At 49.5% G+C, this 240,626-nt stretch overlaps 1 protein-coding gene, 16 non-coding genes and 19 pseudogenes across 18 annotated transcripts; 33 read left to right on the forward strand and 3 right to left on the reverse strand.

The window, feature by feature from the left end:
• Positions 1 to 34,049: 34,049 nt before the first annotated feature.
• On the reverse strand, positions 34,050 to 34,224 carry LOC144511564 (U2 spliceosomal RNA; annotated as a pseudogene).
• Positions 34,225 to 35,362: 1,138 nt separating this feature from the next.
• On the forward strand, positions 35,363 to 35,492 carry LOC144511584 (U2 spliceosomal RNA; annotated as a pseudogene).
• Positions 35,493 to 40,931: 5,439 nt separating this feature from the next.
• On the forward strand, positions 40,932 to 41,122 carry LOC144511620 (U2 spliceosomal RNA). The gene has a single exon (XR_013500867.1). It is a non-coding gene; the product is annotated as a U2 spliceosomal RNA (small nuclear RNA).
• A 5,638-nt stretch (positions 41,123 to 46,760) lies between these two features.
• Positions 46,761 to 46,938, forward strand: LOC144511553 (U2 spliceosomal RNA; annotated as a pseudogene).
• Positions 46,939 to 48,586: 1,648 nt separating this feature from the next.
• LOC144511621 (U2 spliceosomal RNA) lies at positions 48,587 to 48,777 on the forward strand. The gene has a single exon (XR_013500868.1). It is a non-coding gene; the product is annotated as a U2 spliceosomal RNA (small nuclear RNA).
• A 6,011-nt stretch (positions 48,778 to 54,788) lies between these two features.
• LOC144511537 (U2 spliceosomal RNA) lies at positions 54,789 to 54,966 on the forward strand (annotated as a pseudogene).
• A 1,648-nt stretch (positions 54,967 to 56,614) lies between these two features.
• LOC144511648 (U2 spliceosomal RNA) lies at positions 56,615 to 56,805 on the forward strand. Its single transcript, XR_013500894.1, has one exon. It is a non-coding gene; the product is annotated as a U2 spliceosomal RNA (small nuclear RNA).
• Positions 56,806 to 62,825: 6,020 nt separating this feature from the next.
• Positions 62,826 to 63,003, forward strand: LOC144511538 (U2 spliceosomal RNA; annotated as a pseudogene).
• A 1,658-nt stretch (positions 63,004 to 64,661) lies between these two features.
• On the forward strand, positions 64,662 to 64,852 carry LOC144511622 (U2 spliceosomal RNA). The gene has a single exon (XR_013500869.1). It is a non-coding gene; the product is annotated as a U2 spliceosomal RNA (small nuclear RNA).
• Positions 64,853 to 70,870: 6,018 nt separating this feature from the next.
• Positions 70,871 to 71,048, forward strand: LOC144511539 (U2 spliceosomal RNA; annotated as a pseudogene).
• Positions 71,049 to 72,696: 1,648 nt separating this feature from the next.
• On the forward strand, positions 72,697 to 72,887 carry LOC144511623 (U2 spliceosomal RNA). Its single transcript, XR_013500870.1, has one exon. It is a non-coding gene; the product is annotated as a U2 spliceosomal RNA (small nuclear RNA).
• A 6,018-nt stretch (positions 72,888 to 78,905) lies between these two features.
• LOC144511540 (U2 spliceosomal RNA) lies at positions 78,906 to 79,083 on the forward strand (annotated as a pseudogene).
• Positions 79,084 to 80,731: 1,648 nt separating this feature from the next.
• Positions 80,732 to 80,922, forward strand: LOC144511624 (U2 spliceosomal RNA). Its single transcript, XR_013500871.1, has one exon. It is a non-coding gene; the product is annotated as a U2 spliceosomal RNA (small nuclear RNA).
• A 6,018-nt stretch (positions 80,923 to 86,940) lies between these two features.
• On the forward strand, positions 86,941 to 87,118 carry LOC144511541 (U2 spliceosomal RNA; annotated as a pseudogene).
• A 1,648-nt stretch (positions 87,119 to 88,766) lies between these two features.
• LOC144511625 (U2 spliceosomal RNA) lies at positions 88,767 to 88,957 on the forward strand. The gene has a single exon (XR_013500872.1). It is a non-coding gene; the product is annotated as a U2 spliceosomal RNA (small nuclear RNA).
• A 6,018-nt stretch (positions 88,958 to 94,975) lies between these two features.
• Positions 94,976 to 95,153, forward strand: LOC144511542 (U2 spliceosomal RNA; annotated as a pseudogene).
• A 1,648-nt stretch (positions 95,154 to 96,801) lies between these two features.
• LOC144511626 (U2 spliceosomal RNA) lies at positions 96,802 to 96,992 on the forward strand. Its single transcript, XR_013500873.1, has one exon. It is a non-coding gene; the product is annotated as a U2 spliceosomal RNA (small nuclear RNA).
• A 6,018-nt stretch (positions 96,993 to 103,010) lies between these two features.
• On the forward strand, positions 103,011 to 103,188 carry LOC144511543 (U2 spliceosomal RNA; annotated as a pseudogene).
• Positions 103,189 to 104,836: 1,648 nt separating this feature from the next.
• Positions 104,837 to 105,027, forward strand: LOC144511627 (U2 spliceosomal RNA). The gene has a single exon (XR_013500874.1). It is a non-coding gene; the product is annotated as a U2 spliceosomal RNA (small nuclear RNA).
• Positions 105,028 to 111,045: 6,018 nt separating this feature from the next.
• On the forward strand, positions 111,046 to 111,223 carry LOC144511544 (U2 spliceosomal RNA; annotated as a pseudogene).
• A 1,648-nt stretch (positions 111,224 to 112,871) lies between these two features.
• Positions 112,872 to 113,062, forward strand: LOC144511628 (U2 spliceosomal RNA). The gene has a single exon (XR_013500875.1). It is a non-coding gene; the product is annotated as a U2 spliceosomal RNA (small nuclear RNA).
• Positions 113,063 to 119,080: 6,018 nt separating this feature from the next.
• On the forward strand, positions 119,081 to 119,258 carry LOC144511545 (U2 spliceosomal RNA; annotated as a pseudogene).
• Positions 119,259 to 120,906: 1,648 nt separating this feature from the next.
• LOC144511629 (U2 spliceosomal RNA) lies at positions 120,907 to 121,097 on the forward strand. Its single transcript, XR_013500876.1, has one exon. It is a non-coding gene; the product is annotated as a U2 spliceosomal RNA (small nuclear RNA).
• Positions 121,098 to 127,115: 6,018 nt separating this feature from the next.
• LOC144511547 (U2 spliceosomal RNA) lies at positions 127,116 to 127,293 on the forward strand (annotated as a pseudogene).
• Positions 127,294 to 128,941: 1,648 nt separating this feature from the next.
• Positions 128,942 to 129,132, forward strand: LOC144511630 (U2 spliceosomal RNA). Its single transcript, XR_013500877.1, has one exon. It is a non-coding gene; the product is annotated as a U2 spliceosomal RNA (small nuclear RNA).
• A 6,018-nt stretch (positions 129,133 to 135,150) lies between these two features.
• On the forward strand, positions 135,151 to 135,328 carry LOC144511548 (U2 spliceosomal RNA; annotated as a pseudogene).
• A 1,648-nt stretch (positions 135,329 to 136,976) lies between these two features.
• LOC144511631 (U2 spliceosomal RNA) lies at positions 136,977 to 137,167 on the forward strand. The gene has a single exon (XR_013500878.1). It is a non-coding gene; the product is annotated as a U2 spliceosomal RNA (small nuclear RNA).
• Positions 137,168 to 143,185: 6,018 nt separating this feature from the next.
• On the forward strand, positions 143,186 to 143,363 carry LOC144511549 (U2 spliceosomal RNA; annotated as a pseudogene).
• Positions 143,364 to 145,011: 1,648 nt separating this feature from the next.
• LOC144511632 (U2 spliceosomal RNA) lies at positions 145,012 to 145,202 on the forward strand. The gene has a single exon (XR_013500879.1). It is a non-coding gene; the product is annotated as a U2 spliceosomal RNA (small nuclear RNA).
• Positions 145,203 to 151,220: 6,018 nt separating this feature from the next.
• LOC144511551 (U2 spliceosomal RNA) lies at positions 151,221 to 151,398 on the forward strand (annotated as a pseudogene).
• Positions 151,399 to 153,046: 1,648 nt separating this feature from the next.
• On the forward strand, positions 153,047 to 153,237 carry LOC144511633 (U2 spliceosomal RNA). The gene has a single exon (XR_013500880.1). It is a non-coding gene; the product is annotated as a U2 spliceosomal RNA (small nuclear RNA).
• A 6,018-nt stretch (positions 153,238 to 159,255) lies between these two features.
• On the forward strand, positions 159,256 to 159,433 carry LOC144511552 (U2 spliceosomal RNA; annotated as a pseudogene).
• Positions 159,434 to 160,889: 1,456 nt separating this feature from the next.
• On the forward strand, positions 160,890 to 222,622 carry LOC144511066 (adenosine deaminase domain-containing protein 1-like). Of its 2 annotated transcripts, XM_078241038.1 has the most exons (7): positions 160,890 to 161,002; positions 200,925 to 201,092; positions 210,033 to 210,247; positions 210,926 to 211,160; positions 219,886 to 220,018; positions 221,817 to 221,891; positions 222,210 to 222,273. In XM_078241038.1, coding segments are annotated over exons 2-6 (618 nt in total). In that variant the 5' UTR covers positions 160,890 to 161,002; positions 200,925 to 201,090; the 3' UTR covers positions 221,850 to 221,891; positions 222,210 to 222,273. The 2 variants fall into 2 exon arrangements, with proteins under 2 accessions (XP_078097164.1, XP_078097162.1); XM_078241036.1 differs by lacking the exon at positions 221,817 to 221,891 and having other exon boundaries at positions 222,210 to 222,622.
• On the forward strand, positions 161,082 to 161,272 carry LOC144511634 (U2 spliceosomal RNA). Its single transcript, XR_013500881.1, has one exon. It is a non-coding gene; the product is annotated as a U2 spliceosomal RNA (small nuclear RNA).
• LOC144511557 (U2 spliceosomal RNA) lies at positions 167,995 to 168,173 on the reverse strand (annotated as a pseudogene).
• Positions 196,054 to 196,256, reverse strand: LOC144511565 (U2 spliceosomal RNA; annotated as a pseudogene).
• Positions 222,623 to 240,626: the final 18,004 nt, after the last annotated feature.

Genomic DNA, 240,626 nt, shown 5'->3' on the forward strand with positions numbered 1-240,626 from the left:
ATATAAAAAGGACTAGAGTGGCTGGAGTGAATGTTGGACCCTTGGAAGATGAGAGGGGGGATTTAATAGTGGAAAACGAGGAAATGGCTGAGACTTTAAATAAGTTCCTTGTGTCGGTCTTCACGGTGGAAGACACAAATAGTTTGCCGAATATTAGAGATCGAGAGTTGGTGGGAGGGGAGGTCCTTAATACAATTACTGTTACTAAGGAGGTGGTGCTTGGTAGACTAATAGGACTGAAGGTAGACAAGTCCCCGGGCCCGGATGGAATCCATCCCAGGGTACTGAAAGAAATGGCTGAGGTAGTAGCAGATGTGTTAGTAGTAATTTATCAAAATTCGCTGGACTCTGGGGTAGTGCCGGCTGACTGGAAAACAGCTACTGTTACGCCGCTGTTTAAAAAAGGAAGTAGACAAAAGGCGGGTAACTACAGGCCGGTTAGCTTAACGTCCGTAGTTGGGAAGATGCTAGAGTCCATTATTAAAGAGGAAATAACAGAGCACCTGAATAAGAATGGTTCGATCAAGCAGACGCAGCATGGATTCATGAAGGGAAAGTCGTGTTTGACGAATCTACTGGACTTTTATGAAGATGTCACTAGTGCGGTTGACAGAGGGGAACCGGTGGATGTGGTGTTTTTAGATTTCCAGAAGGCGTTCGATAAGGTGCCTCACAAAAGGTTGCTGCAGAAGATTGGGGTACACGGAGTTAGGGGTAAGGTGTTGGCGTGGATTGGGGATTGGCTATCTAACAGGAAGCAGAGAGTTGGGATAAATGGGTGCTTTTCTGGTTGGCAGTTGGTGACCAGTGGCGTGCCGCAGGGATCGGTGCTGGGGCCTCAATTGTTTACCATTTACATAGATGATCTGGAGGAGGGGACTGAATGTAGGGTATTCAAGTTTGCTGATGACACGAAGGTGAGTGGGAAAGCGAATTGCGTGGAGGACGCGGAAAGTCTGCAGAGAGATTTGGATAGGCTGAGCGAGTGGGCGAGGATCTGGCAGATGGAATATAATGTCAGCAAATGTGATGTTATCCACTTTGGAAGAAATAATAGTAAATTGGAATATTATTTAAATGGAGAAAAATTACATCGTGCGACTGTGCAGAGGGACCTGGGGGTCCTTGTGCACGAATCGCAAAAACTCAGTCTGCAGGTGCAGCAGGTGATCAAGAAGGCGAATGGAATGTTGGCCTTTATCGCAAGGGGGATAGAATATAAAAGCAGGGAGGTCTTGCTGCAACTGTACAAGGCACTGGTGAGGCCGCAACTGGAGTACTGTGTGCAGTTTTGGTCCCCTTATTTGCGAAAGGATATATTGGCCTTGGAGGGAGTGCAGAGAAGGTTCACCAGGTTGATACCGGAGATGAGGGGTGTAGCTTATGAGGAGAGATTAAACAGATTGGGTCTGTACTCGTTGGAGTTTAGAAGGATGAGGGGTGATCTTATAGAGACATATAAGATAATGAAGGGGCTGGATAGGGTAGAGGTGGAGAGATTCTTTCCACTTAGAAGGGAAACCAGAACTAGAGGGCACAGCCTCAAAATAAGGGGGGGCCGGTTCAGAACAGAGTTGGGGGGGAACTTCTTCTCTCAGAGGGTAGTGAATCTCTGGAATTCTCTGCCCATTGAAGTGGTGGAGGCTTCCTCGTTGAATATGTTTAAATCACGGGTAGATAGTTTTCTGATCGATAAGGGAATTAGGGGTTATGGGGAGCAGGCGGGTAAGTGGAACTGATTCGCTTCAGATTAGCCATGATCTTGTTGAATGGCGGGGCAGGCTCGAAGGGCCAGATGGCCTATTCCTGCTCCTATTTCTTATGTTCTTTTTAAGAGGAAATTATACTTTTATTGCCTTTATTTTCTTTTCCTTTCTATCTTGTTCACTGTGGACCTTCTCCATAGAACATAGAACATTACAGCGCAGAACAGGCCCTTCGGCCCACGATGTTGCACCGACCAGTTAAAAAAAAACTGTGACCCTCCAACCTAAACCAATTTCTTTTCGTCCATGAACCTATCTACGGATCTCTTAAACGCCCCCAAACTAGGCGCATTTACTACTGATGCTGGCAGGGCATTCCAATCCCTCACCACCCTCTGGGTAAAGAACCTACCCCTGACATCGGTTCTATAACTACCCCCCCTCAATTTAAAGCCATGCCCCCTCGTGCTGGATTTCTCCATCAGAGGAAAAAGGCTATCACTATCCACCCTATCCAAACCTCTAATCATCTTATATGTTTCAATAAGATCCCCTCTTAGCCGCCGCCTTTCCAGCGAAAACAATCCCAAATCCCTCAGCCTCTCCTCATAGGATCTCCCCTCCATACCAGGCAACATCCTGGTAAACCTCCTCTGCACCCTCTCCAAAGCCTCCACATCCTTCCTGTAATGTGGGGACCAGAACTGCACACAGTACTCCAAGTGCGGCCGCACCAGAGTTGTGTACAGTTGCAACATAACGCTACGACTCCTAAATTCAATCCCCCTACCAATAAACGCCAAGACACCATATGCCTTCTTAACAACCTTATCTACTTGATTCCCAACTTTCAGGGATCTATGCACACATACACCTAGATCCCTCTGCTCCTCCACACTATTCAAAGTCCTCCCGTTAGCCCTATACTCAACACATCTGTTATTCCTACCAAAGTGAATTACCTCACACTTCTCCGCATTAAACTCCATCCGCCACCTCTCGGCCCAACTTTGCAACCTGTCTAAGTCTTCCTGCAAACTACGACACCCTTCCTCACTGTCTACCACACCACCGACTTTGGTGTCATCAGCAAATTTGCTAATCCACCCAACTATACCCTCATCCAGATCATTAATAAATATTACAAACAGCAGTGGCCCCAAAACAGATCCCTGAGGTACACCACTTGTAACCGCACTCCATGATGAATATTTACTATCAACCACCACCCTCTGTTTCCTATCCGCTAGCCAATTCCTGATCCAATTTCCTAGATCACCCCCAATCCCATACATCTGCATTTTCTGCAGAAGCCTACCATGGTGAACCTTATCAAACGCCTTACTAAAATCCATATATACCACGTCCACTGCCTTGCCCCCATCCACCTCCTTGGTCACTTTCTCAAAAAACTCAATAAGGTTAGTAAGGCACGACCTACCTGCCACAAAACCATGCTGACTATCACCTATCAATTCATTACTCTCCAAATAACTATAAATCCTATCCCTTATAATTTTTTCCAACATCTTGCCGACAACAGAAGTGAGACTCACCGGTCTATAATTCCCGGGGAAGTCTCTGTTCCCCTTCTTAAACAATGGGACAACATTCGCTAACCTCCAATCTTCTGGTACTATACCAGAGGCCAACGACGACCTGAAGATCAGAGCCAGAGGCTCTGCAATCACTTCTCTTGCCTCCCATGATGATGCTAATTCTACTTGTAACCAGCTATTGTCAGCCACACAGTGATCTGGATTGTTAACTTCCTATTTTCCCTCCTTTGTTAATTGTCCTATTTTTCCTGCGGGAAATCGCACATACTCATTAAATATAGGTACAGTACTATATTTGGAACACCCCTTGGTATTGGTGAACCAATCCATTAAACCGTCACACTATAAACCTGATGTTTTTTGGTTTCTATGCTGAATTAATTTTGTTTAATTTGCTAAGGAGTGTCATATAAAGCGGTAAAAGCTGCAGTTGTAAAGCTCTAGTTGGACTGCAGCTAGAGCGCTGTGTTCAGTTTTGGGCACTGAAAATCAAGGAAGATACAATATGATTTTAAAAGTTTGCTGTTTTCCATTGCCCATTATAATCTCACCTGCATTTGCCTTTAATGGACCCTTGAAAAGGGTGTGCAGGGTAGATTCAGCACAATGGAATTGGGGCTAAAACATTATAAATTGAGAAAAAGTTGCGTAGACGAGAGTTTTATTCCATTGAGTATAGAAAATTGAGAATTTGACCGTGTCTATTTATCCACTCTACTACTTCCAATGGGTGAGCCCAGAAAAGAAGAGCATAAGCTTTTTTAAAATTAGAACTAGACCTTTCTGGGATGCTGTCAGGGAGCACAACATGCAAAGTATAGTGGGAGACTGGAATATCTTCCCTTAAAAAGATAGAGACTGCAGGTTAATTTAAAAATTAAAAACTGAGATTTTTTTTGTATGCGTATTATGGAATATTAACCTGATGTGGAGATGCCAGCGTTGGACTGGGGTGAACACAGTAAGAAGTCTCACAACACCAGGTTAAAGTCCAACAGGTTTATTTGGTAGCAAATACCAAAGCTTATGGTATTTGCTACCAAATAAACTTGTTGGACTTTAACCTGGTGTTGTGAGACTTCTTACTATATTAACCTGAGGCAGGTAATGGAGTTGACATTCCGAATAGCCATGTTCCAATTGAATGACAGAGCAGACTCAGTGGACTGAAAAGCCTATTCCTTTTTCCAAAGTATTTGGTCCAACACAAAATCAAATACTTACCACTAAGAGACAAAGGCATCAATTGTTTAGTTAAGCAAGCATAATCAACAAATGAGGTGAGAGATAATATCAAGCTAAAGGAAAACATTTCTAATTTAATGCAAGGGAAAGTGAAAAACGAGCTGATTGCAACAGCTACATAAAGCAGCAAAAATAAAGTTAGAAGAGATACAAAGGGAATATGGATAAAAATCTTGCAGTGGTTATAGTAGTGGACGAAAGATTTTTCCAAACACGTCAAGAGTGAAGAAGGAAAATGTGGGTTCATTAAAAGCAAATATAAATGAGATGATAATGGACAATAGGAAGTGGCAGACTTTTCCATTTTCACAGTGAAGAGAATAAGAACAAGCAGAATGATGTAAACTAAATTCACTGAAACAAAGGAACTGGTTGTTTTTAAATGGAAAGAATGATGGGGCACGAGAGCTAAATTTCCAGAAACTGATGATGCAATGAACAGGTGAGGAAATTGCAGCTGAGTAATTCATAATTTTCAAAAGCTTCAGAAATTCTGCTTTTGAATTGTAAAATTGCAACTGCTACTGCTTTACTTCAGAAGGAAAGGAGAAAGCCAAGTTCTTCCAGCCCAATAAGCTTAATCTGGATTGTGAGAAAATTAGAATCTATCATCAGGGACACAGTAACTGAGCAGTGGGATAAGCATGAGCTAATCAAAAAATCAGCAAGGATTTATTTCAAATTTCCAGCATCCACACTATTTTTATGATTGATTATACATCCATCTAATCCAATCAAAGTCACAAGGACTAATCCAATCAAGGTCACAAGAATAGGAAGTATCCATACATGTTGTCTATATGGACTTCCAAAACACATTCGATATGGATCCACATAAAATTATCAGCGAACAAAGAACAGTACAGCACAGGAAACAGGCCCTTCGGCCCTCCAAGCCTGTGCCGCTCCTTGGTCCAACTAGACCAATCGTTTGTATCAAATCGTTTGTAGCAAAATGAAAAAATATAGAATTTAGGTGTCAAGAATTGTTTGGGAGATAAGGAAAAGAGAAAAGGGATAAAAGCATATTCTCTGGCAGCATCTGACTAGAGGTGTTGCCTCGGGATACTGGTTCCTCAAGTCTATCATGAACATCAGTGACTTTGTTAAAGGAATAGGGTGCTGCATTCATGTTCCTGGATGTTGCTATGGTAGGTACAATAAATAGTGTAGATGAATGAAGTAACAAAGGGACATAGTTTTTCTTATTAACTTTTTCTGTCTGATAGATGGGAGTGTATGTCGGGGTGTGTGAGGTAAGACAGTTTGGGGAAAAACTTCAGTGCATTGCGCTGAAACGAGTTTAGTGGCAGGGGAAGGGGTTCATTGAAGCCAGCCACTTTCCTACCTCTGCCCTGATTTAAGTCTGCACTGGGGACGTATATGGATGGGTGCAAGTGAATTAATGCCCACTTAAGGGCCCCACATGTCATCAGTGGGCTGGGTGTTCACCATGTGAGCAACCCAAGAAAAACCCTGTTGGGGTTTATAGTGGGCTCCTGGGGTGGGAGGGGGAAAACGCCCTCAGTGTCAGGGGTGAGAACGAATGAAGAAATACATTGGACTCTGATTCTCTGTTTTCACAGGTGCTGCCAGACTGCTGAGATTTTCCAACACTGTTTTTGTTTATATTTTAATGTAACTGTGTACTTTACTTTTGCTCTCTGTTGAAATTCAAGCTTGACCTAATATTTTGCCTGACAGAGGCTGCTGCCATGTCCCATTATTCGCTTCGTGCAGTTGTGGATGGATTTGAGTTTAAAGAAGGAGTAGGTTTCGGCAAAAAAGAGGCCAAGTACAGTTCTGCCAAAATTGCATTGAAACAACTCCGCCAACAGTTACAGAAAATCACACCTAAGGGTAAGGCACCTGTTTCTGCACCACCGTTCTTTGCTTATATACAGCACATGCAATTGAAATCAATGTAATGAAAAGTCTCCATACAGGATATAGCATTAAGCAGCAGTTGACTAAATGCTTGGCGGGGTTTAAGTTGCATTTTAGAGAAGGGAGTGCAAGGTAGAGGGGAAAAGACTTTTTGGAGAGATTTGCACATCTTGGAGCCTACTTTCGTAATGTATGATGTGGAGATGCCGGCGTTGGACTGGGGTAAACACAGTAAGAGTTTTAACAACACCAGGTTAAAGTCCAACAGCTTTATTTGGTAGCAAATGGCATTAGCTTTCGGAGCGCTGTTCCTTCATCAGATGGAGTGGATATGTGCTCTCAAACAGGGCAGGCAGAGACACAAAATCAAGTCACTGAATACTGATTAGAATGCGAATCTTTACAGCTGATCAGGTCTTAAAGATACAAACAATGTGAGTGGAGGGAGCATTAGGCACAGGTTAAAGAAATGTGTATTGTCTCCAAACAGGACAGCCAGTGAGATTCTGCAAGTCCAGGAGGCAAGCTGTGGGGGTTACCGATAGTGTGACATGAACCCAAGATCCCAGTTTAGGCCGTCCTCATGTGTGCGGAACTTGGCTATCAGTTTCTGCTCAGCGACGCTGCGTCGTGTGTCGTGAAGGCTGCCTTGGAGAATGCTTACAGTGCAGAGTCGCTGAGCAGAAACTGATAGCCAAGTTCTGCACACATGAGGACGGCCTAAACCGGAATCTTGGGTTCATGTCACACTATCGGTAACTCCCACAGCTTGCCTCCTGGACTTGCAGAATCTCATTGGCTGTCCTGTCTGGAGACAATACACATTTATTTAACCTGTGCCTAATGCTTCCTCCACTCACATTGTCTGTATCTTTAAGACCTGATCAGCTGTAAAGATTTGCATTCTAATCAGTATTCAGTAACTTGATTTTGTGTCTCTGTATGCCCTGTTTGAGAGCAGATATCCACTCCATCTGATGAAGGGGCAGTGCTCCGAAAGCTAATGGCGTTTGCTACCAAATAAACCTGTTGGACTTTAACCTGGTGTTGTTAAAACTCTTACTTCGTAATGTATGTCAGCCCAAACCTCCGGACTAATATTATTTTTCCAATTCCCACCCCCGTGCACATATTATTATGTGAATAGAGATTATTATGTTGCCTGACGAGGTAGATTGGTAATTGTTGATAAAGTGAGATTGATTGAATAACTGCCCGTTAGAAAATTAAGGGCCAGTTTGTTTTCCTAGTCAGTGGTAGTGAGATGGGTCCATACCTGATTTGCTGGGTCAGATTTTCCCAGAAATCAGCAAAGGTCAATGGTGTGTGGGAAAAGCAGCATTGAACCTGCTGACAGCAATGGGACTTTGAAAAAGAAAATCAAAGGACGAGTCCCACAATTTATTGCGAGCAGGGTGACCTCTGATTCACCTGGCGGGGGGTGGGCGGTGCCTGATAATATGTTGTTATATTCAAATGATGTTCCCGGTGTTTGTTTAATGTCAGGGAATGTGACCCATCACTGATTTTGGGGGGAGGGGGCAACAATTACACCGTGGGTTTATGTCGATGTAAAACACAATTTGGCAGTTCTTGTGATATTTCCATCTCCCATTGCAAACCGTCCTAATGGGAGCAGAAAATCTCGGCCCCTATTTTAACTTACTGGATTTTAGACTGGGAAGGGGCAGCTGGTCCAGATTTAAATTGCAAAGTTGTGGCTGATGATGTCATTGGGGCACACCCTGCGTGGGACCTTTTCTGTGCACCTGACACTCCCATCTTAATTTCATGCTCCTTAAGTGGCTCTTCCTTTAGGTCGGAGCCCGTATCTGCACGTGTTAATGAAACTTGGAGGTTAATATCTCCCACGTATTGCATTCTTGAATCTGGACAATTTGTGGTGCACTTTAGCTCAGGCATGCACAATGCCTGTTTCAAATTCATCTGTAGATTCCATTGCAACATCATATATGGGCAATTTCTACCACTTGAAGCTAGCATTGCTGTCGAGCATGCACAGAGTAAGATATAGGATTATGACTTAAGACATCAGTGCTTCCCATTGGAAATCTTCAAAAATCCATCCATAGCTAAAAGCCTTTAGTACTGTTGGTCAAGGACTGAGGTAGGCTTATTCCTTAATCTAGGTTTTAGATGAAAGTTATATCCAAATGTTGCCTGAGAATTGATTTCACAGCTGGCCTTTTCCAGATAATGGATAACTCCAGTTTTGTAAGGCATACTTTTTCATTTTTCTGGTACATTAAATGTTCTTTGTTGTCTTAGTGTTTAGATATGGTGATTAAATGAGTGTCTTTACCTTGGGTGCTTCGAAATATGTACCATTTAAAGGAGAAATTGAAAACAACAACTTGCACTCATGGAGCACTGTTAACTTTGCAACACAGGAGTGTTGTTGTCAAATTAAAGATTGAGATGAAAAGTTTAGTCAAGAGGTAGCTTTTCAGTCGCTTCTTAGAGGTAAAGTTTTGGAAGAGAATTCCTGAGGTTGTGTCCGAGGCAGCTGAAGATATATATTCCCACCAAGATGGCACCAGAGCGAGGAGTTTGCTTGCAAGCTGTGCCCAGCATACCTTCTAATTCTATCTTTTACTCTCGTTCTATGCTTCTAAAACTTCATTCTAACTCTTTTAAGCTCTGTAACAATGACACCCTAGCTATGACTGTAACACTACATTCTGCACTCTCTCGTTTCCTTCTCTATGAACTGTATGCTTTGTCTGTATCGCGCACAAGAAACAATACTTTTCACTGTATACTAATATAATGTGACAATATAAATCAAATATATTCTGCAAATAGAGCAATGCAAATTGGAAATGTGGAGGAGGCTAAACTGGAGGAGTGCAAGATCTCTGGGGGTTGTGGAGCTGAATGACTTACAAAAATAGGGTGGGTTGAGGCCATTGAGTGGAGGGGGAAGAATTTGAAAGCAATGGTGGAAATTTTAAAATTGAGACATTTCTAGGTTGGGGGTGAAGGTGTAAGTGGGACTTGATATGAAAGGATTAGGAAGGAACAGGCTTGTTGATAGTTCTTCCTGAGATTTTTTTTACAGTCAGAATGAAGAATATTTCCTTTCTCTCCCCACCCCCCCCCCCCCCCCCGCCCCGCACAAATTGTCAGTAAGTATAGAATACATTACCCTCATGAGACTATTACCCTCATAGTAACTGTAGTAACCTATAACTACAGTAACCAGTAACATAACAAGTAACATCATAACCCTCATAGTAAAGTTAAAAAACTTCAAACAAAAGTTTTCTGAAAATACAAATACACCACATCAACTCGTTAACCCTTATCTATTCTGGTAGTTACATCCTCAAAAAACTCCAGTAGGTTTGTCAGACATGATTTCTCTTTCATAAATCCAGGTTGATTTTGTCTAATTCTATTGATATCTTCCAGATGTCCTGTAATCAGATCCCTTGCAATAGACACTAGCATTTACCCTGCTGCCGATGTTAGGCTAACTAGTCTGTAATTCCCTGTTTTATCCCTCCCTCCTTTTTTAATAGCGGAGTTACAGTTGCACCCTCCAATCTTCTGTGACTGTTCCAGAATCTACAAAATTTTGGAAGATGACAACCAACACCACGGTGGCACAGTGGTTAACACGGCTGCCTCACAGCACCAGGGACCTGGGTTTGATTCCTGACTTGGGTCACTGTCAGTGTGGAGTTTGCATGTTCTCTCTCTGTCTGTGTGGGTTTCCTCCAGGTGCTCCGGTTTCCTCTCTCAGTCCAAAGATGTGTAAGTTAGGTGAATTGGCCATAGTAAATTCTCCCTCAGTGTACCCGAACAGGCGCTGGAGCGTGGCGACTAGGGGATTTTCACAGTAACTCTTGCAGTGTGAATGTGAGTCTACTTGTGACAATAATAAATAAACTTTAAAAACAAAATTTGAAGGGGTCAGATTGAATAAAGAGAAAATGAAATCTCAACATAGAGTCAGGGTGGTCAAGAAGTGTGTATCAATCTAATGATGCATTGAAGAGTCAGAGAGATGCTGTTCTCCAGCTACTGGAAGAAGAAACCTGCAGCAACAAAGGTGTGGCTGCGGAGGTCTGGAGCATTCTGCCACACCAAAACAACCTAACCAGGCCAGAAAAGGTGAGTGCATTCACCTGCAGCCTGTGTACACATTACCACCCTCACCCTACTCTGCTTTGTCAATCCTATTCTAGCACGCAACCTTTCATGCTCACATTTCAAATGCAATGTGTATTTCTTTGTGTCTCTATCCAGTTGCCCATCCATCACTGATAGTCACCCTAATTGGGATGGAATTTGATGTCTCACCCTGATAGATGTCCTCACTAAATAGAATGCATCCATTGGGTGAAAACATACGATTACAGCCAATGATAGATCTACTCATCTTGTCCGCTACAAGAGAATAGAATCCAGATCTGTAAGGGGAGAACTAGAGGTGGTTGTCCACAGATTTCCTAGCTGACAAATATGGAGGATGAAGTGTGGGGATCAGTGGCATTTTGGTGTTCCTGCCCACCAAAGAGGAATAAATTGAGACCTCAGCTAACTGGTGGCAATTAAGTAAGATGTTTCTCTCCATGTGTGGTTCCATTGACAAACGAGGGAGCTTTATTAAAACCAACTTTATAAAGCAATAGTTTAACTATAAGAAATGAATTAGCTAGCATTTGAACAATACCTAAGCATGACAAGATACCATTCTTAACTGCTAATCTATCTCTTAGTTGTAATTTGAGCAATATTCCTTATAGAGTTAAAACCCCTCTTCAAAATCAGTTAGCAAAAATCACAGGGCATATGTGCTTGTACTTGTTAACATCCTAGAGCTTTTTGTACACCTCTGGAGAGATGGTTTCAGAGAGGACCACCCATTTTAAACAGCTCCAGTCAGCAAATGCTCTTGATTTTAAAAATGAAACTAAAGCACTGTCTTTCCTGCAAGCTTAGCGCCTCCCATTAATCACATTATTCCTCTCAATGCTCCAGATCAAAACCCTAAGGGAAACTCAGTAAACAAAACTGCATCAACTCTTTGGACAAAGAAACTATTAGCTAAAATCAGTCATTATCCTGCTTTCTCAACATTTGAGCCTCCTGCTGCCCAGATAAATCTTGATTTGATTTTTTATTGTCATATGTATTAGTATGCAGTGAAAAGCATTGTTTCTTGCGTTATACAGACAAAGCATAAGGAAGGAAAGAAGGCAAGAAAATAAAAAATTTGGGCGGCATGGTAGCACAGTGGTTAGCACTGCTGCCTCACAGCGCCAGGGACCCGGGTTCAATTCCCAGCTTCGGTCACTGTCTGTGTGAAGTTTGCACATTCTCCCCGTGTCTGCATGGGTGTCCTCCGGGTGCTCTGGTTTCCTCCCACAGTCTAAAGATCATAGAAACCCTACAGTGCAGAAAGAGGCCATCTGGCCCATCGAGTCTGCATCGACCACAATCCCACCCAGGCCCTATCCCCATATCCCTACACATTTACCCGCTAATCCCTCTAACCTACGCATCTCAGGACAGTAAGGGGCAATTTTAACATGGCCAATCAACCTAACCCGCACATCTTTGGACTGTGGGAGGAAACCGGAGCACCCAGAGGAAACCCACGCAGACACGAGGAGAATGTGCAAACTCCACACAGATAGTGACCCAAGCCGGAACTTGAACCCAGGTCCCAGGAGCTGTGAAGCAGCAGTGCTAACCACTGTGCTACCGTGCCGCCCACGGTATGTGCGGGTCAGGTGCATTGGCCATGCTAAATTGCCCCTTAGTGTCAGGGGGACTAGCTAGGGCAAATGCATGGGGTTATGGGGAGAGGACCTGGGTGGGATTGTGGTCAGTGCAGACTCGATGGGCTGAATGGCCTCCTTCTGCACTGTAGGATTCTCTGAAAGGAGAGAGTGCAGAATGTAGTGTTACAGTCACAGCTCGGGTGTAGAGAAAGATCAACTTAATGCAAGATAGGTCCATTCAAAAGACTGATGGCAGCAAGGAAGAAGCTGTTTTTGAGTCGGTTGGTATGTGACCTCAGACTTTTGTATCTTTTTCCCCGGTGGAAGAAGGTGGAAGAGAGTATGTCCAGGGTGCGTGGGGTCCTTGATTATACTGGTTGCTTGTATATAACAGTGTATAGAGCAGTGTATAACACTGAGCTTGTATATTGCAGTGTATAACACTGAGGGGTATGGACCAGTGAATAGGCAGCTGCTGTACCCTCTGGATGAAGGGTTAATGGTGAGGGGACATAATTTAAAGGTGAGAAGCAGGGGGTTTAGAAGGAATTTAAAGAAAGATATTTTCACCCAGTGGGTAGTGGGAGTCTGGAATGTACTGCCTGGGAGGGTGGTAGAGGTGGGAACCCTCACAACCTTTAAAAGGAGCATGGAGGAGCTCTTAAAATGTCATAACATTCAAGGATATGGGCCACGTTCTGGAAAGTGGAATTGCTGTCGATTTTGTGTAGTATTATTGGTGCAGACTCAATGGGTCGAAAAGCCTCTTCTGAACATATAGTGCAACACTTTTCTGTGTTCTAAATTGTTCATGTGTTCTGATGGTAGAATTGCATTTTATTGGAGACCAATTTCTTTTTAACCTAGTGTGAATTACAGGATTTCACACAGCACAATTCTATAACAGAGAGAGTAGCATTTACAAAATGCTTTTACTCCATCATCGCAGTGAGTTACTTCACTTGTTTCCTCTGCAGTAGGTACAGTGCATTCTGCTTGCATTGGAGATGAAAACTGTGCTTGCCAGAAATCTGAAGTAAATGCAGCGTCGGCAGAAAACATGCAGCAATCGGCATCTCAAAGCCAAACAAGCGGAAAAGACTGGAAACAGACAGCAGGTCAATTATTATCTGTGGAGTGAAAGGGCAAGTTAGTGTTTTGGGTGAATGTCCTGAAGCAAAACTGAGAAAGAAAGGATAAAGAAACATTTTAGCTCGCTTGGAAAAGTAGATGGGTAAAAGCTGGTGTGTAGCATTTCAACAAGCACCCCAGTCACGCAGTAAATTAATGAGCTGAAGTGAGAGACCTTTCAGTTGGGATTGTTTGGCATTGCCTCAGTTAGGAGCTGCCCTATCTTCTGTTTGTCTGCTCTTTCAAGTTCTGCTTGTACTGTTGCCCAATAAATTTTCATTTTAGTAATTCCAAAATAAGAATATTCTTTGAAAGTTCTGGGTATAGATTTGTTTGGCTGAAAGGAAGAGCAAATTTGAACGATCTTTCTTTAATGAGGAAAAATAATGCCCCCAACAAATCTGAACAAATGATGATTATGATGACAGCTGTGTAGTATCACCAGATTCCACTTGAATAGAGACCAATAACTCAACAGTGCAACCAACAGTGGGATAATGGTAATGGTGTTGTTTGGACAGCTAATTCTATCAGAAATTTAGGAAAATTTAAGGGGACGGCAATGCTAAACATTTTGCATCCTAAAACAGACTGAATATTTTTGCTTTAATTGCAATGTTCTTGCTAATATTTGCCTCTGTGTATATAACAGAGTTGTGATGTGGAGATGCCGGCGTTGGACTGGGGTAAAGACAGTAAGAGTTTTAACAACACCAGGTTAAAGTCCCAACAGGTTTATTTGATAACAAATACTATTAGCTTTTGGAGCGCTGCTCCTTCGTCAGATGGAGTGGAAATCTGCTCTCAGCAGTTTGAGAGCAGATTTCCACTCCATTTGGCGAAGGAGCAGCGCTCCGAAAGCTAATGGTATTTGCTACCAAATAAACCTGTTGGACTTTAACCTGGTGTTGTTAAAACTCTTACTGTGTATAACAGTTCTGATGTGGAGATGCCGGCGTTGGACTGGGGTAAACACAGTAAGAAGTTTAACAACACCAGGTTAAAGTCCAACAGGTTTATTTGGTAGCAAAAGCCACACAAGCTTTCGAGGCTCTAAGCCCCTTCTTCAGGTGAGTGGGAATTCTGTTCACAAACAGAATTTATAAAGACACAGACTCAATTTACATGAATAATGGTTGGAATGCGAATACTTACAACTAATCCAGTCTTTAAGAAACAAAACAATGGGAGTGGAGAGAGCATCAAGACAGGCTAAAAAGATGTGTATTGTCTCCAGACAAGACAGCCAGTGAAACTCTGCAGGTCCACGCAACTGTGGGAGTTACAAATATTGTGACATGAACCCAATATCCCGGTTGAGGCCGTCCTTGTGTGTGCGGAACTTGGCTATCAGTTTCTGCTCAGCGACTCTGCGCTGTCGTGTGTCGCGAAGGCCGCCTTGGAGAACGCTTACCCGAATATCAGAGGCCAAATGCCCATTTCGGCCTCTGATATTCGGGTAAGCGTTCTCCAAGGCGGCCTTCGCGACACACGACAGCGCAGAGTCGCTGAGCAGAAACTGATAGCCAAGTTCCGCACACACAAGGACGGCCTCAACCGGGATATTGGGTTCATGTCACAATATTTGTAACTCCCACAGTTGCGTGGACCTGCAGAGTTTCACTGGCTGTCTTGTCTGGAGACAATACACATCTTTTTAGCCTGTCTTGATGCTCTCTCCACTCCCATTGTTTTGTTTCTTAAAGACTGGATTAGTTGTAAGTATTCGCATTCCAACCATTATTCATGTAAATTGAGTCTGTGTCTTTATAAATTCTGTTTGTGAACAGAATTCCCACTCACCTGAAGAAGGGGCTTAGAGCCTCGAAAGCTTGTGTGGCTTTTGCTACCAAATAAACCTGTTGGACTTTAACCTGGTGTTGTTAAACTTCTTACTGTATAACAGAGTTGGACAGAGATCCCACAGATCTTCCACAGATCTCCCACTCACCTGACGAAGGAGCAGTGCTCCGAAAGCTAGTGGCGTTTGCTACCAAATAAACCTGTTGGACTTTAACCTGGTGTTGTTAGATTCCTTACTGTGTTTACCTCAGTCCAACGCCAGCATCTCCACATTATAACAGAGTTGTACATAATAAAAATTGAATTTTGGACACGCGGTTACAGTGGTTGTGCTTGGGTTGGAATTTTCAGTTGTCGACTTGCTGCTAGCTCAGCCTCCTGTGTTTGAAGCTGCAGTGATTCCCTTGGATGAACTCCGATTGCTGGTCTCAGAGGCCTTAACCAGCTACTCTAAATGCCCTGAGCCTGGGTGAAGCCAGGCCCTAACCTCTCTGTACATGCTCTGGGTTCAGCCTATCTTTTTTGGACTTGGTTCCCCTGCTGTGCTCCAGAATGAAGGCGGAGCAGCTGACTGGCACAGGTGATTGCATCATGACTACTGGCAGGAAGCCAGCCACAGACCTGCATGATAATCTTATCACAAACAAGTTGGGTGAGGGTCGAATTTGTTTCTACTCATCAGGAAAACAAATGTCAGGATGGTATTTTAGGAGCATGCAAGGCAATAAGTGTGCATTCTCTGTGACTTGCACTCTTGGGAAGTCTTCAACAGCAATTAAGCCTAATCCTCCTCCTACTTGTCTCTGTTCCCATTGAAGGAGTGTTCCTTCTGATTTTGGAGCCTTGATGATCACTTTACATTATAGTGGGCTGCAAACTGCAGTGTCATTGGAGACACCTTCTGCAGCCTGGAATGTGTGCAAACTGCATAAAATTATGGGCCACAGTGACCTTCATAATGACAAGGATTGGGATCCATGCTCTGGTCCAAAGCTCAAGTTATTGCTGCAACAGGTGACAGAACTTGGTGCTGTCCACCAGTATGAAGCAAAGGTGGCTGAGATGTTGCTTCTCATTAAAGTTCAGTGGAAGTGCTGCCTGGAGGTTGGCTGTGGGTATGGCCTCCAAGATACTGTTCTTTTCCTCATTCATCTTCCTCTTGCTCTCATTACTTGGTCACAATACTTCCATCCTCCAGCCATAAAGGCAGGCTCTACCAGAACACCCAGGAATGCTGATAACTTGTTTCAAAGGCAGGGCAGCACTGCTAAGAGCAAAGAACTCTTAAATATTTTAATGGACTCTTAAATATTTCTGACATGTGCCCTGGCTATGTGTTGTGAGGTTGTATGTTTTCTCATGAAGAAGTCTAAAGGCTTCTTTGATTGAACAATAACTGTTTATGAATAATGGTTTATGGTTCATATCCATAGATCTCTGAAGGTTGCCACTCAAGTGGATAGAGCCGTGAAGAAGGCCTATAGTATATTGGCATTCATTAACAGGGGGTTTGAGTTTAAGAGGCGTGGGGTTATGCTGCAACTGTACAGGACCTTGGTGAGACCACGTTTGGAATATTGTGTGCAGTTCTGGTCACCTCACTAATAAGAAGGATGTGGAGACACTGGAAAGAGTGCAAAGGAGATTTACCAGGATGCTGCCTGGTTTGGAGGGTAGGTCTTATGAGGAAAGGTTGAGGGAACTTGGGCTTTTCTCTTTGGAGCGGAGGAGGTTGAGAGGAGACTTGATAGAGGTTTATAAGATGATGAGGGGGATAGATAGAGTGAACGTTCAAAGACTATTTCCTCGGGTGAACTAGGGGGCATAACTATAGGGTTCATGGTGGGAGATATAGGAAGGATGTCCGAGGTAGGTTTTTTACTCAGAGAGTGGTTGGGGTGTGGAATGGACTGCCTGCAGGGATAGTGGAGTCAGAAACTTTAGGAACATTTAAGAAGCTATTGGATAGGCACATGGAGTACTTTGGGATGATAGGGAGGAAATAGCTTGATTTGGGTTTCAGATAAAGCTCGGCACAACATCGTGGGCCGAAGGGCCTGTTCTGTGCTGTCCTGTTCTATGAATAACTTTATACTTGTATATAAAATGTAGTCCTGACTAGGTGCTATAAGCATGCCAACTTCTACCAGACACATTCCTAAACACTTACTACTTCCACATGACTCTAAACATCATAATGTGGGTGGTACTGTTTCCCCCAGTCCCGCATTAACCCTTACAGTCCTGACTAATAATACACTGTGCAGGAGCCCAGTCCAGAATGCTGGGTAGATGGCTTCTGATGCAGGAAAGACACACTGTCCATCTTATTGGGTGCCCAAGATGAAACAGGTGTGGTCAAGAATTTCTAGGCTGGTAGGTTCTTCCTAGTTATTAGCATGGCAGTTTAAATAACATTTCTACTATTGCAACCTGGACTGTACCCAGACCAAGGAAAAGTTTGTCCCTTCTTTGCCGTTCTGCCATTGATATTGCTTTCTTGCTATTTAAATGCCAAAAAACAGGGTTGGATTATTTAAAGTGGGAATTTACTGCAACAGTTATATTTAACCACTGCAGATATTGTCAGGTGTAAGCCATTTATTTTCTGCTTATTGAAAAGCGGTCCAAAAGAGTGCCAAATAAGGAAGTTGGATTGATTACATGATGACAGCTGCAATTATATCAATGAAAGCAGTAGCTAAAGTGATCCTAGGGCAGCAAACGCATCACAATACCCAGATGATAGGGGAGAAAAAAACCAGAGGGCATGGGTTAAGGGTGAAAGGAGAAAAGTTTAAAGGGAATATTAGGGGGGGCTTCTTCACGCAGAGAGTGGTGGGAATGTGAAATGAGCTGCCGGATGAAGTGGTAAATGCTTTTAACATTTAAGAAAAACTTGGACGGGTTCATGGGTGAGAGGGGTGTGGAGGGATATGGTCCAAGTGCAGGTCAGTGGGACTAGGCAAAAAATGGTTTGGCACAGACAAGAAGGGCCAAAGGGCCTGTTTCTGAGCTGTAATTTTCTATGGTTCTATGGATACAAATTATAAGAATATATCCTTGCCAACCAATCAGCACCCTGTGATTGTTTGAAATTTGGCATTCTTTCCTTTGTCCTAATGAGAGCAAGGTGAAAAGCTTCAGTGATATATCTTTCTCTTCAGCAATATTCGAGTTCTGTACTATCAGGCGGCTGTATATAAGAATATGTACTGTGTCACTCATGGATGTGATCTCGATGTACGCTGACAGAAGCTGTCACGATGAATGCTGTCTGTTGTGGGAAGATTAACAGTTGTGACAATTGTTGCATCTCATCAGACCCTCAAAAGTGATGCCTTAAAAATTCATCACTGGGGAAAGGTACGATTTGCTTAGTTAATAATTACGACAAAATATTGTCTCCACTATGAAGTGCTCTGGTTGTCTCAGATGAAATGAACAAATTGATTTAGTCTTTCAAATGATGACAGAACTCTTAACAAAAAAAAACGGGGTTTAATGATTTTGTCTTGTCACTAGATTTTTAATCTGAAGGTTGGTGGTTGCTATTGATGAAAGTTTAGGACCCAAACTAATTTACAGTTCAACTAATTGGTGAACTGAGGAAGGGAAGAAGATCTTAAGTCTTCATCTTAAAATGTTTCATACCTCAAGTGAGATGCATTCTTGTCTTGAATGTAAAAGTTGTACCTTCAGAATTGATTCCCTGTCAAATGTAAGGCTCTGTCTTGTACACCTATGGAATTTATTGTGGTTTATGTCTGATGCAGAAGCCATGCTAATGCAAGGACAGTTTGCTTACTGACTGTACAAGAGTGATCTTATTTTTTTTTTAAATTCTAAGTGCCGAACGAGTGTGAAAACTGGAGAGAACCATGCCTGCATTTTGGACGAGCTCCCAGATGCGATCGTACGGCACTGAGGGGAAAATAATGAGGCGAAGTGTGATTCTCGCAGTAAAGGCAGTGGGCAGGGCCAATTCATGCCAGGAGGCCGGCTGCTGAGCTATAGTGACATACTGTGTATAAAGTGTACTGGCATATCTGTCTTTGTCTCGCTCTCTCTCTCCTACCTCCCACCAACATCGGTCCCAAGGATGCCAGGCTGCTTCTGGCCGACCGGATAGCCTCCAGTCCCACCAGTGAGGCCATCATGTCAGGTCCCTGTTGGTGGGAACCATACATGATCCTTGTCGGCGAGCACCTACACCAGTGAACGGGTAAGGGCAAGTGAACCCGGACGATTGCGTCTGAGACTCACCAATTACGTTTAAATTAAATACTTGAATCAGCCTCGGCCCTTCCTGGACAGGGCCAGTAACATTATGAGAGGCGAGAAACCAGGCATGAGCCCAATTTTTCGCACCTCGCCCAATCTTACCGGCTTGCCACGCGAATTGACCAGTGTGGTGAGCCGGTACGATCGCCCCCTACCATTCAGGTTTTATGTTTCACTTTGAAAGTTCCGGCCTAATCCTTGATGTTTAATGGGGTTGTCAGCATGGCCATCCCCCTGGTGACCCTGGAGCTCTGCTCTGGAACACTTGTGTTAAATCATTTTTCGTTGTCATGGGCATTGACAAAGGCTTTGAAGTGTCTGATCCTACTTTTCAAAGGAAGTTACTGTGCCATAGTTTCCACAGTAAGAGTTTGAACAACACCAGGTTAAAGTCCAACAGGTTTATTTGGTAGCAAATGCCATTAGCTTTCGGAGCCCTGCTCCTTCGTCAGATGGAGTGGATATCTGCTCTCAAACAAGGCACAGAGACACAAAATCAAGTTCCAGAATACTGATTAGAGTGTGAATCTCTAAATCGCTAATCAGTATTCTGTAACTTGATTTTGTGTCTGTGTGCCTTGTTTGTGAGCAGATTTCCACTCCATCTGCTGAAGGAGCAGAGCTCCGAAAGCTAATGGCATTTGCTACCAAATAAACCTGTTGGACTTTAACCTGGTGTTGTTAAAACTCTTACTGTGTTTACCCCAGTCCAACGGCGGCATCTCCACACCATAGTTTCCAGCCAGTGCTTTATGCACATCTGTCTTTTTTTCCAAATAGCACAAGCTATCTGTTGTTGATTACATGTGCTCCCTCTCATGCTTGGGAAACCAGAATCAATTGAATTCTGTGTCTTCTTGCATGCCTTTTCTTCCTATAATCATTGTCTACCTCCACTCATTTGACTCTAACCACATTCTTTAAAATTTGCAAAGTAAGGTAAGGAATGGTAGGGTCGAGGAATGGAAATTCTTCCCATATTGAGCATCCAGCATTGGCACCCAACATTCCCAGTTTGATATATTGGGCCCAATTTTATTCTGTGTGAGTAGGCAAGTTTGGGTGCCTGAATAGCCACCTTTGGAATTTTTTTGGAATTAAATCCAAATTTCTCTGCATTCCCAACCCATTTTCCTCAGCGTTTTTGTGGGTTGGGAATGCCCAGTACATTTGCTCCTGCTGTGGTTAAACTCTTGATTTTAAATGGGAAACAAAATTGGATTTCTCCCACGCACCATTTTCATCCAATGGTGTGAGGTTTAGAAAGTCCACTAAAACCATTTTTGAGAGTTTGTGGGGATACAAATGAAAAGCATGCCGAGGAATCAGGAACATTCTGAAAGGTAAGTGTAAGATGGTTTGACACCTTTGACTGTCACTATTAGGTACTGTATTGTATTGTAGATGTGTTTTTAATGCGTGGATTCATTATGGAGATCTGTCTGCAAAGGTAAGTTGACCCTTACTTTGACCATCATTATGTAATTGGTCACTGGCATTACTGTTCTTTTCCAATGGAGAAAGTATCATTATGAAAATACTCATTATATTTTTGTGGTGAGATTTCAAATAGATACTGAATTCTGAACATTGTAAAAATGATCTGATCCTCGTCTGCCATTGATTGACAGGCTCTGTGCTTTGAAATGGAAATAGATATTTTCTGTCAGCTGGAGCTGTCAGGACAACTGGTCCATACGAATGCTTGACTGAGTTTCAAAAGCTTCAGTTCAGCAGATGGTCTTACTGATCAGAGAGCCATTGAAACCTTTATGAACCTGTAAAAACAGAATATGCGTTTACTTTGGTTTCCTGTTTACAAACCTAATAGGCATTTAAAAGATTGCAATGTTTTTCCCTTGGGTTTTCATTGGCCCAGTATCTGTTGGATCTCAGTGGAAGTATGCTATTCAGTTCTGGACACCATACTTTAGGAAGGATGTGAAGGTATGAAAGAGGGTGTAGAAAATATTGACACAAATGGTTCCAGGGATGAGGAATTTTAATTCTGTGGATAGATTGGGAGCATTGTGGCTGTTTGGAGAAAAGAAGGTTGCGAGGCGATTTGATGGAAGTATTCAAAACCACGAGGGGTGTGGACAGGGTAGATCATGAGAAAGTGTTTCCATTGGTGCAATTATCGTGCAAGGGAACACCCAACTTCAAGGCAAAAGGCGCAATGGCGACAGGTGGAAAAACATTATCATACAGCAAATGGCTAGGATCTGGAATGTTCTTCCTGGGAGTGTGATGGAATTTGAATCATTCATGAAAAGGAAAAGTTTGCAGGGCTACAGGAAATAGGTAGGGTGTGACACTAGGCAAGTTGCTCTTATAGAGAGAGCTGGCACAGACACAAAGGGTCACTTGGTCTCCTGTTCTATAATTTCTTACGGTCTTGGACAGAGCGTGAGCCGTACCAAGTTGTGATATAACCAGAAAGAATGCTTTCTATGGTGCATCTGTAAAGGTTAGTGAGAGTCAGAACTGACATGCCAAATTTCCTTAGCCTCCTGAGAAAGTAGAGGTGTTGGTTGGGTTTCTTAACAAAAGCGTCGGCATGGAGGGACCAGGACAGGTTGTTGTGATCTGGACACCTCGAAACTTGAAGCTCTCAACCATTTCCACTTTATCCTGTTGATGTAGACAGGCGCATGTCCCCCACTATGCTTCCTGAAGTTGATTAACTCCTTCGTTTTGTTGACATTGAGAGAGAGATTATTGTGTCGCACCAGTTCACCAGATTCTCTATCTCTTTCCTGTACTCCGTCTCATCATTGTTTGAGATCCGACCCACTACAGTGGTGTCTTCAGCAAAGTTGAAAATCGAGTTGGAGGGCTATTTGGCCACACAGTCATGGGTGTATAAGGAGTATAGTAAGGGGCTGAGGACACAGTGGATGTTGGGGTTGTTCGTGGAGGAGGGTTTGTTGCCTATCCTTACTGATTGTGGTCTGTGGGTTAGGAAGTCGCAGAGGGAGGAGCCGAGCTCCGAGTTTGGAGATGAGTTTCCTAGGAATAATGGTATGGAAGGCTGAGCTGTAGTCAATAAATAGGAGTCTGACATAGGTGTCTTTGTTGTCTAGATGTTCCAGGCTAGAGTGTGGGGCCAGTTGAGGCGGTAGGCAAACTGTAGTGGATCCAGGCAATCTGGGAGGGCAGAACTGATTTGTGCCATGACTAACCTTTCGAAGCACTTCATAATGATGGATGCCAGAGCCACCGGTGACAGCCATTTAAGATACACTGCTTGGCTTTTCTTTGGTGACAAGATGATGGCCATCTTCTTGAAGCAGACAAGGACCTCAGATTGTTGTGAAGAGAGGTTGAAGATGTTTGCGAATACCCCAGCCAGCTGATCCACAGAGGATCTGAGTGCTCTTCTGGGTACTCCATTTGGGCCAGTCGTTTTCCATGGGTTGACCTTTGAGAAGGCTGCTCTGACGTCTGCGAGGTGATCTCAGATACAGGTTCTTCCGAGGCTTCTGGGGTGGAGTGCATACTCTCACTGACCTCCTGCTCAAAATGAACATAGAATGCGTTGAGCTCATGAGAGGGGGGTGAATTGGTGCCAGTGATTTTACATGCCTTCATTGTGTCGCCTGTAATCTCTTGCAGAGCTTGCCATAATCGGTAGAGCTTGCCATAATCGGTGGACTGTGTGTGGCTGCACTGGGATTCTAGCTTGGTCCTGTACTGTCTTTTGGTATCCCTGGATTTCCATAGATCATATATGGATCTCTTGTATAGGTCAGGGTCGCCTGACTTGAATGCCTCAGACCTGGATTTCAGCAAGCAGCGGCTATCCCTGTTCATCCATGGTTTCCGGTTGGGAAACACACAGATTTTCTTCTTTGGCACACAGTCTTCTACACACTTCCTAATGAAGTCAATTGCTGTCGTGGTTCACTCACTCACGTTGGTCACTGAGTTTCTAAATATTGACCAGTCTGCTGACTAGAAGCAGTCCCATAGGACATCATCCGATTCCTTGGACCAACATTGCACGACTTTCTTTAATGGATTCTCCCGTTTCAGTTTTTGCTTGTCAGCCGGAAGCTGGAGCGCAGCCTTGTGGTCCAATTTACCAAAGTGTGGGCGGGCGATAGAGCGGTAGGCATGTTTGATACTTGTGTAGCAGTGTCTGCAGGCCTCTGGTGGTATCCTGGTCGGATGGTCTTGAGCTTGGCTTGGTTGATGTCCCTGGCCACGATGAACAAGGCCTCGATGTTTTGTCTCAAGGCTACTTGTGGTGGTGTATATTTCATCCAGCGCAGTCTTCACGTCCGCATGGGGAGGGATGTAAACTACTGGCAGGATAAGAGATGAACTCTCGCGGCATATTAGTGTCAGGTATTCTAAATCCGAGGAGCAGAAACTCACCAGTGTTGCTACATCTAGATACCAAGAGGTAAAACATTATTTATTCTTCTTTTTTCCTTCAAATGGATATTTTCTAAACTTTTGTACTCTGCATTAGCAAGCTCCCTCCTTGATAGCAGGAAATCGCTATACATGTGAAAGGACCTCCCAAAAAATCAACAAGATTAGCTTATCCTTTCTTAAATGTTTCGGCTCAAGTTCCAGATGATACAAAGCCATCTACAGGGGCCAGAGCATTATCTGGGAGAAGACCATGTGTTCCAAGTGGTAAGAATATCTACAAACTTGGTATTTTACTAAGGAAACTCATTTAACTTGGGGTGGGAATGGAAAGACTCGAATCCTTCATTTGCTAATGCCCTGCAAAATATAAGGGGTGGGTGAAGCTACTTCTTGCCAAGCTTCAATCACCCAATTATAGTTCAGAAAATTTTAAACCATCTTTAAACGTGGTGCCGTCCTCATACAAAACCTTCTGTTTGAAATGGGACATATCCGCAAGGTCTCCTTGACGTACGTGCCAGATGGATGGGAAATTAGACAGGTTAGAAACACAGAATACACCAGTACAGCCTGTCGCCATCTCAGCTCTGATCCGACTGATCCCTCACCTGGCTGTGATTACCATTGGCCATTCCTACACCAGCGGATTGTTGTCTTCCACACCTACTGCTACAATGCGAAACCTGGTGGGCCCGAAAAAGTCGCAGTAATGGACAGTAGTGGGAACTTGTGTATGGAGTCAGTAGAGATAGGCGAGGTGATGAATGAATACTTTTCTTCAGTGTTCACCAAGGAGAGGGGCCATGTTTTTGAGGAAGAGAAGGTGTTACAGGCTAATAGGCTGGAGGAAATAGATGTTCGGAGGGAGGTTGTCCTGGCAGTTCTGAATAAACTGAAGGTCGATAAGTCCCCTGGGCCTGATGAAATGTATCCTAGGATTCTTTGGGAGGCAAGGGATGAGATTGCAGAGCCTTTGGCTTTGATCTTTGGGTCCTCGCTGTCCACGGGGATGGTGCCAGAGGACTGGAGAATGGCGAATGTTGTTCCTCTGTTTAAGAAAGGGAATAGAAATGACCCTGGTAATTATAGACCGGCTAGTCTTACTTCGGTGGTTGGTAAATTGATGGAAAAGGTCCTTAGAGATGGGATTTACAACCATTTAGAAAGATGCAGATTAATCCGGGATAGTCGGCACGGATTCATGAAGGGCAAGTCGTGCCTCACAAATTTGATAGAATTTTTTGAGGAGGTAACTATAGGTATGTTGATGAAGGTAGGGCAGTTGATGTCATATACATGGATTTTAGTAAGGCGTTTGATAAGGTCCCCCATGGTCGGCTTATGATGAAAGTGAGGAGGTGTGGGATAGAGGGAAAGTTGGCCGATTGGATAGGTAACTGGCTGTCTGATCGAAGACAGAGGGTGGTGGAGGATGGATAATTTTCGGATTGGAGGCAGATTGCTAGCGGAGTGCTGCAGGGATCAGTGCTTGGTTCTCTGCTCTTTGTGATTTTTATTAATGACTTAGAGGAGGGGGCTGAAGGGTGGATCAGTAAATTTGCTGATGACACCAAGATTGGTGGAGTAGTGGATGAGGTGGAGGGCTGTTGTAGGCTGCAAAGAGACATAGATAGGATGCAAAGCTGGGCTGAAAAGTGGCAAATGGAGTTTAACCCTGATAAATGTGAGGTGATTCATTTTGGTAGGACTAATTTAAATGTGGATTACAGGGTCAAAGGTAGGGTTCTGAAGACTGTGGAGGAACAGAGAGATCTTGGGGTTCATATCCACAGATCTCTAAAGGTTGCCACTCAAGTGGATAGAGCTGTGAAGAAGGCCTATAGTGTGTTAGCTTTTATTAACAGGGGGTTGGAGTTTAAGAGCCGTGGGGTTATGCTGCAACTGTACAGGACCTTGGTGAGACCACATTTGGAATATTGTGTGCAGTTCTGGTCACCTCACTATAAGAAGGATGTGGAAGCGCTGGAAAGAGTGCAGAGGAGATTTACCAGGATGCTGCCTGGTTTGGAGGGTAGGTCTTATGAGGAAAGGTTGAGGGAGCTAGGGCTGTTCTCTCTGGAGCGGAGGAGGCTGAGGGGAGACTTAATAGAGGTTTATAAAATGATGAAGGGGATAGATAGAGTGAACGTTCAAAGACTATTTCCTCGGGTGGATGGAGCTATTACAAGGGGGCATAACTATAGGGTTCGTGGTGGGAGATACAGGAAGGATATCAGAGGTAGGTTCTTTACGCAGAGAGTGGTTGGGGTGTGGAATGGACTGCCTGCAGTGATAGTGGAGTCAGACACTTTAGGAACATTTAAGCGGTTATTGGATAGGCACATGGAGCACACCAGGATGATAGGGAGTGGGATAGCTTGATCTTGGTTTCAGATAAAGCTCGGCACAACATCGTGGGCCGAAGGGCCTGTTCTGTGCTGTACTGTTCTATGTTCTAATGGACCTGACATTGCCTAATGAAGGCCAAAGGCCTTGTGACAAGCTCTTGCCATCTGTCCTTTTAACGGCCTGACTGGTTATAGTGATGGTTCAGTGGTGATCCCATTGCAATACCAGTCACAAATTCCCTCTTGATACTGGGAAGCCTATTGTATGGATAAAATAACCTGCAATGCAAAGATCTGGGTGGGGGAGAGATAGTCTTGTATTGCCGGAACGTTGCACAGCAAAGAGAATGCAACCCATTTTGTCTAACTTTAAAAGTGCTTGCTTCAGATTTTATATTTATTTTTAACTTGCAAGTTTGTAGTTAATCATAGGTATATTGAAAACATTAGATCTTTGGGTGTCATTTGTAACCATTTCAAAAAAGAAAATTGTTTTAAAATAATTACCATTGCAGAGAGCCTGAATATTCCTGTCTGAGTGAGGGAATTATAATAACATGCACATTGCAACTAAAGTCATCCTATTCTGTGATAGAACATAGAACAGTACAGCACAGAACAGGCCCTTCGGCCCACGATGTTGTGCTGAGCTTTGTCTGAAACCCAGATCAAGCTATTTCCTCCCTATCATCCCAAAGTACTCCATGTGCCTATCCAATAGCTTCTTAAATGTTCCTAAAGTTTCTGACTCCACTATCCCTGCAGGCAGTCCATTCCTCACCCCAACCACTCTCTGAGTAAAAAACCTACCTCGGACATCCTTCCTATATCTCCCACCATGAATCCTATAGTTATGCCCCCTAGTTACCGCTCCATTCACCCGAGGAAATAGTCTTTGAACGTTCACTCTATTTATCCCCCTCATCATCTTATAAACCTCTATCAAGTCTCCTCTCGACCTCCTCCGCTCCAAAGAGAAAAGCCCAAGTTCCCTCAACCTCTGCTCATAAGACCTACCTTCCAAACCAGGCAGCATCCTGGTAAATCTCCCTTGCACTCTTTCCAGTGTCTCCACATCCTTCTTGTAGTGAGGTGACCAGAACTGCACACAATATTCCAAATGTGGTCTCACCAAGGTCCTGTACAGTTGCAGCATAACCCCACGGCTCTTAAACTCAAACCCCCTGTTAATGAACGCCAACACACTCTCGGCCTTCTTCACGGCTCTATCCACTTGAGTGGCAACCTTTAGAGATCTATGGATATGAACCCCAAGATCTCTCTGTTCCTCCACATTCTTCAGAACCCTACCTTTGACCCTGTAATCCACATTTAAATTTGTCCTACCAAAATGAATCACCTCGCATTTGTCAGGGTTAAACTCCATTTGCCATTTTTCAGCCCAGCTCTGCATCCTATCTATATCTCTTTGCAGCCTACAACAGCCCTCCACCTCATCCACTACTCCACCAATCTTGGTGTCATCAGCAAATTTACTGATCCACCCTTCAGCCCCCTCCTCCAAGTCATTTATAAAAATGACAAATAGCAGAGGACCAAGCACTGATCCCTGTGGCACTCCGCTGGTAACCGGTTTCCAGTCCGAAAATTTTCCATCCATCGCCACCCTCTGTCTTCTGTTAGATAGCAAGTTACCTATCCAATCGGCCAAACTTCCCTCTATCTCACACATCCTTACTTTCTTCATAAGCCGACCGTGGGGGACTTTATCAAACGCCTTATTAAAATCCATGTATATGACATCAACTGTACTACCTTCATCTACACACTTAGTTACCTCCTCAAAAAATTCTATCAAATTTGTGAGGCAAGACTTGCTGACTATCCCGGATTAATCCACATCTTTCTAAATGGTCGTAAATCCTATCCCTAAGGACCTTTTCCATCAACTTACCGACCACCGAAGTAAGACTAACCGGTCTATAATTACCAGGGTCATTTCTATTCCCTTTCTTAAACAGAGGAACAACATTCGCCACTCTCCAGTCCTCTGGCACCACCCCCGTGGACAGTGAGGACCCAAAGATCAATGCCAAAGGCTCTGCTATCTCATCCCTTGCCTCCCAAAGAATCCTAGGATATATTTCATCAGGCCCAGGGGACTTATCAACTTTCAGTTTATTCAAAATTGCTAGTACATCTTCCCTCCAAACATCTACTTCCTCCAGCCTATCAGCCTGTAACACCCTCTCTTCCTCAAAAACATGGCCCCTCTCCTTGGTGAACACTGAAGAAAAGTATTCATTCATCACCTCTCCTATCTCTTCTGACTCCATGCACAAATTCCCACTGCCGTCCTTGACCGGCCCCAACCTCACCCTGGTCATCCTTTTATTCCTCACATAAGAGTAAAAAGCCTTGGGGTTTTCCTTGATCCGACCCGCCAAGGACTTCTCATGTCCCCTCCTAGCTCTCCTAAGCCCCTTTTTCAGCTCATTTCTTGCTAACGTGTAACCCTCCATCGAGCCATCTGAACCTTGTTCTCTCAACCTAACATAAGCTTCCTTCTTCCTCTTGACAAGACATTCAACCTCTTTTGTGAACCATGGTTCCCTCACTCGGCCATTTCCTCCCTGCTTGGCAGAGACATACCTATCAAGGACACCCAGTATTTGTTCCTTGAAAAAGTTCCACTTATCATTAGTGCCTTTGCCTGACAATTTTTGTTCCCATCCTATGCTTCCTAATTCCCGCCTGATTGCATCATAATTACCTCTACCTTAGGCAGTTTTACTTTATCACTGCAACTGACCAAAGTGAGGTTCAGTCTCCCGCTCGGCGCTGTACTTTACGGAGTAAAGAAGCTTTGCATTATAAACGTAAAAGACAAAGAAGGAAAGATTTGTTTTTTTTTAATTCACGGTATGCAGGCGTTGCTGACTAGGCCAGCATTTATTCCCCATCCCTAAGTACCTCAAAAGTGGCAGTGACCTGCCTTTTTGAACTGTTGCAGTCCCTGAGGTAAAGGTTCACCGACAGTCCTGTTGGGGAGAGATTCAGGATTTAGACCCAGCGACAGTGAAGAAATGGTGATAGAAGGACAAGGATAGCAGCAGAGGCGCATTTGCATTTTGTGAAGTCCTGTGCTAACCTTCTGCCCCCGCCCCCCACCATAATGTCACAACCCTGCCAACCCCACCCATCCTCACTCCACAGAACGCAACGGCACAAGCCAGAGACAGACACAATTGATCACTGCTTTGGTTTTTTAACTTGTAAAAACACCTCACACTCTCCTCCAGCCTTCTCTCATTCTTGTTCCTCTTCCATTCTCCCAATTTCGCTAACCTTTTTTGCCTGGGGTCTTGAAGACAGCTTCTTGCCTCACGTGTTATCTCCTTGTGCTGGTAAGGCTTGATTCAATGCCTTGCTGTTGCTGGCTGACCTGCCCTCTTGAGCCCTGGTCAAGTTGCCCACTTGCTGCTCAACAGCTGCTGAAGGATGGCTCACCTCAGCCTCGCACCTCACCTGGCTGTTGCAGGCCTGCCCTCAGCCCTGGTTCAACAAACCTGCAGGCTGCGCCTTTTCTTCGCTAAAATAAAACACAGGACTTCTGCCTCTGCCTCTCTCCATCCTCGAAGAGTTGGTTCTCATTCCTTGCGCGGCCGCTTCAACATTTGGGTTTTCTCGCTCTAAGGGGACCAATCAGAGCCTGTTGTCGGTTTGCATTGCCCATTGATAGGCTATCAGCGAATGCAGAGTCATCAGTCTCTGATTAGCGTCCATACACAATGGCCGGTGCGGGGACCCTCGTTGGTTGGGGCCCTGTGCCTAGGCATGGTGTGTTTCATTGTAAATCTAGCTCTGGGCAGCAGATACCTGGGAATACCACCACCTGGAGTATCTCCTCAAATTCAATCACCATCCTGACTTGGAAATATATCACTAACGTAGCGGGGAGCTATGCAATAAATGGCAGAACCATAAAGGGTGTAGATACACAGAGGGACCTGGGTGTGCAAGTCCACAGATCCTTGAAGGTGACGTCACAGGTGGAGAAGGTAGTGAATAAGGTATTTGGCATGCTTGCCTTTATAGGACAGGGCAGAGTATAAAAGTTGGGGTCTGATGTTGCAGTTGTATAGAACGTTGGTTTGGCCGCATTTGGAATACTGCGCCCCGTTCTGGTCGCCACACTACCAGAAGGACGTGGAGGCTTTAGAGAGAGTGCAGAGGTGGTTTACCCAGGATGTTGCCTGGTATGGAAGGGCTTAGTTATGAGGAGAGATTGGGTAAACTGGGGTTGTTCTCACTGGAAAGACGGAGGATGAGGGGTGACCTAATAGAGGTGTGTAAAATTATGAAAGGCATAGATCGGGTGAACGGTGGGAAGCTTTTTCCCAGGTCGGTGGTGACGTTCACGAGGGGTCATAGGTTCAAGGTGAGGGGCGGGGGGAGGTTTAACACGGATATCAGAAGGACGTGTTTTACACAGAGGGTGGTGGGGGCCTGGAATGCGCTGCCGGGCAAGGTGGTGGAGGCGGACACACTGGGAACGTTTAAGACTTATCTACATAGCCACATGAACAGATTGGGAATGGAGGGATACAAAAGATTGGTCTAGTTGGACCAAGGAGCGGCACAGGCTTGGAGGGCCGAAGGGCCTGTTTCCTGTGCTGTACTGTTCTTTGTTCTATATTCGTTGAGGGATAAATGTTGGGGAGAATTTTCATGAAATCTTTTCCATCCAACTGAAAGGACAGAGCGAACCTTTGTTTAATGTGTGATCTAAAATACAGCACCTTCAACACAGCAGTGAGTGTCAAGCCTCTGGAATAGGCTTTAACCTGAAATCTTCTGACTGAGAGGCAAGACTGGCTTGCCCACAAAACTGCACATCTTACAAGTGTAAAGTTGAAAGCACTTTGTTTTGCTCCCGATTAGGCTACTTACTAATCAGCATCTCTGTTTTTTTTTAGAAACCCTACAGTGCAGAAGGAGGCCATTCGGCCCATCGAGTCTGCACCGACAGCAATCCCACCCAGGCCCTACCCCCACATATTTACCCGCTAATCCCTCTAACCTACGCATCTCAGGACTCCAGGGGCAATTTTTAACCTGGCCAATCAACCTGACCCACACATCTTTGGACTGTGGGAGGAAACCGGAGCACCCGGAGGAAACCCACGCAGACACAAGGAGAATGTGCAAACTCCACACAGACAGTGACCCAAGCAGGGAATCGAACCCATGGAGCTGTGAAGCAGCAGTGCTAACCACTGTGCTACCGTGCCGCCCCTGTTGATCCTAGAAATCTGGCCACTTTCACAGCTAGGAAATAAGTGGTGCAGGAAATGGAGGAAGGATTGTTTTAACAGGGAAGGAGCAAGGGGCATTTGGACAAATACATGAATAGGATGGGTTCTGAGGGATATGATCCCCGGAAGGTTGGAGGGTTTTAGTTCAGACGGGCAGCATGTTCGGTGCAGGCTTGGAGGGACGAAGGGCTTGTTCCTGTGCTGTTTTTTTCTTTGTTCTTTGTTTCAATGAAAATATCTCCATCTACTGACTTTCCAAATCCAGTTATTTGAATGCACCTCTTGTGATTGATTTCAGAATATCTAATTATTCATCCTGTCCGATGTGCAGCAGTTAGCAACTGTATATTGAATATGCTGTTGGAGTCTCTTCACCAATAACAAAAGCTGCAAAGGGAGCGTTGCTGCTTTCATAGTGGAGAAAGGTAAGTTAGTCCTCCTTTGCATGGCACGTCAATGTAATAGAAAACTACAATTTGAGGTGGAAAATGAGTAAGATTTGGTTCTTCCCCTCAGTTGTTTTTTGAAGAAATTTTATCATTAAATTTAACATGCATTGTGGAGAATAAAGAGATGACAAAAGAGAATGTTCCTGTTTGCACTAAGTAATGATGTCAGCCTTTGGTTTAGCACAGATGATACGAGGAAACTCTTAGCTCCAAGTACTTAACTGCTGCTGAAAAGTGATTTGGGTGTGGGTGAATAGTGTTTCAACACATGCTGGCAGTCCACATATTGTAGCCTTTGTTGATTGTGTACAAGAAGCAGTTGGTTGATCCTTACTCATTACCTAGAATTGTTTTGGCTGATTTCGAAGTTAACTTCAGTCACAGGTGGAAGCTGCAAACTGACTCCTTCTGCAACATTGATTGCAGAATTACACCTGACCATTAGACAGCGACACTTCCAGCTGAAACTATAGTATTAGTAAATGCATGTAGGCTCCTACAATGATTTAAAGTAACAGTTGGGATCATAGAATCATAGAAACCCTACAGTGCAGAAGGAGGCCATTCGGCCCATCGAGTCTGCACCGACCACAATCCCACCCAGGCCCTACCCCCACATGCGCTGGCATCTTTGTTGTCTCCAATGCACTGGAGCTTGTGTGCCTCCTCCTCCTCCTCCAGCTCCCTCGAGCTTTGCCAATCCTTCTGAAGGTACCGTCCTTGTTCAGGACAGCAGCCCCTATCATCTCGGTCAGATGGGAGTCATTTCATGCTGCTGGTCTGGGAAGTGGCTTGGTCCCTTCTTGGCTCCTTCTTCGTTTGGATTTCTTCAGCGCCTGAAAAACACCCTGTTGACCCTCTGTTGCTTTCCCCTCCAGTGATTCGGCCCGCTGAGGAGTGGCAGGTTCTGGGGACAGTGCTGATGTTTGGGCGCCTGCTGCTTCACTCTTTTCCTTCATCTTGCCTCTGTGTGTCTATCTCTCGGTTTGTCTCTCCCTCTCTCTCGGGTTTGTCTCTCTCTCTCTCGGGTTTCTCTCTCTCTCTCTCGGTCTGTTTCTCTCTCTCTCTCGGTCTGTCCCCCTTGCTCCCTCTCTCGGTCTGTCTCCCTTGCTCCCTCTCTCGGTCTGTCTCCCTTGCTCCCTCTCTCGGTCTGTCTCCCTTGCTCACTCTCTCGGTCTGTCTCCCTCGCTCCCTCTCTCGGTCTGTCTTCCTCGCTCCCTCTCTCGGTCTGTCTCCCTCGCTCCCTCTCTCGGTCTGTCTCCCTCTCTCGGTCTGTCTCCCTCTCTCGGTCTGTCCCCCTCTCTCCCTCTCTCGGTCTGTCCCCCTCTCTCCCTCTCTCGGTCTGTCTCCCTCTCTCGGTCTGTCTCCCTCGCTCCCTTTCGGTCCGTTTCCCTCGCCCCTCTCTCGGTCTGTCTCCCTCTCTCGGTCTGTCTCCCTCTCTCGGTCTGTCTCCCTCTCTCGGTCTGTCTCCCTCTCTCGGTCTGTCTCCCTCTCTCGGTCTGTCTCCCTCTCTCGGTCTGTCTCCCTCTCTCGGTCTGTCTCCCTTGCTCCCTCTCTCGGTCTGTCTCCCTTGCTCCCTCTCTCGGTCTGTCTCCCCCCTCTCGGTCCGTCCCCCCCCTCTCGGTCCGTCCCCCCCCTCTCGGTCCGTCCCCCCCCTCTCGGTCCGTTCCCCCCCCCCTCTCGGTCCGTCCCCCCCCCCTCTCGGTCCGTCCCGTCCCCTCTCGGTCCGTCCCCCCCCCTCTCGGTCCGTCCCCCCCTCTCCCGAGCTCAGTCTGTCGCCCTCTTGGTTTTGAGGCAGCGGGAAGTGTCGAAGGAGTGTAGCTGGGTTAGGATAAGAATGGAAAAGGACAAAGAACAATCCAGAGTGAGATTAATTGAGTCGGGGAAAGGCGACTTAAATGGAGCAAGGGCGGCTCTGGGCCCGATAAACTGAAGCCGAGTGTTGGCAGGAAAAACTGTGTGTGTGTGTTTGTGTGTGTGTGTGTCTGTGTTTGTGTGTCTGTGTTTGTGTGTGTGTGTCTGTGTTTGTGTGTCTGTGTTTGTGTGTCTGTGTGTGTGTGTCTGTGTTTGTGTGTGTGTCTGTGTTTGTGTGTGTGTCTCTGTGTGTGTCTGTGTGTGTGTGTCTGCCAGTGAGCATGTGTTTGTTTTGGAAAGAGAGAATGTCGAGTGAGTTGTGTGAGAGCTGTTTTTGAAGTTTGAGAATGTCCCCAGAAAGGGGGTGGTGCACCGTTCCCGGAGATACTGCAATACCGGGCCGATACGTGGAGTGGACGGAGCAATCCCCTATTCCATCTCCCTGCTCCAAAAATCAATTTAATATATGGTCCCCAGATAAGGGACGTATCAGATATTAAACTGATCAGAACAGCTTTTTTTATTTCAAAAATCTACTTTATTCATAAATACTCTGAAATAAGCCTTTACAGAAACGATAATGAGAGATTCATAGATAGAAGTTATAGTCAGGTCGTGACACCAGGGTCTCGGAAGGAAGACACGTGGGTCACAGTTAGGAGGGGTAACAGTCAGAAGGGTGATGTGCCAGAAAGTACCCCAGTGGCAGTCTCCCATAAAAGAAAGGGATGGGCAACAGATGGGATAAGGGGAGGGAGTGAGCAGTCTATGGAGGGATCCCCTGTGGTTGTCCCCCTCCAAAATAGGTATATTGTTTTGGATTCTGTGGAGGGGGATGACCCTCCAGGGGTAAGCCACGAGGACCAGATCGCCTCCACGGAGACAGGCTCAGGGGTCCGGAAGGGAAAGAAGGGGTTTAGGAGAGCGATAGTGGTGGGGGACGCAATGGTTAGAGGCACGGACAGGCGGTTATGTGGGAGCGAACGAGAATCCGGGATGGTAGTCTGCCTCCCTGGTGCCGGGGTACTGGATGTCTCCGAGAGGGTAGGAAGCATATTAAAAAAGGAAGGTAGTCAAACGGACGTAATTATACATATTGGTGAAAATGATGTAGGTAGGAAGAGCAGGGGGGGTCATACGAGAGAAATTCAGGGAGATGGGTGCGAGGCTAAAAAGTAAGGCCTCCAGGGTAGCAATCTCTGGACTGCTCCCGGTGTCTAGTGCAAGTGAGGCTCGGAACAGGGAGATTCTACAGTTGGACGCATGGCTAAAGGACTGGTGCAAGAGGGAGAGTTTTAAATTCATAGATAACTGGGAAGTCTTCAAGTCAGGATGGCAACTGTACAGAAAGGATGGGTTACACCTTAACTGGAAGGGAGCAAATATCCTGGCTGGGAGTTTTGCTAGAGTGTTTCGGCAGGATTTAAACTAGTGTGGCAGGGGGGTGGGGAACAAAACAGTAGGTCAGTAAGTACTGAGGCTGGGGTTGAGCTGGGGGCCAGGGCAAGGCTAGCTAAGAAGAGGAGCAGTCTGGAGGAGGATGACCTGAGTGAGCCTGGAGGTCTGGAGTGCATCTGCTTCAATGCGAGGAGCGTAACGGGTAAGACAGACGAATATACTTGCAATCTCGCTACTTTTAGACAGCGATAATCATGGGACTGAGTGACATAGTTAGCCTGCATCTCGGCCTTTTGGCTAAGATCAAGTGTAGTATCGGATCTGCACTTGGTTGAGGTCATTAGGTTACGCTGGGGCTTCATATGTTTCATATGAAGCAATTTTTAAAAGCGGCATCTCGGCCTTTTGGCTAAGATGCAAATGAGCTCAAGTCTTGGAGGAGGATCCTCCCCCTTCTCCAATCAGCTTGACTCATGTAGATCAGGCCCAGGACAGGGTGGTTTTGGTCTCCCGTCCTGTCTTGTCAGCCTGGATCTGAAATGTCTTAACTTGTTGAGACTCTGAATTGGATTTGATTTGATTGAATTGGAAAAGTATTAAAAAAAAAGACAGACGAACTTAGGGCCTTAATGCTTACGCGGAATTTAGGCGTTAGAGAGAACAAAGAACAATACAGCACAGGAACAGGCCCTCCAAGCCCGTGCCGCTCCCAGGTCCAAACTAGACCATTCTTTTGTATCCCTCTATTCCCACTCCGTTCATATGGCTGTCTAGATAAGTCTTAAACGTTCCCAGTGTGTCCGCCTCCACCACCTTGCCTGGCAGCGCATTCCAGGCCCCCACCACCCTTTGTGTAAAATATGTCCTTCTGATATCTGTGTTAAACCTCTCCCCCTCCCCCTTCACCTTGAACCTATGACCCCTCGTGAACGTCACCATCGACCTGGGGAAAAGCTTCGCACCGTTCACCCTATCTATGCCTTTCATAATTTTATACACCTCTATTAAGTCTCCCCTCATTCTCCATCTTTCCAGGGAGAACAACCCCAGTTTACCCAATCTCTCCTCATAACTAAGCCCCTCCATACCAGGCAACATCCTGGTAAACCTCCTCTGTACTCTCTCCAAAGCCTCCACGTCCTTCTGGTAGTGTGGTGACCAGAACTGGACGCAGTATTCCAAATGCGGCCGAACCAACCTGGATGAGGAAGTGGAGGGATGGGTTGGTAAGTTTGCTGACGACACCAAGGTAGGTGGTGTTGTGGATAGTTTGGAGGGATGTCAGAAGTTGCAGCGAGACATAGATAGAATGCAAGACTGGGCGGAGAAGTGGCAGATGGACTTCAACCCGGATAAGTGTGTGGTGATCCATTTTGGCAGATCCAATGGGATGAAGCAGCAGTATAATATGAAGGGTACCATTCTTAGCAGTGTAGAGGATCAGAAGGACCTTGGGGTCCGGGTCCATAGGACTCTTAAATCGGCCTCGCAGGTGGAGGATGCGGTCAAGAAGGCGTACTGGCCTTCATTAATCGAGGGATTGAGTTTAGGAGTCGGGAGATAATGCTGCAGCTTTATAGGACCCTGGTTAGACCCCACTTGGAGTACTGCGCGCAGTTCTGGTCACCTCATTACAGGAAAGATGTTGAAGCCATTGAAAGGGTGCAGAGGAGATTTACAAGGATGTTGCCTGGATTGGGGGGCATGCCTTATGAGGATAGGTTGAGGGAGCTTGGTCTCTTCTCCCTGGAGAGACGAAGGATGAGAGGTGACCTGATAGAGGTTTACAAGATGTTGAGAGGTCTGGATAGGGTAGACTCTCAGAGGCTATTTCCAAGGGCTGAAATGGTTGCTACGAGAGGACACAGGTTTAAGGTGCTGGGGGGTAGGTACAGAGGAGATGTCAGGGGTAAGTTTTTCACTCAGAGGGTGGTGGGTGAGTGGAATCGGCTGACGTCAGTGGTGGTGGAGGCAAACTCGTTGGGGTCTTTTAAGAGACTTCTGGATGAGTACATGGGATTTAATGGGATTGAGGGCTATAGATAGGCCTAGAGGTGGGGATGTGATCGGCGCAACTTGTGGGCCGAAGGGCCTGTTTGTGCTGTGGCTTTCTATGTTCTATATGTTCTAACATCAGACCCCAACTTTTATACTCTATGCCCCGTCCTATAAAGGCAAGCATGCCATATGCCTTCTTCACCACCTTCTCCACCTGTGATGTCACCTTCAAGGATCTGTGGACTTGCACACCCAGGTCCCTCTGCGTATCTACACCCTTTACGGTTCTGCCATTTATCGTATAGCTCCTCCCTACATTATTTCTACCAAAATGCATCACTTCGCATTTATCAGGTTTGAACTCCATCTGCCATTTCTTTGCCCAAATTTCCAGCCTATCTATATCCTTCTGTAGCTTCTGACAATGCTCCTCACTATCTGCAAGCCCTGCCAATTTAGTGTCGTCCGCAAACTTACTGATCACCCCAGAGTGCAGAGAAGGTTTACCAGGATGTTGCCTGGTATGGAGGGTCTTAGCTATGAGGAGAGATTGGGTAAACTGGGCTTGTTCTCCCTGGAAAGACAGAGAATGAGGGGAGATCTAATAGAGGTGTACAAGATTATGAAGGGGATAGATAGGATGAACGGTGGGAAGCTTTTTCCCAGATCAGAAGTGACGATCACGAGGGGTCACGGGCTCAAGGTGAGAGGGGCAAAGTATAACTCAGATATTAGAGGGAGTTTTTTACACAGAGGGTGGTGGGGGCCTGGAATGCGCTGCCAAGTAGGGTGGTGGAGGCAGACACGCTGACATCGTTTAAGACTTACCTGGACAGTCACATGAGCAGCCTGGGAATGGAGGGATACAAACGATTGGTCCAGTTGGACCAAGGAGCGGCACAGGCTTGCAGGGCCGAAGTGCCTGTTTCCTGTGCTGTACTGTTCTTTGACATTTCGAAACATTACAGACAGTGCAAAAACAGTCATATTTACAATTTCCTTAACTTCAATATTTTAAGGTATTCAGTTCCAAGACGTTACATATATTCCAGTTCAGTTTTTCAACAAACTATATACATTTGTCACATTTCACTGTGTGCTGTTTTTACAGAGTTCCACAGTTACGCAGTCCAAGGGTTTTTTACAGTTGGCGGTGTGGAGGTGCCGGCGTTGCACCCCGCGGGGTGGGTGGGCGGGCACAGTAAGAAGTCTCACATCACCAGGTTAAAGTCCAACAGGGTTTATTTGGTATCACCAGCTTTCGGAGCGCTGCTCCTTCCTTCCTCAGGTGAGTGGAGAGTTGGCTTCACAAACGCGGCATATACAGACAAAGATTCCGTTGCAAGATAATGGTTGGAATGCCAGTCTTTACAGGTACAGACAATGCGAGTGGAGAGAGGAATAATGGGAAGGGGGGTTACACGTAGTGTGACATGAACCCAAGACCCCGCTTGAGGCCGTCCACATGTGTGTGGAACTTGGCTATCAGTTTCTGCTCAGCGAACTCTGCTTTGTCTCTTAAAAACAAACACTTCCTCTCCACGTGTGCTCACTGGCAGCTTCACACACACCAGCTCCACACACAACCCTCTCAGCTCCCCCTACTGCTTGCTCTTCAAATCACACCCACCGCCCACCTCAAATCTCACACTTACTTCCCGACATCTACCTGCACATTCACACCATTACTTACACGCCACATCCAGCCCATTCCCACCTCCCCGTCTGCACCAGCTCTCCCAGCACCTCCTGCTGCTATTCCCCTGCCTTCTCCTCACAACTCTGCTGCTGCTGCTGCTGTACATTCCTTCTTTCAAATCACCAGCTCCTTCAATGCCTCCATTCAACCTGCCTCCGCCACCCTTTCGTAAAAACACTGCCCATTCCTCCATCATGTGGAGATGCCGGCGTTGGACTGGGGTAAGCACAGTAAGAAGTCTCACAACACCAGGTTAAAGTCCAACAGGTTTATTTGGTAGCAAATACCATAAGCTTTCGGAGCACAGCTCCTTCGTCAGATGGAGTGGATATCTGTTCTCAAACAGTGCAAACAGACACAGAAATCAAATTACAGAATACTGATTAGAATGCAAATCTCTACAGCCAGTCAGGTCTTAAATGTACAGACAATGTGGGTGGAGGGAGCATTCAACACAGGTTAAAGAGATGTGTATTGTCTCCAGACAGAACAGCGAGTGAAATTCTGCAAGTCCAGGAGGCAAGCTGTGGGGGTTACTGATAATGTGACATAAATCCAACATCCCGGTTTAGGCCGTCCTCATGTGTGCGGAACTTGGCTATCAGTTTCTGCTCAGCGACTCTGCGCTGTTGTGTGTCGTGAAGGCCGCCTTGGAGAACGCTTACCTGAAGATCCAAGGCTGAATGCCCGTGACTGCTGAAGTGCTCCCCCACAGGAAGAGAACAGTCTTGCCTGGTGATTGTCGAGCGGTGTTCATTCATCCGTTGTCGTAGCGTCTGCATGGTTTCCCCAATGTACCATGCCTCGGGACATCCTTTCTTGCAGCGTATCAGGTAGACAACGTTGGCCGAGTTGCAAGAGTAGGTACCGTGTACCTGGTAAATGGTGTTCTCACGTGAGATGATGGCATCCGTGTCGATGATCCGGCACGTCTTGCAGAGGTTTCTGTGGCAGGGTTATGTGGTGTCGTGGTCACTGTTCTCCTGAAGGCTGGGTAGTTTGCTGCGGACAATGGTCTGTTTGAGGTTGCGTGGTTGTTTGAAGGCAAGAAGTGGGGGTGTGGGGATGGCCTTGGCGCGATGTTCGTCTTCATCAATGACAGGTTGAAGGCTCCGGAGGAGATGCCGTAGCTTCTCCACTCTGGGGAAGTACTGGACGACGAAGGGTACTCTGTCCACTGTGTCCCGTGTTTGTCTTCTGAGGAGGTCGGTGCGGTTTTTTGCTGTGGCGCGTCGGAACTGTTGATCGATCCATCATCCAGCATGTCCCCCCAATCCAGGTCACCCCAGCTGCCACAGCCCTAGCCACTCTTTGCAAGAAAACACAAGAATCCAAAAGACAGTCTGTCTGCCCAAGCCAACTTCAAACAAAGAGCAGTTCGCAGGTCTTCATCTCCAATAATGGTGCTAATGACCTAATGGCTAATTGTTCTAACACAATGGTTTCAACAAGAGGACCTTGTTTAACGTCCCGAAACTCATATCACATGACCGAGACTTGGGCTAGCAGAATTCCTTTAAGTATACAGCCTTTGGATCTTTGGAACAGAGTTGCTGTTTAATCTCTGACAAGAACAGGACTCCAGGCAACAGAAGCGAGGTGAGGAGAGGAGGAAGTAGTTAGAATGTGCAATGCACTGTGCCTGCGAGTGTGCGGGCAGCAGTGTCAAGCGTTGCCTTTCAAAAGATAATGAATTATCTGAAGGTAAAGTATTTGTAGGGCGACTGGCACCAAGGGAGTTGCTCTTGCAGAGAGCTGGCACAGACAGGACAGGCCAAACGGCCTCCTTTGGTGCTGCAAGTATTGTATGGGCACAGTCGGTTGCTGCATTCTCACTCACGGCCTGCAAAACACGCAACTGTTTTCAAAAGCTTGTTGCAGAGCAGCGCCTTGACAGTGACGTAGATGTGAATAGGCACAACCCTCTGGTAAGTGATTGGTGGAGTACGGGGTCATCGACATAACTGCGATGCAGTGGCGGTGAAAAAGGGGAGAAAAGGCAACTTGTGTGTTGCAATGAGAAAGGCTGGGCGAAAGAAGCCAAGAGTGCAGCTGAGAGTACTTATATGTGTAAGTGTTTGAATGGTGTCAGCCTGTTGTCAAAGAGGGAAGGCATATGACAATTGGGCGAGTCAAGAGCGGCACCGGCATCGCTTCTCGGCCTTTTGGCTAAGATCAAGTGTAGTATCTGTTCTTATCAGTTTAATATCTGATACGTCCCTTATCTGGGGACCATATATTAAATTGATTTTTGGAGCAGGGAGATGGAATAGGGGCTTGCTCCGTCCACTCCACGTATCGGCCCGGTATTGCAGTATCTCCGGGAACGGTGCACCACCCCCTTTCTGGGGACATTCTCAAACTTCAAAAACAGCTCTCGCACAAACTCACTCTGACGTGGAGGTGCCCGCTTTGCACCGGGGTGGCTGGGGCGGGCACAGTGAGAAGTCTCACATCACCAAGTTAAAGTCCAACAGGGTTTATTTGGTATCCATGATGTGGAGATGCCAGCGTTGGACTGGGGTAAACGCAGTAAGGAGTCTAACAACACCAGGTTAAAGTCCAACAGGCTTATTTTGTTTGGTAGCAAACGCCACTAGCTTTCCGAGCGCTGCTCCTTCGTCAGGTGAGTGGGAGATCTGCTAACAAACAGCAACACAGGGCATCTCAAGACACAAACTCACGGATCCTTTTGGCTAAGATCAAGTGTAGTATCTGTTCTTATCAGTTTAATCTTCTCGGCCTTTTGGCTAAGATCAAGTGTATGATCAAAGCCAAGAGCTCGGATTTCGCAAGGAGCTATCGAGTTTCGATGGGGATTGTGGATTGAAGAAGCAGGCGTCGGACGACCGGCAGACGACCGTCTGCAACACTTGAGCTCTGCTGCTACTGGTGGATCTTTATGCTGGTTTCAAGCCTCTGGCTTGGACCTAACGCCGGTACAGTAAGACTCAGTGTTTTCGAGCTATGGCTGCAGCTGCTCTGAAAGCTACAGGCCAAAGGCAGCCCAACACCATCCGGGTGAAGCCTTCGGGAGGAGGCTCACCTGTGGGCCGCGATTACCTCGTGAAGAAGGTATTGTTCGAGTGCTGCGGATTCCAAGCAGCAGACATCTACGGTGTGGCTGAGTACAGCAAGCCGCCGCACGTGGATATCAGCTTCAGAAGCCTGTCAGGATGCGTCAAGCTCCTGACAGCGGTGAAGGAGAAAGGCAAAGAGGGGCCCCTCTCTATCCTGACGGCGGAGCCCCTGTTCACCATGCCGTCCCAGCGGAACCGGGTTATCACATTCCATATGTATAACCACTACGTCCCTGCGGCTGATGTGCTGACGTTCCTCTCCCGGTACGTGGAGGTGAAGGGAGAGAGCGTGGACGTCATGGACCAGTATGGAATATGGACCTGTAAAAGGCAGGTGAGAGTCACCCTGAAGACTGACCCCAAGGGAGGCCTTCTGCACCCGCCCTCCAATTTTGCCATCGGAGGGAATCGAGGCTTCCTGTACTACACGGGCCAGCCACGACTGTGCCGCAACTGTGGCAAAACCGGCCATTTTGCCGCGAGCTGCAGCGTCACCGTCTGCAGAAACTGCCTGAAGGAGGGGCACTCGACCGACGAGTGCAAAGACAGCAAATGTTGCAACCTGTGTGGGGAGACTGGCCATGTTTACAGAGTCTGCCCCAAGCGGAAGGTCACTTACGCCCAGATCACCGGAGGCGGAGCGAGGAAGGCGAGTGCTCCTGCCGCCTCAGGGAACAAGAAGCCCACCGCAAAAGAAGCTGGCACGGAGAAAGCTTCTGAAGCAAAGGTGGACCCCCCCAGTGCAGCAGGATGACGACACATCCACACCACCACCAGCAGAGGGCGCAGAGGACATGGAGCAGGAGATCCCGAGGGCCCCTGGCAGGTGGTAAAGAAAAAGAAAAGCACCCAGAAAAGGAAATCCTGCGCAGCCAGGGTCTCCAGGGACGACGTCTCCTCAGACGAGGAAAAGAAAGCGGGCAGCCGACAAAGCATCAAACGGCGCATTAGAAAAGCGGCACGAGAACCACAATGGACTCGGACCAACGACCAGAAAGCAGCCGGGGACCATCCAGCCGACGGATACAGCAGTGCGGCCGAGGCCCCCCCAAACCCCGGACAACAGGAACGAGGACACCGACGACGCCCAAGGCGGAGATCGGCCCGCAAGCCCGGCACCAACCGAGGGCTACACGACACCGACCATGTCACCCAGTCGTGGTCGGGGACCTGAGGCAGGGTCGGACTGCTACCTCAGCCCTGCAGAATTTCGTCAGCGCCACAGGAATGCAGCACCTGGAAGAGGCTGACTGAAGGACACGTAAGAACTGACAAACCTTTTAAACATTAAAATGTCTTTAAAGTTTGCATCTTTAAATGTTCGCAGTGTTAAAGATAGTCTGAGATGTGCGGCCAGCTTGTCCTACCTGGCCAAGGTCAAGGCCGACCTGCTGTTCCTGCAGGAGTGTGGAATACCACACCTCAGCAACTACAGGCGCTGGTCGAGTGTGTGGTCCCACGGACCGTCCATCTGGTCAGGTGGGAACGACTGCCGTTCATCCGGCCTAGGCATTCTGCTGCGGGGGGGCGACTTCACCGTCTCCGAAGTTAAAGAGGTGGTGGGAGGACGCCTCCTCGTAGCAGACATCACGTACAAAAACTGCCCTCTCAGGCTGATTAATGTGTATGCCCCGGCCGTCAAGACCGAGCGGCTGGCACTTTTTGAACAGCTGCCTCTGCTACTCACCACCTCCAGGCCAATCATACTGGGTGGGGACTTTAACTGTATCATTGACAAGGCCGGCCGATCCAACAGGGCCGAAAGTAAACTGGACGCTACGTCCAGAGCCCTGCTGGAAACAGTCAAAGATGCCAAGCTGCTCGACGTCTTCAGCGACCAAGCAGACGGAGGGCAGCGTAGATACACGTGGTCGCGGCCAGACGGGTCTGTCCGCTCCAGGATCGACTTCATGTTTGCATCCCGCGCGCTCACGGTCAGGTCCTTCTCTGACCACTGCCTCCTGCTGGCAGACTGTCAGCTGGAGGAAAACCAGAAAGTGGGCAGGGGGTCCTGGAAGCTTAATGTAGAACTGTTGACCCCAGAGAACCTCGAGGAACTCAAGAGGGTTTACCACGGTTGGAGAACCGTGAAACCCTTCTTTGAGTCTCCATCGCTCTGGTGGGAAACCATCAAGGGCAACATCAAGGGGTTCTTTACCCGAAAAGGGGTTCAGAAGGCCAGGGAGAGACGGGGGGAAATGTCCCGACTCCAGAAAAGCATGCAGGAGCTACTCCAACTGCAGTCGATGGGGGTTGATGTCAAGGAGGACCTCCGGGAGGTGAAGAGCCAGCAAGCCTCGCTCTTTGCCTCGGAGGCCTCCAAGGTCATCTTCCGGTCCAGGGTCTGCTCCGTGGAGCAGGACGAAACGTGCTCGCGCTTCTTCTTCCAGAAGGTGCACAGAGAAACCGCAGTGATCACAAGCCTGAAGGAAGAAGATGGCTCTGTAGGGTCATCGCAGTCTGACATTCTGAGGATTTGCAAATCCTTCTATGCCGGACTGTACGACCTGAAGCCAACAGACAGCACGGCCTCCCAGTCTTTCCTGTCGTCTATCACGCAAGTCTTGGACGACGGCGAGCGGGAGAGCCTGGACAGACCGGTAGCTCTGGATGAGCTGACAAAGGCAGTCGAGTCCCTTCAGAAGGGTAAAACTCCCGGTAGCGACGGCTTACCGGCTGAGTTTTACTCGGCGTTGTGGGACTTGACGGACCCGGACCTCCTGGAAGTATACGAGAGTATGCTTCTGGAAGGCAGCATGTCAGAATCCATGAGGAAAGGCATCATTACCCTCATCTACAAGCAGAAGGGGGCAAGGGAAGAAATTAGAAATTGGAGACCTATTTCACTATTGAATGTGGGTTACAAGATTCTGGCCAAGGTCATCGCCAACCGGGTCAAGTCTGCTCTGGGGTCAGTGATCCATCCTGATCAAACCTGTGCTGTACCCGGCAGGAAGATCTCTGATAGCCTCGCGCTACTCAGGGATACGATCGCCTAGGTGCAGGACAGGCAGGTGGACACCTGCCTCATCAGTCTAGACCAGGAGAAGGCGTTTGACAGAATATCGCACAGCTACATGATGGATGTGCTCTCCAAAATGGGATTTGGGGAGGGAATCTGCAATTGGATCCAACTGCTCTACACAGACATCAGTAGCGCAGTTTCAATCAATGGGTGGGAATCAGATACGTTTCAAATCAGGTCTGGAGTCAGGCAGGGCTGCCCTCTCTCCTCCGTCCTTTTTGTGTGTTGCATTGAACCCTTTGCCGAGGCCCTCAGAAGCGACCCAGGCATCAAAGGGGTTACAATCCCAGGCAGCGGAGGGACGCAAGTCAAAGCTTCCCTCTACATGGATGACGTGGCTGTTTTCTGCTCGGACCCCTCGAGCCAAAGTCAACCAGGGTAAGAGTGAGGCCATGTTCTTTGGGAACTGGCCTGACACATCCTTTGTCCCCTTCACCATTAGGGTAGACTACCTCAAGGTGCTGGGGATATGGTTCGGAGCGGCAGGGGCATGCGCCAAAAACTGGGAGGAGCGCATCGCCAAAGCCAAACAAAAATTGGGATTGTGGGAGCAACGCTCCCTCTCCATTACTGGGAAGAACCTTGTGATCCGGTGCGAGGTTCTGTCCGTGTTGTTGTACGTGGCGCAGGTGTGGCCTCTCCCCAAGTCCTGCGCAGCAGCAGTGACCCGGGCCATCTTCAAGTTCATCTGGAGATCAAAGATGGATCGTGTCCGCAGGGAGGCGATGCACAAATCTCCAGAGAACGGAGGGAAAAACGTTCCCAACGCCGCCCTCATCCTGATGGCCACCTTTGTGTGCAGCTGCATCAAGCTGTGTGTAGATCCTCGGTACAGTAACAGCAAGTGCCACTATTCTTTGAGGTTCTACCTGTCCCAAGTGTTGCGGAGGATGGGTCTGGCCACATTGCCGCGGAACGCTCCAAGTAGTTGGACCGTACCGCAGCACCTGTCCTTCGTGGAGAAATTCTTCCGGAAACACACCTTTGACCACATGGCTATCAAGCAGTGGTCAGCACGTAATGTCCTTGAAGCCCTGAGAGAAAAGGAGACGGCAGATCCTGTCGGATGGTTCCCTGAGCGGACTGTCAATGTCATTTGGCAGAATGCCTCATCACCAGAACTCACAAACAAGCACCAAGACCTGGCTTGGCTGGTGGTGAGAAGGGCACTCCCCGTCAGATCCTTTATGCACGCCCGGGGTCTCAACCTCACCGCACGCTGCCCTCGAAGCAGCTGCGGGGCTGATGAGACGGTGGCACACCTCCTTGTGGAATGTGCCTTTGCAAAGAAGGTCTGGAACGAGATGCAGTGGTATTTGTCGCGGTTCGTCCCGGGCAGCTCGGTGACGCAGGACTCTGTGCTCTACAGGCTGTTTCCGGGAACGCACACCGAAACAAATATCAACCGCTGCTGGAGGGTCATCAACTCGGTGAAGGACGCGCTTTGGTCCGCCCGAAACTTGCTGATCTTCCAGCTGAAAGAATTGTCCTCGACCGAGTGTTGCAGACTGGCACATTCCAAGGTCCAGGACTACGTGCTCAGGGACGCGCTCAAGCTTGGGGCAGCCGCCGCCAAGGCACAATGGGGAAAGGCCACCGTGTAAAGCGTCTCAACCGAGGCAGACCGAGGGCCGGGTAACTGCAGAATACCCTCGGCCCGCGTAACTGTGTGCCAACCTGAAAAACAACGGCACACAGTAAACTCTGACGTATGTATATAGTTTTAAGAAATGAAATGTAACGAAATGTAATGTTTTTGTAAATGAGCACGGTATTGTACTGTAAAAATGATTCTTTTTTACACTGTTTATGACTTTTGGATCTGTAATTTTGCAATGTTTTATTGGAGAGTTTTTTTTTGTGTGAATAAAGTATATTTTTGAAATAAAAAAAAAAAATCTGTTCTTATCAGTTTAATATCTGATACGTCCCTTATCTGGGGACCATATATTAAATTGATTTTTGGAGCAGGGAGATGGAATAGGGGCTTGCTCCGTCCACTCCACGTATCGGCCCGGTATTGCAGTATCTCCGGGAACGGTGCACCACCCCCTTTCTGGGGACATTCTCAAACTTCAAAAACAGCTCTCGCACAAACTCACTCTGATGTGGAGGTGCCCGCTTTGCACCGGGGTGGCTGGGGCGGGCACAGTAAGAAGTCTCACATCACCGAGTTAAAGTCCAACAGGGTTTATTTGGTATCCATGATGTGGAGATGCCAGCGTTGGACTGGGGTAAACACAGTAAGGAGTCTAACAACACCAGGTTAAAGTCCAACAGGCTTATTTTGTTTGGTAGCAAACGCCACTAGCTTTCCGAGCGCTGCTCCTTCGTCAGGTGAGTGGGAGACCTGCTAACAAACAGCAACACAGGGCATCGCAAGACACAAACTCAGTTTACAGAATCATGAATAATGATTGGGACGCGAGTCTTTACAGCTAATCAAGTCTTAAAGGTACACACAATGTGACTGGAGAGAGAATTAAGCACAGGTTAAAGAGATGTGTATTGTCTCCAGACAGGACAGCCAGTCAGATTTTACAAGTTACAGATAGTGTGACATGAAGCCAAGATCCCGGTTGAGGCCGTCCTCATGTGTGCCTCAACCGGGATCTTGGCTTCATGTCACACTATCTGTCATTGTCTATTACAGATATCTACTCTTGTCTCCAGACAGGAGCTGTTTGTTTGCAGATCTCCCACTCACCCGACGAAGGAGCAGCGCTCCGAATGCTAGTGGCGTTTGCTGCCAAATAAGCCTGTTGGACTTTAACCTGGTGTTGTTAGACTCCTTACTGTGTTTACCCCAGTCCAACGCCGGCATCTCCACATCATGACTCTTTGCATCACTTAAACACTCTAAGCAAGTGAACACAATAGTCCAAAAGACAGTCTGTCTGCCCAAGCCAACTTCAAACAAAGAGCAGTTCGCAGGTCTTCATCTCCAATAATGGTGCTAATGACCTCATGGCTAATTGTTCTAACACAATGGTTTCAACAAGAGGACCTTGTTTAACGTCCCGAAACTCATATCACACGACCGAGACTTGGGCTAGCAGAATTCCTTTAAGTATACAGCCTTTGGATCTTTGGAACAGAGTTGCTGTTTAATCTCTGACAAGAACAGGACTCCAGGCAACAGAAGCGAGGTGAGGAGAGGAGGAAGTAGTTAGAATGTGCAATGCACTGTGCCTGCGAGTGTGCGGGCAGCAGTGTCAAGCGTTGCCTTTCAAAAGATAATGAATTATCTGAAGGTAAAGTATTTGTAGGGCGACTGGCACCAAGGGAGTTGCTCTTGCAGAGAGCTGGCACAGACAGGACAGGCCAAACGGCCTCCTTTGGTGCTGCAAGTATTGTATGGGCACAGTCGGTTGCTGCATTCTCACTCACGGCCTGCAAAACACGCAACTGTTTTCAAAAGCTTGTTGCAGAGCAGCGCCTTGACAGTGACGTAGATGTGAATAGGCACAACCCTCTGGTAAGTGATTGGTGGAGTACGGGGCCATCTACATAACTGTGATGCAGTGGCGGTGAAAAAGGGGAGAAAAGGCAACTTGTGTGTTGCAATGAGAAAGGCTGGGCGAAAGAAGCCAAGAGTGCAGCTGAGAGTGCTTATATGTGTAAGTGTTTGAATGGTGTCAGCCTGTTGTCAAAGAGGGAAGGCATATGACAATTGGGCGAGTCAAGAGCAGCACCGGCATCGCTTCTCGGCCTTTTGGCTAAGATCAAGTGTAGTATCTGTTCTTATCAGTTTAATATCTGATACGTCCCTTATCTGGGGACCATATATTAAATTGATTTTTGGAGCAGGGAGATGGAATAGGGGCTTGCTCCGTCCACTCCACGTATCGGCCCGGTATTGCAGTATCTCCGGGAACGGTGCACCACCCCCTTTCTGGGGACATTCTCAAACTTCAAAAACAGCTCTCGCACAAACTCACTCTGACGTGGAGGTGCCCGCTTTGCACCGGGGTGGCTGGGGCGGGCACAGTGAGAAGTCTCACATCACCAAGTTAAAGTCCAACAGGGTTTATTTGGTATCCATGATGTGGAGATGCCAGCGTTGGACTGGGGTAAACGCAGTAAGGAGTCTAACAACACCAGGTTAAAGTCCAACAGGCTTATTTTGTTTGGTAGCAAACGCCACTAGCTTTCCGAGCGCTGCTCCTTCGTCAGGTGAGTGGGAGATCTGCTAACAAACAGCAACACAGGGCATCTCAAGACACAAACTCACGGATCCTTTTGGCTAAGATCAAGTGTAGTATCTGTTCTTATCAGTTTAATCTTCTCGGCCTTTTGGCTAAGATCAAGTGTATGATCAAAGCCAAGAGCTCGGATTTCGCAAGGAGCTATCGAGTTTCGATGGGGATTGTGGATTGAAGAAGCAGGCGTCGGACGACCGGCAGACGACCGTCTGCAACACTTGAGCTCTGCTGCTACTGGTGGATCTTTATGCTGGTTTCAAGCCTCTGGCTTGGACCTAACGCCGGTACAGTAAGACTCAGTGTTTTCGAGCTATGGCTGCAGCTGCTCTGAAAGCTACAGGCCAAAGGCAGCCCAACACCATCCGGGTGAAGCCTTCGGGAGGAGGCTCACCTGTGGGCCGCGATTACCTCGTGAAGAAGGTATTGTTCGAGTGCTGCGGATTCCAAGCAGCAGACATCTACGGTGTGGCTGAGTACAGCAAGCCGCCGCACGTGGATATCAGCTTCAGAAGCCTGTCAGGATGCGTCAAGCTCCTGACAGCGGTGAAGGAGAAAGGCAAAGAGGGGCCCCTCTCTATCCTGACGGCGGAGCCCCTGTTCACCATGCCGTCCCAGCGGAACCGGGTTATCACATTCCATATGTATAACCACTACGTCCCTGCGGCTGATGTGCTGACGTTCCTCTCCCGGTACGTGGAGGTGAAGGGAGAGAGCGTGGACGTCATGGACCAGTATGGAATATGGACCTGTAAAAGGCAGGTGAGAGTCACCCTGAAGACTGACCCCAAGGGAGGCCTTCTGCACCCGCCCTCCAATTTTGCCATCGGAGGGAATCGAGGCTTCCTGTACTACACGGGCCAGCCACGACTGTGCCGCAACTGTGGCAAAACCGGCCATTTTGCCGCGAGCTGCAGCGTCACCGTCTGCAGAAACTGCCTGAAGGAGGGGCACTCGACCGACGAGTGCAAAGACAGCAAATGTTGCAACCTGTGTGGGGAGACTGGCCATGTTTACAGAGTCTGCCCCAAGCGGAAGGTCACTTACGCCCAGATCACCGGAGGCGGAGCGAGGAAGGCGAGTGCTCCTGCCGCCTCAGGGAACAAGAAGCCCACCGCAAAAGAAGCTGGCACGGAGAAAGCTTCTGAAGCAAAGGTGGACCCCCCCAGTGCAGCAGGATGACGACACATCCACACCACCACCAGCAGAGGGCGCAGAGGACATGGAGCAGGAGATCCCGAGGGCCCCTGGCAGGTGGTAAAGAAAAAGAAAAGCACCCAGAAAAGGAAATCCTGCGCAGCCAGGGTCTCCAGGGACGACGTCTCCTCAGACGAGGAAAAGAAAGCGGGCAGCCGACAAAGCATCAAACGGCGCATTAGAAAAGCGGCACGAGAACCACAATGGACTCGGACCAACGACCAGAAAGCAGCCGGGGACCATCCAGCCGACGGATACAGCAGTGCGGCCGAGGCCCCCCCAAACCCCGGACAACAGGAACGAGGACACCGACGACGCCCAAGGCGGAGATCGGCCCGCAAGCCCGGCACCAACCGAGGGCTACACGACACCGACCATGTCACCCAGTCGTGGTCGGGGACCTGAGGCAGGGTCGGACTGCTACCTCAGCCCTGCAGAATTTCGTCAGCGCCACAGGAATGCAGCACCTGGAAGAGGCTGACTGAAGGACACGTAAGAACTGACAAACCTTTTAAACATTAAAATGTCTTTAAAGTTTGCATCTTTAAATGTTCGCAGTGTTAAAGATAGTCTGAGATGTGCGGCCAGCTTGTCCTACCTGGCCAAGGTCAAGGCCGACCTGCTGTTCCTGCAGGAGTGTGGAATACCACACCTCAGCAACTACAGGCGCTGGTCGAGTGTGTGGTCCCACGGACCGTCCATCTGGTCAGGTGGGAACGACTGCCGTTCATCCGGCCTAGGCATTCTGCTGCGGGGGGGCGACTTCACCGTCTCCGAAGTTAAGGAGGTGGTGGGAGGACGCCTCCTCGTAGCAGACATCACGTACAAAAACTGCCCTCTCAGGCTGATTAATGTGTATGCCCCGGCCGTCAAGACCGAGCGGCTGGCACCTTTTGAACAGCTGCCACTGCTACTCACCACCTCCAGGCCAATCATACTGGGTGGGGACTTTAACTGTATCATTGACAAGGCCGGCCGATCCAACAGGGCCGAAAGTAAACTGGACGCTACGTCCAGAGCCCTGCTGGAAACAGTCAAAGATGCCAAGCTGCTCGACGTCTTCAGCGACCAAGCAGACGGAGGGCAGCGTAGATACACGTGGTCGCGGCCAGACGGGTCTGTCCGCTCCAGGATCGACTTCATGTTTGCGTCCCGCGCGCTCACGGTCAGGTCCACCGACGTCAAGCCGGTGTTCTTCTCTGACCACTGCCTCCTGCTGGCAGACTGTCAGCTGGAGGAAAACCAGAAAGTGGGCAGGGGGTCCTGGAAGCTTAATGTAGAACTGTTGACCCCAGAGAACCTCGAGGAACTCAAGAGGGTTTACCACGGTTGGAGAACCGTGAAACTCTTCTTTGAATTATAGAAATCATAGAAACCCTACAGTGCAGAAGGAGGCCACTCAGCCCATCGAGTCTGCACCGACCACAATCCCACCCAGGCCCTACCCCCATATATTTACCCGCTAATCCTTCTAACCAACGCATCTCAGGACTCTAAGGGGCAATTTTTTTTTTTTAACCTGGCCAATCAACCTAACCCGCACATCTTTGGACTGTGGGAGGAAACCGGAGCACCCGGAGGAAACCCACGCAGACGCGAGGAGAATGTGCAAACTCCACACAGACAGTGACCTGAGCCGGGAATCGAACCCAGGACCCTGGAGCTGTGAAGCAGCAGTGCTAACCACTGTGCTACCGTGCCGCCCTAAGTCTCCATCGCTCTGGTGGGAAACCATCAAGGGCAACATCAAGGGGTTCTTTACCCGAAAAGGGGTTCAGAAGGCCAGGGAGAGACGGGGGGAAATGTCCCGACTCCAGAAAAGCATGCAGGAGCTACTCCAACTGCAGTCGATGGGGGTTGATGTCAAGGAGGACCTCCGGGAGGTGAAGAGCCAGCAAGCCTCGCTCTTTGCCTCGGAGGCCTCCAAGGTTATCTTCCGGTCCAGGGTCCGCTCCGTGGAGCAGGACGAAACGTGCTCGCGCTTCTTCTTCCAGAAGGTGCACAGAGAAACCGCAGTGATCACAAGCCTGAAGGAAGAAGATGGCTCTGTAGGGTCATCGCAGTCTGACATTCTGAGGATTTGCATATCCTTCTATGCCGGACTGTACGACCTGAAGCCAACAGACAGCACGGCCTCCCAGTCTTTCCTGTCGTCTATCACGCAAGTCTTGGACGACGGCGAGCGGGAGAGCCTGGACAGACCGGTAGCTCTGGATGAGCTGACAAAGGCAGTCGAGTCCCTTCAGAAGGGTAAAACTCCCGGTAGCGACGGCTTACCGGCTGAGTTTTACTCGGCGTTGTGGGACTTGACGGACCCGGACCTCCTGGAAGTATACGAGAGTATGCTTCTGGAAGGCAGCATGTCAGAATCCATGAGGAAAGGCATCATTACCCTCATCTACAAGCAGAAGGGGGCAAGGGAAGAAATTAGAAATTGGAGACCTATTTCACTATTGAATGTGGGTTACAAGATTCTGGCCAAGGTCATCGCCAACCGGGTCAAGTCTGCTCTGGGGTCAGTGATCCATCCTGATCAAACCTGTGCTGTACCCGGCAGGAAGATCTCTGATAGCCTCGCGCTACTCAGGGATACGATCGCCTAGGTGCAGGACAGGCAGGTGGACACCTGCCTCATCAGTCTAGACCAGGAGAAGGCGTTTGACAGAATATCGCACAGCTACATGATGGATGTGCTCTCCAAAATGGGATTTGGGGAGGGAATCTGCAATTGGATCCAACTGCTCTACACAGACATCAGTAGCGCAGTTTCAATCAATGGGTGGGAATCAGATACGTTTCAAATCAGGTCTGGAGTCAGGCAGGGCTGCCCTCTCTCCTCCGTCCTTTTTGTGTGTTGCATTGAACCCTTTGCCGAGGCCCTCAGAAGCGACCCAGGCATCAAAGGGGTTACAATCCCAGGCAGCGGAGGGACGCAAGTCAAAGCTTCCCTCTACATGGATGACGTGGCTGTTTTCTGCTCGGACCCCTCGAGCCAAAGTCAACCAGGGTAAGAGTGAGGCCATGTTCTTTGGGAACTGGCCTGACACATCCTTTGTCCCCTTCACCATTAGGGTAGACTACCTCAAGGTGCTGGGGATATGGTTCGGAGCGGCAGGGGCATGCGCCAAAAACTGGGAGGAGCGCATCGCCAAAGCCAAACAAAAATTGGGATTGTGGGAGCAACGCTCCCTCTCCATTACTGGGAAGAACCTTGTGATCCGGTGCGAGGTTCTGTCCGTGTTGTTGTACGTGGCGCAGGTGTGGCCTCTCCCCAAGTCCTGCGCAGCAGCAGTGACCCGGGCCATCTTCAAGTTCATCTGGAGATCAAAGATGGATCGTGTCCGCAGGGAGGCGATGCACAAATCTCCAGAGAACGGAGGGAAAAACGTTCCCAACGCCGCCCTCATCCTGATGGCCACCTTTGTGTGCAGCTGCATCAAGCTGTGTGTAGATCCTCGGTACAGTAACAGCAAGTGCCACTATTTTTTGAGGTTCTACCTGTCCCAAGTCTTGCGGAGGATGGGTCTGGCCACATTGCCGCGGAACGCTCCAAGTAGTTGGACCGTACCGCAGCACCTGTCCTTCGTGGAGAAATTCTTCCGGAAACACACCTTTGACCACATGGCTATCAAGCAGTGGTCAGCACGTAATGTCCTTGAAGCCCTGAGAGAAAAGGAGACGGCAGATCCTGTCGGATGGTTCCCTGAGCGGACTGTCAATGTCATTTGGCAGAATGCCTCATCACCAGAACTCACAAACAAGCACCAAGACCTGGCTTGGCTGGTGGTGAGAAGGGCACTCCCCGTCAGATCCTTTATGCACGCCCGGGGTCTCAACCTCACCGCACGCTGCCCTCGAAGCAGCTGCGGGGCTGATGAGACGGTGGCACACCTCCTTGTGGAATGTGCCTTTGCAAAGAAGGTCTGGAACGAGATGCAGTGGTATTTGTCGCGGTTCGTCCCGGGCAGCTCGGTGACGCAGGACTCTGTGCTCTACAGGCTGTTTCCGGGAACGCACACCGAAACAAATATCAACCGCTGCTGGAGGGTCATCAACTCGGTGAAGGACGCGCTTTGGTCCGCCCGAAACTTGCTGATCTTCCAGCTGAAAGAATTGTCCTCGACCGAGTGTTGCAGACTGGCACATTCCAAGGTCCAGGACTACGTGCTCAGGGACGCGCTCAAGCTTGGGGCAGCCGCCGCCAAGGCACAATGGGGAAAGGCCACCGTGTAAAGCGTCTCAACCGAGGCAGACCGAGGGCCGGGTAACTGCAGAATACCCTCGGCCCGCGTAACTGTGTGCCAACCTGAAAAACAACGGCACACAGTAAACTCTGACGTATGTATATAGTTTTAAGAAATGAAATGTAACGAAATGTAATGTTTTTGTAAATGAGCACGGTATTGTACTGTAAAAATGATTCTTTTTTACACTGTTTATGACTTTTGGATCTGTAATTTTGCAATGTTTTATTGGAGAGTTTTTTTTTGTGTGAATAAAGTATATTTTTGAAATAAAAATAAAAAATCTGTTCTTATCAGTTTAATATCTGATACGTCCCTTATCTGGGGACCATATATTAAATTGATTTTTGGAGCAGGGAGATGGAATAGGGGCTTGCTCCGTCCACTCCACGTATCGGCCCGGTATTGCAGTATCTCCGGGAACGGTGCACCACCCCCTTTCTGGGGACATTCTCAAACTTCAAAAACAGCTCTCGCACAAACTCACTCTGATGTGGAGGTGCCCGCTTTGCACCGGGGTGGCTGGGGCGGGCACAGTAAGAAGTCTCACATCACCGAGTTAAAGTCCAACAGGGTTTATTTGGTATCCATGATGTGGAGATGCCAGCGTTGGACTGGGGTAAACACAGTAAGGAGTCTAACAACACCAGGTTAAAGTCCAACAGGCTTATTTTGTTTGGTAGCAAACGCCACTAGCTTTCCGAGCGCTGCTCCTTCGTCAGGTGAGTGGGAGACCTGCTAACAAACAGCAACACAGGGCATCGCAAGACACAAACTCAGTTTACAGAATCATGAATAATGATTGGGACGCGAGTCTTTACAGCTAATCAAGTCTTAAAGGTACACACAATGTGACTGGAGAGAGAATTAAGCACAGGTTAAAGAGATGTGTATTGTCTCCAGACAGGACAGCCAGTCAGATTTTACAAGTTACAGATAGTGTGACATGAAGCCAAGATCCCGGTTGAGGCCGTCCTCATGTGTGCCTCAACCGGGATCTTGGCTTCATGTCACACTATCTGTCATTGTCTATTACAGATATCTACTCTTGTCTCCAGACAGGAGCTGTTTGTTTGCAGATCTCCCACTCACCCGACGAAGGAGCAGCGCTCCGAATGCTAGTGGCGTTTGCTGCCAAATAAGCCTGTTGGACTTTAACCTGGTGTTGTTAGACTCCTTACTGTGTTTACCCCAGTCCAACGCCGGCATCTCCACATCATGACTCTTTGCATCACTTAAACACTCTAAGCAAGTGAACACAATAGTCCAAAAGACAGTCTGTCTGCCCAAGCCAACTTCAAACAAAGAGCAGTTCGCAGGTCTTCATCTCCAATAATGGTGCTAATGACCTCATGGCTAATTGTTCTAACACAATGGTTTCAACAAGAGGACCTTGTTTAACGTCCCGAAACTCATATCACACGACCGAGACTTGGGCTAGCAGAATTCCTTTAAGTATACAGCCTTTGGATCTTTGGAACAGAGTTGCTGTTTAATCTCTGACAAGAACAGGACTCCAGGCAACAGAAGCGAGGTGAGGAGAGGAGGAAGTAGTTAGAATGTGCAATGCACTGTGCCTGCGAGTGTGCGGGCAGCAGTGTCAAGCGTTGCCTTTCAAAAGATAATGAATTATCTGAAGGTAAAGTATTTGTAGGGCGACTGGCACCAAGGGAGTTGCTCTTGCAGAGAGCTGGCACAGACAGGACAGGCCAAACGGCCTCCTTTGGTGCTGCAAGTATTGTATGGGCACAGTCGGTTGCTGCATTCTCACTCACGGCCTGCAAAACACGCAACTGTTTTCAAAAGCTTGTTGCAGAGCAGCGCCTTGACAGTGACGTAGATGTGAATAGGCACAACCCTCTGGTAAGTGATTGGTGGAGTACGGGGCCATCTACATAACTGTGATGCAGTGGCGGTGAAAAAGGGGAGAAAAGGCAACTTGTGTGTTGCAATGAGAAAGGCTGGGCGAAAGAAGCCAAGAGTGCAGCTGAGAGTGCTTATATGTGTAAGTGTTTGAATGGTGTCAGCCTGTTGTCAAAGAGGGAAGGCATATGACAATTGGGCGAGTCAAGAGCAGCACCGGCATCGCTTCTCGGCCTTTTGGCTAAGATCAAGTGTAGTATCTGTTCTTATCAGTTTAATATCTGATACGTCCCTTATCTGGGGGCCATATATTAAATTGATTTTTGGAGCAGGGAGATGGAATAGGGGCTTGCTCCGTCCACTCCACGTATCGGCCCGGTATTGCAGTATCTCCGGGAACGGTGCACCACCCCCTTTCTGGGGACATTCTCAAACTTCAAAAACAGCTCTCGCACAAACTCACTCTGACGTGGAGGTGCCCGCTTTGCACCGGGGTGGCTGGGGCGGGCACAGTGAGAAGTCTCACATCACCAAGTTAAAGTCCAACAGGGTTTATTTGGTATCCATGATGTGGAGATGCCAGCGTTGGACTGGGGTAAACGCAGTAAGGAGTCTAACAACACCAGGTTAAAGTCCAACAGGCTTATTTTGTTTGGTAGCAAACGCCACTAGCTTTCCGAGCGCTGCTCCTTCGTCAGGTGAGTGGGAGATCTGCTAACAAACAGCAACACAGGGCATCTCAAGACACAAACTCACGGATCCTTTTGGCTAAGATCAAGTGTAGTATCTGTTCTTATCAGTTTAATCTTCTCGGCCTTTTGGCTAAGATCAAGTGTATGATCAAAGCCAAGAGCTCGGATTTCGCAAGGAGCTATCGAGTTTCGATGGGGATTGTGGATTGAAGAAGCAGGCGTCGGACGACCGGCAGACGACCGTCTGCAACACTTGAGCTCTGCTGCTACTGGTGGATCTTTATGCTGGTTTCAAGCCTCTGGCTTGGACCTAACGCCGGTACAGTAAGACTCAGTGTTTTCGAGCTATGGCTGCAGCTGCTCTGAAAGCTACAGGCCAAAGGCAGCCCAACACCATCCGGGTGAAGCCTTCGGGAGGAGGCTCACCTGTGGGCCGCGATTACCTCGTGAAGAAGGTATTGTTCGAGTGCTGCGGATTCCAAGCAGCAGACATCTACGGTGTGGCTGAGTACAGCAAGCCGCCGCACGTGGATATCAGCTTCAGAAGCCTGTCAGGATGCGTCAAGCTCCTGACAGCGGTGAAGGAGAAAGGCAAAGAGGGGCCCCTCTCTATCCTGACGGCGGAGCCCCTGTTCACCATGCCGTCCCAGCGGAACCGGGTTATCACATTCCATATGTATAACCACTACGTCCCTGCGGCTGATGTGCTGACGTTCCTCTCCCGGTACGTGGAGGTGAAGGGAGAGAGCGTGGACGTCATGGACCAGTATGGAATATGGACCTGTAAAAGGCAGATGAGAGTCACCCTGAAGACTGACCCCAAGGGAGGCCTTCTGCACCCGCCCTCCAATTTTGCCATCGGAGGGAATCGAGGCTTCCTGTACTACACGGGCCAGCCACGACTGTGCCGCAACTGTGGCAAAACCGGCCATTTTGCCGCGAGCTGCAGCGTCACCGTCTGCAGAAACTGCCTGAAGGAGGGGCACTCGACCGACGAGTGCAAAGACAGCAAATGTTGCAACCTGTGTGGGGAGACTGGCCATGTTTACAGAGTCTGCCCCAAGCGGAAGGTCACTTACGCCCAGATCACCAGAGGCGGAGCGAGGAAGGCGAGTGCTCCTGCCGCCTCAGGGAACAAGAAGCCCACCGCAAAAGAAGCTGGCACGGAGAAAGCTTCTGAAGCAAAGGTGGAGCCCCCCAGTGCAGCAGGATGACGACACATCCACACCACCACCAGCAGAGGGCGCAGAGGACATGGAGCAGGAGAACGGAGATCCCGAGGGCCCCTGGCAGGTGGTAAAGAAAAAGAAAAGCACCCAGAAAAGGAAATCCTGCGCAGCCAGGGTCTCCAGGGACGACGTCTCCTCAGACGAGGAAAAGAAAGCGGGCAGCCGACAAAGCATCAAACGGCGCATTAGAAAAGCGGCACGAGAACCACAATGGACTCGGACCAACGACCAGAAAGCAGCCGGGGACCATCCAGCCGACGGATACAGCAGTGCGGCCGAGGCCCCCCCAAACCCCGGACAACAGGAACGAGGACACCGACGACGCCCAAGGCGGAGATCGGCCCGCAAGCCCGGCACCAACCGAGGGCTACACGACACCGACCATGTCACCCAGTCGTGGTCGGGGACCTGAGGCAGGGTCGGACTGCTACCTCAGCCCTGCAGAATTTCGTCAGCGCCACAGGAATGCAGCACCTGGAAGAGGCTGACTGAAGGACACGTAAGAACTGACAAACCTTTTAAACATTAAAATGTCTTTAAAGTTTGCATCTTTAAATGTTCGCAGTGTTAAAGATAGTCTGAGATGTGCGGCCAGCTTGTCCTACCTGGCCAAGGTCAAGGCCGACCTGCTGTTCCTGCAGGAGTGTGGAATACCACACCTCAGCAACTACAGGCGCTGGTCGAGTGTGTGGTCCCACGGACCGTCCATCTGGTCAGGTGGGAACGACTGCCGTTCATCCGGCCTAGGCATTCTGCTGCGGGGGGGCGACTTCACCGTCTCCGAAGTTAAGGAGGTGGTGGGAGGACGCCTCCTCGTAGCAGACATCACGTACAAAAACTGCCCTCTCAGGCTGATTAATGTGTATGCCCCGGCCGTCAAGACCGAGCGGCTGGCACCTTTTGAACAGCTGCCACTGCTACTCACCACCTCCAGGCCAATCATACTGGGTGGGGACTTTAACTGTATCATTGACAAGGCCGGCCGATCCAACAGGGCCGAAAGTAAACTGGACGCTACGTCCAGAGCCCTGCTGGAAACAGTCTGAAAGATGCCAAGCTGCTCGACGTCTTCAGCGACCAAGCAGACGGAGGGCAGCGTAGATACACGTGGTCGCGGCCAGACGGGTCTGTCCGCTCCAGGATCGACTTCATGTTTGCGTCCCGCGCGCTCACGGTCAGGTCCACCGACGTCAAGCCGGTGTTCTTCTCTGACCACTGCCTCCTGCTGGCAGACTGTCAGCTGGAGGAAAACCAGAAAGTGGGCAGGGGGTCCTGGAAGCTTAATGTAGAACTGTTGACCCCAGAGAACCTCGAGGAACTCAAGAGGGTTTACCACGGTTGGAGAACCGTGAAACTCTTCTTTGAATTATAGAAATCATAGAAACCCTACAGTGCAGAAGGAGGCCACTCAGCCCATCGAGTCTGCACCGACCACAATCCCACCCAGGCCCTACCCCCATATATTTACCCGCTAATCCTTCTAACCAACGCATCTCAGGACTCTAAGGGGCAATTTTTTTTTTTTAACCTGGCCAATCAACCTAACCCGCACATCTTTGGACTGTGGGAGGAAACCGGAGCACCCGGAGGAAACCCACGCAGACGCGAGGAGAATGTGCAAACTCCACACAGACAGTGACCTGAGCCGGGAATCGAACCCAGGACCCTGGAGCTGTGAAGCAGCAGTGCTAACCACTGTGCTACCGTGCCGCCCTAAGTCTCCATCGCTCTGGTGGGAAACCATCAAGGGCAACATCAAGGGGTTCTTTACCCGAAAAGGGGTTCAGAAGGCCAGGGAGAGACGGGGGGAAATGTCCCGACTCCAGAAAAGCATGCAGGAGCTACTCCAACTGCAGTCGATGGGGGTTGATGTCAAGGAGGACCTCCGGGAGGTGAAGAGCCAGCAAGCCTCGCTCTTTGCCTCGGAGGCCTCCAAGGTTATCTTCCGGTCCAGGGTCCGCTCCGTGGAGCAGGACGAAACGTGCTCGCGCTTCTTCTTCCAGAAGGTGCACAGAGAAACCGCAGTGATCACAAGCCTGAAGGAAGAAGATGGCTCTGTAGGGTCATCGCAGTCTGACATTCTGAGGATTTGCATATCCTTCTATGCCGGACTGTACGACCTGAAGCCAACAGACAGCACGGCCTCCCAGTCTTTCCTGTCGTCTATCACGCAAGTCTTGGACGACGGCGAGCGGGAGAGCCTGGACAGACCGGTAGCTCTGGATGAGCTGACAAAGGCAGTCGAGTCCCTTCAGAAGGGTAAAACTCCCGGTAGCGACGGCTTACCGGCTGAGTTTTACTCGGCGTTGTGGGACTTGACGGACCCGGACCTCCTGGAAGTATACGAGAGTATGCTTCTGGAAGGCAGCATGTCAGAATCCATGAGGAAAGGCATCATTACCCTCATCTACAAGCAGAAGGGGGCAAGGGAAGAAATTAGAAATTGGAGACCTATTTCACTATTGAATGTGGGTTACAAGATTCTGGCCAAGGTCATCGCCAACCGGGTCAAGTCTGCTCTGGGGTCAGTGATCCATCCTGATCAAACCTGTGCTGTACCCGGCAGGAAGATCTCTGATAGCCTCGCGCTACTCAGGGATACGATCGCCTAGGTGCAGGACAGGCAGGTGGACACCTGCCTCATCAGTCTAGACCAGGAGAAGGCGTTTGACAGAATATCGCACAGCTACATGATGGATGTGCTCTCCAAAATGGGATTTGGGGAGGGAATCTGCAATTGGATCCAACTGCTCTACACAGACATCAGTAGCGCAGTTTCAATCAATGGGTGGGAATCAGATACGTTTCAAATCAGGTCTGGAGTCAGGCAGGGCTGCCCTCTCTCCTCCGTCCTTTTTGTGTGTTGCATTGAACCCTTTGCCGAGGCCCTCAGAAGCGACCCAGGCATCAAAGGGGTTACAATCCCAGGCAGCGGAGGGACGCAAGTCAAAGCTTCCCTCTACATGGATGACGTGGCTGTTTTCTGCTCGGACCCCTCGAGCCAAAGTCAACCAGGGTAAGAGTGAGGCCATGTTCTTTGGGAACTGGCCTGACACATCCTTTGTCCCCTTCACCATTAGGGTAGACTACCTCAAGGTGCTGGGGATATGGTTCGGAGCGGCAGGGGCATGCGCCAAAAACTGGGAGGAGCGCATCGCCAAAGCCAAACAAAAATTGGGATTGTGGGAGCAACGCTCCCTCTCCATTACTGGGAAGAACCTTGTGATCCGGTGCGAGGTTCTGTCCGTGTTGTTGTACGTGGCGCAGGTGTGGCCTCTCCCCAAGTCCTGCGCAGCAGCAGTGACCCGGGCCATCTTCAAGTTCATCTGGAGATCAAAGATGGATCGTGTCCGCAGGGAGGCGATGCACAAATCTCCAGAGAACGGAGGGAAAAACGTTCCCAACGCCGCCCTCATCCTGATGGCCACCTTTGTGTGCAGCTGCATCAAGCTGTGTGTAGATCCTCGGTACAGTAACAGCAAGTGCCACTATTTTTTGAGGTTCTACCTGTCCCAAGTGTTGCGGAGGATGGGTCTGGCCACATTGCCGCGGAACGCTCCAAGTAGTTGGACCGTACCGCAGCACCTGTCCTTCGTGGAGAAATTCTTCCGGAAACACACCTTTGACCACATGGCTATCAAGCAGTGGTCAGCACGTAATGTCCTTGAAGCCCTGAGAGAAAAGGAGACGGCAGATCCTGTCGGATGGTTCCCTGAGCGGACTGTCAATGTCATTTGGCAGAATGCCTCATCACCAGAACTCACAAACAAGCACCAAGACCTGGCTTGGCTGGTGGTGAGAAGGGCACTCCCCGTCAGATCCTTTATGCACGCCCGGGGTCTCAACCTCACCGCACGCTGCCCTCGAAGCAGCTGCGGGGCTGATGAGACGGTGGCACACCTCCTTGTGGAATGTGCCTTTGCAAAGAAGGTCTGGAACGAGATGCAGTGGTATTTGTCGCGGTTCGTCCCGGGCAGCTCGGTGACGCAGGACTCTGTGCTCTACAGGCTGTTTCCGGGAACGCACACCGAAACAAATATCAACCGCTGCTGGAGGGTCATCAACTCGGTGAAGGACGCGCTTTGGTCCGCCCGAAACTTGCTGATCTTCCAGCTGAAAGAATTGTCCTCGACCGAGTGTTGCAGACTGGCACATTCCAAGGTCCAGGACTACGTGCTCAGGGACGCGCTCAAGCTTGGGGCAGCCGCCGCCAAGGCACAATGGGGAAAGGCCACCGTGTAAAGCGTCTCAACCGAGGCAGACCGAGGGCCGGGTAACTGCAGAATACCCTCGGCCCGCGTAACTGTGTGCCAACCTGAAAAACAACGGCACACAGTAAACTCTGACGTATGTATATAGTTTTAAGAAATGAAATGTAACGAAATGTAATGTTTTTGTAAATGAGCACGGTATTGTACTGTAAAAATGATTCTTTTTTACACTGTTTATGACTTTTGGATCTGTAATTTTGCAATGTTTTATTGGAGAGTTTTTTTTTGTGTGAATAAAGTATATTTTTGAAATAAAAATAAAAAATCTGTTCTTATCAGTTTAATATCTGATACGTCCCTTATCTGGGGACCATATATTAAATTGATTTTTGGAGCAGGGAGATGGAATAGGGGCTTGCTCCGTCCACTCCACGTATCGGCCCGGTATTGCAGTATCTCCGGGAACGGTGCACCACCCCCTTTCTGGGGACATTCTCAAACTTCAAAAACAGCTCTCGCACAAACTCACTCTGATGTGGAGGTGCCCGCTTTGCACCGGGGTGGCTGGGGCGGGCACAGTAAGAAGTCTCACATCACCGAGTTAAAGTCCAACAGGGTTTATTTGGTATCCATGATGTGGAGATGCCAGCGTTGGACTGGGGTAAACACAGTAAGGAGTCTAACAACACCAGGTTAAAGTCCAACAGGCTTATTTTGTTTGGTAGCAAACGCCACTAGCTTTCCGAGCGCTGCTCCTTCGTCAGGTGAGTGGGAGACCTGCTAACAAACAGCAACACAGGGCATCGCAAGACACAAACTCAGTTTACAGAATCATGAATAATGATTGGGACGCGAGTCTTTACAGCTAATCAAGTCTTAAAGGTACACACAATGTGACTGGAGAGAGAATTAAGCACAGGTTAAAGAGATGTGTATTGTCTCCAGACAGGACAGCCAGTCAGATTTTACAAGTCCAGCCAAGTTACAGATAGTGTGACATGAAGCCAAGATCCCGGTTGAGGCCGTCCTCATGTGTGCCTCAACCGGGATCTTGGCTTCATGTCACACTATCTGTCATTGTCTATTACAGATATCTACTCTTGTCTCCAGACAGGAGCTGTTTGTTTGCAGATCTCCCACTCACCCGACGAAGGAGCAGCGCTCCGAATGCTAGTGGCGTTTGCTGCCAAATAAGCCTGTTGGACTTTAACCTGGTGTTGTTAGACTCCTTACTGTGTTTACCCCAGTCCAACGCCGGCATCTCCACATCATGACTCTTTGCATCACTTAAACACTCTAAGCAAGTGAACACAATAGTCCAAAAGACAGTCTGTCTGCCCAAGCCAACTTCAAACAAAGAGCAGTTCGCAGGTCTTCATCTCCAATAATGGTGCTAATGACCTCATGGCTAATTGTTCTAACACAATGGTTTCAACAAGAGGACCTTGTTTAACGTCCCGAAACTCATATCACACGACCGAGACTTGGGCTAGCAGAATTCCTTTAAGTATACAGCCTTTGGATCTTTGGAACAGAGTTGCTGTTTAATCTCTGACAAGAACAGGACTCCAGGCAACAGAAGCGAGGTGAGGAGAGGAGGAAGTAGTTAGAATGTGCAATGCACTGTGCCTGCGAGTGTGCGGGCAGCAGTGTCAAGCGTTGCCTTTCAAAAGATAATGAATTATCTGAAGGTAAAGTATTTGTAGGGCGACTGGCACCAAGGGAGTTGCTCTTGCAGAGAGCTGGCACAGACAGGACAGGCCAAACGGCCTCCTTTGGTGCTGCAAGTATTGTATGGGCACAGTCGGTTGCTGCATTCTCACTCACGGCCTGCAAAACACGCAACTGTTTTCAAAAGCTTGTTGCAGAGCAGCGCCTTGACAGTGACGTAGATGTGAATAGGCACAACCCTCTGGTAAGTGATTGGTGGAGTACGGGGCCATCTACATAACTGTGATGCAGTGGCGGTGAAAAAGGGGAGAAAAGGCAACTTGTGTGTTGCAATGAGAAAGGCTGGGCGAAAGAAGCCAAGAGTGCAGCTGAGAGTGCTTATATGTGTAAGTGTTTGAATGGTGTCAGCCTGTTGTCAAAGAGGGAAGGCATATGACAATTGGGCGAGTCAAGAGCAGCACCGGCATCGCTTCTCGGCCTTTTGGCTAAGATCAAGTGTAGTATCTGTTCTTATCAGTTTAATATCTGATACGTCCCTTATCTGGGGACCATATATTAAATTGATTTTTGGAGCAGGGAGATGGAATAGGGGCTTGCTCCGTCCACTCCACGTATCGGCCCGGTATTGCAGTATCTCCGGGAACGGTGCACCACCCCCTTTCTGGGGACATTCTCAAACTTCAAAAACAGCTCTCGCACAAACTCACTCTGACGTGGAGGTGCCCGCTTTGCACCGGGGTGGCTGGGGCGGGCACAGTGAGAAGTCTCACATCACCAAGTTAAAGTCCAACAGGGTTTATTTGGTATCCATGATGTGGAGATGCCAGCGTTGGACTGGGGTAAACGCAGTAAGGAGTCTAACAACACCAGGTTAAAGTCCAACAGGCTTATTTTGTTTGGTAGCAAACGCCACTAGCTTTCCGAGCGCTGCTCCTTCGTCAGGTGAGTGGGAGATCTGCTAACAAACAGCAACACAGGGCATCTCAAGACACAAACTCACGGATCCTTTTGGCTAAGATCAAGTGTAGTATCTGTTCTTATCAGTTTAATCTTCTCGGCCTTTTGGCTAAGATCAAGTGTATGATCAAAGCCAAGAGCTCGGATTTCGCAAGGAGCTATCGAGTTTCGATGGGGATTGTGGATTGAAGAAGCAGGCGTCGGACGACCGGCAGACGACCGTCTGCAACACTTGAGCTCTGCTGCTACTGGTGGATCTTTATGCTGGTTTCAAGCCTCTGGCTTGGACCTAACGCCGGTACAGTAAGACTCAGTGTTTTCGAGCTATGGCTGCAGCTGCTCTGAAAGCTACAGGCCAAAGGCAGCCCAACACCATCCGGGTGAAGCCTTCGGGAGGAGGCTCACCTGTGGGCCGCGATTACCTCGTGAAGAAGGTATTGTTCGAGTGCTGCGGATTCCAAGCAGCAGACATCTACGGTGTGGCTGAGTACAGCAAGCCGCCGCACGTGGATATCAGCTTCAGAAGCCTGTCAGGATGCGTCAAGCTCCTGACAGCGGTGAAGGAGAAAGGCAAAGAGGGGCCCCTCTCTATCCTGACGGCGGAGCCCCTGTTCACCATGCCGTCCCAGCGGAACCGGGTTATCACATTCCATATGTATAACCACTACGTCCCTGCGGCTGATGTGCTGACGTTCCTCTCCCGGTACGTGGAGGTGAAGGGAGAGAGCGTGGACGTCATGGACCAGTATGGAATATGGACCTGTAAAAGGCAGATGAGAGTCACCCTGAAGACTGACCCCAAGGGAGGCCTTCTGCACCCGCCCTCCAATTTTGCCATCGGAGGGAATCGAGGCTTCCTGTACTACACGGGCCAGCCACGACTGTGCCGCAACTGTGGCAAAACCGGCCATTTTGCCGCGAGCTGCAGCGTCACCGTCTGCAGAAACTGCCTGAAGGAGGGGCACTCGACCGACGAGTGCAAAGACAGCAAATGTTGCAACCTGTGTGGGGAGACTGGCCATGTTTACAGAGTCTGCCCCAAGCGGAAGGTCACTTACGCCCAGATCACCGGAGGCGGAGCGAGGAAGGCGAGTGCTCCTGCCGCCTCAGGGAACAAGAAGCCCACCGCAAAAGAAGCTGGCACGGAGAAAGCTTCTGAAGCAAAGGTGGACCCCCCCAGTGCAGCAGGATGACGACACATCCACACCACCACCAGCAGAGGGCGCAGAGGACATGGAGCAGGAGAACGGAGATCCCGAGGGCCCCTGGCAGGTGGTAAAGAAAAAGAAAAGCACCCAGAAAAGGAAATCCTGCGCAGCCAGGGTCTCCAGGGACGACGTCTCCTCAGACGAGGAAAAGAAAGCGGGCAGCCGACAAAGCATCAAACGGCGCATTAGAAAAGCGGCACGAGAACCACAATGGACTCGGACCAACGACCAGAAAGCAGCCGGGGACCATCCAGCCGACGGATACAGCAGTGCGGCCGAGGCCCCCCCAAACCCCGGACAACAGGAACGAGGACACCGACGACGCCCAAGGCGGAGATCGGCCCGCAAGCCCGGCACCAACCGAGGGCTACACGACACCGACCATGTCACCCAGTCGTGGTCGGGGACCTGAGGCAGGGTCGGACTGCTACCTCAGCCCTGCAGAATTTCGTCAGCGCCACAGGAATGCAGCACCTGGAAGAGGCTGACTGAAGGACACGTAAGAACTGACAAACCTTTTAAACATTAAAATGTCTTTAAAGTTTGCATCTTTAAATGTTCGCAGTGTTAAAGATAGTCTGAGATGTGCGGCCAGCTTGTCCTACCTGGCCAAGGTCAAGGCCGACCTGCTGTTCCTGCAGGAGTGTGGAATACCACACCTCAGCAACTACAGGCGCTGGTCGAGTGTGTGGTCCCACGGACCGTCCATCTGGTCAGGTGGGAACGACTGCCGTTCATCCGGCCTAGGCATTCTGCTGCGGGGGGGCGACTTCACCGTCTCCGAAGTTAAGGAGGTGGTGGGAGGACGCCTCCTCGTAGCAGACATCACGTACAAAAACTGCCCTCTCAGGCTGATTAATGTGTATGCCCCGGCCGTCAAGACCGAGCGGCTGGCACCTTTTGAACAGCTGCCACTGCTACTCACCACCTCCAGGCCAATCATACTGGGTGGGGACTTTAACTGTATCATTGACAAGGCCGGCCGATCCAACAGGGCCGAAAGTAAACTGGACGCTACGTCCAGAGCCCTGCTGGAAACAGTCAAAGATGCCAAGCTGCTCGACGTCTTCAGCGACCAAGCAGACGGAGGGCAGCGTAGATACACGTGGTCGCGGCCAGACGGGTCTGTCCGCTCCAGGATCGACTTCATGTTTGCGTCCCGCGCGCTCACGGTCAGGTCCACCGACGTCAAGCCGGTGTTCTTCTCTGACCACTGCCTCCTGCTGGCAGACTGTCAGCTGGAGGAAAACCAGAAAGTGGGCAGGGGGTCCTGGAAGCTTAATGTAGAACTGTTGACCCCAGAGAACCTCGAGGAACTCAAGAGGGTTTACCACGGTTGGAGAACCGTGAAACTCTTCTTTGAATTATAGAAATCATAGAAACCCTACAGTGCAGAAGGAGGCCACTCAGCCCATCGAGTCTGCACCGACCACAATCCCACCCAGGCCCTACCCCCATATATTTACCCGCTAATCCTTCTAACCAACGCATCTCAGGACTCTAAGGGGCAATTTTTTTTTTTTAACCTGGCCAATCAACCTAACCCGCACATCTTTGGACTGTGGGAGGAAACCGGAGCACCCGGAGGAAACCCACGCAGACGCGAGGAGAATGTGCAAACTCCACACAGACAGTGACCTGAGCCGGGAATCGAACCCAGGACCCTGGAGCTGTGAAGCAGCAGTGCTAACCACTGTGCTACCGTGCCGCCCTAAGTCTCCATCGCTCTGGTGGGAAACCATCAAGGGCAACATCAAGGGGTTCTTTACCCGAAAAGGGGTTCAGAAGGCCAGGGAGAGACGGGGGGAAATGTCCCGACTCCAGAAAAGCATGCAGGAGCTACTCCAACTGCAGTCGATGGGGGTTGATGTCAAGGAGGACCTCCGGGAGGTGAAGAGCCAGCAAGCCTCGCTCTTTGCCTCGGAGGCCTCCAAGGTTATCTTCCGGTCCAGGGTCCGCTCCGTGGAGCAGGACGAAACGTGCTCGCGCTTCTTCTTCCAGAAGGTGCACAGAGAAACCGCAGTGATCACAAGCCTGAAGGAAGAAGATGGCTCTGTAGGGTCATCGCAGTCTGACATTCTGAGGATTTGCATATCCTTCTATGCCGGACTGTACGACCTGAAGCCAACAGACAGCACGGCCTCCCAGTCTTTCCTGTCGTCTATCACGCAAGTCTTGGACGACGGCGAGCGGGAGAGCCTGGACAGACCGGTAGCTCTGGATGAGCTGACAAAGGCAGTCGAGTCCCTTCAGAAGGGTAAAACTCCCGGTAGCGACGGCTTACCGGCTGAGTTTTACTCGGCGTTGTGGGACTTGACGGACCCGGACCTCCTGGAAGTATACGAGAGTATGCTTCTGGAAGGCAGCATGTCAGAATCCATGAGGAAAGGCATCATTACCCTCATCTACAAGCAGAAGGGGGCAAGGGAAGAAATTAGAAATTGGAGACCTATTTCACTATTGAATGTGGGTTACAAGATTCTGGCCAAGGTCATCGCCAACCGGGTCAAGTCTGCTCTGGGGTCAGTGATCCATCCTGATCAAACCTGTGCTGTACCCGGCAGGAAGATCTCTGATAGCCTCGCGCTACTCAGGGATACGATCGCCTAGGTGCAGGACAGGCAGGTGGACACCTGCCTCATCAGTCTAGACCAGGAGAAGGCGTTTGACAGAATATCGCACAGCTACATGATGGATGTGCTCTCCAAAATGGGATTTGGGGAGGGAATCTGCAATTGGATCCAACTGCTCTACACAGACATCAGTAGCGCAGTTTCAATCAATGGGTGGGAATCAGATACGTTTCAAATCAGGTCTGGAGTCAGGCAGGGCTGCCCTCTCTCCTCCGTCCTTTTTGTGTGTTGCATTGAACCCTTTGCCGAGGCCCTCAGAAGCGACCCAGGCATCAAAGGGGTTACAATCCCAGGCAGCGGAGGGACGCAAGTCAAAGCTTCCCTCTACATGGATGACGTGGCTGTTTTCTGCTCGGACCCCTCGAGCCAAAGTCAACCAGGGTAAGAGTGAGGCCATGTTCTTTGGGAACTGGCCTGACACATCCTTTGTCCCCTTCACCATTAGGGTAGACTACCTCAAGGTGCTGGGGATATGGTTCGGAGCGGCAGGGGCATGCGCCAAAAACTGGGAGGAGCGCATCGCCAAAGCCAAACAAAAATTGGGATTGTGGGAGCAACGCTCCCTCTCCATTACTGGGAAGAACCTTGTGATCCGGTGCGAGGTTCTGTCCGTGTTGTTGTACGTGGCGCAGGTGTGGCCTCTCCCCAAGTCCTGCGCAGCAGCAGTGACCCGGGCCATCTTCAAGTTCATCTGGAGATCAAAGATGGATCGTGTCCGCAGGGAGGCGATGCACAAATCTCCAGAGAACGGAGGGAAAAACGTTCCCAACGCCGCCCTCATCCTGATGGCCACCTTTGTGTGCAGCTGCATCAAGCTGTGTGTAGATCCTCGGTACAGTAACAGCAAGTGCCACTATTCTTTGAGGTTCTACCTGTCCCAAGTGTTGCGGAGGATGGGTCTGGCCACATTGCCGCGGAACGCTCCAAGTAGTTGGACCGTACCGCAGCACCTGTCCTTCGTGGAGAAATTCTTCCGGAAACACACCTTTGACCACATGGCTATCAAGCAGTGGTCAGCACGTAATGTCCTTGAAGCCCTGAGAGAAAAGGAGACGGCAGATCCTGTCGGATGGTTCCCTGAGCGGACTGTCAATGTCATTTGGCAGAATGCCTCATCACCAGAACTCACAAACAAGCACCAAGACCTGGCTTGGCTGGTGGTGAGAAGGGCACTCCCCGTCAGATCCTTTATGCACGCCCGGGGTCTCAACCTCACCGCACGCTGCCCTCGAAGCAGCTGCGGGGCTGATGAGACGGTGGCACACCTCCTTGTGGAATGTGCCTTTGCAAAGAAGGTCTGGAACGAGATGCAGTGGTATTTGTCGCGGTTCGTCCCGGGCAGCTCGGTGACGCAGGACTCTGTGCTCTACAGGCTGTTTCCGGGAACGCACACCGAAACAAATATCAACCGCTGCTGGAGGGTCATCAACTCGGTGAAGGACGCGCTTTGGTCCGCCCGAAACTTGCTGATCTTCCAGCTGAAAGAATTGTCCTCGACCGAGTGTTGCAGACTGGCACATTCCAAGGTCCAGGACTACGTGCTCAGGGACGCGCTCAAGCTTGGGGCAGCCGCCGCCAAGGCACAATGGGGAAAGGCCACCGTGTAAAGCGTCTCAACCGAGGCAGACCGAGGGCCGGGTAACTGCAGAATACCCTCGGCCCGCGTAACTGTGTGCCAACCTGAAAAACAACGGCACACAGTAAACTCTGACGTATGTATATAGTTTTAAGAAATGAAATGTAACGAAATGTAATGTTTTTGTAAATGAGCACGGTATTGTACTGTAAAAATGATTCTTTTTTACACTGTTTATGACTTTTGGATCTGTAATTTTGCAATGTTTTATTGGAGAGTTTTTTTTTGTGTGAATAAAGTATATTTTTGAAATAAAAATAAAAAATCTGTTCTTATCAGTTTAATATCTGATACGTCCCTTATCTGGGGACCATATATTAAATTGATTTTTGGAGCAGGGAGATGGAATAGGGGCTTGCTCCGTCCACTCCACGTATCGGCCCGGTATTGCAGTATCTCCGGGAACGGTGCACCACCCCCTTTCTGGGGACATTCTCAAACTTCAAAAACAGCTCTCGCACAAACTCACTCTGATGTGGAGGTGCCCGCTTTGCACCGGGGTGGCTGGGGCGGGCACAGTAAGAAGTCTCACATCACCGAGTTAAAGTCCAACAGGGTTTATTTGGTATCCATGATGTGGAGATGCCAGCGTTGGACTGGGGTAAACACAGTAAGGAGTCTAACAACACCAGGTTAAAGTCCAACAGGCTTATTTTGTTTGGTAGCAAACGCCACTAGCTTTCCGAGCGCTGCTCCTTCGTCAGGTGAGTGGGAGACCTGCTAACAAACAGCAACACAGGGCATCGCAAGACACAAACTCAGTTTACAGAATCATGAATAATGATTGGGACGCGAGTCTTTACAGCTAATCAAGTCTTAAAGGTACACACAATGTGACTGGAGAGAGAATTAAGCACAGGTTAAAGAGATGTGTATTGTCTCCAGACAGGACAGCCAGTCAGATTTTACAAGTTACAGATAGTGTGACATGAAGCCAAGATCCCGGTTGAGGCCGTCCTCATGTGTGCCTCAACCGGGATCTTGGCTTCATGTCACACTATCTGTCATTGTCTATTACAGATATCTACTCTTGTCTCCAGACAGGAGCTGTTTGTTTGCAGATCTCCCACTCACCCGACGAAGGAGCAGCGCTCCGAATGCTAGTGGCGTTTGCTGCCAAATAAGCCTGTTGGACTTTAACCTGGTGTTGTTAGACTCCTTACTGTGTTTACCCCAGTCCAACGCCGGCATCTCCACATCATGACTCTTTGCATCACTTAAACACTCTAAGCAAGTGAACACAATAGTCCAAAAGACAGTCTGTCTGCCCAAGCCAACTTCAAACAAAGAGCAGTTCGCAGGTCTTCATCTCCAATAATGGTGCTAATGACCTCATGGCTAATTGTTCTAACACAATGGTTTCAACAAGAGGACCTTGTTTAACGTCCCGAAACTCATATCACACGACCGAGACTTGGGCTAGCAGAATTCCTTTAAGTATACAGCCTTTGGATCTTTGGAACAGAGTTGCTGTTTAATCTCTGACAAGAACAGGACTCCAGGCAACAGAAGCGAGGTGAGGAGAGGAGGAAGTAGTTAGAATGTGCAATGCACTGTGCCTGCGAGTGTGCGGGCAGCAGTGTCAAGCGTTGCCTTTCAAAAGATAATGAATTATCTGAAGGTAAAGTATTTGTAGGGCGACTGGCACCAAGGGAGTTGCTCTTGCAGAGAGCTGGCACAGACAGGACAGGCCAAACGGCCTCCTTTGGTGCTGCAAGTATTGTATGGGCACAGTCGGTTGCTGCATTCTCACTCACGGCCTGCAAAACACGCAACTGTTTTCAAAAGCTTGTTGCAGAGCAGCGCCTTGACAGTGACGTAGATGTGAATAGGCACAACCCTCTGGTAAGTGATTGGTGGAGTACGGGGCCATCTACATAACTGTGATGCAGTGGCGGTGAAAAAGGGGAGAAAAGGCAACTTGTGTGTTGCAATGAGAAAGGCTGGGCGAAAGAAGCCAAGAGTGCAGCTGAGAGTGCTTATATGTGTAAGTGTTTGAATGGTGTCAGCCTGTTGTCAAAGAGGGAAGGCATATGACAATTGGGCGAGTCAAGAGCAGCACCGGCATCGCTTCTCGGCCTTTTGGCTAAGATCAAGTGTAGTATCTGTTCTTATCAGTTTAATATCTGATACGTCCCTTATCTGGGGACCATATATTAAATTGATTTTTGGAGCAGGGAGATGGAATAGGGGCTTGCTCCGTCCACTCCACGTATCGGCCCGGTATTGCAGTATCTCCGGGAACGGTGCACCACCCCCTTTCTGGGGACATTCTCAAACTTCAAAAACAGCTCTCGCACAAACTCACTCTGACGTGGAGGTGCCCGCTTTGCACCGGGGTGGCTGGGGCGGGCACAGTGAGAAGTCTCACATCACCAAGTTAAAGTCCAACAGGGTTTATTTGGTATCCATGATGTGGAGATGCCAGCGTTGGACTGGGGTAAACGCAGTAAGGAGTCTAACAACACCAGGTTAAAGTCCAACAGGCTTATTTTGTTTGGTAGCAAACGCCACTAGCTTTCCGAGCGCTGCTCCTTCGTCAGGTGAGTGGGAGATCTGCTAACAAACAGCAACACAGGGCATCTCAAGACACAAACTCACGGATCCTTTTGGCTAAGATCAAGTGTAGTATCTGTTCTTATCAGTTTAATCTTCTCGGCCTTTTGGCTAAGATCAAGTGTATGATCAAAGCCAAGAGCTCGGATTTCGCAAGGAGCTATCGAGTTTCGATGGGGATTGTGGATTGAAGAAGCAGGCGTCGGACGACCGGCAGACGACCGTCTGCAACACTTGAGCTCTGATGCTACTGGTGGATCTTTATGCTGGTTTCAAGCCTCTGGCTTGGACCTAACGCCGGTACAGTAAGACTCAGTGTTTTCGAGCTATGGCTGCAGCTGCTCTGAAAGCTACAGGCCAAAGGCAGCCCAACACCATCCGGGTGAAGCCTTCGGGAGGAGGCTCACCTGTGGGCCGCGATTACCTCGTGAAGAAGGTATTGTTCGAGTGCTGCGGATTCCAAGCAGCAGACATCTACGGTGTGGCTGAGTACAGCAAGCCGCCGCACGTGGATATCAGCTTCAGAAGCCTGTCAGGATGCGTCAAGCTCCTGACAGCGGTGAAGGAGAAAGGCAAAGAGGGGCCCCTCTCTATCCTGACGGCGGAGCCCCTGTTCACCATGCCGTCCCAGCGGAACCGGGTTATCACATTCCATATGTATAACCACTACGTCCCTGCGGCTGATGTGCTGACGTTCCTCTCCCGGTACGTGGAGGTGAAGGGAGAGAGCGTGGACGTCATGGACCAGTATGGAATATGGACCTGTAAAAGGCAGGTGAGAGTCACCCTGAAGACTGACCCCAAGGGAGGCCTTCTGCACCCGCCCTCCAATTTTGCCATCGGAGGGAATCGAGGCTTCCTGTACTACACGGGCCAGCCACGACTGTGCCGCAACTGTGGCAAAACCGGCCATTTTGCCGCGAGCTGCAGCGTCACCGTCTGCAGAAACTGCCTGAAGGAGGGGCACTCGACCGACGAGTGCAAAGACAGCAAATGTTGCAACCTGTGTGGGGAGACTGGCCATGTTTACAGAGTCTGCCCCAAGCGGAAGGTCACTTACGCCCAGATCACCAGAGGCGGAGCGAGGAAGGCGAGTGCTCCTGCCGCCTCAGGGAACAAGAAGCCCACCGCAAAAGAAGCTGGCACGGAGAAAGCTTCTGAAGCAAAGGTGGAGCCCCCCAGTGCAGCAGGATGACGACACATCCACACCACCACCAGCAGAGGGCGCAGAGGACATGGAGCAGGAGAACGGAGATCCCGAGGGCCCCTGGCAGGTGGTAAAGAAAAAGAAAAGCACCCAGAAAAGGAAATCCTGCGCAGCCAGGGTCTCCAGGGACGACGTCTCCTCAGACGAGGAAAAGAAAGCGGGCAGCCGACAAAGCATCAAACGGCGCATTAGAAAAGCGGCACGAGAACCACAATGGACTCGGACCAACGACCAGAAAGCAGCCGGGGACCATCCAGCCGACGGATACAGCAGTGCGGCCGAGGCCCCCCCAAACCCCGGACAACAGGAACGAGGACACCGACGACGCCCAAGGCGGAGATCGGCCCGCAAGCCCGGCACCAACCGAGGGCTACACGACACCGACCATGTCACCCAGTCGTGGTCGGGGACCTGAGGCAGGGTCGGACTGCTACCTCAGCCCTGCAGAATTTCGTCAGCGCCACAGGAATGCAGCACCTGGAAGAGGCTGACTGAAGGACACGTAAGAACTGACAAACCTTTTAAACATTAAAATGTCTTTAAAGTTTGCATCTTTAAATGTTCGCAGTGTTAAAGATAGTCTGAGATGTGCGGCCAGCTTGTCCTACCTGGCCAAGGTCAAGGCCGACCTGCTGTTCCTGCAGGAGTGTGGAATACCACACCTCAGCAACTACAGGCGCTGGTCGAGTGTGTGGTCCCACGGACCGTCCATCTGGTCAGGTGGGAACGACTGCCGTTCATCCGGCCTAGGCATTCTGCTGCGGGGGGGCGACTTCACCGTCTCCGAAGTTAAGGAGGTGGTGGGAGGACGCCTCCTCGTAGCAGACATCACGTACAAAAACTGCCCTCTCAGGCTGATTAATGTGTATGCCCCGGCCGTCAAGACCGAGCGGCTGGCACCTTTTGAACAGCTGCCACTGCTACTCACCACCTCCAGGCCAATCATACTGGGTGGGGACTTTAACTGTATCATTGACAAGGCCGGCCGATCCAACAGGGCCGAAAGTAAACTGGACGCTACGTCCAGAGCCCTGCTGGAAACAGTCAAAGATGCCAAGCTGCTCGACGTCTTCAGCGACCAAGCAGACGGAGGGCAGCGTAGATACACGTGGTCGCGGCCAGACGGGTCTGTCCGCTCCAGGATCGACTTCATGTTTGCGTCCCGCGCGCTCACGGTCAGGTCCACCGACGTCAAGCCGGTGTTCTTCTCTGACCACTGCCTCCTGCTGGCAGACTGTCAGCTGGAGGAAAACCAGAAAGTGGGCAGGGGGTCCTGGAAGCTTAATGTAGAACTGTTGACCCCAGAGAACCTCGAGGAACTCAAGAGGGTTTACCACGGTTGGAGAACCGTGAAACTCTTCTTTGAATTATAGAAATCATAGAAACCCTACAGTGCAGAAGGAGGCCACTCAGCCCATCGAGTCTGCACCGACCACAATCCCACCCAGGCCCTACCCCCATATATTTACCCGCTAATCCTTCTAACCAACGCATCTCAGGACTCTAAGGGGCAATTTTTTTTTTTTAACCTGGCCAATCAACCTAACCCGCACATCTTTGGACTGTGGGAGGAAACCGGAGCACCCGGAGGAAACCCACGCAGACGCGAGGAGAATGTGCAAACTCCACACAGACAGTGACCTGAGCCGGGAATCGAACCCAGGACCCTGGAGCTGTGAAGCAGCAGTGCTAACCACTGTGCTACCGTGCCGCCCTAAGTCTCCATCGCTCTGGTGGGAAACCATCAAGGGCAACATCAAGGGGTTCTTTACCCGAAAAGGGGTTCAGAAGGCCAGGGAGAGACGGGGGGAAATGTCCCGACTCCAGAAAAGCATGCAGGAGCTACTCCAACTGCAGTCGATGGGGGTTGATGTCAAGGAGGACCTCCGGGAGGTGAAGAGCCAGCAAGCCTCGCTCTTTGCCTCGGAGGCCTCCAAGGTTATCTTCCGGTCCAGGGTCCGCTCCGTGGAGCAGGACGAAACGTGCTCGCGCTTCTTCTTCCAGAAGGTGCACAGAGAAACCGCAGTGATCACAAGCCTGAAGGAAGAAGATGGCTCTGTAGGGTCATCGCAGTCTGACATTCTGAGGATTTGCATATCCTTCTATGCCGGACTGTACGACCTGAAGCCAACAGACAGCACGGCCTCCCAGTCTTTCCTGTCGTCTATCACGCAAGTCTTGGACGACGGCGAGCGGGAGAGCCTGGACAGACCGGTAGCTCTGGATGAGCTGACAAAGGCAGTCGAGTCCCTTCAGAAGGGTAAAACTCCCGGTAGCGACGGCTTACCGGCTGAGTTTTACTCGGCGTTGTGGGACTTGACGGACCCGGACCTCCTGGAAGTATACGAGAGTATGCTTCTGGAAGGCAGCATGTCAGAATCCATGAGGAAAGGCATCATTACCCTCATCTACAAGCAGAAGGGGGCAAGGGAAGAAATTAGAAATTGGAGACCTATTTCACTATTGAATGTGGGTTACAAGATTCTGGCCAAGGTCATCGCCAACCGGGTCAAGTCTGCTCTGGGGTCAGTGATCCATCCTGATCAAACCTGTGCTGTACCCGGCAGGAAGATCTCTGATAGCCTCGCGCTACTCAGGGATACGATCGCCTAGGTGCAGGACAGGCAGGTGGACACCTGCCTCATCAGTCGAGACCAGGAGAAGGCGTTTGACAGAATATCGCACAGCAACATGATGGATGTGCTCTCCAAAATGGGATTTGGGGAGGGAATCTGCAATTGGATCCAACTGCTCTACACAGACATCAGTAGCGCAGTTTCAATCAATGGGTGGGAATCAGATACGTTTCAAATCAGGTCTGGAGTCAGGCAGGGCTGCCCTCTCTCCTCCGTCCTTTTTGTGTGTTGCATTGAACCCTTTGCCGAGGCCCTCAGAAGCGACCCAGGCATCAAAGGGGTTACAATCCCAGGCAGCGGAGGGACGCAAGTCAAAGCTTCCCTCTACATGGATGACGTGGCTGTTTTCTGCTCGGACCCCTCGAGCCAAAGTCAACCAGGGTAAGAGTGAGGCCATGTTCTTTGGGAACTGGCCTGACACATCCTTTGTCCCCTTCACCATTAGGGTAGACTACCTCAAGGTGCTGGGGATATGGTTCGGAGCGGCAGGGGCATGCGCCAAAAACTGGGAGGAGCGCATCGCCAAAGCCAAACAAAAATTGGGATTGTGGGAGCAACGCTCCCTCTCCATTACTGGGAAGAACCTTGTGATCCGGTGCGAGGTTCTGTCCGTGTTGTTGTACGTGGCGCAGGTGTGGCCTCTCCCCAAGTCCTGCGCAGCAGCAGTGACCCGGGCCATCTTCAAGTTCATCTGGAGATCAAAGATGGATCGTGTCCGCAGGGAGGCGATGCACAAATCTCCAGAGAACGGAGGGAAAAACGTTCCCAACGCCGCCCTCATCCTGATGGCCACCTTTGTGTGCAGCTGCATCAAGCTGTGTGTAGATCCTCGGTACAGTAACAGCAAGTGCCACTATTCTTTGAGGTTCTACCTGTCCCAAGTGTTGCGGAGGATGGGTCTGGCCACATTGCCGCGGAACGCTCCAAGTAGTTGGACCGTACCGCAGCACCTGTCCTTCGTGGAGAAATTCTTCCGGAAACACACCTTTGACCACATGGCTATCAAGCAGTGGTCAGCACGTAATGTCCTTGAAGCCCTGAGAGAAAAGGAGACGGCAGATCCTGTCGGATGGTTCCCTGAGCGGACTGTCAATGTCATTTGGCAGAATGCCTCATCACCAGAACTCACAAACAAGCACCAAGACCTGGCTTGGCTGGTGGTGAGAAGGGCACTCCCCGTCAGATCCTTTATGCACGCCCGGGGTCTCAACCTCACCGCACGCTGCCCTCGAAGCAGCTGCGGGGCTGATGAGACGGTGGCACACCTCCTTGTGGAATGTGCCTTTGCAAAGAAGGTCTGGAACGAGATGCAGTGGTATTTGTCGCGGTTCGTCCCGGGCAGCTCGGTGACGCAGGACTCTGTGCTCTACAGGCTGTTTCCGGGAACGCACACCGAAACAAATATCAACCGCTGCTGGAGGGTCATCAACTCGGTGAAGGACGCGCTTTGGTCCGCCCGAAACTTGCTGATCTTCCAGCTGAAAGAATTGTCCTCGACCGAGTGTTGCAGACTGGCACATTCCAAGGTCCAGGACTACGTGCTCAGGGACGCGCTCAAGCTTGGGGCAGCCGCCGCCAAGGCACAATGGGGAAAGGCCACCGTGTAAAGCGTCTCAACCGAGGCAGACCGAGGGCCGGGTAACTGCAGAATACCCTCGGCCCGCGTAACTGTGTGCCAACCTGAAAAACAACGGCACACAGTAAACTCTGACGTATGTATATAGTTTTAAGAAATGAAATGTAACGAAATGTAATGTTTTTGTAAATGAGCACGGTATTGTACTGTAAAAATGATTCTTTTTTACACTGTTTATGACTTTTGGATCTGTAATTTTGCAATGTTTTATTGGAGAGTTTTTTTTTGTGTGAATAAAGTATATTTTTGAAATAAAAATAAAAAATCTGTTCTTATCAGTTTAATATCTGATACGTCCCTTATCTGGGGACCATATATTAAATTGATTTTTGGAGCAGGGAGATGGAATAGGGGCTTGCTCCGTCCACTCCACGTATCGGCCCGGTATTGCAGTATCTCCGGGAACGGTGCACCACCCCCTTTCTGGGGACATTCTCAAACTTCAAAAACAGCTCTCGCACAAACTCACTCTGATGTGGAGGTGCCCGCTTTGCACCGGGGTGGCTGGGGCGGGCACAGTAAGAAGTCTCACATCACCGAGTTAAAGTCCAACAGGGTTTATTTGGTATCCATGATGTGGAGATGCCAGCGTTGGACTGGGGTAAACACAGTAAGGAGTCTAACAACACCAGGTTAAAGTCCAACAGGCTTATTTTGTTTGGTAGCAAACGCCACTAGCTTTCCGAGCGCTGCTCCTTCGTCAGGTGAGTGGGAGACCTGCTAACAAACAGCAACACAGGGCATCGCAAGACACAAACTCAGTTTACAGAATCATGAATAATGATTGGGACGCGAGTCTTTACAGCTAATCAAGTCTTAAAGGTACACACAATGTGACTGGAGAGAGAATTAAGCACAGGTTAAAGAGATGTGTATTGTCTCCAGACAGGACAGCCAGTCAGATTTTACAAGTTACAGATAGTGTGACATGAAGCCAAGATCCCGGTTGAGGCCGTCCTCATGTGTGCCTCAACCGGGATCTTGGCTTCATGTCACACTATCTGTCATTGTCTATTACAGATATCTACTCTTGTCTCCAGACAGGAGCTGTTTGTTTGCAGATCTCCCACTCACCCGACGAAGGAGCAGCGCTCCGAATGCTAGTGGCGTTTGCTGCCAAATAAGCCTGTTGGACTTTAACCTGGTGTTGTTAGACTCCTTACTGTGTTTACCCCAGTCCAACGCCGGCATCTCCACATCATGACTCTTTGCATCACTTAAACACTCTAAGCAAGTGAACACAATAGTCCAAAAGACAGTCTGTCTGCCCAAGCCAACTTCAAACAAAGAGCAGTTCGCAGGTCTTCATCTCCAATAATGGTGCTAATGACCTCATGGCTAATTGTTCTAACACAATGGTTTCAACAAGAGGACCTTGTTTAACGTCCCGAAACTCATATCACACGACCGAGACTTGGGCTAGCAGAATTCCTTTAAGTATACAGCCTTTGGATCTTTGGAACAGAGTTGCTGTTTAATCTCTGACAAGAACAGGACTCCAGGCAACAGAAGCGAGGTGAGGAGAGGAGGAAGTAGTTAGAATGTGCAATGCACTGTGCCTGCGAGTGTGCGGGCAGCAGTGTCAAGCGTTGCCTTTCAAAAGATAATGAATTATCTGAAGGTAAAGTATTTGTAGGGCGACTGGCACCAAGGGAGTTGCTCTTGCAGAGAGCTGGCACAGACAGGACAGGCCAAACGGCCTCCTTTGGTGCTGCAAGTATTGTATGGGCACAGTCGGTTGCTGCATTCTCACTCACGGCCTGCAAAACACGCAACTGTTTTCAAAAGCTTGTTGCAGAGCAGCGCCTTGACAGTGACGTAGATGTGAATAGGCACAACCCTCTGGTAAGTGATTGGTGGAGTACGGGGCCATCTACATAACTGTGATGCAGTGGCGGTGAAAAAGGGGAGAAAAGGCAACTTGTGTGTTGCAATGAGAAAGGCTGGGCGAAAGAAGCCAAGAGTGCAGCTGAGAGTGCTTATATGTGTAAGTGTTTGAATGGTGTCAGCCTGTTGTCAAAGAGGGAAGGCATATGACAATTGGGCGAGTCAAGAGCAGCACCGGCATCGCTTCTCGGCCTTTTGGCTAAGATCAAGTGTAGTATCTGTTCTTATCAGTTTAATATCTGATACGTCCCTTATCTGGGGACCATATATTAAATTGATTTTTGGAGCAGGGAGATGGAATAGGGGCTTGCTCCGTCCACTCCACGTATCGGCCCGGTATTGCAGTATCTCCGGGAACGGTGCACCACCCCCTTTCTGGGGACATTCTCAAACTTCAAAAACAGCTCTCGCACAAACTCACTCTGACGTGGAGGTGCCCGCTTTGCACCGGGGTGGCTGGGGCGGGCACAGTGAGAAGTCTCACATCACCAAGTTAAAGTCCAACAGGGTTTATTTGGTATCCATGATGTGGAGATGCCAGCGTTGGACTGGGGTAAACGCAGTAAGGAGTCTAACAACACCAGGTTAAAGTCCAACAGGCTTATTTTGTTTGGTAGCAAACGCCACTAGCTTTCCGAGCGCTGCTCCTTCGTCAGGTGAGTGGGAGATCTGCTAACAAACAGCAACACAGGGCATCTCAAGACACAAACTCACGGATCCTTTTGGCTAAGATCAAGTGTAGTATCTGTTCTTATCAGTTTAATCTTCTCGGCCTTTTGGCTAAGATCAAGTGTATGATCAAAGCCAAGAGCTCGGATTTCGCAAGGAGCTATCGAGTTTCGATGGGGATTGTGGATTGAAGAAGCAGGCGTCGGACGACCGGCAGACGACCGTCTGCAACACTTGAGCTCTGCTGCTACTGGTGGATCTTTATGCTGGTTTCAAGCCTCTGGCTTGGACCTAACGCCGGTACAGTAAGACTCAGTGTTTTCGAGCTATGGCTGCAGCTGCTCTGAAAGCTACAGGCCAAAGGCAGCCCAACACCATCCGGGTGAAGCCTTCGGGAGGAGGCTCACCTGTGGGCCGCGATTACCTCGTGAAGAAGGTATTGTTCGAGTGCTGCGGATTCCAAGCAGCAGACATCTACGGTGTGGCTGAGTACAGCAAGCCGCCGCACGTGGATATCAGCTTCAGAAGCCTGTCAGGATGCGTCAAGCTCCTGACAGCGGTGAAGGAGAAAGGCAAAGAGGGGCCCCTCTCTATCCTGACGGCGGAGCCCCTGTTCACCATGCCGTCCCAGCGGAACCGGGTTATCACATTCCATATGTATAACCACTACGTCCCTGCGGCTGATGTGCTGACGTTCCTCTCCCGGTACGTGGAGGTGAAGGGAGAGAGCGTGGACGTCATGGACCAGTATGGAATATGGACCTGTAAAAGGCAGATGAGAGTCACCCTGAAGACTGACCCCAAGGGAGGCCTTCTGCACCCGCCCTCCAATTTTGCCATCGGAGGGAATCGAGGCTTCCTGTACTACACGGGCCAGCCACGACTGTGCCGCAACTGTGGCAAAACCGGCCATTTTGCCGCGAGCTGCAGCGTCACCGTCTGCAGAAACTGCCTGAAGGAGGGGCACTCGACCGACGAGTGCAAAGACAGCAAATGTTGCAACCTGTGTGGGGAGACTGGCCATGTTTACAGAGTCTGCCCCAAGCGGAAGGTCACTTACGCCCAGATCACCAGAGGCGGAGCGAGGAAGGCGAGTGCTCCTGCCGCCTCAGGGAACAAGAAGCCCACCGCAAAAGAAGCTGGCACGGAGAAAGCTTCTGAAGCAAAGGTGGAGCCCCCCAGTGCAGCAGGATGACGACACATCCACACCACCACCAGCAGAGGGCGCAGAGGACATGGAGCAGGAGAACGGAGATCCCGAGGGCCCCTGGCAGGTGGTAAAGAAAAAGAAAAGCACCCAGAAAAGGAAATCCTGCGCAGCCAGGGTCTCCAGGGACGACGTCTCCTCAGACGAGGAAAAGAAAGCGGGCAGCCGACAAAGCATCAAACGGCGCATTAGAAAAGCGGCACGAGAACCACAATGGACTCGGACCAACGACCAGAAAGCAGCCGGGGACCATCCAGCCGACGGATACAGCAGTGCGGCCGAGGCCCCCCCAAACCCCGGACAACAGGAACGAGGACACCGACGACGCCCAAGGCGGAGATCGGCCCGCAAGCCCGGCACCAACCGAGGGCTACACGACACCGACCATGTCACCCAGTCGTGGTCGGGGACCTGAGGCAGGGTCGGACTGCTACCTCAGCCCTGCAGAATTTCGTCAGCGCCACAGGAATGCAGCACCTGGAAGAGGCTGACTGAAGGACACGTAAGAACTGACAAACCTTTTAAACATTAAAATGTCTTTAAAGTTTGCATCTTTAAATGTTCGCAGTGTTAAAGATAGTCTGAGATGTGCGGCCAGCTTGTCCTACCTGGCCAAGGTCAAGGCCGACCTGCTGTTCCTGCAGGAGTGTGGAATACCACACCTCAGCAACTACAGGCGCTGGTCGAGTGTGTGGTCCCACGGACCGTCCATCTGGTCAGGTGGGAACGACTGCCGTTCATCCGGCCTAGGCATTCTGCTGCGGGGGGGCGACTTCACCGTCTCCGAAGTTAAGGAGGTGGTGGGAGGACGCCTCCTCGTAGCAGACATCACGTACAAAAACTGCCCTCTCAGGCTGATTAATGTGTATGCCCCGGCCGTCAAGACCGAGCGGCTGGCACCTTTTGAACAGCTGCCACTGCTACTCACCACCTCCAGGCCAATCATACTGGGTGGGGACTTTAACTGTATCATTGACAAGGCCGGCCGATCCAACAGGGCCGAAAGTAAACTGGACGCTACGTCCAGAGCCCTGCTGGAAACAGTCAAAGATGCCAAGCTGCTCGACGTCTTCAGCGACCAAGCAGACGGAGGGCAGCGTAGATACACGTGGTCGCGGCCAGACGGGTCTGTCCGCTCCAGGATCGACTTCATGTTTGCGTCCCGCGCGCTCACGGTCAGGTCCACCGACGTCAAGCCGGTGTTCTTCTCTGACCACTGCCTCCTGCTGGCAGACTGTCAGCTGGAGGAAAACCAGAAAGTGGGCAGGGGGTCCTGGAAGCTTAATGTAGAACTGTTGACCCCAGAGAACCTCGAGGAACTCAAGAGGGTTTACCACGGTTGGAGAACCGTGAAACTCTTCTTTGAATTATAGAAATCATAGAAACCCTACAGTGCAGAAGGAGGCCACTCAGCCCATCGAGTCTGCACCGACCACAATCCCACCCAGGCCCTACCCCCATATATTTACCCGCTAATCCTTCTAACCAACGCATCTCAGGACTCTAAGGGGCAATTTTTTTTTTTTAACCTGGCCAATCAACCTAACCCGCACATCTTTGGACTGTGGGAGGAAACCGGAGCACCCGGAGGAAACCCACGCAGACGCGAGGAGAATGTGCAAACTCCACACAGACAGTGACCTGAGCCGGGAATCGAACCCAGGACCCTGGAGCTGTGAAGCAGCAGTGCTAACCACTGTGCTACCGTGCCGCCCTAAGTCTCCATCGCTCTGGTGGGAAACCATCAAGGGCAACATCAAGGGGTTCTTTACCCGAAAAGGGGTTCAGAAGGCCAGGGAGAGACGGGGGGAAATGTCCCGACTCCAGAAAAGCATGCAGGAGCTACTCCAACTGCAGTCGATGGGGGTTGATGTCAAGGAGGACCTCCGGGAGGTGAAGAGCCAGCAAGCCTCGCTCTTTGCCTCGGAGGCCTCCAAGGTTATCTTCCGGTCCAGGGTCCGCTCCGTGGAGCAGGACGAAACGTGCTCGCGCTTCTTCTTCCAGAAGGTGCACAGAGAAACCGCAGTGATCACAAGCCTGAAGGAAGAAGATGGCTCTGTAGGGTCATCGCAGTCTGACATTCTGAGGATTTGCATATCCTTCTATGCCGGACTGTACGACCTGAAGCCAACAGACAGCACGGCCTCCCAGTCTTTCCTGTCGTCTATCACGCAAGTCTTGGACGACGGCGAGCGGGAGAGCCTGGACAGACCGGTAGCTCTGGATGAGCTGACAAAGGCAGTCGAGTCCCTTCAGAAGGGTAAAACTCCCGGTAGCGACGGCTTACCGGCTGAGTTTTACTCGGCGTTGTGGGACTTGACGGACCCGGACCTCCTGGAAGTATACGAGAGTATGCTTCTGGAAGGCAGCATGTCAGAATCCATGAGGAAAGGCATCATTACCCTCATCTACAAGCAGAAGGGGGCAAGGGAAGAAATTAGAAATTGGAGACCTATTTCACTATTGAATGTGGGTTACAAGATTCTGGCCAAGGTCATCGCCAACCGGGTCAAGTCTGCTCTGGGGTCAGTGATCCATCCTGATCAAACCTGTGCTGTACCCGGCAGGAAGATCTCTGATAGCCTCGCGCTACTCAGGGATACGATCGCCTAGGTGCAGGACAGGCAGGTGGACACCTGCCTCATCAGTCTAGACCAGGAGAAGGCGTTTGACAGAATATCGCACAGCTACATGATGGATGTGCTCTCCAAAATGGGATTTGGGGAGGGAATCTGCAATTGGATCCAACTGCTCTACACAGACATCAGTAGCGCAGTTTCAATCAATGGGTGGGAATCAGATACGTTTCAAATCAGGTCTGGAGTCAGGCAGGGCTGCCCTCTCTCCTCCGTCCTTTTTGTGTGTTGCATTGAACCCTTTGCCGAGGCCCTCAGAAGCGACCCAGGCATCAAAGGGGTTACAATCCCAGGCAGCGGAGGGACGCAAGTCAAAGCTTCCCTCTACATGGATGACGTGGCTGTTTTCTGCTCGGACCCCTCGAGCCAAAGTCAACCAGGGTAAGAGTGAGGCCATGTTCTTTGGGAACTGGCCTGACACATCCTTTGTCCCCTTCACCATTAGGGTAGACTACCTCAAGGTGCTGGGGATATGGTTCGGAGCGGCAGGGGCATGCGCCAAAAACTGGGAGGAGCGCATCGCCAAAGCCAAACAAAAATTGGGATTGTGGGAGCAACGCTCCCTCTCCATTACTGGGAAGAACCTTGTGATCCGGTGCGAGGTTCTGTCCGTGTTGTTGTACGTGGCGCAGGTGTGGCCTCTCCCCAAGTCCTGCGCAGCAGCAGTGACCCGGGCCATCTTCAAGTTCATCTGGAGATCAAAGATGGATCGTGTCCGCAGGGAGGCGATGCACAAATCTCCAGAGAACGGAGGGAAAAACGTTCCCAACGCCGCCCTCATCCTGATGGCCACCTTTGTGTGCAGCTGCATCAAGCTGTGTGTAGATCCTCGGTACAGTAACAGCAAGTGCCACTATTTTTTGAGGTTCTACCTGTCCCAAGTCTTGCGGAGGATGGGTCTGGCCACATTGCCGCGGAACGCTCCAAGTAGTTGGACCGTACCGCAGCACCTGTCCTTCGTGGAGAAATTCTTCCGGAAACACACCTTTGACCACATGGCTATCAAGCAGTGGTCAGCACGTAATGTCCTTGAAGCCCTGAGAGAAAAGGAGACGGCAGATCCTGTCGGATGGTTCCCTGAGCGGACTGTCAATGTCATTTGGCAGAATGCCTCATCACCAGAACTCACAAACAAGCACCAAGACCTGGCTTGGCTGGTGGTGAGAAGGGCACTCCCCGTCAGATCCTTTATGCACGCCCGGGGTCTCAACCTCACCGCACGCTGCCCTCGAAGCAGCTGCGGGGCTGATGAGACGGTGGCACACCTCCTTGTGGAATGTGCCTTTGCAAAGAAGGTCTGGAACGAGATGCAGTGGTATTTGTCGCGGTTCGTCCCGGGCAGCTCGGTGACGCAGGACTCTGTGCTCTACAGGCTGTTTCCGGGAACGCACACCGAAACAAATATCAACCGCTGCTGGAGGGTCATCAACTCGGTGAAGGACGCGCTTTGGTCCGCCCGAAACTTGCTGATCTTCCAGCTGAAAGAATTGTCCTCGACCGAGTGTTGCAGACTGGCACATTCCAAGGTCCAGGACTACGTGCTCAGGGACGCGCTCAAGCTTGGGGCAGCCGCCGCCAAGGCACAATGGGGAAAGGCCACCGTGTAAAGCGTCTCAACCGAGGCAGACCGAGGGCCGGGTAACTGCAGAATACCCTCGGCCCGCGTAACTGTGTGCCAACCTGAAAAACAACGGCACACAGTAAACTCTGACGTATGTATATAGTTTTAAGAAATGAAATGTAACGAAATGTAATGTTTTTGTAAATGAGCACGGTATTGTACTGTAAAAATGATTCTTTTTTACACTGTTTATGACTTTTGGATCTGTAATTTTGCAATGTTTTATTGGAGAGTTTTTTTTTGTGTGAATAAAGTATATTTTTGAAATAAAAATAAAAAATCTGTTCTTATCAGTTTAATATCTGATACGTCCCTTATCTGGGGACCATATATTAAATTGATTTTTGGAGCAGGGAGATGGAATAGGGGCTTGCTCCGTCCACTCCACGTATCGGCCCGGTATTGCAGTATCTCCGGGAACGGTGCACCACCCCCTTTCTGGGGACATTCTCAAACTTCAAAAACAGCTCTCGCACAAACTCACTCTGATGTGGAGGTGCCCGCTTTGCACCGGGGTGGCTGGGGCGGGCACAGTAAGAAGTCTCACATCACCGAGTTAAAGTCCAACAGGGTTTATTTGGTATCCATGATGTGGAGATGCCAGCGTTGGACTGGGGTAAACACAGTAAGGAATCTAACAACACCAGGTTAAAGTCCAACAGGCTTATTTTGTTTGGTAGCAAACGCCACTAGCTTTCCGAGCGCTGCTCCTTCGTCAGGTGAGTGGGAGACCTGCTAACAAACAGCAACACAGGGCATCGCAAGACACAAACTCAGTTTACAGAATCATGAATAATGATTGGGACGCGAGTCTTTACAGCTAATCAAGTCTTAAAGGTACACACAATGTGACTGGAGAGAGAATTAAGCACAGGTTAAAGAGATGTGTATTGTCTCCAGACAGGACAGCCAGTCAGATTTTACAAGTTACAGATAGTGTGACATGAAGCCAAGATCCCGGTTGAGGCCGTCCTCATGTGTGCCTCAACCGGGATCTTGGCTTCATGTCACACTATCTGTCATTGTCTATTACAGATATCTACTCTTGTCTCCAGACAGGAGCTGTTTGTTTGCAGATCTCCCACTCACCCGACGAAGGAGCAGCGCTCCGAATGCTAGTGGCGTTTGCTGCCAAATAAGCCTGTTGGACTTTAACCTGGTGTTGTTAGACTCCTTACTGTGTTTACCCCAGTCCAACGCCGGCATCTCCACATCATGACTCTTTGCATCACTTAAACACTCTAAGCAAGTGAACACAATAGTCCAAAAGACAGTCTGTCTGCCCAAGCCAACTTCAAACAAAGAGCAGTTCGCAGGTCTTCATCTCCAATAATGGTGCTAATGACCTCATGGCTAATTGTTCTAACACAATGGTTTCAACAAGAGGACCTTGTTTAACGTCCCGAAACTCATATCACACGACCGAGACTTGGGCTAGCAGAATTCCTTTAAGTATACAGCCTTTGGATCTTTGGAACAGAGTTGCTGTTTAATCTCTGACAAGAACAGGACTCCAGGCAACAGAAGCGAGGTGAGGAGAGGAGGAAGTAGTTAGAATGTGCAATGCACTGTGCCTGCGAGTGTGCGGGCAGCAGTGTCAAGCGTTGCCTTTCAAAAGATAATGAATTATCTGAAGGTAAAGTATTTGTAGGGCGACTGGCACCAAGGGAGTTGCTCTTGCAGAGAGCTGGCACAGACAGGACAGGCCAAACGGCCTCCTTTGGTGCTGCAAGTATTGTATGGGCACAGTCGGTTGCTGCATTCTCACTCACGGCCTGCAAAACACGCAACTGTTTTCAAAAGCTTGTTGCAGAGCAGCGCCTTGACAGTGACGTAGATGTGAATAGGCACAACCCTCTGGTAAGTGATTGGTGGAGTACGGGGCCATCTACATAACTGTGATGCAGTGGCGGTGAAAAAGGGGAGAAAAGGCAACTTGTGTGTTGCAATGAGAAAGGCTGGGCGAAAGAAGCCAAGAGTGCAGCTGAGAGTGCTTATATGTGTAAGTGTTTGAATGGTGTCAGCCTGTTGTCAAAGAGGGAAGGCATATGACAATTGGGCGAGTCAAGAGCAGCACCGGCATCGCTTCTCGGCCTTTTGGCTAAGATCAAGTGTAGTATCTGTTCTTATCAGTTTAATATCTGATACGTCCCTTATCTGGGGACCATATATTAAATTGATTTTTGGAGCAGGGAGATGGAATAGGGGCTTGCTCCGTCCACTCCACGTATCGGCCCGGTATTGCAGTATCTCCGGGAACGGTGCACCACCCCCTTTCTGGGGACATTCTCAAACTTCAAAAACAGCTCTCGCACAAACTCACTCTGACGTGGAGGTGCCCGCTTTGCACCGGGGTGGCTGGGGCGGGCACAGTGAGAAGTCTCACATCACCAAGTTAAAGTCCAACAGGGTTTATTTGGTATCCATGATGTGGAGATGCCAGCGTTGGACTGGGGTAAACGCAGTAAGGAGTCTAACAACACCAGGTTAAAGTCCAACAGGCTTATTTTGTTTGGTAGCAAACGCCACTAGCTTTCCGAGCGCTGCTCCTTCGTCAGGTGAGTGGGAGATCTGCTAACAAACAGCAACACAGGGCATCTCAAGACACAAACTCACGGATCCTTTTGGCTAAGATCAAGTGTAGTATCTGTTCTTATCAGTTTAATCTTCTCGGCCTTTTGGCTAAGATCAAGTGTATGATCAAAGCCAAGAGCTCGGATTTCGCAAGGAGCTATCGAGTTTCGATGGGGATTGTGGATTGAAGAAGCAGGCGTCGGACGACCGGCAGACGACCGTCTGCAACACTTGAGCTCTGCTGCTACTGGTGGATCTTTATGCTGGTTTCAAGCCTCTGGCTTGGACCTAACGCCGGTACAGTAAGACTCAGTGTTTTCGAGCTATGGCTGCAGCTGCTCTGAAAGCTACAGGCCAAAGGCAGCCCAACACCATCCGGGTGAAGCCTTCGGGAGGAGGCTCACCTGTGGGCCGCGATTACCTCGTGAAGAAGGTATTGTTCGAGTGCTGCGGATTCCAAGCAGCAGACATCTACGGTGTGGCTGAGTACAGCAAGCCGCCGCACGTGGATATCAGCTTCAGAAGCCTGTCAGGATGCGTCAAGCTCCTGACAGCGGTGAAGGAGAAAGGCAAAGAGGGGCCCCTCTCTATCCTGACGGCGGAGCCCCTGTTCACCATGCCGTCCCAGCGGAACCGGGTTATCACATTCCATATGTATAACCACTACGTCCCTGCGGCTGATGTGCTGACGTTCCTCTCCCGGTACGTGGAGGTGAAGGGAGAGAGCGTGGACGTCATGGACCAGTATGGAATATGGACCTGTAAAAGGCAGATGAGAGTCACCCTGAAGACTGACCCCAAGGGAGGCCTTCTGCACCCGCCCTCCAATTTTGCCATCGGAGGGAATCGAGGCTTCCTGTACTACACGGGCCAGCCACGACTGTGCCGCAACTGTGGCAAAACCGGCCATTTTGCCGCGAGCTGCAGCGTCACCGTCTGCAGAAACTGCCTGAAGGAGGGGCACTCGACCGACGAGTGCAAAGACAGCAAATGTTGCAACCTGTGTGGGGAGACTGGCCATGTTTACAGAGTCTGCCCCAAGCGGAAGGTCACTTACGCCCAGATCACCAGAGGCGGAGCGAGGAAGGCGAGTGCTCCTGCCGCCTCAGGGAACAAGAAGCCCACCGCAAAAGAAGCTGGCACGGAGAAAGCTTCTGAAGCAAAGGTGGAGCCCCCCAGTGCAGCAGGATGACGACACATCCACACCACCACCAGCAGAGGGCGCAGAGGACATGGAGCAGGAGAACGGAGATCCCGAGGGCCCCTGGCAGGTGGTAAAGAAAAAGAAAAGCACCCAGAAAAGGAAATCCTGCGCAGCCAGGGTCTCCAGGGACGACGTCTCCTCAGACGAGGAAAAGAAAGCGGGCAGCCGACAAAGCATCAAACGGCGCATTAGAAAAGCGGCACGAGAACCACAATGGACTCGGACCAACGACCAGAAAGCAGCCGGGGACCATCCAGCCGACGGATACAGCAGTGCGGCCGAGGCCCCCCCAAACCCCGGACAACAGGAACGAGGACACCGACGACGCCCAAGGCGGAGATCGGCCCGCAAGCCCGGCACCAACCGAGGGCTACACGACACCGACCATGTCACCCAGTCGTGGTCGGGGACCTGAGGCAGGGTCGGACTGCTACCTCAGCCCTGCAGAATTTCGTCAGCGCCACAGGAATGCAGCACCTGGAAGAGGCTGACTGAAGGACACGTAAGAACTGACAAACCTTTTAAACATTAAAATGTCTTTAAAGTTTGCATCTTTAAATGTTCGCAGTGTTAAAGATAGTCTGAGATGTGCGGCCAGCTTGTCCTACCTGGCCAAGGTCAAGGCCGACCTGCTGTTCCTGCAGGAGTGTGGAATACCACACCTCAGCAACTACAGGCGCTGGTCGAGTGTGTGGTCCCACGGACCGTCCATCTGGTCAGGTGGGAACGACTGCCGTTCATCCGGCCTAGGCATTCTGCTGCGGGGGGGCGACTTCACCGTCTCCGAAGTTAAGGAGGTGGTGGGAGGACGCCTCCTCGTAGCAGACATCACGTACAAAAACTGCCCTCTCAGGCTGATTAATGTGTATGCCCCGGCCGTCAAGACCGAGCGGCTGGCACCTTTTGAACAGCTGCCACTGCTACTCACCACCTCCAGGCCAATCATACTGGGTGGGGACTTTAACTGTATCATTGACAAGGCCGGCCGATCCAACAGGGCCGAAAGTAAACTGGACGCTACGTCCAGAGCCCTGCTGGAAACAGTCAAAGATGCCAAGCTGCTCGACGTCTTCAGCGACCAAGCAGACGGAGGGCAGCGTAGATACACGTGGTCGCGGCCAGACGGGTCTGTCCGCTCCAGGATCGACTTCATGTTTGCGTCCCGCGCGCTCACGGTCAGGTCCACCGACGTCAAGCCGGTGTTCTTCTCTGACCACTGCCTCCTGCTGGCAGACTGTCAGCTGGAGGAAAACCAGAAAGTGGGCAGGGGGTCCTGGAAGCTTAATGTAGAACTGTTGACCCCAGAGAACCTCGAGGAACTCAAGAGGGTTTACCACGGTTGGAGAACCGTGAAACTCTTCTTTGAATTATAGAAATCATAGAAACCCTACAGTGCAGAAGGAGGCCACTCAGCCCATCGAGTCTGCACCGACCACAATCCCACCCAGGCCCTACCCCCATATATTTACCCGCTAATCCTTCTAACCAACGCATCTCAGGACTCTAAGGGGCAATTTTTTTTTTTTAACCTGGCCAATCAACCTAACCCGCACATCTTTGGACTGTGGGAGGAAACCGGAGCACCCGGAGGAAACCCACGCAGACGCGAGGAGAATGTGCAAACTCCACACAGACAGTGACCTGAGCCGGGAATCGAACCCAGGACCCTGGAGCTGTGAAGCAGCAGTGCTAACCACTGTGCTACCGTGCCGCCCTAAGTCTCCATCGCTCTGGTGGGAAACCATCAAGGGCAACATCAAGGGGTTCTTTACCCGAAAAGGGGTTCAGAAGGCCAGGGAGAGACGGGGGGAAATGTCCCGACTCCAGAAAAGCATGCAGGAGCTACTCCAACTGCAGTCGATGGGGGTTGATGTCAAGGAGGACCTCCGGGAGGTGAAGAGCCAGCAAGCCTCGCTCTTTGCCTCGGAGGCCTCCAAGGTTATCTTCCGGTCCAGGGTCCGCTCCGTGGAGCAGGACGAAACGTGCTCGCGCTTCTTCTTCCAGAAGGTGCACAGAGAAACCGCAGTGATCACAAGCCTGAAGGAAGAAGATGGCTCTGTAGGGTCATCGCAGTCTGACATTCTGAGGATTTGCATATCCTTCTATGCCGGACTGTACGACCTGAAGCCAACAGACAGCACGGCCTCCCAGTCTTTCCTGTCGTCTATCACGCAAGTCTTGGACGACGGCGAGCGGGAGAGCCTGGACAGACCGGTAGCTCTGGATGAGCTGACAAAGGCAGTCGAGTCCCTTCAGAAGGGTAAAACTCCCGGTAGCGACGGCTTACCGGCTGAGTTTTACTCGGCGTTGTGGGACTTGACGGACCCGGACCTCCTGGAAGTATACGAGAGTATGCTTCTGGAAGGCAGCATGTCAGAATCCATGAGGAAAGGCATCATTACCCTCATCTACAAGCAGAAGGGGGCAAGGGAAGAAATTAGAAATTGGAGACCTATTTCACTATTGAATGTGGGTTACAAGATTCTGGCCAAGGTCATCGCCAACCGGGTCAAGTCTGCTCTGGGGTCAGTGATCCATCCTGATCAAACCTGTGCTGTACCCGGCAGGAAGATCTCTGATAGCCTCGCGCTACTCAGGGATACGATCGCCTAGGTGCAGGACAGGCAGGTGGACACCTGCCTCATCAGTCTAGACCAGGAGAAGGCGTTTGACAGAATATCGCACAGCTACATGATGGATGTGCTCTCCAAAATGGGATTTGGGGAGGGAATCTGCAATTGGATCCAACTGCTCTACACAGACATCAGTAGCGCAGTTTCAATCAATGGGTGGGAATCAGATACGTTTCAAATCAGGTCTGGAGTCAGGCAGGGCTGCCCTCTCTCCTCCGTCCTTTTTGTGTGTTGCATTGAACCCTTTGCCGAGGCCCTCAGAAGCGACCCAGGCATCAAAGGGGTTACAATCCCAGGCAGCGGAGGGACGCAAGTCAAAGCTTCCCTCTACATGGATGACGTGGCTGTTTTCTGCTCGGACCCCTCGAGCCAAAGTCAACCAGGGTAAGAGTGAGGCCATGTTCTTTGGGAACTGGCCTGACACATCCTTTGTCCCCTTCACCATTAGGGTAGACTACCTCAAGGTGCTGGGGATATGGTTCGGAGCGGCAGGGGCATGCGCCAAAAACTGGGAGGAGCGCATCGCCAAAGCCAAACAAAAATTGGGATTGTGGGAGCAACGCTCCCTCTCCATTACTGGGAAGAACCTTGTGATCCGGTGCGAGGTTCTGTCCGTGTTGTTGTACGTGGCGCAGGTGTGGCCTCTCCCCAAGTCCTGCGCAGCAGCAGTGACCCGGGCCATCTTCAAGTTCATCTGGAGATCAAAGATGGATCGTGTCCGCAGGGAGGCGATGCACAAATCTCCAGAGAACGGAGGGAAAAACGTTCCCAACGCCGCCCTCATCCTGATGGCCACCTTTGTGTGCAGCTGCATCAAGCTGTGTGTAGATCCTCGGTACAGTAACAGCAAGTGCCACTATTCTTTGAGGTTCTACCTGTCCCAAGTGTTGCGGAGGATGGGTCTGGCCACATTGCCGCGGAACGCTCCAAGTAGTTGGACCGTACCGCAGCACCTGTCCTTCGTGGAGAAATTCTTCCGGAAACACACCTTTGACCACATGGCTATCAAGCAGTGGTCAGCACGTAATGTCCTTGAAGCCCTGAGAGAAAAGGAGACGGCAGATCCTGTCGGATGGTTCCCTGAGCGGACTGTCAATGTCATTTGGCAGAATGCCTCATCACCAGAACTCACAAACAAGCACCAAGACCTGGCTTGGCTGGTGGTGAGAAGGGCACTCCCCGTCAGATCCTTTATGCACGCCCGGGGTCTCAACCTCACCGCACGCTGCCCTCGAAGCAGCTGCGGGGCTGATGAGACGGTGGCACACCTCCTTGTGGAATGTGCCTTTGCAAAGAAGGTCTGGAACGAGATGCAGTGGTATTTGTCGCGGTTCGTCCCGGGCAGCTCGGTGACGCAGGACTCTGTGCTCTACAGGCTGTTTCCGGGAACGCACACCGAAACAAATATCAACCGCTGCTGGAGGGTCATCAACTCGGTGAAGGACGCGCTTTGGTCCGCCCGAAACTTGCTGATCTTCCAGCTGAAAGAATTGTCCTCGACCGAGTGTTGCAGACTGGCACATTCCAAGGTCCAGGACTACGTGCTCAGGGACGCGCTCAAGCTTGGGGCAGCCGCCGCCAAGGCACAATGGGGAAAGGCCACCGTGTAAAGCGTCTCAACCGAGGCAGACCGAGGGCCGGGTAACTGCAGAATACCCTCGGCCCGCGTAACTGTGTGCCAACCTGAAAAACAACGGCACACAGTAAACTCTGACGTATGTATATAGTTTTAAGAAATGAAATGTAACGAAATGTAATGTTTTTGTAAATGAGCACGGTATTGTACTGTAAAAATGATTCTTTTTTACACTGTTTATGACTTTTGGATCTGTAATTTTGCAATGTTTTATTGGAGAGTTTTTTTTTGTGTGAATAAAGTATATTTTTGAAATAAAAATAAAAAATCTGTTCTTATCAGTTTAATATCTGATACGTCCCTTATCTGGGGACCATATATTAAATTGATTTTTGGAGCAGGGAGATGGAATAGGGGCTTGCTCCGTCCACTCCACGTATCGGCCCGGTATTGCAGTATCTCCGGGAACGGTGCACCACCCCCTTTCTGGGGACATTCTCAAACTTCAAAAACAGCTCTCGCACAAACTCACTCTGATGTGGAGGTGCCCGCTTTGCACCGGGGTGGCTGGGGCGGGCACAGTAAGAAGTCTCACATCACCGAGTTAAAGTCCAACAGGGTTTATTTGGTATCCATGATGTGGAGATGCCAGCGTTGGACTGGGGTAAACACAGTAAGGAGTCTAACAACACCAGGTTAAAGTCCAACAGGCTTATTTTGTTTGGTAGCAAACGCCACTAGCTTTCCGAGCGCTGCTCCTTCGTCAGGTGAGTGGGAGACCTGCTAACAAACAGCAACACAGGGCATCGCAAGACACAAACTCAGTTTACAGAATCATGAATAATGATTGGGACGCGAGTCTTTACAGCTAATCAAGTCTTAAAGGTACACACAATGTGACTGGAGAGAGAATTAAGCACAGGTTAAAGAGATGTGTATTGTCTCCAGACAGGACAGCCAGTCAGATTTTACAAGTTACAGATAGTGTGACATGAAGCCAAGATCCCGGTTGAGGCCGTCCTCATGTGTGCCTCAACCGGGATCTTGGCTTCATGTCACACTATCTGTCATTGTCTATTACAGATATCTACTCTTGTCTCCAGACAGGAGCTGTTTGTTTGCAGATCTCCCACTCACCCGACGAAGGAGCAGCGCTCCGAATGCTAGTGGCGTTTGCTGCCAAATAAGCCTGTTGGACTTTAACCTGGTGTTGTTAGACTCCTTACTGTGTTTACCCCAGTCCAACGCCGGCATCTCCACATCATGACTCTTTGCATCACTTAAACACTCTAAGCAAGTGAACACAATAGTCCAAAAGACAGTCTGTCTGCCCAAGCCAACTTCAAACAAAGAGCAGTTCGCAGGTCTTCATCTCCAATAATGGTGCTAATGACCTCATGGCTAATTGTTCTAACACAATGGTTTCAACAAGAGGACCTTGTTTAACGTCCCGAAACTCATATCACACGACCGAGACTTGGGCTAGCAGAATTCCTTTAAGTATACAGCCTTTGGATCTTTGGAACAGAGTTGCTGTTTAATCTCTGACAAGAACAGGACTCCAGGCAACAGAAGCGAGGTGAGGAGAGGAGGAAGTAGTTAGAATGTGCAATGCACTGTGCCTGCGAGTGTGCGGGCAGCAGTGTCAAGCGTTGCCTTTCAAAAGATAATGAATTATCTGAAGGTAAAGTATTTGTAGGGCGACTGGCACCAAGGGAGTTGCTCTTGCAGAGAGCTGGCACAGACAGGACAGGCCAAACGGCCTCCTTTGGTGCTGCAAGTATTGTATGGGCACAGTCGGTTGCTGCATTCTCACTCACGGCCTGCAAAACACGCAACTGTTTTCAAAAGCTTGTTGCAGAGCAGCGCCTTGACAGTGACGTAGATGTGAATAGGCACAACCCTCTGGTAAGTGATTGGTGGAGTACGGGGCCATCTACATAACTGTGATGCAGTGGCGGTGAAAAAGGGGAGAAAAGGCAACTTGTGTGTTGCAATGAGAAAGGCTGGGCGAAAGAAGCCAAGAGTGCAGCTGAGAGTGCTTATATGTGTAAGTGTTTGAATGGTGTCAGCCTGTTGTCAAAGAGGGAAGGCATATGACAATTGGGCGAGTCAAGAGCAGCACCGGCATCGCTTCTCGGCCTTTTGGCTAAGATCAAGTGTAGTATCTGTTCTTATCAGTTTAATATCTGATACGTCCCTTATCTGGGGACCATATATTAAATTGATTTTTGGAGCAGGGAGATGGAATAGGGGCTTGCTCCGTCCACTCCACGTATCGGCCCGGTATTGCAGTATCTCCGGGAACGGTGCACCACCCCCTTTCTGGGGACATTCTCAAACTTCAAAAACAGCTCTCGCACAAACTCACTCTGACGTGGAGGTGCCCGCTTTGCACCGGGGTGGCTGGGGCGGGCACAGTGAGAAGTCTCACATCACCAAGTTAAAGTCCAACAGGGTTTATTTGGTATCCATGATGTGGAGATGCCAGCGTTGGACTGGGGTAAACGCAGTAAGGAGTCTAACAACACCAGGTTAAAGTCCAACAGGCTTATTTTGTTTGGTAGCAAACGCCACTAGCTTTCCGAGCGCTGCTCCTTCGTCAGGTGAGTGGGAGATCTGCTAACAAACAGCAACACAGGGCATCTCAAGACACAAACTCACGGATCCTTTTGGCTAAGATCAAGTGTAGTATCTGTTCTTATCAGTTTAATCTTCTCGGCCTTTTGGCTAAGATCAAGTGTATGATCAAAGCCAAGAGCTCGGATTTCGCAAGGAGCTATCGAGTTTCGATGGGGATTGTGGATTGAAGAAGCAGGCGTCGGACGACCGGCAGACGACCGTCTGCAACACTTGAGCTCTGCTGCTACTGGTGGATCTTTATGCTGGTTTCAAGCCTCTGGCTTGGACCTAACGCCGGTACAGTAAGACTCAGTGTTTTCGAGCTATGGCTGCAGCTGCTCTGAAAGCTACAGGCCAAAGGCAGCCCAACACCATCCGGGTGAAGCCTTCGGGAGGAGGCTCACCTGTGGGCCGCGATTACCTCGTGAAGAAGGTATTGTTCGAGTGCTGCGGATTCCAAGCAGCAGACATCTACGGTGTGGCTGAGTACAGCAAGCCGCCGCACGTGGATATCAGCTTCAGAAGCCTGTCAGGATGCGTCAAGCTCCTGACAGCGGTGAAGGAGAAAGGCAAAGAGGGGCCCCTCTCTATCCTGACGGCGGAGCCCCTGTTCACCATGCCGTCCCAGCGGAACCGGGTTATCACATTCCATATGTATAACCACTACGTCCCTGCGGCTGATGTGCTGACGTTCCTCTCCCGGTACGTGGAGGTGAAGGGAGAGAGCGTGGACGTCATGGACCAGTATGGAATATGGACCTGTAAAAGGCAGGTGAGAGTCACCCTGAAGACTGACCCCAAGGGAGGCCTTCTGCACCCGCCCTCCAATTTTGCCATCGGAGGGAATCGAGGCTTCCTGTACTACACGGGCCAGCCACGACTGTGCCGCAACTGTGGCAAAACCGGCCATTTTGCCGCGAGCTGCAGCGTCACCGTCTGCAGAAACTGCCTGAAGGAGGGGCACTCGACCGACGAGTGCAAAGACAGCAAATGTTGCAACCTGTGTGGGGAGACTGGCCATGTTTACAGAGTCTGCCCCAAGCGGAAGGTCACTTACGCCCAGATCACCAGAGGCGGAGCGAGGAAGGCGAGTGCTCCTGCCGCCTCAGGGAACAAGAAGCCCACCGCAAAAGAAGCTGGCACGGAGAAAGCTTCTGAAGCAAAGGTGGAGCCCCCCAGTGCAGCAGGATGACGACACATCCACACCACCACCAGCAGAGGGCGCAGAGGACATGGAGCAGGAGAACGGAGATCCCGAGGGCCCCTGGCAGGTGGTAAAGAAAAAGAAAAGCACCCAGAAAAGGAAATCCTGCGCAGCCAGGGTCTCCAGGGACGACGTCTCCTCAGACGAGGAAAAGAAAGCGGGCAGCCGACAAAGCATCAAACGGCGCATTAGAAAAGCGGCACGAGAACCACAATGGACTCGGACCAACGACCAGAAAGCAGCCGGGGACCATCCAGCCGACGGATACAGCAGTGCGGCCGAGGCCCCCCCAAACCCCGGACAACAGGAACGAGGACACCGACGACGCCCAAGGCGGAGATCGGCCCGCAAGCCCGGCACCAACCGAGGGCCACACGACACCGACCATGTCACCCAGTCGTGGTCGGGGACCTGAGGCAGGGTCGGACTGCTACCTCAGCCCTGCAGAATTTCGTCAGCGCCACAGGAATGCAGCACCTGGAAGAGGCTGACTGAAGGACACGTAAGAACTGACAAACCTTTTAAACATTAAAATGTCTTTAAAGTTTGCATCTTTAAATGTTCGCAGTGTTAAAGATAGTCTGAGATGTGCGGCCAGCTTGTCCTACCTGGCCAAGGTCAAGGCCGACCTGCTGTTCCTGCAGGAGTGTGGAATACCACACCTCAGCAACTACAGGCGCTGGTCGAGTGTGTGGTCCCACGGACCGTCCATCTGGTCAGGTGGGAACGACTGCCGTTCATCCGGCCTAGGCATTCTGCTGCGGGGGGGCGACTTCACCGTCTCCGAAGTTAAGGAGGTGGTGGGAGGACGCCTCCTCGTAGCAGACATCACGTACAAAAACTGCCCTCTCAGGCTGATTAATGTGTATGCCCCGGCCGTCAAGACCGAGCGGCTGGCACCTTTTGAACAGCTGCCACTGCTACTCACCACCTCCAGGCCAATCATACTGGGTGGGGACTTTAACTGTATCATTGACAAGGCCGGCCGATCCAACAGGGCCGAAAGTAAACTGGACGCTACGTCCAGAGCCCTGCTGGAAACAGTCAAAGATGCCAAGCTGCTCGACGTCTTCAGCGACCAAGCAGACGGAGGGCAGCGTAGATACACGTGGTCGCGGCCAGACGGGTCTGTCCGCTCCAGGATCGACTTCATGTTTGCGTCCCGCGCGCTCACGGTCAGGTCCACCGACGTCAAGCCGGTGTTCTTCTCTGACCACTGCCTCCTGCTGGCAGACTGTCAGCTGGAGGAAAACCAGAAAGTGGGCAGGGGGTCCTGGAAGCTTAATGTAGAACTGTTGACCCCAGAGAACCTCGAGGAACTCAAGAGGGTTTACCACGGTTGGAGAACCGTGAAACTCTTCTTTGAATTATAGAAATCATAGAAACCCTACAGTGCAGAAGGAGGCCACTCAGCCCATCGAGTCTGCACCGACCACAATCCCACCCAGGCCCTACCCCCATATATTTACCCGCTAATCCTTCTAACCAACGCATCTCAGGACTCTAAGGGGCAATTTTTTTTTTTTAACCTGGCCAATCAACCTAACCCGCACATCTTTGGACTGTGGGAGGAAACCGGAGCACCCGGAGGAAACCCACGCAGACGCGAGGAGAATGTGCAAACTCCACACAGACAGTGACCTGAGCCGGGAATCGAACCCAGGACCCTGGAGCTGTGAAGCAGCAGTGCTAACCACTGTGCTACCGTGCCGCCCTAAGTCTCCATCGCTCTGGTGGGAAACCATCAAGGGCAACATCAAGGGGTTCTTTACCCGAAAAGGGGTTCAGAAGGCCAGGGAGAGACGGGGGGAAATGTCCCGACTCCAGAAAAGCATGCAGGAGCTACTCCAACTGCAGTCGATGGGGGTTGATGTCAAGGAGGACCTCCGGGAGGTGAAGAGCCAGCAAGCCTCGCTCTTTGCCTCGGAGGCCTCCAAGGTTATCTTCCGGTCCAGGGTCCGCTCCGTGGAGCAGGACGAAACGTGCTCGCGCTTCTTCTTCCAGAAGGTGCACAGAGAAACCGCAGTGATCACAAGCCTGAAGGAAGAAGATGGCTCTGTAGGGTCATCGCAGTCTGACATTCTGAGGATTTGCATATCCTTCTATGCCGGACTGTACGACCTGAAGCCAACAGACAGCACGGCCTCCCAGTCTTTCCTGTCGTCTATCACGCAAGTCTTGGACGACGGCGAGCGGGAGAGCCTGGACAGACCGGTAGCTCTGGATGAGCTGACAAAGGCAGTCGAGTCCCTTCAGAAGGGTAAAACTCCCGGTAGCGACGGCTTACCGGCTGAGTTTTACTCGGCGTTGTGGGACTTGACGGACCCGGACCTCCTGGAAGTATACGAGAGTATGCTTCTGGAAGGCAGCATGTCAGAATCCATGAGGAAAGGCATCATTACCCTCATCTACAAGCAGAAGGGGGCAAGGGAAGAAATTAGAAATTGGAGACCTATTTCACTATTGAATGTGGGTTACAAGATTCTGGCCAAGGTCATCGCCAACCGGGTCAAGTCTGCTCTGGGGTCAGTGATCCATCCTGATCAAACCTGTGCTGTACCCGGCAGGAAGATCTCTGATAGCCTCGCGCTACTCAGGGATACGATCGCCTAGGTGCAGGACAGGCAGGTGGACACCTGCCTCATCAGTCTAGACCAGGAGAAGGCGTTTGACAGAATATCGCACAGCTACATGATGGATGTGCTCTCCAAAATGGGATTTGGGGAGGGAATCTGCAATTGGATCCAACTGCTCTACACAGACATCAGTAGCGCAGTTTCAATCAATGGGTGGGAATCAGATACGTTTCAAATCAGGTCTGGAGTCAGGCAGGGCTGCCCTCTCTCCTCCGTCCTTTTTGTGTGTTGCATTGAACCCTTTGCCGAGGCCCTCAGAAGCGACCCAGGCATCAAAGGGGTTACAATCCCAGGCAGCGGAGGGACGCAAGTCAAAGCTTCCCTCTACATGGATGACGTGGCTGTTTTCTGCTCGGACCCCTCGAGCCAAAGTCAACCAGGGTAAGAGTGAGGCCATGTTCTTTGGGAACTGGCCTGACACATCCTTTGTCCCCTTCACCATTAGGGTAGACTACCTCAAGGTGCTGGGGATATGGTTCGGAGCGGCAGGGGCATGCGCCAAAAACTGGGAGGAGCGCATCGCCAAAGCCAAACAAAAATTGGGATTGTGGGAGCAACGCTCCCTCTCCATTACTGGGAAGAACCTTGTGATCCGGTGCGAGGTTCTGTCCGTGTTGTTGTACGTGGCGCAGGTGTGGCCTCTCCCCAAGTCCTGCGCAGCAGCAGTGACCCGGGCCATCTTCAAGTTCATCTGGAGATCAAAGATGGATCGTGTCCGCAGGGAGGCGATGCACAAATCTCCAGAGAACGGAGGGAAAAACGTTCCCAACGCCGCCCTCATCCTGATGGCCACCTTTGTGTGCAGCTGCATCAAGCTGTGTGTAGATCCTCGGTACAGTAACAGCAAGTGCCACTATTCTTTGAGGTTCTACCTGTCCCAAGTGTTGCGGAGGATGGGTCTGGCCACATTGCCGCGGAACGCTCCAAGTAGTTGGACCGTACCGCAGCACCTGTCCTTCGTGGAGAAATTCTTCCGGAAACACACCTTTGACCACATGGCTATCAAGCAGTGGTCAGCACGTAATGTCCTTGAAGCCCTGAGAGAAAAGGAGACGGCAGATCCTGTCGGATGGTTCCCTGAGCGGACTGTCAATGTCATTTGGCAGAATGCCTCATCACCAGAACTCACAAACAAGCACCAAGACCTGGCTTGGCTGGTGGTGAGAAGGGCACTCCCCGTCAGATCCTTTATGCACGCCCGGGGTCTCAACCTCACCGCACGCTGCCCTCGAAGCAGCTGCGGGGCTGATGAGACGGTGGCACACCTCCTTGTGGAATGTGCCTTTGCAAAGAAGGTCTGGAACGAGATGCAGTGGTATTTGTCGCGGTTCGTCCCGGGCAGCTCGGTGACGCAGGACTCTGTGCTCTACAGGCTGTTTCCGGGAACGCACACCGAAACAAATATCAACCGCTGCTGGAGGGTCATCAACTCGGTGAAGGACGCGCTTTGGTCCGCCCGAAACTTGCTGATCTTCCAGCTGAAAGAATTGTCCTCGACCGAGTGTTGCAGACTGGCACATTCCAAGGTCCAGGACTACGTGCTCAGGGACGCGCTCAAGCTTGGGGCAGCCGCCGCCAAGGCACAATGGGGAAAGGCCACCGTGTAAAGCGTCTCAACCGAGGCAGACCGAGGGCCGGGTAACTGCAGAATACCCTCGGCCCGCGTAACTGTGTGCCAACCTGAAAAACAACGGCACACAGTAAACTCTGACGTATGTATATAGTTTTAAGAAATGAAATGTAACGAAATGTAATGTTTTTGTAAATGAGCACGGTATTGTACTGTAAAAATGATTCTTTTTTACACTGTTTATGACTTTTGGATCTGTAATTTTGCAATGTTTTATTGGAGAGTTTTTTTTTGTGTGAATAAAGTATATTTTTGAAATAAAAATAAAAAATCTGTTCTTATCAGTTTAATATCTGATACGTCCCTTATCTGGGGACCATATATTAAATTGATTTTTGGAGCAGGGAGATGGAATAGGGGCTTGCTCCGTCCACTCCACGTATCGGCCCGGTATTGCAGTATCTCCGGGAACGGTGCACCACCCCCTTTCTGGGGACATTCTCAAACTTCAAAAACAGCTCTCGCACAAACTCACTCTGATGTGGAGGTGCCCGCTTTGCACCGGGGTGGCTGGGGCGGGCACAGTAAGAAGTCTCACATCACCGAGTTAAAGTCCAACAGGGTTTATTTGGTATCCATGATGTGGAGATGCCAGCGTTGGACTGGGGTAAACACAGTAAGGAGTCTAACAACACCAGGTTAAAGTCCAACAGGCTTATTTTGTTTGGTAGCAAACGCCACTAGCTTTCCGAGCGCTGCTCCTTCGTCAGGTGAGTGGGAGACCTGCTAACAAACAGCAACACAGGGCATCGCAAGACACAAACTCAGTTTACAGAATCATGAATAATGATTGGGACGCGAGTCTTTACAGCTAATCAAGTCTTAAAGGTACACACAATGTGACTGGAGAGAGAATTAAGCACAGGTTAAAGAGATGTGTATTGTCTCCAGACAGGACAGCCAGTCAGATTTTACAAGTTACAGATAGTGTGACATGAAGCCAAGATCCCGGTTGAGGCCGTCCTCATGTGTGCCTCAACCGGGATCTTGGCTTCATGTCACACTATCTGTCATTGTCTATTACAGATATCTACTCTTGTCTCCAGACAGGAGCTGTTTGTTTGCAGATCTCCCACTCACCCGACGAAGGAGCAGCGCTCCGAATGCTAGTGGCGTTTGCTGCCAAATAAGCCTGTTGGACTTTAACCTGGTGTTGTTAGACTCCTTACTGTGTTTACCCCAGTCCAACGCCGGCATCTCCACATCATGACTCTTTGCATCACTTAAACACTCTAAGCAAGTGAACACAATAGTCCAAAAGACAGTCTGTCTGCCCAAGCCAACTTCAAACAAAGAGCAGTTCGCAGGTCTTCATCTCCAATAATGGTGCTAATGACCTCATGGCTAATTGTTCTAACACAATGGTTTCAACAAGAGGACCTTGTTTAACGTCCCGAAACTCATATCACACGACCGAGACTTGGGCTAGCAGAATTCCTTTAAGTATACAGCCTTTGGATCTTTGGAACAGAGTTGCTGTTTAATCTCTGACAAGAACAGGACTCCAGGCAACAGAAGCGAGGTGAGGAGAGGAGGAAGTAGTTAGAATGTGCAATGCACTGTGCCTGCGAGTGTGCGGGCAGCAGTGTCAAGCGTTGCCTTTCAAAAGATAATGAATTATCTGAAGGTAAAGTATTTGTAGGGCGACTGGCACCAAGGGAGTTGCTCTTGCAGAGAGCTGGCACAGACAGGACAGGCCAAACGGCCTCCTTTGGTGCTGCAAGTATTGTATGGGCACAGTCGGTTGCTGCATTCTCACTCACGGCCTGCAAAACACGCAACTGTTTTCAAAAGCTTGTTGCAGAGCAGCGCCTTGACAGTGACGTAGATGTGAATAGGCACAACCCTCTGGTAAGTGATTGGTGGAGTACGGGGCCATCTACATAACTGTGATGCAGTGGCGGTGAAAAAGGGGAGAAAAGGCAACTTGTGTGTTGCAATGAGAAAGGCTGGGCGAAAGAAGCCAAGAGTGCAGCTGAGAGTGCTTATATGTGTAAGTGTTTGAATGGTGTCAGCCTGTTGTCAAAGAGGGAAGGCATATGACAATTGGGCGAGTCAAGAGCAGCACCGGCATCGCTTCTCGGCCTTTTGGCTAAGATCAAGTGTAGTATCTGTTCTTATCAGTTTAATATCTGATACGTCCCTTATCTGGGGACCATATATTAAATTGATTTTTGGAGCAGGGAGATGGAATAGGGGCTTGCTCCGTCCACTCCACGTATCGGCCCGGTATTGCAGTATCTCCGGGAACGGTGCACCACCCCCTTTCTGGGGACATTCTCAAACTTCAAAAACAGCTCTCGCACAAACTCACTCTGACGTGGAGGTGCCCGCTTTGCACCGGGGTGGCTGGGGCGGGCACAGTGAGAAGTCTCACATCACCAAGTTAAAGTCCAACAGGGTTTATTTGGTATCCATGATGTGGAGATGCCAGCGTTGGACTGGGGTAAACGCAGTAAGGAGTCTAACAACACCAGGTTAAAGTCCAACAGGCTTATTTTGTTTGGTAGCAAACGCCACTAGCTTTCCGAGCGCTGCTCCTTCGTCAGGTGAGTGGGAGATCTGCTAACAAACAGCAACACAGGGCATCTCAAGACACAAACTCACGGATCCTTTTGGCTAAGATCAAGTGTAGTATCTGTTCTTATCAGTTTAATCTTCTCGGCCTTTTGGCTAAGATCAAGTGTATGATCAAAGCCAAGAGCTCGGATTTCGCAAGGAGCTATCGAGTTTCGATGGGGATTGTGGATTGAAGAAGCAGGCGTCGGACGACCGGCAGACGACCGTCTGCAACACTTGAGCTCTGCTGCTACTGGTGGATCTTTATGCTGGTTTCAAGCCTCTGGCTTGGACCTAACGCCGGTACAGTAAGACTCAGTGTTTTCGAGCTATGGCTGCAGCTGCTCTGAAAGCTACAGGCCAAAGGCAGCCCAACACCATCCGGGTGAAGCCTTCGGGAGGAGGCTCACCTGTGGGCCGCGATTACCTCGTGAAGAAGGTATTGTTCGAGTGCTGCGGATTCCAAGCAGCAGACATCTACGGTGTGGCTGAGTACAGCAAGCCGCCGCACGTGGATATCAGCTTCAGAAGCCTGTCAGGATGCGTCAAGCTCCTGACAGCGGTGAAGGAGAAAGGCAAAGAGGGGCCCCTCTCTATCCTGACGGCGGAGCCCCTGTTCACCATGCCGTCCCAGCGGAACCGGGTTATCACATTCCATATGTATAACCACTACGTCCCTGCGGCTGATGTGCTGACGTTCCTCTCCCGGTACGTGGAGGTGAAGGGAGAGAGCGTGGACGTCATGGACCAGTATGGAATATGGACCTGTAAAAGGCAGATGAGAGTCACCCTGAAGACTGACCCCAAGGGAGGCCTTCTGCACCCGCCCTCCAATTTTGCCATCGGAGGGAATCGAGGCTTCCTGTACTACACGGGCCAGCCACGACTGTGCCGCAACTGTGGCAAAACCGGCCATTTTGCCGCGAGCTGCAGCGTCACCGTCTGCAGAAACTGCCTGAAGGAGGGGCACTCGACCGACGAGTGCAAAGACAGCAAATGTTGCAACCTGTGTGGGGAGACTGGCCATGTTTACAGAGTCTGCCCCAAGCGGAAGGTCACTTACGCCCAGATCACCAGAGGCGGAGCGAGGAAGGCGAGTGCTCCTGCCGCCTCAGGGAACAAGAAGCCCACCGCAAAAGAAGCTGGCACGGAGAAAGCTTCTGAAGCAAAGGTGGAGCCCCCCAGTGCAGCAGGATGACGACACATCCACACCACCACCAGCAGAGGGCGCAGAGGACATGGAGCAGGAGAACGGAGATCCCGAGGGCCCCTGGCAGGTGGTAAAGAAAAAGAAAAGCACCCAGAAAAGGAAATCCTGCGCAGCCAGGGTCTCCAGGGACGACGTCTCCTCAGACGAGGAAAAGAAAGCGGGCAGCCGACAAAGCATCAAACGGCGCATTAGAAAAGCGGCACGAGAACCACAATGGACTCGGACCAACGACCAGAAAGCAGCCGGGGACCATCCAGCCGACGGATACAGCAGTGCGGCCGAGGCCCCCCCAAACCCCGGACAACAGGAACGAGGACACCGACGACGCCCAAGGCGGAGATCGGCCCGCAAGCCCGGCACCAACCGAGGGCTACACGACACCGACCATGTCACCCAGTCGTGGTCGGGGACCTGAGGCAGGGTCGGACTGCTACCTCAGCCCTGCAGAATTTCGTCAGCGCCACAGGAATGCAGCACCTGGAAGAGGCTGACTGAAGGACACGTAAGAACTGACAAACCTTTTAAACATTAAAATGTCTTTAAAGTTTGCATCTTTAAATGTTCGCAGTGTTAAAGATAGTCTGAGATGTGCGGCCAGCTTGTCCTACCTGGCCAAGGTCAAGGCCGACCTGCTGTTCCTGCAGGAGTGTGGAATACCACACCTCAGCAACTACAGGCGCTGGTCGAGTGTGTGGTCCCACGGACCGTCCATCTGGTCAGGTGGGAACGACTGCCGTTCATCCGGCCTAGGCATTCTGCTGCGGGGGGGCGACTTCACCGTCTCCGAAGTTAAGGAGGTGGTGGGAGGACGCCTCCTCGTAGCAGACATCACGTACAAAAACTGCCCTCTCAGGCTGATTAATGTGTATGCCCCGGCCGTCAAGACCGAGCGGCTGGCACCTTTTGAACAGCTGCCACTGCTACTCACCACCTCCAGGCCAATCATACTGGGTGGGGACTTTAACTGTATCATTGACAAGGCCGGCCGATCCAACAGGGCCGAAAGTAAACTGGACGCTACGTCCAGAGCCCTGCTGGAAACAGTCAAAGATGCCAAGCTGCTCGACGTCTTCAGCGACCAAGCAGACGGAGGGCAGCGTAGATACACGTGGTCGCGGCCAGACGGGTCTGTCCGCTCCAGGATCGACTTCATGTTTGCGTCCCGCGCGCTCACGGTCAGGTCCACCGACGTCAAGCCGGTGTTCTTCTCTGACCACTGCCTCCTGCTGGCAGACTGTCAGCTGGAGGAAAACCAGAAAGTGGGCAGGGGGTCCTGGAAGCTTAATGTAGAACTGTTGACCCCAGAGAACCTCGAGGAACTCAAGAGGGTTTACCACGGTTGGAGAACCGTGAAACTCTTCTTTGAATTATAGAAATCATAGAAACCCTACAGTGCAGAAGGAGGCCACTCAGCCCATCGAGTCTGCACCGACCACAATCCCACCCAGGCCCTACCCCCATATATTTACCCGCTAATCCTTCTAACCAACGCATCTCAGGACTCTAAGGGGCAATTTTTTTTTTTTAACCTGGCCAATCAACCTAACCCGCACATCTTTGGACTGTGGGAGGAAACCGGAGCACCCGGAGGAAACCCACGCAGACGCGAGGAGAATGTGCAAACTCCACACAGACAGTGACCTGAGCCGGGAATCGAACCCAGGACCCTGGAGCTGTGAAGCAGCAGTGCTAACCACTGTGCTACCGTGCCGCCCTAAGTCTCCATCGCTCTGGTGGGAAACCATCAAGGGCAACATCAAGGGGTTCTTTACCCGAAAAGGGGTTCAGAAGGCCAGGGAGAGACGGGGGGAAATGTCCCGACTCCAGAAAAGCATGCAGGAGCTACTCCAACTGCAGTCGATGGGGGTTGATGTCAAGGAGGACCTCCGGGAGGTGAAGAGCCAGCAAGCCTCGCTCTTTGCCTCGGAGGCCTCCAAGGTTATCTTCCGGTCCAGGGTCCGCTCCGTGGAGCAGGACGAAACGTGCTCGCGCTTCTTCTTCCAGAAGGTGCACAGAGAAACCGCAGTGATCACAAGCCTGAAGGAAGAAGATGGCTCTGTAGGGTCATCGCAGTCTGACATTCTGAGGATTTGCATATCCTTCTATGCCGGACTGTACGACCTGAAGCCAACAGACAGCACGGCCTCCCAGTCTTTCCTGTCGTCTATCACGCAAGTCTTGGACGACGGCGAGCGGGAGAGCCTGGACAGACCGGTAGCTCTGGATGAGCTGACAAAGGCAGTCGAGTCCCTTCAGAAGGGTAAAACTCCCGGTAGCGACGGCTTACCGGCTGAGTTTTACTCGGCGTTGTGGGACTTGACGGACCCGGACCTCCTGGAAGTATACGAGAGTATGCTTCTGGAAGGCAGCATGTCAGAATCCATGAGGAAAGGCATCATTACCCTCATCTACAAGCAGAAGGGGGCAAGGGAAGAAATTAGAAATTGGAGACCTATTTCACTATTGAATGTGGGTTACAAGATTCTGGCCAAGGTCATCGCCAACCGGGTCAAGTCTGCTCTGGGGTCAGTGATCCATCCTGATCAAACCTGTGCTGTACCCGGCAGGAAGATCTCTGATAGCCTCGCGCTACTCAGGGATACGATCGCCTAGGTGCAGGACAGGCAGGTGGACACCTGCCTCATCAGTCTAGACCAGGAGAAGGCGTTTGACAGAATATCGCACAGCTACATGATGGATGTGCTCTCCAAAATGGGATTTGGGGAGGGAATCTGCAATTGGATCCAACTGCTCTACACAGACATCAGTAGCGCAGTTTCAATCAATGGGTGGGAATCAGATACGTTTCAAATCAGGTCTGGAGTCAGGCAGGGCTGCCCTCTCTCCTCCGTCCTTTTTGTGTGTTGCATTGAACCCTTTGCCGAGGCCCTCAGAAGCGACCCAGGCATCAAAGGGGTTACAATCCCAGGCAGCGGAGGGACGCAAGTCAAAGCTTCCCTCTACATGGATGACGTGGCTGTTTTCTGCTCGGACCCCTCGAGCCAAAGTCAACCAGGGTAAGAGTGAGGCCATGTTCTTTGGGAACTGGCCTGACACATCCTTTGTCCCCTTCACCATTAGGGTAGACTACCTCAAGGTGCTGGGGATATGGTTCGGAGCGGCAGGGGCATGCGCCAAAAACTGGGAGGAGCGCATCGCCAAAGCCAAACAAAAATTGGGATTGTGGGAGCAACGCTCCCTCTCCATTACTGGGAAGAACCTTGTGATCCGGTGCGAGGTTCTGTCCGTGTTGTTGTACGTGGCGCAGGTGTGGCCTCTCCCCAAGTCCTGCGCAGCAGCAGTGACCCGGGCCATCTTCAAGTTCATCTGGAGATCAAAGATGGATCGTGTCCGCAGGGAGGCGATGCACAAATCTCCAGAGAACGGAGGGAAAAACGTTCCCAACGCCGCCCTCATCCTGATGGCCACCTTTGTGTGCAGCTGCATCAAGCTGTGTGTAGATCCTCGGTACAGTAACAGCAAGTGCCACTATTCTTTGAGGTTCTACCTGTCCCAAGTGTTGCGGAGGATGGGTCTGGCCACATTGCCGCGGAACGCTCCAAGTAGTTGGACCGTACCGCAGCACCTGTCCTTCGTGGAGAAATTCTTCCGGAAACACACCTTTGACCACATGGCTATCAAGCAGTGGTCAGCACGTAATGTCCTTGAAGCCCTGAGAGAAAAGGAGACGGCAGATCCTGTCGGATGGTTCCCTGAGCGGACTGTCAATGTCATTTGGCAGAATGCCTCATCACCAGAACTCACAAACAAGCACCAAGACCTGGCTTGGCTGGTGGTGAGAAGGGCACTCCCCGTCAGATCCTTTATGCACGCCCGGGGTCTCAACCTCACCGCACGCTGCCCTCGAAGCAGCTGCGGGGCTGATGAGACGGTGGCACACCTCCTTGTGGAATGTGCCTTTGCAAAGAAGGTCTGGAACGAGATGCAGTGGTATTTGTCGCGGTTCGTCCCGGGCAGCTCGGTGACGCAGGACTCTGTGCTCTACAGGCTGTTTCCGGGAACGCACACCGAAACAAATATCAACCGCTGCTGGAGGGTCATCAACTCGGTGAAGGACGCGCTTTGGTCCGCCCGAAACTTGCTGATCTTCCAGCTGAAAGAATTGTCCTCGACCGAGTGTTGCAGACTGGCACATTCCAAGGTCCAGGACTACGTGCTCAGGGACGCGCTCAAGCTTGGGGCAGCCGCCGCCAAGGCACAATGGGGAAAGGCCACCGTGTAAAGCGTCTCAACCGAGGCAGACCGAGGGCCGGGTAACTGCAGAATACCCTCGGCCCGCGTAACTGTGTGCCAACCTGAAAAACAACGGCACACAGTAAACTCTGACGTATGTATATAGTTTTAAGAAATGAAATGTAACGAAATGTAATGTTTTTGTAAATGAGCACGGTATTGTACTGTAAAAATGATTCTTTTTTACACTGTTTATGACTTTTGGATCTGTAATTTTGCAATGTTTTATTGGAGAGTTTTTTTTTGTGTGAATAAAGTATATTTTTGAAATAAAAATAAAAAATCTGTTCTTATCAGTTTAATATCTGATACGTCCCTTATCTGGGGACCATATATTAAATTGATTTTTGGAGCAGGGAGATGGAATAGGGGCTTGCTCCGTCCACTCCACGTATCGGCCCGGTATTGCAGTATCTCCGGGAACGGTGCACCACCCCCTTTCTGGGGACATTCTCAAACTTCAAAAACAGCTCTCGCACAAACTCACTCTGATGTGGAGGTGCCCGCTTTGCACCGGGGTGGCTGGGGCGGGCACAGTAAGAAGTCTCACATCACCGAGTTAAAGTCCAACAGGGTTTATTTGGTATCCATGATGTGGAGATGCCAGCGTTGGACTGGGGTAAACACAGTAAGGAGTCTAACAACACCAGGTTAAAGTCCAACAGGCTTATTTTGTTTGGTAGCAAACGCCACTAGCTTTCCGAGCGCTGCTCCTTCGTCAGGTGAGTGGGAGACCTGCTAACAAACAGCAACACAGGGCATCGCAAGACACAAACTCAGTTTACAGAATCATGAATAATGATTGGGACGCGAGTCTTTACAGCTAATCAAGTCTTAAAGGTACACACAATGTGACTGGAGAGAGAATTAAGCACAGGTTAAAGAGATGTGTATTGTCTCCAGACAGGACAGCCAGTCAGATTTTACAAGTTACAGATAGTGTGACATGAAGCCAAGATCCCGGTTGAGGCCGTCCTCATGTGTGCCTCAACCGGGATCTTGGCTTCATGTCACACTATCTGTCATTGTCTATTACAGATATCTACTCTTGTCTCCAGACAGGAGCTGTTTGTTTGCAGATCTCCCACTCACCCGACGAAGGAGCAGCGCTCCGAATGCTAGTGGCGTTTGCTGCCAAATAAGCCTGTTGGACTTTAACCTGGTGTTGTTAGACTCCTTACTGTGTTTACCCCAGTCCAACGCCGGCATCTCCACATCATGACTCTTTGCATCACTTAAACACTCTAAGCAAGTGAACACAATAGTCCAAAAGACAGTCTGTCTGCCCAAGCCAACTTCAAACAAAGAGCAGTTCGCAGGTCTTCATCTCCAATAATGGTGCTAATGACCTCATGGCTAATTGTTCTAACACAATGGTTTCAACAAGAGGACCTTGTTTAACGTCCCGAAACTCATATCACACGACCGAGACTTGGGCTAGCAGAATTCCTTTAAGTATACAGCCTTTGGATCTTTGGAACAGAGTTGCTGTTTAATCTCTGACAAGAACAGGACTCCAGGCAACAGAAGCGAGGTGAGGAGAGGAGGAAGTAGTTAGAATGTGCAATGCACTGTGCCTGCGAGTGTGCGGGCAGCAGTGTCAAGCGTTGCCTTTCAAAAGATAATGAATTATCTGAAGGTAAAGTATTTGTAGGGCGACTGGCACCAAGGGAGTTGCTCTTGCAGAGAGCTGGCACAGACAGGACAGGCCAAACGGCCTCCTTTGGTGCTGCAAGTATTGTATGGGCACAGTCGGTTGCTGCATTCTCACTCACGGCCTGCAAAACACGCAACTGTTTTCAAAAGCTTGTTGCAGAGCAGCGCCTTGACAGTGACGTAGATGTGAATAGGCACAACCCTCTGGTAAGTGATTGGTGGAGTACGGGGCCATCTACATAACTGTGATGCAGTGGCGGTGAAAAAGGGGAGAAAAGGCAACTTGTGTGTTGCAATGAGAAAGGCTGGGCGAAAGAAGCCAAGAGTGCAGCTGAGAGTGCTTATATGTGTAAGTGTTTGAATGGTGTCAGCCTGTTGTCAAAGAGGGAAGGCATATGACAATTGGGCGAGTCAAGAGCAGCACCGGCATCGCTTCTCGGCCTTTTGGCTAAGATCAAGTGTAGTATCTGTTCTTATCAGTTTAATATCTGATACGTCCCTTATCTGGGGACCATATATTAAATTGATTTTTGGAGCAGGGAGATGGAATAGGGGCTTGCTCCGTCCACTCCACGTATCGGCCCGGTATTGCAGTATCTCCGGGAACGGTGCACCACCCCCTTTCTGGGGACATTCTCAAACTTCAAAAACAGCTCTCGCACAAACTCACTCTGACGTGGAGGTGCCCGCTTTGCACCGGGGTGGCTGGGGCGGGCACAGTGAGAAGTCTCACATCACCAAGTTAAAGTCCAACAGGGTTTATTTGGTATCCATGATGTGGAGATGCCAGCGTTGGACTGGGGTAAACGCAGTAAGGAGTCTAACAACACCAGGTTAAAGTCCAACAGGCTTATTTTGTTTGGTAGCAAACGCCACTAGCTTTCCGAGCGCTGCTCCTTCGTCAGGTGAGTGGGAGATCTGCTAACAAACAGCAACACAGGGCATCTCAAGACACAAACTCACGGATCCTTTTGGCTAAGATCAAGTGTAGTATCTGTTCTTATCAGTTTAATCTTCTCGGCCTTTTGGCTAAGATCAAGTGTATGATCAAAGCCAAGAGCTCGGATTTCGCAAGGAGCTATCGAGTTTCGATGGGGATTGTGGATTGAAGAAGCAGGCGTCGGACGACCGGCAGACGACCGTCTGCAACACTTGAGCTCTGCTGCTACTGGTGGATCTTTATGCTGGTTTCAAGCCTCTGGCTTGGACCTAACGCCGGTACAGTAAGACTCAGTGTTTTCGAGCTATGGCTGCAGCTGCTCTGAAAGCTACAGGCCAAAGGCAGCCCAACACCATCCGGGTGAAGCCTTCGGGAGGAGGCTCACCTGTGGGCCGCGATTACCTCGTGAAGAAGGTATTGTTCGAGTGCTGCGGATTCCAAGCAGCAGACATCTACGGTGTGGCTGAGTACAGCAAGCCGCCGCACGTGGATATCAGCTTCAGAAGCCTGTCAGGATGCGTCAAGCTCCTGACAGCGGTGAAGGAGAAAGGCAAAGAGGGGCCCCTCTCTATCCTGACGGCGGAGCCCCTGTTCACCATGCCGTCCCAGCGGAACCGGGTTATCACATTCCATATGTATAACCACTACGTCCCTGCGGCTGATGTGCTGACGTTCCTCTCCCGGTACGTGGAGGTGAAGGGAGAGAGCGTGGACGTCATGGACCAGTATGGAATATGGACCTGTAAAAGGCAGATGAGAGTCACCCTGAAGACTGACCCCAAGGGAGGCCTTCTGCACCCGCCCTCCAATTTTGCCATCGGAGGGAATCGAGGCTTCCTGTACTACACGGGCCAGCCACGACTGTGCCGCAACTGTGGCAAAACCGGCCATTTTGCCGCGAGCTGCAGCGTCACCGTCTGCAGAAACTGCCTGAAGGAGGGGCACTCGACCGACGAGTGCAAAGACAGCAAATGTTGCAACCTGTGTGGGGAGACTGGCCATGTTTACAGAGTCTGCCCCAAGCGGAAGGTCACTTACGCCCAGATCACCAGAGGCGGAGCGAGGAAGGCGAGTGCTCCTGCCGCCTCAGGGAACAAGAAGCCCACCGCAAAAGAAGCTGGCACGGAGAAAGCTTCTGAAGCAAAGGTGGAGCCCCCCAGTGCAGCAGGATGACGACACATCCACACCACCACCAGCAGAGGGCGCAGAGGACATGGAGCAGGAGAACGGAGATCCCGAGGGCCCCTGGCAGGTGGTAAAGAAAAAGAAAAGCACCCAGAAAAGGAAATCCTGCGCAGCCAGGGTCTCCAGGGACGACGTCTCCTCAGACGAGGAAAAGAAAGCGGGCAGCCGACAAAGCATCAAACGGCGCATTAGAAAAGCGGCACGAGAACCACAATGGACTCGGACCAACGACCAGAAAGCAGCCGGGGACCATCCAGCCGACGGATACAGCAGTGCGGCCGAGGCCCCCCCAAACCCCGGACAACAGGAACGAGGACACCGACGACGCCCAAGGCGGAGATCGGCCCGCAAGCCCGGCACCAACCGAGGGCTACACGACACCGACCATGTCACCCAGTCGTGGTCGGGGACCTGAGGCAGGGTCGGACTGCTACCTCAGCCCTGCAGAATTTCGTCAGCGCCACAGGAATGCAGCACCTGGAAGAGGCTGACTGAAGGACACGTAAGAACTGACAAACCTTTTAAACATTAAAATGTCTTTAAAGTTTGCATCTTTAAATGTTCGCAGTGTTAAAGATAGTCTGAGATGTGCGGCCAGCTTGTCCTACCTGGCCAAGGTCAAGGCCGACCTGCTGTTCCTGCAGGAGTGTGGAATACCACACCTCAGCAACTACAGGCGCTGGTCGAGTGTGTGGTCCCACGGACCGTCCATCTGGTCAGGTGGGAACGACTGCCGTTCATCCGGCCTAGGCATTCTGCTGCGGGGGGGCGACTTCACCGTCTCCGAAGTTAAGGAGGTGGTGGGAGGACGCCTCCTCGTAGCAGACATCACGTACAAAAACTGCCCTCTCAGGCTGATTAATGTGTATGCCCCGGCCGTCAAGACCGAGCGGCTGGCACCTTTTGAACAGCTGCCACTGCTACTCACCACCTCCAGGCCAATCATACTGGGTGGGGACTTTAACTGTATCATTGACAAGGCCGGCCGATCCAACAGGGCCGAAAGTAAACTGGACGCTACGTCCAGAGCCCTGCTGGAAACAGTCAAAGATGCCAAGCTGCTCGACGTCTTCAGCGACCAAGCAGACGGAGGGCAGCGTAGATACACGTGGTCGCGGCCAGACGGGTCTGTCCGCTCCAGGATCGACTTCATGTTTGCGTCCCGCGCGCTCACGGTCAGGTCCACCGACGTCAAGCCGGTGTTCTTCTCTGACCACTGCCTCCTGCTGGCAGACTGTCAGCTGGAGGAAAACCAGAAAGTGGGCAGGGGGTCCTGGAAGCTTAATGTAGAACTGTTGACCCCAGAGAACCTCGAGGAACTCAAGAGGGTTTACCACGGTTGGAGAACCGTGAAACTCTTCTTTGAATTATAGAAATCATAGAAACCCTACAGTGCAGAAGGAGGCCACTCAGCCCATCGAGTCTGCACCGACCACAATCCCACCCAGGCCCTACCCCCATATATTTACCCGCTAATCCTTCTAACCAACGCATCTCAGGACTCTAAGGGGCAATTTTTTTTTTTTAACCTGGCCAATCAACCTAACCCGCACATCTTTGGACTGTGGGAGGAAACCGGAGCACCCGGAGGAAACCCACGCAGACGCGAGGAGAATGTGCAAACTCCACACAGACAGTGACCTGAGCCGGGAATCGAACCCAGGACCCTGGAGCTGTGAAGCAGCAGTGCTAACCACTGTGCTACCGTGCCGCCCTAAGTCTCCATCGCTCTGGTGGGAAACCATCAAGGGCAACATCAAGGGGTTCTTTACCCGAAAAGGGGTTCAGAAGGCCAGGGAGAGACGGGGGGAAATGTCCCGACTCCAGAAAAGCATGCAGGAGCTACTCCAACTGCAGTCGATGGGGGTTGATGTCAAGGAGGACCTCCGGGAGGTGAAGAGCCAGCAAGCCTCGCTCTTTGCCTCGGAGGCCTCCAAGGTTATCTTCCGGTCCAGGGTCCGCTCCGTGGAGCAGGACGAAACGTGCTCGCGCTTCTTCTTCCAGAAGGTGCACAGAGAAACCGCAGTGATCACAAGCCTGAAGGAAGAAGATGGCTCTGTAGGGTCATCGCAGTCTGACATTCTGAGGATTTGCATATCCTTCTATGCCGGACTGTACGACCTGAAGCCAACAGACAGCACGGCCTCCCAGTCTTTCCTGTCGTCTATCACGCAAGTCTTGGACGACGGCGAGCGGGAGAGCCTGGACAGACCGGTAGCTCTGGATGAGCTGACAAAGGCAGTCGAGTCCCTTCAGAAGGGTAAAACTCCCGGTAGCGACGGCTTACCGGCTGAGTTTTACTCGGCGTTGTGGGACTTGACGGACCCGGACCTCCTGGAAGTATACGAGAGTATGCTTCTGGAAGGCAGCATGTCAGAATCCATGAGGAAAGGCATCATTACCCTCATCTACAAGCAGAAGGGGGCAAGGGAAGAAATTAGAAATTGGAGACCTATTTCACTATTGAATGTGGGTTACAAGATTCTGGCCAAGGTCATCGCCAACCGGGTCAAGTCTGCTCTGGGGTCAGTGATCCATCCTGATCAAACCTGTGCTGTACCCGGCAGGAAGATCTCTGATAGCCTCGCGCTACTCAGGGATACGATCGCCTAGGTGCAGGACAGGCAGGTGGACACCTGCCTCATCAGTCTAGACCAGGAGAAGGCGTTTGACAGAATATCGCACAGCTACATGATGGATGTGCTCTCCAAAATGGGATTTGGGGAGGGAATCTGCAATTGGATCCAACTGCTCTACACAGACATCAGTAGCGCAGTTTCAATCAATGGGTGGGAATCAGATACGTTTCAAATCAGGTCTGGAGTCAGGCAGGGCTGCCCTCTCTCCTCCGTCCTTTTTGTGTGTTGCATTGAACCCTTTGCCGAGGCCCTCAGAAGCGACCCAGGCATCAAAGGGGTTACAATCCCAGGCAGCGGAGGGACGCAAGTCAAAGCTTCCCTCTACATGGATGACGTGGCTGTTTTCTGCTCGGACCCCTCGAGCCAAAGTCAACCAGGGTAAGAGTGAGGCCATGTTCTTTGGGAACTGGCCTGACACATCCTTTGTCCCCTTCACCATTAGGGTAGACTACCTCAAGGTGCTGGGGATATGGTTCGGAGCGGCAGGGGCATGCGCCAAAAACTGGGAGGAGCGCATCGCCAAAGCCAAACAAAAATTGGGATTGTGGGAGCAACGCTCCCTCTCCATTACTGGGAAGAACCTTGTGATCCGGTGCGAGGTTCTGTCCGTGTTGTTGTACGTGGCGCAGGTGTGGCCTCTCCCCAAGTCCTGCGCAGCAGCAGTGACCCGGGCCATCTTCAAGTTCATCTGGAGATCAAAGATGGATCGTGTCCGCAGGGAGGCGATGCACAAATCTCCAGAGAACGGAGGGAAAAACGTTCCCAACGCCGCCCTCATCCTGATGGCCACCTTTGTGTGCAGCTGCATCAAGCTGTGTGTAGATCCTCGGTACAGTAACAGCAAGTGCCACTATTCTTTGAGGTTCTACCTGTCCCAAGTGTTGCGGAGGATGGGTCTGGCCACATTGCCGCGGAACGCTCCAAGTAGTTGGACCGTACCGCAGCACCTGTCCTTCGTGGAGAAATTCTTCCGGAAACACACCTTTGACCACATGGCTATCAAGCAGTGGTCAGCACGTAATGTCCTTGAAGCCCTGAGAGAAAAGGAGACGGCAGATCCTGTCGGATGGTTCCCTGAGCGGACTGTCAATGTCATTTGGCAGAATGCCTCATCACCAGAACTCACAAACAAGCACCAAGACCTGGCTTGGCTGGTGGTGAGAAGGGCACTCCCCGTCAGATCCTTTATGCACGCCCGGGGTCTCAACCTCACCGCACGCTGCCCTCGAAGCAGCTGCGGGGCTGATGAGACGGTGGCACACCTCCTTGTGGAATGTGCCTTTGCAAAGAAGGTCTGGAACGAGATGCAGTGGTATTTGTCGCGGTTCGTCCCGGGCAGCTCGGTGACGCAGGACTCTGTGCTCTACAGGCTGTTTCCGGGAACGCACACCGAAACAAATATCAACCGCTGCTGGAGGGTCATCAACTCGGTGAAGGACGCGCTTTGGTCCGCCCGAAACTTGCTGATCTTCCAGCTGAAAGAATTGTCCTCGACCGAGTGTTGCAGACTGGCACATTCCAAGGTCCAGGACTACGTGCTCAGGGACGCGCTCAAGCTTGGGGCAGCCGCCGCCAAGGCACAATGGGGAAAGGCCACCGTGTAAAGCGTCTCAACCGAGGCAGACCGAGGGCCGGGTAACTGCAGAATACCCTCGGCCCGCGTAACTGTGTGCCAACCTGAAAAACAACGGCACACAGTAAACTCTGACGTATGTATATAGTTTTAAGAAATGAAATGTAACGAAATGTAATGTTTTTGTAAATGAGCACGGTATTGTACTGTAAAAATGATTCTTTTTTACACTGTTTATGACTTTTGGATCTGTAATTTTGCAATGTTTTATTGGAGAGTTTTTTTTTGTGTGAATAAAGTATATTTTTGAAATAAAAATAAAAAATCTGTTCTTATCAGTTTAATATCTGATACGTCCCTTATCTGGGGACCATATATTAAATTGATTTTTGGAGCAGGGAGATGGAATAGGGGCTTGCTCCGTCCACTCCACGTATCGGCCCGGTATTGCAGTATCTCCGGGAACGGTGCACCACCCCCTTTCTGGGGACATTCTCAAACTTCAAAAACAGCTCTCGCACAAACTCACTCTGATGTGGAGGTGCCCGCTTTGCACCGGGGTGGCTGGGGCGGGCACAGTAAGAAGTCTCACATCACCGAGTTAAAGTCCAACAGGGTTTATTTGGTATCCATGATGTGGAGATGCCAGCGTTGGACTGGGGTAAACACAGTAAGGAGTCTAACAACACCAGGTTAAAGTCCAACAGGCTTATTTTGTTTGGTAGCAAACGCCACTAGCTTTCCGAGCGCTGCTCCTTCGTCAGGTGAGTGGGAGACCTGCTAACAAACAGCAACACAGGGCATCGCAAGACACAAACTCAGTTTACAGAATCATGAATAATGATTGGGACGCGAGTCTTTACAGCTAATCAAGTCTTAAAGGTACACACAATGTGACTGGAGAGAGAATTAAGCACAGGTTAAAGAGATGTGTATTGTCTCCAGACAGGACAGCCAGTCAGATTTTACAAGTTACAGATAGTGTGACATGAAGCCAAGATCCCGGTTGAGGCCGTCCTCATGTGTGCCTCAACCGGGATCTTGGCTTCATGTCACACTATCTGTCATTGTCTATTACAGATATCTACTCTTGTCTCCAGACAGGAGCTGTTTGTTTGCAGATCTCCCACTCACCCGACGAAGGAGCAGCGCTCCGAATGCTAGTGGCGTTTGCTGCCAAATAAGCCTGTTGGACTTTAACCTGGTGTTGTTAGACTCCTTACTGTGTTTACCCCAGTCCAACGCCGGCATCTCCACATCATGACTCTTTGCATCACTTAAACACTCTAAGCAAGTGAACACAATAGTCCAAAAGACAGTCTGTCTGCCCAAGCCAACTTCAAACAAAGAGCAGTTCGCAGGTCTTCATCTCCAATAATGGTGCTAATGACCTCATGGCTAATTGTTCTAACACAATGGTTTCAACAAGAGGACCTTGTTTAACGTCCCGAAACTCATATCACACGACCGAGACTTGGGCTAGCAGAATTCCTTTAAGTATACAGCCTTTGGATCTTTGGAACAGAGTTGCTGTTTAATCTCTGACAAGAACAGGACTCCAGGCAACAGAAGCGAGGTGAGGAGAGGAGGAAGTAGTTAGAATGTGCAATGCACTGTGCCTGCGAGTGTGCGGGCAGCAGTGTCAAGCGTTGCCTTTCAAAAGATAATGAATTATCTGAAGGTAAAGTATTTGTAGGGCGACTGGCACCAAGGGAGTTGCTCTTGCAGAGAGCTGGCACAGACAGGACAGGCCAAACGGCCTCCTTTGGTGCTGCAAGTATTGTATGGGCACAGTCGGTTGCTGCATTCTCACTCACGGCCTGCAAAACACGCAACTGTTTTCAAAAGCTTGTTGCAGAGCAGCGCCTTGACAGTGACGTAGATGTGAATAGGCACAACCCTCTGGTAAGTGATTGGTGGAGTACGGGGCCATCTACATAACTGTGATGCAGTGGCGGTGAAAAAGGGGAGAAAAGGCAACTTGTGTGTTGCAATGAGAAAGGCTGGGCGAAAGAAGCCAAGAGTGCAGCTGAGAGTGCTTATATGTGTAAGTGTTTGAATGGTGTCAGCCTGTTGTCAAAGAGGGAAGGCATATGACAATTGGGCGAGTCAAGAGCAGCACCGGCATCGCTTCTCGGCCTTTTGGCTAAGATCAAGTGTAGTATCTGTTCTTATCAGTTTAATATCTGATACGTCCCTTATCTGGGGACCATATATTAAATTGATTTTTGGAGCAGGGAGATGGAATAGGGGCTTGCTCCGTCCACTCCACGTATCGGCCCGGTATTGCAGTATCTCCGGGAACGGTGCACCACCCCCTTTCTGGGGACATTCTCAAACTTCAAAAACAGCTCTCGCACAAACTCACTCTGACGTGGAGGTGCCCGCTTTGCACCGGGGTGGCTGGGGCGGGCACAGTGAGAAGTCTCACATCACCAAGTTAAAGTCCAACAGGGTTTATTTGGTATCCATGATGTGGAGATGCCAGCGTTGGACTGGGGTAAACGCAGTAAGGAGTCTAACAACACCAGGTTAAAGTCCAACAGGCTTATTTTGTTTGGTAGCAAACGCCACTAGCTTTCCGAGCGCTGCTCCTTCGTCAGGTGAGTGGGAGATCTGCTAACAAACAGCAACACAGGGCATCTCAAGACACAAACTCACGGATCCTTTTGGCTAAGATCAAGTGTAGTATCTGTTCTTATCAGTTTAATCTTCTCGGCCTTTTGGCTAAGATCAAGTGTATGATCAAAGCCAAGAGCTCGGATTTCGCAAGGAGCTATCGAGTTTCGATGGGGATTGTGGATTGAAGAAGCAGGCGTCGGACGACCGGCAGACGACCGTCTGCAACACTTGAGCTCTGCTGCTACTGGTGGATCTTTATGCTGGTTTCAAGCCTCTGGCTTGGACCTAACGCCGGTACAGTAAGACTCAGTGTTTTCGAGCTATGGCTGCAGCTGCTCTGAAAGCTACAGGCCAAAGGCAGCCCAACACCATCCGGGTGAAGCCTTCGGGAGGAGGCTCACCTGTGGGCCGCGATTACCTCGTGAAGAAGGTATTGTTCGAGTGCTGCGGATTCCAAGCAGCAGACATCTACGGTGTGGCTGAGTACAGCAAGCCGCCGCACGTGGATATCAGCTTCAGAAGCCTGTCAGGATGCGTCAAGCTCCTGACAGCGGTGAAGGAGAAAGGCAAAGAGGGGCCCCTCTCTATCCTGACGGCGGAGCCCCTGTTCACCATGCCGTCCCAGCGGAACCGGGTTATCACATTCCATATGTATAACCACTACGTCCCTGCGGCTGATGTGCTGACGTTCCTCTCCCGGTACGTGGAGGTGAAGGGAGAGAGCGTGGACGTCATGGACCAGTATGGAATATGGACCTGTAAAAGGCAGGTGAGAGTCACCCTGAAGACTGACCCCAAGGGAGGCCTTCTGCACCCGCCCTCCAATTTTGCCATCGGAGGGAATCGAGGCTTCCTGTACTACACGGGCCAGCCACGACTGTGCCGCAACTGTGGCAAAACCGGCCATTTTGCCGCGAGCTGCAGCGTCACCGTCTGCAGAAACTGCCTGAAGGAGGGGCACTCGACCGACGAGTGCAAAGACAGCAAATGTTGCAACCTGTGTGGGGAGACTGGCCATGTTTACAGAGTCTGCCCCAAGCGGAAGGTCACTTACGCCCAGATCACCAGAGGCGGAGCGAGGAAGGCGAGTGCTCCTGCCGCCTCAGGGAACAAGAAGCCCACCGCAAAAGAAGCTGGCACGGAGAAAGCTTCTGAAGCAAAGGTGGAGCCCCCCAGTGCAGCAGGATGACGACACATCCACACCACCACCAGCAGAGGGCGCAGAGGACATGGAGCAGGAGAACGGAGATCCCGAGGGCCCCTGGCAGGTGGTAAAGAAAAAGAAAAGCACCCAGAAAAGGAAATCCTGCGCAGCCAGGGTCTCCAGGGACGACGTCTCCTCAGACGAGGAAAAGAAAGCGGGCAGCCGACAAAGCATCAAACGGCGCATTAGAAAAGCGGCACGAGAACCACAATGGACTCGGACCAACGACCAGAAAGCAGCCGGGGACCATCCAGCCGACGGATACAGCAGTGCGGCCGAGGCCCCCCCAAACCCCGGACAACAGGAACGAGGACACCGACGACGCCCAAGGCGGAGATCGGCCCGCAAGCCCGGCACCAACCGAGGGCTACACGACACCGACCATGTCACCCAGTCGTGGTCGGGGACCTGAGGCAGGGTCGGACTGCTACCTCAGCCCTGCAGAATTTCGTCAGCGCCACAGGAATGCAGCACCTGGAAGAGGCTGACTGAAGGACACGTAAGAACTGACAAACCTTTTAAACATTAAAATGTCTTTAAAGTTTGCATCTTTAAATGTTCGCAGTGTTAAAGATAGTCTGAGATGTGCGGCCAGCTTGTCCTACCTGGCCAAGGTCAAGGCCGACCTGCTGTTCCTGCAGGAGTGTGGAATACCACACCTCAGCAACTACAGGCGCTGGTCGAGTGTGTGGTCCCACGGACCGTCCATCTGGTCAGGTGGGAACGACTGCCGTTCATCCGGCCTAGGCATTCTGCTGCGGGGGGGCGACTTCACCGTCTCCGAAGTTAAGGAGGTGGTGGGAGGACGCCTCCTCGTAGCAGACATCACGTACAAAAACTGCCCTCTCAGGCTGATTAATGTGTATGCCCCGGCCGTCAAGACCGAGCGGCTGGCACCTTTTGAACAGCTGCCACTGCTACTCACCACCTCCAGGCCAATCATACTGGGTGGGGACTTTAACTGTATCATTGACAAGGCCGGCCGATCCAACAGGGCCGAAAGTAAACTGGACGCTACGTCCAGAGCCCTGCTGGAAACAGTCAAAGATGCCAAGCTGCTCGACGTCTTCAGCGACCAAGCAGACGGAGGGCAGCGTAGATACACGTGGTCGCGGCCAGACGGGTCTGTCCGCTCCAGGATCGACTTCATGTTTGCGTCCCGCGCGCTCACGGTCAGGTCCACCGACGTCAAGCCGGTGTTCTTCTCTGACCACTGCCTCCTGCTGGCAGACTGTCAGCTGGAGGAAAACCAGAAAGTGGGCAGGGGGTCCTGGAAGCTTAATGTAGAACTGTTGACCCCAGAGAACCTCGAGGAACTCAAGAGGGTTTACCACGGTTGGAGAACCGTGAAACTCTTCTTTGAATTATAGAAATCATAGAAACCCTACAGTGCAGAAGGAGGCCACTCAGCCCATCGAGTCTGCACCGACCACAATCCCACCCAGGCCCTACCCCCATATATTTACCCGCTAATCCTTCTAACCAACGCATCTCAGGACTCTAAGGGGCAATTTTTTTTTTTTAACCTGGCCAATCAACCTAACCCGCACATCTTTGGACTGTGGGAGGAAACCGGAGCACCCGGAGGAAACCCACGCAGACGCGAGGAGAATGTGCAAACTCCACACAGACAGTGACCTGAGCCGGGAATCGAACCCAGGACCCTGGAGCTGTGAAGCAGCAGTGCTAACCACTGTGCTACCGTGCCGCCCTAAGTCTCCATCGCTCTGGTGGGAAACCATCAAGGGCAACATCAAGGGGTTCTTTACCCGAAAAGGGGTTCAGAAGGCCAGGGAGAGACGGGGGGAAATGTCCCGACTCCAGAAAAGCATGCAGGAGCTACTCCAACTGCAGTCGATGGGGGTTGATGTCAAGGAGGACCTCCGGGAGGTGAAGAGCCAGCAAGCCTCGCTCTTTGCCTCGGAGGCCTCCAAGGTTATCTTCCGGTCCAGGGTCCGCTCCGTGGAGCAGGACGAAACGTGCTCGCGCTTCTTCTTCCAGAAGGTGCACAGAGAAACCGCAGTGATCACAAGCCTGAAGGAAGAAGATGGCTCTGTAGGGTCATCGCAGTCTGACATTCTGAGGATTTGCATATCCTTCTATGCCGGACTGTACGACCTGAAGCCAACAGACAGCACGGCCTCCCAGTCTTTCCTGTCGTCTATCACGCAAGTCTTGGACGACGGCGAGCGGGAGAGCCTGGACAGACCGGTAGCTCTGGATGAGCTGACAAAGGCAGTCGAGTCCCTTCAGAAGGGTAAAACTCCCGGTAGCGACGGCTTACCGGCTGAGTTTTACTCGGCGTTGTGGGACTTGACGGACCCGGACCTCCTGGAAGTATACGAGAGTATGCTTCTGGAAGGCAGCATGTCAGAATCCATGAGGAAAGGCATCATTACCCTCATCTACAAGCAGAAGGGGGCAAGGGAAGAAATTAGAAATTGGAGACCTATTTCACTATTGAATGTGGGTTACAAGATTCTGGCCAAGGTCATCGCCAACCGGGTCAAGTCTGCTCTGGGGTCAGTGATCCATCCTGATCAAACCTGTGCTGTACCCGGCAGGAAGATCTCTGATAGCCTCGCGCTACTCAGGGATACGATCGCCTAGGTGCAGGACAGGCAGGTGGACACCTGCCTCATCAGTCTAGACCAGGAGAAGGCGTTTGACAGAATATCGCACAGCTACATGATGGATGTGCTCTCCAAAATGGGATTTGGGGAGGGAATCTGCAATTGGATCCAACTGCTCTACACAGACATCAGTAGCGCAGTTTCAATCAATGGGTGGGAATCAGATACGTTTCAAATCAGGTCTGGAGTCAGGCAGGGCTGCCCTCTCTCCTCCGTCCTTTTTGTGTGTTGCATTGAACCCTTTGCCGAGGCCCTCAGAAGCGACCCAGGCATCAAAGGGGTTACAATCCCAGGCAGCGGAGGGACGCAAGTCAAAGCTTCCCTCTACATGGATGACGTGGCTGTTTTCTGCTCGGACCCCTCGAGCCAAAGTCAACCAGGGTAAGAGTGAGGCCATGTTCTTTGGGAACTGGCCTGACACATCCTTTGTCCCCTTCACCATTAGGGTAGACTACCTCAAGGTGCTGGGGATATGGTTCGGAGCGGCAGGGGCATGCGCCAAAAACTGGGAGGAGCGCATCGCCAAAGCCAAACAAAAATTGGGATTGTGGGAGCAACGCTCCCTCTCCATTACTGGGAAGAACCTTGTGATCCGGTGCGAGGTTCTGTCCGTGTTGTTGTACGTGGCGCAGGTGTGGCCTCTCCCCAAGTCCTGCGCAGCAGCAGTGACCCGGGCCATCTTCAAGTTCATCTGGAGATCAAAGATGGATCGTGTCCGCAGGGAGGCGATGCACAAATCTCCAGAGAACGGAGGGAAAAACGTTCCCAACGCCGCCCTCATCCTGATGGCCACCTTTGTGTGCAGCTGCATCAAGCTGTGTGTAGATCCTCGGTACAGTAACAGCAAGTGCCACTATTTTTTGAGGTTCTACCTGTCCCAAGTCTTGCGGAGGATGGGTCTGGCCACATTGCCGCGGAACGCTCCAAGTAGTTGGACCGTACCGCAGCACCTGTCCTTCGTGGAGAAATTCTTCCGGAAACACACCTTTGACCACATGGCTATCAAGCAGTGGTCAGCACGTAATGTCCTTGAAGCCCTGAGAGAAAAGGAGACGGCAGATCCTGTCGGATGGTTCCCTGAGCGGACTGTCAATGTCATTTGGCAGAATGCCTCATCACCAGAACTCACAAACAAGCACCAAGACCTGGCTTGGCTGGTGGTGAGAAGGGCACTCCCCGTCAGATCCTTTATGCACGCCCGGGGTCTCAACCTCACCGCACGCTGCCCTCGAAGCAGCTGCGGGGCTGATGAGACGGTGGCACACCTCCTTGTGGAATGTGCCTTTGCAAAGAAGGTCTGGAACGAGATGCAGTGGTATTTGTCGCGGTTCGTCCCGGGCAGCTCGGTGACGCAGGACTCTGTGCTCTACAGGCTGTTTCCGGGAACGCACACCGAAACAAATATCAACCGCTGCTGGAGGGTCATCAACTCGGTGAAGGACGCGCTTTGGTCCGCCCGAAACTTGCTGATCTTCCAGCTGAAAGAATTGTCCTCGACCGAGTGTTGCAGACTGGCACATTCCAAGGTCCAGGACTACGTGCTCAGGGACGCGCTCAAGCTTGGGGCAGCCGCCGCCAAGGCACAATGGGGAAAGGCCACCGTGTAAAGCGTCTCAACCGAGGCAGACCGAGGGCCGGGTAACTGCAGAATACCCTCGGCCCGCGTAACTGTGTGCCAACCTGAAAAACAACGGCACACAGTAAACTCTGACGTATGTATATAGTTTTAAGAAATGAAATGTAACGAAATGTAATGTTTTTGTAAATGAGCACGGTATTGTACTGTAAAAATGATTCTTTTTTACACTGTTTATGACTTTTGGATCTGTAATTTTGCAATGTTTTATTGGAGAGTTTTTTTTTGTGTGAATAAAGTATATTTTTGAAATAAAAATAAAAAATCTGTTCTTATCAGTTTAATATCTGATACGTCCCTTATCTGGGGACCATATATTAAATTGATTTTTGGAGCAGGGAGATGGAATAGGGGCTTGCTCCGTCCACTCCACGTATCGGCCCGGTATTGCAGTATCTCCGGGAACGGTGCACCACCCCCTTTCTGGGGACATTCTCAAACTTCAAAAACAGCTCTCGCACAAACTCACTCTGATGTGGAGGTGCCCGCTTTGCACCGGGGTGGCTGGGGCGGGCACAGTAAGAAGTCTCACATCACCGAGTTAAAGTCCAACAGGGTTTATTTGGTATCCATGATGTGGAGATGCCAGCGTTGGACTGGGGTAAACACAGTAAGGAATCTAACAACACCAGGTTAAAGTCCAACAGGCTTATTTTGTTTGGTAGCAAACGCCACTAGCTTTCCGAGCGCTGCTCCTTCGTCAGGTGAGTGGGAGACCTGCTAACAAACAGCAACACAGGGCATCGCAAGACACAAACTCAGTTTACAGAATCATGAATAATGATTGGGACGCGAGTCTTTACAGCTAATCAAGTCTTAAAGGTACACACAATGTGACTGGAGAGAGAATTAAGCACAGGTTAAAGAGATGTGTATTGTCTCCAGACAGGACAGCCAGTCAGATTTTACAAGTTACAGATAGTGTGACATGAAGCCAAGATCCCGGTTGAGGCCGTCCTCATGTGTGCCTCAACCGGGATCTTGGCTTCATGTCACACTATCTGTCATTGTCTATTACAGATATCTACTCTTGTCTCCAGACAGGAGCTGTTTGTTTGCAGATCTCCCACTCACCCGACGAAGGAGCAGCGCTCCGAATGCTAGTGGCGTTTGCTGCCAAATAAGCCTGTTGGACTTTAACCTGGTGTTGTTAGACTCCTTACTGTGTTTACCCCAGTCCAACGCCGGCATCTCCACATCATGACTCTTTGCATCACTTAAACACTCTAAGCAAGTGAACACAATAGTCCAAAAGACAGTCTGTCTGCCCAAGCCAACTTCAAACAAAGAGCAGTTCGCAGGTCTTCATCTCCAATAATGGTGCTAATGACCTCATGGCTAATTGTTCTAACACAATGGTTTCAACAAGAGGACCTTGTTTAACGTCCCGAAACTCATATCACACGACCGAGACTTGGGCTAGCAGAATTCCTTTAAGTATACAGCCTTTGGATCTTTGGAACAGAGTTGCTGTTTAATCTCTGACAAGAACAGGACTCCAGGCAACAGAAGCGAGGTGAGGAGAGGAGGAAGTAGTTAGAATGTGCAATGCACTGTGCCTGCGAGTGTGCGGGCAGCAGTGTCAAGCGTTGCCTTTCAAAAGATAATGAATTATCTGAAGGTAAAGTATTTGTAGGGCGACTGGCACCAAGGGAGTTGCTCTTGCAGAGAGCTGGCACAGACAGGACAGGCCAAACGGCCTCCTTTGGTGCTGCAAGTATTGTATGGGCACAGTCGGTTGCTGCATTCTCACTCACGGCCTGCAAAACACGCAACTGTTTTCAAAAGCTTGTTGCAGAGCAGCGCCTTGACAGTGACGTAGATGTGAATAGGCACAACCCTCTGGTAAGTGATTGGTGGAGTACGGGGCCATCTACATAACTGTGATGCAGTGGCGGTGAAAAAGGGGAGAAAAGGCAACTTGTGTGTTGCAATGAGAAAGGCTGGGCGAAAGAAGCCAAGAGTGCAGCTGAGAGTGCTTATATGTGTAAGTGTTTGAATGGTGTCAGCCTGTTGTCAAAGAGGGAAGGCATATGACAATTGGGCGAGTCAAGAGCAGCACCGGCATCGCTTCTCGGCCTTTTGGCTAAGATCAAGTGTAGTATCTGTTCTTATCAGTTTAATATCTGATACGTCCCTTATCTGGGGACCATATATTAAATTGATTTTTGGAGCAGGGAGATGGAATAGGGGCTTGCTCCGTCCACTCCACGTATCGGCCCGGTATTGCAGTATCTCCGGGAACGGTGCACCACCCCCTTTCTGGGGACATTCTCAAACTTCAAAAACAGCTCTCGCACAAACTCACTCTGACGTGGAGGTGCCCGCTTTGCACCGGGGTGGCTGGGGCGGGCACAGTGAGAAGTCTCACATCACCAAGTTAAAGTCCAACAGGGTTTATTTGGTATCCATGATGTGGAGATGCCAGCGTTGGACTGGGGTAAACGCAGTAAGGAGTCTAACAACACCAGGTTAAAGTCCAACAGGCTTATTTTGTTTGGTAGCAAACGCCACTAGCTTTCCGAGCGCTGCTCCTTCGTCAGGTGAGTGGGAGATCTGCTAACAAACAGCAACACAGGGCATCTCAAGACACAAACTCACGGATCCTTTTGGCTAAGATCAAGTGTAGTATCTGTTCTTATCAGTTTAATCTTCTCGGCCTTTTGGCTAAGATCAAGTGTATGATCAAAGCCAAGAGCTCGGATTTCGCAAGGAGCTATCGAGTTTCGATGGGGATTGTGGATTGAAGAAGCAGGCGTCGGACGACCGGCAGACGACCGTCTGCAACACTTGAGCTCTGCTGCTACTGGTGGATCTTTATGCTGGTTTCAAGCCTCTGGCTTGGACCTAACGCCGGTACAGTAAGACTCAGTGTTTTCGAGCTATGGCTGCAGCTGCTCTGAAAGCTACAGGCCAAAGGCAGCCCAACACCATCCGGGTGAAGCCTTCGGGAGGAGGCTCACCTGTGGGCCGCGATTACCTCGTGAAGAAGGTATTGTTCGAGTGCTGCGGATTCCAAGCAGCAGACATCTACGGTGTGGCTGAGTACAGCAAGCCGCCGCACGTGGATATCAGCTTCAGAAGCCTGTCAGGATGCGTCAAGCTCCTGACAGCGGTGAAGGAGAAAGGCAAAGAGGGGCCCCTCTCTATCCTGACGGCGGAGCCCCTGTTCACCATGCCGTCCCAGCGGAACCGGGTTATCACATTCCATATGTATAACCACTACGTCCCTGCGGCTGATGTGCTGACGTTCCTCTCCCGGTACGTGGAGGTGAAGGGAGAGAGCGTGGACGTCATGGACCAGTATGGAATATGGACCTGTAAAAGGCAGATGAGAGTCACCCTGAAGACTGACCCCAAGGGAGGCCTTCTGCACCCGCCCTCCAATTTTGCCATCGGAGGGAATCGAGGCTTCCTGTACTACACGGGCCAGCCACGACTGTGCCGCAACTGTGGCAAAACCGGCCATTTTGCCGCGAGCTGCAGCGTCACCGTCTGCAGAAACTGCCTGAAGGAGGGGCACTCGACCGACGAGTGCAAAGACAGCAAATGTTGCAACCTGTGTGGGGAGACTGGCCATGTTTACAGAGTCTGCCCCAAGCGGAAGGTCACTTACGCCCAGATCACCAGAGGCGGAGCGAGGAAGGCGAGTGCTCCTGCCGCCTCAGGGAACAAGAAGCCCACCGCAAAAGAAGCTGGCACGGAGAAAGCTTCTGAAGCAAAGGTGGAGCCCCCCAGTGCAGCAGGATGACGACACATCCACACCACCACCAGCAGAGGGCGCAGAGGACATGGAGCAGGAGAACGGAGATCCCGAGGGCCCCTGGCAGGTGGTAAAGAAAAAGAAAAGCACCCAGAAAAGGAAATCCTGCGCAGCCAGGGTCTCCAGGGACGACGTCTCCTCAGACGAGGAAAAGAAAGCGGGCAGCCGACAAAGCATCAAACGGCGCATTAGAAAAGCGGCACGAGAACCACAATGGACTCGGACCAACGACCAGAAAGCAGCCGGGGACCATCCAGCCGACGGATACAGCAGTGCGGCCGAGGCCCCCCCAAACCCCGGACAACAGGAACGAGGACACCGACGACGCCCAAGGCGGAGATCGGCCCGCAAGCCCGGCACCAACCGAGGGCTACACGACACCGACCATGTCACCCAGTCGTGGTCGGGGACCTGAGGCAGGGTCGGACTGCTACCTCAGCCCTGCAGAATTTCGTCAGCGCCACAGGAATGCAGCACCTGGAAGAGGCTGACTGAAGGACACGTAAGAACTGACAAACCTTTTAAACATTAAAATGTCTTTAAAGTTTGCATCTTTAAATGTTCGCAGTGTTAAAGATAGTCTGAGATGTGCGGCCAGCTTGTCCTACCTGGCCAAGGTCAAGGCCGACCTGCTGTTCCTGCAGGAGTGTGGAATACCACACCTCAGCAACTACAGGCGCTGGTCGAGTGTGTGGTCCCACGGACCGTCCATCTGGTCAGGTGGGAACGACTGCCGTTCATCCGGCCTAGGCATTCTGCTGCGGGGGGGCGACTTCACCGTCTCCGAAGTTAAGGAGGTGGTGGGAGGACGCCTCCTCGTAGCAGACATCACGTACAAAAACTGCCCTCTCAGGCTGATTAATGTGTATGCCCCGGCCGTCAAGACCGAGCGGCTGGCACCTTTTGAACAGCTGCCACTGCTACTCACCACCTCCAGGCCAATCATACTGGGTGGGGACTTTAACTGTATCATTGACAAGGCCGGCCGATCCAACAGGGCCGAAAGTAAACTGGACGCTACGTCCAGAGCCCTGCTGGAAACAGTCAAAGATGCCAAGCTGCTCGACGTCTTCAGCGACCAAGCAGACGGAGGGCAGCGTAGATACACGTGGTCGCGGCCAGACGGGTCTGTCCGCTCCAGGATCGACTTCATGTTTGCGTCCCGCGCGCTCACGGTCAGGTCCACCGACGTCAAGCCGGTGTTCTTCTCTGACCACTGCCTCCTGCTGGCAGACTGTCAGCTGGAGGAAAACCAGAAAGTGGGCAGGGGGTCCTGGAAGCTTAATGTAGAACTGTTGACCCCAGAGAACCTCGAGGAACTCAAGAGGGTTTACCACGGTTGGAGAACCGTGAAACTCTTCTTTGAATTATAGAAATCATAGAAACCCTACAGTGCAGAAGGAGGCCACTCAGCCCATCGAGTCTGCACCGACCACAATCCCACCCAGGCCCTACCCCCATATATTTACCCGCTAATCCTTCTAACCAACGCATCTCAGGACTCTAAGGGGCAATTTTTTTTTTTTAACCTGGCCAATCAACCTAACCCGCACATCTTTGGACTGTGGGAGGAAACCGGAGCACCCGGAGGAAACCCACGCAGACGCGAGGAGAATGTGCAAACTCCACACAGACAGTGACCTGAGCCGGGAATCGAACCCAGGACCCTGGAGCTGTGAAGCAGCAGTGCTAACCACTGTGCTACCGTGCCGCCCTAAGTCTCCATCGCTCTGGTGGGAAACCATCAAGGGCAACATCAAGGGGTTCTTTACCCGAAAAGGGGTTCAGAAGGCCAGGGAGAGACGGGGGGAAATGTCCCGACTCCAGAAAAGCATGCAGGAGCTACTCCAACTGCAGTCGATGGGGGTTGATGTCAAGGAGGACCTCCGGGAGGTGAAGAGCCAGCAAGCCTCGCTCTTTGCCTCGGAGGCCTCCAAGGTTATCTTCCGGTCCAGGGTCCGCTCCGTGGAGCAGGACGAAACGTGCTCGCGCTTCTTCTTCCAGAAGGTGCACAGAGAAACCGCAGTGATCACAAGCCTGAAGGAAGAAGATGGCTCTGTAGGGTCATCGCAGTCTGACATTCTGAGGATTTGCATATCCTTCTATGCCGGACTGTACGACCTGAAGCCAACAGACAGCACGGCCTCCCAGTCTTTCCTGTCGTCTATCACGCAAGTCTTGGACGACGGCGAGCGGGAGAGCCTGGACAGACCGGTAGCTCTGGATGAGCTGACAAAGGCAGTCGAGTCCCTTCAGAAGGGTAAAACTCCCGGTAGCGACGGCTTACCGGCTGAGTTTTACTCGGCGTTGTGGGACTTGACGGACCCGGACCTCCTGGAAGTATACGAGAGTATGCTTCTGGAAGGCAGCATGTCAGAATCCATGAGGAAAGGCATCATTACCCTCATCTACAAGCAGAAGGGGGCAAGGGAAGAAATTAGAAATTGGAGACCTATTTCACTATTGAATGTGGGTTACAAGATTCTGGCCAAGGTCATCGCCAACCGGGTCAAGTCTGCTCTGGGGTCAGTGATCCATCCTGATCAAACCTGTGCTGTACCCGGCAGGAAGATCTCTGATAGCCTCGCGCTACTCAGGGATACGATCGCCTAGGTGCAGGACAGGCAGGTGGACACCTGCCTCATCAGTCTAGACCAGGAGAAGGCGTTTGACAGAATATCGCACAGCTACATGATGGATGTGCTCTCCAAAATGGGATTTGGGGAGGGAATCTGCAATTGGATCCAACTGCTCTACACAGACATCAGTAGCGCAGTTTCAATCAATGGGTGGGAATCAGATACGTTTCAAATCAGGTCTGGAGTCAGGCAGGGCTGCCCTCTCTCCTCCGTCCTTTTTGTGTGTTGCATTGAACCCTTTGCCGAGGCCCTCAGAAGCGACCCAGGCATCAAAGGGGTTACAATCCCAGGCAGCGGAGGGACGCAAGTCAAAGCTTCCCTCTACATGGATGACGTGGCTGTTTTCTGCTCGGACCCCTCGAGCCAAAGTCAACCAGGGTAAGAGTGAGGCCATGTTCTTTGGGAACTGGCCTGACACATCCTTTGTCCCCTTCACCATTAGGGTAGACTACCTCAAGGTGCTGGGGATATGGTTCGGAGCGGCAGGGGCATGCGCCAAAAACTGGGAGGAGCGCATCGCCAAAGCCAAACAAAAATTGGGATTGTGGGAGCAACGCTCCCTCTCCATTACTGGGAAGAACCTTGTGATCCGGTGCGAGGTTCTGTCCGTGTTGTTGTACGTGGCGCAGGTGTGGCCTCTCCCCAAGTCCTGCGCAGCAGCAGTGACCCGGGCCATCTTCAAGTTCATCTGGAGATCAAAGATGGATCGTGTCCGCAGGGAGGCGATGCACAAATCTCCAGAGAACGGAGGGAAAAACGTTCCCAACGCCGCCCTCATCCTGATGGCCACCTTTGTGTGCAGCTGCATCAAGCTGTGTGTAGATCCTCGGTACAGTAACAGCAAGTGCCACTATTCTTTGAGGTTCTACCTGTCCCAAGTGTTGCGGAGGATGGGTCTGGCCACATTGCCGCGGAACGCTCCAAGTAGTTGGACCGTACCGCAGCACCTGTCCTTCGTGGAGAAATTCTTCCGGAAACACACCTTTGACCACATGGCTATCAAGCAGTGGTCAGCACGTAATGTCCTTGAAGCCCTGAGAGAAAAGGAGACGGCAGATCCTGTCGGATGGTTCCCTGAGCGGACTGTCAATGTCATTTGGCAGAATGCCTCATCACCAGAACTCACAAACAAGCACCAAGACCTGGCTTGGCTGGTGGTGAGAAGGGCACTCCCCGTCAGATCCTTTATGCACGCCCGGGGTCTCAACCTCACCGCACGCTGCCCTCGAAGCAGCTGCGGGGCTGATGAGACGGTGGCACACCTCCTTGTGGAATGTGCCTTTGCAAAGAAGGTCTGGAACGAGATGCAGTGGTATTTGTCGCGGTTCGTCCCGGGCAGCTCGGTGACGCAGGACTCTGTGCTCTACAGGCTGTTTCCGGGAACGCACACCGAAACAAATATCAACCGCTGCTGGAGGGTCATCAACTCGGTGAAGGACGCGCTTTGGTCCGCCCGAAACTTGCTGATCTTCCAGCTGAAAGAATTGTCCTCGACCGAGTGTTGCAGACTGGCACATTCCAAGGTCCAGGACTACGTGCTCAGGGACGCGCTCAAGCTTGGGGCAGCCGCCGCCAAGGCACAATGGGGAAAGGCCACCGTGTAAAGCGTCTCAACCGAGGCAGACCGAGGGCCGGGTAACTGCAGAATACCCTCGGCCCGCGTAACTGTGTGCCAACCTGAAAAACAACGGCACACAGTAAACTCTGACGTATGTATATAGTTTTAAGAAATGAAATGTAACGAAATGTAATGTTTTTGTAAATGAGCACGGTATTGTACTGTAAAAATGATTCTTTTTTACACTGTTTATGACTTTTGGATCTGTAATTTTGCAATGTTTTATTGGAGAGTTTTTTTTTGTGTGAATAAAGTATATTTTTGAAATAAAAATAAAAAATCTGTTCTTATCAGTTTAATATCTGATACGTCCCTTATCTGGGGACCATATATTAAATTGATTTTTGGAGCAGGGAGATGGAATAGGGGCTTGCTCCGTCCACTCCACGTATCGGCCCGGTATTGCAGTATCTCCGGGAACGGTGCACCACCCCCTTTCTGGGGACATTCTCAAACTTCAAAAACAGCTCTCGCACAAACTCACTCTGATGTGGAGGTGCCCGCTTTGCACCGGGGTGGCTGGGGCGGGCACAGTAAGAAGTCTCACATCACCGAGTTAAAGTCCAACAGGGTTTATTTGGTATCCATGATGTGGAGATGCCAGCGTTGGACTGGGGTAAACACAGTAAGGAGTCTAACAACACCAGGTTAAAGTCCAACAGGCTTATTTTGTTTGGTAGCAAACGCCACTAGCTTTCCGAGCGCTGCTCCTTCGTCAGGTGAGTGGGAGACCTGCTAACAAACAGCAACACAGGGCATCGCAAGACACAAACTCAGTTTACAGAATCATGAATAATGATTGGGACGCGAGTCTTTACAGCTAATCAAGTCTTAAAGGTACACACAATGTGACTGGAGAGAGAATTAAGCACAGGTTAAAGAGATGTGTATTGTCTCCAGACAGGACAGCCAGTCAGATTTTACAAGTTACAGATAGTGTGACATGAAGCCAAGATCCCGGTTGAGGCCGTCCTCATGTGTGCCTCAACCGGGATCTTGGCTTCATGTCACACTATCTGTCATTGTCTATTACAGATATCTACTCTTGTCTCCAGACAGGAGCTGTTTGTTTGCAGATCTCCCACTCACCCGACGAAGGAGCAGCGCTCCGAATGCTAGTGGCGTTTGCTGCCAAATAAGCCTGTTGGACTTTAACCTGGTGTTGTTAGACTCCTTACTGTGTTTACCCCAGTCCAACGCCGGCATCTCCACATCATGACTCTTTGCATCACTTAAACACTCTAAGCAAGTGAACACAATAGTCCAAAAGACAGTCTGTCTGCCCAAGCCAACTTCAAACAAAGAGCAGTTCGCAGGTCTTCATCTCCAATAATGGTGCTAATGACCTCATGGCTAATTGTTCTAACACAATGGTTTCAACAAGAGGACCTTGTTTAACGTCCCGAAACTCATATCACACGACCGAGACTTGGGCTAGCAGAATTCCTTTAAGTATACAGCCTTTGGATCTTTGGAACAGAGTTGCTGTTTAATCTCTGACAAGAACAGGACTCCAGGCAACAGAAGCGAGGTGAGGAGAGGAGGAAGTAGTTAGAATGTGCAATGCACTGTGCCTGCGAGTGTGCGGGCAGCAGTGTCAAGCGTTGCCTTTCAAAAGATAATGAATTATCTGAAGGTAAAGTATTTGTAGGGCGACTGGCACCAAGGGAGTTGCTCTTGCAGAGAGCTGGCACAGACAGGACAGGCCAAACGGCCTCCTTTGGTGCTGCAAGTATTGTATGGGCACAGTCGGTTGCTGCATTCTCACTCACGGCCTGCAAAACACGCAACTGTTTTCAAAAGCTTGTTGCAGAGCAGCGCCTTGACAGTGACGTAGATGTGAATAGGCACAACCCTCTGGTAAGTGATTGGTGGAGTACGGGGCCATCTACATAACTGTGATGCAGTGGCGGTGAAAAAGGGGAGAAAAGGCAACTTGTGTGTTGCAATGAGAAAGGCTGGGCGAAAGAAGCCAAGAGTGCAGCTGAGAGTGCTTATATGTGTAAGTGTTTGAATGGTGTCAGCCTGTTGTCAAAGAGGGAAGGCATATGACAATTGGGCGAGTCAAGAGCAGCACCGGCATCGCTTCTCGGCCTTTTGGCTAAGATCAAGTGTAGTATCTGTTCTTATCAGTTTAATATCTGATACGTCCCTTATCTGGGGACCATATATTAAATTGATTTTTGGAGCAGGGAGATGGAATAGGGGCTTGCTCCGTCCACTCCACGTATCGGCCCGGTATTGCAGTATCTCCGGGAACGGTGCACCACCCCCTTTCTGGGGACATTCTCAAACTTCAAAAACAGCTCTCGCACAAACTCACTCTGACGTGGAGGTGCCCGCTTTGCACCGGGGTGGCTGGGGCGGGCACAGTGAGAAGTCTCACATCACCAAGTTAAAGTCCAACAGGGTTTATTTGGTATCCATGATGTGGAGATGCCAGCGTTGGACTGGGGTAAACGCAGTAAGGAGTCTAACAACACCAGGTTAAAGTCCAACAGGCTTATTTTGTTTGGTAGCAAACGCCACTAGCTTTCCGAGCGCTGCTCCTTCGTCAGGTGAGTGGGAGATCTGCTAACAAACAGCAACACAGGGCATCTCAAGACACAAACTCACGGATCCTTTTGGCTAAGATCAAGTGTAGTATCTGTTCTTATCAGTTTAATCTTCTCGGCCTTTTGGCTAAGATCAAGTGTATGATCAAAGCCAAGAGCTCGGATTTCGCAAGGAGCTATCGAGTTTCGATGGGGATTGTGGATTGAAGAAGCAGGCGTCGGACGACCGGCAGACGACCGTCTGCAACACTTGAGCTCTGCTGCTACTGGTGGATCTTTATGCTGGTTTCAAGCCTCTGGCTTGGACCTAACGCCGGTACAGTAAGACTCAGTGTTTTCGAGCTATGGCTGCAGCTGCTCTGAAAGCTACAGGCCAAAGGCAGCCCAACACCATCCGGGTGAAGCCTTCGGGAGGAGGCTCACCTGTGGGCCGCGATTACCTCGTGAAGAAGGTATTGTTCGAGTGCTGCGGATTCCAAGCAGCAGACATCTACGGTGTGGCTGAGTACAGCAAGCCGCCGCACGTGGATATCAGCTTCAGAAGCCTGTCAGGATGCGTCAAGCTCCTGACAGCGGTGAAGGAGAAAGGCAAAGAGGGGCCCCTCTCTATCCTGACGGCGGAGCCCCTGTTCACCATGCCGTCCCAGCGGAACCGGGTTATCACATTCCATATGTATAACCACTACGTCCCTGCGGCTGATGTGCTGACGTTCCTCTCCCGGTACGTGGAGGTGAAGGGAGAGAGCGTGGACGTCATGGACCAGTATGGAATATGGACCTGTAAAAGGCAGGTGAGAGTCACCCTGAAGACTGACCCCAAGGGAGGCCTTCTGCACCCGCCCTCCAATTTTGCCATCGGAGGGAATCGAGGCTTCCTGTACTACACGGGCCAGCCACGACTGTGCCGCAACTGTGGCAAAACCGGCCATTTTGCCGCGAGCTGCAGCGTCACCGTCTGCAGAAACTGCCTGAAGGAGGGGCACTCGACCGACGAGTGCAAAGACAGCAAATGTTGCAACCTGTGTGGGGAGACTGGCCATGTTTACAGAGTCTGCCCCAAGCGGAAGGTCACTTACGCCCAGATCACCAGAGGCGGAGCGAGGAAGGCGAGTGCTCCTGCCGCCTCAGGGAACAAGAAGCCCACCGCAAAAGAAGCTGGCACGGAGAAAGCTTCTGAAGCAAAGGTGGAGCCCCCCAGTGCAGCAGGATGACGACACATCCACACCACCACCAGCAGAGGGCGCAGAGGACATGGAGCAGGAGAACGGAGATCCCGAGGGCCCCTGGCAGGTGGTAAAGAAAAAGAAAAGCACCCAGAAAAGGAAATCCTGCGCAGCCAGGGTCTCCAGGGACGACGTCTCCTCAGACGAGGAAAAGAAAGCGGGCAGCCGACAAAGCATCAAACGGCGCATTAGAAAAGCGGCACGAGAACCACAATGGACTCGGACCAACGACCAGAAAGCAGCCGGGGACCATCCAGCCGACGGATACAGCAGTGCGGCCGAGGCCCCCCCAAACCCCGGACAACAGGAACGAGGACACCGACGACGCCCAAGGCGGAGATCGGCCCGCAAGCCCGGCACCAACCGAGGGCCACACGACACCGACCATGTCACCCAGTCGTGGTCGGGGACCTGAGGCAGGGTCGGACTGCTACCTCAGCCCTGCAGAATTTCGTCAGCGCCACAGGAATGCAGCACCTGGAAGAGGCTGACTGAAGGACACGTAAGAACTGACAAACCTTTTAAACATTAAAATGTCTTTAAAGTTTGCATCTTTAAATGTTCGCAGTGTTAAAGATAGTCTGAGATGTGCGGCCAGCTTGTCCTACCTGGCCAAGGTCAAGGCCGACCTGCTGTTCCTGCAGGAGTGTGGAATACCACACCTCAGCAACTACAGGCGCTGGTCGAGTGTGTGGTCCCACGGACCGTCCATCTGGTCAGGTGGGAACGACTGCCGTTCATCCGGCCTAGGCATTCTGCTGCGGGGGGGCGACTTCACCGTCTCCGAAGTTAAGGAGGTGGTGGGAGGACGCCTCCTCGTAGCAGACATCACGTACAAAAACTGCCCTCTCAGGCTGATTAATGTGTATGCCCCGGCCGTCAAGACCGAGCGGCTGGCACCTTTTGAACAGCTGCCACTGCTACTCACCACCTCCAGGCCAATCATACTGGGTGGGGACTTTAACTGTATCATTGACAAGGCCGGCCGATCCAACAGGGCCGAAAGTAAACTGGACGCTACGTCCAGAGCCCTGCTGGAAACAGTCAAAGATGCCAAGCTGCTCGACGTCTTCAGCGACCAAGCAGACGGAGGGCAGCGTAGATACACGTGGTCGCGGCCAGACGGGTCTGTCCGCTCCAGGATCGACTTCATGTTTGCGTCCCGCGCGCTCACGGTCAGGTCCACCGACGTCAAGCCGGTGTTCTTCTCTGACCACTGCCTCCTGCTGGCAGACTGTCAGCTGGAGGAAAACCAGAAAGTGGGCAGGGGGTCCTGGAAGCTTAATGTAGAACTGTTGACCCCAGAGAACCTCGAGGAACTCAAGAGGGTTTACCACGGTTGGAGAACCGTGAAACTCTTCTTTGAATTATAGAAATCATAGAAACCCTACAGTGCAGAAGGAGGCCACTCAGCCCATCGAGTCTGCACCGACCACAATCCCACCCAGGCCCTACCCCCATATATTTACCCGCTAATCCTTCTAACCAACGCATCTCAGGACTCTAAGGGGCAATTTTTTTTTTTTAACCTGGCCAATCAACCTAACCCGCACATCTTTGGACTGTGGGAGGAAACCGGAGCACCCGGAGGAAACCCACGCAGACGCGAGGAGAATGTGCAAACTCCACACAGACAGTGACCTGAGCCGGGAATCGAACCCAGGACCCTGGAGCTGTGAAGCAGCAGTGCTAACCACTGTGCTACCGTGCCGCCCTAAGTCTCCATCGCTCTGGTGGGAAACCATCAAGGGCAACATCAAGGGGTTCTTTACCCGAAAAGGGGTTCAGAAGGCCAGGGAGAGACGGGGGGAAATGTCCCGACTCCAGAAAAGCATGCAGGAGCTACTCCAACTGCAGTCGATGGGGGTTGATGTCAAGGAGGACCTCCGGGAGGTGAAGAGCCAGCAAGCCTCGCTCTTTGCCTCGGAGGCCTCCAAGGTTATCTTCCGGTCCAGGGTCCGCTCCGTGGAGCAGGACGAAACGTGCTCGCGCTTCTTCTTCCAGAAGGTGCACAGAGAAACCGCAGTGATCACAAGCCTGAAGGAAGAAGATGGCTCTGTAGGGTCATCGCAGTCTGACATTCTGAGGATTTGCATATCCTTCTATGCCGGACTGTACGACCTGAAGCCAACAGACAGCACGGCCTCCCAGTCTTTCCTGTCGTCTATCACGCAAGTCTTGGACGACGGCGAGCGGGAGAGCCTGGACAGACCGGTAGCTCTGGATGAGCTGACAAAGGCAGTCGAGTCCCTTCAGAAGGGTAAAACTCCCGGTAGCGACGGCTTACCGGCTGAGTTTTACTCGGCGTTGTGGGACTTGACGGACCCGGACCTCCTGGAAGTATACGAGAGTATGCTTCTGGAAGGCAGCATGTCAGAATCCATGAGGAAAGGCATCATTACCCTCATCTACAAGCAGAAGGGGGCAAGGGAAGAAATTAGAAATTGGAGACCTATTTCACTATTGAATGTGGGTTACAAGATTCTGGCCAAGGTCATCGCCAACCGGGTCAAGTCTGCTCTGGGGTCAGTGATCCATCCTGATCAAACCTGTGCTGTACCCGGCAGGAAGATCTCTGATAGCCTCGCGCTACTCAGGGATACGATCGCCTAGGTGCAGGACAGGCAGGTGGACACCTGCCTCATCAGTCTAGACCAGGAGAAGGCGTTTGACAGAATATCGCACAGCTACATGATGGATGTGCTCTCCAAAATGGGATTTGGGGAGGGAATCTGCAATTGGATCCAACTGCTCTACACAGACATCAGTAGCGCAGTTTCAATCAATGGGTGGGAATCAGATACGTTTCAAATCAGGTCTGGAGTCAGGCAGGGCTGCCCTCTCTCCTCCGTCCTTTTTGTGTGTTGCATTGAACCCTTTGCCGAGGCCCTCAGAAGCGACCCAGGCATCAAAGGGGTTACAATCCCAGGCAGCGGAGGGACGCAAGTCAAAGCTTCCCTCTACATGGATGACGTGGCTGTTTTCTGCTCGGACCCCTCGAGCCAAAGTCAACCAGGGTAAGAGTGAGGCCATGTTCTTTGGGAACTGGCCTGACACATCCTTTGTCCCCTTCACCATTAGGGTAGACTACCTCAAGGTGCTGGGGATATGGTTCGGAGCGGCAGGGGCATGCGCCAAAAACTGGGAGGAGCGCATCGCCAAAGCCAAACAAAAATTGGGATTGTGGGAGCAACGCTCCCTCTCCATTACTGGGAAGAACCTTGTGATCCGGTGCGAGGTTCTGTCCGTGTTGTTGTACGTGGCGCAGGTGTGGCCTCTCCCCAAGTCCTGCGCAGCAGCAGTGACCCGGGCCATCTTCAAGTTCATCTGGAGATCAAAGATGGATCGTGTCCGCAGGGAGGCGATGCACAAATCTCCAGAGAACGGAGGGAAAAACGTTCCCAACGCCGCCCTCATCCTGATGGCCACCTTTGTGTGCAGCTGCATCAAGCTGTGTGTAGATCCTCGGTACAGTAACAGCAAGTGCCACTATTCTTTGAGGTTCTACCTGTCCCAAGTGTTGCGGAGGATGGGTCTGGCCACATTGCCGCGGAACGCTCCAAGTAGTTGGACCGTACCGCAGCACCTGTCCTTCGTGGAGAAATTCTTCCGGAAACACACCTTTGACCACATGGCTATCAAGCAGTGGTCAGCACGTAATGTCCTTGAAGCCCTGAGAGAAAAGGAGACGGCAGATCCTGTCGGATGGTTCCCTGAGCGGACTGTCAATGTCATTTGGCAGAATGCCTCATCACCAGAACTCACAAACAAGCACCAAGACCTGGCTTGGCTGGTGGTGAGAAGGGCACTCCCCGTCAGATCCTTTATGCACGCCCGGGGTCTCAACCTCACCGCACGCTGCCCTCGAAGCAGCTGCGGGGCTGATGAGACGGTGGCACACCTCCTTGTGGAATGTGCCTTTGCAAAGAAGGTCTGGAACGAGATGCAGTGGTATTTGTCGCGGTTCGTCCCGGGCAGCTCGGTGACGCAGGACTCTGTGCTCTACAGGCTGTTTCCGGGAACGCACACCGAAACAAATATCAACCGCTGCTGGAGGGTCATCAACTCGGTGAAGGACGCGCTTTGGTCCGCCCGAAACTTGCTGATCTTCCAGCTGAAAGAATTGTCCTCGACCGAGTGTTGCAGACTGGCACATTCCAAGGTCCAGGACTACGTGCTCAGGGACGCGCTCAAGCTTGGGGCAGCCGCCGCCAAGGCACAATGGGGAAAGGCCACCGTGTAAAGCGTCTCAACCGAGGCAGACCGAGGGCCGGGTAACTGCAGAATACCCTCGGCCCGCGTAACTGTGTGCCAACCTGAAAAACAACGGCACACAGTAAACTCTGACGTATGTATATAGTTTTAAGAAATGAAATGTAACGAAATGTAATGTTTTTGTAAATGAGCACGGTATTGTACTGTAAAAATGATTCTTTTTTACACTGTTTATGACTTTTGGATCTGTAATTTTGCAATGTTTTATTGGAGAGTTTTTTTTTGTGTGAATAAAGTATATTTTTGAAATAAAAATAAAAAATCTGTTCTTATCAGTTTAATATCTGATACGTCCCTTATCTGGGGACCATATATTAAATTGATTTTTGGAGCAGGGAGATGGAATAGGGGCTTGCTCCGTCCACTCCACGTATCGGCCCGGTATTGCAGTATCTCCGGGAACGGTGCACCACCCCCTTTCTGGGGACATTCTCAAACTTCAAAAACAGCTCTCGCACAAACTCACTCTGATGTGGAGGTGCCCGCTTTGCACCGGGGTGGCTGGGGCGGGCACAGTAAGAAGTCTCACATCACCGAGTTAAAGTCCAACAGGGTTTATTTGGTATCCATGATGTGGAGATGCCAGCGTTGGACTGGGGTAAACACAGTAAGGAGTCTAACAACACCAGGTTAAAGTCCAACAGGCTTATTTTGTTTGGTAGCAAACGCCACTAGCTTTCCGAGCGCTGCTCCTTCGTCAGGTGAGTGGGAGACCTGCTAACAAACAGCAACACAGGGCATCGCAAGACACAAACTCAGTTTACAGAATCATGAATAATGATTGGGACGCGAGTCTTTACAGCTAATCAAGTCTTAAAGGTACACACAATGTGACTGGAGAGAGAATTAAGCACAGGTTAAAGAGATGTGTATTGTCTCCAGACAGGACAGCCAGTCAGATTTTACAAGTTACAGATAGTGTGACATGAAGCCAAGATCCCGGTTGAGGCCGTCCTCATGTGTGCCTCAACCGGGATCTTGGCTTCATGTCACACTATCTGTCATTGTCTATTACAGATATCTACTCTTGTCTCCAGACAGGAGCTGTTTGTTTGCAGATCTCCCACTCACCCGACGAAGGAGCAGCGCTCCGAATGCTAGTGGCGTTTGCTGCCAAATAAGCCTGTTGGACTTTAACCTGGTGTTGTTAGACTCCTTACTGTGTTTACCCCAGTCCAACGCCGGCATCTCCACATCATGACTCTTTGCATCACTTAAACACTCTAAGCAAGTGAACACAATAGTCCAAAAGACAGTCTGTCTGCCCAAGCCAACTTCAAACAAAGAGCAGTTCGCAGGTCTTCATCTCCAATAATGGTGCTAATGACCTCATGGCTAATTGTTCTAACACAATGGTTTCAACAAGAGGACCTTGTTTAACGTCCCGAAACTCATATCACACGACCGAGACTTGGGCTAGCAGAATTCCTTTAAGTATACAGCCTTTGGATCTTTGGAACAGAGTTGCTGTTTAATCTCTGACAAGAACAGGACTCCAGGCAACAGAAGCGAGGTGAGGAGAGGAGGAAGTAGTTAGAATGTGCAATGCACTGTGCCTGCGAGTGTGCGGGCAGCAGTGTCAAGCGTTGCCTTTCAAAAGATAATGAATTATCTGAAGGTAAAGTATTTGTAGGGCGACTGGCACCAAGGGAGTTGCTCTTGCAGAGAGCTGGCACAGACAGGACAGGCCAAACGGCCTCCTTTGGTGCTGCAAGTATTGTATGGGCACAGTCGGTTGCTGCATTCTCACTCACGGCCTGCAAAACACGCAACTGTTTTCAAAAGCTTGTTGCAGAGCAGCGCCTTGACAGTGACGTAGATGTGAATAGGCACAACCCTCTGGTAAGTGATTGGTGGAGTACGGGGCCATCTACATAACTGTGATGCAGTGGCGGTGAAAAAGGGGAGAAAAGGCAACTTGTGTGTTGCAATGAGAAAGGCTGGGCGAAAGAAGCCAAGAGTGCAGCTGAGAGTGCTTATATGTGTAAGTGTTTGAATGGTGTCAGCCTGTTGTCAAAGAGGGAAGGCATATGACAATTGGGCGAGTCAAGAGCAGCACCGGCATCGCTTCTCGGCCTTTTGGCTAAGATCAAGTGTAGTATCTGTTCTTATCAGTTTAATATCTGATACGTCCCTTATCTGGGGACCATATATTAAATTGATTTTTGGAGCAGGGAGATGGAATAGGGGCTTGCTCCGTCCACTCCACGTATCGGCCCGGTATTGCAGTATCTCCGGGAACGGTGCACCACCCCCTTTCTGGGGACATTCTCAAACTTCAAAAACAGCTCTCGCACAAACTCACTCTGACGTGGAGGTGCCCGCTTTGCACCGGGGTGGCTGGGGCGGGCACAGTGAGAAGTCTCACATCACCAAGTTAAAGTCCAACAGGGTTTATTTGGTATCCATGATGTGGAGATGCCAGCGTTGGACTGGGGTAAACGCAGTAAGGAGTCTAACAACACCAGGTTAAAGTCCAACAGGCTTATTTTGTTTGGTAGCAAACGCCACTAGCTTTCCGAGCGCTGCTCCTTCGTCAGGTGAGTGGGAGATCTGCTAACAAACAGCAACACAGGGCATCTCAAGACACAAACTCACGGATCCTTTTGGCTAAGATCAAGTGTAGTATCTGTTCTTATCAGTTTAATCTTCTCGGCCTTTTGGCTAAGATCAAGTGTATGATCAAAGCCAAGAGCTCGGATTTCGCAAGGAGCTATCGAGTTTCGATGGGGATTGTGGATTGAAGAAGCAGGCGTCGGACGACCGGCAGACGACCGTCTGCAACACTTGAGCTCTGCTGCTACTGGTGGATCTTTATGCTGGTTTCAAGCCTCTGGCTTGGACCTAACGCCGGTACAGTAAGACTCAGTGTTTTCGAGCTATGGCTGCAGCTGCTCTGAAAGCTACAGGCCAAAGGCAGCCCAACACCATCCGGGTGAAGCCTTCGGGAGGAGGCTCACCTGTGGGCCGCGATTACCTCGTGAAGAAGGTATTGTTCGAGTGCTGCGGATTCCAAGCAGCAGACATCTACGGTGTGGCTGAGTACAGCAAGCCGCCGCACGTGGATATCAGCTTCAGAAGCCTGTCAGGATGCGTCAAGCTCCTGACAGCGGTGAAGGAGAAAGGCAAAGAGGGGCCCCTCTCTATCCTGACGGCGGAGCCCCTGTTCACCATGCCGTCCCAGCGGAACCGGGTTATCACATTCCATATGTATAACCACTACGTCCCTGCGGCTGATGTGCTGACGTTCCTCTCCCGGTACGTGGAGGTGAAGGGAGAGAGCGTGGACGTCATGGACCAGTATGGAATATGGACCTGTAAAAGGCAGGTGAGAGTCACCCTGAAGACTGACCCCAAGGGAGGCCTTCTGCACCCGCCCTCCAATTTTGCCATCGGAGGGAATCGAGGCTTCCTGTACTACACGGGCCAGCCACGACTGTGCCGCAACTGTGGCAAAACCGGCCATTTTGCCGCGAGCTGCAGCGTCACCGTCTGCAGAAACTGCCTGAAGGAGGGGCACTCGACCGACGAGTGCAAAGACAGCAAATGTTGCAACCTGTGTGGGGAGACTGGCCATGTTTACAGAGTCTGCCCCAAGCGGAAGGTCACTTACGCCCAGATCACCAGAGGCGGAGCGAGGAAGGCGAGTGCTCCTGCCGCCTCAGGGAACAAGAAGCCCACCGCAAAAGAAGCTGGCACGGAGAAAGCTTCTGAAGCAAAGGTGGACCCCCCCAGTGCAGCAGGATGACGACACATCCACACCACCACCAGCAGAGGGCGCAGAGGACATGGAGCAGGAGAACGGAGATCCCGAGGGCCCCTGGCAGGTGGTAAAGAAAAAGAAAAGCACCCAGAAAAGGAAATCCTGCGCAGCCAGGGTCTCCAGGGACGACGTCTCCTCAGACGAGGAAAAGAAAGCGGGCAGCCGACAAAGCATCAAACGGCGCATTAGAAAAGCGGCACGAGAACCACAATGGACTCGGACCAACGACCAGAAAGCAGCCGGGGACCATCCAGCCGACGGATACAGCAGTGCGGCCGAGGCCCCCCCAAACCCCGGACAACAGGAACGAGGACACCGACGACGCCCAAGGCGGAGATCGGCCCGCAAGCCCGGCACCAACCGAGGGCTACACGACACCGACCATGTCACCCAGTCGTGGTCGGGGACCTGAGGCAGGGTCGGACTGCTACCTCAGCCCTGCAGAATTTCGTCAGCGCCACAGGAATGCAGCACCTGGAAGAGGCTGACTGAAGGACACGTAAGAACTGACAAACCTTTTAAACATTAAAATGTCTTTAAAGTTTGCATCTTTAAATGTTCGCAGTGTTAAAGATAGTCTGAGATGTGCGGCCAGCTTGTCCTACCTGGCCAAGGTCAAGGCCGACCTGCTGTTCCTGCAGGAGTGTGGAATACCACACCTCAGCAACTACAGGCGCTGGTCGAGTGTGTGGTCCCACGGACCGTCCATCTGGTCAGGTGGGAACGACTGCCGTTCATCCGGCCTAGGCATTCTGCTGCGGGGGGGCGACTTCACCGTCTCCGAAGTTAAGGAGGTGGTGGGAGGACGCCTCCTCGTAGCAGACATCACGTACAAAAACTGCCCTCTCAGGCTGATTAATGTGTATGCCCCGGCCGTCAAGACCGAGCGGCTGGCACCTTTTGAACAGCTGCCACTGCTACTCACCACCTCCAGGCCAATCATACTGGGTGGGGACTTTAACTGTATCATTGACAAGGCCGGCCGATCCAACAGGGCCGAAAGTAAACTGGACGCTACGTCCAGAGCCCTGCTGGAAACAGTCAAAGATGCCAAGCTGCTCGACGTCTTCAGCGACCAAGCAGACGGAGGGCAGCGTAGATACACGTGGTCGCGGCCAGACGGGTCTGTCCGCTCCAGGATCGACTTCATGTTTGCGTCCCGCGCGCTCACGGTCAGGTCCACCGACGTCAAGCCGGTGTTCTTCTCTGACCACTGCCTCCTGCTGGCAGACTGTCAGCTGGAGGAAAACCAGAAAGTGGGCAGGGGGTCCTGGAAGCTTAATGTAGAACTGTTGACCCCAGAGAACCTCGAGGAACTCAAGAGGGTTTACCACGGTTGGAGAACCGTGAAACTCTTCTTTGAATTATAGAAATCATAGAAACCCTACAGTGCAGAAGGAGGCCACTCAGCCCATCGAGTCTGCACCGACCACAATCCCACCCAGGCCCTACCCCCATATATTTACCCGCTAATCCTTCTAACCAACGCATCTCAGGACTCTAAGGGGCAATTTTTTTTTTTTAACCTGGCCAATCAACCTAACCCGCACATCTTTGGACTGTGGGAGGAAACCGGAGCACCCGGAGGAAACCCACGCAGACGCGAGGAGAATGTGCAAACTCCACACAGACAGTGACCTGAGCCGGGAATCGAACCCAGGACCCTGGAGCTGTGAAGCAGCAGTGCTAACCACTGTGCTACCGTGCCGCCCTAAGTCTCCATCGCTCTGGTGGGAAACCATCAAGGGCAACATCAAGGGGTTCTTTACCCGAAAAGGGGTTCAGAAGGCCAGGGAGAGACGGGGGGAAATGTCCCGACTCCAGAAAAGCATGCAGGAGCTACTCCAACTGCAGTCGATGGGGGTTGATGTCAAGGAGGACCTCCGGGAGGTGAAGAGCCAGCAAGCCTCGCTCTTTGCCTCGGAGGCCTCCAAGGTTATCTTCCGGTCCAGGGTCCGCTCCGTGGAGCAGGACGAAACGTGCTCGCGCTTCTTCTTCCAGAAGGTGCACAGAGAAACCGCAGTGATCACAAGCCTGAAGGAAGAAGATGGCTCTGTAGGGTCATCGCAGTCTGACATTCTGAGGATTTGCATATCCTTCTATGCCGGACTGTACGACCTGAAGCCAACAGACAGCACGGCCTCCCAGTCTTTCCTGTCGTCTATCACGCAAGTCTTGGACGACGGCGAGCGGGAGAGCCTGGACAGACCGGTAGCTCTGGATGAGCTGACAAAGGCAGTCGAGTCCCTTCAGAAGGGTAAAACTCCCGGTAGCGACGGCTTACCGGCTGAGTTTTACTCGGCGTTGTGGGACTTGACGGACCCGGACCTCCTGGAAGTATACGAGAGTATGCTTCTGGAAGGCAGCATGTCAGAATCCATGAGGAAAGGCATCATTACCCTCATCTACAAGCAGAAGGGGGCAAGGGAAGAAATTAGAAATTGGAGACCTATTTCACTATTGAATGTGGGTTACAAGATTCTGGCCAAGGTCATCGCCAACCGGGTCAAGTCTGCTCTGGGGTCAGTGATCCATCCTGATCAAACCTGTGCTGTACCCGGCAGGAAGATCTCTGATAGCCTCGCGCTACTCAGGGATACGATCGCCTAGGTGCAGGACAGGCAGGTGGACACCTGCCTCATCAGTCTAGACCAGGAGAAGGCGTTTGACAGAATATCGCACAGCTACATGATGGATGTGCTCTCCAAAATGGGATTTGGGGAGGGAATCTGCAATTGGATCCAACTGCTCTACACAGACATCAGTAGCGCAGTTTCAATCAATGGGTGGGAATCAGATACGTTTCAAATCAGGTCTGGAGTCAGGCAGGGCTGCCCTCTCTCCTCCGTCCTTTTTGTGTGTTGCATTGAACCCTTTGCCGAGGCCCTCAGAAGCGACCCAGGCATCAAAGGGGTTACAATCCCAGGCAGCGGAGGGACGCAAGTCAAAGCTTCCCTCTACATGGATGACGTGGCTGTTTTCTGCTCGGACCCCTCGAGCCAAAGTCAACCAGGGTAAGAGTGAGGCCATGTTCTTTGGGAACTGGCCTGACACATCCTTTGTCCCCTTCACCATTAGGGTAGACTACCTCAAGGTGCTGGGGATATGGTTCGGAGCGGCAGGGGCATGCGCCAAAAACTGGGAGGAGCGCATCGCCAAAGCCAAACAAAAATTGGGATTGTGGGAGCAACGCTCCCTCTCCATTACTGGGAAGAACCTTGTGATCCGGTGCGAGGTTCTGTCCGTGTTGTTGTACGTGGCGCAGGTGTGGCCTCTCCCCAAGTCCTGCGCAGCAGCAGTGACCCGGGCCATCTTCAAGTTCATCTGGAGATCAAAGATGGATCGTGTCCGCAGGGAGGCGATGCACAAATCTCCAGAGAACGGAGGGAAAAACGTTCCCAACGCCGCCCTCATCCTGATGGCCACCTTTGTGTGCAGCTGCATCAAGCTGTGTGTAGATCCTCGGTACAGTAACAGCAAGTGCCACTATTCTTTGAGGTTCTACCTGTCCCAAGTGTTGCGGAGGATGGGTCTGGCCACATTGCCGCGGAACGCTCCAAGTAGTTGGACCGTACCGCAGCACCTGTCCTTCGTGGAGAAATTCTTCCGGAAACACACCTTTGACCACATGGCTATCAAGCAGTGGTCAGCACGTAATGTCCTTGAAGCCCTGAGAGAAAAGGAGACGGCAGATCCTGTCGGATGGTTCCCTGAGCGGACTGTCAATGTCATTTGGCAGAATGCCTCATCACCAGAACTCACAAACAAGCACCAAGACCTGGCTTGGCTGGTGGTGAGAAGGGCACTCCCCGTCAGATCCTTTATGCACGCCCGGGGTCTCAACCTCACCGCACGCTGCCCTCGAAGCAGCTGCGGGGCTGATGAGACGGTGGCACACCTCCTTGTGGAATGTGCCTTTGCAAAGAAGGTCTGGAACGAGATGCAGTGGTATTTGTCGCGGTTCGTCCCGGGCAGCTCGGTGACGCAGGACTCTGTGCTCTACAGGCTGTTTCCGGGAACGCACACCGAAACAAATATCAACCGCTGCTGGAGGGTCATCAACTCGGTGAAGGACGCGCTTTGGTCCGCCCGAAACTTGCTGATCTTCCAGCTGAAAGAATTGTCCTCGACCGAGTGTTGCAGACTGGCACATTCCAAGGTCCAGGACTACGTGCTCAGGGACGCGCTCAAGCTTGGGGCAGCCGCCGCCAAGGCACAATGGGGAAAGGCCACCGTGTAAAGCGTCTCAACCGAGGCAGACCGAGGGCCGGGTAACTGCAGAATACCCTCGGCCCGCGTAACTGTGTGCCAACCTGAAAAACAACGGCACACAGTAAACTCTGACGTATGTATATAGTTTTAAGAAATGAAATGTAACGAAATGTAATGTTTTTGTAAATGAGCACGGTATTGTACTGTAAAAATGATTCTTTTTTACACTGTTTATGACTTTTGGATCTGTAATTTTGCAATGTTTTATTGGAGAGTTTTTTTTTGTGTGAATAAAGTATATTTTTGAAATAAAAATAAAAAATCTGTTCTTATCAGTTTAATATCTGATACGTCCCTTATCTGGGGACCATATATTAAATTGATTTTTGGAGCAGGGAGATGGAATAGGGGCTTGCTCCGTCCACTCCACGTATCGGCCCGGTATTGCAGTATCTCCGGGAACGGTGCACCACCCCCTTTCTGGGGACATTCTCAAACTTCAAAAACAGCTCTCGCACAAACTCACTCTGATGTGGAGGTGCCCGCTTTGCACCGGGGTGGCTGGGGCGGGCACAGTAAGAAGTCTCACATCACCGAGTTAAAGTCCAACAGGGTTTATTTGGTATCCATGATGTGGAGATGCCAGCGTTGGACTGGGGTAAACACAGTAAGGAGTCTAACAACACCAGGTTAAAGTCCAACAGGCTTATTTTGTTTGGTAGCAAACGCCACTAGCTTTCCGAGCGCTGCTCCTTCGTCAGGTGAGTGGGAGACCTGCTAACAAACAGCAACACAGGGCATCGCAAGACACAAACTCAGTTTACAGAATCATGAATAATGATTGGGACGCGAGTCTTTACAGCTAATCAAGTCTTAAAGGTACACACAATGTGACTGGAGAGAGAATTAAGCACAGGTTAAAGAGATGTGTATTGTCTCCAGACAGGACAGCCAGTCAGATTTTACAAGTTACAGATAGTGTGACATGAAGCCAAGATCCCGGTTGAGGCCGTCCTCATGTGTGCCTCAACCGGGATCTTGGCTTCATGTCACACTATCTGTCATTGTCTATTACAGATATCTACTCTTGTCTCCAGACAGGAGCTGTTTGTTTGCAGATCTCCCACTCACCCGACGAAGGAGCAGCGCTCCGAATGCTAGTGGCGTTTGCTGCCAAATAAGCCTGTTGGACTTTAACCTGGTGTTGTTAGACTCCTTACTGTGTTTACCCCAGTCTAACGCCGGCATCTCCACATCATGACTCTTTGCATCACTTAAACACTCTAAGCAAGTGAACACAATAGTCCAAAAGACAGTCTGTCTGCCCAAGCCAACTTCAAACAAAGAGCAGTTCGCAGGTCTTCATCTCCAATAATGGTGCTAATGACCTCATGGCTAATTGTTCTAACACAATGGTTTCAACAAGAGGACCTTGTTTAACGTCCCGAAACTCATATCACACGACCGAGACTTGGGCTAGCAGAATTCCTTTAAGTATACAGCCTTTGGATCTTTGGAACAGAGTTGCTGTTTAATCTCTGACAAGAACAGGACTCCAGGCAACAGAAGCGAGGTGAGGAGAGGAGGAAGTAGTTAGAATGTGCAATGCACTGTGCCTGCGAGTGTGCGGGCAGCAGTGTCAAGCGTTGCCTTTCAAAAGATAATGAATTATCTGAAGGTAAAGTATTTGTAGGGCGACTGGCACCAAGGGAGTTGCTCTTGCAGAGAGCTGGCACAGACAGGACAGGCCAAACGGCCTCCTTTGGTGCTGCAAGTATTGTATGGGCACAGTCGGTTGCTGCATTCTCACTCACGGCCTGCAAAACACGCAACTGTTTTCAAAAGCTTGTTGCAGAGCAGCGCCTTGACAGTGACGTAGATGTGAATAGGCACAACCCTCTGGTAAGTGATTGGTGGAGTACGGGGCCATCTACATAACTGTGATGCAGTGGCGGTGAAAAAGGGGAGAAAAGGCAACTTGTGTGTTGCAATGAGAAAGGCTGGGCGAAAGAAGCCAAGAGTGCAGCTGAGAGTGCTTATATGTGTAAGTGTTTGAATGGTGTCAGCCTGTTGTCAAAGAGGGAAGGCATATGACAATTGGGCGAGTCAAGAGCAGCACCGGCATCGCTTCTCGGCCTTTTGGCTAAGATCAAGTGTAGTATCTGTTCTTATCAGTTTAATATCTGATACGTCCCTTATCTGGGGACCATATATTAAATTGATTTTTGGAGCAGGGAGATGGAATAGGGGCTTGCTCCGTCCACTCCACGTATCGGCCCGGTATTGCAGTATCTCCGGGAACGGTGCACCACCCCCTTTCTGGGGACATTCTCAAACTTCAAAAACAGCTCTCGCACAAACTCACTCTGACGTGGAGGTGCCCGCTTTGCACCGGGGTGGCTGGGGCGGGCACAGTGAGAAGTCTCACATCACCAAGTTAAAGTCCAACAGGGTTTATTTGGTATCCATGATGTGGAGATGCCAGCGTTGGACTGGGGTAAACGCAGTAAGGAGTCTAACAACACCAGGTTAAAGTCCAACAGGCTTATTTTGTTTGGTAGCAAACGCCACTAGCTTTCCGAGCGCTGCTCCTTCGTCAGGTGAGTGGGAGATCTGCTAACAAACAGCAACACAGGGCATCTCAAGACACAAACTCACGGATCCTTTTGGCTAAGATCAAGTGTAGTATCTGTTCTTATCAGTTTAATCTTCTCGGCCTTTTGGCTAAGATCAAGTGTATGATCAAAGCCAAGAGCTCGGATTTCGCAAGGAGCTATCGAGTTTCGATGGGGATTGTGGATTGAAGAAGCAGGCGTCGGACGACCGGCAGACGACCGTCTGCAACACTTGAGCTCTGCTGCTACTGGTGGATCTTTATGCTGGTTTCAAGCCTCTGGCTTGGACCTAACGCCGGTACAGTAAGACTCAGTGTTTTCGAGCTATGGCTGCAGCTGCTCTGAAAGCTACAGGCCAAAGGCAGCCCAACACCATCCGGGTGAAGCCTTCGGGAGGAGGCTCACCTGTGGGCCGCGATTACCTCGTGAAGAAGGTATTGTTCGAGTGCTGCGGATTCCAAGCAGCAGACATCTACGGTGTGGCTGAGTACAGCAAGCCGCCGCACGTGGATATCAGCTTCAGAAGCCTGTCAGGATGCGTCAAGCTCCTGACAGCGGTGAAGGAGAAAGGCAAAGAGGGGCCCCTCTCTATCCTGACGGCGGAGCCCCTGTTCACCATGCCGTCCCAGCGGAACCGGGTTATCACATTCCATATGTATAACCACTACGTCCCTGCGGCTGATGTGCTGACGTTCCTCTCCCGGTACGTGGAGGTGAAGGGAGAGAGCGTGGACGTCATGGACCAGTATGGAATATGGACCTGTAAAAGGCAGATGAGAGTCACCCTGAAGACTGACCCCAAGGGAGGCCTTCTGCACCCGCCCTCCAATTTTGCCATCGGAGGGAATCGAGGCTTCCTGTACTACACGGGCCAGCCACGACTGTGCCGCAACTGTGGCAAAACCGGCCATTTTGCCGCGAGCTGCAGCGTCACCGTCTGCAGAAACTGCCTGAAGGAGGGGCACTCGACCGACGAGTGCAAAGACAGCAAATGTTGCAACCTGTGTGGGGAGACTGGCCATGTTTACAGAGTCTGCCCCAAGCGGAAGGTCACTTACGCCCAGATCACCAGAGGCGGAGCGAGGAAGGCGAGTGCTCCTGCCGCCTCAGGGAACAAGAAGCCCACCGCAAAAGAAGCTGGCACGGAGAAAGCTTCTGAAGCAAAGGTGGAGCCCCCCAGTGCAGCAGGATGACGACACATCCACACCACCACCAGCAGAGGGCGCAGAGGACATGGAGCAGGAGAACGGAGATCCCGAGGGCCCCTGGCAGGTGGTAAAGAAAAAGAAAAGCACCCAGAAAAGGAAATCCTGCGCAGCCAGGGTCTCCAGGGACGACGTCTCCTCAGACGAGGAAAAGAAAGCGGGCAGCCGACAAAGCATCAAACGGCGCATTAGAAAAGCGGCACGAGAACCACAATGGACTCGGACCAACGACCAGAAAGCAGCCGGGGACCATCCAGCCGACGGATACAGCAGTGCGGCCGAGGCCCCCCCAAACCCCGGACAACAGGAACGAGGACACCGACGACGCCCAAGGCGGAGATCGGCCCGCAAGCCCGGCACCAACCGAGGGCTACACGACACCGACCATGTCACCCAGTCGTGGTCGGGGACCTGAGGCAGGGTCGGACTGCTACCTCAGCCCTGCAGAATTTCGTCAGCGCCACAGGAATGCAGCACCTGGAAGAGGCTGACTGAAGGACACGTAAGAACTGACAAACCTTTTAAACATTAAAATGTCTTTAAAGTTTGCATCTTTAAATGTTCGCAGTGTTAAAGATAGTCTGAGATGTGCGGCCAGCTTGTCCTACCTGGCCAAGGTCAAGGCCGACCTGCTGTTCCTGCAGGAGTGTGGAATACCACACCTCAGCAACTACAGGCGCTGGTCGAGTGTGTGGTCCCACGGACCGTCCATCTGGTCAGGTGGGAACGACTGCCGTTCATCCGGCCTAGGCATTCTGCTGCGGGGGGGCGACTTCACCGTCTCCGAAGTTAAGGAGGTGGTGGGAGGACGCCTCCTCGTAGCAGACATCACGTACAAAAACTGCCCTCTCAGGCTGATTAATGTGTATGCCCCGGCCGTCAAGACCGAGCGGCTGGCACCTTTTGAACAGCTGCCACTGCTACTCACCACCTCCAGGCCAATCATACTGGGTGGGGACTTTAACTGTATCATTGACAAGGCCGGCCGATCCAACAGGGCCGAAAGTAAACTGGACGCTACGTCCAGAGCCCTGCTGGAAACAGTCAAAGATGCCAAGCTGCTCGACGTCTTCAGCGACCAAGCAGACGGAGGGCAGCGTAGATACACGTGGTCGCGGCCAGACGGGTCTGTCCGCTCCAGGATCGACTTCATGTTTGCGTCCCGCGCGCTCACGGTCAGGTCCACCGACGTCAAGCCGGTGTTCTTCTCTGACCACTGCCTCCTGCTGGCAGACTGTCAGCTGGAGGAAAACCAGAAAGTGGGCAGGGGGTCCTGGAAGCTTAATGTAGAACTGTTGACCCCAGAGAACCTCGAGGAACTCAAGAGGGTTTACCACGGTTGGAGAACCGTGAAACTCTTCTTTGAATTATAGAAATCATAGAAACCCTACAGTGCAGAAGGAGGCCACTCAGCCCATCGAGTCTGCACCGACCACAATCCCACCCAGGCCCTACCCCCATATATTTACCCGCTAATCCTTCTAACCAACGCATCTCAGGACTCTAAGGGGCAATTTTTTTTTTTTAACCTGGCCAATCAACCTAACCCGCACATCTTTGGACTGTGGGAGGAAACCGGAGCACCCGGAGGAAACCCACGCAGACGCGAGGAGAATGTGCAAACTCCACACAGACAGTGACCTGAGCCGGGAATCGAACCCAGGACCCTGGAGCTGTGAAGCAGCAGTGCTAACCACTGTGCTACCGTGCCGCCCTAAGTCTCCATCGCTCTGGTGGGAAACCATCAAGGGCAACATCAAGGGGTTCTTTACCCGAAAAGGGGTTCAGAAGGCCAGGGAGAGACGGGGGGAAATGTCCCGACTCCAGAAAAGCATGCAGGAGCTACTCCAACTGCAGTCGATGGGGGTTGATGTCAAGGAGGACCTCCGGGAGGTGAAGAGCCAGCAAGCCTCGCTCTTTGCCTCGGAGGCCTCCAAGGTTATCTTCCGGTCCAGGGTCCGCTCCGTGGAGCAGGACGAAACGTGCTCGCGCTTCTTCTTCCAGAAGGTGCACAGAGAAACCGCAGTGATCACAAGCCTGAAGGAAGAAGATGGCTCTGTAGGGTCATCGCAGTCTGACATTCTGAGGATTTGCATATCCTTCTATGCCGGACTGTACGACCTGAAGCCAACAGACAGCACGGCCTCCCAGTCTTTCCTGTCGTCTATCACGCAAGTCTTGGACGACGGCGAGCGGGAGAGCCTGGACAGACCGGTAGCTCTGGATGAGCTGACAAAGGCAGTCGAGTCCCTTCAGAAGGGTAAAACTCCCGGTAGCGACGGCTTACCGGCTGAGTTTTACTCGGCGTTGTGGGACTTGACGGACCCGGACCTCCTGGAAGTATACGAGAGTATGCTTCTGGAAGGCAGCATGTCAGAATCCATGAGGAAAGGCATCATTACCCTCATCTACAAGCAGAAGGGGGCAAGGGAAGAAATTAGAAATTGGAGACCTATTTCACTATTGAATGTGGGTTACAAGATTCTGGCCAAGGTCATCGCCAACCGGGTCAAGTCTGCTCTGGGGTCAGTGATCCATCCTGATCAAACCTGTGCTGTACCCGGCAGGAAGATCTCTGATAGCCTCGCGCTACTCAGGGATACGATCGCCTAGGTGCAGGACAGGCAGGTGGACACCTGCCTCATCAGTCTAGACCAGGAGAAGGCGTTTGACAGAATATCGCACAGCTACATGATGGATGTGCTCTCCAAAATGGGATTTGGGGAGGGAATCTGCAATTGGATCCAACTGCTCTACACAGACATCAGTAGCGCAGTTTCAATCAATGGGTGGGAATCAGATACGTTTCAAATCAGGTCTGGAGTCAGGCAGGGCTGCCCTCTCTCCTCCGTCCTTTTTGTGTGTTGCATTGAACCCTTTGCCGAGGCCCTCAGAAGCGACCCAGGCATCAAAGGGGTTACAATCCCAGGCAGCGGAGGGACGCAAGTCAAAGCTTCCCTCTACATGGATGACGTGGCTGTTTTCTGCTCGGACCCCTCGAGCCAAAGTCAACCAGGGTAAGAGTGAGGCCATGTTCTTTGGGAACTGGCCTGACACATCCTTTGTCCCCTTCACCATTAGGGTAGACTACCTCAAGGTGCTGGGGATATGGTTCGGAGCGGCAGGGGCATGCGCCAAAAACTGGGAGGAGCGCATCGCCAAAGCCAAACAAAAATTGGGATTGTGGGAGCAACGCTCCCTCTCCATTACTGGGAAGAACCTTGTGATCCGGTGCGAGGTTCTGTCCGTGTTGTTGTACGTGGCGCAGGTGTGGCCTCTCCCCAAGTCCTGCGCAGCAGCAGTGACCCGGGCCATCTTCAAGTTCATCTGGAGATCAAAGATGGATCGTGTCCGCAGGGAGGCGATGCACAAATCTCCAGAGAACGGAGGGAAAAACGTTCCCAACGCCGCCCTCATCCTGATGGCCACCTTTGTGTGCAGCTGCATCAAGCTGTGTGTAGATCCTCGGTACAGTAACAGCAAGTGCCACTATTCTTTGAGGTTCTACCTGTCCCAAGTGTTGCGGAGGATGGGTCTGGCCACATTGCCGCGGAACGCTCCAAGTAGTTGGACCGTACCGCAGCACCTGTCCTTCGTGGAGAAATTCTTCCGGAAACACACCTTTGACCACATGGCTATCAAGCAGTGGTCAGCACGTAATGTCCTTGAAGCCCTGAGAGAAAAGGAGACGGCAGATCCTGTCGGATGGTTCCCTGAGCGGACTGTCAATGTCATTTGGCAGAATGCCTCATCACCAGAACTCACAAACAAGCACCAAGACCTGGCTTGGCTGGTGGTGAGAAGGGCACTCCCCGTCAGATCCTTTATGCACGCCCGGGGTCTCAACCTCACCGCACGCTGCCCTCGAAGCAGCTGCGGGGCTGATGAGACGGTGGCACACCTCCTTGTGGAATGTGCCTTTGCAAAGAAGGTCTGGAACGAGATGCAGTGGTATTTGTCGCGGTTCGTCCCGGGCAGCTCGGTGACGCAGGACTCTGTGCTCTACAGGCTGTTTCCGGGAACGCACACCGAAACAAATATCAACCGCTGCTGGAGGGTCATCAACTCGGTGAAGGACGCGCTTTGGTCCGCCCGAAACTTGCTGATCTTCCAGCTGAAAGAATTGTCCTCGACCGAGTGTTGCAGACTGGCACATTCCAAGGTCCAGGACTACGTGCTCAGGGACGCGCTCAAGCTTGGGGCAGCCGCCGCCAAGGCACAATGGGGAAAGGCCACCGTGTAAAGCGTCTCAACCGAGGCAGACCGAGGGCCGGGTAACTGCAGAATACCCTCGGCCCGCGTAACTGTGTGCCAACCTGAAAAACAACGGCACACAGTAAACTCTGACGTATGTATATAGTTTTAAGAAATGAAATGTAACGAAATGTAATGTTTTTGTAAATGAGCACGGTATTGTACTGTAAAAATGATTCTTTTTTACACTGTTTATGACTTTTGGATCTGTAATTTTGCAATGTTTTATTGGAGAGTTTTTTTTTGTGTGAATAAAGTATATTTTTGAAATAAAAATAAAAAATCTGTTCTTATCAGTTTAATATCTGATACGTCCCTTATCTGGGGACCATATATTAAATTGATTTTTGGAGCAGGGAGATGGAATAGGGGCTTGCTCCGTCCACTCCACGTATCGGCCCGGTATTGCAGTATCTCCGGGAACGGTGCACCACCCCCTTTCTGGGGACATTCTCAAACTTCAAAAACAGCTCTCGCACAAACTCACTCTGATGTGGAGGTGCCCGCTTTGCACCGGGGTGGCTGGGGCGGGCACAGTAAGAAGTCTCACATCACCGAGTTAAAGTCCAACAGGGTTTATTTGGTATCCATGATGTGGAGATGCCAGCGTTGGACTGGGGTAAACACAGTAAGGAGTCTAACAACACCAGGTTAAAGTCCAACAGGCTTATTTTGTTTGGTAGCAAACGCCACTAGCTTTCCGAGCGCTGCTCCTTCGTCAGGTGAGTGGGAGACCTGCTAACAAACAGCAACACAGGGCATCGCAAGACACAAACTCAGTTTACAGAATCATGAATAATGATTGGGACGCGAGTCTTTACAGCTAATCAAGTCTTAAAGGTACACACAATGTGACTGGAGAGAGAATTAAGCACAGGTTAAAGAGATGTGTATTGTCTCCAGACAGGACAGCCAGTCAGATTTTACAAGTTACAGATAGTGTGACATGAAGCCAAGATCCCGGTTGAGGCCGTCCTCATGTGTGCCTCAACCGGGATCTTGGCTTCATGTCACACTATCTGTCATTGTCTATTACAGATATCTACTCTTGTCTCCAGACAGGAGCTGTTTGTTTGCAGATCTCCCACTCACCCGACGAAGGAGCAGCGCTCCGAATGCTAGTGGCGTTTGCTGCCAAATAAGCCTGTTGGACTTTAACCTGGTGTTGTTAGACTCCTTACTGTGTTTACCCCAGTCCAACGCCGGCATCTCCACATCATGACTCTTTGCATCACTTAAACACTCTAAGCAAGTGAACACAATAGTCCAAAAGACAGTCTGTCTGCCCAAGCCAACTTCAAACAAAGAGCAGTTCGCAGGTCTTCATCTCCAATAATGGTGCTAATGACCTCATGGCTAATTGTTCTAACACAATGGTTTCAACAAGAGGACCTTGTTTAACGTCCCGAAACTCATATCACACGACCGAGACTTGGGCTAGCAGAATTCCTTTAAGTATACAGCCTTTGGATCTTTGGAACAGAGTTGCTGTTTAATCTCTGACAAGAACAGGACTCCAGGCAACAGAAGCGAGGTGAGGAGAGGAGGAAGTAGTTAGAATGTGCAATGCACTGTGCCTGCGAGTGTGCGGGCAGCAGTGTCAAGCGTTGCCTTTCAAAAGATAATGAATTATCTGAAGGTAAAGTATTTGTAGGGCGACTGGCACCAAGGGAGTTGCTCTTGCAGAGAGCTGGCACAGACAGGACAGGCCAAACGGCCTCCTTTGGTGCTGCAAGTATTGTATGGGCACAGTCGGTTGCTGCATTCTCACTCACGGCCTGCAAAACACGCAACTGTTTTCAAAAGCTTGTTGCAGAGCAGCGCCTTGACAGTGACGTAGATGTGAATAGGCACAACCCTCTGGTAAGTGATTGGTGGAGTACGGGGCCATCTACATAACTGTGATGCAGTGGCGGTGAAAAAGGGGAGAAAAGGCAACTTGTGTGTTGCAATGAGAAAGGCTGGGCGAAAGAAGCCAAGAGTGCAGCTGAGAGTGCTTATATGTGTAAGTGTTTGAATGGTGTCAGCCTGTTGTCAAAGAGGGAAGGCATATGACAATTGGGCGAGTCAAGAGCAGCACCGGCATCGCTTCTCGGCCTTTTGGCTAAGATCAAGTGTAGTATCTGTTCTTATCAGTTTAATATCTGATACGTCCCTTATCTGGGGACCATATATTAAATTGATTTTTGGAGCAGGGAGATGGAATAGGGGCTTGCTCCGTCCACTCCACGTATCGGCCCGGTATTGCAGTATCTCCGGGAACGGTGCACCACCCCCTTTCTGGGGACATTCTCAAACTTCAAAAACAGCTCTCGCACAAACTCACTCTGACGTGGAGGTGCCCGCTTTGCACCGGGGTGGCTGGGGCGGGCACAGTGAGAAGTCTCACATCACCAAGTTAAAGTCCAACAGGGTTTATTTGGTATCCATGATGTGGAGATGCCAGCGTGGGACTGGGGTAAACGCAGTAAGGAGTCTAACAACACCAGGTTAAAGTCCAACAGGCTTATTTTGTTTGGTAGCAAACGCCACTAGCTTTCCGAGCGCTGCTCCTTCGTCAGGTGAGTGGGAGATCTGCTAACAAACAGCAACACAGGGCATCTCAAGACACAAACTCACGGATCCTTTTGGCTAAGATCAAGTGTAGTATCTGTTCTTATCAGTTTAATCTTCTCGGCCTTTTGGCTAAGATCAAGTGTATGATCAAAGCCAAGAGCTCGGATTTCGCAAGGAGCTATCGAGTTTCGATGGGGATTGTGGATTGAAGAAGCAGGCGTCGGACGACCGGCAGACGACCGTCTGCAACACTTGAGCTCTGCTGCTACTGGTGGATCTTTATGCTGGTTTCAAGCCTCTGGCTTGGACCTAACGCCGGTACAGTAAGACTCAGTGTTTTCGAGCTATGGCTGCAGCTGCTCTGAAAGCTACAGGCCAAAGGCAGCCCAACACCATCCGGGTGAAGCCTTCGGGAGGAGGCTCACCTGTGGGCCGCGATTACCTCGTGAAGAAGGTATTGTTCGAGTGCTGCGGATTCCAAGCAGCAGACATCTACGGTGTGGCTGAGTACAGCAAGCCGCCGCACGTGGATATCAGCTTCAGAAGCCTGTCAGGATGCGTCAAGCTCCTGACAGCGGTGAAGGAGAAAGGCAAAGAGGGGCCCCTCTCTATCCTGACGGCGGAGCCCCTGTTCACCATGCCGTCCCAGCGGAACCGGGTTATCACATTCCATATGTATAACCACTACGTCCCTGCGGCTGATGTGCTGACGTTCCTCTCCCGGTACGTGGAGGTGAAGGGAGAGAGCGTGGACGTCATGGACCAGTATGGAATATGGACCTGTAAAAGGCAGGTGAGAGTCACCCTGAAGACTGACCCCAAGGGAGGCCTTCTGCACCCGCCCTCCAATTTTGCCATCGGAGGGAATCGAGGCTTCCTGTACTACACGGGCCAGCCACGACTGTGCCGCAACTGTGGCAAAACCGGCCATTTTGCCGCGAGCTGCAGCGTCACCGTCTGCAGAAACTGCCTGAAGGAGGGGCACTCGACCGACGAGTGCAAAGACAGCAAATGTTGCAACCTGTGTGGGGAGACTGGCCATGTTTACAGAGTCTGCCCCAAGCGGAAGGTCACTTACGCCCAGATCACCGGAGGCGGAGCGAGGAAGGCGAGTGCTCCTGCCGCCTCAGGGAACAAGAAGCCCACCGCAAAAGAAGCTGGCACGGAGAAAGCTTCTGAAGCAAAGGTGGACCCCCCCAGTGCAGCAGGATGACGACACATCCACACCACCACCAGCAGAGGGCGCAGAGGACACGGAGCACGAGATCGGAGATCCCGAGGGCCCCTGGCAGGTGGTATAGAAAAAGAAAAGAACCCAGAAAAGGAAATCCTGCGCAGCCAGGGTCTCCACGGGCGACGTCTCCTCAGACGAGGAAAAGAAAGCGGGCAGCCGACAAAGCATCAAACGGCGCATTCGAAAAGCGGCACGGGAACCACAATGGACTCGGACCAACGACCAGAAAGCAGCCGGGGACCATCCAGCCGACGGATACAGCAGTGCGGCCGAGGCCCCCCAAACCCCGGACAACAGGAACGAGGACACCGACGACGCCCAAGGCGGAGATCGGCCCGCAAGCCCGGCACCAACCGAGGGCTACACGACAACGACCATGTCACCCAGTCGTGGTCGGGGACCTGAAGCAGGGTCGGACTGCTACCTCAGCCCTGCAGAATTTCGTCAGCGCCACAGGAATGCAGCACCTGGAAGAGGCTGACTGAAGGACACGTAAGAACTGACAAACCTTTTAAACATTAAAATGTCTTTAAAGTTTGCATCTTTAAATGTTCGCAGTGTTAAAGATAGTCTGAGATGTGCGGCCAGCTTGTCCTACCTGGCCAAGGTCAAGGCCGACCTGCTGTTCCTGCAGGAGTGTGGAATACCACACCTCAGCAACTACAGGCGCTGGTCGAGTGTGTGGTCCCACGGACCGTCCATCTGGTCAGGTGGGAACGACTGCCGTTCATCCGGCCTCGGCATTCTGCTGCGGGGGGGCGACTTCACCGTCTCCGAAGTTAAGGAGGTGGTGGGAGGACGCCTCCTCGTAGCAGACATCACGTACAAAAACTGCCCTCTCAGGCTGATTAATGTGTATGCCCCGGCCGTCAAGACCGAGCGGCTGGCACTTTTTGAACAGCTGCCACTGCTACTCACCACCTCCAGGCCAATCATACTGGGTGGGGACTTTAACTGTATCATTGACAAGGCCGGCCGATCCAACAGGGCCGAAAGTAAACTGGACGCTACGTCCAGAGCCCTGCTGGAAACAGTCAAAGATGCCAAGCTGCTCGACGTCTTCAGCGACCAAGCAGACGGAGGGCAGCGTAGATACACGTGGTCACGGCCAGACGGGTCTGTCCGCTCCAGGATCGACTTCATGTTTGCATCCCGCGCGCTCACGGTCAGGTCCACCGACGTCAAGCCGGTGTTCTTCTCTGACCACTGCCTCCTGCTGGCAGACTGTCAGCTGGAGGAAAACCAGAAAGTGGGCACGGGTCCTGGAAGCTTAATGTAGAACTGTTGACCCCAGAGAACCTCGAGGAACTCAAGAGGGTTTACCACGGTTGGAGAACCGTGAAACCCTTCTTTGAGTCTCCATCGCTCTGGTGGGAAACCATCAAGGGCAACATCAAGGGGTTCTTTACCCGAAAAGGGGTTCAGAAGGCCCGGGAGAGACGGGGGGAAATGTCCCGACTCCAGAAAAGCATGCAGGAGCTACTCCAACTGCAGTCGATGGGGGTTGATGTCAAGGAGGACCTCCGGGAGGTGAAGAGCCAGCAAGCCTCGCTCTTTGCCTCGGAGGCCTCCAAGGTCATCTTCCGGTCCAGGGTCCGCTCCGTGGAGCAGGACGAAACGTGCTCGCGCTTCTTCTTCCAGAAGGTGCACAGAGAAACCGCAGTGATCACAAGCCTGAAGGAAGAAGATGGCTCTGTAGGGTCATCGCAGTCTGACATTCTGAGGATCTGCAAATCCTTCTATGCCGGACTGTATGACCTGAAGCCAACAGACAGCACGGCCTCCCAGTCTTTCCTGTCGTCTATCACGCAAGTCTTGGACGACGGCGAGCGGGAGAGCCTGGACAGACCGGTAGCTCTGGATGAGCTGACAAAGGCAGTCGAGTCCCTTCAGAAGGGTAAAACTCCCGGTAGCGACGGCTTACCGGCTGAGTTTTACTCGGCGTTGTGGGACTTGACGGACCCGGACCTCCTGGAAGTATACGAGAGTATGCTTCTGGAAGGCAGCATGTCAGAATCCATGAGGAAAGGCATCATTACCCTCATCTACAAGCAGAAGGGGGCAAGGGAAGAAATTAGAAATTGGAGACCTATTTCACTATTGAATGTGGGTTACAAGATTCTGGCCAAGGTCATCGCCAACCGGGTCAAGTCTGCTCTGGGGTCAGTGATCCATCCTGATCAAACCTGTGCTGTACCCGGCAGGAAGATCTCTGATAGCCTCGCGCTACTCAGGGATACGATCGCCTAGGTGCAGGACAGGCAGGTGGACACCTGCCTCATCAGTCTAGACCAGGAGAAGGCGTTTGACAGAATATCGCACAGCTACATGATGGATGTGCTCTCCAAAATGGGGTTTGGGGAGGGAATCTGCAATTGGATCCAACTGCTCTACACAGACATCAGTAGCGCAGTTTCAATCAATGGGTGGGAATCAGATATGTTTCAAATCAGGTCCGGAGTCAGGCAGGGCTGCCCTCTCTCCTCAGTCCTTTTTGTGTGTTGCATTGAACCCTTTGCCGAGGCCCTCAGAAGCGACCCAGGCATCAAAGGGGTTACAATCCCAGGCAGCGGAGGGACGCAAGTCAAAGCCTCCCTCTACATGGATAGAACATAGAACATAGAACATAGAACATTACAGCGCAGAACAGGCCCTTCGGCCCACGATGTTGCACCGACCAGTTAAAAAAAAAAACTGTGACCCTCCAACCTAAACCAATTTCTTTTTGTCCATGAACCTATCTACGGATCTCTTAAACGCCCCCAAACTAGGCGCATTTACTACTGATGCTGGCAGGGCATTCCAATCCCTCACCACCCTCTGGGTAAAGAACCTACCCCTGACATCGGTTCTATAACTACCCCCCCTCAATTTAAAGCCATGCCCCCTCGTGCTGGATTTCTCCATCAGAGGAAAAAGGCTATCACTATCCACCCTATCTAAACCTCTAATCATCTTATATGTTTCAATAAGATCCCCTCTTAGCCGCCGCCTTTCCAGCGAAAACAATCCCAAATCCCTCAGCCTCTCCTCATAGGATCTCCCCTCCATACCAGGCAACATCCTGGTAAACCTCCTCTGCACCCTCTCCAAAGCCTCCACATCCTTCCTGTAATGTGGGGACCAGAACTGCACACAGTACTCCAAGTGCGGCCGCACCAGAGTTGTGTACAGTTGCAACATAACGCTACGACTCCTAAATTCAATCCCCCTACCAATAAACGCCAAGACACCATATGCCTTCTTAACAACCTTATCTACTTGATTCCCAACTTTCAGGGATCTATGCACACATACACCTAGATCCCTCTGCTCCTCCACACTATTCAAAGTCCTCCCGTTAGCCCTATACTCAACACATCTGTTATTCCTACCAAAGTGAATTACCTCACACTTCTCCGCATTAAACTCCATCCGCCACCTCTCGGCCCAACTTTGCAACCTGTCTAAGTCTTCCTGCAAACTACGACACCCTTCCTCACTGTCTACCACACCACCGACTTTGGTGTCATCAGCAAATTTGCTAATCCACCCAACTATACCCTCATCCAGATCATTAATAAATATTACAAACAGCAGTGGCCCCAAAACAGATCCCTGAGGTACACCACTTGTAACCGCACTCCATGATGAATATTTACTATCAACCACCACCCTCTGTTTCCTATCCGCTAGCCAATTCCTGATCCAATTTCCTAGATCACCCCCAATCCCATACTTCTGCATTTTCTGCAGAAGCCTACCATGGTGAACCTTATCAAACGTGGATGACGTGGCTGTTTTCTGCTCGGACCCCTCGTCTGTTCGCAGGCTTCTTCGAGTCTGTGAGCAGTTCGAGCTGGCCTCGGGGGCCAAAGTCAACCAGGGTAAGAGTGAGGCCATGTTCTTTGGGAACTGGCCTGACACATCCTTTGTCCCCTTCACCATTAGGGTAGACTACCTCAAGGTGCTGGGGATATGGTTCGGAGCGGCAGGGGCATGCGCCAAGAAGGGGTTTAGGAGAGCAATAGTGGTGGGGGACGCAATGGTTAGAGGCACGGACAGGCGGTTCTGTGGGAGTGAACGAGAATCCAGGATGGTAGTCTTCCTCCCTGGTGCCGGGGTACTGGATGTCTCCGAGAGGGTAGGGAGCATATTAAAAAAGGAAGGTTGTCAAACGGACGTAATTATACACATTGGTGAAAATGATGTAGGTAGGAAGAGCAGGGGGGGTCATACGAGAGAAATTCAGGGAGATGGGTGCGAGGCTAAAAAGTAAGGCCTCCAGGGTAGCAATCTCTGGACTGCTCCCGGTGTCTAGTGCAAGTGAGGCTCGGAACAGGGAGATTCTACAGTTGGACGCATGGCTAAAGGACTGGTGCAAGAGGGAGGCTTTTAAATTCATAGATAACTGGGAAGTCTTCAAGTCAGGATGGCAACTGTACAGAAAGGATGGGTTACACCTTAACTGGAAGGGAGCAAATATCCTGGCTGGGAGTTTTGCTCGAGTGTTTCGGCAGGATTTAAACTAGCGTGGCGGGGGGGGGTGGGGAACAAAACAGTAGGTCAGTAAGTACTGAGGCTGGGGTTGAGCTGGGGGTCAGGGCAAGGCTAGCTAAGAAGAGGAGCACTCTGGAGGAGGATGACCTGAGTGAGCCTGGAGGTCTGGAGTGCATCTGCTTCAATGCGAGGAGCATAACGGGTAAGACAGAGGAACTTAGGGCCTTAATGCTTATGCGGAATTTAGGCTTTAGAGAGAGTGCAGAGAAGGTTTACCAGGATGTTGCCTGGTATGGAGGGTCTTAGCTATGAGGAGAGATTGGGTAAACTGGGCTTGTTCTCCCTGGAAAGACAGAGAATGAGGGGAGATCTAATAGAGGTGTACAAGATTATGAAGGGGATAGATAGGATGCACGGCGGGAAGCTTTTTCCCAGATCAGAAGTGACGATCACGAGGGGTCACGGGCTCAAGGTGAGAGGGGCGAAGTATAACTCAGATATTAGAGGGATGTTTTTTACACAGAGGGTGGTGGGGGTCTGGAATGCGCTGCCAAGTAGGGTGGTGGAGACAGACACGCTGACATTGTTTAAGACTTACCTGGACAGTCACATGAGCAGCCTGGGAATGGAGGGATACAAACGATTGGTCTAGTTGGACCAAGGAGCGGCACATGTAGAGTGAGTTGTGCGAGAGCTGTTTTTGAAGTTTAAGAATGTCCCCAGAAAGGGGGTGGTGCACCGTTCCCGGAGATACTGCAATACCGGGCCGATACGTGGAGTGGACGGAGCAAGCCCCTATTCCATCTCCCTGCTCCAAAAATCAATTTAATATATGGTCCCCAGATAAGGGACGTATCAGATATTAAACTGATCAGAACAGCTTTTTCCTATTTCAAAAAGATACTTTATTCATAAATACTCTGAAATAAGTCTTTACAGAAACGACATTTCCAATCATTACAAACAGTGCAATTGCAGTCATAGAGTCAGAGGTTTACAGCTTGGAAACAGACCCTTCGGCCCAACCTGTCCATGCTGCCCTTTCTTTATTAAACCCCTAAACTAATCCCGATTGCCTGTATTTGGCCCATATCCCTCTATACCCATCTTCCCCATGTAACTGTCCAAATGCTTTTTAAAAGACATAATTGTACCCGCCTCTATCAACTACTACCTCTGGCAACTTGTTCCAGACACTCACCACCCTCTGTGTGAAAACATTGCCCCTCTGGACACTTTTGTTTCTCTTCCCTCTCACCTTAAACCTATGCCCTCTACTTTTAGACTCCTCTCCCTTTGGGAAAAGATATTGATGAGCTGATCTGTGCCCCTCATTATTTTATAGACCTCTATAAGGTCACCCCTCAGCCTTCTAGGCTCCAGAGAAAAAAGTCCCAGTCTATCCAGCCTCTCCTTATAACTGAAACCATCAAGTCCCAGTAGCATCCGAGTAAATCTTTTCTGCACTCTTTCGAGTTTAATAATATCTTTTCTATAATAGGGTGACCAGAACTGTACCCAGTATTCCAAGTGTGGCCTTACCAATGTCTTGTACAACTTCAACAAGACATCCCAACTTCTGTATTCAATGTTCTGACCAATGAAACCAAGCATGCTGAATGCCTTCTTCACCACTCTGTCCACCTGTGACTCCACTTTCAAGGAGCTATGAACCTGTACCCCTAGATCTCTTTGTTCTGTAACTCTCCCCAACGCCTGACCATTAATGAGTAAGTCCTGCCCTGGTTCAATCTGCCAAAATGCATCACCTTGCATGTATCTAAATTAAACTCCATCTGTCATTTGTCAGCCCACTGGCCCAATTGATCAAGATCCCATTGTAATCGGAGATAACTTTCTTCACTGCCAATATGCCAGCAATCTTGGTGTCATCTGCAAACTTACGAACCATGCCTCCTATATTCTCATCCAAATCATTAATTTTAATGACAAATAACAATGGACCCAGCACTGATCCTTGAGGCACACCGCTGATCACAGGCCTCCAGCTTGAAAAACAACCCTCTACAACCACCCCCTGGCTTCTGTCAAAGAGCCAATTTTGTATCCATTTAGATACCTCACCCTGGATCCCGTGAGATTTAACCTCATGCGACAACCTACCATGTGGTACCTTGTCAAAGGCCTTGCTAAAGTCCATGTAGACAACATCAGCTGCACTGCCCTCATCTACCTTCTTGGTTACCCCTTCAAAACTCAATCAAATTTGTGAGACATGATTTTCCACTCTCAAAGCCATGCTGACTGTCCCTAATCAGTTCTTGCGTCTCTAAATGCCTGTAGACCCTGTCTCTCAAAATACCTTCCAACAACTTACCCACTACAGATGAGAGGCTCACTGACCTGTAGTTCCCAGGCTTTTCCCTGCATCCCTTTTGAAACAAAGGCACAACCTTTGCCACCCTCCAATCTTCAGGCACCTCACCGTGACTTTTGATGATTCAAATATCTCTGCCAGGGGATCCGCAATTTCCTCCCTGGCCTCCCACAATGTCCTAGGATACACTTCATCAAGTCCCAGGGATTTATCTACCTTGATGCGCTTTAAGAAATCACAGATCACAGAAATCACAGAAACCCTACAGTGCAGAAGGAGGCCATTCGGCCCATCGAGTCTGCACCGACCACAATCCCACCCAGGCCCTACCCCCACATATTTACCCGCTAATCCCTCTAACCTACACATCCCAGGACTCTAAGGGGCAATTTTTAACCTGGCCAATCAACCTAACCCGCACATCTTTGGACTGTGGGAGGAAACCGGAGCACCCGGAGGAAACCCACGCAGACACGAGGAGAATGTGCAAACTCCACACAGACAGTGACCCGAGCCGGGAATCGAACCCAGGACCCTGGAGCTGTGAAGCAGCAGTGCTAACCACTGTGCTACCTCCTCCTCCTCTGTAATATGTACACTCCTCAAGACATCACTATTTATTCCCCCAGGTTCCCTAACATCCATGCTTTTCTCAACAGTAAATACTGATGAGAAATATTCATTTAGGATCTCACCCATCTCTTGTGGATCCGCACGTAGATGACCTTGTTGATCCTTAAGAAGCCCTACTGTCTCCGTTGTTACTCTTTTGCCCTTTATGTATTTGTCGAAGCTCTTTGGATTCTCCTTTGCCTTATCTGCCCAAACAATCTGTTCAGAACAGCTTTTTTTCTTTCAAAGATCTACTTTATTCATAAATACTTTGAAATAAGCTATTACAGAAACGACACTTCCAAACATTACAGACAGTGCAAAAACAGTCATATTTACAATTACGTTAACTTCAATATTTTACAGTGCTCAGTTCCAAGACATTACACACATTACAGTTGAGTTTTTCAACAAACTATATACATTTGATTGACTGGAGTGAGACTGGGGGAGAGAGTCTTAGCAGGAGTGCTGAGAGTAAGCAAAGAAGTAATTTAATTATTCATTTATTCACTTAAGGGTATTCCTAGTATACTTCACGGGCTTTTTTCAGGGTTTTGAATTGAGGAAGTGAGGTCAGCTGAAGGGGATTCTGGGAGGTTGAGGCTTAGTATAAAAGGCAGTTACCTGGGGGGTTCGACGGGAGCATAAAAAGCCGTCTGCACTATACAGCGGGCAGCGTCGGGAGCGGGCAGTGTAGTGAGTGGGTAGCAGAGTGTGAACTATAAGGGCTTTGGCTCACAGGGCTTGGGCTGAAAGGGTGAGGCAAGGCTAGTTATTTTTTACCCAACCCTATAAAGGATAAGGGCAGGTATGAGTGATCGGCCAGTTCAGTGCTTCCGATGTGGGATGTGGGAGTTCCTGCAAACACCTAGCTTCCCAGAGGTTCACATATGTGCCAGGTGCGTGGAACTGCAGCTCTTGAGGGACCGTGTCAGGGAACTGGAGCTGCAGATTGCTGACCTTAGTCTAGTCAGGGAAAATGGGAGAATAATTGACAGGAGTTACAGGCAAATAGTTACACCGGGGCATCGGGAGGAAGACACGTGGGTCACGGTTAGGAGGAGTAAAGGGCAGAAGGGTAAAGTACAAGGGAGGACTCCAGTGGTGGTCTCTCAAAATAGGAAGGGCTTGGTGACAGGTGTGAGAGGGGAGGGGAGTGAACAGTTAGAAGAGGGGTCACCTGTGGTTGTCCCACTCCAAAACAGGTATATTGTTTTAGATAGTGTGGAGGAGTGTGCCTCTCCAGGGGTAAGACACAGTGACCAGTTCACTGGCACACAGTCAGGCTCTGTGGCCCGGAAAGGGAAGAGAGGGGTTAGGAGAGCGATAGTGGTGGGGGATGCATCAGTCAGAGGCACAGACAGGCGATTCTGTGGGGGCGAACAGGACTCCAGGATGGTAGTCTGCCTACCTGGTGCTGGGGTCACGGATGTCTCCGAGCGGATAGGAGGCACATTAAAAGGGGAAGATAAAGAAACGGATGTCATTATACACATTGGTGGAAATGACGTAGATAGGAAGAGTAGGGGGGTCCTAAGAGAGCAATTCAGGGAGTTGGGAAATAGGTTAAAAAGTAAGGTCACTAGGGTGGCCATCTCTGGGCTACTCCCAATGCCTCGTGCCAGTGAGGCTAAGAATAGGGAGTTGGTACAAATGAATGCCTGGCTAAAGGACTGGTCCAGGAAGGAGGGCTTCATTTTCATAGATCAATGGGAAGTTTTCAGGAGAGGATGGCGCCTGTACAAGAGGGAGGGGTCACAACTAAGTTGGAAGGGCACAAATATCCTGGCTGGGAGCTTTGCTAGTGCAGTTCGGGGGGGTTTAAACTAGTATGGCAGGGGGGTGGGGATCAAACTATTAGGTCTATAAGAGTGGAGGCTGGGGACGAGCTTGGGGCTGGGACAAGGCTGGCAAAGAAGAAGAGCACTCTGGGGGAGGACGACCTCACTGAGCCTGGAGGTCTGGAGTGCTTATACTTCAATGCAAGGAGCATAGCAGGTAAGACAGACGAACTTGGGGCCTTAATGCGCACGAGGAATTTGGATGTGGTTGCGGTGACAGAGACTTGGTTGAAAGAGGGACAGGACTGGCAGCTGAATATTCCGGGGTACAAGTGTTTTAGGCGAGACAGAGGAGGGGCCAAAAGAGGTGGGGGAGTAGCGGTATTAGTTGGAGAGCATATTACAGCGGTGCAGAGGGAGGACAATTCAGAGGGGTCGTGTAACGAGTCACTCTGGGTGGAGCTTAGAAACAGGAAAGGCGCAGTCACTATGTTGGGGGTGTACTACAGGCCCCCCAACAGCCCAAGGGAAGTGGAGGAATGGATATGTCAGGAGATACTGGATAGGTGCAGGAAAAATAGGGTTGTTGTAGTGGGAGACTTCAATTTCCCTGGTATAGACTGGAAATCGCTGAGGGCAGGGACTCTGGATGGGGAGGAATTTGTAAAATGTGTACAGGAGGGTTCGTTGGAACAATATGTAGACAGCCCGACTAGAGAGGGGGCTATACTGGACCTGGTACTGGGGAATGAGCCCGGTCAGGTCTTCAAAGTTTTGGTTGGGGAACATGTGGCAAATAGTGACCACAATTCTGTTAGCTTTAGGATAGTGATGGAAAAGGATGTGTGGTGTCCCAAGGGTAAGGTGTTGGATTGGGGGAAGGCTAACTTTATTGGGATCAGGCAGAAATTGGCAGCTCTTGATTGGGAGAGGCTGTTTGAGGGTAAATCCACATCTGGTATGTGGCAGTCTTTTAAGGAACGGCTGTTAGGGCTACAGGACAAGCATGTGCCTGTAAAAAAGAAGGATAGGAAGGGTAGGATTAGAGAACCGTGGTTAACCAGGGAAATTGAGGGACTGGTCAAAAAGAAAAGAGAGGCGTATGTTAGGTCCAAGCAGCTAAAAACGGAGGGAGCTCTGGAGGAGTACAAAGAAAGTAGGAAAGTACTCAAACGGGGAATTAGAAGAGCAAAAAGGGGTCACGAAATGTTCTTGGCAGACAGGATTAAGGAGAATCCCAAGGCATTTTATTCATACATTAGGAACAAAAGGGTTGTTAGGGAAAAAATCGGACCTCTCAGGGACAATAGTGGGGACTTATGCTTGGAGCCCAAAGAAGTAGGGGAGATCCTAAATGAATACTTTGCGTCGGTATTCACAAAAGAGAGGGATGTGTTGACTGGGAGTGTCTCTGAGGGGAGTGTTGAACCGTTGGAGAAAATCTCCATTACAAAGGAGGAAGTGTTAGGTTTGTTAGAGAATATAAAGACTAACAAATCCCCAGGGCCTGATGAAATCTATCCAAGGCTGCTCAGGGAGACGAGAGGTGAAATCGTTGGGCCTCTGACGCAAATCTTTGTCTCGTCACTGGACGCAGGTGAGGTCCCAGAGGATTGGAGGATAGCCAATGTGGTCCCATTATTTAAGAAGGGTAGGAAGGATAACCCGGGTAATTATAGGCCGGTGAGCTTGACGTCTGTGGTGGGGAAGTTGTTGGAGAAGATTCTGAGAGATAGGATGTATGCGCATTTAGAAAGGAATAAACTCATTAACGATAGTCAGCATGGTTTTGTGAGAGGGAGGTCATGCCTCACTAACCTGGTGGTGCTTTTTGAAGAAGTGACCAAAATGGTTGACAAAGGAAGGGCCGTGGATGTTGTCTATATGGACTTTAGTAAAGCGTTTGACAGTCCCTCATGGTAGGCTAGAGAAAAAGGTTGGATCTCATGGGATAAAGGGGGAGGTGGCTAGATGGGTGGAGAACTGGCTTGGTCATAGAAGACAGAGGGTGGTAGTGGAAGGGTCTTTTTCCGGCTGGAGGCCTGTGACTAGTGGTGTACCGCAGGGCTCTGTATTGGGACCTCTGCTTTTTGTGATTTATATAAATGATCTGGAAGAAGGAGTAACTGGGGTGATCAGTAAGTTTGCGGACGACACAAAACTGGCAGGACTTGCAGATAGTGAGGAACATTGTCAGAGGCTACAGAAGGATATAGATAGGCTGGAAATTTGGGCAAAGAAATGGCAGATGGAGTTCAATCCTGATAAATGCGAAGTGATGCATTTTGGTGGGAATAATGTAGGGAGGAGCTACACGATAAATGGAAGAACCATAAAGGGTGTAGAGACGCAGAGGGACCTGGGTGTGCAAGTCCACAGATCTTTGAAGGTGACGTCACAGGTGGAGAAGGTGGTGAAGAAGGCATATGGCATGCTTGCCTTTATAGGACGGGGCATAGAGTATAAGAGTTGGGGTCTGATGTTGCAGATGTATAGAACGTTGGTTCGGCCGCATTTGGAATACTGCGTCCAGTTCTGGTCGCCACACTACCAGAAGGACGTGGAGGCTTTGGAGAGAGTACAGAGGAGGTTTACCAGGATGTTGCCTGGTATGGAGGGGCTTGGTTATGAGGAGAGATTGGGGAAACTGGGGTTGTTCTCCTTGGAAAGACGGAGGATGAGGGGAGACTTAATAGAGGTGTATAAAATTATGAAAGGCATAGATAGGGTGAACGGTGGGAAGCTTTTCCCCGGGTCGGTGGTGACGTTCACGAGGGGTCATAGGTTCAAGGTGAAGGGGGGGAGGTTTAACACAGATATCAGGAGGACATATTTTACACAGAGGGTCGTGGGGGCCTGGAATGTGTTGCCGGGCAAGGTGGTGGAGGCGGACACACTGGGAACGTTTAAGACTTATCTAGACAGCTATATGAACGGAGTGGGAATGGAGGGATACAAAAGAGTGGTCTAGTTTGGACCAGGGAGCGGCGCGGGCTAATTGTTCTTTGTTTCTCGTTTCAAGGCTTCATTCTATGATCATCTTGCTGGTGCCAGTACAGAGCGAGACTGCGGATAGTTGGGAACCTGTCTCGGGGGCAGGGAATTCATATGGTGTTCGTGGAAGTGGAAATGAATAGGGTTGGGAAGCATTTTCCGATCAGGGCCAGTGTGATCTCCTGGACTCGTTTCGATCGCCTCAGGGGGTCGGAGAGGAATTTCCCAGATTTTTTTTTCCCCATATTGGCCCTGGGGTTTTCACTCTGGGTTTTCGCCTCTCCCTGGAGATCACATGGTCTGGAATGGGGGGGTAGGGGTGAGTTAATAGGTTGTGATGAACAAAGCATCATAGCTGTGAGGGACAGCTCGGGGATAGGATATTAGTATGTAGATAGGCTGGAAAATTGGGCGGGGATCCTGGATTCAGGATTCAATCCTGGACCGGGGAGCGGCGTGGGCTTGGAGGGCCGAAGGGCCTGTTCCTGTGCTGTATTGTTCTTTGTTCTATTTGTCACATTTCACTGTGTGCAGTTTTTACAGTTTTGCACAGTTACGCAGTCCGAGGGTTTTTTACAGTTTGGCCCCTCGGTCTGCCTTGGTTGAAAGGCTTTAAACGGTGGCTTTTTCCCCATTGTGCCTTTGTGGTGGCTGCCCCGAGCTTGAGAGTGTCCCTCAGCACGTAGTCCTGGACCTTGGGATGTGCCAGTGTGCAACACTCAGTCGAGGACAAATCTTTGCACTGGAAGATCAGCAAGTTTCGGACCAAAGAGCATCCTTCACCGAGTTGATGACCCTCCAGCAGCAGTTGATAGTTGTCTCGGTGTGCGTCCCTGGAAACAGCCCGTAGAAAACAGAGTCCTGTGCCACAGAGCTGCTTGGGATGAACCTCGACAAATGTCACTGCATCTCACTCCGGACCTCCGTGGCAAAGGCACATTTCACAAGGAGGTGTGCGACCGTCTCATCGCCCCCGCAGCCGCTTCCAGGGCAGCGTGCGGTGGTGTTGAGACCTCGGGCGTGCATGAAGGATCTGACGGGAAGTGCCCTTCTCACCACCAACCAAGCCAGTCTTGGTACTTGTTTGAAAGTTCTGATGATGACGCATTCTGCCAGATGATACTGACAGTCTGCTCAGGAAACCATCCGACAGGTTCCACGATCTGCTTTTCCCTCAGGGCCTCAAGGACCACTGCTTGATCGCCATGTGGTCAAAGTTGTGTTTCTGGAAGAATTTCTCCACGCAGGATAGGTGCTGCGGTACGGTCCAACTTCTTGGCAGCATTACGCAGCAGCATGGCCAGACCCATCCTCCGCAACACTTGGGACAGGTAGAACCTCAAAAAGTAGCGGCACTTGGTGTTAGCGTACCGAGGATCTACACACAGCTTGATGCAGCCGCACGCAAAGGTGGCCATCAGGATGAGGGCGACGTTGGGAACATTTTTCCCTCTATTCTCCAGAGATTTATGCATCGTTTCCCTCCGGACACGATCCATCTTAGATCTCCAGATAAATTTGAAGATGGCCCAGGTGACTGCTGCAGCGCAGGATTTGGGAATTGGCCACACCTGCGCTACATATAACGAAGCAGAGAGTACCTCACACCGGATGACTAGGTTTTTGCCGGTGATAGAGAGGGTGAGATGCTCCCACGTGCCTAGTTTTTGCCTTACTTTGGCGATGCGCTCTTCCCAGTTTTTGGCGCACTGCTCCAAACCATATCCTCGGCACCTTAAGGTAATCTGCCCTGACGGTGAAGGGGACAAAGGAACGGTCAGCCCAGTTCCCGAAGAACATGGCTTCACTCTGTTGTACCTGTTAATTCTCAGATACTTTCAACCAGTTTACTTACTCCAAGGTTTTACCCTGGTGCCCTTATTTGCAAGGTGGACAAAGGACAAACACAAGTAAAGATTCAACAAGTTTATTAAATAACACTATTAACCCTTAAATTACCCACATAAAACAAGAGGATACCCCAGATTCAAGTATACTACCCGTAAAGATGGCTTGGTTAAACTGCAGGCCCGATTCTCTGAGTCCCTCTGGTCTGTCGTCACGAAGGTGAGTCTCGATGGCCGCTTCTTCCTTCCTTCCTTCTCTGGTCAGTCTTCCGAATGGTCACGGCTGTCTCCCCTGTCGAGTCTTCGCTCCAGTGTGCCTCTGAGTGTGTCCCTTTATCCCCAGCCTGCTTGCCTTTCCAGAAACTTCTCTGGCTTCCGGCCAATGAGGTCCCAGGAGGGGGTTCCGATACCCAGTGGGTTTCTTGATGTCTGCCTGACAGGACACCAGGGTCCGCCCCCCAGGTGTCCATCTCCATGTTGTTGAACTTGTTATCAGGTAAGGTTTCTACAGGATCTCTTGGTGACAGAAAGTCTGGCCCGATCTGGGCTTCTAACAATAGACCGATGCATTTCAATGAGGTGCCATGATCTCCTGCTAAGTCTCAAGTAGAGTGTAACGACCTTTGATGCGTGGTTGATGGGTCAGGCCCAGACACATTTGTGTATTGTACAATTGGCCTGCCTGAGGTTTGACTGTGTTTGATTTCAATATGCCCAATTCTTTAATTTAGGATATCCAATTTTATCAGCCTTAAAACTAGGCCCTGTTTATATGACCACAATTCTTACCAAACCATCTCAACAAGCAAGTACCCCGAATCTGGGGTTGACAGTATCATCCCTAACCCACAATTGTACCAACAAATTTAAATGAAGTAAAATAATTTCAAAAAACAATAAGAAACAATACATCAATCGGGTATATACAAAACAAAGCAATAAACAGTACAAAATGACAAGTGACGATATATATTAAATATAGATGGGAGAGTGTCAAGGCTCTTGATTTTAGAGCCTCTCCCGATGTCGGATGGCCCTTTCCGAGTCCAAGTTTTGCAGAACCATCGGGCGAATTTAAATGTGAGGATGGTTAGGCACACTGCCATAAGTAGGATTCCTATTACGGCCAGGTGTGACAGAATGCGGACCCATGGGTGGATTTGGACATTTAAACCCCAATCCCAGAGGTCTTCCCACCATATAGTGACTCTAATTTCACTGATGTTCTTTTCTATTTCCCTTGTTTGGTGCACCACTTTGACAAAGGTCTTGTGTGCTGTGATCAATTGTGTCCGAATTTGTTGAAGTTTCTCGGGGAGAAGTGTTATTTTTTCAAAATAGTCTCCCAAGCTTTGTCTCAATTTCTCGCTCGCATTTATTAGTGTTTTCTATCTTCTGTGTATGTCTACCATCTCAATTAATCCTACCTAGCGGGAATCTGTGCTTTAATGCAAAAGGTAGTGTTGTGGATGTTACAAATGGCTGCCCCATACTGGTAATTTTCTAGCGAGGTTGTGTACAATATTCTCCCTCCCCCCTGTAAGCCACCCGGGTGACATCCCTTTCCAAATTTCGAATTTCCAGTGTACAATTTAGGTTAGTGGTTGTTCTGAATCCACACAGGGCATGTTCATTTTCATACACCGGATATGGACACACAACCATTTTGTCTGTGTGTTCACATTTCTCCAGACTGGTGCCTATGAGCTTCCCTCCTTTCTCAACCACATAAGGTAGGGACCACTGGTATCCCATCCACATCATTCCTTTAATGATCCCTATATTTTCCCTATATTTTCGGCTTCAAAAAGTCTCGACCCAACCTTATCTTTTAAAATTACTGGGAACCCCAACACCATTCCTAGTGCAGTCCCCGGGGTTCCTCTGCAACTATCGTTAGACCAGATCTTGGCCAGTTGCCGTAATTGGCAGTTAGTGACATTGGGGTGCCTTTTTCCCCAGTACAGGTGTTCAATCTGTTCATCACTGATCCAGGACAGGACTTTCCCCCTGCTAACCTGGTCGAGATTCTCTCTTAACTACTCGACCATCCATTGCCCATAGATGCTACATAGGGTTCGGTTCTGTTGCCTGGCATCATCTTCCACCCTCTCTCGGGCGATCTGATTAATAGTTTGGGCATGTCTTTCTAGTACAGTAACCATAAGGCTACTAGCCCTATTCTCAGCCAAATCTCCCTCAGCATCTTGCTGAGCGTTTTCATTTAAGCTGTCCAAGGTCTGTTTAACTTGTCGAGTTAGGACTCTGAGTTTATTATCCAAATCAGCCAGATCCAGTGCATTAATGGTGGATGCCCCTGCTCCGTATGCAGTCGCCAGATCATTCAGGATTTCCCTCCTCTTGCGCCCCTTTGACCTGGGCATCTCTTCCCCTGTGTGTGTCCAGTCTTTCGGCTTAGCAGCCTCTGGGTCAAGTGGAGGTACAATTTTCTAAGTGGGGAAGGACACCAGTCTGGTAATTGTGTTCTGGCTAAATCTACCACTACTGGTACCAATTCGTAGTGTGTGTTGGCGAATAATATTTTCCCCGTATGTTTTAATATCAACCCATTTTGGGGCCCTGGGGTGGTTTCGGGACAAGTGGGGATGGGTGTGCTAACAGTTGGTCTTAACCCATTCTTAATTTCATAGTAATTTCATATTTGTTCTGAATAACCTTACCGGGGCACTTCTCTCCTAATTCCAGCCCTTTTTCTGGGCCATGGGCTAGACAGGCTAGCTCCATGCACCCATGGTTAGTGTACGCCCACCAATCACTAGTGAGGGTCATCCTTAGAGAGCAGTAATCAGAGCTCCCATTATCTTTCCTGTACACCAAATCTTTGGTTATTACACCCATAGGTGAAACTCTTATTGGGTGCGGCACGGTAGCACAGTGGTTAGCACTGCTGCTTCACAGCTCCAGGGACCTGGGTTCGAATCCCGGCTCGGGTCGCTGTCTGTGTGGAGTTTGCACATTCTCCCCGTGTCTGCGTGGGTTTCCTCCGGGTGCTCCGGTTTCCTCCCACAGTGCAAAGATGTGCGGGCTAGGTTGATTGGCCATTCTAAATTGCCCCTTAGTGTCCCGGGATGCATAGGTTAGAGGGATTAGTGGGTAAATATATAGGGATATGTGGATAAGGCCTGGGTAGGATTGTGATTGGTGCAGACTCGATGGGCCGAATGGCCTCTTTCTGCACTGTAGGATTCTATGATTATTGGGGTGTACCCATAGGATGGCATCCTCACATTGGCCTGCATCTGGTGGGGTGAACCACATATATCTGGGGCATCGTAGTCTGATCTTCTGGTCTTTGGTTGATGTGGTGTCTGTGATTCGGTCTGAGACGAGGAGTCCCAGATAGCAGAGAAGTATGTAGTTCATTCTGGGGAAGATCAAGGTAGCACCTGTTCTTTTCTATTAATGCCTGATTCTCTTTTCCTTTTCTTTATTAGAATGTCGTATGACTCCCCTCGTTTTTAAAAAAAAAACAAAGAAATAAGTAAATGAATAATAAAAGCCCAATAGTGTCATACGAAGGGTTGGTTGGCAATCAGTGTTAATGGGGTTGAGTGGGGTAAGGAGTTTGCAGAGCGTGAAAATAAAATGTTGGGTATGTGGCATGTGTCCTTGTTGTTGGAGGACTATGGCACAGTATAACAATAGATTCTTCATTCCACAACCAAACTGTGGTGTGTCGGAAGATTATGACGCAGTATAATGTGGGCAGATAAGAAACCCTCTTCAATTGGGTGATAAGAACAAAGAACAGTACAGCACAGGAAACAGGCCCTTCGGCCCTCCAAGCCTGTGCCGCTCCTTGGTCCAACTAGACCAATCGTTTGTATCCCTCCATTCCCAGGCTGCTCATGTGACTATCCAGGTAAGTCTTAAACGATGTCAGCGTGCCTGCCTCCACCACCCTACTTGGCAGCGCATTCCAGGCCCCCACCACCCTCTGTGTAAAAAACATCCCTCTGATGTCTGAGTTATACTTCGCCCCTCTCAGCTTGAGCCCGTGACCCCTCGTGATCGTCACCTCCGACCTGGGAAAAAGCTTCCCACTGTTCACCCTATCTATACCCTTCATAATCTTGTATACCTCTATTAGATCTCCCCTCATTCTCCGTCTTTCCAAGGAGAACAACCCCAGTCTACCCAATCTCTCCTCATAGCTAAGACCCTCCATACCAGGCAACATCCTGCTAAACCTTCTCTGCACTCTCTCCAATGCCTCCACGTCCTTCTGGTAGTGCGGCGACCAGAACTGGACGCAGTACTCCAAATGTGGCCTAACCAGCGTTCTATATAGCTGCATCATCAGACTCCAGCTTTTATACTCTATACCCCGTCCTATAAAGGCAAGCATACCATATGCCTTCTTCACCACTTTCTCCACCTGTGTTGCCACCTTCAAGGATTTGTGGACTTGCACACCTAGGTCCCTCTGTGTTTCTATACTCCTGATGACTCTGCCATTTATTGTATAACTCCTCCCTACATTATTTCTTCCAAAATGCATCACTTCGCATTTATCCGGATTAAACTCCATCTGCCACCTCTCCGCCCAATTTTCCAGCCTATCTATATCCTGCTGTATTGCCCGACAATGCTCTTCGCTATCCGCAATTCCAGCCATCTTCGTGTCATCCGCAAACTTGCTGATTACACCAGTTACACCTTCCAAATCATTTATATATATCACAAATAGCAGAGGTCCCAGTACAGAGCCCTGCGGAACACCACTGGTCACAGACCTCCAGCCGGAAAAAGACCCTTCGACCACTACCCTCTGTCTCCTATGGCCAAGCCAGTTCTCCACCCATCTAGCCATTTCCCCTTGTATCCCATGAGCCTTAACCTTCTTAACCAACCTGCCATGTGGGACTTTGTCAAATGCCTTACTGAAATCCATATAGACGATATCCACGGCCCTTCCTTTATCGACCGTTTTTGGCACTTCCTCAAAAAACTCCACCAAATTTGTAAGGCACGACCTCCCTCTTACAAAACCATGCTGTCTGTCACTAATGAGATTGTTTCGTTCTAAATGCACATACATCCTGTCTCTAAGAATCCTCTCCAACAACTTCCCTACCACGGACGTCAAGCTCACCGGCCTATAATTTCCTGGGTGATGTGTGGAGTGGACGGATAAAGCTATTTACAATTTGGACTGTGATGTCCTGATTCTTTCTTAGTGGAGGGAACCTATATGGGAGGGCCTTGGCTGCCAGATACCCACTGCATTACCAACTCTGGTAGTGAACGCCGGGTCAAACGGTTCTGCGAGCCCCAGTACCAGGGGCGCCATAGGAGGTAAGGTTTGCAGGTTCCTCATCCTTTTCGTCGGGGTCCCCTGGGCCAGGCTTTTATCCCTGAAACTCTGTAAATTGGGGCGGGAACCGAAGGTGCATGTGCTGGTCCTGGGGGTAGTGGGTGGGGGTTATAGTGGTTTGTTGGGCCGGTCCTTCGAGGGGCATGGGTTGGGGTCCATCATCGGGGAACCACTGAGATAGGGTAGTTGGGTGGTGCCCTACAGTCCCGGGCAAAGTGGTTGGGTTGCCCGCAGGTATAACACTGTGCTTGTGGGCATGGGCCTCTGGGCTCAACTCTATATCGTTCTCGGTGTCGGGGGTTGGGCCTATGTCCTGTGCGGCCTTGTGGTTCCCTGTGTCGGCGATCAGCAGGGGTGTATGGGTGTGCGGGGTTTGCTGGTCCCCTGAAATTTGGTGGTGCCCTACAGTCCCGGGCAAAATGGTTGGGTTGCCCACAGTTATAACACTGTGCTTGTGGGGGTGCATATCTGGGATTGATTTTATCTTGTTCCCTGTACTTGGGGTTGGGAATATATCGGGGTTCTGCACGGGCCACGGTCTTCTGTATCGATGATTGGCAGAGGTATATGGGGGTGAGTTCCCCTGTCCCCTGTTTCCACCTCCCCCTTCGTTACGCCAAACCGGGGCCAGGTCTGTGTGGATCAGGTTCATCATTCCGTGTTTTGTGGGCTTGAGGGTGTCTGTTTGTCTGACTTCCCGTTCCCACACACAAGTCATTTTGCGGATGGCCCAGGCTTCTGTATGTGTATTATCATCAGGGTCAAAATTCTCACAGGCTTTCCGACTCCCCTCGATGGCGTGTGCTATCAGGGTCCGGATCCATGTGGGCCGGTGGTGTGCATTTAATTGGACTTGATTTAATGGGCGGCACGGTAGCACAGTGGTTAGCACTGCTGCTTCACAGCTCCAGGGTCCTGGGTTCGATTCCCGGCTCGGGTCACTGTCTGTGTGGAGTTTGCACATTCTCCTTGTGTCTGCGTGGGTCCCCTCCGGGTGCTCCGGTTTCCTCCCACAGTCCAAAGATGTGCGGGTTAGGTTGATTGGCCAGGTTAAAAATTGCCCCTTAGAGTCCTGGGATGCATAGGTTAGAGGGATTAGCGGGTAAATATGTGGTGGTAGGGCCTGGGTGGGATTGTGGTCGGTGCAGACTCGATGGGCCGAATGGCCTCCTTCTGCACTGTAGGGTTTCTATGATTCTATGAATTGGCCGAAAACCGCAACAAATTGGTTCCATAGTCGGCCAGCATAGGCTGTCGGGTGCTCCCCTCTCTTTTGTTGGCAGTTGTTTAAGCCTTGTACTGGGTCATCCCTATTGTAGCCTATGGCGGCCAGAACGGCCGCCTTCATTTCTGGTAGGGTTCCCCCGGCCACGTTCTGGGGTTCGGGTCGGGCGGAACGGATGGCAGGACTTAAAAGTAACAGAATAAGTTTAACCTCTTCTGCCTTGTCTAGGCCGTTTAAAACACAATATTTGGTGACCTGGTCAAAGAGAGCATGTGGATCCCCAGAGGGTTCAAATACTCCAATCGCTTTAGCTATGTCAGTGAGCTGTGTCATGGTGCATGGAGTTACATAAGTCACATTGTGTTTCTGTCTGTCCTGTCGTCGGTTGGTGACCGGATTCATCGGTACAGGAACCGGATTAGTGACTGGGCTTTTTGGGATGATAATAGGACTAGGAGCTGAAACTGAGTTTTCCGAGATGGGGGCTGGATTAGGTGGTGCCATTGGTTCCATTACTGGGAAGGGAGGTGGGGGTCCCCAGTCGGCAGTGACGCTAGCTGTTGCATAATGGCAGGCATCCTCTTCTAAATCCCCCCACTCTACCCCTGGGTCACTATCCCCTGTTTCAGTGGTGTATGCACACATTACACCCCTTTTTATGGCTAGTTAGAAGCATAGAAAACGACAGCACAAAACAGGCCCTTCGGCCCCACAAGTTGTGCCGAACATATCCCTACCATTTAGGCCTACCTATAACCCTCCATCCTATTAAGTCCCATGTACTCATCCAGGAATCTCTTAAAAGACTCTATTAAGTTTGCCTCCACCACCACTGACGGCAGCCGATTCCACTCGCCCACCACCCTCTGTGTGAAAAACTTCCCCCTAACATTTCCCCTGTACCTACACCCCAGCACCTTAAACCTGTGTCCTCTCGTAGCAGCCATTTCCACACTGGGAAAAAGTCTCTGAGAGTCCACCCGATCGATGCCTCTCAACATCTTATATACCTCTATTAGGTCTCCTCTCATCCTACGTCTCTCCAAGGAGATAAGACCGAGCTCCCTCAGCCTATCCTCATAAGGCATGCCACTCAATCCAGGCAACATCCTTGTAAATCGCCTCTGCACCCTTTCAATCTTTTCCACATCCTTCCTGTAATGAGGCGACCAGAACTGACCACAGTACTCCAAGTGGGGTCTGACGAGGGTCTTATATAGCTGCATCATTATCCCCGCACTCCTAAACTCAATCCCTCGATTGATAAAGGCCAGCACACCATACGCCTTCTTAACCACCTCCTCCGCCTGCGGGGCCGATTTTAGAGTCCTATGGACCCGGACCCCAAGGTCCTTCTGATCCTCCACAGTACTAAGAGTCTTTCCCTTTATATTGTACTCCTTCATCCCATTTGACCTGCCAAAATGGACCACTACGCATTTATCTGGGTTGAAGTCCATCTGCCACTTGTCCGCCCAGTCTTGCATCCTATCTATGTCCCTCTGTAACTTCTGACATCTCTCCAGACGATCCACAACCCCACCAACCTTCGTGTCGTCGGCAAACTTACCAACCCATCCCTCCACTTCCTCATCCAGGTCATTTATGAAAATGACAAACAGCAAGGGTCCCAGAACAGATCCCTGTGACACACCACTGGTGACCGACCTCCATTTAGAAAAAGACCCATCTATACACACTCTCTGCCTCCTTTGGGCAAGCCAGTTCTGGATCCACAGGGCAGCAGCCCCATGGATCCCATGCCCTCTCACTTTTTCTAGAAGCCTTGCATGGGGGACCTTATCAAATGCCTTGCTAAAATCCATATAAACCACATCTACCGCTTTCCCTTCGTCAATGTGTTTAGTCACATTTTCGAAGAACTCCACCAGGCTCATAAGGCACGATCTGCCTTTGACAAAGCCATGCTGAGTATTCTTGAGCATACTAAACCTCTCTAAATGCTCATAAATCTTGTCCCTCAGGATCTTCTCCATCAGCTTACCAACCACTGAGGTTAGACTCACCGGTCGGTAATTTCCTGGGCTATCCCTATTCCCCTTCTTGAAAATAGAAACCACATCCGCAATCCTCCGGCACCTCTCCCGTCTCCATCGACGACAAAGAACAAAGAACAGTACAGCACAGGAAACAGGCCCTTCGGCCCTCCAAGCCTGTGCCGCTCCTTGGTCCAACTAGACCAATCGTTTGTATCCCTCCATTCCCAGGCTGCTCATGTGACTATCCAGGTAAGTCTTAAATGATGTCAGCGTGCCTGCCTCCACCACCCTACTTGGCAGCGCATTCCAGGCCCCCACCACCCTCTGTGTAAAAAACGTCCCTCTGATATCTGAGTTATACTTCGCCCCTCTCACCTTGAGCCCGTGACCCCTCGTGATCGTCACCTCCGACGCAAAGATCATCGCCAGAGGCTCTGCAATCTCTTCCCTCGCCTCCCACAGTAACCTGGGGTACATCCCATCCGAACCCGGCGACTTATCTATCTTGATGCCATTCAAAGATTGCAGCACAACCTCTTTGTTAAAGTCCACATACTCAATCCTTTCAGTCCACCGCAAGCCCACAGTACATCCACCCATGGCCTTCTCCTCTGTGAAAACCGAGGCAAAATACTCATTAAGCACCTCTGCCATTTCTACTGGTTCCGTACTGATTTTCCCGCCTTCACCTTTTATAGGCCCTATTCCTTCACGTCTCATCCTTTTACTCTTCACATATTTATAGAACGCCTTAGGGTTTTCCTTAATTCTACTTGCCAAGGCCTTCTCGTGACCCCTTCTGGCTCCCCTAATTTCTTTCTTTAGTCCCTTCCTACAAGCCGTATACTCATCTAGATCCCTATCTTCGCCAAGCTCTCTGAACCTTTTGTGTGCTTTCCTTTTCTTCTAGACTAGGTCCCGCACAGCTTTTGTGCACCACGGTTCCTTTAACCTACCAACTCCTCCCTGTCTGCTCGGAACATTGTCCTGTAGAACCCTAGACAGACATTCCTTGAAAAACTGCCACCTCTCTTCAGTAGATTTCCCCGAGAATACCTCCTTCCAATTTACTCCTCTAATTTGCTGCCTTATGTCTTCATATTTCCCCTTACTCCATATAAACGCTTTCCTATCTTGCCTGATCCTCTCTTTTTCCAATGCAAGCATAAAGGAGATAGAGTTATGATCGCTATCCCCAAGATGCTCTCCCACTGAGAGATCTGACACCTGTCCAGGTTTATTGGTCAGTATCAGATCAAGTACAGCCTCTCTTCTTATAGGCTTGTCCACATGCTGTGTGAGGAAACCCCCCTGAACGCACCTAACGAACTCCTCCCCATCCAATCCCCTTACCCTCGGGATATTCCAATCTATGTTTGGGAAATTAAAGTCTCCCATCACAACAACTCTGCTATTATTGCAACTCTCCAGGATCTGTTTCCCTATCTGCTCCTCCACCTCCCTGTAACTATTGGGCGGCCTATAGAAAACTCCCAGCAAAGTGATCGACCCCTTCCCACTCCGAACTTCCACCCACAGAGACTCTGTAGACAATCCCTCCACAGCATACACCTTCTCTACAGCTGTGACACTATTCCTGATCAGCAGTGCCACCCCACCCCCTCTCTTGCCTCCCTCCCTGTCCTTCCTGAAACATCTGAATCCCGGCACCTGTAGTATCTAATCCTGTCCCTGAGACATCCAAGTCTCCGTAATGGCCACCACATCACACTTCCAGGCATCGATCCACGCTCTGAGCTCATCCCCTTTATTCATTATACTCCTGGCATTAAAGTAAACACATCTCAATCCTTTGGTCTGAGCTCTCCCCTTCTCTATCCCCCGTCCATCCTCCCTCTTGCACCGTCTATAACCCTTCTCTGTTTGCGAGCTAATTTCCTCGCTCCCAGTCACCTCGTCTCGATCGCCTCCCCCCAACCTATCTAGTTTAAACTCTCCCCAGTAGCCTTAGACAACCTTCCCGCTAGGATATTGGTCCCCCTGAGTTGTGATTTTAAATCTTCAATCTCGCGCAGGCATTTGGAGTGGTCTGTTGCGTGGGCTGTATTTGCTTTTCCTGCTTGGTGCAAAACTTTTACTGCAGCCTGTAGGTCGCTGCATTTACGTTTAACTTCCTCTACCTGTTGCAGCGCAGCCTCTCTCTCAGTGGCAGCACGCTGTGCCTTTTGGTAGGCTTTATCACACTGAGCCTGGCACTGGCTCATGTGTATCATATTAATCTGGTTCCTTTTCTCTCCTGTGCCTACCTCTGCTTCCAATTGTTGTACGCGCGTGGTAGCACTCATTAAGTCCTGCTTTAGTTGGGTTACCTGGGCTACTGTGTCCCGTTTAACCTGGATAATCTCTGCTTCTCTACCAAGGAGCTGTTCGAGACAACTAGCAATCGCAATCGCCTTCCTAAGCTTGGGAGCCCTTTTACCCATTTCCTTATGGGCATGATTCCAACAATTCTCTCCCTCGGATCCCAGATCCAGTTTCGGGGCGTCACCCCACTGTACCCATTTGGGCCACTTATGGTTCACATATAAACGGAGAACTTCCTCCCATTCAGCATGACTGGCCATAATTATTTCCTTTCAGGATTCGTCACTTGAGTATAGGTAAGGGAACGGGGTAGGGGTCCGGTTTTCACTAAATTCCCTCCCGTAGATTTTTCCCAAATTCCCTAGACTGTTCTAGTTCTAACTACACAGTTTGTCCACCTCGTGTTACAGACACCGGGTTTATGGCCCAATTTACTGGTCGAATCTGTATTAGTCCTTCACTCACTTAAGACTGGCCATCACGTGGGGCAACTTGCCCTCTTAATTCAGGCTCAGACGGAGTGTTGGAGAATACCGGGTTGAAGGTTCGACTTCGGAGCAACATATTACTTCTTATCAAAGTACCGTCTGGGGTGCCAAATATTGTACCTGTTAATTCTCAGATACTTTCGACCAGTTTGCTTACTCTAAGGTTTTACCCCGGTGTCCTTATTCGCAAGATGGACAAAGGACAAACACAAGGTTCAACAAGTTTATTAATAATAACACTATTAACCCTTAAATTACCCACATAATACAAGAGCATACCCCAGATTCAAGTATACTACCCGCAAAGATGGTTTGGTTAAACTGCAGGCTCGATTCTCTGAGTCCCTCTGGTCTGTCGTCACAAAGGTGAATCTCGATGGCAGCTTCTTCCTTCTCTGGGCAGTCTTCTGGATGGTCAAGGTCGCCTCCTTCGTTGAGTCTTCGCTCCTGGTGTGTCTGAAATGTGTCCCTTTATCCCCCTTCCTGCTTGCCTTTCCAGAAACTTCTCTGGCTTCTGGCCAATGAGGTCCCAGGAGGGGGTTCCAATACCCAGTGGGTTTCTTGATGTCTGCCTGACAGGACACCAGGGTCTGCCCCCAGGTGTCCATCTCCATGCTGTTGCTTACATGTAAGCTGTTATCAGATAAGCCAACTGCAGGAACTCTCGGTGACAGAAAGTCTGGCCCGATCTGGGCTTCTAACAATAGGCCGATGCATTTCAATGGGGTGCAATGATCTCCTGCTCAGTCTCAGTAGAGTGCAACGACCTCTGATGGGTGATTGATGGGTCAGGCCCAGACATGTTTGTGTATTTGTACAATTGGCCTGCCCGAGGTTTGACTGTGTTTGATTTCAATGTGCCCAATTCTTTAATTTAGGATATCCAATTTTATCAGCCTTAAAACTAGGCCCTGTTTATATTACCACAAGGGCTAAGGCAAATTATGAAAAAAAATGAGAGCAAAATATCAGGAAGGATAGCATAAGCTTCTTTAGGTATATAAAAGGGAAGAGTCGCTAGGGGTGAATGTTGGTCCCTCGGAAGATGAAACTGGAGAGTTAATAGTAGGGAACTCTGAAATGGCCGAGATGCTAAATCAATACTTTGCCTCAGTTTTTACGGTGAAGGACAAGGGTACCATTGCGATAGGAACGGGCAAGTCAGAGATAATAGAAAGGGTGGAACTTGGAACAATCAACATGGATAGGGAAAAGATACTCAGCAAACTATTGGGATTGAGGGCAGATAAGTCCCCCAGGCCAGATGGCCTACATGGTAGGGTATTAAAGGAAGTGGCGGCGGATATAGTGGATCCATTGCTTATGATATTCCAAATTTCCCTGGACACGAGAATGGTTCCAGTGGATTTGAAAAATGCTACTGTAACACCCTTATTTTAAAAGGGAGGGAGGCAAAACGTGGGAAATTACAGACCAGTTAGCCTCCTTCGTTGAGTCTTCGCTCCTGGTGTGTTTGAAATGTGTCCCTTTATCCCCCTTCCTGCTTGCCTTTCCAGGCCAATTAAGCAACAGCATGGAGATGGACACCTGTGGGCGGACCCTGGTGTCCTGTCAGGCAGATATCAAGAAACCCACTGGGTATTGGAACCCCCTCCTGGGACTTCATTGGCCGGTAACCTATCTGTTGGGAAAATGTTAGAATCAATTATCAAGGAAGCAATATCAGAACATTTGGAAAGCCAAAACCCTATCCACCAGAGTCAGCATAGTTTTATGAAGGGCAAATCATGTTTGACTAATTTCATAGAATCATAGAAACCCTACAGCACAGAAAGAGGCCATTTGGCCCATCGAGTCTGCACCAACCACAATCCCACCCAGGCCCTACCCCCATATCCCTACATATTTACCCACTAATCCCTCTAACCTACGCATCTCAGGACACTAAGGGCAATTTTAGCAGTGACCCAAGCCGGGAATCGAACCCAGGTCCCTGGAGCTGTGAAGCAGCAGTGCTAACCACTGTGCTACCATGCCGCCATTAGTGTCTTAGTGTCATCTGTGAATCTTGACACACTACACTTGGTCCCCAACTCCAAATCATCTATGTAAATCATCAACAATTGCAGTCCCAACACTGATCCCTGAGGCACACTGCTAGTCACTGATCGCCAGTCAGAAAAACACCCATTTACCCCCACTCTTTGCTTTCTGTTGGTTAACTAATCCTCTATCCATGCTAATACATTACCCGGAACACCGTGCACCTTTATCTTATGTAGCAGTCTTTAGTGCGGCATCTTGTCAAATGCCTTCTGGAAATCCAGGTACACCACATCCACAGGTTCCCCATTGTCCACTGCACATGGAATGTTCTCAAAGAATTCCATCAAATTAGTCAAACATGACCTGCCCTTCATGAACCCATGCCGCGTCTTACCAATTTATATCCAGATGTCTCGCTATTTCTTCCTTTCTGATAGATTCAAGCATTTTCCCTACTGGAGAAGTTAAGCTAACCAGCCTATAGTTACCCGCCTTTTGTCTACCTCCTTTCTTAAACAGTGATGTCACATTTGCTGTTTTCCGATCTGCGGGAACCACCCCAAAGTCCAGCAAATTTTGGTAAATTTCCACTCGTGCATTTGCTATTTTCCCTGTCACCTCTTTTAGTACCCTGGGTTGCATTCCATCAGGCCAGGAGACTTGTCTACCCTCAGCCCCATTAGCTTGCCCAACACTACCTCTTTCGTGATGGTAGTTTCTAAGTCCTCACCTGCCATAGCTTTCCTGTCATCAATTTTTGGATGTTATTTGTGTCTTCCACTGTGAAGACCGACACAGAATACCTGTTCAATGCCTCAGCCATTTTCTCATTTCCAGTTATTACATCCCCATTCTCATCCTCTAAAGACCAATGTTTACTTTAGCCACTCTTTTTCGTTTTATATTTTGTGGAAACATTTGCTATCTGTTTTCATATTCTGAGCTAGTTTACTCTCATAATCCATCTTACTTTTCTTTATAGCTTTTTTCGTGGCTTTCTGTTGACCTTTAAAGATTTCCCAATCCTCTAGTTTCCCACTAATCTTTGCCACTTTGTATGTGTTTTCTTTCAATTTGATATCCTCCTTTATTTCCTTAGATATCCATGGCTGATTATCTCTTTTTCTACAGTCCTTTCTTATCACTGGTATATACTTTTGGTATATATTTCTGCATTGCACAGAGTGGAGAGATTCAAGTGTGAAGCTACATTGAAAAAACAAACAGTTTTCCCACCAATTCAGCACTTTTGGGAGAATCGTCGCCAACATTTCTGTTGTTCAAATTGTTAAGTGAGGCACACTTCAGTCCAAGCTATCATGACACAGGTACACCAAACAGTTAAGAAACATACTATAGTATTTGAATGTCCACACCACACTATAAGCACATAAAGATGAACAAATATGCTAAGGGTTGGCTATTTGCAGAAACCAATGCCATTTAATAACCTTTTTACAGCACAAGAAATGGAAAATGAGGCACAAGAAACTGCGAAGATGAAGTCCATTGCTTTCTTTTGAGTGTTTCATGTTGATCTTTTAATTTAATAAAACTTTTGTTTTAATTCATTCATGGAACATGGGCATCGCTGGCTGGGCCAGCATTTTCTTGCCCATCCCTAGTTGCACGAGGGCAGTTGAGAGTCAACCACATTGCTGTGGCTCTGGAGTCACATGTAGGCCAGACCAGGTAAGGACGGCAGATTTCCTTCCCTAAAGGGACATTAGTGAACCAGATGGGTTTTTCTGACAATCAATAATGGTTTTATGGTCACCAGTATATTCTTAATTCCAGATTTTTTTATCGAATTCAAATTCCACTATCTGCTGTGTTGGGATTCGAATCCAGGTCACCTGAACTGAGTTTCTGGATTAATAATCTAGCGATGATACCACTAGGCCATCGCCTCCCCTTAGACTGGGTCTAAAGGGTTTGTTCTAGGGATATTTCCAAAAATTTCAAGGCTTAAATGTTGCACATTGGCCTCCCAGAAGCTGAATTAAAAGACCAACATAAGATTAGCTAAAATGTGCTGAAGGGAATAAAGATGGAGTACAAGTACACTATGTTTTCCACTTTCGGATTTGCTAGAGTTTTTTGAAAATGTAACACACAAAGTGGATAATGGGGATCCTGTAGATGTAGTATATCTGGACTTTCAGAAGGCGTTTGATAAGGTGCCGTAGAAAAGGTTAATTCACAAGGTTACATCACATGGGATTGAGGGTAATTTATTAGCTTGGATAGGTGACTGGCTGATGGACAAAAGACAGAGAGTTGGGATAAATGGTTTTCTTTCTGGATGGCAAGAAGTAACTAGTGAGGAACGACAGGGTTCGCTCCTTGGGCCCGAGCTATTTACAATTTATATTAACGATACAGAGATAGAAGGCTCTATAGTCAAACTTGCAGATGACACAAAAATAGGCAGGACAGTAAGTTGCAATGAGGAAATAAGAAAGTTACAATTGGAAAGAGATAGGTTAGGAGAGTGGGCCAAAATGTGGCAGATGGAGTTTAACGTGGATAAGTGTGAGGTAATGCATTTTGGTCGGCAAAAATGGGAAGGTGACAAAGTTTATTTATTTGTTGGTCACAAGTAGGCTTAAATTCACACTGCAATGAAGTTACTGTGAAAATCCTCTAGTTGCCACACTCCGACACCTGTTCAGGTATACTGAGGGAGAATTTAGCACGGCCAATTCATCTAACCTGCACATCTTTGGACTGTGGGAGGGAACCGCAGCACCCGGAGGAAACCGACGCAGACACAGGGAGGACGTGCAAATTCCATACAGACAGTGACCCAAGCCAGGAATCAAATCCGGGTCCCTGATTTGAGGCAGCAGTGTCACCGTGCCGCCCTTATTATCTAAATGGGAAGAGACTTCAGGTGCTCTGGTGCAGAGGGATCTAGGTGTCCTCGTTCATGAGTCACAGAAAATTGGCATGCAAGTACAGCAGATAGTAAAGAAGGCGAATGGAATGTTGGCATTTATAGCTAAAGGAAATATAAAGGTAAGCAAGTATTGTTGCAACGATACAAGGCATTGGTGAGGCCGCAACTGGAGTATTGTGTATTTGAGTATTGGAGTATTTGGTCCCCTTTGAGGAAAGATGTAGTGGCATTGGAGGCAGTTCAGAGGAGGTTCACTAGATTGATTCCAGAGATGAGGGGTTTGTCATATGAAGAAGATTGAACAGTTTAGGCCGATACGCTGGAATTTAGAAGAATGAGGGGAGATCAAATTGAGGTATTCAAGATGATAAAAGGTATGGATAAAGTAGATGCGGAGTGGATGTTTCCTCTTGTGGGGCATTCTGGGATGAGAGGTCATCGTCATAGGATAAGGGGTAGTAAATTTAAATCAGTTGAGGACAATCTACTTCTCCCAAAGGGTTGTGAATCTGTGGAATTCACTGCCCCAAAATGCGGTGCTTGCTGGGACAGTGAATACATTTGAGGAGTTAGACATTTTTAATTGGTAATGGCTTGAAGGGTTGTGGGGAGAAGGCAGGAAAATGGGATGAGGAGCATATCAGCCATGATCGAATGGCAGAGCGGACTTGATGGGCCGAATGACCTAATTCTGCTCCTATATTTTATGAACTTATGAAAAAAATTAGCTGAGTGACAGGAAACAGAATAATGGTCAATGAGTGTTTTTCAGGCTGGAGGAAGGTTTTCGGTGTAGTTCCTCAGGGCTGGGGATTGGGATCCTTTCATTTCCTGGACCTTGGTGTTCAGGGAAAAATGTCAAAATGGTCCTGAACTGCCCCTTTAGGAACGTTCTGCCGGGTGGCATCGGGGGCAGGGACGGTTCCATGCAAGGGATGAGGTTTTGATCTGTGTTGAAATTCTCCAATCTATTCCCCCACAGGGACATTGCAGCTCCCGGCTTCCCCGAGCTGGGGTGTGCTGGCCTCTTCACTTTGAGATCAAAAGTTGGGGTGCACTGGCATCTTTGTCTCCAATGCCCTGGAGCTGCTCCAGCTCCCTCGAGCTTTTCCAGTCCTTCTGAAGGTACCTGTCCTTGTTCTTGTTTGTCCAAAGTGCAGCAGCAGCCTCTATCCTCTGGGTCAGATGAGAGTCACCTCATGCTGGTCTGGGAAATGGTTTGATTCTTCCTTATCTCCTTTTTCGTTTTGGATTTCTTCACCGACTGAAAAATTCCCCTGTTGACCCTTTGCTGGCTCCTCCTCCAGTGATTTGGCCGTGCGTAGCGGGTTCAGGGGACGGTCCTGATGTTTGGCCATCTGCTGCTTCACTCTCTTCCTTGTCTTTTTCTCTCTCTGTTTGCCCTCCTTTGGCCCACTCTGCTCACTGGAGCCTTGTTAGGGGAGGTTTGCAAGTCTCCTTGGTGGTAGTCACGCTCACAGTTCGGTCTGCTTGGCCCTCCTTGCTTTTTGCCGCCTAAGTGAGACATTGTTTGGGGCTGGAGATGGGCTTTCCCGCCATACAGGTTGCAACACTTAGCCTGCACGGTCCTTTGCCTGATGTTCTTCTCACTTGCAATTCTTGCAGGTGGCAGCGCTGCAGTTGGCTGCCACATGATCAGATTTTCAGCAGGAGCACCAAACTTGGGTTGCTGGGCGTAGATAAAGTAGGCGCGTCTTCCCCCCAATAATGGAGCTGGAGCGAAGGTGGAGGATTGCTCCCTTCCCATCTATCTTGAGTATTACTTTGTCCTACCGTTTGCAGGTCCAAATTCCGAAGGCATTGTTGACCTCGGTGCAGTTGCTAACTTTGTCGATGACCCTGGCTGGCGAGGAAGGTGAGCACAGGAACGACAGGAACATGGGGATTCACAGAGGCGCACAGTCACCACGCCGCCCTGCTGTGATGGCAGAATAAAGAGTGGCTCTGCTGTGAGGACTCTCAGCTGCGGCTGGTCTCTCTTCTGCTCAAAACTTCATGCAGGCAGCAACATTTTTGAAGGTCCCACCAAAGTATCCAGTGCTGGGCAAGTCCTGCATTCAGTAGGATTCCAGAAGGATTCTCTTAGAATCCCTGCAATGAAAAAGGAGGCCATTTGGCCCATTTAGTCTGCACTGACATCTTTGGAGCGTGGAAAGAAACCGGAGCATCTGGAGGAAAGCCACGCAGGCATGGGGAAGATTCTCTTAATGAAGAAGGTACAGTCAATGGGTGCACCTCTTTAGTTTTTGACTGCCTCCCGAATGGTGTTACGTAGCCCCTGATTTGGGGCTGGACTGGCTTTGAGTTGCCAACGTTAGGCCCTGCAAGCCCAATAGCGAAGGGGAAAAGTGGGAAGGCTTCGCTGAAAGCCCCAGTATCAGAAACAGAGGCAGAAAAACCCATGCAGCGGTAACCATGATGATGGGGTGTTCCCTGCCAGGGAAGTTGTGGTGAAAGGATGGGCAATGAGAGGGCAGAGATTGAAATGAATTGGCAAAAGAAGCGAAAGCGATCTGAGTGGTTAGGATGTGGATTGCACGTTGTGAGAGGGTGGTGCAGGCAGGTTGAATGGAGGCATTGAAGGAGCTGGTGATTTGAAAGAAGGAATGTACAGCAGCAGCAGCAGAGTTGTGAGGAGAAGGCAGGGGAATAGCAGCAGGAGGTGCTGGGAGAGCTGGTGCAGACGGGGAGGTGGGAATGGGCTGGATGTGCCGTGGATGTGAATGTGCAGGAAGATGTTGGTGAGTAAGTGTAAATAAAGCGTGTGAGATTTGTGGTGGGTGTGGTTTGAAGAGCAAGCAGTCGGGGGAAGATGAGAGGGTTGCTTGTGAGCTGGTGTTAGGTATGAAAGCAGAGTGAGTTTGTGCGAGAGCTGTTTTTGAAGTTTGAGAATGTCCCCAGAAAGGGGGTGGTGCACCGTTCCCGGAGACACTGCAATACCGGGCCGATACGTGGAGTGGATGGAGCAAGCCCCTATTCCATCTCCCTGTTCCAAAAATCAATTTAATATATGGTCCCCAGATAAGGGACGTATCAGATATTAAACTGATCAGAATAGTTTTTTTTACTTATATCCAATCAAAGTCCAATTAAAGTCTTAACAAGTGAGACATTGCGGATCCAAGCTGACAAGACAGGCTGTCTTGGGCTTGATCTACATGATCCAAGCTGATTGGAGCAGGCATTGCATCTCCTGCAGGGTTTGATCTCATTTGCATCTCAGCCAAAAGGCCCTGATGCTGCTTTAAAAAGTTGCTTCAAATAAAGCCTCAGTGTAACCTCATGATTTCAGCCAACTGCAACACTACAATTTTTTTAAAAATCCAATCAAGTCCAATTCAGAGTCTCAACAAGTTGAAACTCCAGACCTTCTTTGCAAAGGCACATTCCACAAGGAGGTGTGCGACCGTCTCATCAGCCCCGCAGCCGCTTCGAGGGCAGCGTGTGGTGAGGTTGAGACCTCGAACGTGCACAAAGGATCTGACGGGGAGTGCCCTCACCACCAACCAGACCAGGTCTTGGTGCTTGTTTGTGAGTTCTGGTGATGAGGCATTCTGCCAGATGACATTGACAGTCCGCTCAGGGAGCCATCTGACAGGATCCGCCATCTCCTTTTCTCTCAGGGCCTCAAGGACATTACGTGCTGACCACTGCTTGATAGCCATGTGGTCAAAGATGTGTTTGCAGAAAGGTTTCTCCACGAAGGACAGGTGCTGCGGTACGGTCCAACTACTTGGAGCGTTCCGCGGCAATGTGGCCAGACCCATCCTCCGCAACACTTGGGACAGGTAGAACCTCAAAACGTAGTGGCACTTGCTGTTCTGTACCGAGGATCTACACACAGCTTGATGCAGCTGCACACAAAGGTGGCCATCAGGATGAGGGTGGCGTTGGGAACGCTTTTCCCTCCGTTCTCTGGAGATTTGTGCATCGCCTCCCTGCGGACACGATCCATCTTTGATCTCCGGATAAATTTGAAGGTGGCCCGGGTCACTGCTGCTGCGCAGGACTTGGGGAGAGGCCACACCTGCGCCACGTACAACAACACGGACAGAACCTCGCATCGGATCACAGGGTTTTTCCCAGTGATGGAGAGGGAGCGTTGCTCCCACAATCCCAATTTTGCCTGGCTTTGGCGATGCACTCTTCCCAGTTTTTGGCGCATGCCCCTGCCGCTCCAAACCATATCCACAGCACCTTGAGGTAGTCTGCCCTAATGGTGAAGGGGACAAAGGATCTGTCAGCCCAGTTCCCATGGCCTCGCTCATACCCTGGTTTACTTTGGCTCCTGAGGCCAGCTCGAACTGCTCACAGACTTGGAGGACCCCAGGAACAGACGAGGAGTCCGAGCAGAAGACAGCCATGTCATCCATGTACAGGGAGGCTTTCACCTGCGTGCCTCCGCTGCCTGGGATTGTAACCCCTTTGATGCCTGGGTCGCTTCTGAGGGCCTCGGCAAAGGGTTCAATGCAACACACAAAAATGACGGAGGAGAGAGGGCAGCCCTGCCTGACTCCAGACCTGATCTAAAACCTATCTGATTCCCACCCGTTGATTGAAACTGCGCTACTGATGTCTGTGTAGAGCAGTTGGATCCAATTGCGGATTCCCTCCCCAAAGCCCATTTTGGAGAGCACATCCATCATGTAGCTGTGCGATATTCTGTCAAACGCCTTCTCCTGGTCTAGGCAGATGATGTGGAGATGACGGCGTTGGACTGGGGTAAACACAGTAAGAAGGTTAACAACACCAGGTTAAAGTCCAACAGGTTTATTTGGTAGCAAAAGCCACACAGATAGGCAGATGAGGCAGGTAGCCACCTGCCTGTTCTGCACATAGGCGATTGTATCCCTGAGTAGCGCGAGGCTATCAGAGATCTTCCTGCCGGGTACAGCACAGGTTTGATCAGGATGGATCACTGATTCCAGAGCAGACTTGACCCGGTTGGCGATGACCTTGGCTAGAATTTTGTAATCTACATTCAATAGTGAAATGGGTGGCCAATTTCTAATTTCTTCCCTTTCCCCCTTCTGCTTGTAGATGAGGGTAATGATGCCTTTCCTCATGGATTCTGACACGCTGCCTTCCCTCTTTTACAACAGGCTGACACCATTCAAACACTTACACATATAAGCATAGAATCATACAGAGGCCTTTCGGCCTATCGAGTCGGCACCAACCACAATCCCACCCAGGCCCTATCCCTATAATCTCAGGCCTGGCGAGCCCTCCTGACAATAAGGGCCAATTGAGCATAGCCAATTCACCTAACTCGCATATCTTTGGACTGTGGGAGGAAACTGTAGTACCTGAAGGAAACCCACGCAGACACGGGGAGAATGTGCAAACTCCACACAGTGACCCAAGCCGGGATTCAAACCCAGAACCTTGTCGTTGTGAGTCAGCAGTGCTAACCACTGTGTCACTGTGCCACCCACAGCACTCTCAGCTTCACTCTTACCATCTCTCTCCTGGCCTTTCTCATTGCAACACACCAGCTGCCTTTATTCCCCTTTTTTCACTGCGTCACAGTTATGTAGTGTGGTGAACCATCGTTGGTTCCCACTGTGGGATTGTTCTAATGTTGTTGTTGGGCTAGGGTGGGATTAATACACCTGTGGTTGTTACTGTTGTGGCACATCCCAGTCGGGCTCCGCCTCCTGGGAGAGGTATAAGACCCCCTGCTCGGGCGGGACCTCGTCAGTCTGGGATAGTGTGTTTACGTTCTATTAGTTCCATTGTTAGACAATAAAAGCCTTCTTTTACCGAAGCTTCGTGCCTCGTGTTCAATTGATGCGCATCATGTAGATGGTCCTGTACTCAAAAGACCGAATACTTGAAGGAATTCTGCTAGTCTCCAAATCTCAGTTGTGTGATATATGTTTCAGGTCATTAAACAAGGTCCCAGACACAGAGAGAATATGCAAACTCCACACAGACAGTGACCCGAGGCTGCAATCAAACCCTGGCACTGAGGCAGCAGTGCTAACCACTGTGCTGCCCTATCTATCTTCAGACAGCTTGTAATTTTCTTGAAATCATTTTAATTATTTGCAAATGGGCGATTTAATTTGGTATTGGCTTGATCCACAGGTGCTATACTACAAGTTCCAAAAAACCTGATTTGAATAACTGCACTTTCAGACAGATATCCTGTGTCTTGGATTGAGAGAGTAGAGTTAGTATTGTCTCCAAGTTTCTGCTGGGTATAATACAAACTAGCCCAGTGTGTACCCTGGCCAGCAGCTCTGACTCCAACATCTGAGTAGGCTGATACCATGCATGCTGTTTTTGGACCATGTAATGCAACAGCTCCCTCTAAAGTGTTTCACAGGCATTGCCGAGTAACTTCCAATTTCTCAAATTCAGGATTTTCTTTCATATTTTAATATTGAAAATAAATTATTATCCAGGCAATTGTTTTCGAGCAAAAAACAATTCATTCAGTGGAAGACCAATAATCTCAAGTTTGAGAATGTGTAGAATAGTGGCTTTCCCAAGTCCACAACAATGAAAACAAGGCAGACATGAAATGTAATTTGCTTTTATCCAGACATGAAATGGAGCCGATATTCAGCCTGGTGTAAAAGCTCGAACACTCATACATATTCACACACACACACGCCTTCTGATCCTCTTTGTGTTGTGGCTGCTCTTGTAGTACCTTGCCCAGCTATTGAATTGGTGATGTAGCTCTCTGTGTATTTTTCACCTTGCTTATTCTTACGAGGGAGTGAGAACAAACAAAATCATTATCATGACAAGGGTGATTTTTCATTTGATTCCAGACAGTAATTGTTGGCGGGTTCACAACTTCAAGGGTAGAACAATGAAGTCTGATCTGTGCAATTGACACCCATTTACAGTTTCTGCCAGGAATTACTGGGCAATGATCAAGAGTGAGAACACTGCCTTGGCAATTATTGACAGACTTAGCTCAGAACCTGGGCTATATCGCAAGATATATCCCAAATATATATCGCAAGACCGCAAAGAACTACAAAAGGTTGTGAATGTAGTCCAATCCATCACGCAAACCAGCCTCCCATCCACTGACTCTGTCGACACTTCCCGCTGCCTCGGCAAAGCAGCCAGCATAATTAAGGACCCCACGCACCCCGGACATTCTCTCTTCCACTTCCGTTGGGAAAAAGATACAAAAGTCTGAGGTCACGTACCATTCGACTCAAGAACTGCTTCTTCCCTCCTGCTGTCAGACTTTTGAATGGACTTACCTTGCATTAAGTTGATCTTTCTCCACACCCTAGCTTTGACTGTAACACTACATTCTGCACTCTCTTGTTTCCTTCCCTATGAACGGTATGCTTTGTCTGTGTAGCGCGCAAGAAACAATACTTTTCACTGTATGTTAATGCATGTGACAATAATAAATCAAATCAAAAAATATCTGGTCTGTACATTAAGTTATCACAGCTTATTGGAACTGTTTGAAGTTTGATTTCCAATCAAACAACACCTTTTTATTAATATGGAATACAGGAAGAGAAGAAAGATGTGCGGGTTAGGTTGATTGGCCATGCTAAATTGACCCTAGTGTGAGAGGATTATCAGGGTAAATATGTGGGGTTACAGGAATAGGGCCTGGGTGGGATTGTGTTCAGTGCAGGCTCGATGGGCCGAATGGCCTCCTTCTGCACTGTAGGGATTCTATGATTCTAAACCAATGTGATAAGAAAAGGTTCTACCTTTTGTAATACAAATATCTAATATTGTGATATTCCTTCTATAACCAGTAACTTCTTTCTCATTTTTACAGATATTTGTTTAAGCAGCTTCTCCTGTTGGGCAGTAATGACCCTGTGGGTTTAGAAAAATGTGTCTTCTGCAAGTCTTCAGGAAGTGATTTACTCTCCCTCAAGAAAAATATATTTCTTCATCTCTACCTCAGCAAAGTTCCAAAAGGGGCTGCTCAGAGCATTCTCATGTAAGTGTACTCAGCTGTGACTCTGGTGGATAGTTAAAAAATGATTAGTCTGTGTGAAATGCAAATGAAAATATTTGTCAGTTAACTTCAATTTTTACAAGGAATATTCAGAGGAACGATGGAACATGTAATGAAAACAAAACTTTAAACGTATTGGTTCCAGGTATAAAAGTCCACTTGCAATTGTGATTGTACAGATCAGATTGCAGGGATTTTTTTTTAATACTTTTCCAATTCAATCAAATCAAATCCAATTCAGTCTCAACAAGTTGAGACATTTCAGATCCAGGCTGACAAGACAGGGCGAGCGACCAAACCACCCTGTCCTGGGCCTGATCTACATGAGCCAAGCTGATTGGAGAAGGGGGAGGTTCCTCCTCCAAGACTTGAGCTCATTTGCATCTTAGCCAAAAGGCCGAGATGCCGCTTTAAAAAATTGCTTCATATGAAACATATGAAGCTTCAGCGCAACCCAATGACCTCAACCAAGTGCGGCCGACCATGGGCTGCCGACCATACACTTGATCTTAGCCAAAAGGCCGAGAAGCGATTGCAGGGATTTGTTCTATCCTTTGGTGACCAACAGCTAAACAGGACACAATGTTCCATTAAGCAACAGCAACTACTTTCATTTATATACCTTTTAACAGAGTAAAACATCTTGAGCATAATCAAACACAATTTAACGTCACACTGAGGATTGTAGAAGCATTTGAAAGGTCTGTGTACGTGAGTGCATGCTTTCAAAATGTTGATGTTGATAATTCAGTTGAAATCAGGATGTTACTGACTGCTGCTCACAAGATTCTCACTATTCGCACTGGCATGTCCAATGATATTTTCCCTAATACTGAGGTAAAATATTATGGATTCTGAAAATCTGAAATAAAAGCAGAAAGTGCATGAGACAGTCTCATGCTTCTGGCATCATCTGTGGCGAAAGAAAGTAAACATTTCAGATCTATAATCTTTAATCAGAACTGGGAAAAGTGAGAAATGTGATCGGTTTGAAGGGAAGAGGGTTGGGGAACAGAACATGGGGTAAGTCAGTGATAGGGTGGAGGGCAGGCACGTTGAAACACTTCAAGCATTCATGGCTCTAGGCCAGAACAGGTACAGAGAAAGAGGTGTTTCAAGGAGGTGTGAATGGCAGGATCCTGATTAGCTGCCATTCAAAAGCAAATATTGGAAATAAAAGAGAAAGGAGTGTAGATAAAAATCAAACCAGCAAAGAAAAAAACAAACAAAAGAAGGTCACAGGCCTCGATCAAAAATTGTTGAACACTGTGTTAAGTGCAGGATGTTGCAAAGTGCCCAGTGAAAAGAGGTACTATTTCTCAAATTTAATTCAGCTTTTTTGGAGCATGACAGGAGGCCCAAGAACAGAATGAGGGCAAGGTGGAGATTTTAAGATGAGGTGATTGGAAGCTCAGGATCATACTTGTAGATTGACGAGAATTATTCTGCCAAGCATCCACCCACTCTGTTTGGTCTCCCCATTGTACAGCAGGCTGCATTGTGTGCAGCAAATGCAGTGTACGAAGTTGAAAAAAGTACAATTGCATTTTCACAAGTAGAGGATATTTGGGACCTTGTATGGTCAGAAGTTAGATGGCAAAAGGGAAGGCATTGCATTTCCGACACTTGCATGGAAAGGTGCTGTGGGAAGGGGAGAAATGTTGGGGGGTGACCAGGATATCAGGGAAGGAGTATCCTTTTTGAATACTGAAAGGGGAGGGGAAAGCACTGTTGGCACCACACTGGAGGTGGCTGAAATGGTGGAGGTTCATCCATTGCAAACAGAGACTGGTGGACTGGACAAGGGGAAACCCTATAATGATTCTAGTAGGGAGGGCAAGGAATGAGAGCAGAAATGCATGACAAAGAGCAGACACAGTCAAGAACCCTCACTGACCATGATGGCAGTGATTCCTCAGTTGAGGATAAATGAATTTGTTGGAATGGCTGGCGTGGAAGTTTGATTCATCCGAATTAAGATGACATAGATGGGGAAACTGGAAAAATGGAGTACAGTTCGCACAGGCCCAGTGGACTCAATCTCTCTTCGTACGACAGTCCTGCCATCCCCAAAACCAGTCTGGTGAACCTTCACTGCACTCGCTCTGAGATAGACTAAGATAGTTTATCCTATCTTAGATAATGAGACCATACCTGCACACAACACTGCAGGTGTCGCCTCGCCAAGGCCCCGTACAGCTGCAGTAAGACATCCTTCCTGTACACACTGTTTTCTGCTCGGACCCCTCGTCTGTTCGCAGGCTTCTTCGAGTATGTGAGCAGTTCGAGCTGGCCTCGGGAGCCAAAGTCAACCAGGGTAAGAGTGAGGCCATGTTCTTTGGGAACTGGCCTGACACATCCTTTGTCCCTTTCACCATTAGGGTAGACTACCTCAAGGTGCTGGGGATATGGTTCGGAGCGGCAGGGGCATGCGCCAAAAACTGGGAGGAGCGCATCGCCAAAGCCAAACAAAAATTGGGATTGTGGGAGCAACGCTCCCTCTCCATTACTGGGAAGAACCTTGTGATCCGGTGCGAGGTTCTGTCCGTGTTGTTGTACGTGGCGCAGGTGTGGCCTCTCCCCAAGTCCTGCGCAGCAGCAGTGACCCGGGCCATCTTCAAGTTCATCTGGAGATCAAAGATGGATCGTGTCCGCAGGGAGGCGATGCACAAATCTCCAGAGAACGGAGGGAAAAACGTTCCCAACGCCGCCCTCATCCTGATGGCCACCTTTGTGTGCAGCTGCATCAAGCTGTGTGTAGATCCTCGGTACAGTAACAGCAAGTGCCACTATTCTTTGAGGTTCTACCTGTCCCAAGTGTTGCGGAGGATGGGTCTGGCCACATTGCCGCGGAACGCTCCAAGTAGTTGGACCGTACCGCAGCACCTGTCCTTCGTGGAGAAATTCTTCCGGAAACACACCTTTGGCCACATGGCTATCAAACAGTGGTCAGCACGTAATGTCCTTGAGGCCCTGAGAGGAAAGGAGACGGCAGATCCTGTCGAATGGTTCCCTGAGCGGACTGTCAATGTCATTTGGCAGAATGCCTCATCACCAGAACTCACAAACAAGCACCAAGACCTGGCTTGGCTGGTGGTGAGAAGGGCACTCCCCGTCAGATCCTTTATGCACGCCCGGGGTCTCAACCTCACCGCACGCTGCCCTCGAAGCGGCTGCGGGGCTGATGAGACGGTGGCACACCTCCTTGTGGAATGTGCCTTTGCAAAGAAGATCTGGAACGAGATGCAGTGGTATTTGTCGCGGTTCGTCCCGGGCAGCACGGTGACACAGGACTCTGTGCTCTACGGGCTGTTTCCGGGAACGCACACCGAGACAAATATCAACCGCTGCTGGAGGGTCATCAACTCGGTGAAGGACGCGATTTGGTCCGCCCGAAACTTGCTGATCTTCCAGCTGAAAGAATTGTCCTCGACCGAGTGTTGCAGACTGGCACATTCCAAGGTCCAGGACTACGTGCTCAGGGACGCGCTCAAGCTTGGGGCAGCCGCCGCCAAGGCACAATGGGGAAAGGCCACCGTGTAAAGCGTCTCAACCGAGGCAGACCGAGGGCTGGGTAACTGCAGAATACCCTCGGCCCGCGTAACTGTGTGCCAACCTGAAAAATAACGGCACACAGAAAACTCTGACACATGTATATAGTTTTAAGAAATGAAATGTAACGGAATGTAATGTTTTTGTAAATAAGCACTGTATTGTACTGTAAAAATGATTCTTTTTTACACTGTTTATGACTTTTGGATCTGTAATTTGGCAATGTTTTATTGGAGAGTTTTTTAGTATATTTTTGAAATTAAAAAAAAAGACATCCTTCCCGTACACAAGTCCTCTTGAAGTGAAGGCAAACATACCATTTGCCCTCCAACTGCTTGATGTACCTGCATGCTTGTTTTCAATGACTGTTGTACTGGGACATCCAGGTCCTTTTGTATGTCAACATTTCCCAATCTATTACCATTTCAATAATACTCTGGCATTTTGTTTCTGCATCTGAAGTGGATAACTTCACAGTTATCCACATTATACTGCAGGGGAGGTAGTGGTTTGGAGGTTTTCAGGGGGCAATTCTCACAGAAACAATTCTAAGTGTCAAATTCGCGTAAAACCTGGAGTAAATCTCGCTGGTTTTTTCAACAGGAGTTTCAAAATGAATGTCTTACATTCTGTGCACTGCAAAGTGCCTCAGCTTGAATCACGCTGAACATTAGTGGGAGGCCCTATTCCTGCTGGAGAGGCCAGCAGCATAGTGCTGAGCGAGCCACAGTTCATGCTCCAATCTGTCAACGCCAAGATCAGCGGAGCCCCGCACTGCCTGCCACCAGATCACTGGCAAGTCCTGCGACTCCGCATCGTTGGCTTTCTGACTTCCCCATGGCTCGATCACTGGTCCCCCGAATGTGCCTGGGCCAACCTTGATGTCGTCCCCACCCCCTGCAGCCCTGACCGACGCACACCGCCCCCCACCACCACAATGGTCAGCCCCGATCGCTGGCCTCCCTCCCTCTGTCACTCAGCCCAAATGCAGAGTGGCAGTGGGTCGCCCCACACACCAGTTAGGCCCTGTCCCCTTGACACTGTCCATTGCCTCCTTGGGCATTCACATTATGCCTGTTGGGCAGTGTCAAGGGGCTCAGGCTGGCACTGCCAAGGTGGCAATGCCCGGGGGCGACCCTTTCAGTCCAGCAGGATCGGGCTGCCAGTTCCCCGCAAGTGGGGAGCTATAGTTTAAACGCCACTGGATTGAAATACTGGGGGTGTGGGGGGCAGAAAGCAGCACGGAGCTGACAGCGCTGGAAATCTGGCTGCTGGAGACACGCGAAGGCCGTGGCGCCCAGTGGGGAGCCCGTAAAACGGCCTCTGCTCGAGTTCCCCAGTCGACTGCGCTACAAAAGCAGTGCAGTGGGCTGGGTGAATTGCCCGAATTGTCACTGGACTAGAAACCCAGGCACCCAGGTTAATTCCCTGTGGATACAGGTTCGAATCCCGCCATGGCACATGGTGAAATTTGAATTCCATTAAAAAATCTGGGATTTGAAGTCTGATGATGACCATGAAACCATTGTCCATTGTCATAAAAACCCATCTGGTTCATTAATGTCCTTTTAGGGAAGGAAATCTGTCCTTACCTGGTTTGGCCTAAATGTGACTTCATACCCACACAGCATTGTGGTTGATTCTTGAATGGCCTGGCAAGTCACTCTATTCCAAGGGCAATTAGGAATGGGTAATAAATGCTGGCCCAGTCAGAGACACCCACATCCCGAGTGAATTTTTAAAAATTTTGTCTAAATCACCTTGAAGCCTCTGAGCATCCTCCCCAACACTCACCTTCCCACCAAGTTTTGTGTCATCAGTAAACTTTTGGTTCCCTCATTAATTCCTTAATGTATATTGTGAATAGCTGGGGCCCCAGCACTGATCCCTGCAGGACCTCACAAGCCACTGCCTGTCACTTTCAAAACATCCATTTATTCCAATTCTGTTTCCTGTCTGCTAACCACTTCTCAAACCATTCCAAAATATTACCCCCAACCCCATGCGCTTTCATTTTACACACTAACCTCCTAGGTGGGACTTTATCAAAAGCTTTCTGAAAATCCAAATACACTACATCAGCTAGTTCACCCTTATCTATTCTGTGAGTTACAGCCTCAAAAAACTCCAGTAGGTTTGTCAGACATGATTTCTCTTTCATAAATCCAGGTTGATTTTTGTCTCATCCCATTGATATCTTGCAGGTGTCCTGTAATCAGATCCCTTATAATAGACTCTAGCATTTACCCTGCTACCGATGTAAATCTAACTGGTCTGTAATTCCCTGTTTTATCCCTCCCTCCTTTTGCAACAGTGGAGTTACAACTGCACCCTCCAATCTGCTGTGACTGTTCCAGAATCTACAACATTTTGGAAGATGACAACCAACACATCCACCATTTCTATGACCACCTCCTTTTGTACCCTGGGATGTAGATTATCAGGCCCTGGGGATTTCAGTCCCCTTAATTTCTCCAACACTATTTTTCTAGTAATTCTAATTTTCCTCATTTCCTTCTTCTCACCAAACCCTTGATTCGTTAGCATTTCTGGGAAGTTATTTGTGTCTACCACTGTGAAGGCAGAACTTAAATAGTTGTCTAATTGCTCAGCCATTTCCTCGATCTTTGTTCTTAATTCTCCTGTTTCGGACTGTAAGGGACCTCCATGAAGTAAAGTTTATTTATTTGTCACAAGTAGGCTTACATTAACACTTCAATGAAGTCATTGTGAAAATCCCCAAGTTGCCACACTCCAGTGCCTGTTTGGGCACACAGAGAATTTAGCACGGACAATCCACCTTGCCCGCACATCTTTGGAGTATAGGGGAAACCAGAGCACCCGGAGGAAACCCACGCAGACACGGGGAGAACGTGCAGACTCCGCACAGACAGTGACCCAAGCCAGGAATTGAACCTGGGTCCCTGGCTCTGTGAAACAGCTGTGCTAACCACTGTGCCACCGTGCCACCCATTTGTTTTCACTAATCATAGAAACATAGAAAAACTACAGCACAATACAGGCCCTTCAGCCCACAAAGTTGTGCCGAACATGTCCCTACCTTAGCGATTACTCGGCTTACCTATAACCCTCTATCTTACTAAGTTCCATGTACTTATCTAAAAGTCTCTTAAAATACCCTATCGAATCCGCCTCCACCACCGTTGCTGGCAGCCCATTCCACGCACCCACCAACCTCTGAGTGAAAAACGTACCACTGACATCTCCTCTGTACCTACTCCCCAGCACCTTAAACCTGTGTCCTCTTGTGGCAACCATTTCAGCCCCAGGAAAAAGCCTCTGACTGTCCACTCGATCAATACCTCTCAACATCTTATATACCTCTATCAGGTCACCCCTCATCCTTCGTCTCTCCAAGGAGAAAAGGCCGAGCTCACTCAACCTATCCTCATAAGGCATGCTCCTCAACCCAGGCAACTTCCTTGTAAATCTCCTCTGCACCCTCTCTATGGCTTCCACATCCTTCCTGTAATGAGGCGACCAGAACTGAGCACAGTACTCCAAGTATGGTCTGACCAGGGTCCTATATAGCTGCAACATTATCTCACGACTCCTAAACTCAATTCCTCGATTGATGAAGGCCAGTACACCATACGCCTTCCTAACCACAGCCTCAACCTGCACAGCTGCTTTGAGCGTCCTATGAACTCGGTCCCCAAGATCCTTCTGATCTTCCACTCTGCCAAGAGTCCTACCATTAATATTATATTCCGCCATCCTATTTGACCTGCCAAAATGAACCACCTCACACTTATCTGGGTTGAACTCCATCTGCCATTTCTCCGCCCAGTCTTGCATCCTATCAATGTCTCGCTGCAACTTCTGACATCCCTCCACACTATCCACAACACCTCCAACCTTTGTGTCACCAGCAAACTTACCAACCCATCCCTCTACTTCCTCATCCAGGTCATTTATAAAAATCACAAAGAGTAAGGGTCCCAGAACAGATCCCTGGGGCACTCCACTGGTGACCGACCTCCATGCAGAATATGACCCATCTATAACCACTCTTTGCCCTCTGTGGGCAAGCCAGTTCTGGATCCACAAAGCAATGTCCCCTTGGATCCCATGCCCCCCTCACTTTCTCAATAAGCTTTGCATGGGGCACCTTATCAAATGCCTTGCTGAAGTCCATATATACTACATCTACTGCTCTTCCTTCATCAATGTGTTTAGTCACATCCTCAAAAAATTCGATCAGGCTCGTAAGGCATGATTTGCCTTTGACAAAGCCATGCTGACTATTCTTAATCATATTATACCTCTCCAAATGTTCATAAATCCTGCCTCTCAGGATCTTCTCCATCAACTTACCAACCACTGAGGTTAGACTCACTGGTCTATCTCCAGGGCTGTCTCGACTCCCTTTCTTGAATAAAGGAACAACATCCGCAATCCTCCGAAACCTCTCCCGTCTCCATTGATGATGCAAAGATCATCGCCAGAGGCTCAGCAATCTCCTCCCTCGCCTCCTACAGTAGCCTGGGGTACATCTCATCCGGTCCCGGCGACTTATCTAACTTGATGCTTTTCAAAAGCTCCAACACATCCTCTTTCTTAATATCTACATGCTCAAGCTTTTCAGTCCGCTGCAAGTCTGCACTACAACCACCAAGATCCTTTTCCATAGTGAATACTGAAGTAAAGTATTCATTAAGTACCCCTGCTATTTCTTCCGGTTCCATACAAACATTCCCACCGTCACACTTGATCTTTTGATTATACTTACAGAAGCTTTTACAATCCGCTTTGTTACTTGCAAGTTTACTCTCGTGCTCCATTTCTTCCCTCTTTTTCAATCTCTTTGTCCTCCTTTGCTGAAGACTAAACTTCTCCCAACTTTCAGGCTTGCTACTTTTACTGGCAACCTCATTGGACCCCTCCTTGGATCTAATACCATCCTCAATTTCCTTTGTAAACCACGGTTGACTGCTTCCATTTCCAACCAATGAGCTCACTAGTCAAGGGAGAAAAAAGTCAGGGATGGCCCTTGTGAAGACGCAGTAAGTGGAAATTGAAAGCAAAGTTGATTAAATTTTCCAGTTCAGGTTGAGAGCAGGAGACAGCATTAACAGTCATCAATTTCCAGGGAGAAAGAGGTGAGGGCAGGGCCTGAGTGGGACTAGAACGAGGAATGTTTCACTTCTTTAGATTGCACTTTTATGACTTGTATTGGCAGCTTAATGCTTGGGATAAGCTGCTCTAATGTTTTCACATGGGATGAGGTTGTCAGTACAAACAGGACATATGGATTTTTATTCTGTCTGATGTAAGTCAGTTCCAGATGGAATTACTGATATTTTCTCCTCTGGTTAATATATTTCACTATGTAATTGTCTTCTACAGGGACCCAGTGCCGTACCGAAACCCTGAAATGAGACTTCACATTCATTCCAAAGGTTCCACCATGCCAGCAACAAACTGTCCCCCAAGTGTGACAGCGACTCGGGTCTGCTGCATGACTGCAAGTGATAAACTGAGCCGATGGATGGTGCTGGGAGTGCAGGGAGCACTCCTCAGCCACTTTATCAAACCTCTATACATCACTAGTGTTGTCCTTCGTAAGTAAAACACATTTCATTTGGAAAAGAAACAGTAGAATAATGTAGTCATTTTTGCATCGGGGTTTTGAATTGTATAGAAACTGAATTGGCATTATTGTGGCTAACTGCCTTCAAATTATTTGCTGTGTGCCTCTCTATTGTCTGTAGCTCCGAGCAGACTGATTTTTTTTGCATGTGTGTCCATGTCTTCCCTGACTAATTTGTCACCAGGGCCCAGATTAAGTGTTTTTCTTGTGGTAAAATGTAAGGACTGCTGCACAGAGAAGGGGTATCCTTGTATCCACAGAACAGGTGAAACAGCTGTACTAAACCTGTGAGGGATATAGTTTTCACTGATTATTTTTCACGCAGCTTCTCAAATTTATCCCTTGCTCTCGCCTAAGGTGATTACCCAGAATTCACAATTGAAACTGGGGCCTCGAGATGTTGGGCACAGATCAGGTTCCCTCTGTGTGAATCTCGGTGTTTGAGCATTTGCAAAGACGCTGCATGAGATTGTGCTTCTGAACAGATTACTGAGGCACACTACCTTAACACAGTTTTAAAAAATACATTTGAATGTTAAGTGCTGCAACTCCCAACCCAGACACGTGAGCAGAAAAGTGAATGATAAATTGCTCGGGGGGAGAATAACTTTCTCAAATAGTGAAAGCTTTTTTTGTATTTCGAAACCAGCTGGCCAATTTCATCCGATGCAAATCGTCACCAAAGCAATCAATCAGCGTGTGGATGAGAGCTTGAACGAGAAGCTTCCTGATCTGTTCACTGCTGTGAGGGCACATTTCTCCCATTGTGGTGAGGAAGAACCAAAGGAAGCTGAACCACTTCATAAAAAGCTGAGCATTAACTGGTGTCGGGGGGATAAAACTGTGGAAATAGTGGATGGAAGCACAGGACAGATCACAGAAGAGTAAGTTTTAATGATCCTGCTTTAGTAGCAAGGATGACAACATGAATGAAATACCAATGTTTAAAACAAATGCATTACAATTCCTTTTAACTGGCCAGAAATTGTTCCTTTTAGGATAGAACTGACAGTAGATGTTATTCTCAGGTAAGCACTCGTACCAAATTGGCCTCTGCACTATTTTAACATGGCTGTTCAAGGGTTGTCAGATATTTTTGGGCATCAGTTGAAAAATGGAGGGCTCATCATGGCTCTCCAACACTTAAAACTACTGATAGACCTCCTCACTTGCTGACTCTCCCGGATTTGATGGGTGCTATCTCAGTCCATGACCTATCCTCAGACTTTGGAATATAACTCCGCTTTCTGATGTTACTGTTAATCCAAGCTAACACCTGAACTAGGATATCACAGAACATTTTGGTACAAATGAGTTGAGGGAATAGCAGGCTGTAATTTCTGCTATTTACTGAGAAGCTAAGCTTAAGAAATCCTGATTTGGGAACATAAGAGTAGGAGTGCGCCAATCAACCCCTCAAGCCTGCTCAGCCATTTAACGAGATCATAGCTGATCTTCTCACTCAACACTACCTTCCCGTACTATCCCCATTTGCCCTGAATGTCATTGCTATCTAGAAATCCATCAACCTCTGCTTTGAACATCTCGGTGACTGAGCTGTCACAGCTATCTGGGGTAGAGAATTCGAAAGAGTTACCATCTTGTGAGTGAAGAAATTCCTCCTCATTTAAGCCCTAAATGTCCTACAGGGAGGCAGTGGCATAGTGGTTTTGTCACTGAACTGTGTAATCCAAAGACCCAGGGTAATGCTTTGCAGACAGATGGTGGAATTTGAATTCAATCAATAAAAATCTGGATTTAAAAGTCTAATGCACATTGTTGATTGTTGTAAAAACCCATCTGGTTCACAAATGTCCTTTAGGGAAGGAAATCTGTTGTCTTTATCTGGTCTGGCCTGCATGTGACTCCAGATCCACAGCAACGTGGTTAACTCATAAATGCCCTCTGAAATGGCCGCGCAAACCGCTAAAAATTTCACAGGAATGAAACTGGATGGACCATGCTCTATTGACCCAGGCATCAGAACCGCATTGATAAACTCAACCCTGATGAACCTGCAAAGTTCTTCTTACTAATGTCTGAGTGCTTGTGCCAAAATGCGGAGGTCTTGTCTTAGAGATTAATCAAGCAACAGCCGAACAAAGTCATACTCAGGGAATAATATCCAAAACATCACCATTCCTGGTATAGAACCATAGAACCATAGAAAATTACACCTCAGAAACAGGCCTTTTGGCCCTTCTTGTCTGTGCCGAACCATTTTATGCCTAGTCCCACTGACCTGCACTTGGACCATATCCCTCCACACCCCTCTCATCCATGAACCCGTCCAAGTTTTTCTTAAATGTTAAAAGTGACCCCGCATTTACCACTTTATCCGGCAGCTCATTCTACACTCCCACCACTCTCTGCGTGAAGAAGCCCCCCCTAATATTCCCTTTAAACTTTTCTCCTTTCACCCTTAACCCATGCCCTCTGGTTTTTTTCTCCCCTAGCCTCAGCGGAAAAAGCCTGCTTGCATTCACTCTATCTATACCCATCAAAATCTTATACACCTCTATCAAATCGCCCCTCAATCTTCTACGCTCCAGGGAATAAAGTCCCAACCTATTCAATCTCTCTCTGTAACGCAGCTTCTCAAGTCCCGGCAACATCCTTGTGAACCTTCTCTGCACTCTTTCAATCTTATTTACACCCTTCCTGTAACTAGGTGACCAAAACTGTACACAATACTCCAAATTCGGCCTCACCAATGCCTTATATAACCTTACCATAACACTCCAACTTTTATACTCGATACTCCGATTTATAAAGGCCAATGTACCAAAGGCACTCTTTACGACCCTATCCACCTGTGACGTCACTTTTAGGGAATTCTGTACCTGTATTCCCAGATCCCTCTGTTCAACTGCACTCTTTAGAGTCCTACCATTTACCCTGTACATTCTTCTTTGGTTTGTCCTTCCAAAGTGCAATATCTCACACTTGTCTGCGTTAAATTCCATTTGCCATTTTTCAGCCCATTTTTCTAGTTCGTCCAAATCCTTCTGCAAGCTTTGAAAACCTTCCTCACTGTCCACTACACCTCCAATCTTTGTATCATCAGCAAACTTGCTGATCCAATTGACCACATTATCATCCAGATCATTGATATAGATGACAAACAACAATGGACCCAACACCGATCCCTGCGGCACACCACTAGTCACAGGCCTCCACTCAGAGAAGCAATCCTCCACAACCACTCTCTGGCTTCTTCCATTGAGCCAGTGTCTTATCCAATTTACTACCTCCCCATGTATACCCAGCGACAGAACCTTCCTAACTAACCTCCCATGAGGGACCTTGTCAAAGGCCTTGCTGAAATGTCCTGTCTCATTGGCAGGACAACCTAGCAGAGGTGGTGGCACATTGGTGTGCAGTCTGGAGTCCTCAACATCAACTCCAGACCCCATGAAGTCTCATAGCATCAGGTCAAACAAATTGCATTCAAGAAAAATCTGCAATTAAAAGCTTAACGATGACCGTGAAACCATTGTCGATTGTCATAAAAATCCATTTGGTTCACTAATGTCCTTTAGGGAATTAAATCTGCCATCCTTACCTGGTCTGGCCTACATGTGACTCCAGATCCACAACATTGTGGTTTGAGTCTTAAAATGCCCTCTGAAATGGATTCAGTTCAAGGGCAATTAGGGATGGGCACTGACCAGTGACACTCATGTCCCATGAATAAATTGAAAAAGACACTCGAAATGTGACACCATCAAGGACAAAGCAATGTGCTTGATTTGCACCCTATCCACACATATTCACTCCCTCCACTACTGAAACAGTGACAGTGACTGGTGTGTACCATTTACAAGCTGCACAATAGGAACTCATCATGCTTCCATAGACAACACTTACCATCTGGATGAGGAAGTGGAGGGATGGGTTGGTAAGTTTGCCGATGACACGAAGGTTGGTGGGGTTGTGGATAGTCGGGAGGGATGTCAGAAGTTACAGAGGGACATAGATAGGATGCAAGACTGGGCGGAGAAGTGGCAGATGGACTTCAACCCAGATAAATGCGTAGTGGTCCATTTTGGCAGGTCAAATGGGATGAAGGAGTACAATATAAAGGGAAAGACTCTTAGTACTGTAGAGGATCAGAAGGACCTTGGGGTCCGGGTCCATAGGACTCTAAAATCGGCCCCGCAGGTGGAGGAGGTGGTTAAGAAGGTGTATGGTGTGCTAGCCTTTATCAGTCGAGGGATTGAGTTTAGGAGTCCGGGGATAATGATGCAGCTATATAAGACCGTCGTCAGACCCCACTTGGAGTACTGTGCTCAGTTCTGGTCGCCTCACTATAGGAAGGATGTGGAAAAGATTGAAAGGGTGCAGAGGAGATTTACAAGGATGTTGCCTGGATTGAGTGGCATGCCTTATGAGGATAGGCTGAAGGAGCTCGGTCTTATCTCCTTGGAGAGACGTAGGATGAGAGGCGACCTAATAGAGGTATATAAGATGTTGAGAGGCATAGATCGGGTGGACTCTCAGAGGCTTTTTCCCAGGGTGGAAATGGCTGCTACGAGAGGACACGGGTTTAAGGTGTGATGCGCGATAAATCACATGGGAGGCAGGATGTACCCGGGAAATAAAGGCTTTTATTGCCAACAATAACATAGAACATAGAACATAGAACATTACAGCGCAGAACAGGCCCTTCGGCCCACGATGTTGCACCGACCAGTTAAAAAAAAAAACTGTGACCCTCCAACCTAAACCAATTTCTTTTCGTCCATGAACCTATCTACGGATCTCTTAAACGCCCCCAAACTAGGCGCATTTACTACTGATGCTGGCAGGGCATTCCAATCCCTCACCACCCTCTGGGTAAAGAACCTACCCCTGACATCGGTTCTATAACTACCCCCCCTCAATTTAAAGCCATGCCCCCTCGTGCTGGATTTCTCCATCAGAGGAAAAAGGCTATCACTATCCACCCTATCTAAACCTCTAATCATCTTATATGTTTCAATAAGATCCCCTCTTAGCCGCCGCCTTTCCAGCGAAAACAATCCCAAATCCCTCAGCCTCTCCTCATAGGATCTCCCCTCCATACCAGGCAACATCCTGGTAAACCTCCTCTGCACCCTCTCCAAAGCCTCCACATCCTTCCTGTAATGTGGGGACCAGAACTGCACACAGTACTCCAAGTGCGGCCGCACCAGAGTTGTGTACAGTTGCAACATAACGCTACGACTCCTAAATTCAATCCCCCTACCAATAAACGCCAAGACACCATATGCCTTCTTAACAACCTTATCTACTTGATTCCCAACTTTCAGGGATCTATGCACACATACACCTAGATCCCTCTGCTCCTCCACACTATTCATAGTCCTCCCGTTAGCCCTATACTCAACACATCTGTTATTCCTACCAAAGTGAATTACCTCACACTTCTCCGCATTAAACTCCATCCGCCACCTCTCGGCCCAACTTTGCAACCTGTCTAAGTCTTCCTGCAAACTACGACACCCTTCCTCACTGTCTACCACACCACCGACTTTGGTGTCATCAGCAAATTTGCTAATCCACCCAACTATACCCTCATCCAGATCATTAATAAATATTACAAACAGCAGTGGCCCCAAAACAGATCCCTGAGGTACACCACTTGTAACCGCACTCCATGATGAATATTTACTATCAACCACCACCCTCTGTTTCCTATCCGCTAGCCAATTCCTGATCCAATTTCCTAGATCACCCCCAATCCCATACATCTGCATTTTCTGCAGAAGCCTACCATGGTGAACCTTATCAAACGCCTTACTAAAATCCATATATACCACGTCCACTGCCTTGCCCCCATCCACCTCCTTGGTCACTTTCTCAAAAAACTCAATAAGGTTAGTAAGGCACGACCTACCTGCCACAAAACCATGCTGACTATCACCTATCAATTCATTACTCTCCAAATAACTATAAATCCTATCCCTTATAATTTTTTCCAACATCTTGCCGACAACAGAAGTGAGACTCACCGGTCTATAATTCCCGGGGAAGTCTCTGTTCCCCTTCTTAAACAATGGGACAACATTCGCTAACCTCCAATCTTCTGGTACTATACCAGAGGCCAACGACGACCTGAAGATCAGAGCCAGAGGCTCTGCAATCACTTCTCTTGCCTCCCAGAGAATCCTTGGATAAATCCCATCCGGACCAGGGGATTTATCTATTTTCAGACCCTCCAGAATATCCTGCACATCCTCCTTATCAACTGTAATACTGTCTATTCTACTCCCTTGCAACCCAGTGTCCTCCTCAGCTATATTCATGTCCCCTTGCGTGAACACCGAAGAGAAATATTGGTTCAATGCTTCACCAATCTCCTCCGGTTCCACACATAACTTCCCTCTGCCATCTATAACTGGCCCTAAACTTGCCCTAACCAACCTTCTGTTCTTGACATACCTATAGAACGCCTTAGGATTCTCTTTAACCCTATCCGCCAAAGTCTTCTCATGTCCCCTTTTAGCCCTTCTAAGCTCGCTCTTCAACTCCCTCTTAGCCAATCTAAAGCTTTCTAGTGCACTACCCGAGTGCTCACGTCTCATCCGAACATAAGCCTCCTTTTTCTTTTTAACCAACAAAGAAACTTTTTTGGTGCACCACGGTTCCCTAGCCCTACCAATTCCTCCTTGCCTGACAGGGACATACCTATCACAGACTCGCAGTAGCTGCTCCTTGAAAAAACTCCACATGTCGGACGTTCCCAGTCCCTGTAATCTCCTAGTCCAACCTATGTTTCCTAATTCTCTCCTAATAGCCTCATAATTACCCTTCCCCCAGCTAAAACCACTGGCCCGAGGTTCATGCCTATCCCTTTCCATCACTAAGGTGAACGTAACCGAATTGTGGTCACTATCACCAAAATGCACACCAACTTCCAAGTCTAGCACCTGGTCTGGCTCATTTCCCAGCACCAGATCCAATATAGCCTCACCTCTAGTTGGCCTGTCTACATACTGAGTCAAAAAACCTTCCTGCACGCTTTGAACAAAAACTGACCCCTCTAACGAGCTAGAGCTATAACAATTCCAGTCAATATTAGTCAAGTTAAAATCCCCCATAACAATTGCCCTATTACTTTCACTCCTAAGCAGGATTGACTCCGCAATCCTTTCCTCAACCTCTCTAGAACTTTTAGGAGGTCTATAAAAGACTCCCAACAGGGTGACCTCTCCTCTCCTATTTCTAATCTCCGCCCATACTACCTCAACAGATAAGTCCTCATCAAACCTCCTCTCTGACACTGTGATACAATCTCTGACCAATAATGCTACCCCTCCCCCTCTTCTACCTCCTTCCCTACTTCGACTAAAACATTTGAACCCCGGGACCTGCAGCATCCATTCCTGCCCCTGCTCTATCCATGTCTCTGAAATAGCCACATGTCTCTGAAATAGCCACAACATCGAAGTCCCAGGTACTGATCCACGAAGTCCCAGGTACTGATCCACGCTGCAAGTTCACCCACTTTATTGCGAATACTCCTGGCATTGAAGTATACACATTTCAAACCCTGCTCCACCCCACCTCTGCAATGCCGTGCATTGCAGTCCCCATCCATGCATCCCTCACGGAGCTACTATATACAATATACAATTCCAGACTAAAGGGTCACCAGGCAGAGCAGTGACCTTTATACCTCTCCCGGAAGGCGGAGCCAACTGGGGTGTACCATAGGACTATATTAACAGGTAGAACAGCCCAACCCTAACCCCAACAGTAACATATCTACAGACTCATAGTACTGGCCAAACCATGGCTCAGCACTCCTGGTGGTAACCAACAATGGTTCACCACAAGGTGCTGGGGGGTAGGTACAGGGGAAATGTTAGGGGGAAGTTTTTCACACAGAGGGTGATGGGTGAGTGGAATCAGCTGCCGTTAGTGATGGTGGAGGCCAACTCAGTAGGGTCTTTTAAGAGACTCCTGGATGAGTACATGGGACTTAATAGGATGGAGGGTTATAGGTAGGCCTAAAAGGTAGGGATATATTCGTCACAACTTGTGGGGCCGAAGGGCCTGTTTTGTGCTGTAGTTTTCTATGTTTCTATCTAGAAGGACAAGGGCAGAAGGCTCATCGGAACACCACCACCTGGAAGTTCCCCTCCAAGCAATTCACCATCCTAATTCGGAAATATCTCGCCACTTCTTCACTGTCGCTGGGTTACAATCCTAGAACTCCCTAACAGTACTGTGGGTGTACCTACTCCACATGTACTGCAACTGTTCAAGAAGGCAGCTCACCATCACCTTTTAAAGTGAAATTAGAGATGAGCAATAAATGCTGACCTAGCCAGTAACACCCACATCCCTGAGAGCGTGCCCTGGTTCTAGACACCCAATCCCCAACCAAGGAAACATCCTGCCTTTATCTATCCTGTCCAGCCCTTTAACAATGCTGTAGGTCACCTCTCATTCTTCTGAACTCCAGAGAATACAGGACCACAATCTTCACAATCTTTCCTCATAGGATAATCTTGCCAGTCCCGGGGTTAGTCTGATGAACGTTTATTGCACTTGAGTAAGGAGACCACAGCTGCACGCAATACTCGAGATGTGATCCGTCCAATGCCCTATACAACTGTAGTAAAACCTCTCTCATTCCTGTACTCCAATCTCCTTGCAATAAAGGCTAACTTCCATTTACCTTCCTAATTGCTTGTTCCACCTGCATGTTAGCTTTGTGACTTATGAACAAGAACACCCAGCTCCCTCAGACATCAACATTACCCAGTCTCCCCATTTCAGAATTACTGTGTATTTCTGTTTTTCCTCCCAAAGTGGATGATTTAACAATTTTCCTGTCATATTCCAACTGCCATTTCTGTCTAAACCTCCATGAAGCCTCTTCACATCCTCCTCACAACTGGCATTTCCACCAAGCTCTGATCCTTGCAGCACCCCACGAGTCACAGCTTGCTAAACAAACTTTCCTGCAACCATTTCGCCCAATAATAGATCAACCCAAGAAAGAAAGATGTAAAAGTTGAATGCATGGAAATACTGAGGGTTACAGATCAATTAAAATCTGCAAAAATAAATTGTAAGTAATTAAATGTGACCCTGTATTGAGAGACCATATGCTGCAAGGCATTCTGCACAGGGTCAAAAATAATCATTTAAAAAGAATAATAGAGAATCCGAGATCGCAAAACTACAGAACTCTGGTTTAAAGTGTGCACTAATAGTGCTTTTTTGTTTTAGCACAGTTTGTAAATAGCAGAACTTCCCTGAATAGGACTGTCTGAATTTTCATTTTAGCCCGGGTACTGGTGAAGGAACATAATTCACCCTTTTTATCTGTTTTTTTATGGGAAAATGATTTGGACTGAAGAGGTGTTAATTTGTGACAATTATTATGAATATATTAGGAGTGCTAATAAGGGATAGCTGTATTGAACTTTACAGCGCCGCATATTGTTGGTAAGTGACTGGTGATTGTTCTGTGTTGGCAAAGTTCATAAATAGATTCAGGACAATTTAGTTTTTAAAATGTGGGGATCTGCTGCAATTTCTAATTCTAGGGTGGATTTGCCTTTTTAAAAACTATTTATTTACTAAACACCCTTTTTCTTGTTTTTCAAGTTCCCCTTTTAAAAATGGAGTCAACACTGCCAGTCGTTTGTGCAAGGCTGCCGCATTGTATTCCTTTCGGTGTGTAGCGAAGGAAATGGACAGACAAGATTTACTCGACCTGTCAACTGGTCATGAAGCCAAGGTAAACAGAGTTTTCCATATGTACAAGGAAATGTCCACGCAGGAGCTCTTTATATTTAAATATTTAAACAGTGAGCGAGTACTAAGTAAAGTCTATGTTTGAAATGAAGGAACTAAAATAGATGGAATTGAGTGAAGGAATCCCATGGAACCCACCTGTCACAATGCAAAACCATCATCATTGGCTGAAATTTTATGTTTGACGTGTAATTGTTTGGACTGTAAAATCTTTGATCAAATTTTTAGTGGGTCATCTCGAACATCTTATAACTGATCTTGTAAAATGCTTTTTGGCCTATTGACTCCATAAAATGACTGGCTTGTACCATTATATTGCTTGTATTTCCCACAGCAATCTAAGTGACACTGAGAATGCTTACATTAGTGCACTGATACTTTATTCATGTCCTCCGTTTCCCCACAGCCAAATCTTTGCTTTTTTTCAGGTCCATTTATTCTTTTGTAAAGCATGGATCTGCTTTCTATATTCTTGCTGGAAAATAGTGTTGAAATTAAATTTGCATTGATCATTACTTGAATTTCCAATGTCTGTACTGTCTGCCAGTGATGGAAAGATCTCAAACTTTTTGTGGCAACAACGGCAGTAAAGCAAAAGAATTGCAGCCATCGGGGACTTCCTACAAGGAAAGTAGTTTTCATTCGGTCGACAGAATTTTGATTTGATTTATTATTGTCACATTTATTGGTATCCAGTGAAAAGTATTGTTTCTTGCGCACTATACAGACAAAGCATACCGTTCATAGAGAGGGAAAGGAGAGAATGCAGAATGTAGTGTTAAATCATAACTAGGATGTAGAGAAAGATCAACTTAATGCAAGGTAGGTCCATTCAAAAGTCCGATGGCAGCAGGGAACAAGCTGTTCTTGAGTCGATTGGTACTTGACCTCAGAACCTTGTATCTTTTTCTCGACGGAAGAAGGTAGAAGAGGGAATGTCCGGGGTGCTTGGGGTCCTTAATTATGCTGCTTTGCCGAACCAGCGGGAAGTGTAGACAGAGTCAACGGATTGAGTGATGGATTGGGCTACATTCATGACCTTTTGTAGTTTCTTGCAGTCTTGGGCAGAGCAGGAGCCATACCAAGCTGTGATACAACCAGAAATAATGCTTTCTATGGTGCATCTGTAAAAGTTGGTGAGAGTCGTAGCTGACATGTCAAATTTCCTTAGTCTTCTGAGAAAGTAGAGGTGTTGGTGGGCTTTCTTAACTAGAGTGTCTTATACACTTGAGTTAAAAATGTTGGCTGGAATTCTCTGATGTGGAGATGCCGGCGTTGGACTGGGGTAAACACAGTAAGAAGTCTCACAACACCAGGTTAAAGTCCAACAGGTGTATTTGGTAGCAAAAGCCACTAGCTTCCGGAGCGCTGCCCGAAGGACTTCTTACTGGAATTCTCCGACCATTCAGGCCGGCAGGATTCTCTGGTCCTGCCGACAACACACCCCCTCCTGCGGATTTCCCAGCAATGTGGTGTAACATCAATGGGAAATGCCACTGACAGCAGTGGGACCAGAGAATCCTGCCGCCAGTGAACGGCGCACCATCTCCTGCCATCGAGAAACATGTGGCTGAGAAGCCAGAGTCCTGCCCATTGTTAATTTCACATCAGTTTCATTTAAAGCTTTGCTTAAGCTTTCAAAATCTATGAACACAGGTGTTGCAAGAGGAGCCAGAAACCTCGCAGGATGTGGTTTTCTGAGACTTTTAGCCAGAAATAACAGTGATCCTACTGAAAACGATGAATAGGTAGTGTTGAATGTCTGTGACATTTATTTACAGGTGCAGAGAGGCTGGGTGCATTGGCACCTGTAAAAGCCAGCTGTGCATCGCTGGCCTACACAATCATCAATTTAGGTTTGTATTCTGGGAGTAATAATTTAACAACTACACATGCACTTTTGTTTCACTGGTTCTGGAGAGACGTCTTGCCAGTGTGAACAGGATGGTCAGTGGCAGGTGGGCTGTTTTCAGGTGTTGAGGCCTCAAAAACCTTAGAACCTCTTCTTTGTGTAAACTTGAAATAATTTTGCTGCAGCCAGCAGAAGAATCTTTATCAGAGCGCTGATCTTGTTATTGCTTGTCTGATTTGGTGATTAAAGATTTCAGGAAATTATCTACGCATTTCTTTATTTTCAAAGTGACCTCTAATGATTGCCTCCATAACCATTTTAGATGAATGCCAAAAGCTATCAAGAAGCCAAGGGAATCCTGAATTATCATTTCATTTCCACTGGAGCAGGGCCGTGGCCACAGAAACGACTTGTTGACAACTTCAGCAAATGAGTCTCACTGCAACGCAAAAGCAATATTTCACTGATTTTTTTTGACTTTTGAATAGAGGTAATTTTCCTTTTGCTTGTAAAAGCATGTTTGTTTGAAATTATTGTCAAGTATGTTTTTTGTTCTAAAGGACATCCAGACAAAGTGCTTTCTGGTGTAATGTTGAGGTCCAATTTCAGGCCCGTTTATAGAATGAATAAAATCAGTGTTGTACTTCATTCAAATAAAAAATATTGCAATATGGTCCACACATTGTGCTAGAACGAGTATTGTTTAATATGGAAAGTAAATGCTGTTTTTCCACACCTTCCTCCAGCAGATTAGTTTAAATCCGAACAAGAATATCAGCTGCTCTCCTGAGTGAGGATATCAGTCCAATCTCTGAAGTGAAGCCCACTACTCTGTCCTAGCAAGAACACAGGAATAGAGCACTTAGACCGTGTGATATTGAGTGAAATCATGACTCAACTATACATGCTCACCTTTTGCCCCATATTCCTTCATACCTTGGGTTACGTAAATCTATTAATCTTGCATTTAAAATTAAGCGTTCACACATCACCTACATTCTGTAGCAGAGAATGCCGAACCTTTCCCACCTTGGTGTGCACATGTGCTTCCTAACTTCAATCCCGAAGCACCTGCCTCAAGATTTTAGGTCATGTTCTCTGGTCTTGTAGATGGAGGAGGAAGGGCTACTACTCTCTCAGCATTCACTTGATTAATGACCACACTGAGAGCTTCCTCCATGCATGTGCTTGCTTTCCTGGTAACTACCTCCAGACTCCTTCATCCTCCGCTAGTCCAGGCTGCCTCAGATCTTCACTCCACTCCTAGGGGACGAGGGATAATCCTTGAAGAGATAGCTCCTGACCTATCTGGGAGCCCCAGACAAGGGCACAGAGGTGATACAACCAATGCCATAGTCGGACAATCATTGATCAGGCCATTGTGCTTCGGAATATGGAGTTCTGATACTTGGACCAGTCAGATGATGCCCTGCAATACCCACTTGAAAAAGTTTTGGTCGACTTTGAGGACAATGATGCTCTGGAAGAAGACAGCTCCTCAGGACAGGAGCAGAAGGTAAGAGGAGGAAGTGGAAACGGAGTGAGAAGAAGCTGAACAGAGAGGTGCCCCTTTTGCATGATGAGGTGGTTTCCTGCCACCTCCCAGGAAGGTGACCCACCTCCTCTCCCTCGCAGACTTCATTATTAGATCTAGATCATCATTGATGAAGCAAGGGGCTGCCCTGCCCCAGTGGCCAGGCCTCCAACTCCTCTGGAGTCTAAATGAGTGCCACCTTCATCCAATCTGTTCTCAGACCCACTGGCCTGAATTAGAGAGGAAACCCGTCCCTGCATAAATTAATGCTTCCCCACGTAAAACTCTTAGGCCACAATCTCAGTCGCCCAAAAACAGGCTCGAATTTCTACTGTTTTTCAGACTCATTTGGCACTTAGAATGTTTTTAGTTCTCTGGGCCGATGCCCTTTGTTTTAATCAGTTTCCCACAGAGGTGGGTTTCTGACCCAAAAATAGACCTGGCAGCTGTTTCCCACCCTCATAATGAAATTTCAATCCAAAATCAATAATTTGCCCTCAATGCCATGAACTTCAATTGTAATGAATAGTCCCCTGTGAGGGACATTATCAAATACCTTCTGGAAGTTCCTATGAATGATGTCAATCAGCATTTCCTGATCTAATGCTTTCATCACCTCTTCAAAATATTCAGTCAGGTTCATCAACCATGACCTTCCATCTTTCTGACCAGCTGAATGCTTTTCATGGGCCAGAACTTTCTGGCTGTTCACACAAGCGGGATCTTCTGGTCCCGCCAACAGTGCACCCCTGCCACAGGTTTCACGGCGATTCGGGTGCATTCAATGAGAAACCCTGTTGATAACGATGGGTCCAGAAGATCCTGCTGCCAGCCAATGGCGGGCCACCTCCACCACCGCGAGACACTGGGCGGAGTGCGTGGTCAATCCTGCTCATGGTTTTCAGTCCCCTTCTCTTGTTTATAGATTCTAGGGACCGATTTTTCTGGTACTGATTGGATCCAAATGTAGGCGGGGACCAGAAAAAAAAGGCAGTCAGAAAATGTCAGTCGAGCAGGGTGCCTGAAACCTCCGTTTCAGCCATCGGTCATTCTCAGAAGGACAGAGTGAGTGCTGGCCCTAGAACCTGCCCTCTACAATTAACAAGGCAAATGACAGCATTGTGGGTTCATTGAGAGCCTGTCCCAGGAACGTTTTGTTATTTCCATGGAGATGGCTGGACCTTAGTGGCGGTTAAGTTTTTTTTCGTTGACGGAATTTGGGTATCACTGGCTAAGCCAGCATTTATTACCTTATTTATGAGCTTCTTGAATCACCACAGACCTTCTGGTGTACGCACACCCACAATGCCATTAGGGAGGGAGTCCCAGGATTGTGATCCAGTGACAGTGAAGGAACAGTGATATATTTCCAAGTCAGGACAGTGCGAGGCTTGGGGAGGAACTTCCAGGTGGTGGTGTTCCCCTGTGTCTGCTGCCCTTGTCCCTCTAAATGGTAGAGGTCATGGGTTTGGAAGGAGCCTTGGTGAGTTGCTGCAGTGCATCTTGTAAATGGTGCTGCTGCCACCGTGCATTGGTGGTGGAAGGAGTTAATGTTTAAAGCAGGTTTTACACCAGCTGCATGGAGAAATGAACTATGAATCAGCAGTGCGAAGGATTGAAATGGTAAATAAAATAGTTTTGCCTGCTTTAGAGTATGTTTCACATTATTGAATGGGTAGCCTAGAATGATAACTATGTCTAAATGTTTAATATTTTCCCATTGCTTTTATGCATTCAGTCTAGACATACGTTGCAATAGCAGTTCTGAAGTCTGTTTATTTCTTGGGGAATTTTATGGTCTCTTGGCTGCAAGTTTGATGAACAGTTCAAGAGAAGAGAGTTTGAGTTCTGCTTAAAAAAGTGAATAATGGGTGAGGGGGTAAAGGGAAGGTGATTGGCACTTAAAGTGGTCAGAAGGTTTAATGCAGATAGGTGAGAGAGCCAAATGTTTTTGGGGAAGGACAGGGACCTTTTAATCTGCTCACTCAGGACTGCCACCTTGGGCTGAGTTCAATCTCCAGGCTACTTAGGGCCAGGACCCTGGAAAATTCCGTTTACTGACAGTATTGAAATGGAGGCAGAATCACAAAGCAGAATTAGTCCCGTCTCTCGATTCCCAGCTGTGACACTAAAATTTGGCCCTTGTCATTTCCTGACAAATGTTTCCTATACTTTCATGGTTTCTCTATTTCATCTTAAATGACAGTGACCTAATGGAACAATTCCTGCATTGAGGAACTTTGAAATCATAGGGCATATCTAATTTTCTCCCTTTTAAAACATTATGAAAACTATCTAGTTCTGGTGATAAGTCACTCATGAGTGACTTTCTTTTATTACTTTTAATTTGCTTACCATCCTTGATACAATATTTCTTAGCTTGTCCATTTGCCACCTACCTTCTCCCCTTTTTGCAGCACGGTGGCACAGTGGGGGCACTGCTGCCTCACAGCGCCAGGGACCCGAGTTCAATTCCCGGCTTGGGTCACTGTCTGTGTGGATTCTGCATGTTCTCCCCATGTCTGGTGGGTTTCCTCCAGGTCCTCTGGTTTCCTCCCACAGCGCTGGTTAGGTGCATTGGCCATGCTAAAATCTCCCTCAATGTACCTGACTAGGTGCCGGAGTGTGGCAACTAGGGTATTTTCACAGTAACCTAACTGCAGTGTTAATGTAAGTCTACTTGTGACACTAATAAGAACAAAGAATAATACAGCACAGGAACAGGCCCTTCAGCCCTCACAGCCTGCACCGACCATGTGTTCCTAACGAGACCATCCGTTTGTATCCCTCTATTCCCAGTCTGTTCATGTGGCTATCTAGATAAGTCTTAAATGATCCTAGCGTGTCTGCCTCAGCCACCTTGCTTGGTAGTGCATTCCAGGCCCCCACCACCCTTTGTGTAAAATACGTCCCCCGCATATCCATATTGAACCTTGCCCCCCCTTACCTTGAACTTGTGACCCCTTGTGTTTGTCATTTCTGACCTGGGAAAAAGCTTCCAACTGTTCACCCTATCTATGCCCTTCATAATTTTAGAAACTTCTATTAGGTCGCCCCTCAACCTCCGTCTTACCAGGGAGAACAACCCTAGTTTACTCAATCTCTCCTCATAGCTAATACCCTCCATACCAGGCAACATCCTGGTAAACCTTTTCTGCACTCTCTCCAAAGCCTCCACGTCCTTCTGGTAGTGTGGCGACCAGAACTGGATGCAGTATTCCAAATGTGGCCTAACCAACGTTCTATATAACTGCAACATCATATGCCAACTTTTATACTCTATGCCCCGTCCAATAAAGGCAAGCATGCCATATGTCTTCTTCACCACCTTTTCCACCTGTGCTGCCACCTTTAAGGATCTGTGGACTTGCACACCCAGATCCCTCTGTGTGTCTATACTCCTGATGGTTCTGCCATTTATTGTATAGCTCCCCCCTGCATTAGATCTACCAAAATGCATCACTTCGCATTTATCTGGATTAAATTCCATCTGCCATTTCTCCGCCCAGTTTTCCAGCCTATCTATATCCTGCTGTATTCTCTGGCAATGTTCATCACTATCTGCAACTCCAGCAATCTTTGTGTCGTCCGCAAACTTACTAATCAGACCAGCTACATCTTCTTCCAAATCATTTATATAAATCACAAACAGCAGAGGTCCCAGTACAGAGCCCTGCGGAACACCACTAGTCACAGACCTCCAACCGGAAAAAGACCCCTCCACTGCCACCCTCTGTCTTCTATGGCAACTTTTGCATATTGCACTCACCTGAAGAAGGGGCTTGGAGCTCCGAAAGCTTGTGTGGCTTTTGTTACCAAATAAACCTGTTGGACTTTAACCTGGTGTTGTTAAACTTCTTACTGTGTTTAGCCCAGTCCAACGCCGGCATCTCCACATCATGACTTCTATGGCCAAGCCAGTTCTGTACCCATCTAGCTAGTTCACCTTTGATCCCGTGAGATTTAACCTTTTGCACCAGCCTGCCATGAGGGACCTTGTCAAATGCTTTACTAAAATCCATATAGATGACATCCACGGCCCTTCCCTCATCAATCATTTTTGTCAGCTCCTCAAACAACTCAACCAAATTTGTGAGGCATGACCTCCCTCGTACAAAACCATGCTGTCTATCGCTAATGAGATTATTCAGTTCTAAATGTGTATACATCCTGTCTCTAAGAATCTTCTCCAACAATTTCCCTACCACAGACGTCAAGCTCACTGTCCTATAATTACCCAGGTTATCCTTGCTACTCTTCTTAAATAACGGGACCACATTTGCTATCCTCCAATCCTCTGCGACCTCACCTGTGTCCAATGAAGAAACAAAGATTTCTGTTAGAGGCCCAGCAATTTCAATAAATAAAACTAAAAAACACTTCCATCTGTTACCTTTTGCTGTTTTTCTTCCCCCCGCTTTGTCAGTGTGCTTTCTTTTCTTTTACATTCTTGTATGTCTTTTCTTTGGTATGCCAGAAGCCGAAACATGAAACAAAGTACATGACACATGCCATAACTCTCAAACACAGTGTTAGCTCTCTGGGTTGATGTCCTATGTCTGCAGACCAGACAGCAGCTAGGTGCCAAGCTACATTTCCAAGGTGACTATACATCAACCTTTTGCACTTGCTGCCTATCGATCAGAAGGCCCTGAAAGTTTCTGCCCTGCAATATCATAATTAAACAGATTAAGTAGCTGGGTTTGAATGAGCCATGAAGTTTAAAATGAGCCGTGAAGCTTCACAGTGGAGGCAGTGCTGTGTAATTACTAGTATAGGACAAGGCTGGGTATTTCTGCAGTGAGTGACTTGGCCTCCTGCTTCCCCGAAGCCTCGCCATCACCTGCGAGACATTAGGTGGTGAATAGTCTCCGAATTGCCTGGATGGATGCAGCTGCAATGATGCTGAACACCATCAGGGCAAAGTAGGCTCTATGATTGGGAGCCCAATCACAAATCTTGCACATGGGAGGCTGCAGAATGCAATGCAGCAACTCTCCAAGACTTCAACAACACCTCTGGGCACTTAGAGGGCAAAGTAGGCACATAAAAACAGTGTTTTTATTACCCGTAAAAACATGGAGTCTTTCTCCTTCAAGTCATGTGCCCCCCCCGACTCTGTCATATACCTTCATCATAGAATCCCTACAGGTAGAGAAGGAGGCCATTTGGCCCATCGTGTCTGTACCGACCACAATCCCATCCAGACCCTATTCCCGTAACCCCACGCATTTACCCTGCTAATCCCCCTGACACTAGGGTAAATTTAGCATGGCCAATCCATCTAACCCGCCCATCTTTGGACTGTGGGAGGAAACCCATGCAGACACAGAGAGAAAGTGCAAACTCCACACAGTGACCCGAGGCCGGAATTGAACCTGGGTCCCTGGCGCTCTGAGATAGTAGTGCTAACCACTGTGCCACTCATTGTTGGATCAAAATGCTGGAACACCCCACCCAAAACTATTGGGAACACTTTGATCCTGCAACAGTTCAAGAAGGACCACTACCATCTTCTCAAGGCTAACCAGGGATTGGCAGTAAGTGTTAACTCTACCAGTGCCAATCGCTGCCTAAGACTGAAGTTATTAAAAAATAACAAGCGCGTTGTGTCCAAGTTGTTTGTCTTTCTGTAACCTGCAGTTAGAACATTTGAAACAATAACATACATCTATTTTTCTAATTACAATGATTTAGCTGTACCCTCCTAATATTCATATTTTCTATTGAATGCCACAGAATATTCTAATAGCAAAAAAAGCAAGTTACATTTTGATACGACAGTTCAACAGAAATTGGTTAAAAATGGTCCACTCACCCCAAGCACAGGTTCAAGACTGAGCCATATTTAAAGTGTACAGTAAGGTATATGAAACCGCAGACCCATTGGAACAATTCATGATTTATTCAGTAATTAAGGATGAACTATTTATTATTCATTGAAGGGGGCAGAACAGATGCTGAGTGAGTGCATTCCAATGTCTGACATGCAGAAAAAGCCAAAGGTTTTTCTACCACTATTTGTAAGGTTGCATCAAACTCAGTTTATAAATGTTATTTATCATTGTGGCCAGCCGAATATGTAACTCCTCCAGTAGACATATACAGAGTCATAAATGGATATGCCCATTCTCAGTAGGAAGGGGCTCCAATGATAGGCTGAGTTCAGCTGAGCTGAGGGTAAAGGGGAGCAGCTGGACACCTGTCCACAGGTCAGTAAGCACTCCGACAAGTATGTGATCAAACCCGGCTACGTCACTCTGCACAAAGAAACGTCTCAAATTAAGAGTTATAACTTGATGTACCGGTCATCTTCAGAGTCATGTGTGTACCTACATGGATTGCAGCAGTCCAAGAAGGCAGCTCACCACCACCACCTTCTCAAGGGCAATTAGGTACAGGCAATAAAGGCTGGACTAGCCAACAACACTCACATTCCATGAATGAATAAAAAAAACTGCTATCCCTCTCATTACCTGTGGTAGTATCCTGTTGATCCCTTAACATTCTTCGTGCTATCACATCCTTTTCTACCATTGTTTTATGTTCCTTGATAATTTAATTCGATAGTTCCTCTTGCCTTCCTCATTGTTTTTGTTTAATTATCTCCAAATCTCTTTATCATATACTTCTCTGCCGTCTTTGTAGTTCATAGATTCCTTTTTCTCAACATTAGTTTGTAAGTTTCAGGGCAATCCTCCATATTTTAAAAGGACTCAGGAGAAACCTGACAGTTTAAAAGTGGCCAACTCTGGCTGCTGGCTGATAAAAACCTCCCAGAAGGCTCGGCAGGACAAACATAATCTGCCTGTGGACTGTGCTAAGAAAAAGGTGTGAGCCCCCTGAATATGCAAGTGGCCAGAAAGACAGACACACCAGTGATCTAATCATCAGAAGGACAAAGGGAGATGGAGACCAGCAGACGGACAGTAAACAGACCAACAGGGAGTCAATGGCCACAGAAATCGGCCCATCCACAGAAGACAAGAAGACCCATCCCACTAATGGGATACCGTTCAGGAAGCTCCGGAGGAGCATTAAGAAGACATTAAAATAACGACCCACGGGGGTCAAGGCAGTTCCAGCCTTTTTGTATTTGGATTTGACTCAATTAAAATCGAGACTGTCGGTGATCGGAAGCCCGTTGGCCTTGAAAATCACCTACGGAGGCAGGGAAGTTGGTTGTTAAATTGGGCTGAAGTTAAGATCAGGGGAGGCAGACAAGCCAGACGGAGCTCTTCCAGAATCGCAAGCTGATGTGCAGAGGTGAAGACCAACAGCAGCCCAGTTTCGAACCTGCACTAAGACATTCGAGCCCACCACAAAGGAACCCCTTTAGAATTGTGAGTATCCCAGCCAACCTTGTGAAGCTCCCGAGGATAGGATAGAGGTTGAGGCAAGAGGCAAGGGGGGATGATGTATTGTAATTTTAAAGTTCAGTAATCTTGTTTTGAACTGTGTAAAGTAAGATTTTACGTTGTACCCGTTAGCATCTCTCCCATAGTGATAGTATAAAGTATAAGTTTTATTCATGTGTGGTGGGGTATTGGAGAGGTTGATTTTATTGTTAAATAAATCACTGTAAATTTTGAAACTCGTTTGGCGTCCGTCTTGCCTCTTGTTCTCTCATCAGCGCACTCTGGCGAGGTCACAGTTTCAATATCCCTTACCATAAATCCGGAGTCTAGAACCGAGGGTGATCTGAGCGATTCGAACCCGCTCACTCCAGGGAGACTGCTGGTCAGGAGATAAAAAGGACAGAGTCTCTCTGTTCCCTCTCTTGGAGACCCACTCAAGTGGAGTGGGTGCAGGGTGGCCGTTGTCCCACCGACAAGGGAGAGAATCACTCAGGCCTTGGTGGCGGTTTTGGGATGGCTGTGTGATGTAAGTATCAGGTTACCGGTCAGGTATAAACGGTGAGCCTGGTTCAGCGCTCTCTCCTGCGGAGTTACCCCAGTGCAGCATTCCCCGGCCTTTGAAATTTCAAGGCCTGTAAGAGAGAGACACTCGCAGCTATCGGCAGACACCCCCCCTAAATACCGGCCTGTAAGTGGAGTAAAGAGAAAGATCCCGCTACAAGTTGTTTCCTTATGTCTTAATTCACCCATGGACCCCAACAAATGTTTAGTTTGTTCTTTTTTTAAGTGGGATATATTTTCCCTTGCACTGTGTTGAATGCTGGTTTAAAAGATTCTAGGATTGATTAATATCATTTGTCAACATGTTGCCCATTTTATTTTAGCCAAGGTCTGTTCTTAGCCCCTCCAAAATCAGCTTCTCTCCAATCTATTTTGTTTTCATCATACTTATGTTCTTCTCCCTCATGATTTTAAAACTTGTTATGGTTACTACTGCCTAGATGTTCCCATACTTCTCATATCTGCTCTGGTTCATTCCCCCATTATCTGATCCAAAAGTAAGCGGGCAGCACGGTAGCACAGTGGTTAGCACTGCTGCTTCACAGCTCCAGGGACCTGGGTTTGATTCCCGGCTTGGGTCACTGTCTGTGTAGAGTTTGCACATTCTCCTCGTGTCTGTGTGGGTTTTCTCCGGGTGCCCCGATTTCCTCCCACAGTCCAAAGATGTGCAGGTTAAGTTGATTGGCTATGCTAAAAATTGCCCTTAGTGTCCTGAGATGTATAGGTTAGAGGGATTAGTGGGTAAATATGTAGGGATATGGGGGTAGGGCCTGGGTGGGATTGTGGTCGGTGAAGACTTGATGGGCCAACTGGCCTCTTTCTGCACTGTAGGGTTTCTATAATTCTATAAGTCTCATAACACCAGATTAAAGTCCAACAGATTTCTTTGGAATCACAAGCTTTCTGAGTGCTGCTCCTTCCTTCACTCACCTGAGTGTTGTGAGACTTCTTACTGTGCCTACCCCAGTCCAACGTCGGCATCTCCACATCTGATCCAATAGCAAAGTTTCCCTTGTTGAGCTTTGTGCTTGATGACTGGGCTCTAATGCCCTTCCCGCATGGTGTGTTTGCAGACAGGGGGACATTTGATCGAGCGGGAGGGTTGAGGCCCCACCTCTGCCCTGATCAACTTTGTGGTGGGAAGTCTCATGGGCAACCTACCCACCCTGATGCCAACTGAGGCCCTTAAATGGGCAGTTAATGCCTACTCTAGGTCTCATCCTGCTACCACCGGTATTCACCCAGTGGCAGGCAGGGAATTCACCATTCTGGAAACTCAGAAAGCAAACCTTGTTGTGGTTGTTTTTGCACTTCCAGAAGGATGTTTTGTTCAATGGCACTCTGAGGGACCCAGTGTCAGAAGGGGGGGGGGGGGGGGGGGGGGGGAGTCTGCTAACTCCCCACCATTACTGGTGACCCGCCTCCACCCTCGTGACCCCCGCCTTGTGAACTTCCTGCCATCACTCACCGGTGAGCTATGTCCATTGATGAGCTGGGCCTTGGTAGGTAGTAGGCAAGGCCCCCCTCCCCCCCCATTGCCTGCATAAAGCTTTATCCATTGGGGTTAGATGGGGACCAATACACATTGTAGAAACTGCATTCCCTTATCCCCTTAACCTACCTCCTCTGTCCAGTTAATATCAGGGTAGATAAAATTTCCCATGCTTGTTATCCTATGTTTTATATTCAATTCCGTAATTTGCCTTCAGATTTCCTCCTTCACCTCCAGTCCGTTATTAGGCTGTCTGTAGACTACACCTGTAATGGATTCTATTTTTATCTCCACCCATATAGATCCTATTTTTATCTTGCTGCGCCCCTTTTTGTCTTGTCATTTTCTAATCCCAAGTAAGTGTAATTTCTCCTCCTTCTTTTGCTCTTAATCTTCTCTAAATACCTTATACTCTGCAATGTTTAATTTTGGATGCTGGTTTTTCTGTAGCCGTGTCTCAGCAACCTCTATTATATTTGATCCCTCCCAATGCATGATTGCCACCTGCCTGCCCCCACAGCGCCCCAAGCTCTCCTGTTTTATTCTGGACACTGTGTGCAGACTGTACAGGCATTTTAAGTCAGGATGTCCTCTCGCTTTATGTTTAACCATTCTTTTATATTCCTGTTCTATAACTCAAAAGTCCAAAGATGTAGAGGTTAGGTGGCATGGCTATGCTGAATTGTCCTTAGTGTCCCAGGATGTGTGGGTTAGGTGGGATTAGTGGGATAAATACATGGTGTTACTGGGATAGGGCAGTGGGTGGTCCTGGGTAAGATGCTCAGTCGGTGCAGATTCGATGGGCCGAATGTCCTCCTGCACTGTAGGGATTCCATTCCTTTGCCATTAATATCCCCTTTCACTTTTCTATGTTCTCCTACCCTTTGCAGACCTCTCTCACCCCCCAAAAAAATAACAAGTTTAAAGCATTTGCCGCCTCCTTAATCACAGTTCCACTGGGGCATGGGTCCCATCCCAGCCCAGAATTGGCGCCAGAATCCCGTGAAAGCAGACCTTGATATGCCTGCTCCTTCGCGGATTTATCCGGAGTTCAGACTACAATCCACCAATCAACCCCAAAGTCCTGCCTTTTAATTCAGAGCCTAACACCGCACCAAGTTAGTTTCCTGTTGTAAACTCATCCCATAATGTCTTGACACACAGTAACAGCATTCAGTCGTTTGAATTTCAATGGCGATTAAAATTCAGCTTGTAATATTTTTGCTTCTGGATTGTTTTTAAAAGTTTTCAAACAGAAGTTTAATCCATGTGGAGAATTACCTGTCGGGTGATAATCATTCGGATTGCAATTTAGATACAAGCTGAAGGTTGATATACTCAATCTGAACTGCTCTCATTGTGCAAATAGGATATGCTAATTATATTACATTGTATGCATGATACCAACAACCTGTTTCTGAGTGAAGACCAATAGTGGTAGCTGCTGATTCAATTTTTTAAAAAACTGATAAGCACTCATTCCTAGCCTTCCCTGGCACAATCTTTCTGTAAGAAGTCTGACTTTCTGTAAGAAGGTGAGACTTCTTACTGTGTTTACCCCAGTCCAACGCCGGCATCTCCACATCATGACTACAATCTTTCTGCCCGTCGAGTCTTCACTGACAACCATCCCACCCAGGCTCCATCTCCGTAACCCCATGTATTTACCCTGCTTTGTCCTGACACTAAGGAGCAATTTAGCATGGCCAATCCACCTAACCTGCACATCTTTGGACTGTGGGAGGAAACCGGAGCATCCGGAGGAAACCCATGCAGACACGGGGAGAATGTGCAAACTCCACACAGACAGTGATCCAAGACTGGAATTGAACCCGGGTCCCTGGCGCTGTGAGGCAGCAGTGCTAACCACTGTGCCACCATTAGCAGAACACCTTTGGATTCGAATACTTCTAGGCATTATTCTCCCCACACCCACATTTTGAACCCCACCTTGCTCCCACCCAAAAGGAGCTTGGAACTGCAGATTTATAATTAAGTCAAGCTTCCCCATCCACTTAGAAATGACTAAGATATTTAGTCATTATCTATTAACTAGATATGGAAAAACTGAGTCAGGCCAGTAAAGTGTGCTATTGTACACAACTTGTACATATAATGTTTCAAATCCCATTATTGCATACGTAATCTCTCTTGCGTCAGTGCTTAATATTCAGATCCAGCAAGCCACTTAGTCAGTCACAGTGGGTGCAGCTATTATTTGTTTTTCATCTTCGCCTTCAAGGGAACCTCATTGCACTGATGTTTTATGAAAGGAATTAAGAATTTTAATGATCCAACCCCTACCTGAGAGCTTCAGTCAGCGTAATCCTTTCCTTCAGAGGTACAACACTGGAAACATTAACTCTGCTTTTCTCCCAAGAGGCTGTCACTATATTTCATATCTTTATTTCAGAATCCATATTATTTTGCTTCAGTCATCCTTCTAGGGTCTGAAATATAAACTGGTCATCTCAATCTTCCCATTTATTTGAGAAAACCGCTATTTCACATTGTCACGGACAATGATTTTGCTTTCTTACTGCCTGTGATCAGGATGCTTTGTGTGGAAAGAAGTATCTTCTCTTACCCTTGGGAGCGTGTATTCCAAGTACACAATTCAGCAGCAAGCTTTGGTGAGTGTAAGATAGAAGCTGTTAGTTATGAGCACACACTTAGCCCTCATTATTCGACCTGCACACACAAAGATCAGATACAGATAAAGGCATGCACTTCCAGCATTTGTAAGTCAGAGATAGATAATTGCAATCTTTGGTGAAAGGTACACACCAGGTTGTGAGACTTCTTGTAGTCAAATAGCTCGGAGGTTGATTCTCAAGTGAATAAAAGGTTTACATTCTGGCTGCTTGATGGCGCAGCTTACTTCCAAGTCTGCTTCTGCTTGCTTTGGGTGATCACAGCTGTTGGCTGTCTTCATCCAGCCTTTCACAAGTGGGGTTAATGGGGTTCATGCCAATTCTGCATCGTGTTTTGGGTTAACACTGAGGTTTAAGACATTAGTGTCTTTGTTTAAGTATTTTCCCTATGACATGCCAGTACTAAGCATGGCAGCATCTCAAATTACAGCCCAACAGTTCATGTCCTTAGCAAAATGTTTTACAGCTGCCACTAGCACACTCCTCCTTTAACCGCCGCCGCCGCCGCCCCCCCCCCAAAAAAAAAGTCCTGCTTTTATCCTTTGGAAGTCATAGCATTTCTAGATCTAATCATCACTGGTTGAGTTTACACAGGAGTTGGAGGGCATTGGTTATGTATAAAACAGAATTTAAACCAGGGCAGTTGTCAGTTCAGGAGTAAGAGCAGCTTCCAGGTCATCTACAAAAGCAATGACATGGCATCTATATTTCACTAACAGCTTTAATCTTGCCAAGAACCAGCTCGAAAATGTGGAACTGGAGTATTGATTTGGTTTATTGTCACATGCATCAGTATACAGTGAAAAGTATTGTTTCTTGTGCGCTATACAGACAAAGCATACCTTTCATAGAGAAGGGAAGGAGAGGGTGCAGAATGTAGTATCAGTCATAGTGAAAGATCAACTTAATATGAGGTACATCCTTTCAGAAGTCTGATGGCCTCTTTTACGGTCAGAAGTCAGTTGGTGCAGGACTTCAGACCTTTGTATCTTTTTCCTGACACAAAAAGATGGAAGCGAGTATGTCCAGGGTGCATGGGTTCCTTGATTACGCTGACTGCTTTTCCAAGACAGTGGGGAGTGTAGATACTATCAATGGATGGGAAGCTGGGCTTCATTCACAACCTTTTGTAGTTTCTGGTGGTCTTGACCAGAGCATGAGCCATACCAAGCTGTGATACAACCAGAAAGGATGCTTTCTCTGGTGCATTGTTGTGGACTTGCCAAATTTCCTCAGCTTCCTGAGAAAGTGGAGGCATTGGTGAGCTTTAACTATAGTATCAGCATGGAGGGACCAGGACAGGTGGTTGGTGACCTGGATACCAACTGAGGCAGAGCGTGTTGATGCATTAAAGAAGAAGCCGAGGTAAGTATCAGATTCATGTAGAGGTGGAACACAAACAGCAACAGGGGTGAATGGCCTGGCTTTACAGTGCCTATTCTACAACGTCTACATTTGCTTTAACCCTTAGTATTAGCAGTAAACGTACCATGTTGCTGAACAGTAGAAGACCTGCATGGAGTTTGTGGGTGGTTATCAGGGTGGCTACGAAACAAAAAGCTGGATTCAGAAAGTCGATGTAAAAGATGTGATTGGGAAAGAGTGGTGGGAGAGGGATGGTATGGGAGGAGTGTCCAAACAGATGAAAGTGAGAGACAAATTGGCTTTGATTATTATTTGAAGGCTGTTCTTGTTAAAGAAAATTCACTAGATCGGAATGAGACTGCTTAGCAGTTGGCTAAAAAAGGTGTGGATTCAATAGACAAAGATAGCAGAATACCTTCCACTGTAGTGGGTTTGCCAGAGCACAAAAGGAGCAGTTATAACTTTAAGCAAGGACTTAGATCAATGTTGTCCCGGACCTCGTCTTACTGAATATCAGAGCAGGTGAATAGAGCCAAGTGGCCTGCTCTGATATTTCAGACCCAGGTGGTTAAAGTCTGATCATTTAATCCTGATATTACTAAATCCAACAGCCTATTCTCTCTCCACCACCACACCCCCCCCACCTCCTGTTAGAATTTGTCATCTATCTTTGGACAAATCAAATTGGCAATCTTCACCCACAATTATAGGGGAGATGGAGGAATTTCAATTCAATTGATAATCTGGAACTGAAAAGCTACCTTCATGGTCACCATTAAAATCCTTTAGGGAAGGAAATCCACCATCCTGACCTGGGTCTGGCCTACATGCAACTCCACAGCAGTGTAGTTGACTCTAGCAAGCCACTCAGTTCAAGGAGCAATTGGGGATGTGCAATAAATGCTGGCCCAACCAGCAACACCCACTTCCCATAACACACACAGTATTGCTCTTCAGTCCCTTATCCCCTTAACCTACCTCCTCTCATAGGCAACCTACCATGAGTCACTATCAAATTGATTTAGTGACTGTCAAAGTGCCACACCAACTTGTGACTTCCTAAATCTGGTTTTGCTTTTATGCCAATTCACAACACAATTAGTTTTGTGGATCTGATTTTTTTTTTAAAATCAGCCCCTTCACTGCTCAGACAGAATCCCTAGTTTTAATGGCCATTGGTTACCTCTGAACAGCAACAGGATCCTTTCCAGAGATGTTCTTGATCTTTGCATTAGGCAAACACTACAGCTTTGTTGATGCTGTTGGCAGCATGGAACAGCAACTATCCTCCTTTCTGTACTGTCCCTCACTATCAATTATGGGGACCTGAAGAGCCATACTGGTATTTTTTTTTTAAATGGAAAGTGGGTGTTGCTGGCAGGGATGTGCAATAAATGCTGGTGCAAACTGCTCCTTGAACCAAGTGGCTTGCTAGAGTCAACTGTACTGCTGTGGATGTGGAGTTGCATGTAGGCCAGACCCAGGTCAGGATGGTGGATTTCCTTCCCTGAAGGACATCTGTGCAATGGTGACCATGAAAGTAGCTTTTCAATTCAATAATCTGGAATTGAAATTCCTTTATCTCCCCATATACTCACCAACTTGAATGGGCCCCTCTAACATTAATTCAGAGCATGCATCCACGCAAGATGCAAGAATTGAGCCTGTGGGAAAAGTGTAAAGGCAGAGGCTCCTCCATTGCTACCCTTGGCATCACACCAAGGCACCCTCCTGTCCCTGACCACAGGGTCCAAATAACTAAGCTCAACTGTTCCTTGAGCTGCACTCACTGCAGATGGATTTTTTGGGGTCAGTCACCATCAGTTCTCATGAGAACTACATCACCACCATCTCAATTGTATTTTATCTTCAGCTTCATTTTCTATTTCAAAAATCCTTGCACTCAAATCTGTACAGGTGAAACAATTCATTTACTGATATGCAATTTCCTGATTAGATTTAAACCAAGCCCCTAATTGGGGATGCAATGTTTGCATTAGAAGTGTACTAAATGGCAATGATTAAGAATGATATGTCATTTGTCAGTGGGAAGTGAAGAACTGAAAAGGCAGTCAAGAATTGAAGCTTAGGGAGTGTAAAATGCAGAACAGATGCATCCCTTGGCTCGGAGGGGTCTAGAATGGTTTCAGAATTAGAGTTGGGACAGAGAAGAATAATTTCTGGTGAATCTTTACAACACTGAGGTAAAGAATTCTAAAGGCTCAATTCAGTAGAGATCATGGATTTTTAGATAATAAAGGCACACATGGTTGGGAGGGGAAAAGAATAATAACCAAGGTAGATCAGCCCATGATCTAGTCAAATGACAGTCTTGGCACTTCCTGCTCCTGGTAATATTCCTTGAACATGAAATTACTATAATCCTCAAAAATAAAGATTGCATGCTGAACTTCAAACAAAATACAAGATCAGAGCATGTAACAAGACAAACAAAACCCAGTGGAAAGGAGAATGTTTTTGTAAACAGTCCCTCCCAGCTTGACTGTCATTGTGAATGCTCGCCCTCAAGATTAAATAACCCAAGGAAGCTTTGTTGCACAAAGACAATAGAGGGAAGTCAACTTTATTTTTGATCTCCAGACAGCCAAAGAAATCTAGTCTCCATCTTAGAACAAGTCATTTACAGATTGAAGTACAACAGATGGTTCCATTGAAGATTAATTTTGTCCCAGCCATTTGTTTTGGTAGTGGAAAAAGCTACAGGAGCACGTCAAATGTTAGCACTAGCTCTGACATGTTCAACTGTAAGACTTCAGTCACACTGCTAGAAGGGGAATGTACTAAGTCCATGCTCTTGCCCTTGGTTAAGTTCACTACCAGCAACTTGTTTGGGCTATTCGGAACCAATCAAAATAACCCTTCACTAGTCAACTACTGGAATTTTATTCTGTAGATTTATACTTTGGTAACTCAATTTTGGTGAGGCATTCCCCCCACCTCCCCCATGTTAAAACAGGGTCAGAACAGAGATATTTATCCACCAACAATCACAGCAAATCAGTACAAGAACTGGAACCTTACAGATGGAGATTCCAGAGCATAGAGAGATTTTTAAAATTCAGTGCATGTGTTTAATACTAGATATTTGGTCCCCTAAATACCAATTTAGAATGTCTACAAATTACTTTTTCCAGTTATTTGATGTTGATCACTAACTTTGATGCTCAAGTTCCCCATAAACATGTTAACATTGGTGTCGCAGCAAAGGCATTAAATGAAGTTTATGGCCAATATTACTGTCACTTTGACTTGCACTTACAATGTTCGCAGTGCTGGATATGCCCTGGTTTTAAAAAGTGGGTGCCATGTGGGTCAGAATGCTGTTTGCTCTGATACAAGGACAACCAGCATCAGTCAACCCAGGACTGAATAGTTTCTAAGTATTCTCCCTTGGTATCATTCCGAATACTGGACTCCCGAAAGTGACGGTTCAGATTACAGTATATTGAATGCAAGTAGTGCAGATTGACAGGAACAGATTGAACATCTGTCTAATTAAAAAGGCACTACCTATTAGAGTACAGTAAATGTGAAACATTTAAACTTGAATTTGTTTGGGATTAAATAGGTATTATTCATAACAAGACAAGGTAGTGAAAGCAGGGGTCAAAACCAATGTGGGGGAGAAAGCCAAGGCTCCCAAAATAATGGTTATTTGTTGATGCTAGTTTAGTTAATGTGCAATAAGTGATCAGAATGGTATGCAAAGCAAAAAACACAATTCACATTTTTACAAAGGGTCTGTGCCATTAGA

This window comes from Mustelus asterias, chromosome 24 (assembly GCF_964213995.1).
Source record: "Mustelus asterias chromosome 24, sMusAst1.hap1.1, whole genome shotgun sequence".
Classification (NCBI taxonomy): domain Eukaryota; kingdom Metazoa; phylum Chordata; class Chondrichthyes; order Carcharhiniformes; family Triakidae; genus Mustelus; species Mustelus asterias.

What these genes read in the sequence shown, in the direction of transcription:
- LOC144511066 (XM_078241036.1), top strand. An exon ending in CATCACTAGTGTTGTCCTTC is followed by an intron (nt 210,248 to 210,925) that starts GTAAGTAAAACA and finishes TTTCGAAACCAG; the next exon opens with CTGGCCAATTTCATCCGATG. An exon ending in CAACTGGTCATGAAGCCAAG is followed by an intron (nt 220,019 to 222,209) that starts GTAAACAGAGTT and finishes TAACCATTTTAG; the next exon opens with ATGAATGCCAAAAGCTATCA.